Raw genomic sequence first — 227,415 nt, forward strand, 5'->3', positions numbered from 1 at the left:
TCTCCAGTGCCCTTCTTGATCAATGTGTAATTAATGTTTTATTTGAGTTAATATTGCCTACATTTTTAAAAATGGTTTTGTACATCATACTGCCTGGTCCTTAAAAATCTAGTAAATAGAAGCATGTTATGATTATGTTTGGTCAATGATGATCAGTAAAATTTAGAATGATTGTGTCAGCCAGGGAAAAAGCTATATATTATTCTCTATGATATAATCCCTTCTTCTTTGTTTCTGTATAGGATGGTAATAATAGAAGACTAAATATTGCAGTAGGAAATGTAATAGTAATTGTAGTTGTTAGTTCTTAATGCTTATCCACAAAGTACAAATGGTTAAGTATATGAGCACACTATTAATAATTAAAATCAATCCGTTTCCTTAAAACCATCTGTCATGTTTCACCCTGACATTATTAATAATTTATTGTACTAATCTCCCCAAGTATCCTAATTTGGTAAGTATTCACTACCTGTTGGCCTGCTTTCTGTAAGCATAAATTATCATTCAATGATTTCTGTTATTCTGTTGTTCTGTCTCCCAGGCACATAAAGGATGAGAAAGGGAGATGAATCAGACAGGTGAAATCAACACATAGATTGATTAGGCAAAAGAATAATCAAGTCAACATTGAAATGCAACAAAGGGGTTTTAATGAAAATCATGGTTGAAGTTGAAATCCAAGAGTAAGACTTATTGACGCACAACTCAATGTGGGCAATTGCAATTATTTGCAAAGGAATTTGTTTCTTTTTTTGAAAACTCTTTCAGAATTGACCCCAGGACTTGGCCAGCATTCATCTGTAGACTGGTGGTAATTCTCAAGGACCCTGGTTGCATAAACAGTATTCCTGTTATCATTCAATTAGCCACTTTTTTCTGTCACATTCCAAGACATCTTAGGCATCAAAACCTAAGTGTTGATTCAAGACTATGGTTCACAAAGTCCCTAAATGTGGAAAGGGCAGATATGATCAAGTTTCTGTCTAGGGGTAGGACTGAATTCTTGAGTAAGGAAGTTCTGTGAGGTCAATTACTGTGGTTTCCATCATCACTTCTTCCCCTTCTGAACTTAAACTGGCAACAACATACAGTAGCTTCCCAGATAATTTACCTTGAAAATAGGAACGTGTAATGTGCTAAGAATCATAAAGGAGGCAAACAGCTTCAGTCTAAACTGATCATTTTGTGGGGAACAAATCTTAAATTTAGGGGCATTTTCAACTGCAACATCCCTAGTTCTTTGGAAACCCTTAATTTAGTTCAGATTGTGGTTAATAATAGAGCCACATGGTTTGAATATTTGTGTCGGGAAATTTTACAGAGAAATCAAATAATATTTTCCCCTCCTTCCTGTGGTCTTTCACATTTCTCTTTTTCTCACTACAAAAAAAAAGGGGGGGAGGTCAGGAAATATACATAGTGTCACACAACTTCTCACAATTATGGCTTTGAAGGCATTCTGTAAAAGTAGCTAGCATGCTGATCTCCATTTTCTCATAGTTGTAAGTGGCCGGAGCATCTTGCACCTGCACAGGCAGCATGTCGCATAGGCTGCAAATCATTGTCTGACATCCAGGTTAACGTTTGTTTAATAAGATATCTGTGTACAGAGCAGCTGAGTTTGAGAAATAAATGCTTGGAGGTTTGATTCCATTTCTCACAAAGTCCTTTAGATTTTCATAACCTGACCTGCCTTCTGCTTTTGATAAAGCAGCTGGATAATTCTGGCTGTCATCTCTTATCTTCTATGCCTTGCTTTGATGCCTCACTGGAATCTTCCCTCTAACCTTGAGAGATATAGGGCTGTCATAAGCTGTCCTAGCCTTTTTGATATTCAAAAGATCAATGTGATGCAACTTGCTGCCCATATAGCTTATATGCATGTATCTAGAGGTTTCAGCCCTTCTGCCTTTTTTGTCAAATAGACGATTTTCACCAAAGGCAAAATAAGCTCTTCTTTAAGAAAAAAAAAATCTGAAATCTGAAACGCAAACATTTAGTACAGTAGTTATGGAAATTGGTTCTAGAGGGGTTCAGATTATGGGAAAATAGCTGCTTTTTTTTTAATAATGAAATTTATGGAAGAAGATGTAAGACTCCCGACAGACCACACGAGGCCACTCACATGCTACAAATGAGTTTCTGCCAGGATCTATAGATGCTGGAGCAAGCTTCAGATTGGATTTTAAGGAGAAGTTATTCCCCTATGCACAATCTAAGGATACAGATGAATGCTAAAATAACTGTACAGAGGAGTGTTAAACAAAAACTTCAGCACAGCGCAATAAACCAAAGATCAGACTGAAGACTATAGTCATGTTACCTGTCTTTTCAGAGGTAGTACTTTCTCAAGAATTCTTTCTGCCTCAGTTATTCTTCAACTTTTCTCTTTCTCTGGATTGTAATAAATTGAGAGGCTGCTAACCTCAGATATTTTTTTTTCAGCTTCAATCTACGGCAGTGTTTCTCAACCTTGGTAGCTTGAAGATGGGTGGACTTCAAGTCCCAGAATCCCCCAGCCAGCGCTGCTGGCTCGGGGATTCTGGGACTTGAAGTCCACCCATCTTCAAGCTTCCAAGGTTGAGAAACACTGATCTACAATCTCTGTCTTTATTAGCTTGGATTCAAAGACACTTGCCCCTCTATATGATCTAAAGCAGAGGTCTCCAACCTTGGCAACTTTAAGACTTGTGGATTTCAATTCTCAGAGTTCCTCAGCCAGCAAACCTTGTGTGGTCTGTCAGGAGTCTTACATCTTCTTCCATAAATTTCATTATTTAAAAAAAGCAGCTATTTTCCCATAATCTGAACCCCTCTACAACCAATTTCCATAACTACCGGAAGCTGGCTGAGGAATTCTGGGAGTTGAAGTCCACAAGTCTTAAAGTTGCCAAGGTTGGAGACCCCTGATCTAAAGTCATGCCTCGGCCAGAGTAAATATTCATCTAGGATGGGGTTGACAAGTATCCATTTTTTCCCCTTCATGCTATCACAAAATTAAGACAGAAATGAGGACATATTAAACCTATTTAAAAAGGCCCATGTAATTTTATCCTGATACCATACAAATTTGAAGTATTTGATTCTCTTGAGCTGCTGCTGCTATTTTGCTACAGCAATAGAATGGACATTTTTAACTGATTAGAGGAGTCTTCTCTCTTTAGCAATGTTGCAAGAAATACAGGAACCAAAAATATTAGGAAAAAAATGACCAACCAGAACTTTCCTAAACTAAAACTAAAGGTTCTGACCAATGGCTAATCCTTCACTTGAGTTATCAGATAACAGATAACTGTTAAAACTTGCCTCTTGTCCAGCACAGTCTACGATAGAGACTAATTGCTCAATGGACCACTGTGTCCTTAATTGCTTAATTTCTCCAGTTCTACAAAACCTGTTCTCTGAAGGCACTTCCCTGTCTTTTCTTCCTACAAACCTTAAGAGCAACTCCTTGTGGTTAAGACCAAATAAACACAAAACTAGAAAATCTAGAAATGAAATACAGCCTCAGCTGATGGAGACCTACATTCCATTTTTATCATACTTGAACAAATTCCCTTGTATTGTGATTACCTTGGCATAATTATGTTGGCTTGTTGTCATTTTAATTAGTGAGTTTCAATCTTTTGTATAGGAAAGTGCAAGCTTGTTTTATTGATACATTTCCTCATTATATTATTCTTGTATTATAGGGTGATAACCCCAAAGTGTAAAGTGAAACCAAAGGAAACATATTATGTATAATCTTGTTGTGATATAAATAATATATTAAACTCCCTATTTACAAGCCCATAATCCCATAATTCAGGATTCAGTTGGGGTGACTGGATGGAGCTGAGCATTTACTGGCCGGATGCCCTTCCTGATGTCACACAGAGTTCAGAGCATTTGTGTGTGTGTGTGTCTGCTCTAGGAGAGAAACATCAGCAGCTACCCATGGTTGAACTCTCAACTTTCCAAGTGAGAGGCAAGCGGCTTCACCACTAGGTCACCACACTGCTCATATACAAATAACACACATTTTGCAAAAATCTTTTATCAGCTTTCTATTATGCATCTGAAGGTAGGCATATGACAGCTGATTAGATCTAAAAGTGACTTTGCATTCAGATACAACATCTCTTTGTTTCTCATTCAAGCAGCCAGACTTCAGGCCTTCTGTAAACCTCAACAAAATGAAGTTGATGTTTTATGGGATACACAAATTAATCCAGTTTTACTTTTCAGTTCCCAAAGTATCTTTTGATGAAACCAGACACTTGAAACTATGGATAGACATATAAAGTGTACTTAAAACTATAGGTAATCCTCAACTAACCAGTTGCTTAGTGACCACTCAAAGTTATGACAGAGCTTGCCAGAAGTAGTTATAACGCTGTTCCAAAGTTCTGACAGCTGACCCCCCTGGTCACATGACCACATTTCAGGCTCTTGGCATTTATGGCTGTTTGCAGCATTGTGCAGTCATGTGACCACATTTTATGATGTTTTTGCCTGGCAAAACCTGGCATTTACTTCTGGTTTTCAGCAAAACCATCCCTTAATGAACAATTGGTTTGCTTAATGACCACAGCATTAGCTTTACAACTGCTGCATTTGCTAAACGCCCCCCCCCCAAAAAAGTAAAATCAGTCACCTGATGATCATTTTACAACCATCATAACTTATCATAATGAGTAGGCTCCATACAGTCATAAGTCGAAGACTACCTGTATGGATAGATCTAAAATGCACTGATACTCTAAAATGTTAAAATATTAATAAATGGAATATTAAAATGACAGGAGCCTAAAGAGCAATTATTTTTCTATGTAACACTGTTAAATAAGGCATTGAATGTTAAAGCCTGTTTCACCTTCATTATTATTAATAACAGCAGTACTCCCAAAAGCAAAATTCCATTTTAACATTTTTATTGAGTTATAAGATAAAGTAAGATACAAAATATGAAAGTAAATAGGAAAACAGTGGGGGGTAAGGGGGGAAGAAAAGTGAGGAAGGATTAGGAAAAAGAAAAAGAAGCATTGACTTCTGACTCTCTGTTGCAGTAAAATAAGGCATTAACATCAAATCACAACTTTTTGTTTTTTTCATAATAATATAAACTAGCCATTTCTATAAGGATCTAATCGGTAAAACCCAAAATCAAAGTTTCATTCTTTTCCACTTCAAGCACAAAGTTTAGAAGCAGTCTCCATGTGGAAACAGAAGTACTTATATTCTTTTCTTTAATCAAAATAGTCAATTTTTGCCATTTGAGCCAACTCCATCAGCTTCTGCAACCATTCGTCCATGGTAGGAATCGAAGTGTCCTTCTAATACAATAGTCTTGCCACTGTCAATATATATTATATAGTAACAAAGTTCCAATTTTTTTCTCCAAGTCTTTTTCTATTACACCCAAGAGAAAAATTTCTGGTTTCATCTTTATCTTCATTTTCAAAATTTTCTGTATTAAAATATGAATCATACTCCTTTTTTTTTTTTTTTTGCTTTATCACATATCCACCATAGATAATTAAAAGTCCCTTCTTTACTTTTACACTTCCAACATTCACTCAAAAGCAAAATTAATTATACTGGCCCAGGGAAGAGGCAATGTCTAATATTTTTATTAGACCAATGCACAGAATATCTTAAACTCAACCATGGCCACTTTCTTCTTATTATTTGCATTCTGTATATAAAACATAGATTACCTGTGACTTATAACTCCTGTCTACAATATAGGAGGCAGTCTGATATTAATAAATAACTAGCTACACCCATGAACTGTTCCAGTCCTTTCATTGTCACCACTCCCTGATTACCAGATTCTCCTGCTTAGGCCAAGGGCACCCTTGCTCTTATCATATCAAAGAGCAATATGCACTACTGAAGATAAGACATCAAGCTCGCATGAAGCTCGCAAGATACTAATTTGTGGAATCAGATCACAGAATTTACTAAATATTGAACATAGATGGAATTTATTTATCCGTAAATGAAAGGCAGCACCTTATATAATGTCTATGAAAGTACATATGTATCTTATTTCTACCCTACCATAAAAATGCATGCCATCCCAATTGTAAATCATGACCTTCCAGTGTTAATAGTCTTGTATTTCTTAATTCAACCCATTCCTTCATCCAAGTCAATGCTGCTGCCTGGTAATACAATTCCCAATTTGGTAACCCAAATCCTCCACGTAATCTCATGTCCTGAAGCATTTTTATGCTTATTCTTGCTTTTTTCCCTTGCCATATAAATTTCCTTATTATCTTATTAAGCTGTTGAAAATAAGTCTTTTCAATTTTTATGAGTACTGTCTGAAATATGAATAATAATCTTGGTAATATATTTGTCTTTATTATTGCAATCCTTTCCATTAGTGACAATTGAAGATTCTTCCACTTCTCCAAGTTATTTTATATAAGGAATGCATTGTTATTGGTATGGGAGAAGGTCAGAGATAAATATTATCTGAAAATACCAATATGGTTATCAACAATGGAAGTTTTGATACACCCAAATGTTTTTAATGTTGGAAATATTATTAGATATAAGGACTTACTAACAGATAAGGGGGATTTGAAAGGGAAACGAGAATTGGAAGAATAGGGGATTGAGATGGATTGGTATACATACATGCAGATACAAACAAGATATGAAAAAGATGCTAAACTATATGGTTTTTACTTAGAAAAATCAGAGTTGGATGGGATACTCACAGGAACAGTGGTTAAATTAATTTTAAAAATCTATAATTTTTTACTTGGCATTGAACTGGAGGAGGAGCAAGTAAAGGAAACAATGATAGCCTGGGGAAAGAATTTTGGATATTCAATAGATCTAGATAAATGGCAACAGTTATGGGAAAGGAATTATAAATTAACAATGTCCACTGCATATAAGGAAAATCAATATAAAATGTTTTATAGATGGCATATGCCCCTGAGAAACTGGCAAAAATGTTTAAAGATAAATCAGCTAAATGTTGGAAATGTCACCAGTTACCAGGTTCTTATTACCATATGTGATGGACATGTCCAGAAGCTAAAAATTATTGGAATAAAATTAAGATATGGCTGGAAGAAATGATACAACGCATTGATTTAAAACCAGAACTGTTCCTATTGGGTATCCTGCCAGAAAAAAATAACAAAGAAAATATTTATTTGATTATACATGTAATAACAGCTGCAAGGATTGTTTATGCACAACATTGGAAAGCAGAGAAAATACCTTTGGAAGGAGAAGTAATTAAAAATTTTTTAGATTGTGCAGAAATGAATAGATTGACTTTGATGATTAAAGAAAGAGAAGATTCAGAATACTTTAAGACGGAATCAATTCTACTATTGGTTAGAAAAGAGATACAAATAAGTAAATTAATAGTTATGTATAAAAATGCTACAATCAGAATATTTTGTTAGTGATGAATTGTTGTAATTGATTTGATGAGAACGAAGACAGAAGAAATAACAAAAAGAAGAACGATTGGAGACAACACCGAGATGTCACATGGAAGGAATGACTGATATATTAAATGTTTGTTTGTTTAAAAAATAAAAAAACTTAAAGAAAGAAAGAAAGCTCCTATGGATTTTGGGGGGTGGGGGGTGGGATTCCCTAATTAAATTCAGGAAAAGACACTAACTTCTTATCATCTCTATAATCCTGGGATCAAATAATGTCCACCAATTATATACTGGAAAGACTTACCTTTTCTCCTCAAGAAAACTAGCTACTTTGATTGTCAATCCTCAGTTGCCAATTCAACTCAGAAAGTGTAGGAAGTTAGTACCCACCCCTCTCCTAAGAAAATGAGATATTTTAGGAAATATTAAAAGGGCAGAATATTTCCCCAAAAAGGGGGGCAGAAACTCACCCCCCTCACCTTTGTTAATGGGCCATTAAGGCCTGAGCCAGTCCATAACAAAGATAGGATTTGCCCTCTACCCATCTAGCAACAGAACTCACCATATGGCACCTGGGGAGATTGCATCACCCAGCAAGGCTCAACCAAGCCTGGAACTCAAAAGACAACCTACAGAGTTACCCCTGCATGGCCCCACAGGAGTCTGACAACCAATCAGAATACAAGCTCAAATTCAAAGCCCAACAGAGGGCATAAAATCAAGGCACTCTCAGCATCTTGGCTCTTTTTCTGCTCAGGAACTCAAGCCATGTGATCTTGTTCATCAATAAACCTTTTTTCCAAGCAACTTCCATGAATCCAGTGTCTTTTTCCCCACTTGGAACTGAACCCAGAAGAATATTTCTTCCAACAATTGAATGCCCTTTACCTCACCGTTCCTGATTCCCAGAAAGAGGGCCATCCAGCCTAACACTTCCTTAGGCCCAACTATGTTTATTAATTGCAGTACATGAGCTAATATTGCCTCAGTATGGATCACAATGCAGTGGGAGTTTGGGGAATTCCCATAATATATCCCCATTGCACTTTCCTTTCAAGGTTAGCAGGGTCAGCCTGCAGGAAAAAAAAAGAGTAAAAATGTCGAAGTATGAGTAATAAAATAAACAGTAAGAACAAGAATAAGCTTTATAGCTTTTCAGCACTGCAGCCATCAGCTGCTAGCCTCCCATGTGTAAACTGTCTGGAAATAAATCTAGTTTAAGAAATCTCTTCCCAAATTTCATCCTCAACCTCCTCTAGAAATTAGGATTTAAGGTGAAAGTGTATATATAACAATGGGCGGAGGGAGGGTGAGGACAAGGAGACCATCAACTGAGTTGGAAAGAGTATGAATGCATACCCAAGAGAAGAAGTCAATATTGCAAGCATCAACCGAGTGGAACTGAAACAAAGTAAAGGCTATAGATCAACAATCCCGTAGGAAGTATTTCTCATCCTAATTGGAAGTAACTAGCTACAACTTTTTTTTGAAGACCACCAAGAGAATATGTCATAAAAATATAATATCTAGGCAATTCGATGACCTCAGAAACTCCTTTATATTAAGTCTGTCTGCTAGCCAAAGTCTTAAGCCTCTTTATGAAATTTCTTACAAAGATTTTGCTGGATTTGAAAAGAATAAAAAGATGGAGTAAACCTTTTCCCTCAACTCTTTCCCAACAGTATTCATACGAGATGGTTCCATTTTCTGCTGTGCCATGTCACACCTTTGTACCTCTATACGTGTTTCTGCAAGGACTGGGAGGAACAAAGCAACTTATATACATCCTCTCTGGGTCACATGACTAAGAGGGAGGGGCATTTAGAATGGAGCAATCAGCAACATTCCGAGTCACTGCTCAACTGTCTCTCTGACAGGAATGCAGTAAGGGAGTTTTTCTGGAACATTTTTCTACAGATCTGGATTATGTTGAACTCAATCTTTCTTTCTATGGCTCCCCCTTCCCAATGAAATTTCATCCCATTTAGTTTACAAAGTTCTTCTGGTGATAGACACACAGACAGATAGAGTGAGTCCATCTCAGGGCACCTCAATGATTTATTTCCAAAATTTGTTGGGCTGGAAAAATTATATATCTATATATATATATATAATTCTCTATCTATCTATCTATCTATCTATCTATCTATCTATCTATCTATCATCTATCTATCTATCATCCATCTATATCTATCTATTTATCATCCATCTATCTATCATCCATCTATATCTATCTATCTATCTATCTATCTATCTATCTATCTATCTATCTATCTATCTATCTATCCATCTATCTATCATCCATCCAGTACTTAGTCCAAGAAAACTGTGTTCATATATAGGAAACACAGTTTTCTTGGACTAAGTACTGTATGTTTAAATTATTATTGCTTCTTGTTGGTGGTCTTGGGGGTTCCAGGGATCCTGCTTTTCAACATCTTGTGACAGGAATTTACTACTGAAGGTGTGCAAGGCAGTATCTACCCAACAGGGGTAAGTTCAAAAATTCAGCTCGGTGAAGTTTATTTATCGTGCCTGGAGAGGGATGTGCATTGTGCAATGATATCTGTACTGGGAAGAATCTACCTGTAAAGGCATGCAGAAAAAGAGAAGGACAAAATTGGGAACAGTTACGGGAAACGAGATTTGCTACTGAAGGTGTGCAAGCAGTATCCACCCAACAGGTAAAAGTTCAAAAATTCAGCTCTGTGAAGTTTGTTATCCTGCCTGGAGAGGGATGTGCATTGTGCAATATCGGTACTGGGAAGAATATACCTGTAAAGGCATGTAGAAAAAGAAAATGACAAATTTGGGAAAAGCTATGGGAAATGAACAAGCAGACCCCTCAAATGTTGACACTGATAGGCAAGTAAAGAATCCAGAGATGGAAAATCACCAAAGTCTATAACTGGTGACAACTGGCCGTCACTAAAGAGGTGAGCTGGATTCTGTTGTGAAGTTACTAGCTCAAAAAAAAAATGTTTTTTTCAATGAGTTTTGATAGTTCTCATTGAATCTACTCACCAGCTTCACATGTATCATTGAATCATGAACCATGATTAATGACCTATAACAATCTGGACCAAACCTTACATTAACCACATTAGGGTTTAGAAGTTTCTTCCAAAGGAAGCTGATCAAAATCAGACAGATGGTGGGAGCTCTGTCACAACCCAAGCTCTGCCTGTTTTGTATGTGCACATGACAACAGGCATGTGGAGCTTGGATCACAACACCACACCCATCATCTTGCATGTTGATTTCCTCTTCCTCCTCCCCTTCCCCCCAATCCCACTGAGCGGCAAAAGCATAAACTAAACTGATTCTGATCCATAACGTGGTTTAGCTTCGGTTTAACACATTACACCAAGCCAGCCATTGTGGCTTGTTAAGCCACGATTTAGGACATTGCGCTGGGTAACTCTGTCCAACCTTTGTGTTTTGTTTTGTTTTGTTTTGTTCAGTAAACGGTGGCGTCGATTCGGTGCGTTTAAACGGACTTTTAGGAAGAAGCGATCCCGAAGGAACGAGGGCGATGGCGAAGGTGCGCCTGCAGAACCGAAGACAACCCAGGTAACCTTGAGGTTGTCGGATGTTCATCCCGAACGTCTGAAGGGAGGGGGGGGGGTGTTAGGGCCGGATCTGCTGTTCCCGGAACAGCGCCGGATCCTCAACCGTAGAAGGGAAGACAGCAAAGGCTGCAACTTGCAACGCTCCCTTGCAGCACAAGGAAAACAAACCCGCGTCGGGCAGAAGCGGAAAGGCTCCTTCCCGAAAAGTGAACGTGGGTTGAAGGGGCGTGGCCGACCGAGGGACTTGCGCTCTCCCTGGGGGAACAAGCCGAGTCCGCTGACAATTCAGCCGGAGTTGCGGCCTCCCGCCGTTGCCCTCGACTGGCCCGATCGGTGTTTTGTGCCTGGCGGGGAAGAAGCGCCCGAGTTACCCGAGGGATCTTCGAAGTTCCCAAAGGAAGGGGCGCCCTCAGCCCGGCTGCCGAGCATGGGCGGGCAATGCTGCTGCTTATCCGAAGAGCAGCTCCTGAGGCTGGAGATCGAGCGGCGGCTGCGTCGAGACAAGCGGCATTCCAGCAAGGAGCTGAAGTTGCTGCTCTTGGGTGAGCCGGCCGGCCCGTCCTGCCTGGGTTTGGGGTTCGGCCAGGGTGGGGTCAGCCCAGGAGGCGCAGCCTTGGGGATCCGCTTCAGGAGCGATCTGGGGACAGATCGAGAACCTGCTGAGGGCAGGAGCAGAAACCCCGGGCTCACCCCTGCCAAGATCGCAGGATTTAGGGCAGGATTCCCCGAATGGTTAAGTTAAGAGGTTCTGTTTCAGAGCTGAAGAAGCTTCTTGAATGAGAAGCGAAACGTCTTCAAAGAAAACACCAGAAAACCCAGTTGCCTCTTGAAAAAAGCACCTTTGGGACAACCATAATCTGGATGGATGACTCTCCATAGACGTTCTGGTTAAGAGTTGCTAGTATTATTTTGGCCTGGTATTTTAACCTGAAAGTTGAGGCTGAGATTTGTAAATGTGCTTATTCCTAATTTAAAAGGCTTATTTTAAATAAAATTACTAGTAAATTAGGTCATATAATCCTAACTTAAGGGGCAGGACCGGAGACCAAGGTGCTGATGTTTCTAGGGAATTTACTCGAGGCTATTTCCAACCTTACTTTACTGAGAGATACAGACAGCTGAATGCAGGAAGTTTATTCAGAAATTGTTGGGGAGGGGCAGTCACTGGCTTCTTATCTAGGAGAGGTGAGTAATGCTGTAGTCTAATTGAATAGACTTTGAAGTCCAGTTTATATTACATGGAATTGAGGGAATGTGGACAGAATTTATGTACATAATTGCCATGTGATTTCTTTGCCACGTTTGCACAGTTCATGCTTCTGCTGTGACTGGGCGCTTTACTGCATGTTATCACTAAGATTAGGGCTTCTTAGAGGCAACCTCTCTATTGTGGTGCAAGAACCCCAACACTCATGGTAGCATGAGTCGGTATTCAGTTTGGACCAGGACACTGCACTCAGTCCAGCCATGAAACTCACCATGTGACTTTGGCAAGCCACTACCGAGATAACTCCATTCCCCAAGGTGGTTATGATGATAGACCAGAGTGGGGGGAGAATGATTTTTGGGGATGGTTCAGCCAGCATGCAGTTAATAATGATCATCTGCATTGATTCTGCAGCCCCTCTGGATTTTACTAAACCGCTATTAGATTAATGTGAGAAAGCTAAAACCAGCCCAGAGGAAGGAAGCCCACACTGCAGCCAAGGCAACACACAATAGGTAACATCAGGCTGCACCTTTTGCTAAACTTGGTTCTCTGCAGAGTGTTTTTTAAAGGAAATTTTTAAAATAGAAGCTGTGAGCCAATAAAGTTCTTATTGTGGTCCCAATGAAAACAATCACCTTCAAGACACTCCTTCCTGCCTCCTTCTTTAAGTATGGAATTCCACAAGCTGAATATCCAGCCTATGAACCATTCTTGATGTCTGTGATCTAATCCACCTTTATTGCCTCTGTTTTCAGTCATCGTCAGGCATCTGACTTTCCTCCATGGTAAAGGGTGATGATGCTTAAGAGATTTTATGCACGTAGAGGTTGTTTTTGGATAGTCTTGAAATAAATAAGCTTTAACACTGGTATAATTAACATCTGATAATCTAAGGATGAAGTGAATGCAATGTTTTGGGAACATTGCTCTTGTTATAGTGATTGTGGTGTGATTAGGTAGAGAAATAGAGAAGCAGCCCATGTCTTCAGTGATCATTTTTGGACAATCCTAGCAACAAGGCCTTCTTTTTCTGATCACCCATTTTGACCACCCAAATCATAAATCATAAAAAGCAAAGGACCAGAAAAGTCTGAATCTGTGTGTCTGCTGATATCCCTACTACTGTAGTCATCATGCAAACTCAGCAGCTAAAATATAACAAGAGAAGAAAAAACGCATTTCCCCTGTTCTCTTCCAACTAGCCAATATTGTTTCCTTTCACCATTTTTAGGTGCCCAGAATGCCCAGAGGCATTCCAGGAAAAGGTCATTAGTAAATAGGCGGGAACTAGTAGCACTTTAAGGGATGCGGTGGCTCAGTGGCTAAGATGCTGAGCTTGTCAATTGAAAGGTCGGCAGTTCAGTGGTTCGAATCCCTAGTGCCGCCTAACGGGGTGAGCTCCCGTTACTTATCCCAGCTTCTGCCAATCTAGCAGTTCGAAAGCACATAAAAAATGCAAGTAGAAAAATAGGGACCACCTTTGGTGGGAAGATAATAGTGTTCCGTGCACCTTTGGCCTTTAGTCACGCCGGCCACATGACCACGGAGACGTCTTCGGACAGCACTGGCTCTTCAGCTTTGAAACAGCGATGAACACCACCCCCTAGAGTTGGGAATGACTAGCACATATGTGCGAGGGAAACCTTTACCTTTACCTTTAGTAGCACTTTGCTTTTACAACGTGGATATTCTTCTTGTCCAAAATATCGTAATTGGTCATTAAGGATGGGAAGCAGCTCAGGTGAAAGAGAAATGTATTTTGAGGCATTACAGATAGTCATCGACTTACAACCGTTGTTTAGTGACCGTTCACTAAACTGGAAACGGAAGACTGGAAAAAAGTGATTTATGTCCAGTTTTCACACTTGAAACTGTTGTAGCATCCCTATGGTCGCACAATCAAAATCTGGGTGCTTACCAACTGGCATGTATTTATGACACTTGCACTGACCCGGGATCATGTGATCACCAGTTGTAACCTTCCTGGCCGGCTTCCGACACGCAAAATCAATGGGAAAAGCCAGATTCTCTTAATGATCACATGATTCATTTAACTATTGTAGTGATTACTTAATAACTGTGGCAAGAAAGTTATTTTACTGTTGTAAAATGGGGCACAAGTCACTGAACAACTGTCTTGCTTAGCAATGGAAATTTTGGGCTCCGTTGTGGTTTGTAAATCAAGGGCTACCTGTATAGAGAAGGAAAAAAAATGGATATTGACATTGCTGAGTCAGACAGGCCAATGAATGACATGGAATAAAAAACTTTGTTATATTCTAATTAAAATTTCAAATGACTGCTTGGAACTAGGGAGGAAGAATTTTAGTAGGAAAATGGTGAACTATTTTTTTGAAACATTTTTATGTTTATTCATACAAACACAATAGTTAAATAGCAATAGCCACATTCTTTCTTGCTCATAGGATAAATGGTGATATTCTATTTAGTATATTTCAAAATGATTTTAAAGTACTGATTAGAGTGCTTGAAAAAAGGGGTAAAGCTCATGTGTGAAACCTTGGCTTTCTCATATAAGCAATAACAGCTTTTTGAGTGAATCTTCTGAAACGTATTTCTGTTCTAAATATCAAAAAAAGAAAAGAAAATTCATTTTATCTGCCAATTCAGTTATTGCCATTACCATTTATGATTAGCACTAGCAACATAGTCAAAACAATTGAAAATCAAGGATAGTGATTTGAATCGGCACAGGTAAAATAGTTAGTAACCAAAATATTGACGCAACTAAACCTCATTAAAGCCAGTAATGTATTGTATGATGCTTTCAAAACCGCATTAGTTATGCCTGAACCTCATTTGTGGTTAATTATTTGCTCATTCTATTTTGTTACTACTGCAACAGTGATTTTGAATGAAATTCATGTCTGAAACGGAAAAACTGTATTGGATGTTCACAAACCAAGACAAAAGCACCTTTTAAGATGGGTTCCTGAGAACTGTTTAACAGAATGACAGATCCTAAATATTCATTTTACCTCCATTCCCACAATCTGCCAGATTTAAATAACAATGACAGGACCAAGTCCTATATAACTCAAGGTCTGAGTATCTAAGCTCACATCTATACTACTACCTCACTCACCACTTCTAAAGCAGCCTATGCCTGAGGCAGCCCAAGATTAGATAAGTGTTTTTTTCCCTTATCCCGATGTATGTCACTATAAGGTTAGTGCTATGCAGTATGTGACTCTAAGTTTCTAAGTAGTGTCTCCTTTGGTTGCTCTTATGCTCAACTGGAGTTTATGATGGGGCACATGACTTTTTAAGCAGTAATACTTTCAGAGTATCCTCCTATCCAAGCTTTCTGCAAAACAATTATTTCTGCAACCTCTTTAAAGTGAAGCTCAGAAGCTCTTGGAGATTTTCTATCTCAGGTAAATTCTGCATGACAGATCTGGGTGAATAGATGCTCTTTGCTGAAATCTCCTCTTATCAAGAGATGGGACGGGAAGGGTCAAAGAGGCAGGCATTTTGATGACTGCTCCCCTCATTTATAACAGTTTATCCCAGTGGTGGGTTTCAAATTTTTTTACTACCGGTTCTGTGGGTGTGGCTTGGTGGGCGTAGCATGGCTTGGTGGGTGTGGCATGGCTTGGTGAGTAGGGCAGGGGAAGGATAATGTAAAATCTCCATTCCCTCCCCACTCCAGAGGAAGGTTACTGCAAAATCCCCATTTCCTCCCAATCAGCTGGGACTTGGGAGGCAGAGAATAGATGGGGGCGGGGTCAGTCAGAATTTTTACTACCGGTTCTCCGAACTACTCAAACTTTCCACTACTGGTTCTCCAGAACTGGTCAGAACCTGCTGAAACCCTCTCTGGTGTATCCTCAACACAAGAGTGGCCTCCCTCTTATTTTTCTTTGTGTTTTTCTGCAAGTGCAGAATCTGCTTTTTCTAATTTTGGCTCAACTAAGTGTTGGTCCATCCCATTCCACAGGAATTGACTGATCGGCTTGTCATGCAAGCCTGACATGGGCTAGGAGAGAGTGATTGATCCAAAGTCACCCAGCTGGCTCTCATGCCTAAGGTGAGACTAGAACTCACTGTTTTCTGGTTTTCTAGCCCGGTGCCTTAACCACTAGCCCAAACTGGCTCTCAGTGTCCTCCCTCTTATGTCTTCCAAGGAATGGTTCTGGAAGGCCTTGATAATTTGGTAATTAGAAAAATATTTGTCCCATTATATTTTTGTTAACATTTAATTTATATTATTTGTTGCATTAATTTTGCCTTTGATTTTGATTACAAAGCCTCTTGAGTAAGAGTTTATACACTATATAAATAAAAGAAATAAAATGTGGTTAAACAAAAGTGCAACAAAGTGAATTTACATTTACATTTTGTTCATTTTCTTAGTAAAATTGATTATATGCCTACAATTTCTGGTTACAGTTATTGGAACATACATTTAGAAATATTGATTAGCACATTTATATTTTTTAAAATGAAAATGATTTCTGTTTGCTTGATATAGTCAGACATTTGCAATGTTTGTATGCAGCTCATTTTCATGACTTGGCATTTTCTGAATAATTTTCTTTATTGTCAGATGGCATATTGAACCATACCTGTGGGCACGCGAGTGTTGCCCTAGCTCAGCTCCAGGGTGCATGGATTTTGGGTGCACTGGCCAGCTGATTTTCGGGCCTTCTGGTCCCACCAGAAGTTGGGAAACAGGCCATTTCCGGCATCCGGAGGGCCTCTGGGGGGGAGGCCGTTTTTACCCTCCCCAGGCTCCAAGAAAGCCTCTGGAGCCTGGAGAGACTGAAAAATGGGCCTTCCGTTCCCATCAGAAGTCGGGAAATGGGCCATTTCCGGCCTGTGGAGGGCCTCTGGGGCAGGTGGGGAAGGCCATTTTCACCCTCCCCAGGCTCCAAGAAAGCCTCTGGAGCCTGGGGAAAGCAAAAAACGGGCCTACCAGGTAATTTTTTTGCTGTTGTGTGCCCAAAGTAGGGGAGCGCGGGGGTGTTGCATGCACATGTGCAGGGGCGCGGGGGCAATGGCAAAAAGATTAGCCATCGCTGCTATTTACAATACTATGCTATACACACATACCAGTTAATAAGAATAGCAAGGTTTTACCCATTTTTTTCAGTTTTCCAGAAAAAGGAAAAGAACAGTGAAGCAAGTAAATATATAAGCATAAAAGCTTGAAGACCAGTTATTGTCATTAGTCATAGGACCCTGAGTCATTTTTGTATTTACTTATACAGAATCGTTATTGTTGTATTTTTATCCCATCTTTTTTTTTTAAAGTCCTAACTATGAGTTTAGGCAAACAAGGATGTCTTTACTTCCTGATCTGATGGAGTGACAGGGTGACATATAAAGTAAGAAACTTGTGAATGATAGTACCGTAGTAATTGGGTCAGGGAGAGTTTTCTTAGCAATTACTGAAGTAATAATATACTTGTGATTGAAACTTCTACTTAGCTTTCAGATATGCCATGGTTCTCAATTAACAGACTAGCTGTTCTGTCCTGCGTTACCTCACAAACTCTTCACAGTAAGGAATACTTCAATATTTTCAGTTATTAATTTTTTTACAGACATGTAACTAATCCCTTCAAAACCTCAGTATCACATGAATGAGAGAGCATTGTGGTTGTATTAAGTCTTGAAGTGGATTTCCTGTCTGCAAAAACCAAATATAATCATTGCTTTTTCTGAGTTATGAAAAACACTCAAAGGAAAGGGAGAGCGACAGCATGTCTCCTTGGTAACAGTAAAACCAGCAGGTTTTTCAATTTCACTAGGGGATGAATATAGCTCTCAATACAATTTTTAGATAAGTTTTTGTTAAATTAATGATCAATTAAGCTTACTGCACCTACTATGACAAAGGAAAAATGTAACATCAGCTAGTTCTAGGGACTTCTCTGGATCTCTGGAGTATTTGGAGTAGACGGGTAAAAAATTGCATTCAATTACTTAATGTAACAGTAGCAAATTGTTTTATCCCATGCCTGCATGCACCATAAATTATATTGCTGAAAAGACCGATGTGAAACTTTATGTGGAAAGTATGTGGCTCATTTAGCTCAGTTCAAGCACAAAGGCAAATTCCTGGGTCTTGGCTTATTTAGCTTCTGGTTTTCTTTTGTTTTTTCATTAGGTTCCATTTGGTGGTTGGTGGGCTTCTAAGTGACTTGTATGACATCTGAAATCTCCCCAACATTTTGTAAGGTCCCGCTCTGTTGTTCTTGTGAAGCAATATTTGCCCTTGTTTTAGCTGCACTAAATGCTAAAAATCTCAAGCTGAGGAATAGAGCAAGATATTTCTACTGAAGTCCCGCTGATGATGTTACCTAGGCTGGTAACGAAATGTTCAGGAACTAAATGTGAAGCTAGGAGAGCAAACCACTGCCAAAATCTCAAGCTGTATCAGGTCCACATTAAAATTAATGTTTAAAGGTCAAGAAAAATGTACAAAGGAAAAAAGGGTTAGGGGAGAACAATGAAGAGAGAAGATGGGTTGCAGGAGGTGGTAATGCCCCACTTTTGAATGAAAAATGACATGAGCATGGCACAGGATGGCTGTGTAATGGTGGGTGGTGATAGCAGAGGTTCTCTATATACAGATAATCCTTGATTTATGACCATAATCGATCCCAAAATTTCTGTTGCTAAGCAAGACAGTTAAGTGAATTTTGTCCAGTGGTGAAATCCAGTTTTTTTTACTACCGGTTCCGTGGGCGTGGCTTGATGGGCATTTATTTATTTATTTGTTCAATTTGTATGCCGCCTTTCTCCGAAGACTCAAGGTGGGCAGGGGAAGGATACTGCTAAATCCCCATTCCCATCCCACTCCAGGGAGAAGGATATTGCAAAATCTCCATTCCCACCCCACTCTGGGGCCAGCCAGAGGTGGTATTTGCCAGTTCTCCGAACTACTCAAAATTTCCTCTACCGGTTCTCCAGAACCTGTCAGAACCTGCTGGATTTCACTCCTGATTTTGTCCCATTTTATGATCTTTCTTGCCACAGGTATTAAGTAAATCACTACAGTTGTTAAGTTACCAAGATGGTTGTTAAGTGAATCTGGCTTCCACATTGACTTTGCTTGTCAAAAAGTCAGCAAAAGGGATCACATGAGCCCTGGACACTGGAACTGTCATAAATATGAATCATTTGCCAAGTGGCTGAATTTTGATCATGTGACCACGGGCATGCTGCAACAGTCATAAGTGGGAAAAACAGTCATAAGTCACTTTTTCAGTGCCATTGTAAGCAGTGATGGAATTCAAGTAATTTAACAACCGGTTCTCTGCCCTAATGATTTATTCTAACAACCAGTTTTCCAAACTGCTCAGAAAGTTCTCCCAAAGTAGTGCAAACTGGCTGAATCCCACCACCAACTTTGTACAGTCACTAAATGAAGTGTTGTAACTCATGTACTAACAATGTGAATATTCTTGCTATTTTTAATTTGTTTGTAAAATATTAAGAGAGGGAACAAACATCCCATATCATGGGACATATCAGTAGATATCATGGGTACTTTGTTGTTTACAAAAACATAAATGTTATACAGGAAAACATAACCCCCTTTTTTCCGGAATGGCTGCTTTGATTGTCCTCATCTGAAGAATTGAGATGGTCTGCGATGATGAAGCCTGCCTGCCCTTTGGCTCTGGTTTTTTTCATCCCCAGTGGCATCCTCTTTCGTTCCATTTACTTTTTACGTTGTTTACTTACCAGTAATCTTCTTAAATAATTAAATTGAATTAAACCTTCTTAATTAAATCTTCTTTAATTGTAACTCTCTGCATCCATTAATACCTGGTGTTGCTGCCTTGCTCCCTGGAACTTCTGGAAAGCTGCAGGGGCTTTTACAGTCTGTCCTCTGTCTTAGCTTTATAAGTTTAACTATATATGCAGGCATTAAATTTCAGTGAGCCAAATAATACTGGAGAACTAAAAAATTACACGTCAGAGGAAGAAGACTGCTGTCAGCATAGCAATTCAGTTACAACCCCCCCTCCCAAACTTCTGTAGTTAGGATATGAAAAGTAGCTTTTGTGCTTGTAAAGTCTCTGCGGTCTGAAATTGATAGGGTTTTGATAACTACGGGAGTCTGGCTTCTTCACATTTTTATGGGAGTTGGGTCATGTCTAGACCAAACCTTCATAATCTGATATTCCCGCTGCCACTTTCATATGTTTGACTATAAATCAGTCATGCTGGAGATAGTGATGGGAATTATAGTCAGTGCACCTGTAGGATACCAGATTGTTGAAAGTTTATCTTGACAGTTTATGACAGTACTTATTTGTTAAATGGTCTTTTGACTTGAGGTTGAATGTAAGTGTTTATCTTCTGGACACCACTCTATAAAAAAATCAGCTTTTGATCACAGCTGGACTTAATTTTCCCATAGGTAGATGCTTGCATGCCTTGAAGCTACGTCCAAAATTGCTCTGCTCATTAGAAAATGCTATGTGGAGATGTGCCAGGATAGCTTCATTGTATTATCAGATGATGAATCCATAAGAATTGAGAAAGAAAGGGCTTGTATCGTGCTTGAGGCAATGAATCTTGCTCTTGATTTTAGAAGAATGTGGAATAACGTCAGAGTCTGTATGGATCAGCCACTGGTTACAAAAACACCAGCAGGTTATAAATTATTCTTATTATAGTGGGGAAAGTAAAGCCTCTTTGTCAGTTCTTGTGCTTCATTGGAAAATGGAAAAGGAGAACAATTGGGGATAATAATACATTGAGAAGCGGCAGCAAGAACTGATTGCTGCAAATGAATTTCTTTCAGGAAAGCCACAACAGTCTCTAGATACTGAAATTGTGGGCTTAACTTTTAGACATCTAAAGTAAACACTGCCTCATTGAACTATCAATTGTTGCAGATTTGTGCCTGTATTGGGATGGCAGTATTATTTAAGCACACAAGGTTTAAGCACACAATGGGATTTCAATGTATTTCCTGTTATGACAAATATCTTAAAATCAGTTTTATGAAAGACACTTCAGCTGAATTATAAGGCCCAAATGAGAACATTACCACTAGAGAGCACACAATGTGTTTTTGTCTCGGCAAAATGCTAAACTTGCAACTGCATATGTTTCACTAGTTAATTGTCCTGATGTTAAGAAGTTTCTCCTTAATTCCAGGTTGCTTCTCTCTTTGATTATTCCCATCTATTGTTTCTTGTCTTGCCTTCTGGTTCTGGAAAATAAGTTGATGCCATCTTCTTTGTGGCAGCCCCTCTAATATTGGAATACTGCTATCATGTCACCCCTATTCCTTCTTTTCTCTAGATGGGTCATGCCCAATTCCTGCAACTGTTCTTCATAAGTTTTTGTCTCCAGGCCATTAATCATCTTAGTTGCTCTTCTTTGCACTTTTTCCCAAGTCTTAATATCTTTTTTGTAACATGTGACCAAAACTGGATGCAGTATTCTAGGTGTGACCTTACTAAGCATTTATAAAGCGGTACTAATACTTCATGTAATTTTGATTCTGTGCCTCTGTTTATACAAGCAAGGATTGTATTAGCTTTTTTGGCTGCTGCCGCACACTGCTGACTCATGTTTAAGTGATTCCTCTCACTTCCCCAAGATTCCTCTCACAGTTACTGTTTTTTGAGCCAGGTTTTGCCTAATCTGTACTTGTAGCTTAGGTTTTTCCTGCCTAGGTGTAAAACCTTTCTTTTCTCCACATTAAATTTCATGTTGTTGGATAGGGCCCAGTTGGATAGGGCCCATTGTTCAAGTCTGTCAAGATCTTTTTGGATCTTAAGCTTGTTTCTAGAGTGTTGGCTATTCCTGCCAGATTAATTCCATCTGAAAATTTGATAAATTCCCCTTCTATTCCCTCATCTAAGTCATTTATAAAGATATTGAAGAGTTTTGGAGAACTGAAGTACTGGAATACTGGAGTACTGAAGAGCCGAGGTGGCACAGTGGTTAAGGTGCAGTACTGCAGCTACTTCAGCTGACTGCTAGTTCAGCAGATCAGCGGATCAAATCTCACTGGCTCAAGGTATGACTCAGCCTTCCATCCTTCCGAGGTGGGTAAAATGAGGACCCAGATTGTTGAGGGCAATATGCTATTTAGTATACTGTCTTTGGGGTAAGCCGCCCAGAGTCCTCGGAGAGTGGGCGGCATAGAAATATGAATAATAAATAAATAAATAAATACTGAGCCTAAGATGGAACCTTGTAGTACCCCACTACTTACTTCCCTCCATGTAGATATAGTACAATTAAGGACTACAATAGTTTGACAGCCATTGTCAGCCAATTTTGTCAAACGGGCTGTCAAAAAGCATGGTTGCTTAGCTTTATCCAATGCTTTAGTTTCCATATAGATAGTTTGGTTGACTGATTGCAGAAGTGTGTTAGGCGGGACACAGAGAAACACATTCTGGCTTCAGAATGGCTTTCACTTGGCAGCCAGACTACACCGGCACTGTTTCCTTTTCAATACTAGACCTAGTTTTACTTGTGTATTTGAGGCTTAACAGTGATGGCCTGCCAGTACTCAGCTGTGTTTTCCTTCAAGAAAATCTGTGCCTCTCTAAATCTGTGCTCATTGCTGTTTTAATACTTAAAACTTTTCATTTATTTATTTTTATAGAAAGGGAGGGAGGGAGGGAGAGAGGAAGGAAGGAAGAAAGGGAGGGAAGAAGGAAGGAAGGAAGGGACAGGGAGGGAGAGAGAGAAGATTTTTGATGCTCTCTGCCAACTTCCCACAAAAAAACTCAATGGGGAAGCCAGCAGGAAGTTGGAAATTGCTCTGGCTCCCACTGCTTTTTTTGCCCAGTAATAGTCATTCTGTTTTTCTGTTTAGGTAAGGAAATATCTCTGGAATGATGACCCAACTAGGTAAGAGTTGTCTAGTGATAGTTTATAGTGCTACAGTAGTGCCTAAACCTATGACCACCTTGTTAACACAAATTAGCAAATTAGTTAGATTTTCACAAGTTAATGAATTGAGCTTCTTATATCAACCCAACCAGTGCATTCTACCAGTGAAACATATTGTTTAGTGAATTCAAAGACAGAAGCTGTCTGCAGGCCCAATTACTATGTTTTTTTAAAAAAAAAAACTGTTGAGAAGCTATTAAGGAGAGGTTAAAAAGAGAAAATGAAGAGAAGGCATAGTATTGGTGAAATGAAAGATGAGAAAGGAAAGATAAATAATAATTTAAACTTTTAAAACATATACACTATACATAAAAATAACCAGTACACGCAGAGAGAACTTGCTAGAAATTATTAGCTTCATTACTCAATTTTAAAATACCCTCAGTAGTTTGCAAACAGTACTGGAGACACAGGCATTTTCAGATCATCTGAAGCATTTCAATACCCCAATATTTTCATTTGTGGTATTGAGAGACCTCTAGTGGTGGCATGGGAAAAATATTTGAGTTTTTTTTTTAACAAAAATGTAGTGTGCTCTTGCTGTTTCCTAAAGCAGTCAAACCACCATTCTTATAGCTTCTAACCTTTTAAAGATATAATATAATATCTAAGTAGATTATTTAGTAACACTTTAAGAGAACATTTTTATGCTAAATATATCAGTTGTAAATTTACCTGAAGAGGAGATGTTGTGACTTTTTAAAGAATTTTCTTTCCAAAGTATAGGTACGTTGGTGTATTAGAAATATTTTCAATAACAGACTTATTCTTTCAGATTCCCATGGGTTAATGTAATATTTTCAATCCCTGCCTCTGACTTCGTTTACAGTGACTTAAAAGCATTTAATCATATGTATGTTATTGTTTATATAAAAACTGAAATTTTGTGGCTGTGCTTCAGGCCATCTCAGGGGTGAAATCCAGCCGGTTCTGACAAGTTCTGGAGAACCGGTAGCAGAACTTTTGAGTAGTTTGGAGAACCGGCAAATACCACCTCTGGCTGGTCCCAGAGTGGGGTGGGAATGGAGATTTTGCAATATCCTTCCCCCAGGAGTAAGGAGGACATGGAGATTTTGCTGTATCCTCCTGCCACGCCCACCAAGCTTCACCACGCCCACCAAGCCACACCCACAGAACTGGTAGTAAAAAAATTTGAATTTCACCACTGGGCCATCTCCTTACTTACAGATGCTATATTTGCTACTTTTTGGATAGGCCTATGTGTGCGTCAGTTGATATTAGCATGAAGGAATAAAATCTCCCTTTCCTTTAAAAATTTGCCACTTTCTCCATGTTGCTTAATTATTTCTTTTCTTTCTTGCAGGTACAGGAGAGAGTGGGAAAAGTACATTTATCAAGCAGATGAAGATAATTCATGGATCAGGCTTTTCAGAAGAAGAGCGGAAAAGCTACACAAAACTGGTTTATCATAACATATATTCTGCTATACAAGCTATGGTGAGCGCTATGGATGCTTTACAAATACCATACTCATCTGAACAAAGCAAGGTATATTATTGCCCATACATTGAAATCACTTTTGCTGTTTATTGTATAAATTGGATTAAGTAAAAATGCTCTGGTATAAATCCATTCAGTCAATCTGGGTAGGGCATGATTATTTAATGTGCAGATATGGAGTAGCTGGAAATATGTGAGTGATTCTATGGATTCTAACCAAGAATTTCAACGTTATGCTAAAACATGTATTATTTCACAGTGTGATGGGTTTAGGAATATGTTATATGTAAAGGAGGCTGCATTAAGGTCACTAGATCTGGATTGCAAAAATCTGAATCATCATTAGAAGACAGCAGCTTATTACTGTAGGTTACATAGTCAGCCAGATGTTTAGGCTAGATTCGACATTTCATCCCCTTATTGAGTCCTTCCCAAGGACATGGAGTGGACAGATGTTTTGATGGTGTCATTGCAGGATGTAAGTTGTTCCAAGTAAAGCTGTCTTTGGTATTCATTGCACCCAAGACTTTCTTTTGCCACAGTGGTTCTATTTCTAGCTGCAGGTCTGTGTATATTGTGATTTTCTCCAATTTTTTCTCTTCTGTTCTGCTGTTTTCAGATATTGCAGTGTCTACTCTCCAGACCTCTTTGTCTTTCTTATCAACAATGGTTAAGTCTGGGGTATTATATGGCAGGTGCGTGTCTGTTTTAATTGTAAAGTCCCAGAGCACTTTAGCTTCTTAATTTTCTATTACATTGTCTATTTTGTGGTCCCGCTAGTTCTGGCTTGCAGGCAGATATCTTGTAGATATTCCAATGCATCATTCTTTGCCATACTGTTGTTTAGAGTCAGTCTGTGCAATTTTCTTGCAACAGCTAACTAGGTGGTCCACCATTTCTTCAGCTTCTTTGCAGAGGCGGCATTTGCTGTCTGTTGCTGTCTTCTCAATTTTGATTTGTATGTATTTGTTATTAAGGTTTGGTTTTGTGCAGCCAAAATTAGTGTCTCTGTCTCTTTCTTCAACTTTCCTGTTTTTAGCTATTGCCAAGTTTTATTATTATCTGTTTTGCCTGGTAGTTTTTTATATACTGGCCATGTAAGGCTTTTGGTCTCTCCAATACTTAGTAAGCCTTCATGATGTAGTAGCTTCATTGCATCTTCGTCACTGTCCTTCAGATATTCTTCCAATGACCTTTTTTATTCTTCAACTCTCTAGTGTGCTTAAAACATTCCATGCCCCCTCGTTTTCCTTGGTAAGTAGAGTCTGATATTGTCATTGTACTATGGATGAAGGCAGTGGTGGGATTCAATTTTTTAAACAACCGGTTCTGTGGGCGTGGCTTAGTTGGGGGTGTGGCTTGGTGGTCATGTGACCGGGTAGGCATAGTTAGCTGATCATGTGACCGGGTGGGCGTGGCTAGCTGGTCATGTGACCGGGTAGGCGTGGCTAGCTGGTCATGTGACCGGGTAGGCGTGGCTAGCTGCATAGGGACTACTCAGAGGGCTGAAAAAAGTCATTTCTGACTGGTCCTTGAACTTTTGACCCGTCCTCGCACTTATGACGATCCTCACATTTATGCTCGTTGCGGCATTCTTAACAACCGTATCACTCATTTCACAACTGCTTCTCTTCATCATGGTGACAAGATAGGGCAAAAACGTAAAATGTGAGGACAGTCGTAAATTCGAGGACTGGTCAAAAGTGCGAGGACCAGTCAAAAATAACTTTTTCAGCCCTCTGAGTAGTCCATATGCACAAAAGGACTACCCAGAGGGCTGAAAAAAGTGATTTCTGACAGGTCCTCGCACTTTTGACTAGTCTTCGCACTTATGACTGGTCATCATTTATGCCCATTGTAGCATTCTTAACAACTGTGTCACTCATTTCACAACTGCTTCTCTTCACCATGGTGACAAGATAGGGCAAAAACGTAAAATGTGAGGACAGTCGTAAGTTCGAGGACTGGTCAAAAGTGAGAGGACCAGTCAAAAATAACTTTTTCAGCCCTCTGAGTAGTCCATATGCATAAAAGGATATAGCAATAGAGAGGGATGAAGGAAGAGAAATTAGAGTAGGAGTGAGGGTAAGAGAGGGAGAAAGAGAGAAGGAGAAGGAGAAAGGAAGAGGAAGTAGGGAGGAGAAGAAGAGGGGGGGCGAAGAGAAAGTAAGAAGGAAAGAAAAGAGAGGTGGTAGGTTTGAGGAGAAAGATTGCTGTACAATAAAAAAGATGAAAGGGAAGAAAGCCAACCCCAAACAAATATAAAGATATTAAGATAAAGAATGAATTGTTAAACTTTAAAGAATAAAAGAGAACAAATATGAATAAATAGCAATAATTAGAAACACACATACAAACATACAATGTATTTTCTTTGAACAGAGTATTTGGCCGGTTCACAAATTTAAACAGTGTTTAGTCATTTCAATTAAATTTACAATTTCTATATTTCCTTTTTGCCATATTTATTCCTCATCTATTTTTTTAAAAAACCAATATTACCCTTCATTCTCATCTCTAATCTTAATCAAATTCAATTTTTCCCTTCTATTCTATATTATACCCCGTCCCATTGTCATCTATTTTTATATCCATCCTCACATTGGTTAATTATGTAATATTACAGTTGTTTAATATAAATTCAACATTTTAATATAAATCAATTAGTTATATAACTACCTTTTTTGTATATTAATCAATATGAACATGAATATTCCAATTATTTCCATGCAATCCAATTTCTTACAAATCAATTAATTATATTTACCAATAATAATAAACCAAATAATTTCCCCCATATATTCCTCCAAACCACAACTTAACCATTTCTGCTTTCAACACACTATACAATTAATAGTATCTCAATTATTACAATTCTCTAGTTAAATAGAGCTTTTTTTCTTTTGTGTTTTAAAATCTTGAACTCTCCTCTTTTGCCCTAAATTTCCCATTGTTTGCAGTTTTGTACCTACCTTTTTTGGTGAGGAAAAAGAAATCTCTCTCTGCCTCATTTTGTCATGTTGTAGCAAAGACCCTGCTTTACTTTCAGTTTCGCTTTTTCAGCATAGCTAGGCTAGGGGAAAAAAATCTGCTTGAGCACTCTTTGCAGAGAGCAATAGAGCCCTGGCAAAACAGCTGAGAGCAAATCAGCTGAGAGGAGGGAGGCCGATCTAATCAGGCTTTATTTGCAAAAAACCAGAATTTTAAGTGGTGTTCCGCCAAGTGGCTTAAAAAAAATAATAAAGCCTGAATTGCATTAATGTTCTTATTTATTGGAATGCAAAATTGGATTACTCAAGAGATTTCAGGATTTGCAAAAGCCTTTGCGCATTTATTCTTTTTGAATGAAAACATGGATGAAATAAATATTTACATTTGTTTGGCATTTTAAAGACCCTGTTTGAAAACTACTTTAGACTGGGTTTCTGCTTAGTAGTCTCAGAGTCTTGATTCTCTCAAACATAGTGAAAGCTAATATTAAAAAGGGTTTACACTAGGCATTGTTGGGCTACTGTATTCCCAGCGATCATGTCACATGACTGCAGTGCTTAGCAACAGCATTTCCCATCACTTGCCATTGTTAAGCAAGAATGACAGGTTAAACAAGGACCTCACGTGACTGCAAGTTTCTACTTCCTGCTGGTTTCCAACAAGCAAAGTCAATGGGGAAGTTGCCAATCCTGATCACGAGAAGTCTTAGGTTTGATGGCTTGCAAACAGGTGGGCAGGTGAATGCTGTGGAGTGCATGTGAGCATAGGCAATGAGTGCTGCCGTGTGGCGTGAGTACAGGCAGGCAGGTGTGCAGGTAGAAGCTATGGCATGGTGCAAATGAACATAGATGTATGTGTGTTTGTGTACTACAGCCTGGCACTCCTCAAAAGATAAAACAGGATTGTGAGCAACTGACTGGAGTGACTAGCAACCTCCGGCCAGCTTCCCCACTGATTTTGCTTATGGGAAGTTTGCAGGGAAGATCACAAATGGCAATCATGTGATTACAAGGCTGCGGCAACAGCCACAGTTTGAAGGACTGGTTGTGAGTCTTCTTCATTCAGCATCATTTGGACAGTTGCTGAACTAGTGGTTGTAACCCAAGGGCTACCTATGATATACAGGCAGTCCTCCACTTATGACCACAGTTGAGCCCAGAATTTATGTCACTGAGTGAGAAATTTGTTAAGTGAGTTTTGTCACATTTTACGACCTTTCTTGCCACCTTGGCTAAGTGAATCACTGCAATTGTTAAATTAGTAACACGGTTGTTAAGTGAATCTGGCTTCCCCACTGACTTTGCTTGTCAAAAGGTCACCAAAGGGGATCACATGATCCCTGGACTCTGCAACCATCATAAATATGAACCAGTTGTCAAGCATCCGAATGTAAATCATGTGACCATGGGGATGCTACAACAGTCATAAGTGTGAAAAATGGTCATAAGTCACTTTTTCAGTGCCATTTTAACTTTGAACGGTCACTAAATGAACTGTTGTAAGTCGAGGACTACCTATATATATCTCTCTACAGAATCTAGCTAGAGAATCTAGCCTATTTGATCATCCCTTCCCATCCTTTTATGGCTCACTCTGCAAGATAGTATAATGTAAATATATACCCGACTAAAACAAAGAGACCTATAACTTAGTAATGTAAAGTGCTCTTAGGCAAAATTAACTAGGCATAGATTGCTAGTGAGAAAGTTAAATTGATTTATTTTATTTATGTATTTATATCCTTTATAAATAAAGGATATAAATAGTTATTTCCTTTTATTTTTTTGAATTTTGAATTTTTCCAGCTCTTACCTGTCTATTCCTATAGTTAATTAGTTTAATCTTGTGTAATAATACAGTTGGAGGGAAACTTTTTTTCACAAGCTGTCAAAAAGGCAAATTTCATGCTTGGGATAATTAGAAAAGAGATTGGAAATAAAATGCCAACAGGAGAATGCCCTGTGTTATGTCATCTGGAATACTTTGTACAATTCTGGCTGCTGCATTTGAAATAGAGCTGGAAAAGGTGCAGAAGAGAGCAATCAATTATCTACCTTACGAGAAAAAATATCTGGTACTTCTCAGCCTAGAAAAAGGCAGCTGAGAGGGAATATTATCAAGGTATGCACAATCATGGATAGCTGTAGGGGAAGGGTGAGAGAACCTGGGGATGGAGTTAAAAGAGGAATCAGCCTACAATCTCTGTGTAAATATAAGTGAGCTAAGTCCAACATCCCCCCACTTTGAATTCCATTGACCCCTATCTAACTCCTACCAGATGCTGACCTTAGTTGAGAAGGTTCCTGTGCATAGGCATGTTGTCGTTGTTGTTAGTTGCGAAGTCATGTCCGACCCATTGCGACCCCATGGACAACATTCGTCCAGGCCTTCCTGTCCTCTACCATCCTCGAGTCCATTTAAGCTCAGGCCTACTTTTTCAGTGACTCCATCTAGCCACCTTGTTCTCTGTTGTCCCATTCTTCTTTTGCCCTCAATCTTTCCCAGCATTAGGCTCTTCTCCAGTGAGTCTCCAGTGAGTGCATAGTCATGAGTGGCAATAAATCAGTTTAATTGGACCTTCACATATGGACATGATCTTTCACACCTGACAATGGCTTGGAGGAAGATAAGTTCTTTTCTGTCTGTCTCTCGAAACACTAGATTCAAGAATCACATAAGGAAGTTGTTAGAAGGAGATTTGGATGAGACAGATTAAAGCACTTCTTCACAGAATGCATAATCAACCGTGGAATTTGTAGTCGTAAGACACTTTTGCATGGCTTTACAGAGAATTGATTAGTCATGGTTTCATCGTTAGAGATAACGAGTTGGGTGCAGTACGCCTCCAAATATATCCATTGAAGAAGAAGAATCACAGACGTCCACCATCTCTCACTTATTGCACTTCAGAAGTATCTGTTTGGTCATTGTGAGAAGCAGTGTTCTTACATCACCTGGCAGCGTTTCAGGATATGGAGAATACAAGTCTCATATGAGACTCAGGTTGGTTGAATGGCTAAGATATTGGGTTAGAAGCTGGGAGAGCCTGGTTCAAGTCATCACTTAAACATGGAAGTCAGTTGGATGACCTTGGACTAGTCGCAAGTTGGGGTCACCACAACTCGGCATCAGTCATCTGCAACACACTGACTGAAAAACAAAATCCCTTGTCACAACAAGTGTTGAGGAGCTTCCCTGTAAAATTAGGTGGGTACAGTGAAAAACAAGCAGCCCTGGCAAATGAGTGAGGCAAACAATAAAACTGCTATGGCTTCATAATTTGGCTTTTCAATAAATCTAGGATATGGTTTGGAAAGGTGATAGTTTTTGTTCACTCTTTTTACTACATTTGCATTTTTAATTGGGTTTTAATTGCATTGTTTTTGTTTTATATTAGTTTCCTGTGGATTGCATCCTGACAGAAAAGTGAAATGTTGTTCTCATATTTTTATATTAAATATTTCTTATATTTATATATTCTCTAATATATATTTCTAAGTATCTCTGAAACAAAAAAAAATTCTTTTCACCCACCATCTCAGCTTAAATAACCTATCAGAATATTTTTTCTTCAAAGTTCTCTATTATTTGTTTGAATTCACTACTCTTTCTGTGCTGCAGGTGTAGAGAATTTGTAGCCCACATGTTAGTATCAAATAAAAAACGAATTAACAATTGGTTATGGCTTTAAAAAGAGCAAATATGATTATACTTCCAGTAGAAATATAGGTAAAGGTTCCCCTCACACATATGTGCTAGTCGTTCCCGACTCTAGGGGGCATTCCTCATCTCCATTTCAAAGCTGAAGAGCCAGCGCTGTCTGAAGACATCTCCGTGGTCATGTGGCTGGCATGACTAAACGCCAAAGGTGCACGGAACGCTGTTACCTTCCCACCAAAGATAGTCCCTATTTTTCTACTTGCATTTTTTATGTGCTTTCGAACTGCTAGGTTGGCAGAAGCTGGGACAAGTAACAGGAGCTCACACTGTTACTTGTAGAAATATAGTTTCCACTATAATCTGCATTGTAAATACATTAAAAGAATTTTTGGCAATGTGTAAGAGTAACAAAGGGGATAACCAAAGGAATGGAAACTGATAAATCCTATAAACAGTTACTGAGGAAACTGAATATATTTAGTTTTGAAAAAAAGAGATCCAAGAGATCATCTTTCATGTACAGTATTTAGGGGAGGCTGTCACACACACAAAAAAAGAACTATTCTTTGTTGCCTCAAAATGCAGGATGTGGAATAATACCTTTAAGTTAGCAGCAGGCAAAGTCTGCTTCAGTCTTAGAAATAAATCATAATGGTAAGAGTTAATGCATAGTAGAAATAATTTTCTGTGGAAATTTTGGGCTTTAAGGAGAAAGCAGGACAGCCATTTAATTTCTATTCCTGAACGGCAGAGCGAATTGGCTTGCTCGGTTGTCTATAGTGCTCCTTCCAGTTGTGCAACCCTGACATGATCAAATCCCTGCCTGTGGCCAAATCCTCCAGTGATTCTCATAACTTTGTTTTCTAGGTTGCTATCATTGTATTTAAGGAAGAGTCTAGAATAGTCCAGTCTAGAGAGGAAAATGTGGTAAGAAATGGCATTGGATTGAAGGAGAAGTTCAATTTCCTTGTTACTAGTTTGCTTTCCAAAAATACCTTATCTATACAGGTAATGTTTGACTTATGATCAGTCACTTAGCAACCGAGATTATGATAGACCCCTCTCCCCCCCCAAAAAGCAATTTACAACCCAGTTTTGAAGTTATGGCCACTACAATACCCAATGGTCATTCACTGTTATGACCCTCCCACTCCCTGTCACCAATCACACACTTAAACTGCAGGGACACCCACTTATTCCTCCTATTTCCCCCCATGCCCGGCCAGGTCCCTTCAGGTCTTGGGTATTTGTCCCCCCCACCCCCGGATCTCTGCAGGCCTCGGACTTGGTTTTCCACCCCACCAGGGCCCCAGCCTCCTCCCCACCCATTCGCTGTCACCAATCGCACACTTAAACCTTTCAAAAGTCTCAGAGCTCCAGACTTCACATTAGGGAAGAAGGACAGGCCGCTCTACCCCTCAATATCCTTGGGCCACATAGTTGTGTCCTGATGCCAAAGGAATCAGGCTTTATTTGCAAAAAAACAGAATTTTAAGTGGTGTTCTGCCAAGTGGCTTAAAAAAAAATAATAAAGCCTGAATTGCATTAAAGTTCTTATTTATTGGAATGCAAAGTTGGATTACTCAAGAGATTTCAGGATTTGCAAAAGCCTTTGCGCATTTATTCTTTTTGAATGAAAACATGGATGAAATAAATATTTACATTTGTTTGGCATTTTAAAGACCCTGTTTGAAAACCAGTTTAGACTGAGTTTTTGCTTAGTAGTCTCAGAGTCTTGATTCTCTCAAACATAGTGAAAGCTAATATTAAAAAGGGTTTACACTAGGCATTGTTGTGCTACTGTATTCCCAGCGATAATTTCTAATCCATTTTGAAGAAGTCTCTTAAGCAGAAACTCCTTTTATATGTAACCTTTTCCAGACCTTTTTATGTAACCTTGGTCAAGCTCAGACTAGAAATTTCATCCCCCAACAATTACTCTGAATTGAGTTGCAGTTTAATTTGAACCAACTGCCCAGTTTTTGTAGGGTAGTAAAAACTCTTAATCCAAGAAGCATGGCTCCCTACAATTTGCCCTTGGCCTATTCCAACTATTGTTCGATTTTTACCAGATCCCACTGTAATGCCCTTTCTTCAGCAGCACTATTATGGGATAGATACGGGAGTCTCCTCCTGACTCATTGCTTGTGCTCTTGTGGTGATCAACCTTTATATTGCAGGAGTTATAGAACATTGCACCAAAGTCTTATTTTTCCCCATCTAGCAGCAATCCCAGGCAGTCAGACAATTTCTATGTCTATTTTCTACTTGCTGATAAAGGTTTATTTATACAACCTACAATGTTGTTGTAAAGTTTTGTTATTTAGCATCCATGCTTTCACAGGAGGATTTAAGATGGATTGTTGTATATGCTATTTCTGTTTATTCATTTATGTGTTTATTTATTTATTTATTTATTTGTCGCATTTCTATGCCGCCCAACTCCCTGGACTTTGGGCAGCTTACAACAAAAAATAATGCGAACAAAAGTTGTTTTAAAAAACATTAAAAACTCATACACTCCATTCATGGCCGGATCTCGCAAGATTGCAGCAGCGAGATCAACAGACCCGGGCCTGCCGGAAGAGCCAGGTCTTCACCGCTTTCCGGAAGGCCAATAGGGTGGGGGCGGTCCGGACCTAAGGAGGTAATTGGTTCCAGAGAGTCGGGGCAGCCACAGAGAAGGCCCTCCCCCATGGGCCCGCCAGCCGACATTGTTTAGCTGACGGGATCTGGAGGAGACCAACTCTGTGGGATCTTACCAGTCGTTGGGAGCTATGCGGTAGAAGGTGGTCTCGAAGATAGCCTGGTCTTAAGCCATGTAGGGCTTTAAAGGTAATAACCAACACCTTGAATTGTGTCCGGAGACTGATAGGGAGCCAGTGCAGCTCACAGAGAACTGGTGTAATGTGGGTGTATCTAGGTGCACCCACAATAGCTCGCGCAGCTGCATTCTGGACCAACTGTAGTCTCTGAACACTTTTCAAGGGTAGCCCCATGTAGAGCACATTGCAATAATCCAACCGTGAGGTGACAAGGGCATGAGTGACTGTGAGGAGAGCCTCCTGATCTAAGTAGGGTCGCAGTTGGTGCACCAGGCGAACCTGTGCAAAAGTCCCCCTAGCCACAGCTGTCAGATGTTGCTCTAATCTTAGCTGTGAGTCTAGAAGGACACCCAGATTGCGAGCCCGTTCTGAGGGGGACAATTTCTCCCCCCACCCCAGGACCAGAGATGGACAATCGACATAGTCTTTAGGAGGCAATACCCACAGCCATTCGATCTTGTCTGGGTTAAGTCTGAGCCTGTTGACTCCCATCCAGACCCTCACAGCCTCCAGGCACCGACACATCACATCCACTGCATCACTGAACTGAACTATCTATTTTATCTATTTTGGCTTTCTTTTTCTTTCCGTTTCGGGCCAAAAGCAGTTATAAATCACATTGAAACTGACTTGCATGTGTGTTTGCAGTTTGAGTCGCTCAAGAGAGAGATGTCCATCCAAAGAAAGTAGCTAATGTGTACAAAGAAAAGGAAGAAGATAGATTCAATTAAGACCTGAACTTATAAAAACTCTTGGAAAGTATTGATTTAAACATAAACTAGATGTGGAATTTTATCTCCATTAAAGCCTATCTTCTTTGTTGTGAAATATAGATCAATACTATTGTCCTCAAATATTATAGATGCTGGGTTATAGAAGTTTTAATAATATAAATTCATGGCACACATGAGGTGGATTTTTTGTTGTTGTTCTAATTATTTACTTAAATTCAGGCACTTCGGCATCCTCTTTATATATTAGGCCGGTATTATTAATCCCATATTGGGAGGTGTGGTGTGAAATTAATTAAAATAATAGAAACCACCTACAGTATTTCACCATCTTCTCCACATCACCCAAATAAAATTAGAATAATAAGCATTTTTTAAGGGATTCCCTGAGATTGTTTTTTAAAGCTAAAAGAAAAGAATGTCCCAATTTTAAACCATCACTCTAGAGAAGAAAGGAATGTTAAATTTCTTCATATACCACTTTTTCTCATTTGAATTGCTTCCCAAGAATAGCTATTTTTAAATTCATTTGCTCTGCCGTTAACATAATTCTATGCTGCATTATTTCTTCTGCCCTTGATTAAAGTCACAGTGGCATGTTAGATTAAGCAGGTGATCTTGATTATGTGATTTAGGGTTAATTATTCAACTGGAAATTAACGTAAATCCCTTTGTTAATCAGGCAAGAGAAATAAGCTAAATTCTGGGGTGACTGGGAGCCGGTATTTAAACATCTGTAAAAAATCAATGACTGACCATCACAGAATTTGTGCTATGTAAGTCACTTAATGATGCCTTATAAATTGTGATTGTAAAGGAAGCACAGGAGTGGGTCACAGCATTTTAGTATATTTAATCTATAAAATCCTAATAAAATGTATGGGGCATGGTTTCAGAATGAGACACGCTATATGAGCACTATGGTGGGTAGGTAAATGGGTCTCTCCTGCTAAACAAAAACCACTAAGACTTTACAGTAATGCACAATAGATTTTTTTTTATCTTATTCTTTCTTAAGTTTTATGTGCAGTTTTGGGATCATCCAAGTAAGGTAGAAAGGGTTTCATTTCCTGATTTGTTACAGCTACTGAATATTCTTTTCCCGACATGAATTGGTTTCATAAACCTGGATGATGAGGTAGGATCAAAGAGGAAAGATTGTTCAAGGTGAAAGATACAACTCTGGACATGTTCCACTCTTATTTTATCTATGTAGCTTCATGTCCTAGCTCTTACCGGAACAACTAATGAATTATAATATGTTATAACAGCTGATAGGTAGCAGTGCAGGGAGGAAGTGCTGGAGGAGGAAGAGGAAAAGAGGATTCAGTGAGAACAGGAATCATTGTATAGGTCTCCTGCATCAGCAGGGGGTTGGACTAGATGATCTCCAAGGTCCCTTCCAACTCTGTTACTGTTACTGATTTGAAGACAGTACAAGTCTGCTCACTGTTGGGTGACCAACACCATCTTTACAATTCATTCAGTTTTCTTGAATTTATCTTTGGTGCTTTGGACAGGAGTTCAAAATGGCACACATTCCATTCCATCCTCCACTTTTCCCCTACATCAAAAACCCTGTGATGTATTTCCATGCAGGATGTAGAGAACTTGGCAGTCATTATAGCCTAGTCTTTCCTACCGGAGCTCACTAATTTGGCTTAATTATTCTCCATTGTGGAATTATTATTCCACATGGAATTATTTCCTGTGGAAAAAAAAACCACCAATATTTTGAACAAGCAAAGGGTTCCAGTATAGCTCTAAAGCACTGACTTTGGAATTATCCCATCAAAAATTGGAAGGGTTACAGATGTTCGTTTTCTCAGGTTTGCTTATGGGAAAATGTATACCATACATGCATGCTGGATAGACAGACAAGCACACTTCCACCTCATACATTTCCAGTTCATGTGTTGCCTTCTGTTCTTTAAACCTAATGGGGCTTTCATTTTTTGTGGATCTTATAAATTGCATCCCACCCCATTTTCCAAGTGAATTACAATTACCTTGGTCCTCTGCATATTATTTTTCACATCTGTCCCCCTCAAATATTTTACAATTTGCTGCAAGTCATTCTGGCCATGAAAACAACATTGTCTGCATGCAAAAGTACACACATATTCATATCACCAGCCAACACACTTGTAACAGTACAATAATAATTCCTTATATGTTTATCCATAGAAATAGGTGACTTCCGTCTTCTATCTCAAGACGCATTTCAAATTCCTTTTCAGGCTTCATTTTGGCTCCCAGAGAAGTTCCTTCTTTCATTTTGTGATTTAATTACCTTATCCCCCACCACCACCATTTACCTTCCTGTCCTGTTTCCTCTTTTCTGCTGTTTACATACTATGGACATTAGATTCTTAGAAGCCAAGTACCATAATTTTCTTGCTTCTTCTGGCAAACCTCCATCACAAATTGTACGGCTTTCTTCAATCTCCCCACTTTACTGGAACACTCTGGAATGCCTAAATTTTAATACACTGAAATATAGATAGTGCTTGACTTACAACCATTCATTTAATGAGTGTTGGAAGTTACAACAGCCATTTCTGACACTTACCACCATTGCAGCATCCCCATGGTCATGTGAGCAAAATTTGGATGCTTGGCAACTGGCATGTATTTATGACAGTTGCAGTGTCCCGGACTCATATGATCTCTTTTATGATTTTCTGAAAAGAAGTCAATGGAGAAGCCAGATTCACTTACGAACCATATTATTAACTTAACAGCTTCAGTGGGTCACTTAACAATTGTGGCAAGAAAGGTTGTAAGATGGTACAAAATTCACTTAACAACTGTCTTGTTTAGTAATAGAGATTTTTGACTCATTTTTGCTTGTAAGTCAAGGACTAGCAATAGCAATAGCACTTAGATTTATATACCACTTCACAGTGCTTTATAGCCCTCTCTAAGCGGTTTACAGACTCCGCATATTGCCCCAACAATCTGGGCCTTCATTTTACCAACCTCGGAAGGATGGAAGGCTGAGTCAACCTTGAGCCAGTGAGACTCAAATTGCCCAACTGCTGGCAGCTGGCAGTCAACAGAAGTAGCCTGCAGTACTACATTCTAACTACTGCGCCACGATGGCTACCACAACTACCTGTACTGCAGAACATGAAAGAGAGAACATGGGAGCAGCAATGTTCTGGATATGGAAGATGAGGGGAGAATAGAAAAGGGGTTGAATATTTTTTTTCCAATAATTTTTTTTTTATTTTCAAAAACACAAACAAAACAAAACATAAAAACATTATCATTCCATACAAGAGGGGTTGAATATTGAAGTCAGTCAATAGGGTGAATATAGAGCAAAGCCCATGGCATCATCTATGATGGCTACTTCATTTTGGAAACAATGCAAAGTGCTAACATTTATAACATAATAAAAAGGAGACTGACTGAAATAAAATAATTTTTAACTCTTATCGAACTTAATTCAAGCCAGTTGATAAGTGGTTGGTATAGGTGAAACTGCATACATGGAACTGTAACTCAGGAAAGGCAAGATATTCCTAATTTATCTAGAAGTAGCTATATTAGAAGAAATAATTAGGTCAGGCGGACACCAGCATTTTCCAGGTGTTTACCTGAGTGTGTGTGTGTGTGGGGGGGGGAAATGGAGATGTTGCTGATTTATAAGCTTTATTGAGTTTATAAAGCTTTTATAAGCTTTATTCCTTAAGGTAGTTGCATTTGTTTTTCGGACTTGCACCAAGATGGTGTGCTTTTAATGAGCAACAAAGCTGCACTGGACTTTCATGAGGCCCAGTGCACTTTTTCGGAATAGTTTTTGAAACATGCACTGCCCTAGTAATTATAACTTGTTCACACTGTTCCTTTGAAAACAGTTTCAGATTTCTAGTAACCCAGAATGCCACAAACAGATTATTCCCTGAGGTTACATGCAGGTCTCATTTGCTGCTTTGATACCCAGTTCTATCCCGGGCACACTTCAAAGGCTTTGAAATGACAGATTTTTCAGCTACAGTAGTGGTCAAAATTGTGGAAACCTTTTGGGAAAAGTGTATTTTTTGAGGTTTTATGGCTAATAACACCACTTTTTTTTTTTTTTTTTGAGTTTAAAGATAATCATATTTCACCGCTGGAATGGCCCGGGAATAATCTAGACCTTAACCCGATTGAAAATTTATGGAGTCAACTAAAGAAACTTGTTAGTCAGAAGTGACCAAGCAATAAAACCCAGTTAATAGAAGCAATCATTCAATCTTGGTTTCACATTATAATAGTTTAAGGTGACCAGACGTCCCGCTTTTGGCGGGACAGTCCCGCTTTTGAGCAATTTGTCCCGCGTCCCGCGGCGTTTCAAAAAAGTCCCGATTTTTCTTGAGCCCCAGCTGATGGCTAGAAGAAAAAAAAACTGTTTAAACTCTTGCCCGGGGCTTCAAAGGGCCGCCCTACAGGCAATCAGTGTAAAGCAGTTTTTTTTCCCCCTAGCTAAGCTTCAGAAACGAAACCGAAACCAGGGTCTTTGGTGCAGCGTCAAAATGAGGCAGAGAGAGATTTATTTTTATTTTTATTTTTCCTCCCCAAAAAAGGTAGGTGAAAAACTGCAAACAATGGGAAATTTAGGAGGAGAGTTCAAGATTTTAAAATACAAAGGAAAAAAAGCTGTATTTAACTAGGGAATTGTAATAATTGAGATACTATTAATTGTATATTGTGTTGAAAGCAGAAATGGTTAAGTTGTGGTTCGGAGGAATATATGGGAGAAATTATTTGGTTTATTATTATTGGTAAATATAATTAATTGATTTGTAAGAAATTGGATTGCATGGAAATAATTGGAATATTCATGTTCATATTGATTAATATACAAAAAAGATAGTTTTATAACTAATTGATTTATATTAAAATGTTGAATTTGTATTAAACAACTCTATTACATAATTACATAATTAACCAATGTGAGGATGGATATAAAAATAGATGACAATGGGAAGGGGTATAATATAGAATAGAAGGGAAAAATTGAATTTGATTAAGATTAGAGATGAGGATGAAGGGTAATATTGGTTTTTTTTAAAAATAGATGAGGAATAAATATGGCAAAAAGGAAATATAGAAATTGTAAATTTAATTGAAATGACTAAACGCTGTTTAAATTTGTGAACCAGCCAAATATTCTGTTCAAAGAAAATACATTGTATGTTTGTATGTGTGTTTCTAATTATTGCTATTTATTCATATTTGTTCTCTTTTATTCTTTAAAGTTTAACAATTCATTCTTTATCTTAATATCTTTATATTTGCTTGGGGTTGGCTTTCTTCCCTTTCATCTTTTTTATTGTACAGCAATCTTTCTCCTCAAACCTACCACCTCTCTCTTTTCTTTCCTTCTTACTTTCTCTTCCCCCCACCCTCTTTTTCTCCTCCCTACTTCCTCTTTCTTTCTCCTTCTCCTCCTTTCTTTCTCCCTCTCTTACCCTCACTCCTACTCTAATTTCCATTCCTTCATCCCTCTCTATTGCTGTAATCCTTTAATGCATATGGACTACTCAGAGGGCTGAAAAAGTTATTTTTGACTGGTCCTCACACTTTTGACCAGTCCTCGAACTTATGACTGTCCTCACATTTTACATTTTTGCCCTATCTTGTCATCATGGTGAAGAGAAGCAGTTGTGAAATGAGTGACATGGTTGTTAAGAATGCTGCATGGGCATAAATGTGAGGATGGTCATAAGTGTGAGGACCAGTCAAAAGTGCGAGGACCTGTCAGAAATGACTTTTTTCAGCTCTCTGGTTAGTCCTTTTGTGCATATGGACTACTCAGAGGGCTGAAAAAGTTATTTTTGACTGGTCCTCACACTTTTGACCAGTCCTCGAACTTACGACTGTCATCACATTTTACATTTTTGCCCTATCTTGTCACCATGTTGAAGAGAAACAGTTGTGAAATGAGTGACATGGTTGTTAAGAATGCTGCACGGGCATAAATGTGAGGATGGTCATAAGTGTGAGGACCAGTCAAAAGTGCGAGGACCTGTCAGAAATGACTTTTTTCAGCCCTCTGGTTAGTCCTTTTGTGCATATGGACTACTCAGAGGGCTGAAAAAGTTATTTTTGACTGGTCCTCACACTTTTGACCAGTCCTCGAACTTACGACTGTCCTCACATTTTACATTTTTGCCCTATCTTGTCACCTTGTTGAAGAGAAGCAGTTGTGAAATGAGTGACATGGTTGTTAAGAATGCTGCACGGGCATAAATGTGAGGATGGTCATAAGTGTGAGGACCAGTCAAAAGTGTGAGGACCTGTCAGAAATGACTTTTCAGCCCTCTGAGTAGTCCCTATACACATAGCCATGGCCACCCGGTCACATGACCAGGTAGCCACGCCCACCCAGTCACATGGCCTCCAAGCCACGCCCACACAATAAGCCACGCCCACAATGGTGTCCTTCTTACCAATGTTAAAATCTGTTCACCTTACCCTATAGACATAGCCATGGCCACCCGGTCACATGACCAGCTAGCCACGCCCACCCAGTCACATGACCAGCTAGCCACGCCCACAAAATAAGCCACGCCCACAATGTCCCTCTTTACCAATGTTAAAATCTGGTCACCTTATAATAGTTGCAGAACCAAAAGACTTGGTTCACTCCATGGGAAGATGTTTGTAAGGCCGTAATTCATGCTAAAAGTTACCCAGCTAAGTATTAACTGACGTGATAATTTTTGTATATCTTGTTTTTTCTAGGGTGATAATTTTTGTATATCTCATTTTTTCTATTTTTCACTTTTCTTTTTTACACTGTAACTGCTATTCTAATAGCAAATCCTTCATAAAAGTTATTGCATTACATTCTTGATTAAATTATCTTTCCATTGATATATAATTTTATGGTACTACTCCAAAAAAAAGGGGTGTTATTAACTGGTTTTAGAAAATACACTTTTCCCAAAAGGTTTCCACAATTTTGGCCACTACTGTACTCTTCTCACAACCCTTTCTCAGATTTTTCAGAACTCTTTCTCTCTGTGAGGGACAATTTTGGTGGCAACCTGAAAGAGAGTTTTTTTTAAATGGCTGGGAGTTTTTAGCAAGGAAGTTCAGGCAGATTAGTTCCGTCCTTATGTTTGCTGCTGGCAAGGAAACGTTTTGTTAATACTGGCAGCATTTCGACATCTAAGCTAATCTGTTTGCTGAAGGAGGTGGTCTATATTTTCTTTTTTACCTACCTTAATTTATTTTCTCTTATGATGTTGCATGCTATCTTACCCGCTTTATTTTCAGGCCTCTTGAACACTATTTTGAAATGGAAAGTGGGATAAAAACTTTAAATAAACAGTAGGGTTTTGTCAACATCGCTTATCACTTCAGCAAAAGAAGAATTTATTTATTTATCGGGAATTCAGTGTGTGCTGGTTTCAACTGGTGATAGCAGTAAATTATGCATTTAGATAAGCAGATTTCTAGCAGGCTTTGTATAATTTGGATAGGGGGACATCTTGGTCAAGTGCATTTTTCACTTCATTCTCTCCTCAAATAGCATGGAAATGCTGTAATCAAAGAACCGATTGTGGTGTGTCTCTGCTATTACTGGGTAGCAGGCATAATATCCAGCCCAGCACAGACGCAGACAAAATGGCAGTGCTTAGTTACTATGGTGACCACCTTGGGTATGACTTTTCAAATAGAAATAGACTTTATAATAGAATATTTCAGTTTATGTTCCTGGAAGGAAGCGGCAGGTTTTATAAGTAAGCTGCAACTGTCTTAAGTAACAATTAGCTTTACTGCAAGGTTTTTTATTGTTTGTATTTTTCTGTACACGTTTTACTATATCAATTAGCTTTATGTTACGAACTTTACCATCTATCGAATAAAAGACTGCATTATAATACCTGTAGTAATTTTATTGAAAGCGATGGTTGTGTCGGCCTTATGAAGTAGACCAGAGCTGGAAACAGACTCCGTAGGAAGACGAGAAGTATTCTGCTCATTGAGATTGGTGGCAATGCAATAATGGCATTGCGCAAGACTGGTTGAAATTTACCTCCCCTTATTTTAACTTTTATCAAATAAACTAGAGTTCCTTCCTTTTAGTTCTGAAAATGTTAATTAAAATATTGTTATACGATTTGATCTCTCTTCAGTTCTTCTTTCTCCCATTACAAAAGCTTCTTCGGAGCTTTAACAAACCTGTTTTGTAACTCCCTGAAAAGAGATATTATAATTGTCTTGGTTAAGCATTTATTTATTTATTCCATTTTTTATAGCCACCCATCTCAACCAAATAATTCTGGGCAGTTTACAGTTCTAAGTACTACAGTTGTATTTCCTTTTTAATTGTTGAAACTTCAGCCAGCTTCTTTTGAATAGTCTATAAAATGTTTTTATCTGAGTCATTCTCTTCACTTGTCACTTGTATTTCCACTTTAAATGCCTTTTCTGTTTATAATCCACAATTTTTAATCCAATATTTCTGATTCTACTATTTTTGATTTATTTCACATCTGTCATTCCTTCATTAACACTGGATGATTGTCTATCTATAGAAGCATACATTCTTACTGATATTGCAGTTATTAATTTCTGGCCCCATTCTTTAAAGATCTCCTTTAATTTTTAAAAACTGAAGCATTTTGTATTATTTTTGTAAATTCCAATACTGATCAAAACTTTTGGTTTACATTTTTTTTGCCCAGAATCTTTAATCCCCAATAGTGTCCAATTTAAATCATAATCTAATATATGATATGACTTACAATAGACAAAATAACTTCATTTCCCATAAAAAACTGTTTATTTTATATAGTTAGCTCCAAAATCTTATAGTAAAAGTTTCAAAATTCCAAAATTTTTAGTAGTAGCACTAGTAAATGTATTACAATCAAAAGACCTAGCATGTTTTTTTTTTTATTGAAGTGAGAAATCTAGATATTTTCATGCCTGTCAGGTTAGTTTTATTCACATAGTCAAATGCAAATAAAATGCTTTCATCTGTTGGCCCATCATTTGTATAAAATTTCCAAAGTTCCTGATTTCTTCGTTCCTCAAAGTCACATTCTGACTAATGCTAAAGGAATCAGAGAGTCAGCCTAGTGTAAGTGGAAATGCCAAGTACTTTAGCAATGACGAGATTTATTTTTGGTTTAGATTCATTTCTATCATGGAACATTACTGCCAAAAGTTATGCCTGCATGTATGGATTTTAAGAAGATCATAGCTGCTTGTTTTTCTTTCTTTCTTTTTTTGAAAAAAAAAAAAATCCAAGAAATAATTTGGGATACTTATTGCTAGGCCAGTAAATTCAAACGCCACTGTGTGTTACTGCTTGCTTGCTTGCTTATTTATTTAACATTTTTCCTTTCCACTTGGAGAATGCTCATTATATATTCGCTTATAAGATGAGCACTGAGAAAGGAGAGGAAAAACCACCAAAGTAATAACAATCTGTTACTGTGGTATATTGTCTATTTAAAAGCTATACTATTTCTAAGATCCACTGAGAGCTTTGTGCTTGCAGGAGTTGGTGTACCTGGGTGAATTCTTTTTTTCCTTGTCTTCATATATCTAATTCAGAAGGTGCATTGTTACCTTCAAATTCAAGTTGGAATTTTTGTTCATCGCTTTGCACTTTAGGCAAACTTTTAAATGAACAGATAGGTATTTATTTTGTACTTTAGAAATAACAAATAGCAACAGGTAGTTTTTGTAAGGCTGCTTTAATTAGGGTATTTGTGTAATCAATGTGGAACACAGGGTCTTCCACTGTGTAATCAGTGGAACAACCTGCCTCCAGAAGTTGTGGATGCTCCAACACTGGAAGAGATTGGATAACTATTTGTCTGAAATGGTATATGGCAATGATGGCTAACCTTTTCCGGACCGAGTGCCCAAAGCATGCACGCAAATACATGTGTGCGCCTGAGCCCCCAAAATGCAATGCATGTGGGGCCCCCGCATGCGCCACTGCATGCGCCCCATGCATGTGCACACCCGCACATGCGCCCCATCCCCCGTGCATGTACACGCACCCCCCCGCAGGTGCCCTGCGCATGCACATGCACAGCAGAGGCCCAAAACCAGCTGGCCAGTGGGAGGCACGTGCACATGCGCGGCAGAGCTGAACTGGGGCAATGGCTCATGTGCCCACAGAGAGAATGCTGCGTGCCATCTGTGGCACACTTGCCATAGGTTCGCCATCATGGGTATAGGGTCTTGTGCCTGAGCAGACGGTTGGACTGGAAGATCTCCAACCTCTCTTCCAACTCTGTTATTCTGTTATGTCTTTTTGGTTGTCGGGAGAACCAGCCATTCAGAGTCCTGATTGCATATCTAATCGGAAGCAGTTCAGATCTATATCATATAGAGCAAGCAACATGATCTCCAAACAGCCTCCTTAGATATTGTAGGTTTCTCTTCAACAGTTCAAAGCTATTGATGCACCATGGAAGCAATAAAAGATTTAGCCTTGTCCTCCATAAATTGCATGTTTGCCACAGTTATCTCAATCAACTTTATAAGGATTGCTTCATTCCAACATTGGACAGATTACCTTATGCGTGTGGTTATGCTTTGCTTAACAAAGAGCTGATGACCTCCAGTTTGACATTTTCTGTTGTTCAAACTGATTTTTCAATCTATAACTGTAGCTACCCCCCACTCTGCATTTCAGGATGACAGCCGGATGATTGAAGAGGTACAAACAGACAAAATAGAAAGCCTGGAAAGAAAACATGCGGAAGCAATTAAGAGGCTATGGGAGGATCCAGGCATCCAAGAGTGCTACCACCGGCGGAGAGAATACCAATTGTCAGATTCAGCTAAATAGTAAGTATGGTAATCTTTGCAAACTTCACTTTGGCTTTTTAAAAAATATTTTAAAAAAATTATGGCTTCTTATCACCTTGTTGTATGGAATGTTAATGAACAGATTTTACTAAGTGTGCATGTTCAGTTTTTATGATCTTGAACAGTTAATAAAACATAGTTGAAATAAATGCATGATGTGCATGAAATGAACATAGTGTTTCTCTGGTTGGAACTGGAAATTCCTCCTCCCCCTCTCTTCTTTCTTTTTTTGGGGACTCCTTGGAGGACTGCAGTGGGCTTGTTGACCCAGTGGCATCATTGGAGGCTCAAAGCTGAAGATTTTAAGTCTCTTTTCAGAGTTTGGGGGGCATTGAGTTTATCCCCAATTTTGATAAGTCTTCCAGAAGCTTGATTTTTTTTTCTTTATTAGAGAAGAAATATTGCTATCGAAAAATATAATTGTAATGCCAAATTTTGATCACATTGTTTTAGGAGACTCTGTCATCAATATAATGCATGCTTTTCTGTATGAGGCATATGCATATAAAATGTTTCCAGTAGATTGTCCTTCTCTGTTAAATGGACATTACAAATACTTCCTGTACATTATCTAGCTATCTGTAGAATAATTGGATATTTGATCTTTGAGGCCATCATCATCTTTATCTTCATTTTACACACTTATTTAGCTCACCAAAGCAACTCTGAATGAGTACAAGGAATTGAATTTAAAAACAGAAATAAAGTAATATCAAGATGTACATATGTCAGTTCACATCAGGGAACAACATTAATGGGAAAACAGTAATCAAGAATTGGATTTATATATCACTTTATCTCAGATCCTGCTGGAGAAGTCAAATCTTTAGGGCTCTTCTGAAATTCAGCAGGTTCAGAACATATAGGCTTCAGAGGGAGGATATAGGGCAGCGGCAGATATAAAGAAGCATTACAACTCTCTGCAATCTTCAAATAGAAGTAAGATTTCCACAACAGCATCCTAATTCGGAATACATTTTCAAACATACATTTTGATACATTTGTTGTTGTTGTTGGTATATTAGCTTTCATGTGAAATACCACTTTCAGTCTTTGTTGAATCATGTGAAATGCTTTCTGATGGCATGAACTAAAAAGATGTGTGACTTTGATTTTGAAGTTTCCTTTCAGATTTAGAACGTATTGCTGTGCCATCATTTGTGCCAAATGAGCAAGATGTCCTCAGAGTAAGAATACCAACCACTGGAATAATTGAATACCATTTTGTGCTACAAAAAGTTCCTTTTCGGTAAGTCTATCCTGAAGGCCTTCTCTTAGCCATCATGATTATCATATGCCCAAAATTGCACCAATTGTTTTCAATAAATGGATAAGTAAAGAAAATACATAAGACTAGATCAATCCTCTCCAGTCTTGTTTCACCTTTGCTATTATGCTACATCCATTTCTGTACAGTCTTTACAAGATTTCAGAATCATAGAATCAAGTCTTAAAAAATATCATTTAGGAACTCAAGACCAAATTAAAATATCCATGGTGGAAGGCTAACCTGTCTTTGCTTGATCATATTCAGTGAAAAGAAGCATACCCTTTATAATTGGTTCCATTGTTCAACTGTGCTTACTGTAATTTATAAGTCTATTTCCTAATATAAAGGAAAAGGTTTCCCTGTCAGTTGTGTCTGACTCTAGAGAATGGTACTTATCTCAGTTTCTTGGCCGAGGGAGCCAGCATTGTCCAAAGACAATTTCCATGGTCATGTGGCCAGCATGGCTATATGCCAAAGGTGCACAGAAAGCTGCTACCTTTCCACCAAAGTGGTATCTATTAATCTACTTGCATTTGCATGCTTTCAAACTGCTAGGTGGGCAGGAGCTGGAGCAAGGAACGGGAGCTCACCCCATTGCGCAGAGCTCGGGTTTCGAACCCAGGCTGTCAGTTCTCCAACTGACAAGCTCAGTGTCTTTAATTGCTGAGCCATCATGCATCATATTTCCTAATATATAAACTACTAAAATTGTAATTGTCTTGACCTTTAACTGAGTGAAACCGTGCATCATAGGACAACAATTTTTGAATAAGGTATCTCAGCTGTACTCACAGAATGTGTCCAAGATCCAGGACCCATGACTGTTGAGGAATGAAATTTAGGGAAGTTATGGCTGATTTGGTGCTATTGGCTGCTGCTGCACTTCTGGTCTGCTGCAATCACACAAACTTTCTTTTCAACAGTCCATAGTAGTTTCTCAGCCAGCCTTGTAATCCCTTGCTCTTTCCCCCACCCAGCATGGGGAACAGTAGGAACTGTTTTCCTGAGTTTTCCTGAGAGATCCACATTTGGACTCACTTTATTCAGTGCATTAGAAGTTAGGGAAGAAAAAAACAACTCTTGAAGCACTATGCATCTTCACTGCTACTCTTTCAGTGCAGCAGGCACTCAGAATGTGCGTTGTGGAAGAGTTGTGGAGATGGATGAAGTTACACACTATTTGATCCAACCATAGAATTGGTACCCATGAAGCTCAGATAACTTGAAATAACTTTTCCACCATCATTTTAGTGGAACGCAATTTACCTGTTAATTTTTCCAAACATAAAATGTACAAATCAATTGTATAAAAATCAGTATATCTTTCTAGCAAAGTGCAGCCTCGAAGTTGGTGCTTGATGAAGTGCTTTACAGGATGATTAGTGATTTATGCTCCTTTTTACAGAATGGTAGATGTTGGTGGACAAAGATCAGAAAGAAGGAAATGGATCCACTGCTTTGAAAATGTGACCTCAATTATATTTTTAGTTGCACTGAGTGAATATGACCAAGTCCTGGCAGAATCCCATAATGAGGTAGGAAAAAGAAAAGTAATTGCTGTCATAAATAGTGACAGCAATTATGAGTATTCAATACTCATGTGTGCATTTTAACAGAAGTTACTATAGAAGGCTGACAGTTGTGCCAGTTATCTAGGGGGGGAAAAGGAACTTGAGAGATAACTGCCCAACTATGCCCTTAACACAAAAATTATACCAATGTAATTGGCTTGGACTTCTGACAGAGGTATATTCATGTTCAACAAAAGTAATAAAATATCGATGCTTGAAAATAAACTAATATATGATTAATAATAAATAAATGACAATAAATAGATTCACTTAACGATCACAATTGAGCGTGGAATTTTGGTTGAAAGCCACTGTGATTGTTAGGTGGGTCACCACATGACCTGATTTGATTTTACGACTGTTTTTACAATGGTTTGTAAAATAACTCACCACAGTTCTTAAGCAAATGACATGGTTGTTAAGTAAATCCATTTTTGAGAATGGGCATATTTTTTGCCAGAAACTGCCTGGAAATTATCAAAAAACATTGCAAATTATGATCACATGACTATGAGGTGCTGCAACTGGTCATAAATGCAAACTAGTTGCTAAGCAACCAAAATGCAATCATGTGACCTTGGGGTGTGTGTGCACATGTGGCAATCATAACTCATATGTAATCCCATCCTTCGAGCAGTGGGGGGGAGTCTGTCAGAACTTTGAATAATCTTTAAGTGACAGGTCATTAAACAAGGACTACCTCTAATCGCCACAAAATCAAACCTAGTGGCATCAAGAGATGTCCTCTGGAAGAGCATAATTTTTAGCATCTTCAAAGAACGATCAAGGGGACATATCTGAGCTCTGTAGGGAGGCTGTTCCAAAGAAGGACCAGTTGCTCAAGAGCAATGCCTCTGAGCCGAGTCAGATGGGTCAAGTCTGGTTGGAGGATACGGTCCTGAACGTATCTTAAGTGTCAAAAGCATAGATAGGTCAAAACCAGAATTTTGAATTATACCTAAAAGGTGTTTGGAAACCGATCAGGTATAATGTTATTCTGGCCACTTGTGCTGACTAACATATAGAACACACCATCTACACTATCTGAGGCTCCTAATCACATAATCACATAATCACATTGTGTATTAGTCATACACAAACAATCACATGTACAAAGTGATAAAGGCCCAAGTTACTGCAACACAGCCTGCTCCAGGTATGGCCGCAATTGGTGCACCAGCATGAGCTGGTCAAAGGTCCTCTGCCTACACATTCCATTTGCCAACTGACATTAGCTTTGAGCATCTCCTAATTCCTCCTTCAGTCTCTCTATTCTTCCCTACTAATGAGTTTTCTGATCTCACAATCTACATCATCCAAAGCATTCCACTATGAGCCAGCCTCCAGGAACTTTGTACAGGTAGACTTTGAGTTATAAGGGCAATTGGGTTCAGAATTTCTATCATTAAGCACTGGAATCATAAAGCACAATGTTATGTGATTGCATTGCTTAATGATAGCAATCCCTGTAGTGCCCATGGCCATTATTAAGAGAAGATTGTGGGTTGTTAAGTGAGCACCGCCTCACAGCTTCTAACAACCAAAGTCAGCAGGGAAGTCAGCAGAAATTTGCAAATCCCTGGTAGATTGCAAACAAGCCAGCAGACAGATCAATGACTGTTACTGGGTGGGAGAGAGTGCATAAGGGTGTGCAAATGCCCTGGAAGGCACATGGGTGGCTTGGGAGGTGAGTACAACAAAACTTGGGGTGGCTGCTGCTGGGTGGGGAGAGTCAGAGCGAGCTGCTGGGGAGGTATGGCACAAATGCAGCAAGGCTTGGGAAGAACTGGTACAGACTTGGGATGGCTGCTGACAGGTAGGGGAAAGTGCACAAGTAGCTAGAGAGGCACGGGGTGAGCTCAGTGAGGCTCAGAGATGGTGTCTAAGGGGTTGGGAGGGTGTGCGAGCATAGCAAGGCTCAGGGAGGATGCGTAAGGGCCAGAGATGGTTTACGGGTGGCAAGCAAGGCATGTCATGAGTGCAGAGGGTGGGACATGTTGTGGAGTGGGGCATGTTGCATGGGTGGAGGGAGGCTAATCTGAGCAATTTACAATCTTCCCTGCCAGTTGCCCCGTTGACTTTTCTTGTGGGAAACTGGCAGGGAAGGTTGCAAATCAGGATCATGTGACCTTGGGATGCTGCAACCATCATAAGTGTGAGCTGATTGCCAAGTGTCTGGGTCGCAGCTACGTAACTATGGTGGTCCTGGGATGACAGGAACATTGAGAAAGGTTATGACCACCATCTTCAGCGTTATGGTGACTTTGAACAGATGCTTATTGAATGGTCGTTAACCGAGGACTACCTGTATCACAATCCTACAGTCCATTGCAATCCTTCAGCACAGATAACTAACAATAACTATAAAGTACTCATAATAGACATTTATAAGGAAGTGGTCTGCTATCAGGAGCACTTAGATCTTGTAGTAGGGCTCATTTTAGTAATTCTTGTATAGTTCTAGTCTTACATATAGATTCCATGTTATTAGTCATACACAAACATCACCATTCCTGGGACAGAATACTTGTTTTCTTGCCAACTGTGCCATCTGGAGGTGGTCCAATAGTTTTCTGGAAATGTGCCAGCATCAAGCATTTCCTCTTCTGGGAGATATTGCACTATTCCCAAAAAGAAATAGATCATTGTGTTCCCGAGGTGGTGTGGAGGAAGTTCCAGTCTTCCCAGGAACATTCTGTCCACAGGCCAGTGAGGTTTTCCCATCTCCATATGTCTATTTTAAGAGGTGTAATAGAGTTTATGGCATTGTCTGGATAGCTAATACAGTTGCCCAAATTAATTACATTTTGTGTACATGTCATGATGCAAAAAATGGTAGAGTATGTTTTGTTTTGAATATTAAATAAAGGTACTTTAATTTTTGAAGATAACCTATTTAAAAATGCTTCTTTGTTCTTTTATGCTTTTCTTGTAGAATCGTTTGGAAGAAAGCAAGGCCTTATTTAAAACAGTAATTACCTACCCTTGGTTTCAGAAGTCTTCAATCATCTTGTTCTTAAACAAAAAAGATATTTTAGAAGAGAAAATTATGCATTCTCATTTAATTAACTATTTTCCCCAGTTCCGAGGTAAATAATTATTCTAAATAGGGCTTATCTCTGTTATGCAGGGATACAATTTCTTCTGTTCGCTTACACAATTGGCACTCTCTTGGTAAAACCTGTCAGCTATCAGGGTTCTTTCCTATACTATCAAAATTCGTTATTTTATTACAATTTATATTATAGAGCCGTGGTGGCACAGTGGTTAGAATACAATAATGCAGGCTACTTCTGCTGACTGCTGGCAGCCTGCAATTTGGCATTTCAGATCCCACCAGGCTCAAGGTTGACTCAGCCTCCCATCCTTCCGAGGTCGGTAAAATGAGGACCCAGATTGTTGGGGGCAATATGCTGACTCTGTAAACCGCTTAGAGGGCTGTAAAGCACTGTGAAGCAGTATATAAGTCTAAATGCTATTGCTATGCTATTACTTGGAATACTTAGTTTGTATTATTATAATTGAAGTTACACATAATCAGATTCTAATCCTAACAGATGGATACTGATGCTAGAATAAAAAATTATCATCTGTTCAGTCTAGCATGTTTGAAAACAATGGACTGGATTGCACCAATAAATATTGAAGGCAAAAGGAAAAGGGAATGGCAAGAGTTAATTAGATTAGGGATACCCAATCCCCAGGCCATGGTCCACTACTGTGCCGTGAGCCATTCAGAACCGGGCCATGAAAGCGGCAGGAGAGTATGCGCATACCTCCTCCCTTGCATGAGTAGTGGGCAAGCGTGCACGTGTTTGCTGGCCTTTCGCAAGAAACCATCCCCTCTCTCCTGCAAAGAGTCAGACAGATTTAGGTACTGAACAGCGAATACATATAAAAACATATTTGGAGATCTCAATCTGGGTTTCTTAAATTATCAATTTTGATTTTGAACAGGACCAAAACAAGATGTCAAAGCTGCTGGAGACTTCATTCTGCAGTTATATAAGGATCAGAATTCAGACAAAGACATCTATACTCATTTTACGTGTGCCACTGACACCGAGAACATTCGATTTGTGTTTGCAGCTGTTAAAGACACCATCCTTACTCGGAATCTAAAGGAATTCAACCTGGCATAAATAAAAGGGAATCAGCTACATACGTTTGATTATACTGCAATTTTATTTATTACTTATAAAATATATTCTGTGCAATAGATTTTTTAACAATTGTTTGTGTCCTTGCTGAACATGGAAGGGAACTTCGAATAAATTTAGAACTTTTTAAGGAATAGATTTTGAATATTCTGCTTTTAATTTTTTGGAGGGGATTTGTGAGCATTTTGCTCATAATCAGAAATCCTTTTGCCTTTCGTAATTTATAATAGATGTGCATTTAAACCTAGTGAGGGCCACGAGAATGAGTTTGAGACTAATTGTATTCTTATTATTCAACAGAAAGAGGGGTGCTTAGTTTTGAGTAATTATTTATTAAATGTTTTTAATGGTGCCTTTCTTCTTGTAGTGAACAAGCGGCCTTAACAGGTGGCAGCAATTGATTGCTCTTTTTTTAGACTCAGGAAAACAAAAACAAAGTAGCCTCAAGCCTAATTATTACTTAGGTGTGAATTATCTAATCCTCTCAGGCTAGATTAAAAAAAAATGGAACTGGTCTGATGAAGGGACTAATTAATAAAGTCTTCACATGCTGTTCCTGTGAAATTTGCGTGAAGTTACCATGAACTGAGCTTCATCAGAGTATGTATTTTACTTGGAATCAAATGATGGATACTAAAGAGGCTGTTTTCATATCTTCTCACTTAATGACAGGCAACTACAACATACAGGTGCTTTTATCCTTGATGATTTAATATTATTTGAATTAATATTAATATGTTAGCAAACCAAAAGCAGTTGTTTGAGGGACCCTCTCTTCCCAATTATATCTATCTGTCAGAAGGGATGTATTATGGGTCCAATCTGCTAAGAAGTTCCACCTGAAGGGAACCCAAATATCAGCCTTTTCTGCTGTGGTTCCTGCCCTCTGGAGCCCAAGTGAGGTTGGCCCTTTCCTATTCCAGCTTTCTGGAAATCCTGTAATAAAACATGGTTTTCCCAACAACCTTGAGGTACCCATAGGGCAGTGATGGTGAGCGTGTGCGCATGCGGATGCACTGGAACCCAGAAGATAGCAGCTGGCTGGTGCGCATGCACACGACGGAACCTGGAAGAGCAGCTGGCGATGGCACGCATGCACAGAGAGGGCTCTGCGTGCCACCTCTGGCACATGTGCCATAGGGAGTCTGCAAGATGGCTCCACTGTATTTAGAATACTGATATTCTCCCACAATCTTTGTTTCTATTTGTGTTTAATTTTTTAAATGATTGTTGTTTTTAATCATTGGTTGACTGTATGCTGCTCAGTGACATGAGTAGCTATATCAATTTGCAAAATAAACAGTGGCTTTCTATGATCAACTAATCCTTGTTTATAACTTAAATAATGCTTTGATTCTCCATTCGATCCCTTTTAAGAAAAATGTTTACCTATTCAAAATCTTTTATAGCTCACTTACTCTATAGCAGCCTACAACTGGATCAATAAAAGCAATCTTCATTTTCAAGCTTTACAATCTCAGTCACTCAATACAAGGGGAATGAGGCAGGGAAGGGAGATAAAATATTTGGGAAGCAATCAGAGCCGGTTCAAGGGAAGGCAGGCTGAGCTACTTCTACTGGCATGGCCTCTAAAGTGCTGCCCGAGCATGGCTGTAGCTAGATGACAATTGTGGACGGGAGACCATTTAATGTTGCAAGTTTGGCATTATTTTAAAGCAAACTCTGGCCTCAAATTGTTGTTTATTTGGTGAAGGTAAAGTGTAAATCAGAAAATAAGCTATGCCCAGATCTGTGTGGATCCATGGTCCTTCTCAATGCACAAATACGTTATTGTGCTAATTGAGGAAGAGAATGGTTGAAATTAAGAGACGTTTGCTTATGAGATGGTGGTAGTAAGGTAGAGGTTTATTGTGAAATGCTATTATACAAGTAGACGTTATTTGTATAATACAGGCGTTCGATAAAAACCCTCTGAAATAATTGCTTGCATCTCCCTGTTAATTTAAAAAACAAAAAATGATTGAGCGGTGTATTAAAATGATTGACCCATCAACTATATTATGTAATTTGGTTTCCACAATCACATTTTTCCCGAGAATTTTTGTTTAATCTAGAAGAGAAACCTTCCCAATAAATATATCTGTCTACACAAGGCCATGAAAGTTGCTCCATGGTGATGATTATAAGAGCTGACTGATCATACTTTTCTTAAAAATTATCCACCTTACTAGCTTTTTTTCTGATTGGGAGTTAATGTGCATCTAAAATGTGCCTTTCTAAGAAGGCAATTTCTTCCTTCTTGTACAGCCTATCACTTTTCTTTTTTTGAATGACCACTTTACAAACCAAAACCAAAACACCCAAAAACAAAAAACCAAAGCAAAGTAAAGCAATAAAAAGCGTTGTATTCAGATAGCCCTCAACTTAGGTCCGGTTGCTTAGCAACCATCTGAAGTTACAACAGACTCCACAAAAGCTACTTACAACTAGGGTGTTTAGGGTGACCCGCTCCCTACTTCAGGTGGGGGTATGGGAAGATCCCTTACAGGGTCGAGCTGAGGATTTTGTACAATTCCTGCATGATAAAGTCGCTCAGATTCGGGAAGGCCTGGACTCCGATTGGGTAGATCCAGGGGAGGAGGCGGGGGCAGGTCTTGAGAGCGTTATCTGGGAAGAGTTTGACTCTGTGGCTCCTGAGGACGTGGACAGGATTCTGGGCAAGCTTAACGCTGCCACATGTTTATTGGACCCGTGTCCCTCCTGGTTGGTACTGGCCTCCCGGGAGGTTACACGAGACTGGCTCCAGGGGATTATAAATGCTTCTCTGAGTGAGGGTGTCTTTCCCGCCGCCTTGAAAGAGGCGGTTGTAAAGCCCCTCCTCAAGAAGCCTTCCCTGGACCCGGCTATATTATCAAATTATCGTCCAGTCTCCAATCTTCGCTTTGTTGCGAAGGTTGTTGAGAGTGTGGTGGCGCGACAACTACCCCGATACCTGGATGAAGTTGTCTATCTGGATCCGTTCCAATCGGGCTTCAGGTCACGATACAGCACGGAAATGGCATTGGTCGCGTTGGTGGATGATCTCTGGAGGGCTCGGGACAGAGGTTGCTCCTCTATCCTGGTCCTATTAGATCTCAGCGGCTTTTGATAACATCGACCATGATATCTTACTGCACCGGCTGGAAGGGTTAGGAATAGGGGGCACCGGTGGTTCTCCTCCTTCCTCTCTGACCGTTCGCAGTTTGTGTTGGCAGAGGGGCAGAGGTCGACCTCGAGGCACCTTATTTGTGGGGTGCCGCAAGGGTCAGTCCTCTCACCCCTTCTATTCAACATTTATGTAAAACCGCTAGGCGAGATCATAAGTGGTTTCCGGGTAAGTGTTCATCAGTATGCTGATGACGCACAGCTATATATCTCCACCCCAGACCACCCCAATGATGCCCTTGCTGTGATGTCCCATTGCCTGGAGGCCGTGCGGATCTGGATGGGGAGAAACAAGCTCAGACTCAACCCCTCCAAGACCTAGTGGCTGTGGCTTCCGGCGTCCCGGTATAGTCAGCTGGTACCATCACTTGGGTGACAATTGGGGATGAGATCTTGCTCCCCACAGAGAGGGCCCGCAACTTGGGTGTCCTCCTGGATTCACGGCTATCTTTAGAAGATCATTTGACAGCCGTGGCCAGGGGTGCCTTTTATCAGGTTCGCCTGATCCACCAGTTGCGTCCCTTTCTGGATCGGGGCACCTTGCACACGGTCACTCATGCCGTATGGACTACTGTAATGCTTTCTACATGGGGCTCCCCTTGAAAAGCACCCGGAGGCTCCAACTGGTCCAGAATGTAGCCGTGCAGGTGATTATGGGCTCAGCTCGTTGCGCCCATGTAACACCTCTCCTACACGAGCTGCACTGGCTCCCGGTGGTCTTCCGGGTGCGATTCAAGGTGTTAGTTATCACCTTTAAAGTGCTCCATGGCTTATGACCTGGGTACCTACGAGACCGTCTTTTGCCACCAATAACCTCCCACCAACCAGTTCATTCTCACAGGGAGGGACTACTCAGGGTACCGTCAAATTATGCCGACTGGCGACTCCCAGGGGGAGGGCCTTCTCTGTGATGGCTCCAACCCTTTGGAATGAACTGCCCCCTGAGATACAAAATATCCGTGATCTACGTGCTTTCCGCCGTGCCCTCAAAACCCTGATGTTCGTCCAAGTGGGGCTAAACATATGAACATGTGAATGTTTTTAAAATGTTATCTAATTTTAGGTTCTATTTAATTGGGCCAAACTATGTTATAATAATAATTTTAATTAGCAATTTTATGATGTTTGTGTATCTATATTTTTCTTGACTGTACACCGCCTTGAGTCCTACGGGAGAAGGGCGGTATAGAAATATAATAAATAAATAAATAATAAACTAGATTTCAAAGTTTAAATGTTGCCGCAGTCATAGACTGCATGTTTGGCGCTTAGCCACTGGCCACACTTATGGCAGTTTGCAGCATCCTGCAATATGTGACCATGATTCATGACTGTTTGCTGGAAAATGGCATTTACTTCTAATTTCCAGCAAAAAAATAATCCACAGCAAACAATGGATCTGCTTAATTAATGACTGTGGTGTTTGCTTAAGAACCCTGGTGTTTGCTTAATGACTGTCATGAAAAAGATTTTTAAAAATGGGTCTGGTTACCTGCTTTACAACTCTCACAATTTACAAGTATAATTGCCAGGCTTAATTATGGTCATAATTCAATAATTACGTGTAAATGAATTTTTCTACCTAAATATAGATTTGGTCTTGAAATAAGTATTCTTGGTTCTTTTCTCCTCTCAATCTAAGCCAATTTCTTCTCCTCCTTACATGGTCCTTCAGCAACATCCTTGAGTTACTGAATGAAATGCAGCCTAAATATCTAACAAAACATTTTACATATGTGCCTATTTGATAACTTTTAAAATAAATAGAGCAGATACGATGAGAAAATAAAAACTACATCTGAATAAGGTCAATTGAAACAGTGTAAAAGCTATATATGTATTTATTGTATATCTTTAAAGATGCTATGTAGTTGGCGTTTCTGTACAATTAATGCAGAGATTGAAAATGCTTAAGTGTGTGATGTGAAGTCAGAGACCCTGGATAGGTATCACAAACTTGAATCACACAATATAAATTATACTTTGGCATTTCTGATAATTTAATTTATAGGAGTTATATAAAGAAATAAAAGCTTGGAACAATGCAATGGGGGACAGTACTTTCCTCAAACAGTTACATAAAGCATATCAGAATATATTATAAATACATAACACATATTGTCACATTGGGCATGCCATTTACTTTATTCAGCTTTTACAACAAAGCTACAGTTTGATTAGTTTAAGCACCACTAGCAAAGACTAGTTTTCTTCCACCACAATCCTTCAAACAATCTGAAAAGAATATTCTGGCAGCAGACATTTACTGCATGCATCAAACTACTCAAATCTGTATTAGGCAATATATTTTATGTACATTTGCATTCCATTTCTCTTTCATGAAGTAGCCTCTGTCATAAAGGTGGGATAGGCAGTATTTATTTGCATAGTCTTAAAATAAACATTGTGCAATATTTTCCCCATCCTGATATTTGTGTGTGTGTGTGTGTGTGTGTGTGTGTGTGTGTGTGTGTGTGTGTGTGTGTATTTTGATATATGTTTTAACATTATTTTATTCAATATTCTGTAATGAGCCATGGTTTCCCGGTACACACACATCCCAAAATAGGGACATTCTTAGATAAAATCAGGCATGTATTACCACTTTGGATCCAAAGCTGAAACAGTACTTCAGAGTGGGAACAAAAACACACGGGTGCATTTTCCTGGAGTTCTCAGCAAGTCTAAAAGAAGACACAGCTTCTTTAAGGAGATGCCAACAGATGTGATAACAGGACATGTTCACTCTGAAACATGCTTTTGACTTCATATCCAAAATGTAACTCATTCCTAAATGAAAAACTATGATTCAAAGCTAATATAATACTTCAGAGCGGGCACAAAAACACATGCATTTTCCTGGTGGTCTTCAGCAAGCCAGAAAAAGTCAGTTTCTTTAAGGAGATCCTGACCTATGGGATATAAGCCCCATTCACTCTGAAACATGCTTTTGACTTCAAATCTCAAATACAGCTCATGCCTAAATGAACTAGTATTTTAAAACATGATGCTGTGCTGATAGTTTTCTGACTTCATTTTGACCATTCAAAAAATCACTAAAATTTCTTATTTAGTTTGATAGATATTTGCTTAATTGTGTGACAACAGAACATTTTGTTAATTTTTGTATTATATAAAAATGTGATTATTAAAAACGGTGTTACAGTACCATAAACTCCTTATCTGTATCAAAAATTAAATCACCTCATTATATACATATATATCTATATCTATTAGTAAACAAAAAGCTTCTCAAACAAAGCAAGGTCAGCAAGGTAATATCAGAATATCAGAACACTGCTGGTTAAATCAGTCTTCCTGAATTAAACTGAATTTCAGTGAATATTAATGGGATGTGTCAGTACAGCATTACCTTTAAATAAACACTGAACAAAAGGAGTTATGAGCAGGGAAGAACCTGATTACTACATCATAAGACTGCTCAGATGTTTGGTTTTGTTGATTACGTGGCAGATCTAAAAATAAAACCAATTTAGTTTAGATTTAAACCATTATTATTTATAAATACAAAATCAAATAAGCCACATTTCAATAGCAGCTTTCAGCAACAGAGTGCTGGTGCCTATTAATAAAACTGATCTTTTTTGCTCAATAGTATAGAAGGTTCAAAAACAATTGATTTAAATACACAAAATTATGGTGTCAATCTCTTTGTATTTAAATAATGTCACATGCATTGAAGTATAAAAACAACTACAATGTTCTGATTTTCTTCAACTTGTCATAGTTTTGGTTGACTCTCCTTTACTTTTTCTTCCAGCTTAGAGAGGATCCACTGTGGAAATTAAAAAGAAATTTGAACAAACGTAAGTTAAAGCAAAAGTGATTTAATTAATACAAATGGGGGCAAATTTACAAATTAATAAAGCATAGAGCTAAACACTGAACAATTCATGTGATGTCATGAATCTCATAGTTAACATCACTGTGAATCACCTCGTTAAGCCACACTTGGATGAAAACAGCTTTTCTGAGAAATGTTACACCCAGCCTTGCTGTTTCTACTATGAAAAATTTGATATCAGGGTTATGCAATCTGGGCACTTCAGATCTATCTACAACTCCCAGCATCACTAAGAAGCACCTTAAAAGAGCAATGGGAATTGCAATTCACCAACATTTGAAGTACTTATTCACTATCCACATATTGTACATTACATTCAGTTGATTCCTTCAAACCAGGATATTAATATATTATGTAGTAATAGCATTTCATATTCACCTTTGCATCTTCTGGTGTTCTAAAATTAATTATTTTTCCAAATTCTTTGGCATGAAATACAGACTTCACTCGTTCCTGAAATAAACAAGCAAACAAATACAGTTGTGCATTAAAAGCAAATTGCCAAATACCTGACAGCACTATTTTTTTCCATTCCAGGAAAGGATTCACAAGTTATATAATGAAATTAGTATTAATTTAAAATGTCTTTTAGGTTTTGCAGATCTCCACCCCCATCCCAAAAACAACCTGTGACTGGCTCTCAAATGTAAACTTTTTTCCTGACCATTTAGTGTTCAGGGGGGGGATGAGCAGCATCTACTGTAACTGCTGCAGTTAGAGCCAAAGATGCCTCATCAGAAACCTTCTTAACCCGATACCCTCAAATGTGTTGGATTTCAGCTGGTTTTGCACAGCTGGAGACCACTAGTTTGGAAAGAGTTGCTATGTGGAAGACAAAATCTCTTTAAGACAGCAGACTACAGAAGACTGTTCTGCAACAGGGTGTGACCCTTGTATGTAGACATTTTGCCAGTCGTTATATTTTAAATAAATAAGCTAAAGGTTTCATATAAAGTTTAGTAAAACAATAAATTAAATATTTAATATTGTACAAGATGAATTTTAAGTACAGCTATTTAAATCTTTTTTGAGAGTACTGATTGAGAAAGGTTCCCAAATGCAGTTGCAAAAGTACTCTGTTAATAGGACAACGGGGGGAGGGAGTACTAAATATGTGAAGGAGAATCCTATCATTTTATTCATTGTTCTGGCATGTTAAACGCTTGCGTTTATCTCAAGAAGTCCTGTTTGGCATGGGAAAGTTTCTGCATTGTGATTTATGCAATGACCTAAATGCTCTTAAATGAAAAAAGGTTAATTACTAAAGCATCTTTTTTGTATGTAACATACAGATAATGTTTGACAGTCTCTGTCTCTGAAAGGAGCCTCATTTCGGAGTGGCAACCGTTCATAGGATAGCACCATATTGCCTAGTTGAGAGACAGAGCTTTCCTTCTCCAATGCGGCTCCAGAGCTCTACAAAAGTTAAGGGAGTGACTCAGTAGTGGGTTGCAAAAGCCGTTGCTACCGGTGTGCTAGTGCGCGCGGGCAGACCCTCCCACCGTAGCTACCGGTTCACCGATCCGGGTAGAACTGGTAGCAACCCACCACTGGAGTGACTGGGTGTAGAACCCTCTGGAGTGAGAAACTTGCCCAAGTCCTACAGGGATGGGGGGGATATAGGCGGGGGGGGAGCGTTGCAGTTTCCTGTGGTCAGTTGTAAGGGAGATTCCACCCAAATTTTGTGCACATGACCATGAGGGTGCAATGGCCTTAACTTTGAAATTGGGTTGTAAGTAGCTTTTGGGGGGATCCACTGTATCTTCCAGTCATAAGCTAAGGACAATCTATATGCATGGAAATAAGAGTAACAGAAAATGGATAATTCCAGGGTAATGGAATGATGTTTGCTTCTTGGCCAGACCAGAACTACAAGGTACACATCCAGAGGAAAGAAATGGTGAAAAAGACTGTCTTCCAGCAAGCAACTTTTCTATGGTACTGAGCAAGGACAGAAGGCAACAATAGTAATAGTGAATTGTAATCAATAGAACAAACAAATGAAACTCAAGCTCCATGAAAAAATATATACATTTAAAATAACATGTCCTTTATTGGCTAATAATAGCTAAGTATTATTCATAGAAAAATTGCTTACTATTATACTAATATAATATTTATATTATAAATATAATTATTTGAATGTTAATCAAGTATCATATGTTTTGCTCCATAAGATGCGCTCCCTCCCCCCAAAGTGGGTGGAAATGTCTGCGTCTTATGGAGTGAATATGGACGGCAGGCAGCAGTGGTGAACGGTGGCTTAGATCCCTGCTGCCTGGAACAGCTGATTGGCGGTATTCTGGGAGGCCAATCAGCTGCTTGGTGGCAAAGGCTCAGCGTTCCTCGGCAGAGGCAGCGGACACAGAGGAGGCAGCAATAGTAGCGTTTCCAGTCAGGCCAGCCTGCTGATTGACGGGGTTACGGGAGGCCGGGATCCAACCATTGCTCTGCTGACCGGTGGTGGTGGGCGCAATGGAGCAGAGCCCTGATGAGCCACATGCTGGGGCTGCAATAATGTGCTTAAGCTGACCAGACTGTTTGCTGTTAGGACGCTAGCCAGATGAATACTGGATGGTGGTTGAACTGCTGGAGGCGTGGCCAGGCGGAGGGGCATGGACCCCTCCTACAAAAGACACTGGGAGGCAAAGGCAGATGGGTTTTTTTTTTTGTTTTCCTCCTCTAAGCCTAGATACGGTAGTTGTTTTGTTCCATCTCTACCATCCATAACTTTACCTTTGCTTCAATGCGCAATCTTCGTCCATCAACAATGAATGGTTTCTTGGTAAATTCATCGTACGTGTACTGCCATTCACATGTTAACTGTCCAAACGTACCTCTTGTCACAAACAATATGCCACTGTATACAAATATAGGACAAATAATTAAAACAAATATAATTATATAACTTTTTTTTTTGAGAAAAATGTTTAAGTAGCCTTCAATATCATATAACATCCAGTTTAAAATTCTGTCAATTTCAGTCTTTTACTTTTTCATCTTAGCATTTTCCCACAAGTATAGGGTCCACTTTTATTTGGCTCAACCAAAAAATTATAAAAAATGAAGCCTGATGGCAATCAAAATTGCTGCACACACTTCATCTTTAAGTCCTATCTACTGTATTTAATTCCAAATTCACTTTCATGCTTAAAAGAAATCAATTTTGTCCATCACAAAATTATTTTTACTCTAATTTAAAGTAAATTGAGGGCTAATTACAATCCAGATGTTCATAATAACTGTAATTTTAATAGCTGGAAATCTGTTATTCCTTTCATCACTTCCCTGCCTCACCCTTCCCCGTTTTTGGCATAGAAAACCCGAAGACAAGAACTATCTTTCTACTCACATTTCTAAGTTGTTTTGGGAACCATTTTGATTACAGAGTGCACATAAATGCTTTGTTTAAAATAAGAAAGTAATACTGGAGGAATCTTACCTTTTTGTAACCATTAATAAATCTGTATTATTAACCATTGCATGTGTAAAGTATCGCAGTTTTGCAAATCTTCCATTTTCAATATTCTAAAAGAAAAAAAAGTTGTAGAGTTCCCTAAAATATAGCATCTTAATTTTGAGAAAAAGATTTACACTGTATCAGATATTAAAACCTTATACAAATATGTATGAACTTCATACTTTTAGTACTCTGAGTATCTATTATGAGCAAATAGCTCTCTCTTCACTATCTTTATCTTGCCTCTCCCTATCTGCTGGCCATTAAATCACATGCCACATAATTATTAGTTGTTCTGAAATATCATATGCAAAATGGCATTATTTCAAAAATAATTAATGGACTATCCTGAGACAATTGACACACTTAAAATCTCTATTTTTCAGGTTATATGAATTTTAAACCAGTAAAGGTATCTTGAATTAACACAGCATTATTCAAAATAAAGAATAGATTCCATTCTTCTTGAGGAAGCTCTCATACCAAATGAAACAAAAGCAAAATAAGTGTGAGGATCCTGTGCTTTCATACCTTTGTTTCCAAAATTATATGTTTAAAAGTCTAAACAGTGATTTGTATGTAGGCTGAATAACTTAAGATATTAAGATAGTTTGCTCATTATATTCAAGAATAATAATAAAAAAACAAACACCTTCTGTGTTGAGTATAATGCTGTCTCCCATTAAAGGGGATTTTTTTTCTTATTAATGAATCATTATCCATCCCTCAAGTCACATAGTATCCTGAGCTTAAAGACGTATACACTGTATAAAAATTTAATGATAGTGATGTATTCATATCTAGCATATTTACATTTTTGAAATGGTTTAATAATTTTGATGTTTCTTTGAATGAATATAAACATTCAATTTTAGTATTTGTTTTGGTATTTATAAATTTCTTTCTCAACTAATCCATCAAAGGAATTCTTCTATTAAAATAAAATTCTACTTTTATAACCATAGCAGTTGAATCAGAAAAAAAAATGGTTATGAATAGTGAAAGGCATATGGCATGGTGAAAGCATCAACACAAGGGCTGCATGCACACGCCTAGCAAAAGAATTCAGGAAACAGCAATGAAAAGAGCTGATTTAATATTCTTGCTAGTGAGCTTCCAAACAGGTCTTGTAGGTTTATCTTGAGATCTGGATAGATTCATAGTATAGTAAGAACGCCTGGCCCCAAACCATTTAGGAATTTAAAGCACTAAGACATAGTTCTGAAAAGTCCCTGGCAATAGTAAACCTAATACAAAGTAGGTCATATCCTCAGATAAAACAAGGAGCTGTATTCTTCATAAGTCAGAGCTTCTGAATCATCAAAAGACCTGTATGTATGAATACAATAATTTAATTTAAACATAGCCAGATCATGTGTGACTTTAGGAAACATGCCTTCTCTGGATAAGGTTAAAGCTGTGTCATCAATCTGATCAGATCAAAGTACTTGCTATCTACACAATCTGATTCATTAAAGTAATAAATATAAAAATACCCTCAAATATGAATATTTAGAGAGGGGAAGGGAGATATATATCTGGAACCAGTGATACATCTATATCTAGATCTGATTTTCTCCAGCCTTTACCAGAACTAGAACTATTATACACTACCCTTTTACCAGAACTATTTCAATGTTTCATGTATTGCATTTATGTAATACACTTAATGATCACATTGCTTCAAATCCTAACGTATCTTCTTAAAGATATTTCTCCTATATTTTTGCACATGGACTAAACAACAGTGGATGACTATAATGACCATCTACCATCTCATATCCAATTTTTAAAAAGTGCAATTATCTCCAATTACATATTATTTTTTTAAAAATGTACTTCTAAAATGTACACATAGGATAATAGGAAACTGATTTTAATATATTAAGAAAAATGTTCAAATAAACAAAATGGATGTATCAATATTACAAGTTGAATTCAACTCAAGGAGATTTTCCCTCAAAATTCACATTACAAATCTTTTGGAAATGTATATGCTGCTTTCTTCAAAGACGTGTCTTTTTACTGCCAGAGAAATGGAGAGACGGACCCTTGTAAGATTTTCTGCTTGAGGGACTAAAATCATTAGAACTGCTTTTGATACTTTTTGACATAGCTTTATCTTTGCCCTGTAGATTTTGCAGCTAACTTTTTTTTAGATATATGCTCTCTTTTATATTTTCAAACTGGGTTGAAAATGAATTGGAATGATATACTTAATGTGGTGAACAGCTGAACAATTGATAGGAGCTCTACAGTAGGTTGTTATTTTCGTAAATAAAGATCTGTTTTAGCAAACCCTCTCACCTTTTCCTGTTTGGCACTGAATGTATTGTAATTTATTGATTTATTTAGAAATACACATATGCATCTAATGTAACACTAATAAATTCAGAAATGATCTACCAATCTGGCATTACATATGTTCAATGTCCCCTTTGAAAATGAAAATCCAACTGAAAAATTCCACTGTAGTGCTGGTTGTCCTGTAAAATAAAAGAAACACTTGCCCTGTAAAAGAAATGTCCTGGTTCACGGGATAACGTATTTTCCCCGAATGAAACTATTTATCAATAAACAGTTATGTTAATTTGTCAGATAGCTGCAAAAGGGACCCTATAAAGTTACCTGCTATGGCAGATCTCCAAATACGGTACACGCAGGCCTCTGAAGTTAGCTGCTAGGACAATCAGATCACCAAAGAGGGTTCGTAACTTTGTTTGCACTTGCCCCTTAATATGCATATAATTATGTATTTTCTTACAATTACAGTATATCCTTAAAGTCAGGAAGTTGTCTTTTTCTTATCATATTTTACAGTTAAATTTCTATCTTGCATTATAGCAGCTTTTTCTAAACACTGAATCTTTTGAAGCTCTTTATGAATAGATAATAACATCAGGCCATAAAGGAAGTATTATTGTCACTGTGGTCCATTTGCTTGTCCTCTCTCTTTGGATTGAATCATTACACCAATTGGAACAACTGAAAAAGCAAGTGGAAATCAATGCTACTTTCTCTTAGTTTTGTCAAAGTTATTGTTAGCATAAGGGTTGTACAAACAGTATAGTAAAAATTTATAATCTGGAGGCTCCCTCAGTTACATTCTGAGACAATATCAGAAAATAGACCACAGCCTGGTGTAAAGCATAACAATAAGGGTAAGGGGAAATGTTATGAATATTATAAATTTCGTGATTTAGAGAATCCAATTCTCTGCCTGGTTCCATCTCTACTGCTTTTAAAAATCTTAAGACCTCAGAGATATATAAACACTTATCCCCTTTGCTTTAAAAGAAAATGAGCAGCCAGTATGCAAAATTGTTATTTTTTTTTTTTATTTCAAAGACTACAAGCTATATTTCAACTTCAAAGACACCAAACATAGCAGTTCCCTACCTGTGGAGCCTTGGTGTTTTCTGAGCTTTGTATTTTGCTTACAGACATTTCATTATCTGACTAGGTAACATCAGTGCTAGTGAGTGTGGGTTTGCTTCCTGTTTATATACCGTAGCTTGCCCTATCGGTATTGGGGTGTGTGTGTGTGTGTGTGTGTGTGTGTGTGTGTGTGTGTGTGTGTAGTTTTTTCCTTAGCAGTTCCTTGATTAGAGTATTGTTTTCTTAAGAATTGGTCTTCTTAAGTAAACCAAAAGACCCAATAGTGCAAGAAAAAATAGGGTTCATCTATATCATACAGTATGGACTACAACAGCCACTATATACTGTAGGATAGGCAGGCAGAAGACTACAGAGTGCATCAATGAACACCAACTAATAATCAGAAGACACCATGAAAACTCCTTAAACTCACAACACAGAGATAGACTCAACCATAGTTGCAATTGGAAAACTGAGCATTCAAGAACAATCTAAATATAAACACACTAGGAATTCCTGGAAGCTTGACATTCAGAAAAATCAGCCACCAATAGATACATAGAGATAAACCACATTTACACACCACTCAAAAAAGAATTAAAAACTAAGAAGGGAACAAAAAGACAAAACCACATTCTCTGCAGCAGTGAAAACCACAAAAAGCAGGGACTAATATCAGACAAAGAAGCAAGCAAACAAACAAACAGAAAACAATACTCTAATCAACTAACTGCCAGAAAGAATATTCCCCCCACCCCCCAAATCACTGGCAGGGATGCCACTGACATATCACTTAGCTACCTTAAGGTCTGCATGAGATCCGTGGCAAAAGGCTTTGCAAATGGAGAGGACTTTCCTCCGTTTGTAAAGCCCTTTGCCACAGATCTGGTACAGGATTCAGTTTGCAGAGAACAGAGACCTAAAGTACTGTAGTGCGAGAACAGAGACCTAAAGTACCTGTAGTGTGTGTGAAATCTTGCGTTACTGATCTCGCATGATCTTGAACGCTTTTCGTGATGATCTGGAATGGCGCATTCCATCTGGAATGGAATGTTTGACTAGAGATGGGAACGGCGCAAAAAGCATTTGCAAGTTAATAGGAAGCTTGAAACAATGTTATTTTGCTGCCCCAAAATCTCGTCAGCTTGCAAATGCTTTTCACATTGAGATTGGAAGGAAACCACGGCAGAGAAGATGGAAAGGAACCAGCTTGCTAGATCTTCACAAGGTAAGTGACCCAGCATGGCAGGATGGGGGAGCAATTGTGGGGACCTCAGGGGAGGGAGCACGATTATCTTGGTCAGGGGGGGCCTTGGGTGGTCTAAAGCAGGTGACCTGTTCCATCACTAGGTCCCCATAGCCTTCCCCACCCTAAGATACCTCATGTGCACGTAACAACCCGTGCATTCAATTAGCGAATGCATCGGTGAAAGCAGGGACTGATCCCGTTCCTTTGACGTGAATCACTCCAACGAATCTTCGGATTACGAATGTTATTGCCAGGCTTCATTACATTCGTAACTCAAGGACTACTAGTATATAAACAGAAAAACCAAACCCCGCACACACTAGCAATGATGAGTTGGGGGTGAGAGACACCGTACTATGGTGGTTCTCCTCCTTTTTCTCCGACCGGTCACAGTCTGTGTTGGCAGGGGGGAAGAGGTCGACCCTAAGGCCCCTCATATGGGGGGTGCCACAAGGGTCGGTCCTCTCGCCCCTTTTGTTCACATTTATGTAAAGCCGCTGGGCGAGATCATCCGTGGTTTCGGGGTGAAGTACCACCAGTACGCTGACAACACTCAGTTGTACATCTCCACCCCGGACTACCCCAATGATGCCCTTGAAGTGATGTCCCGGTGCCTGGAGGCCGTGCGGATCTGGATGGGGAGAAACAGGCTCAGGCTCAACCCATCCAAGACCGAGTGGCTGTGGTTTCCGACGTCCCGATATAGTCAGTTGGCACCATTACTGACTATAGGGGGCGAATCGCTGGCCCCCACGGAGAGGGCTCGCAACTTGGGCGTCTTCCTGGATTCACGGCTGCCTTTAGAAGAGCATTTGACGGCCGTGACCGGAAGGATTTTTCATCAGGTCCGCCTGATTCACCAGTTGCATCCCTTTCTAGATCGGGACTCCTTACACACAGTCACTCATGCCCTCGTCACCTCCCGCCTGTTGCAACGCTCTCTACTTGGGGCTTCCCTTGAGGAGCACCCGGAGGCTCCAGCTGGTGCAGAGTGCGGCCACGCGGATGGTTATGGGAGTGACGTGGCGTTCCCATGTAACACCTCTCCTGCGCGAGCTGCACTGGCTCCCGGTGGTCTTCCGGGTGCGCTTCAAGGTTTTGGTTATCACCTTTAGAGTGCTCCATGGCTTAGGACCTGGTTATTTACGGGACCGCCTGCTACCACCAATAGCCTCCCACCAGCCGGTACGCTCTCATAGAGAGGGGCTCCTCTGGGTGCCGTCGGCCAAACAATGTCGACTGGTGGCCCCCAGGGGGAGAGCCTTCTCTGTGGGGGCACCTACTATCTGGAATGAGCTCCCCCCGGAGATACGGAAGATCCCGGATCTGCGCGATGTCAGCGTCTCAGCGTTGACATAGAAAAGGGAGATAAAGCCTGAACTTTTGCCTGCTAAATCCCTTTGAAGCTTCTGTCGCGCTCTCAAGACCTTTTTATTCCATCAAGCCGGCCTGGCCTAAATCTTTCCCCTTTAAAATGTAAATTTTAATTTGTTTTTAAAATTATTGGGTGTTTTAAATTTGTCTCGGCCAAATTGTTTAATTCGGTTTTATTCTGTTTTTAAATTTTGTATTTATGTGTTTTATTCTGTGGCTGTTCACTGCCCTGAGTCCTTCGGGAGTAGGGCGGTATATAAATCCAATAAATGAAATGAAATGAAATGAAATGAATGATGTTACCTAGTCAGGGGATGAAATGTCTACCAGGAAACAATCAAGCTCAGAAAGCACCAAGGACCCTACAGTTCAACCCTGATATATATTATCCATACATTGTTTTTATTGAAGTTTTCTGAGTACAAGTAAAATTCTCCATTATATTGTTATTTTCATCCTGTTCTTGGCAAGAAAGTTTTAAACACTACATTGCACTGTATTAATCCCACAATACTGGAAAATTCCAACCATTAATGGATTTGAATTGTAAGCTGCCCAGAATCATTGATTGATTGAATGAATGAATGATTCAGTTGTAATTTGTGACCCAATCATTTCCGAAGTTACCTAATATGTATAATCAGAAACCAAATCTAATTGACATAAAGGATTTGAGGAATAATAAATATGTTGTGCTCTTATTGGATTTCTACTTTTGTAAGTAGATTCATAGAAAGATGAAGTAAGATTCATAGAAAGAATTAAAAAAAAATGTTTGCTCCTTGAGTAAACAATTTCTACTTATATAAGCTGATCTTAAGAAAATATTTATTTAATTACCTCATTCAGAAGGATAAATGACTCTTGGATAATGAAGCCATAGAATAAGAGAAGGCACCTACCCTACTTTTATTATTTATGGTGCTTATGAATTCATCAAAAAGTTTATTTTATTTGTCCATATATCTAAAGTGAGATAACACTGTTCATTATGCTGTTTACTTAGACTTATGGTTGTTGTCACAATAGAGACAAAGCTCTACTGCATAAAGTTGCCACTTCTTTTCTTAGTGCCAAGTTATATGCACTAACAAAAGGTTCAGGTTAGGTTTGAAGAAAAAAATGCATTTTCTTTTTTAAAAAAAACCTCTATAGTAGTAGGTCCAGAGATCTGTTTTTGTTTATCAATAAACCCAATATTTCAAGCAAAAAATATAGGCCATTTGGCTGGCCAAACTGAAAAATTATTCAGTATCAGTGAGTATATTACAAATACGATTGTTGGAAACATTTTGACTCGAAGACCCTATCCCAGAAATAATCCATTGCAAATCCAAGTTCTTTTCCTGTTTTCTGATAAAAAATAACCTTTGTGGTTAGGTCTTTTAAAGCTATATTTTCCTAAGAAAATTGGATTTTAATAGCATTGTAATGTAAATGAGGACGCAGAGTGCTGGGGGCAATATGCTGAAATTGTAAATTGCCCAGATAGTGCTGTAAAGCACTAAAGGATGGTATACAAGTCTAAGTGCTATGCTATTGTAATTACTAATATATAAAAGTAAAAGAAATTTTATAAAATTTTATAAAATAAACAACTGAATTTAAACCTATTATATACTTCAAAGATGACCCATGGATCATCACTGTCAGATGAAACAGAAATAGCCACATATAAACTACATATACTTTTAAAATAAAACAACAGTAAAAAAAACAAACCATCAATTTAGGTTTCTATGTTTCGGAAACTTTAGCTACCAAGATCAAGTTTAGAATGGAGTGGATTTCTTTCTCTAGATTCATTAAGAAACAGATCACAGAATAGACCCTATGTAGAATTATTAAAATAATCTTTGAATATTCTAAATTTTCTTTTGTAGGCAAGAAGCAAATTTGCAAATGGAAAATTGGCTCATTAGTAATATAGTTTTTACTGATTGGCCATCCAAATATTTCAAATTTGTATTATTTCTGCATACACTTATATTCAGGTCATTATTAGAGTTTTATTTTAATCAGAGAAATAAAATCTATTCGCTCTACATTTAATAAAATAGTTTAAAATAAATGAAAATATAAAAGCAAAATATATGGTAAACTAAGTCTCTAAGGATGAAAGTATGTAAGACATAAAGCTATCAATTTTGATAGACGAAACTTTTCTATTAAAAATTTAGAAGAGAGAGAAGTAAGGCTAGGAAAAATGGTGTGAAAATTTGAACAGAAGAAATCAATCTTTTCTTATATAGACTTATTTATTGTTATTACAGAATAAAGACAATATACCTAAAAAGAATATAAGACAATATTAACATCCACAATGTATGTGAGAACACAAGACACTGTATTCATATATAAAAGGAATTTTTCTAAAAAACGCACAAATGATTTAAAGCATTAAAATAAAGGAATGGAAAATACAGTACTTTAACAAGGACTACATAATCTTTTGACAATATTTTCAATTAAGTAATTATCACAAGATTATGGTCAATGTCAAACAATGTTTCAATGTGACAATTGAAATATAGACAAATTAAATAACAAATTCTTTTAATTTATGTTGCTGATTAGAATATATTTTAAAATTTACATGTAAAACACAATTTTATAACAATTATTGGAATTTTTTCTCTGGCAGTCTTATAAAAGAAATGTAACATTCAGCTGTTGCAATTCAACAAGGCATACATTATTATCCTAACTGTTATCATCATCATCATCATCATCATCATCATCATCATCATCATCATCATCATCACTACCACTAATATGGCACAAAGTCCATTTCCTGTAGGCCTGTCTTTTCTGTAAGCATGAGTAAGAGAAGAAAGAAGCAGAAGAGTTAGTTGATGCTAGTCAGTTTGGGTTGAAATTTTAAATGCAAGAGAATGAAAGAACAAAATTAAAGATGAGGTGTAGCTTTTGAATTATAGCATGCAGAAGAAAAACACTACTCAGTGGAGTATGTTAATCCTATATTTCAACCTCTTATTCAACCAACTATTTAAATATGTCCTAAGATTTTTTTGAATTTAAAAAGCACAAGCTAAACTGGCTCATGGCTACGTAAGGTAAAATAATTTACATTTTGTAGATCAGTGAACTTATAAATTTTATAACTAAAGCATAAAACAGAAAACCTTGAAAAAAGATAACTTGTGATCCAAACAGCTTTGCTCTTGCTTTCAATAGATTTCCTTTCTTCCTTGGAATGTAATGTAACTCCCTGGAGGCATACCAGATTTATGGATCATGGTACCAACTACTCAGAGCTAAAATTAAAATTTGTAAATAAATTGGAACATACTATAATTGCAATTCATGAATACTTTCTAACTGACTGAACACTATTATTTCTAGCTGAATTTGCACAGATTTAGACAGCAGGATGTGAAATGAGTGATTATGTTATCTTGCTGAACTAGAATACAAGGAAAAGTAGAGGAACTGCTTAGCAGGCAGTCAAGGTGTTTTTATTTTTATTGTTACTGATATGAGGCCAGAACTTCAAAGCTCAGTTCAAATTTCAACAATTTTATGGAAGAATCTACTCAATCTAGTTATTTGGCTATTTAAAAGTTATACTTACTATTCTAACTTATACATAATTTAAGAAGTAAACAGTTACTATACTCATGTTATTGATAATTTTTTTTCCTCACGCTGAAGACAGCTTCAATAGGAAAAACAAATTAAATTTCCATAAAATATTGAAAATAACTGACAAGATTCATTTAATATGTTATAGTATAAATTCCTCCTTATTTTTTTCTGAATTTTATAAGCAATAATTATTATTCCAAAGTACAAAAGATACTATTACTACCTTTTGTAACATTTATTACAAATCTTAAAATAAAAAAAGTGTAACAAGAACATTTGGTTAAATGCATTAAGTTTACTTTAAAAATTATCTATCATTGTTTCTTGTTTTGCAAAAAGCCACTATTTTAAACTTAAAGCTTTGGGGGGAAAATTTTAATAAGAGTTTTTTTATTTTAACCATCACTAGAAAACATTTTATTGATAGTCCTGCATATATACACTCATTTGTCCTAGGCATGGTGTGTGGACTGTCTTTTAGATAAATTATTGCTAGTTTGACTATTGTTGTATTTTTTTATTTATCACCAATAGAAATGGAATATATAAAATCAGTTCATTAAAAACGGATTTCTAAATCAGTTCTTTTGAAAACAGAAAATGTAACAAAAATACATTTATATAGCTAAACTTAGCATTTGAAAAATTCCTCTAAATTACTAAAAATTTAAAACTGTCTCTAGATTAAAAATTCTATTTAAAGATATGTAAATAAAACAAAACTAATAGTCCTACTAAAACTTTAATTTCATTCAAAATGAGATTTTAGGTGTTCAGCTGCATATTGAAATTATGTTTATCAACCATATTAATTCTATTTCTAAATGTGCAGATATGTTTTCATATATTAGATTTAATATATTAACTTAAAAATAAATATTCTATATAGATTGAATTAAAATCGCAATGACTACTTTCATATAGTAAAAAAAGAATATTTATCAATGTTTCTATCCATAAATAAATGGTTCCATGCATGGAGAAAGGGGGCTAGCAGGAAAGAAAATATCCAGGCTAGGAAGAAAATTATGTATAAGGGGGTTTAATAATCTCCTGACTCTGCAGAAGATCAGATGTATTTTCACCCAATAAATCTGTCTTGACTATTATTTTTTTGGGAAAAAATGAATATAGATTTTAAATCATTGTACCTAAAGAGCCAAGTCCTTCCGAGGTGGGTAAAATAAGGACCCAAATTGTTGGGGGCAATATGCTGACACTATAAACCACTTAGAGAGGGCTGTAAAAGCACTGGAAAGCGGATATAAGTCTAAGTGCTATTGCTAAAGGGAATATTTTCACTACTGGAACCAAGTGGCACATTATCATATTCTTATAATTATTCAAAATGTGATTCATATTTATGGCAAGTTAAAAAAATGTGCAGTGTTAAAATCACTCTACTTCTAGAAAGAGAAAAATATATTCAAATATATAATGTATAATCTGTTATATTAAATATGTCATATTTTTTGGCTGTTTACTCTCTTCACCTGTAACATTTGACTTCCAGCACCATCTCTTAATCTGTACGGTCTAATGACTCCATCGTCCCCAAAGAAGCGTGGAGGACGCAGGCTTAGGACATCTTCAGAAGCATTTGTAGCTCTGAAATTACAAGTTTAATGATTATGCACTTACGAGATAATATTGGCATATCTATTTAAAAGATACAACCCAAGCTGTAAATAAGATTACATACTTTTTCCCCATATATTTCTCTGAACAGTACTATTTAATAAATAACAGTACTATTTAATAAATATGTTATAATTGTACACTGATATGCAGATGCAGCAACTTTAACAAAACAGCTATTGTCTCCAGTAAATTTCATGGTGTAGTTAAGGCTGGGTTGCTTTAAAAATGAAAAAAATTAAGCCACAGATTTGCTCTTTTTTTGTCTTTGGATGGCCAATGCAGTACCCCCTAAAAATTCTTATAGCCATGGGGGTATTACAGTTCTGCCACACTTGCGTATCTGTCTCATCTCTTACGACTATAATCGGGATAGCAATTTTTGTCATAAATTATTACGGTCTTAAGTCAAGTTGAACCAACTTTTACAACAATTTTACAGCAGTCGTAAAGCAAAATTCATCTTCCCCAATGGGAGCTGTTTTGCCAAAATTGGGGGAGGGGGAAGAGTAACAAATTGCGATCATGTGACTGCAACATGCTGCAAATGGTTGTAAATGCAATCCCATTTTGCCCATTGCCCAAACTGCGATCAAGTAAGGGTGGGTGTGCTTTGACGATTTTAAGTATAAATACAGGTTTTAAGTATAAGTCACTTTTCCCAAGGTGCTGTAACTTTGAACCATCTTTAAATGAACTGTCGTTAAGTTGAGGCCTACCTGCTGTTTTGCTATAATGTACTACTTTGCTCATGTAAAGATAACGAGAACAACAGTTTTAGTAGTATATAGATAAGATTTGCATTTCTGATAGTGAAAATATTTAAAGATAATAGACAAATTTATAGAGAAACAATTAGACATTTATAGTCTTGCCTTTTAATTCCTTGAAAAGTGCTGCTAGCCATATCTATTATTCCTCCAGTAGGCCTTGCCACTGCTCCTACTAATCCTTTTCCAACTCCTTTGAAGAAGCCTGCTGCTCCTTCCTTTTGGGCTCCTAGAGGAAAAACCAACAACATTTAAAGGAAGCATTAAATAAAAATCTATATAAAAATTTGTCAAAAGTTCTATTCAAAGTTATTTTATCTATTTTTTTTACTGAAAAAAAACAAGGAACTTTCCCTTCCCACATGGCTTTTAAAAGCCAAATCAGACTGAGAGCAAAGCATCTGGTTTTCTGACTACAGCCTTCTAAAAGAAGAAATGGGAGAAATAGCTATTACAGCAGCAGCAGAGGACATAATAAACATGATAAAATATGAATTGTTTTTCCTACTTGTAAGGGCAACCATTAGATGAAAAAAATAATTCCCTTGCAGCTGCCCATATCCAGTCAAGCTGTTACAAATGAATTCCTACTAAAAATTGTTAATTTGCAATACTTTCTTTCATACTATGAGAGAAAGGTCATATATTATTAACTACTATAATATGAAACAATGATTTTTTTTCATTTTATTAACAGTAAGTTACCTCTTATTGGCTTGGTTACTATTCCTGTTATGCCACTGACAAAACCCTGTGAATAGAGACAAATATTTCATTTTCCACCCCAAATGGAATGTATATTTTAAGTATTTTCTATGTTAAAATTTAAATAATTTATATTAGTCAAAGTATTGAATCATAAAAAGTAGTTAATTTAATTATTTCCTCCATCTATATAAATTGTCAACCTAAATCACAATCAACTTTATCATTAATGAAATTTAAAAATTGTAATAAAAGGAGACAGTAACATATGAATGAACTGCCCCAGCTCTTACAATCTACTACTCTTGAGGCCATTCTAAACATTCAAATATATATTTCTTACAGATACTAAGCCTTTTCCTCCACGAGTAAAGCCCTCCTTCAGGCCAGTAGGTTGCTTATTCATTGCTTCCCGTCGTTTCTGCTGATAATCTTCATCCATAGTTATTGCTGCTACTCCTTTAGCCATAGCACCAGTTATTCTTGAAGCAGCACCAGCTAGTCCACCTATTACGGTATCATAAAATATATTTTTTATTAAAATTAGAAATTTTAAATATAATAAAAGCACAATATATATATTGTGAATATATGGCATTTCTGAATCCATGTTAAAAATAATACTTACCAACAGCGCCACCGACTAAGGCTTTCAATCCTAGTGCCATTCCTTCTACAAATTCTTCTGGACCCTGGATAGCCCCCTGAGAAAAGAACAAAAATATGAAAAAAATTACTATTTTACTATAACGATAAATTTTCCAATTAAAAAAATGAAGTAAATACAAGCAAGCACGCAAAGTATAAAGTGTATCTGATTCTCACTATAAGTAATGTAGGAAGTAAAATAGGAAAAGTAAAGCCTTGGATAATGACATCTAAAGCCATTTATGGCTAAGCTAAGTAGTTGATTCTTACTGAAACCGATAAGCAAAGGTTAGTAGTACCTTTGTTCTCTTCTACTGAGATTGAAGAATTTCAAAACTTGCTATCATTCCACATTTCTGTAGAATTTTATATAAAGTGAATACAACTTTTCCATAGCCAACGTTTACAAACATAGCAAATCCTTGTATAGATAATAAACATACCTGATAAGGTTCATAAAAAAATGCTTCGACTCCTTCAGACAAATCTCTTATGAATCCAAATGGATTGCCCAAAACATCCAGACCAAGAACAAGAACATACATTTGTTTAATAGCCTGAAATAAAAATCAGGTTTTATGAAAAAAAAAGTTTTTAACAGTAATTTGAAACAACTGACATTTACTTTTTTCTGTAAAAAAGTAAAACATTTGATGCAACAAATGTTTTTTTGTAAGTATATTGATGCAACAAATGTTTGAAATCTAAACTAAAAATGCCTCTCTGGATTTCCATTTGTAGAAGGGAAATTGGTATTGTGGAGAAACAGAAATGGCTAATTTGCAGCCCTCACAGAAGATGGATATTATACAGTAAAAAAAGCAATTTTCTTTCCTGTCAAATACTTCCTGTCTACTTTCCTCTGTCCCAGCACTGTTGTCATTACAGATAGTCCTCAATTTATTATTGTAATTGAGCCCGGAATTACAGTTAAGTCACTGTGGATATACACTGAGGCATTCATGACTAGATTTGAACTTATGACAGGTTTTTTAAATAACTGTCATTAAATAATCGTTATGTAAATCCATTTTTGGCATTTTGGGGGGCCAAAAACCAGAAGTAAATGACAGAAAGCAGGCAAAACAATGCAAATTGTAGTCACATAACTGTGGAATACTGCAAATGGCTGTAAAGATCAGCTGGCTGCCAAGTGCTTCTAAATGTAATCATATGACTGCAGGGTGTATGCTTATGTACAGTCATCATAACTCTGAAAACAGGTGGTAAGTAGTTCTGAAGAGGCCCATTATAATTTCAAAAGGTTAAGTAACCAGTCCATAAATTGAGGACTACCTGTATCATTCACGGTTTTATATTGCTGTGAATGGGTAATATTAGACTTCCTGAAAAGGCAAAAGCAAATGAAGAAGTTTAAAATATTTATAGATATTTTAATTGTAATTTTTCAGTTTCTGAAAATTTAAAAATATTCTGTCAATGTGTACAGATAAAGTTTATCACTGTTATATGCATACTTGAAAAAGCAGACTAGAGGCAAGATATAGGAAGATTCTGTATAGGTTTGGTACAATTTTGGCGAGTTTGGGTTTTATCTTGCAACTGATTTTCCAGAGAGATGTCATGGTTGAAATAGGATGGATGGATGGATGGATGGATGGATGGACAGGCAGAAAAGATTGTGGAATCCTTGACTGTCAGGGCTGGAATTTCCTGGCTTTTATGTAAGTTGCTGTAGGTCAAGGAAAGAAGGCAACCTAGGTTTTCAAAGGTGTCACCTACCAAGTTCTGCTTCTGAAATAATGAAATGATTTTTTCCTTCGGATTGTGTCACTCTGGTGAAAGTGACATATCCCTTCCTGACAATAAAGCAAAATTCTTGTTATAGAATTACTATGGAAAGAATCTGAATAGAAATTTGGACAGAAGAAAATTCCATTTGGAAAAGTTTGGAAGCACAGGAGTCCTCTCTGAAAGGAAATATTCTTCACTAAAGCAACGAAGTAGTAAATGAATAAATTGATTCTGAATCTAATCCTGTATGATTTGTGTTCCTACAATAAGATGTATTGGAAGGCAGATGTAATAACAGAGGTGGCAAAGTTGGTTCTTATGGGATTTTTTTCTGATTACAAAATCTACACAAGATCATATTATCTGGCAGTCAGATTTTGTAATAGACTTCAATATATATATGCACATTTAACACACACTAAAACTCAAAAGATCTGTATCAGTCTAACTTTTTTCCCCCTCTCAATATGAACAGAAACAGAATTAAAAAGCCCACCTGAGGTATATTTTATAGTGGCCCCTATGTTTAAAATATTTAGTATTAAAACTAGCTTGAGAACTGGGAACTGGCTCAAATTGAGAACTGGGAACTGGCTGGGAACAAAATGAAATTGGCAAATAAATTCCAATAGCAGATATTTTATCATAAGAAGGAAAAAAATGTGCTATTTATTGACACATGGTGGATTTTGAGGAATGTTGCCTTCTATTACCCCCTAGTGGCCTGTTAATGAACATGCCTTCATTTTGTATAATAATCTGCTGTTTAGTCAATAGAATTTGGAGCTTGAAAAATCCTGAACCTGGAAGCAGAGGCATCCATAGTATGAGAGAAAGAAATTGCGAAATAAGCTTTGCACTGTTGTGATATAGGCTATAACTCTTTTGTACATGTTCATGACCTTGCATATGTGTATGAAAGAGGTGGAACTTGCAGTACAATGCTTGTTTTGTCATTGTGAACCTGTATAAGCCTCTGCCTGGCAGCCTGGCTGTGTCAAAAACAGGAGGCTGTTACAGATAAAGCTGTGAGGCTGACTGATGCTTGTTCTAAAACAGGGGTGCCAAACTCTATTTCATTGAGGGCCGCATCGGGGGAGCCAGGGGGAGCCAGGGAAGCATGACGCTCTCTACATGGGGCTCCCCTTGAAGAGCACTCAAGAGGCTCCAACTGGTCCAGAATGCGGCTGTGCGGGTCATTATGGGGGCGACATGGCGCACCCATGTAATACCTCTCCTGCGTGAGCTGCACTGGCTCCCGGTGGTCTTCTGGGTGTAATTCAAGGTGTTGTTACCACCTTTAAAGCGCTCCATGGCTTAGGACCGGGGTATATACGAGATCACCTTCTGCCGCCGATAGCCTCCCACCGGCCAATACGCTCCCACAGAGGGGCTCCTCAGGGTGCCGTTGGCCAAACAATGTCGACTGGCGACACCCAGGGGTAGAGCCTTCTCTGTGGGGGCACCAGCCCTCTGGAATGAGCTGCCCCTAGAGGTTCGTATGATCCCCGACCTGCGTACCTTTCACCGCGCCCTGAAGACTCTTTTATTCCAACAAGCTGGGCTGGCCTAATAGGAATTTTTAAATTGGGTGTTGGTTAGTTTTTAATTTCGTGGCCAAATTTTATATATTTGTTTTTAAATAGTTCTTAAATTTTGTGGTTTATATGTGTTTTAATATGGCTGTACACCGCCCTGAGTCCTTTGGGAGAAGGGCAGTATAGAAGTTCAATAAAATCTAAATCTAAATCTAAATGACCAGCTTGATATCACTTGTGTCAGGGGCGCCTGTGATGGCCCGAGCTCTCTGTCAGTGAAAACGGGTTCCCGAGCTCCGTTTTCGGCTGCGATGGCCTCCTGCAATCCTCTGCCAGCGAAAAAAGAGCTTGGGACAGTCACATGCACACTGTGGGCTGGTTCTTCGCTGTTTCAAGGGTGGCCCCACGAGCCAGAACTAAGCATTCCATGGGCCGGATGCAGCCCACAGACCTTGAGTTTGTCACCCTTGCTCTAAAACAGGCTGCCAATTCCTGTTCTAGGCAGACCTTATGCTTCCAACCTGCATTCTGATTATGCACAGGTTTCTTAAATCTAGAGCTTCTTCTTTGGTTTCATGGAATGAATATTCTTTGAGATGCATTGTTTTTCATTCTCAGCTCATACTGAATGTTAGCGTTTCCAGCAACAATTCTAGTATTCCAAAATCAGTTAAGAAGATTTAGTGATTGTTGTGTAAAATGTCCGTCTCTCTCTCTCTCTCTCTCTCTCACACACACACACACACATAAACACATCAGAAATGCATATACTTTTTTCTTATTGTTATATTATTTTTATAGTTAGTCCCTGACTTACAACCAGTCACTTAATTTACAGTTTGACGTTATAAGAAACTCACACAAAACTACTTATGTTCTATCCTTGAAGTTACAATTGCTGCACCACCCCCATAATCACATGATCACATTTTAGCCAATTGGCACCCTGTTTGGAATTTCCCTTCTGGAAACACGGGGACTCTGGGGTGTGTGAGTTTGGGGATGTGGAGAAATTAAAACCTTGGGGGTGAAGGCTTCTTTTTTCCACCCCAGCACTGTAGGTCTGACACACATACTCAAACAAACACACAGAAGGGAATGTTGGGAGAATACGACTGCATCTGAAGATCTGAGCTTTTTCCCCAGCTTTTCTTCTCTTCAGAAACATTATGTTTGTTAGTTTTCTGGCTAGAAAGTTAACAAACACAATGTTCTGTAACGATAAAAAGGCTTTTTACCCTTTCTAAACATTGCATTTGCTAGCATCTGTAGAGGGGACAGAAACCACTCTCCAGGGCTGCAGAAAAGAAGCTTAACTTCCCTTCTCCAGGACATCACAGCAGTTCCCTTTGGCACACTGAAGGAGAAAGGAAACTTGAGACCCTAAAGATCCAAGCTTCATTTTTCTGGCTAGCATGGCAGTTTTCTTCTACATATGAATGGAAGGGGAAAGCTCGTAGTGGGCTGCAGAAACAAAGCTTGGATCTTTAGGATTGCATCTTCATTTCTATAAACCAGGGCAGGAATTCCCTTCTACTGTTTGGACAGACAGCTCCTTTGTTCTGTCCACTCAATTACCTGGCAATTGCTTAATATTTGCAACAGAAAAGGTCAGAGTTGCAGTCTTTGAGCAAGTAGTCATATGGACACCTTGCTTAATGGCTGCAACACCTAAAACCAAAATTCCAGACCCAATTGAGGTAAGTCAAGTCATGCCTGCATTTTTCTAATTCTTTTTTAAAAATTTTATTTAAAAAGGAAAGTAAAGAAAACAAGGACAACTGGATCTTTGATAGATACATTTTTGCTTCTGCCTAGCTAATCAATGTAGCATTTCAGCTACATGGAAAAAGTGCTCATATGGTTAATTCACATTGGCTTATACTAACCTGCTTTGAATAATGCATGATAACTGCCCACTGCAATTGTTGGGTAGTACAGAAGTGATAGTTCAGTTCAAAGAAAGCCAACCTAAAATAGGCAAATCACATACATAAATGAAAAATAAAATAAAGTTTGTTTACTATTCTAATTAAGACCATTGTATTAATGTAGTCTACATACTTAAGAACAACATCCTGCACATCTGTAAGTGTGGCCCCAATGCTCTTTAACAAGAGGTTTAAGGACTGAACAGGAATCAGTTCCTTGTGTTTTTCATCCTTGTTGCTGTCTTCTCCACCAGCACTGAGTGAAAAGCTTAAATGCAGCTGAAAGGAAAAATCAATAAATGAATTGGAAGACTCTTAAAACTTTGAATAATATTCTAATTCTTGAAAGATTTTGTTGTTTCCGTAAGAATTATTGATCATTTGTCAATAGTTATAGCCATATTGCCTTGTACAATCCATGCCAATATTGCAGACAACCATCTATTTTGTTCTATCAACTGCTTTTACAGTATTTTTTTTAAAAAATTGGAAAATCAAACTTTGCTACCATCTGCATTGTTCTGCAATACAGGTAGTTCTTGTTTAACAACTGCTTCATTTAAAGGCTGTTTGCAGTTACAACTATGATGAAAAAGTAACTTTGCAACCAATCCTTACATTTACAGCCTTCACAGGTCTGTAAAACAAAGCTGAAGTAAGATTGTAAGTACAGTCACAATTTCACTTAGTGATCACTTTGGGATCCCAATTGGATCACTAAACAAGGTCTGTTTTTATTTTATCCTTTTATTCTGTTTTATTTGGGATTGTGCAACTAAAGCTAATATACTTTTCCAATAAAACTCAACAACTCTTTATATGTTGGATGTAGCTTTCCCCCAAATATTTTTGTAATTTTTAATGTGAAAAATTATTGATGCTACTCAATTTTGTTGGTTATCTGTTGAATTAAGTATTTATTGTGGTAGGATGCATCATTCTGTTGACAGTTATATTTTTGTTTTCATATTTGGAACCTGTAGCTCTTAGTAAAACTAGTCCTGCTGCTTTTCCCTAAGAGTACTGGAGCTTATTAAAATGGCAGAATTTTTATTGAAATCTCCTGATAGATTTATGAGGATTATAAATACTGATAGGCATTTGTTCTTACTTAATACTCATTGCTAACTCTATTTAAACAAGCAAATGTTACATTGATGGCTACCTTGATTGGAGAGATATGAAAATATTCATATAAACTGATTTGTGATGTGTCAGTTGATACTGCATTCTTTAATTCTTCCTGTGCAGATTCTATATCCTTTTTAAAAAGTTCAACCTGTGAAAAATTTGACAACAGGTAGTAAGTCTTAAAACTTTATAAACAATACTGATATATATTTTTACATAGCAGTTCATATGTAGTACACAGTCGATTAAAAAAAGAGACTGGGATTATGTAATGATTTGTTGTTGCATTACTTAAAAAATATCCTATAGGAATTCATACCTCTTGGTCTTTGGGAAGTTCATCAACAAGTGTAAAGAAATCGGACAGCGCATATAGGAAACCAAGATCTAATCTGAGATCCATCTCTTGAATTAAAACTTTAAAATACCTATTAAAAAGTTGAAACCATTAAATAGTAGAAATATGTAACTATTAGCTATGCAACTGTTTCAACTTCAAGAATGAAAAAAAATGCCTCAGTGAATAGGTAACCAAACAATTCATATAACAATACTTTATGCATTTATGTTAAACCTTTATAAAATTAATACAAAAAACAGCAAACACATTAATTCTAATATTAGATTTTACTGTAATCATGTCTACTCAAAAGAAAAAAAATCAGTAGTTATAATACAATTTATTTCTAACTAAATAAAGTTTCCCATTCCAATGGTAAAAGACTGCAGTGCAATGCTATACATATTCAGTCAGAAATAAATTCCAATAATTTCAAATGGAGAAAGTTACAATTGCGTCCTTAAGTTAAGATTGGAAAAAGCATAAATACTTACTTTATGCGTGATATCTGAGAATGTCCTGCAGTTCTCATAACAATACTGACATCAGTAAATGGCTTGGGTTCTATAAAAATTCCAAACATATTCTCATGGAGGATATAATTTATTTTAATATACAAAAGGTAATATATGTAATTGATACAATTTGCAATGATAAAATATCATTTGATATCATTTGCGAAGGATGCAATGAATGAGTTGAATAAAGGAATCAAATAATTACAACACACACACACATACACACACAGAGAGCATATAGCATATGAGAGCAATTGAAGCCATTTATTAAAATGAGAAGTACACATTCACAAACATTTTAAATTCTAAATCCTAGCAGGTGCATGCTTACGATAGTTTAGTGACATCAATGATTAATAATTTTAAGATTTCAATGTCATTAGCTAAACCATCTTAAATTAAGATTTGTAATTTGTAATAGTTCCAGGCTCACTGTACATTTGATAAGTGAGAGCAGTCTGAACAAATCAGTTTGTTCAGTGATAGAAATGTTCTCTCCAGATTATTTCCACACTTGGAAAGGTAATCATTTTTCCTCTAAAAATGTTTGATTACTCTTATTTATTGAAAAGCACTTCATCCAAGTGAAAAAGGGCAAGTATTTCTGTAATGTTTTCACTTAAAAGTTATATATGTTCAGTTTCTAACAAATTTAGGAAGAAATATATAAATGAATTAACAAGATCTAATTTATCTTACTTTACTCTTTTGCATTGTAAAGGGCTTTTTATTAGTATATTTTAATTTACTTTTCCTTAAGTTATTACAGATGCAAGAAAAGCATAATAATCTATTAAACTGTTAACAAACCTGAATCCAATGAGACGGACTTGGGAGGTTTAATGGGATAGAAGACAAAAGGAAATATGGCTCCAGGAATCTGATTTTGTATCTGATAGGAGCAATTACAGGACAATACACTACAGGTTAGAAATGTTTTCACTTTAACATAAATTGTTATGTCCTAGTTTACAAATTTGAAATGCAGAATTCCCCAAACAGAAGTCTTAATCTACAGAAGTCAGCAGCTAATCATGCCTTATTGGTTTGTCTGTCCAACAAAAGTTCATTTTAAAATTTGAATTTTCATACATTCTTTAAGTATAGCCTAATGCTGATATTTTTAAAACAAGTAAGAGGAAATAGTGTTAAAACTATACATAGATGATTTTCTATTATCTGTTTTTCATCATGAATTGTGGGTAATGTGATATACCTGTATTCTATAGATTTGTACTCTGAAAGAAGACTGATGTTCAGAGGTACTGTATTGTAGTTTTAAAGCTGGCAAAAAGCTTCTTCTCACAGGAAATTCAAATGGCTGCAATATTTTCATGTTATTACCAGTAGGAGTCAAACAGACCTGTTATAAGACAAAATCCAAATTGTAATTAATTTTTAAAATTAACCTTTCAAATCAAAGGTCACAGCATAACTCAAACTAAGCATTTTTAAATTCCATATATTTCTAAGTGACATTTCATATACTTAGCCTTTCAACTGTATGCAATTGTAATGACAATGTTTTAAACTTTATCCAAATATGCTAATCACTTTGTTTTAAAATTAACAACTAAATCTTCCCCAGGATTATTCAGAAATAACTCCAATTCAATTCAATTGAATCTCATCTTTACTAGTAACAGTATATGCTGAAAGAAAGCAGAAATCTAGAGACTGCAGCATAAAACAATCCTGACTACAATCCTGTCTCATTCATTTAAAATTTAGTTACTGAATTTAGCAGTGTTACTTCCCACATGATCTTGCCAAAAGAACATCAGCAATATAAGAAGTAGAGGTATTTACCATATTGATTTAAAGGAAAAGAAAGCAGGTTAAGATAGAAGTGACAATACTGAAGAGGTTAGGACTACAAACACACACACACATATTTGAAGACAGGCTGAAGAACAATGTTATTTGATATCAGAATCTCTATACCTGGAAACCCAAGTGATATGGATTCCATAAAGGGTTTAAATTCAGTCAAAATGCAGGTATCTGTATATTCTATATCTTTAAGAGACCAAAAATATGTTGAGAAGTTCTTCACTACATTGTCATAGAATCTTAAGACTATCAAGGAAACGAAATACAAGAAACCATGCTATTTATGAAAATAGGAATAGATTTTCTGAAAATTCAAAAATAATCAAATAATCTGTTGTTTTACATAAGAAGTCTACTGTCATGTTAGAAGAGTTTTGCCTTCTTAAGCAACAAGTTCATCTGTTTTCATCCCCAAGTACTGCACTATATGCATTCAAACAAACACATCATATTCAGAAACCTGGAACAGAGAATTGCCTCCTTGGCTGTTATGCTACAGATTATTACTTTTTGCTGCTTGAACCAGTGCAAAAAAAAAATGATGATGTGGTCAAATTGAAAAGCATAAATCTTAAATAAGGACCAGCACTGGGACAAAGAAAGAAAAAAAGTTTTTCTCTCAGGAACTGAGTATACTGGGAAATAATGCTCCCCAATGCCCTCTAAACACTTACATGATGGGCTAGTCTAGACACTTCATCAGGTTCTTAAGACAACTGAATATGACAAAGGAGTTTTGCTCAGGAGAGTCAAGAGTGACAGTTGCAAACTGCCCTAGCAATTTAAAGGAGAAGAAATTAGGACCCAGCTGTCCTGAAAACATTGGCCACCAGGCAGGAAATTTCCCATAACTCATAAAAATTACAAAAGCTCAGTAGTTTCAATTACACGTTCAATTGCACATGTTAAACTGGGGGTAGTTTGGTTAATTATATAGTTTCAATAACTCTAGGCTGCAGATCAACCACCCGTTTGAAAAAACAATCGTTATACAGTACAAGCCAGGCTTCCTGTCCCCCTTGCAGCTGAATCACACTGCAGAACAGACACCAAGGCCAGGGATAAGATAGAAAAAAGGTGATGCCACAGCAGACCTGCTGGAACAATTAGGACCAAGCAGATCATGGCTTCCAACTGACTTACCTCAAATCATCTCATGCACGTATCATTAACATGTCCAGACCAGAGCACCTAAAATGATTTTAAGTTACTGGCTGACAATGAAATATAGAGGAAGGCATGATAACATATCCGGGGAAGTGATGGAACAAAGAGGCATTGTGGCTTTGGCCTGAAATAATCATGGTTTTTCTCAGAGTTGTTCTATATTTTTTTTCTGGGCCTTGTCATTCAGGCCTTGACACAAATAGACTATTTCCACAAATTTCACCAGCGCAGGACGAAGCAAAAATACGTTGCTCAACTGCAACATATTAAATTAATTAAATTAAATGCTTCTATGAATTAAAATAAAGTAGTAATTGATCAAAATATTTATAACCCAAACTATCTTAGGGGATTCCAAGATAGGTAATTAAAAACAGCCAAGTAACAACAAAAACTATTCATCCCTCGACTTGGAGAACAATGAAAAACTACTTAAGGAAAATAAGGGCTAATTCATGCTCTTTGGGAAAAACAAAAATATTTTTTTAGAGGATACTGAACAGAAAAGTTTATGCCCCTTTCAATTTGCATAAAATTACAGGAACATTTCCCTCCATGAACTTTTGACTACTTCCAGAAAGTTCTGAACATTGTTCTGAGATCACAAAGGAAAACTACAACAGATGAAGAAAGGGATTTCATCGTCTCTCCCAGGCAGCAAGAAATAGTTATATTGCATAATTTTATTAAATGAAACTTACCAAGCCTCTGCTATGGAACAAATGACATGTATGACATAACATTAGAGAGAGAAAGGGGAAAATGTGTGCACATGCTTGAAAGAATCTGGTATTAGCATAAACTTCAATTTACCGGAATATTATCATCAAGTTCCACTACTTTATTTTCTGTAGGTGAGTTATCACAGTATTCAATAAACTCTTTCTCCAGCTTGTCAGTTTGCTTCACACTTAGTGGCTTCCATCTTGACTTTTTCTTGGGTTTTGTCTCCCAAATTACATCAGAGCTTGCAAATAAATTTTTTTAAAAAATTATCAAATTGTAAAACTATGATAAGCAATAAAACTTCATTAAATCTTTGAGATTTACTAACTTGAAAAACATCTTCATTATCAAAAGTACTTCATATTTTTTAAAAAATTGCATTAAAACTTTTTGGAAATATAAATTATTCTATAACTGAGGTGTACTTATTAAAAAGACACTAGTAGCAATTCAACTGTCATAATCCTCAATTATTTATTGCATATAAATTACATATTCTATCAAGTATTAACTTTAAACTTGGAATTTATGTAGCTGGTGCTTGTAACTGTGCTAATAAATCATTATTACTGGCCTTTAACAATTTTAAAAGCAGCATATGATGGCAAAGTTAAATTGTTTGTGCATAGTTTATTCAGATAGAACATAAAAACCGGCCACCATTTCAACACGTACAAAAGGATTCTAGTTACATTTGGGCTAGTAATAGTTCCTATGCATTATGCTCTCTTCTAGAGTTAAAGAATCTAAATTACAACATAAAATATAATTAACTATATAGTAAACAGTACTAATATTAAGAAAGATTTTAAATTTTAATTTTTTTTAGTTTTTTCAAATGTAAATGGTAAATTGAATATATTAGTTACCTTGTGATTCCAATGTAAGCTATTTCCTGCCTTAAATAGTTATTTACTAAAGAAATTCCAACATCTTGCAATGATACAATTATTTCTTGTTCTGCTAATTCCACTTTTTCACTTTCATATGTCATTTTGAAAACCTTTTCATCTTCAGTGAATAAGATTATACGCTGCAAACCTTCAAAAAATGAAACTATAAAAATGTCCTTGGCTCCCACTTGAAATGGTGTCATCAGGTCCTAAAATAAGAGATAAATATTAATTATCAAACATTCTTCAAAGCATTGTTGCTCAGAAACTTTTTATTTCCAATTTTGATAACAGCAGTGAAGCAGACCAGTAAAAATATGCTGCCTTCTACATGCTTAGATAACAAATTCAGGATAATCCAAGAACAGTTTATTCTGCACCTAAGGCATTCTGAGAAAGCTAGTTGTATAAGACAGTCTAAGAGGAAATTAATTAAATTAAACTAAAATGAAGGTATTTACATAAGATTCTCACAGCTTAAAATAAACTAATCTTTTAATAGGGGGACGTCGTATTTCTTTACTGAAGTCACAGAGAATTAAATTGTAATAATAACATGTAGTGCATCTTACTAACAATGTAGCCTTATTATTATTACACTTTTTAAAGCATCCAGAGGTCAATCTTATGGGGCATGATTGCAATTAATAAATTAACTTATGAGTATATCATATTACCATTTTAAGTTTTATACACACATACAGTATGAACTATATCGCAAAGTATATGTGATGCAGTGTAATTTAAATTCTATGAGTCAAAGGACTATGAAAGGAAAGTACTGTATTTTTTGGAGTATAAGACGCACCAGAGTATAAGATGCACCTACCTTTTTTGGTGAGGAAAAGGAGAAAAAGAAATCTCCCTCTGCCTCAGCAATTTTGTCTCGTTGCAGCAAACAACCTGCTTTACTTTCATTTTCATTTTCAGCATAGCTTGATTAGCACATGGAAAAAAAAATCTGCTCCAGCAATTTACCTCTTTGCAGCAAGCAGCAGAACCCTGCGCAAAACAGCTGAGAGCAAATCAGCTGAGAGTCGGGAGGCCGATCCAATCAACTTGTGCTAATTAGGCTGTGCTAAACTGAAAGGAGCTGTTTTTTCTTGCTGTTTGCTTGCAAGGAGGTAACTGCTGCGAGGCAGAGGCCAAACGGTGGGGGGCAGTGGATGGGCGGGGCTACATTCGGTGTATAAGACACACCTAAATTTTCACCTCCTTTTAGGGGGGAAAAAGGTGCGTCTTATACTCCGAAAAATACGGTATCTTTATCAGTGAACTGAAAAAGTTACAGTATCGAAACAAATAATATTCGTAAGAATATTCTGCTTTAAACAGAGTGGGTTTTGAAATACTGTACATATAAGGATATAAATGTCAGAATAAACTAACATGGTTTAATCATTAAATTATTAGTATAATCTGATATATCATAAAATGTATACTGCATGTATATTAGATTTTACAGCAATTTTTATAATTTATTTCATGAAGATGTTTGGAGGCAAATAATATAATCTCTCTATAATTTATACATAATCACCTAAAGATAGGTCCTATGTTTGTTGTTTTCAGAATCAACTCCAATGCTTTCCACAATCTTAATATATATACCAAAGTTTGATCTCTCACAGCATGCTATGCTATGCTATGCTATGCTATGCTATGCTATGCTATGCTATGCTATGCGTATTTGATTACAAAGCTTTTCCAACATAACCAAATGCAGTCTATATTCAGTGGAGTTATTTTAAGTATATATTCTCAAAGTAAGATTTAAATTTTGCTAATTAGAAAAGCCTTCATTCTGAATGTTCTGGAGACATTACATAATTACAGATGATTTAATCAACTAAAGAAAAACAATATATCTGATACCAGCTATTAACTAGTGTCTGTGTTGTCCAAAACAAGTGTGGACAATGTCACAAATTATAGATACTCTTATCCAGATAAAACCATAAAAAATCAGATAGGGCACATCTATTAGCTGAAGACTTGTGTAAACTTATTGAGATAGCTTAATTCTACTTTATTTTAGGATCACAGCACGTTGCTCAATTTATTCAATCCTAGATTTCCATTATCCCTCTCTTCCCCATTTCCTGCATGTTTGCTGTGTTTTAAACATTATCCCTTCTAAAAACTAAATTATTTGATCGCTAAGTATTAAACTGATTTGAAACATTATACATACATCTTTCTGAGTTATTTCTTCACTGTTCTTTCCACATTTCCATTTCAGTTTTCTAGAACCTACAGGATCTGCCCATGTGTACAGTACTGCTTTATTTGGTTCTAATGTTTCTTCCATTGAAGTGAGAGAACTGCAAACAAAAATAGGAAAATCTAGATTTCAATGCAAAATATATCCTCACCAAATTTTTTATCTTCCTTCCAAAGCAATTATTTTTCAGTGTTATTAAATTTCTGTCAATTAATTCTGACAATTCGATTTAAACATTCTCATGTTACAATGTTCAATTTGAGTTTTTAAAATTTAAATGATAAAAGCTTATTAATATATATGTACTCTGTTTCCCCGAAAATAAGACATCCCCTAATAATAAGCCCAATCGGGCTTTTGAGCACATACGCTAAAATAAGCCTCTCTCCGAAAATAAGCCCTCTCCAAAAATATTTAAATGCAGAGCTGGAAATCGGGTAAGATGGCAAGAGGAACCCCATCTTGCTCCAGATGTCCCAAAATAATAAGACCTCCCCGAAAATAAGGCCAAGTGCTTATTTTGGGGTTCAAAAAAATATAAGACAGGGTCTTATTTTCAGGAAAACACGGTAGACTTAACAGATTCATTTCTCAGACATTTATATTTCATTGTAACACTGCTGCTTCATATTCTATGTGACAGGATTATGATAGATTGAAAAGTTTGTTTTATTTGAAAAACTTTTCTTTCACTTTTGTTCAGACAACAATAACCAGTAAACTGGATAGACTAATTTATCAGTTGTGTTAGATACACTATTAACAAGGATATGCTTATAGAACATGATCATTATTTATTCATACAGCACTAAATTTTATCCTGTTTATCTTTAACAGTATACAAATAAATCATTGCATACATACCTTTGTCCATATTCGATTACTTCTTCTTTGGTATGATTAATTATCAGAAATGGGGCTGCACCATCATGGTAATTAGAGAACGTAATTGTTGTTGAATGTTCAGCTAGAGTAATATCCACAGTAATGCCACCAAGCTAGCAGATATGTAAAGATGAAATGATATATAATATGCATATTACATCGAGGATTCATTCATATAATTCAAGAATCTTAATGTTTCTGATTCAAAATTAATAGCAAAATAGTAGATTACTACTATTATTTTAAAACATGGAAAGGGGTTCATGTTCCCAAACCCTTACAAAATGCCAAAACCTGACAGCACATTTTAGTCCTATTCACTGTGTCCTATTCATTATTATCATAAAAATAATTGTATTAATTGCGGACATTAAAGTGATGATGGTAGGTTTTAAAAGTTTAAAGATAGTTATACACTTTAACATGGTTTCAAATTAAACAAATGTATTTATTTTACGTTAAGCTTATGAGATCATATTTTTTATTTATTTATTTATTTATTAAATTTTTATACCGCCCCCTCTCCCGAAGGACTCAGGGCAGTGAACAGCCAGAATTAAAAACACACAATACAAATATTAAAATACATTAAAACGAAATTAAATTGTCTTTGGCTTCTCCAATTTAAAACCCCTTACCCATAAAATTCCCCAATTAAAAAATTGTTAACCCAGCCCGGCTTGCTGAAATAAAAAAGTCTTCAGGGCCCGGCGGAAGGTCCGGAGGTCCGGGATTAGTTGTATATTAAATAAGAACATAAGTATATTTGAAAAATAGTGCATCTCCATAAAATTTTGATATTACTTTACTTCATTGCAAATACACCAGATTATCTTTAAAGTCTTAAAAAAGTAAGGGAAAAGGAATTCATTGAGTTAGCTTGGAACTTTTTATGGCGCAGTTGGGCAGCCAAAGGACATATATTGCCTTCAGCATCCTAGACTACACATCAATTGACATCAATTATCAAATTTTAGCCATAGAAATTTAGCCAGATGGTATGGATAAGCATAGGAAGAGGGAGCAGTTTGAGTCCTTTGACATTCCAACTTAAAATACTCCTCAGAAACTTTCAAAAAGCAGAAAACTCTCAGCTTTACCTATTACATTAAAATTGTGGCATCACCAGCCTACTATTTATCTGTTTAAAAGGTTGGGAGGCAAAACTGTAGGCAATCTATCATCCTTTTCTCATTTAAAATTTATCTCTATATACTCACCTTCTTATCTAAGTGAAGTAGTAAGCAATTTTCTTGTTTATCAAATCGTATAACATTGGGTGGAATGTAAGAATCTTTTACTCTAACCTGTAACTTGCTGTCATTATTTTCAGGCCAAAATGGAATACACTGGAATAAGAATGAAATGCATTTATAAAGAAAACATAGAACATAGGAACTATAGCTATCAAAAACAGTATTTCTTCTTTCCTTGAATACAGTTATATAGTATACAAAATCCTGAAAGCCAATGGCTAAATATCACTGAATAGTAGAATACAGCAAAATAAAAATGTTAGTAATTTTTTTAAAATCACTTTTAGAAATTTGTATGTCTTTAGAAAAAAATACAATTAGTAAAAATATAAAAAAAACCTTGTGAAAATATAATTCACATGCTTCAATTTATAAAAATAAAGAGAATTCTAACTGCAGTTTTTAGTAATTGGTAGCATAAAACTAGAATATAACTAAAATAATAATAGTACTGCCTTGTTGGATAAAGGGGTATGCTAATTGGGAAAGTTCAAGTTATATGCAAAATTTCACTGCTTGAACTTAAATTGGTGGAATTAACTTTGGGCAATTTGTATTGTTTTAGTTATTATAAGAATAGTTGGTTAATAGTTATTGCCAATTTTCATGCCTTTAAATTTTTTTTATCATATGTGGCTGAGATTTTGAGGCAACAGTCAATCAGATATTACACAATTTTTAAAGTATAGGAAAAATACATATATGGTGTTGTAGCCATTTTGTTTCAAATCAGCACTTTAAAAATAATAGGATATTGTTGAATATTGCATATTTTTTTTTATTTTTTTTTTATGCTTTTGAGTTATTGTTGAGTCTTGGCAACTGCCTGGACTAATTGCTGCAGTCTTCTTGGCAATATTTTTGCCATTGCATTCTTTCCAGGGCTGAAAGAGAATGGCTGGCCCAAGGTTACCCAGCTGGCTTCCTCGTTTCTGGTCTGGTCCCTTAACTACAATACAAAACAGGCTTCCCATATTGTGTATAAGTCTTTTGTATTGTAATATACAATAAGGTAAATAATTATTAACATAAAAGCTAACAGATGCAAACAAACAATTCATACATGAATTGTGAAGTTAAATTTTTTACAATGGATATAAAAACTTAAAAGTCTTAAAAAACTTACCTGTTGGAAAAGTATTGGTATCCAATTTTCATTGCCTTCTTCAGCTACTTCTAAAATGTATGTACTTCTATTTGTGACCATTAAAAAAGGTGTGAAAGTCACTATTCTAGTGATATTAAAGCTGCTATTATGTATAGTGACACCAACCTGGAAAATATAAAATTCTTTAATATAAATCAGTCTCATTATTGTTAATAATGTCCTTATTTTTTTCCTAAATGTTAATATTTCTGCAAGAAAAGATACAATTCACTCTGCAGTGAGTGAATGAGAATGAAATAAATTCTGCGAAAAATGCACAATGAATTATTTTGCTTCCGAAGACATATTACATCTATACTATATATCAGTTAACACATTTAGCATTATCTACCGTGTTTGTCCAAAAAGAAGGCCGGGTCTTATTTTCTTTTGAACCCCGAAAAAAACGGCTAGGCCTTCTTTTTGAAGGGTTCTCATTATTGACTAACCTCATGGCGGTGGCACCGATAGCCCCGTCCAGCAGGAGCCCGTGGCTGGTCCACCTCTTCTGTGGCCAGTGGCCACAGAAGAGGTGGACACTTGCCGCCACTCGCACGCATCACCTGGCCTCTGTTTCGCCTTCAGATGCCTTCCAGAAAGCCAGAAGGTGGAGCTTAATTTTGTAGGTGGGGCTTAATTTATGTGGTCAAAAACAGGATAGGGCTTCTTTTCAAGGTGAGTCATCTTTTTGGAGAAACACGGTAGTGTACTAACTAAAAGCTACTAACAATAGCTTTTTCAAAATTCAGCCACATTTTGTTCAAGTTCCACCCCTATTTGTAGATTGTACCTAAAATTGTATCTTCAGCATCAATAATAAGTAAAATACTAAGCATATAAAACAGGGATGTCAAACTGGTGGCCTGCGGGCCGGATGAATCACATACAGGCCATGCCCACCACAGCTTCGTGATTGGGGAAAATGTTGCAAAACATCACGTGACTGCAACATGATGCCAGGAGTTTGACACTCATGATATAAAATATTAAACTGTGATGCTTACCATTAGGATTCAGGTTGATTTAAATTCCCCCCCCTCCCCACAGGAGCTGGATAGATATCTGCAATACATTTTCTGCTAACATATCTAAAAGCTATTGCTTATGGGATTAAAATTTGTGACCAGATTTAGTCTAAGAGGTAAGTGAATTGTGCACTTGTCCTAGGCAATGAAATGAAGCAAATACTAAGTCTATCCAGTAATTGTGAAGCTGCTTGTTCAAGATTTTGAAATATTGAAGAAAACTGAAATGAAATGTAGGGGATGGACTGGCTTGAATATGGTTAAAAATGGAATGCTTTGGAAACTTATTTGGAAGTCAAACTTGTTAAATGAAATAGAATTTAACTTTAAAATACAAAAATATGGCTGCAAGAAAAATACAATAAAACAACTTACCTGGTATTCCTTTTTGTGGCTCTTACATTTTACAAAGCCATGACTCCCAACTGTATCCAGGGAAAAATGATCAGAAAGTTCACTGTCTGTCACCATGAGCTGAACCTGTAAGGAGGAAACCTGTTATTCAACCTTTATCATGAAAAGAATTAAAGAAAAGAAAAATAGAAAATTGTGAATATTCTTAGTTAAATGAAACCTGTAAAATACTGTACTTTGAAGTGCTTCATTTTCTCATTTTAGTTAACCAACCATGCATTCTTTGAGCATACTCCAGTTCATTTACTAGCTATAACAACACTCAAAACCTTTTGGGGTGCTAGACACCCTCAAATCTTCATTTCAAGCGGGGGGATTGTTCTGTCTTCTTTTTTTTATACTTCAGCAAGTATACCAGCCCACTTGCACCAGCAGAGGAGGCATGTTGTGGGACCTGTCAGTCAAGGAACTTTGGCTGGGGGGTGCAGGAGAAGGGCCTTCTCTGCTATGGCTCCTAACCTTTGAAATATCTTACCCACTGAGGAAAGATCAGCTCCCACCCTTCTGATCTTCCATAAGGGTCTAAAGACCTGGTTCTACCAGATGGCTTGGGACCCTGATGACCAAGCATCACACTTGAGGAAGCTGATACGTTAAGAGGCAATCCCATGTCTTTCCTGAGCATCCTGCTCCCTTCCTCATCTTTTAACTATAATTTTTTCTTTGATTACAACTCAATTTTTATTGTTTTAGAAATATTTATCTTAATAAATATTTTAATTTTAATGCTGTAACCCACCCAGAGTCATTTTGAAATGAGATGGATGACAAATAAATTTGATAAATAAATTTTAGATTCCCTGAAGACTTCCTCTTTTGGCTGTTAAAAAAAAGTAATAATGTATATGATAACTATCATATAGAATATGAGTTCAAGGAACGTTTCAAAGTTACAAAACATATAATGCAGAATTAACTGTTATTTTTTCTTAAAGTATTATAGAATAGGGATTACTTATTGATACTCTTAAAAACCATATTTTTTCAGTGCCGTGTTAAAAACAAAACACCTCTTCCTGTGTCTTAAATATAACAATTTATTAAAATACAATTATCATTAATAATGGCTTGTAGCATTTTTTGTAGTAATAAGATTCAAAGTACTGGAAAACTAAATATGATAAGATAAAGTTGATTTATGAGACTAAAATCAATACCTTGTTATCATGATAAAAGTGTTTAGGCTGGAAAGAAAAGAGAAGTGGCAACTTGTAGTCAGGTGGATGTTTGCGGTGAATACCATCGGCTTTATACTGTAACATTCGACCCGTCTTGTTGACCATCCAATAGGGACTGTGAATTGCTATAATCACTTGTCCTGTAGCATATGTCACATGGATAGCTATATCCAAATCTGTCCTATCCAGGTCACTAGCGCATGAAAATGTGATGAAACTAATTTCTTGTTGATTTGACTGGATGCAGTATTCAGTAGTCCAATCTTTATCAAGATAATTAAGTAAATGCAATTCCAGCTTGCTCTGATCCAATAATGCATTATGAATCTGAGCAGAACATCCAGCTTCTAGAGCACTACGTGGGGTACTATATCCCTATGAAAGAAAAGTTTCAATACAGTTATAAAACATATAATCAATACACTGTTTCATTAATTAGTGCAATTGTTCATTAACAATTGCACAGAATGAAATGGAAAGCTGTTTGTATTGAAATATGACATCTGAAGTAATTAACTTTGTGTTATTTTCTTGGGGGAGTCTGGTAATAATTAATAATAAATATAAAATAAAATAGATGGGAAGTTATAAGCAATTCTATTATTGAAAAAACACTTATTTCCCACATATTATATGGGTTTTTTCTTTATACCATGATTCATAACCCTCTTTTTTTTTTTTTTTTTTATTTATATGCCGCCCTTCTCTGGAGACTCAGGGTGGCTTACAATGCGTTAAGCAATCGCCTTTTGTATATTTATACAAAATCAGCTTATTGCCCCCACAAACTGGGTCCTCAATTTACCTACCTTAGAAAGGATGGAAGGCTGAGTCAACCTTGAGCCTGGTGAGATTCGAACTTATAGTAATTGCAGACAGCTGGTGTTAATCACAATGCTATTAGTCTGCTGAGCCACCAGGCCCCCTTCAGCTTGTTCTTATAAAACTTCTGAAATGTTTTGAATTAGAAATGTTTTTATTTCAAAATGCTATTTCAAATTTGAGACAGGCTGCTCTCATCTTATTAGAAAAGTTCTGTTGCTTTCCTTATTTTACCAGGACGATTCCAAAGTGAACTTGTTACCGATAATATCAGAAATGCATAAAGACACTTACAGTGATGTCACTAGCTCTTTTTGGACTCAAAAATAGCTCTTCTAAGGTTAAATGGAAAGCTTTAAGCTGAAAACATTTCAAACTTGAAGTTTGCACACTTTTTCATGTAATGAAAAGAAATTACATCAGAAAGTAACTTTTGAAGGATTTGAAATAAATATTTAATTGGGTAGTATGTAGAATTCTTTAAAATCACATTCTTACTAAGCATTTACCTATTTGCAAATTTATTGTATCAGTGCAAATATATAATTGCAATTAAGAAAGTTACCAAAGATACCAAATATTTATCCTTGTGATCTAAAATAAACGCTCCTCAGATCAAGAAGCAGAACAGCTAATAACTACTTTACTAAGACTAACTGAAAAAAACATTAGAAACTCGAAGAGAATTTTCTTTCATATTTAGTGTGCATATGCAACAGCAACTGAATTCTGGACATGGCCAAGTATATTTTGAGGAATTTAAATGTCATTTATTCAGTGAAACTGAGGGTATATTCTAAATTATAAGATCCAAAGAAAGGGAAAGGGAATTAAAAAAAAACACTACCTCTAAAGAATAGGCAATCTGATATGGAAGTAGATTGCGGAGAATAACAGAAGACCACAAATGAACAACATATGGTAAATCCCACTGATCATCTGTACACGATGAAGTTATCAAAGTATCTTGCATTGGAACAATGTTGATAATAAGTGGATGATTAGGTGATTTTAAAGACCGGCATTTCTTCTGTAGCAATTTGTCAAAATTCTTCACCATTTCATCAAAGCTAACACCTTCACTGGATTCATATTCTCCAGAAGTTTCAGTTTCATCAATTACTGGTCGAAAAAACAGTAATGACCTGTGAATAAACACAATAGTTATTCTTATTTTCCTTTTCTATTAAGAATATTCAATACTTCTATCCAGGTTTAAATAAATGAAACTAGAACACAATATAATTAGAAGCAACACAAATAATATTAAATGAACTGCATTCAAATATATTATAAATGTAACCATTCTGGATTATGGGTCTTTTGTTGCCTTATTAAGTAACATCAGTGCATGGCCTGGTTGACAGGACATCTATTTTTCTATTCTGTCTGCCTTCTGCAAGCTTAGATGATGGTCCTATGGATAGATGTAGTTATCCAAGTCATCAATGCTTTGGGGCAGAATATTTAGTTGTCATAAAATGGAAAGGTGATAAAATGGCACAATGAGAATGTGTTATTATTTTCTTGTACTTGGATATTATTAATTTATAATCTAAGAGAAATCTTTCAACCAGCAGGAAAGAATAAGAACACTCAGTGAGAAACTTTTTTTAAAAAAAAAAATAAGATTAGAAAAAAAATACCATTTGAAATGATTTTGACTTAAAAGCAAAGACTGTGATTAAGAAAGTTTTAAAAAGATAAATGAGACAATAATTTAGAAAGGTTTTTTTTTGTTCTTTAATGAAATTGCCTTTGAAAATAGTAAAATCGACTAGACAAATGACTGAAGTTTCATGGGAATATTGATGGTTTATTGTTAAATAATTAGTTAAATAAGAAAAAAATTGGTGGAAATTAAGAAGAATAATATAAGCCGCCTCCTCTCCACCAATCCATCTTTTTACTGATTATATTGATGTATTTATTCTAGTTGTGTTCCTTTGCGATTGTTTACTTTATTGTTCCATTATTTTGCTTTTGTTCTGTTTACACATTTTATTTTTTGTTCTTTTTATTATTGTAAGCCCCACAGTGAGATAGATGGCAAACAAATTTTACAAACTGTATGACTGTATCTATGGATCAGTGGACATAGAAAAAGCTTAAAAAAATGGAATCAAATATAGACATCGCTACAGAGGATTTTAAATATTAATATTCAATAAAAGCCAGAACCTTTCCTTTTAGAACAGATGGACAATTAGAAAAGAGTCATAGATTATGTCAAAATAACAGATTATATGCACAAATGATGGAAAGATTCAGCACTACGCACCGTAGAGGAATAGTTGGTAAAATTGACAGAACTTGCTGAGAAAGCCAAATTGGCTTCTTTGATTAGAGAAAGGTCATTATAGTATTGACATTCATCAATGACTGAAAACCCCTAATGGACTTTTTGTGTAAAAAAGAAAATGCTTTTGTGACTTATGGTTTTAATGATTAGAAAGAATAGGTTATAGAAGAAGAGAATTATGATGTAATCCTAGAGAAAAAGAGAGAGGTTTGATTAGAAGTGTATGTACTGTATTACACACAGTAACACGAGAGGAAGATTAGAAGCCATTTCTTTATATTAATTTTCATGTTTTCTGTTTTTCTGTTTTCTCTGTGTCTTTTCTCTCTCTTTTCTCTTTTTTCCTATCTTTTCCTTTCTTTCGCAATTACCACAGGTAGCCCTCAATTTACCATTCATTTAGAAACCATTCGAAATTACAATGGCACTCAGAAAAGTTACTTACGACCAATCCTCACATGCAATGATTATAGCAGCATCCCCATGGTCACATGTACAGTATTTACTAAGGTTGCAGTGTCTTGGGGCCATGTAGCTGTCGTTTGCAATCTTTTCAGATGGTTTTTGAGAAGCAAAGTCAATGGAGGAAGCTAGAGTTGCTTAATGACTGCATGAATTACTTAAACACTGCAGTGATTCACTTAACAACCATGGCTATAACGGCTGTAAAATTGGGTGCATCTCACTTAACAACTGTCTTGCTTATTAACAATATAAATTCTGGTCTCAATTGTGATTGTAAATTGAAGACTACCTATATATCTTTTTCTTTGAATGCACTTTTTGTTATATATGTAAATCTTAAATAAAAATTATTCTAATTTTTGTTTGTTTGTTTGTGATAATTTCCAAGGATTAATAAATAACTGGGAAATATTAAATGGCAATGTTAAAAAGGAAATAGTCCTGAAAGTATAAAGCCATTAATAATGATGCAAACAAATCATAAAAGTAGAAGCTAAATATTTAATCCAACTATATTCCTTTACTAAGGAAAAAATACCTAATAGTAATTATTTCTTGATTTATTACATTTAGAAACTAATTTACCAATAGATATTTACAAAATAAATATATGTACAGAATATGTACAAAATAAATAATAATGTACAAAAAAGAAAATAATTACCTATAGGAAGTTAATGGTATGTTAAATTCATTATCTGGTAGTGCTATTCCTAAACATTTTCCATCTTCATAAATACTCAAAGGAATTGAAAAATGATTCTTTATCTATACAGAAAAATAAAAAGTTTGTGTCAATTGACCAAAAATAACTAGGTTACAATTTCATTTTACCTGCTAATTAAATCTCTACTCATCTGAAAAATACAATGAAATTTAACATTTAGAAATTTAGGAAGATGTGATATCCATTTTATAAATACCTTTATAAAATGTTTTATATTTGCTCTGATATGCATAGGAAATAAAACAATCAATTTTCCCAAACTAAGATTTTATAAATAAATAAAAACATTATACTTGGGGGAGATTTCCACTACTCAGTAAACTTTAAAAGAAAATATCTCACCTGAATTGGAGAATGTACAGTTACTATCTTGCTCCCATCAACAGTATCAATTTGACAAACAATAGATCTTACAACACCTGAATCATTATGTCTAACTCTGTACAAGCTCCGACCCACTTTTGTCAATGGGATCTTGTCAGTAGTAGAATGATTCTGAGGAGCTAAAAAAATTAAGACAAAAACCTTATCAAAAATGAAGCCGTATAGATCTCTGTGTGGTTATGAAACAGAGGGAGGGAGAAATAAAAGTACCTAAGTTAATTGCAAATATATAAATAACATTTTAAAAAAAGAATTTAATGTATCAACAAAATGTTTTGTGTGCATTCATTGATTTGAACAAGTGCTATAATAAAAGGAGCTTTAGTTTAACTTGTATTCTTCCTTTCCTAATTTATTAATGCAATTGTTATCCTCTGTCCAATCAATGTTATTTTTCTTTCCCCATAATCCAAATTGAGACATTGGAAGCTAATTTTAGAAAAATATTAGTTACAAGACTCAGTCACAGATATGTGTAATATACAGTTTGATCCTGTTATATAAATGAATGCTAATTTGTTCATTTTCCCCTGAAAAATTAATTAGGTGTCAGAAAAACAGCTGTTAATGTAGTGTATTCATAATATTAATGAATATAAGCCATGAGGCAATAGCAATAGCACTCAGACCTATATATCGCTTCATAGTGCTTTTACAGTCCTCTCTAAGCTGTTTTACAGACTCAGCATATTGCTCCCAACAATCTGGATCCTCATTTTACCGACCTTGGAAGGATGGCAAGCTGAGTCAACCTTGAGCCAGTCAGGATTGAACTCCTGCTGTTGGCAGAGTTAGCCTACTATACTGCACGCTAATCACTGCACCACCAGTTAGAATACATACACTAGATAGTTATTTAAACAGACTTAAGTTGTTTTGAACTTTTCTTAAACACCATGATTGCATCATATACATTTAGATGTTGACTAATAGACATTTCAGGTATACTTACTGAGCCAAATGTAGAATACCTTGCTGCTTAGAGTGGTCATTGCTGTGAACTGGTCTTGCTCACTTTTAGTTCTGATATATTCCATATTTAGACTTTGCCCATCTTCAAGATGAAATGAATTTGCTGTTGGTTCAATATTAAGAACACTGAAGGATTCACTGGGCAAAACAGTGATGGAGACTCCTAGGGAATTTATTAATACAAAAGGGGCCCTATCTTTTTTGAATATTTCTGAAGCCTCGGTAGCTGCTTCTGCAAATGCCTAACAAGAATAATAAATCAACAAAATTTCAAATTAATAACTTTTTCTATAGATGATTTTCTTCACTTAAGGCCCAAATCCAAATTTAAATTTCACTTACCGTGCCTAGATTACTCAACATTAATAGCCCACATTTGGATAAAGTAATGTTCAACTGATTTTGAGAATAAATAGTTATTACTGTTTTATATTCTGGCACTTTATAGTGTTCTTCTTCTGCCACTGATTCAACAAAGGCTTTTTTGTTTTTCTTTTTCATCTTAAAGAGAAAATATTTGGGACATGTAAAATTAGAAACTAGAAGTGAAAGTTATTTAAAGTTTAGAATGCTTTGTAAAGTTAGCCTAATTTATTAAAAGTGTTGTTAAATAATACAAGACGGTGGGAAAAAATATAATAAATATAACTTTTAAAAAATAATCTTTATTAAAAGTTTTTTTAAATAGAAGACAATATAAACTAAACTAAGAAAAGAAAAATATAGAGTTGAGGTACTAAATAAAAAGGGGAAATAGAAAATAAAAGAGAAAATAAATATTTAAAGAAGTGACTTTTGATTTTCATCACAAGTACAAACTTAGTATTTGTTCATCCCCTTATAAGGTTACATATAAGTATCTTCCCGTAACTCATTCCTTATTAATATACAAATCCATAAATTATTAACATTTCAGTTCTAGTGCCAGAAAAAAGGGTACCCAGAATTTTATAGAAACATGTTTCATTTTTAACCTTGGTCAAGCAAACCAAATTGTACTCCTTCCTTTTGCTTCCAGTAATTAATTTATTCAGATGTTGCATGATTTGATCTTTTTTCAGTTTTTCCCTCCATCAAAAAGGCTTGAGGCTTTAGAAAGCTTCTTTGATAAATATAGTAAAGAATCATTATCCAGATCTTTGTGTATCATTTGCATTTCCATTTTAAATGTCATCTCTATCTTATAATGCCCATTTTTTAAAAATTTCCTGCATATAAACAATTTAGTTTCTATTTTTTCTGTATCTGATAAGCTTCATTTCGGCTGTTTATCTTGTAAATGCTTGGTATTCTTTTTCACATCTGTACTTTCTTCTTTAACATCTTTTGGATATATTAGAAACAGACATCAGTGCTGACATGGCAACTCCTAGTTTCTGTTCCTAGTCTTCAAATATCTCCTGCAATATTTCAAATGTCATAACATTTTCTGTCATTTTGTCCCAAAGCTGACCAAAGACTAAAGGTAAACCTTTCTCTCCTTTTTACTTTCTTTTTCCTTTTGTGCCTGGAATAAAGTCCCTTCTAATGTCCAATTTCTCAAAGTCTCAAATTTCTGTTAGAATTTAAATAAACTAAATAATTTAGTTTGAAAGCATTATTTATTTATATAATTATTTCTAACGTTTTATAGCAAAAGTCCTAGTATTCCAAACCTGTCTGGTCTTTTAATCATGTATAACTTTCTTGAATTAAGGTCTTATTTAGTTTTATACCATTTATTTCAAATTCTTTAAGTTCCTATAGTTAATTTTTCTTTTATTCTAGAGTGAAGGGAATCTCACAAACAAAGATTTTAATATCCTGAAGACAGTTAAATAGGTAATTTCCAAAGCTGATTAGAAAGTGAGTTTACCAAACGCAGTGATCTTAAAAAGACTCTGCCAGGGTTAAGAGTATGGTTTCCTTTTTTACCCAGAGATCTTCTTATCTGGAGAAGACCAGACTACTTGCCGGTGCTTTGATAATGGCCACAACATTGCCTTTGCTTGTCTTTGCTAACTCATCATTTCTCATAAGAAAATATCAGGAGGAAGGATAATAAATATTTCAAGAATATATAACTTGTTTGGGAATTTTTGTTTCAACTAACATATTGATTACAAAAATGCCAACATTATAATAGTTGTGGTGTCTTTTGAACAGAAAGCTGAAATACAGTGAAACATTTTAATAGATACATTCAACACAATAAAACACAATCTTTGTAAACTATCAAAGATTAGAATAAAAGGAGGTTTTGGATAGACATGTAACATTTGTTAGTATGTAACATAATGTATTCAGTTACTGGAGGGAGATAAACCTGTGTGCAACAAAAATAAATACATTCCTATTTCACAATCATATTCTTCCAAAGTGGAGAATAGAGTTTCAAACTGTACTATTTTCAGTCCAGAACACAAATTACTATGGAGAGACTAAACAGTCAGTGGACTTTAATACACCTTTACATCTGCTTTGGAGTTAGGAATACACTGAATTATGTTCTAAAACAAGGAAACTTTTCTATTCAAAAGTAACAAGCAAGAAATAATTCTTCTCAAATAAATTTAACAAGATCATATATTTAACATTTTTATTACAATGACAGATCATTTACTATATTTGTTAACATATCTGTCCTATACTCAAGTGAAATTATAATTCTAAACCATACCTTTAATTCTAGAACCCATGGTCTGAATTCATCACTGTTTTCTACTTCTAGTGGCTCAAGTAATGGTTCCCAAACACCAAACATTTCATTGAAATAGTGTACCTGAAAATTAAATGAAGTATGAAAATTAGATTATATCAACTTGAATGAATTGAAAGTGAAGAGCAATAAAAAAGAAGATAAAGTTCATCCCTTACTATATAAAATATAAGGAAGAGGAGGAAACTGGAGGAAGAATGCCTCTACACCAGGGATGGGTTCTACTTACCTTTACTACCGGTTCACAACGCAGCTGTGCACGTTCAAAATAGCATTTTGATGACATCGGGGTCAGTGGGCAGAGCCTCCCGACGGTTTTATTACTGGTTCTATAGAACCGGGGCGAACCGGGGGCAACCCACCGCTGCTCTACATCCTCTTTTCTGGCTTGTCATCACAGTGAAGTCTCAATTTTGGATGTTTGTATAGGTAGTACTTGACAAAGTTGTAAAAATGTTAAATGGGTCATCATGTTACTGACCCAATCTTTCAACTATTTGTGTGGTTGTTAAGCAAGCCTATTATTCACTATGGGATGTTTGCCAAAAACTGGAAGTAAATGCTGGGTTTTGGCAAAAATGTTGTAAATCATAGTCACAAGACCGCAGGATGCTGCAAACAGCCATAAATGCGGGCCAGTTGCCAAAGGCCTGAAAAGTAGTTGCATGATCATGGAGGGCGGGGGTGGGGGGGCTGTTGGAACTTTGTAATCAGGTTGTAAGTACCTTTTGAGGAGTTCGTTGGAACTTTGAAACAACCATTAAATGACTGGTCCTAAGTTGAGGACTATCTGTATTGTGGTAAGATGGAAGTTGAGAAAGGCACTGAAGATATGCATCAATGTAAATACAGCTTAAGAAATATTATTCTTAGTTTAATGTAGATTATTCAACACCTATCGGGTGGTAACAGAACTTTTTGCTGAATTTAAAATAGTAGGGAAAATGTCAACCAACATATCCCACTGCATAATTATTTTTAAGCAGCCTAAAAGGTGAAGCGTATTTTGAACATTGTACTGACCTCTAGTTCAAGACGTGATGAGAGATTGATTAGACTACTCCAATTTTTGACTTCTCCAGAAAATGAGGATTTTGCTGAAAGCATTGGTACTGTTTTGTGACCAACTCCAGCTTCAAGAGTTATAACAACAGTTTCAATTTTCATTGTTAATGACTCTCCTGTAGGAATTAACTCAGCTACCGAAGCAGGATCTTTGTTTTCAATGGACTCTTCAAGAAACCACATATTTAGATTTTTAATATTCTTCTTATCCCAAAGATCTGGCGGTACTGGGCTAAGATCTTTTTCTGCAGTCTCTTTGGTTGGGAAAAGTGCTGATGTGATAGTTATAACTGTATTTATGATAAAAGGTGACACCTGATTTTAAAAAAAAGAAAATTATGGAGTTTAAAAAATTAGAAAATCAAAAATTACTAAAGTATTAGATATAATTATTTGTTTGAAATAGACAGGAGTCCACTTTAAATTATTATGTAACATTTACTTAATAGATGAGTTAAGCTTATAAAAAAAATCTATTTCTATAGTTCATATAAGACTAAAAATATCACTATATTTAGTCCTCTAAGATTAATATAAATGTAGAAATATTTAATATACCTTAATAGTTAGGGATTTTATTGACAGCTCAGCTTTCTGTGGTTCTTCACCTGACTGCATCATATTAAAGAAAAGATCACATGGTTGTAATACCTGGAATCAAATAATAAATAAATTAATATAAATATTTGCATGTTAAGAATGTAAATTTCTTCAGCAAAATGGTAACAGATGCTGCAAAGAAATGAAACAATGTATTTTAGAAACTGATTTCTCTATGATCATTTGATAGGAAGCAAGTAAGCTTCCATGAAGTCAATCTGATGCTATATGCATGTTTTCATTTACATACTGTAGCTGCCACCAGTAATAACAAAAAATTATATACATAATTCCTAATGTCAGTATATGAATTGTGTATGCAGTACTAGAGACATGGTTAGTGATATGGCTACAGATCAAAAGTCTTTTTCCAACAACACTGCAAAATCAGAACAGCAACTTCTAATTATTGATGGTTCTTCCATCAAGCCAGGGAGCTTGGTCCATTTAATTTCCTCTCAGTCATGATATTGGCGTTTTAATGATTGTTTCATATACAACCCTGCTTCCATAGAAATGTTAGTTTTTATTTTTTTTACTGACTGTATGATTTTAAATTGAATTACTAATTGGAAAATGTAATTGACAGAATGAAACAATCTTTAAGGCAAGCAAGCAAGAAAATAGAGAAAGCAATCACTATATTTATCTATCCAATTTACCTATTCCGCCATCTTAATTACAGGAGAGAACGTGACTATTGTGTATAGATATTGCTACATATATATAGCCAATCCAAGTACATTGCTTTAACATGAAATTGCATAGCACTACGGCAGATTTCAGTTTTATATCAGGTTATCTTAAAATCTTACCGTGGTAATATTTCCTTTCCTCAGAGCTGGAAAAAATGGACAAGCTGTCACATTTATATCTTCAACAACAGCTGTCATTTTATATATTCCAGGTGCACTTTTTATGGAGATTTCACACTGTGCTGTGGCTACCAATGCAGAAGCATCTTTTCGAGTTAAATCAGCTACAAACACTATATCAGGATTTTTAACAGTAAGATTTATTTCCATTGTAGATGCTGACTGTACAGGAGCTAAAAATGTAATGCATATATTTAGTAAGATTATAAGTATATCTTTTTACTGTCCAATGTGTCTATCTCACTAATTCTTGCTTTTAATTAAAAATGTTGAAAAAATTCATCATAAGACACAAGAACAGTTTTTTCCCAAACGCCATCACTCTGCTAAACAAATAATTCTCTCAACACTGTCAAACTAGTTACTAAGTCTGCACTACTATTAATCTTCTCATCGTTCCCATCATCCATCTCCTTCCACTTATGACTGTATAATTATAACTTTGTTGCTTGTATCCTTATGATTTATATTGATATTGTTTCCTGATTGCTTATTTGTACCCTATGACTATCAATGTGTTGTACCTTATGATTCTTGATGAACGTATCTTTTCTTTTATGTACACTGAGGGCATATGCACCAAGACAAATTCCTTGTGTGTCCAATCACACTTGGCCAATAAAAAATTCTATTCTATTCTATTCTATTCTATTCTATTCTATTCTATTCTATTCTATTCTATTCTATTCTAAACAATTTTATCGACAGAATATGTAAAATATAGGGAAAACAAATCAGGTTCTGGCAAGACTTAAAATTGAAACAGAAGTCAAATAAACTTTGACAATTAATATAAATCAACTGGTCTAAGATTATGTCAAGTAGTATATTGCCTCCCATATCACATGGTTCTACTTTAATATTATTTGACAGAAGTATCAAATCTGTTTTTCATAGGAAAACATGTCTTAGCTAGATAACCTCCTGTATAAAATTATTGACTTAAGAATGCATTTTTTTTAATTATCAAATCAGTAAAGATTTCATTTCCCATGTATTCTTAAGAATGCAAGTCCTAATGACTTCACCTACATTTACCTAAATTGTAATTCTTTTATAAGATTTTATGGAGCTGACTTAAGAGTTTTTAGGCATTTTAAAATACAACTAAGCAAATTAGAGTTATTAACAGAATGTAAAATGTTTTTCATCACCAAAAAAAAAAATCCCCTTTCTATGAATGAAATTATGACGATGAAAATATTCTTTTTAATCTTTAGATCTATGTTTGTTATGTGTTTGTGTACCCTGACATACCCATCTGTGTGAGAAACGTTGTTTTTAAAGAATCATTGTTGCCCTATCAAAATGTAACTATTTCCATTAAAAAATTGTAGTAATTGGAAAAACCTGCTGTCTAATAACACAGGGGTCCATGCAAACAAGAGAAGCCCCATCTGCGGAATGCAGGCAGCATGCAAAATCATGCTCCCTCCTGTCCACAGAAAAACCTCTCCATGGAACTAGTCCCTGATGCCCAAAAGGTTGGGAGCTGCTGTAATAAAAGACAGTTTTATAGTCTGTAGTATGTTTTTTCATTCATTTTTATGAATGTTAAAATATTTCAATGCTTCAGCTTTAGCAAAGATTAATAATGTTTATAAACTTCGGAATAAAAATATTTACTGTATTTTTTTGCCTCTATCTTCATTTTACTGCTCTGGATTTAGAATATTTCTGCTTCTTTAATTTCAAGACATGTTGTACACTGCAACTGTAAATAGCTGCCTGCATTTTCCTCTTTTTTCACTTATAGTTTAATAAACAATGAATTTCAAAATGATAACTTACTGACTGACATTTATTTCACATGCTTTAGAACACTCTCTTAATTCTCTGACAGCCTCCTCAGAAACGAGGATGACTTGCACAGCAAGGAATCACATAACCCCTTATAATTATATTCAATTCAGCAAAATTTAAATGTAGGAACACTTGAAATATAGCATAAATCTAATTTAAATATAAAATTTCTGAGTAAGATGCTTATCACAGCATCATGCAGACAAAGTTACAGCCTCGTAATGAAGCCAAAGGTATTAATCAGTATCTAAAATATATTGGTACCAATTACTGACCTTGTTCTTTTGTAGCCAGTGTTTGCCTGAAGTTTTTATTTGCAGCAGTGCTTTCAGCATTAGCATTTAGAAAAACTTCTGCAACAGCAAGCAGAAATTCTACACTAGCACAGAGATAGGTTTCCTCAACAATTGTGTCCACAACGGTGGTGCCATCTCTCCCCTGTTTATAGCTTATATTCACCATGACTTTCTTTTCAGATCCATGTTTCATTTCTACCATTCTGAAAGACAAGTTGACAGAATAATAACTTATAAAAGTTTATTATTTATCAATAATAGAAGACTGTATGTGCATAATCTTAAATATAGCTCTCAAATCACATAAAATTATAAAATCTGGAAGTTTATCTATTTTACTTTTTGCTCTGTTTGTCATTCCATAATTATTTAAATGGCCTTTGAGAAACAGATATGCTTTATGCCATCTTTTAAAGCTTTATATACATAAAAGTTTCCTTTCAGAGTTCTAATCTTCTCACATTTCAAACTGTTATTAATTTTTTTTTAAAAAAAATCTATTTTGGCCAAACCTAAAGATTACCTTTGGAATGATGAATATATTAAGTATATATATCAGGGGAATTGCTATCACTTTTATGAACCTTTAAAATACTTTTAATATGTCCACAATCTTCATTTTTCAGGTATAGTTGCTATATTATACCAATTTTTTAAAAAATATTTTGGATTATATTATTTGGTTATTTTTGTCTGCTAATTGCCTTGAATTTCACAGGTGTGGAAATGCAGAATACAACTTGAAACAATTATATATGCACACATATTTATTAAACATTTTTAACAGCCCACATTAAGGCTTAGTCCAGAAGGCAAGTGAGAAATAATAAGGAAAAAAACAAAGATGGCAGATAAGGGGGGGGAAATAGTTAAATCTACTTTATATTAATAAAGTAATTTAAATACTTTAAATTAATAAAGTATTAATTAATTTATTATTTATTTAATTTAATTTGTATACCGCCCTTCTCCAACAGGACTCAGGGCGGTGAACAGCCATGGTAAAACATAACATATAAAATTTAAAAGCAATTTAAAAACATTAAATAATTTGGCTATCCAATTAAAACAACCCAGGTTAAAACCAATTACAAATTAAAATTGAAGGTATGGGATCAAGGTGAAAAAGATGTGTTTTCAGGGCCCGACGAAAAGTCCAGAGGTCTGGTATTGTGCGTATCTCTGGGGGCAGGTCGTTCCAGAGGGCAGGTGCCGCCACAGAGAAGGCTCTCCCCCTGGGGGTCGCCAGCCGACGGCACCCTGAGGAGTCCCTCTCTGTGGGAGCGTACTGGCAGGTGGGAGGCTATTGGCGGCAGAAGGCAGTCTCGTAAATACCCCGGCCCTAAGCCATGGAGCGCTTTAAAGGTGATAACCTTGAAGCGCACCCTGAAGACCACAGGAAGCCAGTGCAGCTCGCGCAGGTGTCACATGGGAGCGCCCAGTCATTCCCATAATCCCCCACGCGGCTGCATTCTGGACCAACTGGAGCCTCCGGGTTTACCCCAAGGGGAGCCCCATGTAGAGAGCATTGCAGTAGTCCAGACGGGAAGTGATGAGTGCTTGAGTGACCGTGCATAGGGAGTCCCGATCTAGAATGGGATGCAACTGGCGTATCAGGCGGACCTGATAAAAAGCCCCCCTGGCCACAGCCGTCATATGCTCTTCTAAAGACAGCCGTGTATCCAGGAGGATGCCCAAGTTGCGAGCCCTTTCCGTGGGGGCCAATGATTCGCCCCCAATAACCAGCAATGGCACCAGCTGGCTATATTGGGACGCCGGAAGCCACAGCCACTCAGTCTTGGAAGGGTTGAGTCGGAGCCTGTTTCTCCCCATCCAGGCCCGCACGGCCTCCAGGCACCGGGACATCACTTCAAGGGCATCGTTGGGGTGGCCTGGGGTGGAGATGTACAGCTGAGTATCATCAGCGTACTGATGGAACTCCACCCCAAAGCCACGGATGATCTCACCCAGCGGCTTCACATAAATGTTGAACAGAAGGGGCGAGAGGACCGACCCTTGCGGCACCCCACAGACAAGGTGCCTTGGGGTCGACTGCTGCCCCCCTGGCAACACAGATTGCGACCGGTCAGAGATGTAGGAGGAGAACCACCGCAAAACGGTGCCCCCCACTCCCAACCCCTCCAGCTGGCGCAACATGATACCATGGTCGATGGTATCAAAAGCCGCTGAGAGATCTAACAGGACCAGGATAGAGGAGCAACCCCTATCCCGAGCCCTCCAAAGATCATCCACCAACGCGACCAATGCCGTTTCCGTGCTGTGCCCAGGCCTGAAACCGGACTGGAGCGGATCTAGATAGACAGCTTCATCCAGGTACTGTGGAAGCTGTTGCGCCACCACAGTCTCGCAATAAAACAAAGGTTGGAGACTGGACGATAGTTAGCCAAAACAGCCAGATCCAGAGAGGGCTTCTTCAGGAGGGGCCTCACCACCGCCTCTTTCAAGGCGGCCGGCAGGACACCCTCGCTCAAGGAAGCGTTAATAATCCTCTGGAGCCAGCCTCATGTAACCTCCCGGGAAGCCAGCACCAACCAGGAGGGACACGGGTCCAATAAACATGTGGTCGTGTTCAGCCGTCCCAGAATCCTGTCAACGTCCTCAGGAGCCACAGGATCGAACTCCTCCCAGATAACATTCTCAAGACCTGCCTCAGTCATCCCGTCTGGATTTACCCAGTCAGAGGCCAGGCCTTCCTGAATCAGAGCGATCTTGTCATGCAGATACTGCACAAAATCCCCAGCTCGACCCTGCAAGGGATCATCCTGCGCTCCCTGATGGAGGAGGGAGCGGGTCACCCTAAACACGGCAGCTGGGCGATTATCTGATGACGCAATAAGGGCGGCAAAATAGCTAGATTTTGCCGCTTTTATCGCCACTAGGTAGGTCTTAATATAAGACCTAACCAGCGTTTGGTCGGATTCGGAACGGCTGGTCCTCCAACCGCTCTCCAGGTGTCTTTTCAGCGCTTCATCTCCCTCAGCTCCTCGGAGAACCAAGGAGCTAGGTGAGTTCGGTGCCGGGTCAGAAGGCCGCAAAGGCACAATGCGGTCCAAAGCCCCGGCGGCCGCACTGTCCCAGGCGGCCACCAGGACTTCAGCCGAGTCATGAGCCAGAGTCTCAGGAATTGGCCCAAGCTCCACCTGGAACCTGTCAGGATCCATCAGGCGCCTGGGGTGGAACCACTTAGTCGATCCCACCTCCCTGCGGCGGGGTGCAGCGGTTAGAAAGTCAAGTCGAAGGAGCGAGTGGTCAGACCATAACAAGGGTTCGATGACTATATCCCCTGTATGAAGACCACCCGACCATGGACCACTAGAGATAAAAACTAAGTCCAGAGTGTGCCCACCCGAGTGAGTAGGGCCATGAATTAACTGAGTCAGGTCCATGGCCGTGATGGAAGCCATGAACTCCCGAGCCACCTCAGAAGTTTCACCGATAGATGGCAGGTTGAAATCCCCCATGACCAAAAGTCTGGGGGTATCAACCGCCACCTCGGCTATGACGTTAAGCAGCTCAAGCAGAGTCGTTGCCACACGGCAGGGAGCCAGGTACGTGATCAACAAACCCATCTGCACTCCACGGCCCCACTTCACAAGAAGGGACTCACATCCGGCTATCTGTGGAACAGTGGTCTCCCTCGGATCAAGATCTTCCTTTATAACCGCCACCCCCCACCCCTGCCCTGAGCTCTCGGCTGGTGGAATGCGCGGAAGCCTGGTGGGCACACGTCTATGAGGAGAACTCCCACCTCCTGGCCCAACCAACCTCCGTAATGCCTGCCAGGTCTGCTCCCCCCTCCTGAATAAGATCACAGATGAGGGGGGCTTTATTTACCACAGACCTGGCATTGCACAACAACAGCCGAAGGCTCGGGCCCTGAGAGTCTGAACAGCCTGGGGAACGAGAAGGGCTATGGGGACCAGGGCATGCCACCGCTCGAAGGTAGTGAGTGCGTGCCCCCACCACGTGATATGGTCCCCTGCTCCTGCCGTATCTGCCCCTCCCACTCAGCGTAGTGATGGTAAAGCCCTCAGCAGAATGAACACTAATGCCCCCCTTACCCCCGGAAACCGCACCCTCCGTGGCCCAACTGACAGCTGAGCCAGATCCCTCCCCCCGTGGGTTAACCCCCAAACCCATACAACCCTCCCGCCCCTTAAAACCCCTTAAAAATCTGTCTAAAAATTTCCCCAGAAAACCCCTCAATCCCCTTTTTGCAGCATGCCACCTCTCGGGGTGCCAAAGCCCGTCACAGAGTGGAGGGCCACACCTGCGAGAGGGGGGAGTCTCGCAGAATAAGAAGCTCTGCTGGTGAATACATCTGAATAATCGGGGGACACCCATGGACAGGGGGTCAATCAAGTTGTTCCAAAATCCGGAAAAGGATATCCAATCATGTCCAAGTCAATAACTCCACTGCTCTCTCACAGCAGTGGATGGAGTCTTAAGCCATTTCGTGGCCAGATGTCAACACCAGCTTAATTAATTAATTAATACTTCTCCATATTCTTCTATCCTTGCAAAACTTTGTCATTTATAGAATATTCATATATCAATTCAAATATTTTCTAAATCTGTTTTAAAGATTCTCATCAACTTCATCTGAACACCACTGATTATGTAGTCACTATTTGTGAGATGGGTGGCAGAGTAAGTTAGTAAGGCCCAAACTGATTTCCAAATTTTGAAACTAAAAATATGGTTGAATCACTACTTTTTGTATGTACTGAAGCACACATATATCCAAATTGTCCTAAATTGATTTAGGTGGCAGAGGTCCTCTACATATTTAATGGTATTAATTCCCATTATTCAATCTAAAGTTCCACTGAGCAGAAATAAGAAAGATTTTTGCCAGTTTATCTATACTAATAGACCCACAATAGTGCTCTAAATTTGAAGATCTTCCAAACAATATTTAAAGTAACACAATAAGTTTATTTAACCCAAATATTTATTCCATCTCTACTATCTTTTGCTGCTGAACCTCCAGAGGATCTGCCCAAGCCTCTATCTTCTCTTCAAAAATATATTTCTTTTTATCCAACCCCATTTTTTGATCTCTTAATATATATTATCCCTTATTTGATTCGTAAGTCTTTATTGTCTTTTCCTTCCTCTCTTCTTGTTTTATTTGTTGATTTATCTGTTCTGTCTTTTACTCTGGTCTTTCTACTATCTCCTCTATTTCCTGTGTTTTATGGTCTTTATTCATTGTCCCTTGTTGAACATTTTCTGATTCCCCACAATGTCATATATTAAGTCTTTTATTTCCCTGTGGTTCTTTATCAACCTATCATAAGTACAGTACTTTGGTCATCAACACCACTTCTTTTTGAAATCCACTCATCTCCCCCTGATGCAACATCTTGTTTTATTTTGATAGGTCCAAATATTGCTCAATAGTCTGTCAGTAGTCTGCCACCACCCCAAAGTCTCAATTGTCTATGACCTCAGAAAGCCAGTTTAGAAACCATTTGCTCAATCCTAGCGTTGCTCCTCAAGGGAATGCAATAGTTATAGTTCTTTGTGTCCCACAGTTAGTCAATTAGTTCCATTTAGGTAATCCAGGAAGATTTCCAAATATCTCCTTAAATCCACTCTGTAAATTCAATCATAGATCTTGGCACTTAAAAGTCGCTTTCTTTAGTCTTCCATAATCTCACAGTTAAACCTCTTATAACCATGAAGTAGACAGATATAGAACAGTAGATAGCACAGCAGTCCTCCAGGTGTTATTTATTTCCACTTTTTCCCCCCTTTGTTTTATCAGTACTTTCCAAGGTTGTAGGAGTTTAGTATATATTACATTCACCAGTAGATGGCGCCTTCAAACTAAATTTCAACATTGTACAAAATCTGACAAATATTTCAGTTTTTTGCAAATAGTAAATATTCAGACAAATAATTCCAGCATTTTAAAATGCCTTACCAAAATATTGCCAATAAAGTTTAAAAATCAAATCTTTCTATATTTTAAAGATTTTGTGCTCTCCTTTTAGTTCCTTTTTTTCGGGTCTATAATTTTTCTCTCTGTAATTATTTGCCGCTTTGACAAGCATTTAAAGAGTCTCTTTTCCAGGGTTTATTTTCTTTGGGTTAGGTTCTAGGTAACATAAGAATCACCTCACCCAGTTCCAATTACTGTTCATCTACACCACCCCGGCACATTCTTTGTTTCTTCAGCTGCCCCAGCTTCATGGTAGCCATAATGGCTGCCTCTCCTTTTTGTCGTTGGATGGGAGGGAATCCCTGGGTCCAGCTGGAGAGCTACCTCTCTCTGCGACCTGCAGGGTGACCCTCCTTCCTTTGTCACCCCTACAAGGGTGACTTTAGCCCCTTTGGGGGGGGGACTCCAATGAGGAGGATTCGGCACAAGTTTGCAGAGCCCCGCTCCTCGCGTCTGATCTCATTGTGATATCAAACCAGAAGTCATAACATAAGATTAGATGAAATGGAAAAAAAAAATCAGCAAGTATCTGTCCCCCTTCCTTCATCAGGAAAGTCCACTAGATTTCATCCCTTTCCATGAATGCATGTAGTCATATTCCAAGAATCCACACTCTTGATCCAATATCATTAAGCTAGCTAGAACTTCAGATGCAAGTATATTAATATGTAATTTTATAGTGTTTTACATAACTATGAATTTGCACTTACTAATTAAATTCAAATGTTTAGCCTTTTGGAGGGTGAGGAAGAAAGGGTGCCAAAAAAACAAAACAAAACAAAAAAACAACTTCCCAACAAGCTGTCCCAAGTATTAGAAGCAGTGAAAACTACACATCTTTTTTATATAAGTAAATATTATTTGCATGCATTTAAAGTATCATTTTTTTTATCTCACTTAACATTTGTAAGCACATTTTTTTTATTGCTGTCAGCACAAATATTCAATATAAACAATTTTAAGTTTTATTCTTTTGGGGGGGGGGAAATGATCACCTTGGTGTAGCCTTCTGTACAGTTTCTCGTTTATCATCTAAGGTGCAATTTGTTAACTTAACTGAAGCATTCAGTGACCCATCTGATAACATCTTGAGAGCAGCAGCAATTAACAGTAATTTAAATTCTGCAAGTTTTAGACTATTATCTCGTTCATCCTTAACTTGAGGCTGTTTTGAAAAGAAAAAAAAATCAATTGCTTAATACATTGCTTAATACAGTAAACAAATAATTCACAGAAGAAATGTACAAATTTCCTTCCTTCCTTTTCCTTCCTTCCTTCCTTCCTTCCTTCCTTCCTACCTACCTACCTACCTACCTACCTTCAAGTCAGCCTTTGCAATTTCGTGGAAACATTTTCAAAATATTCAGTATTAATTCCTAATGAGTGCCTGGATTGGTCACTGTACTTTTCTTGGAAGGTTCTCTGGAAGTGGTTTTCCATTGCCTCCTACCTAGGACTGAGAGGGGGACTGACCCAAACTCATCCAGTTGGTTTTGTGCCTAAGACAGGACTTCAATTCATAGTTTCCAAATTTCCAACTGGGTGCCTTAACCACTGCACCAAACTGATTCTTCAATTTCTCTTATTAGAGGTGGACCTGGGTCGGGAAGGATGCGTGGGGTTGTCCAAGAGGTGCCACGCAGGACAGGGGACGTGCACAGGGAAATGGCATAGATCACGAAGGGCACATGGTAATGTACAAGAAATGGTATGTGGGTCTGAGAAGAAAAGCAGGAAGGGTGGCATGGGTCAAGGAAAGTGCACTAGACAGCAGCACAGGTCAGGGAGCACAAGGGGGAGTGGTATGGGCCACGAAAGATACAAGGGAGTTCCTTCCTCCGTTTCTCTCTCCTTCTCTTTCCAGCAAGCAGGCAAGAGGCTGCTGCTAGGTGGGGAAGAGTGGGAGAACTGGTAACCTGTCACAGACTGTTGAAAATGAAGATCACATGACAGCAGCAGCAGCTAGTAGCACTGAAACAGCCAAATTTCCCAAATTTAATTCCCAGATTTGGGGTGCATTCTATAAGTTAGTCCATTTGAGATACATTGATTCAAAATGAAGAGCCTTGGTAGTACAGTGGTCTAAGGCACCCTGTTATTAAGCTGGTTATTAAGACCAGCTGCCTGCAATTACTATAGGTTCGAATCTCGCCAAGGCTCAAGGTTGACTCAGCCTTCCATCCTTTCTAAGGTAGGTAAATTGAGGACCCAGTTGTGAGGGCAATAAGCTGACTTTATATAAATATACAAAAGGATGAAGGCTATTGCTGAGCACATTGTAAGCCGCCCTGAGTCTCCGGAGAAGGGCGGCATATAAATCAAATTTTAAAAAAAAATTGTTGCTTTTATGATGCAGTTTCACCCTTAAGGATCATGAATAATCAATAAATAAAGAAGACTAGACTAGTAGTATACAGATGGCATCTTAAGGATAACGAGGAGGGGAAGCTGTACCTTGTACAAGATTTTTGTATGTGCTTATGTATTTATGTGTACTGTTTATTTCCATCTATTCTTCTTTTGTTATCTTAAATTCAGGTTGTCTTTCTTTTAACTAAATAAGAGATTGCCTAAAGTAGATCTGAACAAACATATAGTCTGTTCTGCTGCATAGGTGGTATTGATATGAATTAAATAACAAGCACATCAAAAATATGGATTATGTCCAAATAATTTAGCTTTTTTAATGAAACAAAACAGTTTTGCTTACATAAGTACACACATTGTCTTTTTACTGTTAAAAGCTCATACAGAAGACCAAAAGAAGAATAAAACCTAATTCTTCATTATCCAGCAATTATCACTATAGGGGTTTTTTAATTTCCTTATTAGATTTGAATGGATAAATGCTTTTTCCACTGTGCTGAAAAATTACAATGATTTAATTTCAAAGACTGTATTTTCCTTACCTGCTTGGACTGTGGGCTGTACAAAACTAGAGTCAGAGAATCAAACTGAAAGTCTAGTTTTAATGTTGTTTTTACTTTAACCGAGGAATGCATTTCTACCACAGCTGACGTCACCACTGTTGTTCCAGCTTTAAACATTAGAGACATACATATTAAACATATATACAAAAGATATATTAAGCATCAAAAAAGTGAAGAATTTTTAACCCAGAACATTTTAAAAGAGAAATACTTTTCACTGAATAAATTGTATTAAGTACTATTGCTATGAAAAGCTTTCATCAGAAAAATGGCCTGCAGTATCTAAAGTTGTAAAACTGTGTGTCTTAAAACATTCAGATAGTCAGGGATAGTCTTACTGCATGCAAGGAAAATGGGAAGAAGTGTGGTAACCCCATTATCCTTTCACCACTCACCACATGTAAAGGATGACCATCTGTATAGCTGAACTTCTACTATCCATGCAGGCTCCCCAGACGATTGAGGCTGATTGAAAAATCAAGGTCTGTAATCACCTGGAAACCCTCTACGGATAGAAAAGGATCTCTACAACAGATAGTTTCTCTTTATATGTAGAAGGCATAACAAGGTGTTTGGTACTAACATAGTGATTTCTGCTCACAATAAATATGAGAAGAGTATTTTGAATAAACCCTGAAGAGGTTTTTAATCAGGTCTCACTAAATAAATCTACTTCTAAGCATATATACATGCTCTAATTATATAACTATACAACTCTAACACAATCACTTCGACCAATATGAAATATTATTTAATTAATTGTTAAAGAACAAAACAATTATGTTTTACTAGCAAAATAGAATTATCTTAACTTAAAATAAAATACCTCCAGAATGCTGGGAGACACTTGCAGCTCCACTATGAATGCTTAGCACGTCTTTTTTTTCTTGTACAGATGGAGGTTCAGAGCTATCTCCTAAATTTTCATTCAAAGTTCTCAACATTGTAGTTATATCTGCTTCACTGAGAATTAGCTTTAGGGGAAAAAGCAGGTAATACAAAGCATTATTTTTGTTTGAGAATGTTTGAAATTTACAGAAATAACTTCAAATATGACTTTGCAATAAAAGTTGTCCTATGAATGTTTTTGTGCAGTAAAAAATGATTTCTCCTTTCTTTTTGCCAAAATCCCTCATTTCTCTCATTAGCACAGTAAGGTAAAGGTTCCCCTCGCACATATGTGCTAGTTGTTCCTGACTCTAGGGGGCAGTGCTCAGCTCCGTTTCAAAGCCGAAGAGCCAGCGCTGACCGAAGACTCTCTCCATGGTGCTGTGGCCGGCATGACTAAACACCAAAGGTGCACGGAACGGTTACCTTCCCACCAAACGTGGCCCTATTTTTCTACTTGGATTTTCTACGTGCTTTCGAACTGGCAGAAGCTGGGACAAGTAACTGGAGCTCACCGAGTGGCATTAGGGATTCGAACTGCTGAACTGCCAACCTTTTGATCAACAAGCTCAGCATCTTAGCCACTGAGCCACTAAGTCCCCTATTAGCACAGTATCTTTGCTAATATAAACAACTACTTAGTTAACAATTGCCACTGTCTGTACTTTCTGCATTTCATTTTTCTCTATTCTCACTGTTTACTCCTTAATCCTTAAAGTGGGTGTCTTTAGAATATATATGGAATGTGTCAACAGGTGCATGTATATACAGATCAGGAGAGTTCTAAATCCACCTCATGATTGGATTGGCCTTTAGAATAATACCTTATGCCATGGTTTGTGTGTGACCTTTTATTTACTGGCTTATTTACCACTTTTATATGCCAATCACTCTCAAATGGCTGAGAGCAGCTTATAGATACACACAATGATATAAGCGTTTAAATTTATGAAAATGAGTTTATTTTTGTTATTTTCTATTTTTTGCTTTGCTTTTTATCTTTTGTACGATGTTTGAATTTATAAAATATGTGTAATATTTTGTATATTATTTGGTTTTATAACCACAACCCAGGGTTTAGTTTTAAGATGGGAAGTCTTATAAACAAACAAACAAATAAATACAGGCCTTGGCAAAAAATAGATTTTAAGTCTCGGACTAAATCCAAAAAAATAAATAAAATAAAATAAAAAAAAGTGGGTCTGCCCAAAGTCAACCTGGATACAGCACAAGACTTTGTCCCAAAAGTGCTTTTTCACAGATGCTTCTTGGATAAGAAGCAAAACGTCTTCAAGGAAAAACAAAATGAAGTCCAGTTGCCTTTAGAAAAAGCATCTTTGGGACAACCATAACCTGGATGACTGAGAATCTCCATAAACAGCACAAAACCTTATTTCCTAATTTTTTTCTTGCCTTTATAAATTGTTAAGTTGCAAAATATAGCTATGAACATAGTATGACATAACATAGATAATATATTTGTATTCTATTTGACATTAATCATGCTAAAAGCTACTGGTATGTTTTTAAAATATACTTTAGGAATATCTGTGTTCAAATTGTGCATGGGATCAATTTTTGAAAACATCTAAATAAAGAACTTACATTAATTGGCTTGAGACGCCCAAATATGTTAATGTCAGGAATTTCATGATACCAAAGAGCAGCTAAATTGCGTTCAACTTTAACTTCAAGATTTAGTGGCTGCAGTAGTTGTAATTCATTTTGTAATAATCCACTCATAATATTTGATCTGAAAATAAAAATGAAAAATATGCAAAGTGATGCATTAAATAAAATTAGGAACAGGAAAGCGATTTAAATTAACTACAATTCCCTGTAGAATAAATACATTCTGAAAGGTGCAATCCTATTAGAATTTATTTATTTATTTATTTATTTATTTATTTATTTATTTATTTATTTATTTATTTATTTATTTATTTATTTATTATATTTCTATACCGCCTTTCTCCCGTAGGACCCAGGGCGGTGTACAGTTGAGAAAAATATAGACACACAAACATCATAAAATTGCTAATTAAAATTATTACTTAGTTTGGTCAATTAAATAAAACCCAGAATTAGATAACATTTAAAAAATTCATTCACAGAATTCATTCACAGAATGCAAAGTATTGTTACAAAATTATACCAAACCATACATTCCTTCAAAATATACATAATTGGCTTTGTGTATGTCAGAAGTTGTAAGGATTTTATACGCCTTTTATTTGAAAAGACTTTTGATTTGCTCTCTGGATAAATAAATTATGAAACTTCACCTTGATATCTAGCATAACTTTATATTTAACAAGCAAATCAGACGAGGAATTTAAGCATATTTGGAAATAATGTTTATATTAGAATCTAAAATGATTGTCCCAAAATTAAAATTTCTTCATATATCAACTAATGGCATAGCTTATAGCAATGGTGGAATGCATCATTTACTATTTATAATTCACTTTTAATGATTTGAACAATATTAACTATTTTTAGCCTAAAGCTCAAGAGAGATACGTTTATAAAAAATATATATATATTTCATAATAAAGCAAGTTTCTAGTTATATAGTGTTGACATTTATTAGCTTTAAATTTGTTTTTTCTCTGTCCATATTACTATATCTGTACCTGTTTTTATCTACTTATATTTTTTCAAATATATACTGAAGATCAGCAACTATAAAAAGAACAAAAATATGTCATTTTTGTCATTAAATAATAAAAAAATACTGCTGAGAATTACAGAAAGCAGCTGGAAAGAGGACCAGGCTCTCCGCTTGGTTTTAAGGTTCTTTTAGTTTTGCATTCTTTTCCCGCAACTGAAGTATCTTGGGACTTTTAGCCTTAAAGAAAGGAAAACTACATAAAGAGAAGTCTGGACTAGAACAGGAGATTCTTTTTCCTTTTCCCCAAATTCCCCTAATTATTTGTCCTTGAAATCCACTGCAAATTGCTTAACATTTTTTCTATTTTTCTATGCCCCTTGTACCTTGCAGCTAGGTAAGGATATAGCAGAAAACAATAAGAAATTTGGAACTTTCTGGATGGAGCAAGTTTAGTATCCAAGTTACTATTGCCTTAGAATTGTACATACTGTATAACTAATGAATTAATTTAATACTTCAGCATACTTTGGAAAAACTCAATTTAGATTGCAAAAATGATTTTGAATTAATTATTCTATACTAAAGATTCATTATATTCTTATTGCTTTACTTCAGTACTTGGAAGTCATTGAGAAGTGTGGATTTTTCAGACATAAGGGTTCCTAAAGCAAAAATATTTCTCTAGTGTCAGCAGAAATCTATACTGACTTACAACAATGGATTTTTGTTCTATTATTTGTCAACATTTAAATTGAGGAGGCAGGTTGTCAAGGAAAAGGACTTTCAAACAAAATACTCAAGGTTTTTGGAGCTATTTTAATTAATTTGAAATTATAAAATAGTTTTGAAAAGGAGAAGAGAAAAAGAATGGCGAGGAAAGTCTGTATCTGATGGAGGAATTAGTTTTTTTCAAAATTTCTTTTTGGTGGTTATACAATATAAAGCTGAGGTTGTTAACCGTAGCACACCACATCATACTCTTCCAATTAAGTTCCTTAGTTTGAAATTATAATTATATTATAATTTATAATTATAATTTAGAAAAATTATGAAACCATTTTAACTTACCTGAATAATTTTAGTTCACTCAGCTTCACACAAATACTGTCAAGAACTGGTGGGACACTGTAACGAAGTTTTGTTTTCACAAGTATAAACTCATTTTTTATGGTGATCATACCAAAATCAGCAACTAAAACATCAGTAGATACCGCTGATTGTGGGATTATGACAACAGGTGCTTTAATGTTAATGTCCAATGCCATTCGGGAACTCTGCTTAGCTAATTCCTTTACACCTGAGGCTGCTTTTTCAGCAGCTTGAACAGTGGCTTCAGTAATTGCTTCCTTTGCCATCTGAAAATTGTTTACAAAAGCCTAGAATTTAAATAAAAAGAGTTCAGCAATAAATAAGGATTAACCCATATGCATTCCAATTTATCATTACAGTTATCATCTTCATCTCACATTTAAGTACTTCAGGAACAAGCATTTTGTTATGTTAAGGAAAACATAGATTTGAAGGAAGTAGGAATGTACAGTCCAATCAGTCCAAACATTTTTGGACCATTTTTGAACCATGCCAGTTCCTCAATGGTTTCCACAGAAAGCATCTTAAGCACGAGCGGAAGTCCAGGAGAGGCCACAAACTGCACACCAGTTTTATCTGACGGAACACTAGCCAGTCAAAGTGATACCTCACCAGAACCAGAAGAGCCAAAAATCCCAAGCCACTCCATTTTATTTTGGTTGACTCACAGCTGGTTCGGCCCCATCCAGAGCCTCACAGCTTCCAGGCACTGGGCCAACAGCTGAACAGTGTCATGGGCCAGTCCAGAATTGGAGATACATAGCTGAGTATCTGATAATACTGCATGCTATGCTGCTGGATGATCTTCTCCAGAAATCTCATATAGATTTAAAGAGGAAAATGAGGCTAGAGCCCTGAAACACTCCACACTGTAGGGGACTTCTCCTCCCCACAACCCTAACTTGAACCAGTCACAGAAGGAAGAGGAGAATCACTGCATGACAATACCACCCATTCCCAACAGCCCAAACCAATCCTGATAATACCATGGTCAATGATATCAAATACAAATGAGAGGATCAGGAGTGCTTGAATAGATGCTCCACCCACATCCTGAGTTCTCAGAAGTCATTCATAAGCACAAGTAATATTGTTGCAGTGCATAGTCCAGTCTTAACCCTGACTGAAAAGGTCCAGATAAACTGCTCTATCCAGGGCATTCTGAAGTTGAGTACCTACCACTCTCTCAACAACCTTCCATCAAGAGATCCAGTTTGGTGTAATGGTTAAGGCACCAGGCAAGAAACCAGGAGGCACTGATTTCTAATCCTGCTCTAGGCATGAAAATTGGCCGAGTCACTTTGAGCCAATCATTGTGTTTCAGTCCAACCTAACTCATAGAGTTGTAAGGAAACTAGGAGGAGGAAGGAGCATTAAGTATGTTTGCTGCCTTGAGATATTTATGTAAAAAAAAAATAAAGGTGGGTTAAAAAAGATCTTAAAAAAGAAGGATGGAGACTAGACGAAAGTTGTCCAACAAACAATGGTCTCTTGAGAAGGGGGCATACATACTATTCTTTCAAAACAAATGACACCATACCATCCTGTAATGAGACATTACTCACTACTGAGTCAACCATATGCCACCTCCCAGGATGCCTTAATATACACGATTTCTTGGGCAGTATTTTTATTTAGAGGACGATTACACTTCTTCCATAAACTAACTTTTCTGCATTATTTTGAGGATTCTATTTCAAAGTTGCACATATCAAATAGAGAAATATTCTCTCTTGCTACACCTATCTTAACCTCCAATGTGCACCAGAACCTCTTAAGTGTAGAACTTAATAACATGAGAGTAATATATATAGTGCATGTATTTTTTAAATATAATGTAACAAATTATATTTTAAACTGCTCTCAGGGATAATGCTTAGCTGAAAAGTTGTATTAATAATATACAGTTAACAATATACAGTTTAAATAATCTCTTCTATCAATTGAGTTCAATTGAGTTCAATCTCTTCTATCAATTGAGTTCAATTGAGAATAAATAGGGACTGCTAAAACAAGTTCAGTAGCTTTTTATAGTGTACAGCAAGCAAAACAAATTTACTTTAAAATCATCCAAGCTGTGTGTTAGTTCACAAATATCAGAAGAAATGTTTTGACTTACCAAAATTGCAGAAACAAATTTGTTGACAAAAATAATTTGAATACATCCAACAGTTAAATAAATCTTGCTGTCAACAGCATTCATATTTGTAAAGGAAGCACCATCAGTGGCACATGTGTATGTAATCATTTTTAAACTAAAGACTTCTTTTCCAGTTATATAGAGAGCCTTGAAATAAAAAAAATTCAGTATAAATATTTTAATTTTAAAGAATTATGTGTTTATCAAAAATGCCATGAGAAAATTCTATGGCTCCCCTTCTATTCGTGTAATCCTTCATGTTCATGAAATAGACTTTGATCCAATGAATTAATGGGAAGTTTTAGGAGGAAAATGTATCATCTTCAAATTATACAGCACATATTAAAAGCAGGAAAAGGGAATTTTTTTTTAAAAAAATATCTGTGGTATGAGCTAATTCCTGTCTGTACAATATAGGGACCAATCCAGTATGTGCACGGTAGCAGTAACTAGATATAGAATACGAACAGTAAAGTTAAACTGAGATGAGTAATTTGTCTGTAGTCTTTGTTATAAAGTATATTCAAGGCAACTTTCTTCTCTGATAAATTAAATAATTTAAAGTATCTTCTACTAAATCAGGGACATATAAGTATTTAAAACTGCAAATACACTGTTTTCTATAGAGAGCCTAAAGCCTAAAACACAACTGATCTTTGAATTAGTAAATATCAACACATTAAAAGTACATCTGTACCTTTTTATAAAGTGCTGTCACATCACAATCCAAAATAATTATATTTTTTAATTTAGCAGATATTTCAGTTGTTTCTTTCTTCATTACCACTTGGCTATCAAGACCTACATATAATAAAATTATAAATGTCAATAAAGTCTCATTTTCAAAGCTTTTTCTCTACAATCTTGTTTATTTTTACCTTCTATGCTAATTTCTGAGATCCAGCGTTTCTGTTCTCTTATAAAAATACGTAAACAATTCATGTCTACCAAAAGATGGAGATCACAAACATCCTCATGTTTTGATTTTTTTGAACCTATGGGAAATTAAAAATTACAAATAAACATAACTCCAAGAGAAAGTTGAATTTCATGAGGTGAATATATTGCATTACCACCCAAATAGAAGAGGAAATCAATGAGAAAATATATCAGGGGAAGGAGGCTGTTGACTCTTCTCATCTGACTGCAGTTAAAAAAATACTAATACAACTAGGAACTTCAAAGAATTACTGCTTATATGTAGGAGGGCATTTGGTCCATCTGTTCTCACTATAAATGAAGATTTTATTTCAGATAAATACTATAATACAGCTTTCAACAGAAAGATTTTTTAACTGCTTGAAAGGGATAACTTTTCTTAAATAATAAATGTTTTAGCATCAGACATGGAAAGAATTAATTTTTAAAAGGTATAATTCTCTCCTTATCTCGTTTCATCAACAAAATCCAAAATTGTTTTCAGATGGACACTTGGAACATAAGAATACCTATTAGTCAGCAGTTTTAAAATTATCTTGAGTGATTTAGAAATGGAAATTATTAATCCTGAAATAATCTCTTCACCCCGAATGTGAAATAAGGCTGAAAATTCAAGAAGCAATACAAAGTTTGATATCGAAAAGCCTTACTAAATTTCCTAAGGACTTCTTTTTTTTCTTCTTTTTCTTGGACAATTTCTACTGTATTAGCCTCTTGAGTTGGAAGGAGACTATTTAGAAAATTCATTGTACTCAGAAGTGCTTCTGTATGTAAATGAATATCTATAGAAGAAAAAGTCACCTGAAGAACAAATGCATTTTATTAATATGTTTTAAAAGCACCTTCTGAGATATAGCAATTATATAAATAGAAACAATTATTACCTTTATCAACTGTAGAACATTCTGGTAAGTACTCTTCAGTTCTGGAGCATTAATATCTGCCTATTCTCAAAAACATGACATTTTAAATTAGAAAATATTACACAACATAGCTGCAACAGAACTCTACAGATAGGAGATCTATAATCAATTCTCAGTATTTGCTTTGGTAATTACCACACTTTTGGAATAGACACCTCCACCTATTCACATTGCTGTTTATCTATTACCCAATGATAACCTGTCCTTCATAAATGTGCTTAATACCAATTTCAATTCCTTCTATTCTTTTTCCAACACATTTATTCCTGAACAATTAAATAATTTAAACAATTATTTAAACATTAAATAATTTAAATGTCCACAGAAAGTTTAAGGAGATTGAATCCTTTCCCTTACCTTGATGTACTCAATGGATAGAAGATCTTCCACTGAATTATCCAGAGTTGAAATAATATAAACAGGCTGGTCTTTATTATCTAATTAAAGAAACAGTAAGAAAAATTAAAAATCGTACTACGAAACAAATGAATACAGAAAGCCCTCGACTTAAAACGGCCTTGGAAAAAGTGACTTACGACCTGTCCTTGAAGTTATGACTATTGCACCATCCTGCCATAGTGCGATCACAATCAGGTGCTTGACAAACAGCTCCTATTCATGATGTTGCATTATCTTGCAATCACATGTTTGCAATATGCAACCTTCCCAGCTGGCTTTTGAGAAACAAAGTCAATTTGGGAAGTTGGATATGTTTAATGACCATCAAAAAAATGGTCATAAGATCAAGTTTGGTCACAATGATGACTCATTCTATGACTGCATTGACTTATGCCATTTGATCTGTATTGATATATCAAGGACTACCTGGATAATCAAAAGCTATACAAAAAACCAGAATAATTTAAGTTTAATTAATTATAATAAAAGCAAAATTAATTAAAGAGCCTTGATAGTACAGTGGTTTAGTGCACCCTGTTATCAACACAGCTGCCTGCAATTTCTGCTGGTTCGAATCTCTCCAAGGCTCAAGGTTGACTCAGCCTTCCATCCTTTCTAAGGTAGGTGAAATGAGGACCCAGTTTGGGGGCAGTAAGATGACTTTGTATAAAAATATACAAAAGAATGAAGGCTATTGCTTAACGCATTGTAAGCCGCCCTGAGTCTCCAGAGAAGGGCGGCATATAAATCAAATTAAAAAAAATAAAATAAATAAATAAAAATAAATAAAAAAAATAAAAAAAATTATATTGAACAAAGAAATTCATGAATAACATCTGTAAAGTATTACTTAGATTGCCAATAAAATAGTTCTTGCCCTATGATCAAAATTGGGATCTGAATATGATCGGGACCTAAGCAATGATATTGTTAAGAAAGTTGTGCCTGATTTTATGACCTTTTTTGTCGCATTCATTAAAATTACTAAGCAAATCTGCCTTTCCCTATTGCTGAAAGTTCCCCCCTCCCCTTGGTAAAGTCACAAATGATCATGGGACCCAGGACAACTACAACTATCGTAAATACACGCCAGTTGCCAAGTGCCCAAATTTTGTCACACAACTACGGGGATTACTGCAATGGTTGTAAGTGCAAGGATCAGTCATTAAATTAATTTTTTTCAATGATATCATAACTTTGAATGGTTGTTAAGAAATAGTCGTTAACTTAAAGACTACCTGTATTATAGTTTCATGAAAGGAACCTACCTAAAGAGAGTAATATCAATTGAAACTTTATCATGAAATTAGTACTATTTCTACTGTTTTATTCATTTATTAAATTTATATGTCACCCATCTCACTATCATAGTTAGTGGCTTATAGTATAATAAAAAGTTAATACAAAGCAATTAAAAAATTTAAAAAATTAAATAACTAAGGTAATAATAATATCAAAGTTTTGTTCCTTTTTGTATGGTTGATTTTGCCTTTGACCATAAAATTAAATAAACTATTGTTAAAATAACAGTGCAAAGATATTGTTTATATCTGTAAACAAACAAAAGCTAGTCTAATTTAATCTAATACAGTCTTTGTTCAGTAATCACTCATTCAGTGACCATTCAAAGTTACAATGGCATTTAATGGGGCACTTAGATGAGAATGGACTTTTGCTGGAAGTCTTCACTAAATATTTCTCTCATTCAACTAAAATAAAAGTAGGGCAAATTGCTACTTTAATGAACTGTTATTTAAAAAAATAGTAGCTTCAATTTCCTCTTTTAAAATAATATATAATACTTACCTATATATTCTGGACACATTAAGCAAATTTCTCTAAGAAAAGCAGTAGCAGTCATGTCATATGTTCTGAGTTTAAGTTCAGTGCCTAATTTTAAAATTTCCAACCGAAGAATTGGCTTTTCAATGTCTTCTGCAAGACGACACACCTGAACAAACACCTATTTATTTAAAAAAGACAGGATGGTTAACCTAATTTTCAATAAGTTTAGGATGGACAGATATCACAGGGCTGGAAATAACTTTCAAGGTCTTCTAGACAATCATTTGCCTTTTAATAGTTAAAGCAACCTTTCACTTCTTAAAGATATAAAATGATTAATTTATAAAGTAAGCATAAATCACCTTGAGTTACCTGCAAAGTAAAAAAGGCAGGGAAAAAATATCTAATAAATGAATAAAATATAGTTTTTGAATTTGGGGAATGATACATTTTAAGTACATAACAATGGAAGGAAAAAACAAAATACAGTTATTCCTTGACTTACAACAGTTTGTTTAGTGACCGTTCAAAGTTACAATGGCATCGGAAAAAGTGACTTATGACCATTTTTCACACAACCGTTGCAGCATCCCCACAGTCACATGATCAAAATTCAGAAGCTTGACAACTGATTCATATTTATGTCCAGAGGTCATGTGATCACCTTTCATAACCTTCTGACAAGCAAAATCAATGAGGAAGCCAGATTCACTTAACAACTATGTTGCTAACTTAACAACTGCAATGATTCACTTAACAACTGTGGCACAAAAGGTTGTAAAATGGACCAAAATTAATTTAACAAATGTTTAATTTAGCAACAAAAATTTGGGGCTCAATTGTGGTCATAATTCGAGGTATCTATATAAGTAATTATTTTTTCACCAAAAAAATATTATGCCAATAATTCTAAATTTGTCAAAAGGCTATGAATACATTTCATTGGTTATTAAGTCAGTTAAAGGAAAACTACATCTTTTTTTACTCTGAAGTAACACAATGTAATGAAGTGCTTGTTTCAATCAAAAGAAAATATTTTTTTCCTACACTGAAATAATAAAATACAATTATGTCGTTGTCTCTGTCACAATAAATTCTTTGTACATTCTCCCAAACTGACCGTATTAATTCTTACTACCTAATGCAAGGCCACTGCTACAATCCCAGTTGATAAAAAAATAAACTAAGTTTTTGTCCAAGGAAATGTGACTGAATACTAGTTCCTTTGCTTTTTTCCCGTCTCTCATGCTGTAATCTTTATTTATATTGTAGTTGTGGATCATTTTCCTCAATAAATAAAAGCACAAGTATACTATATTTGATTCATTTGTCAAAATTGGGTTCTCTTTATCTTGTTTTAGTACTTGTGTAGAAAACAGATCACTTATGTAGAAATATTGAAAATTCATGTACGTTCACAAACTTTTAAGCATGACTGTATGTTTAATTATGTTTCTGAATTAAACATTCAAATTTTGGATTTTTTAAGATCTAAACCAGGGGTGAAATGCTACTGGTTCAGGTGAACTGGTAGCAGAGATTGAGGCTGATTCGCCGAACCGGTAGCAAGTGCTGGCTGGCCACACCCGTGAACCAGTCCGTGGCCCGCAGCTCTGCAATGCTTCCCTGCCTTCCATGCTGCCTTCCCGGCATCCCCGTGGCCAGTTTGCGAAGGCGGGCAAGCAGAAGGCCACGTGGAAGGCAGGCAAGCATGGCAGGGCTGCGGGGAAGGGAGCTAGCAGCCTACTCCCTTCCCTGCAGCCCTGCCATGCTTGCCTGCCTTCCACGCTGCCTTCCCGGCGGTTCCCACGCCTGCTTGCCTTCTGAGGTCAGTGTCCAACTAACCCTAACCCCATTGCCCTTGGGGGAGATGCAGCGGCTGCGCTGGGGCTGAGAGGGGTGGCGGTACCGGAGAGGAGTGGGCTTAACAAAAAGATACAAGACATGGCAGGGGCAGACAAATAAAGGGAGGGGGAGCCCTGCGACAATCCGAGTCTGTTAGAGCCTTTTTATTCTCCTGCTGCAAAAACTCCCCACAATACCTGAAACGCCTCTCGCGTCTTTCAGAAGCGATTGGGGGGGGCTGGAGGGGGGGAGAGTGCCCAGCAAAGGCCAGGAAGACCCAGCCACCCCCTCCCGCCCTCCTTCCCCCTTCTCCTGTCTGGCTGGCAAGAAACAGGATGTGGACAGCCGCTGTCCCACTATTCTACCTCCTCTGCAAAACTGCTCCACGGCTCCGTTCACCTCCAGCACCCCAATGCAATGCCCATGGCTTGCGCGGGACAGACCATGGTGGCTGCAAGGCAGAGATGCTGCCTGTGCAAGGGGGGGGGAGAGCGAGAGTGCAGGCATCACATCAAGCAGCCTTCCTCCTCCTCTTCGCCTCTTCCAGCATTGGGCAGGGCTCGGAGCGGCAAGAGGGAAGGCAAGGCAACCGCGACTTTCTCCTCCTCCTCCTTGCGGGGTTCAATGAGTTTGTTTTGCAAGCTCACCCGAGGTTTGCAACTTTGCACGGCCTTTGGGACTTTTGTGCAGCAAGTCCCCCTCTTCCTCCTCTGCAGCTCTAACGTGGGCTTTTAATTCATGAGGAAGGAAGAGAAACCCTCCCATCCCACCAGAGGACCGATTAGATTTTCTTGTCGCTCGCGGCAGGAATCCAGGCTTTGCTGGCCCGGTGGCCCTTGGGGGAAATGCAACTATTGTGCTGGGGCTGAGAGGGGCAGCGCCGCTGGCGCTGAGAGAAGCCGCTCCCTTTCTTCCTTCTCCCGCCACTGCCGCTGGAGCCAAGACTGCTGCTCTGCTGGGGTATGCATGGGCAGCCTCGGGAGGGCAGGTAAATGTAAGGCCAACGCTGGCGGTGGGGAAGGGAGACCCACTGTGCTCGGCCAAAGAACCACCTCGAGAGAACATAGCAAGGCTCGCTCGCCTTTTGGGTGTGGCGCGCTCGGCTTCCGCAGGGCCTTTGGGCAATTGCCGCCCTCATACATTTCCCTCCACCTGAGGTCCCGCTGCCTGCATCCAGCCCATGATGGGGGGACACACCGCTTCCGCCAGGCCACACCCACCAAGCCACACCCACAGAACTGATGGCAAAAAAATTTAGATTTCACCACTGATCTAAACTGTAAAGTTGGTTAGGTAACTGGTCCAGGCCGCTATGAAATATGTTTTTACTGGTTATAATGTTATTAGATTCATTGGAGAAAGATGCTGAAAATAAACAGATGCCATCCCTTATAATCTATTAAAATTCAACTTAATAACAAAAATTAAAGAGAAAAAAGTGAAAGAAATACTTTCTTTCTGTATTTTCTCAAATATAGAAAACTATTTACCTGACTAAGGTAGTTTGATTACAGCAGTGTAGAAATATGGATGGATGGATGGATGGATGGATGGATGGAGATAGATAGATAGATAGATAGATAGATAGATAGATAGATAGATAGATAGATAGATAGATGATAGATAGATAGATTCATTCATTCATTCATTCATTCATTCATTCATTCATTCATTCATTCATTCATTCTCAATACTAATCCAGCAGGCATAGGGAAAATTCATAATGATGTTACTAGTGGAGTGAATTAAAGAGAACCAAAAGGAAAGGTAAGAAACAGAATCATGTACCTGTAAGTCTTCTTATCAAAATTGTATCTCCCATATAAAAATATTCATTCACTAGAGTATTAAAGAAAATAATGAAGAATAGCACTGAGATATATGGCTATTATCTGGATCAGTGCAGGCCGCTTTCTACATATGAAAGTTTTACAGCATTTATTGATGAGTAATGTACAATAAAATTTGTAAAAAGTAACAAAAATTGAAAGCCACCAATATTTATTTAAAATTAAACCATGGTCCTTCTGATTTTCTTGTTCCTTTAGCTTGGCCTACTCGTTCCTTTAGTTTGGCCTACTGGAAGTCTTAAATAAATAACTTTGCATTCTGTTGCAGCTCTACTTTTCATAACAATTCTTCCTTTCACACTACCTATTGACAACCCACACCTTACAGTATTTTGGTGATTCCCCTAGTCCTTAAAATGATGGACAGCTGTGAACTCTGGGAAGACAGGGAAATATCAAATGATTTTTCCCCTCAATATCAGAGGGGACACAGTTGTTAAAGATAAATGTAACAGAGTAGTTTTTGTTCAATCTAGTCATATATGTAAGGAGATACTGATGCCAATCAAATTCAGAAATAAAGCAACTATAGTAATAATGATAAAATAAAGACATGAACATACATTTCAGAAAGAAAACATACATAAACAGTTTGACAAACAATCACAAATCTTTAATAGTAAAAAGTAAAGCATTACCTCAGATATTTCAAATCTTAATTGGAAATCAGTCATATTTTTCAAAGGTTCAGTTTTTGCTGTTTTTTTTCGGAAGCTACTAGTTCTACTCAGTGAGCCCAAAGGTGCTTCAAAAAATGGTAGGTCTTCCAAAGGACTACTTGGAGCATCATAAAATTCATCCTCAGATTCTAATAGACAGTTCAACGTAAAATAATGATTATTAAAACATGCTGCCATTTTGACTTATTTGTGTTACATACTGTAGCAAAAACCCAATAATTACATGTAACATAGGCAGATTTTAGATTTATGAGATTTTATTTAGGTATTTATTTTTATTATTTGGCTTGAGCTCCAAGACCTACCATCCATATCCTAATACAAAGGCATATGAAGTAATAATTCTGACACTATTTTTGAATATTGGAATAAAACTGAAATTATAGTGCTTTTACATAAAAATCGAATCTTGTTTGTTCCAGTTCTTTTCATTTCAAATGGCACAATTTAAAGAAGTTGACCTTTGTTGCTATTGATTAACAAGTGGAAGTCATAAAACACTGCTGACCTTCAGGCATACAGATATTTTTAGCTCATTTCTAATCTGCATAAATAATACATATTAGCCGGATAGAAAAAACTGCATGAAAACACTTATATAAAATAATGAAATTCTGATACATACATACATACATTATCATTATACTATTTTCTTTTGTGGTAACCATTGTTACACAACATACAGAAAATAAGTAACAAAAAGTCAAGAGTGAAGAAAAACAAAATTCTAACTAAATCTAGTTTGCACCAACACAAATTATTATACATGTGTATCTTCGTGTCTTTTTTTCATAGATAAATTTATATATTGCCTTTTGGTATTGCTCTTTTTTTTTCATTCACTCCATCTAACTATAACCTTTAGACTTCCCCTTTCTCTCAACCCATTCATTCTTTTTCATATGCTTTGTTTTTCAGTCTGATCCTATTCATTGATCATTTTTAAAAAAAAAAATATTCTGCATCCATTCATTCTTGACCTTACTTCTTCATGTTTTACCACATACTTAAGTACCAATTTCCACTGCAGTCAGCATACTAATATGATTTATCTGCCCTTGCCAATTCTCACTTCCATATAAAAAAGCAAAGAGAAACATGCTCTTATCACAGCTATTTCCCATTCTTCTGATAAGCATTAATTCTTTGCAACAGATCTCATTACCCAGTATTTTTTCTAACATTTACAAAGTATTTTATAAGTGAACATTGCTAGATTAAATAAACATGAAATGAAATTTACCACTTGATCCAGTTATTGAAAGAGCTTCTAAAAATGGAAGTACTGAGGTTGACATTTGAGGTGTTGTTATCAGAGAAGATGCTTGAAGCTGCAGTACAAAAGCAAAATGTAATCTTCTTTAATTCAGGAATATATTACTCCCTTAGCTAATATAAACATTTGCCTAATTTTTCTGGTTGTTCAAAGTCAGTAAACTATAACATCAATAGTAATAGTAAATTTCAAAATATCAACATACAACAATTAGAATTGTTACAATTAGAATGAGACAAGACTTACAAATCTCCTCTTTTTAAGAAAACATGTGATGCTAACAATAATGCCAACCAGGGAGTAAGTATAATGAAAGATAACGAAACAAAAATTTAATTAAGAAGAAGCAAAAAGTAGTTGAGGGGCAATGTTATTGTTCAACACTTTGAATTTAAGTAATTGTTTTAAGTAAAACAATTACTTAATATTAAGTAAGATATTAAGAATAGATAGAAGTGCTTCATGTATAGGGAGTATGCAGATTTGTACAGAAGGTAGGCCTTCAGTTTCTCCTAATCTTAGATGACCTGGCTGCTCCTTGAACTGAACTCAGAAACAAACCAAAACCCAGCACTGTTTCTCAAAGTAGAAATTGCATTTACATGCTATGTAAATTTGATTTAGACTGTATTATGTACCAGATGAATTTTTCAATGTTTCACAAAATTATCCATATAGTAGGAAGGCAGTCATTGGGTTATGACGGTAATTGGAAACAGAATTTTTCTTTCTAAGTGATGCAGTTGTAAAGCATATGTCACAATGTATCATTTAAATGATGGCAATCAAGGTAGTCCTAGTTGCCATTGTTAACTGAAGACCCTGGCTTGGTCCCTCCCAAGCCTCAGTAAGGTAAGAGACTGCCTCTTCTTCAATTCTCCCCATTCTCCCCATTCACTTATCTAGCTGTCGTCTCTGCCCTTTTGGTTACCCTGTACTCTACTGCCTCTGTAAGCTGTGCTCTGCTGGCTCTGCCACCCTACACTCCCCTGGCCCTGCTATCTTGCACTCTGTTAGCCCTGCCACTGCAAAAACAATTACGTATACATTAAGCAAGGTGATAGAACTGGACAGCAGGGCCAGTCAAGCACAGGGTGACAGAGCTTCAGAATGCAAGGCAACCAAAAGGGCAGAGATAGGGGGGATGGAGGATGGGAGATAATGAGAGCAGCCATGCAATTGTAGCACAAGCTGTCAAACACTTGATTTTTGATTATGTGACTACACGAACATTGCAAAAGCCATAACTTCAGGGACCGGGTATTAACTACCATTTGTTCAGCATAGCCATAACTCCAAATTGTTTCTAAACAAGTGGTCTTTAAACAAGGGTTACCTATAATGTAAGTCTGAATGTAACTTGTCTACTAGCTAAAACTGGTGGCTTGCCTACTAGTCAAAATTGAAGGCCAATACCTGAAAAATCAAAGTTAAATCCAGATCCAAAAACATCTGTACACACAAAATCTGCAGCTTATTAGTAAGCTCTAATAAAAATGAACTCCTGGCTCTCAATTGACTATCTAGCCCTTTCTAAATTAGGTTTTGATCTGTTTGTCCATCACAATTCAAAAATTAATTTGAGATTAATATAATAGATTTTCTTGGCTGTGATGGAAAGACAGAATTAGAAATTCTTTCTCATCCAGTCAACAGTCCACATGATAGTATGAATTATCAGAATAAAAATAAACCATGTACCCCAGTGGTGAAATACAATTTTTTTACTACCGGTTCTGTGGACGTGGCTTGGTGGGTGTGGTGTGGCTTGGTGGGCGTGGCAGGGGAAGGATACTGCAAAATCCCCATTCTGTCCCCACTCTTGGGAGAAGGATATTGTAAAATCTCCATTCCCACCACCAGCCAGAGGTGGTATTTGCCAGTTCTCCAAACTACTCAAAATTTCCACTACCGGTTCTCCAGAACCTGCTGGATTTCACCCCTGACGTACCCTCAAGCTTCTTTCTCACATCACGGACCTAATTTTAGTGCTCCTATGGTGAGTTCTTGAAACTACAAGAAATGTACCTTAATGCAATTAAATGGATATGACATGGAGGGTTTGTTAAGATCACTATCATGACAAATTCACCACAGCAGGAAAACAGTGAGAGGTTGAAACAATTTCTAAAAATTTGTAATTTTTCCTAATTGCTATTCCCTCGCAATCCACTTTTCTATGCTGGCAAATTATCACAGAAAAAAAGAAAATAAAGGCATTAACTAAATATTTGCTTATATGACTTCTGCTAATTATTTCGTTTGTGCAAAATAAGGAAATATCACATCGATCAAATACTTCATTGTGATTAAATTGCCCAAGAATCTTATGTGTTATAAATGAACATTTAAACTTGCCTTGGAAGGTTGTAGAACAGTTGTGGAGTCAGATGAATTTTTTGGTTTTGGAATGCTGTCAATAAGTTCCAGAATAGATTTTAATTTCTCATCTGAGATATTGAATGAAAGTAATGGCAGCTCACCATACATTTTGTACCTAAAAAAGAAATAACCATTAGAAAAACATATCCAGTCAGGATTCGTGCAGCTTACAATCAAAACAAATAAAAATAACAACAAAAAACATCATTTTAAAAACAAGAGAAATAAAATCATATAAAACCATCATAAAATACACAGAACTCACAGCCCATTTGATAAACCCATTTATCAAAACAATCAGTATAGCCACTGCACCAGCTCCACCACATTTCCCTGTCTCCATGCCCATTGGCAAAACCATGTCTTCAAGGTGTTATACAGCTTTAGGATAAACTTGGGATATAAATGATAGTTCTATCACAGATAGGCAACTGCCTTCTTGGAATTGGAAACAAAATAAATAAGTGCTAAGATCTATATTGAGATTATTTCACATATGTAAATACAGATAATCCTCGATTTATAACAATTCATTTATTGACCGCTCGAAGTTGCAACAGCATTGAAAAGTTATTTATGACTGTTTTTTACACTTACAACCGTTACAGCATCCCCGTAGTCGTGTGATCAAAATTCTGATGCTTGGCAACTGATTCATGTTTGACAGTTGCAGTGTCCATGAGTCATGTGATCACCTTTTGTGATTTTCTGATAAGTAGTCAAAGGGGAAGCCACATTCATTCAAAACCGTGTTACTAACAGCTGCAGTGATTCACTTAACAACTGTGACAAGAAAGGTTGTAAAATGAGGCAAACTCATTTTTTAAAAAAATTTGATTTATATGCCGCCCTTCTCCGGAGACTCAGGGTGGCTTACAATGCGTTAAGCAATAGCCTTCATACTTTTGTATATTTATACAAAGTCAGCTTATTGCCCCCACAAACTGGGTTCTCAATTTACCTACCTTAGAAAGGATGGAAGGCTGAGTCAACCTTGAGCCTGGTAAGATTCGAACCTGCAGTAATTGCAGGCAGCTGTGTTAATAACAGGGTGCATTAAACCACTGTACTACCAAGGCTCCTACTTAATTATCCTGCTTAATAACAGAAATTTTGGCATCAATTGTGGTCATAAATTGACGACTACCTATAATCATGAGTATGAGAGCGTGCATTCAGTGGATGATACTAAGTTAATGAAAAGAAAAACTGTGCCATTTCGGGTATCCCCAAGTTCTATAAAAGTAGCAAATGCATTATATATGCATACAACTTTATAAACTAACAACACAACAGGATATTAAATATAGAATTGATATACTACAAACTAATACTAGATTTTGTTGTTCTAATCATCTGTATTATGAAAAAAACAAATTAAATATATTTCTGTCTCAACTCAAAAAGTTGTCCATGCAATTTTTGGAATATCCAACACGCATGGTTATTACCATGATTCAGTGGCCTTAAATATAAACTAAAGTGCTATATTACTAGTCTATAGTATTCCTGGTCTGCTACTGTAAACAAATGGCCTCTCTCTTAATTTACAGAAAGCTTTGAAAACCTAGCTTTGGTTTATTTATTATTATGGCTGGTCACACAGTTAGCAAGATATTTAGACAGGATTTGGCATTTTGGTTAAAGTGCAGTACTGCAGGCTACTTCTGCTGATCACTGGCTGCCAGCAGTTTGGCAGATTAAATCTCACCAGGCTCAAGATTGACTCAGCCTTCCATCCTCCCAAGGTTGGTAAAATGAGGACCTAGATTGTTGGGGGCAATATGCTGACTCTGTAATCTCTTAGAGAGGGCTGTAAAGCACTGTGAAGCGGTATATACCATATTTTTTGGACTAAAAGATGCTCCAAAGTATAAGATGCACCTAGCTTTTGGGAGGAAAACAAGAGGGAAAAAATCTGCCTCTACCTCTGAGCAATTTACTTCCTTGCAGCAAACAGCATGGTCAGCTTCAGCACAGCCTGATTTAGCACGAGCAGCTGATTGGCGGTTGGATCTGCCTCCTGGAATACCTCCTATCAGCTGTTCCAGGCTGCGGGGATCGCCACCATCATCACCGCTGTCACTTATCACCGCCTCCACGCGCCCCATTTTCGGCCTCTGCGCATCCCGTTTTCAGCCTGTTCCAGGCGGTGGGGATCGCACCGCCACCTATCCCCGCCACCTGGAACGGGCCAAAAACAGGGCGCGCAAAGGCCAAAAACGGGATGCACGGAGGCCAAAAATGGGGCACACAGAGGCAGCGATAGGTGACAGTGGCAATGGGCGGCAGCAATCCTCACAGCCTGGAACAGCTGATAGAAGGTATTCTGGGAGGCAGATCCAATCGCCAATCAGCTGCTCATGCTAAATCAGGCTGTGCTGAAGCTGACCATGCTGTTTGCCACAAGGAGGTAAATTGCTGGGAGGCAGAGGATGAAGAATGGGGGCTGGCGGATGGGCGGGGCTTCAGCAACTTTAGCTGTGTAAGAAGCACAGTCATTCCCACTTTTTGGGGGGGGGAACTGCGTCTTATATTCTAAAAAGTACGGTAAGTCTAAGCGCTATTGCTTTCGAATTCTTCCCAAGGACCTTAGAAAGGCAGATATTGTTCTTTGATGGTGTTATTGCTATGTTTATTATTTAAGGTACCTGTTTTGTTTTGTGGATTTTGTTCTTTATGAGATTATTTAATCTGGGCTGTCTATCTGATTTAAACTTTTTAGCTGTTTTCTTGTTTTGTACACCACTCAGAATCCACTGAATTGAGGAGTGAATTAATGAATGATTGAACACTTCTCTATGTAGGGCAAATCATCTACCAAGGTAACCATAAGAACAATCCGATACCCAGGCATGAGATAAATATAGATAATCCATGCCATAAACAAATGTGAGGAGGAAGAAAATACAGTGGATAGCTTTCTAGCTTGCCAAATGTGGCAAAAAGATCATAAAATGGGGCAAGATTTACTTAATAAATGTCTCATTTAGGAACAGAAATTTTGGATTCAGTTGCGATCATAAGTCGAGGGCTCTCTGAAGATGATTTATCTGGCAATAAAATGACGTTACCATGAAATAGCTACCCCTGAGTAAACTAAAAATCTGATCTAGGAGGTAGGTCTAATCTTCAGATTTGATCACCTGGTTCAATATTCTCCTATTTTTTGGTACCAAGTGGTCAATTTAAAAGCATGTCTATTGGATTTACTGGTAGAAGGTCAACAGATATTGAAGAAGTATATAATCATAGTCTCCATCAAATGAACAATACATATAGTAACAGTAGTAATAGTAATAATACAAATAGTTATAATTGTTGCAGTAATACTTGGGCATTCTTGCATCTGTTACAACCATTGCTCTGTTCAGTTCCATTTTCACATCCAGAGGTTGCAAGATATGTTGAGATGAGGATTGTAACCTACGAGCCCCCTCCCAGTTTTCATCTAGAAATGAAAAAATATTTCTTGTAAGAAACTTCAAGAAACAATTATATTACAGTACAGTAGATGCTTTCCAAATGTTTTTCATCAATTTTAAGAAGCTTGGCTACATCAATGCTGATGCTAATGGAAAACTACAAAGAGCAACTTTACACTAATTTTAGTGGCATCTTTATTGTGGTGAACCCAATAGATAGAAGCAGAGGAATGATAGGATTTGTTTGAGCTTTTAAAAATCAAGATTCCCCTTATTTCCCACTTGCTCTGGAATGGTCCCGTGTTTCCTATGAACTAGCTTAGGGGGTAGAAAGCCTTCACTGCAACTCTCATACTCTGTAGGTAAACCATGTCCAGAAAGACACTATCCCTCCTCAATATCCTAAACTGCCTGGGTGAGCCTTGGTAAAATGACTTTGTTGTTGTAGTTGTTGTTGTTTACCAGACCTCCCAGCCTAGTTTCTTGATCTATTGCCCGATGGTTCATGTTTCTCCAGTTAGTATTCTAATAATGGAGGAGATTCAGCTCAGATGTCTGCTGCATTCTAAAAGTATTAAGTGCTTCTATCTGCACTGGCTTCTATCTGCACTGGCTTCTATGATGATCCTGGATTTCAGAGGGGCCCTGCTATGAGTAGAACCTAGTGGTGGTCTTACTACAGGGTGTTGCTGCTGCTGCTGTTGGTTTCAATGTCAATACTGCTGCTTGCCTCCTCTGCTATGCTCCAGGCATTAGAGGATATCCATATTTTGATTCCACTTGAAGTAGAAAAATAGTGTCTGATTCTTTGCTATGGAGAGATATTTTGCAATTTGCTTCTATCGACTGAACTGCTGGTTAGCAGAGTTCACCACATTTGCTCTTATGCAACTTTTGTTATTGGCTATGGATTCTCTAAACCTTAATTTCTTTAAAGCTATGAAAAGATCCTTTTTTGGTTGCTATTCTCTGCAACAATAAACAAACAGTCATTGTTGGAATTAGTACAGTAGTCACTGAACCATTATGCCCAACTACATAACATACTCTTATTAGAGAGCAGTTTGGCAGACAAGAGCTGGGACAGATGGCTTTGCCCTCTTCTGTCAGGTTCTCTGAAGCAGGTAATTGATGATGGTTCTTCCAATTTTAAAATCATGCTTATCTTCTCCCAATTCTCAATACTTATTCAGCATAGAAGTTAAATAATGGAAGTGTATACAGTCTTCTCTCACTCTTTGCCAGTCTGTTTTTCTGTGTACTGTTCAAATTATGGCTTTCTAATCTAGGAATAAGTTTTGCATGGAGACAATGAAATGTTCTAGGATTCCCATATTTCTAAGAACGTTCTACAGTCTTAATATGATTGACACAATCAGTGGCCTAATATTATGAACTAACCTAGATGAATTTGACTCTTATTTTGTGAAGAGAACACTATGTTTAGCTGAGCCTTAATGAGATGATTCTCATTGAAAGTGATAACTTGCTCAAGATGACATAAACCATAGGGAAGGGAAAATTTACATAGCATGTTAAACAAGGGTATTCCATGTTATTCCTTAAAAATCAACAAAAGTTAATACTTACAATGTCTGCTATAAAGTAGCTGTATGCTACTGAGTTGAATGTCAAACCTATCATATGCTCTTGACATAATATCTTCAAGAGCACTTTCGCCAACTTTGATATCTGACAAGGTAGACCGACATTTACTACTCATCTTTAAAAAAAAAAACCAATAGAAATAGTCAATACATATTCCAAGAATAGGTTACAAATAAAGCGAAGGGCTCTGTACAAATCAATCAGGGAATACCCTGAACTACCCTGCATAGAGCATTGTTCTCTACATAGAGCAAAATCAGGAATGTTACTCTCTTCACCTCATCTTGCACTTCTTGCCTCCTTCAGCATTTCTCATTCTATTAATGTTTTGTCCCTCACCCTATAGCCCAAAGTGACTTCGTTCCTGTTTTTTTTCTACAGATTAAGGTCGGTCAGACTGGTAGATTGGACTGAATCCTTGGCCCAAGGTTTCCATAATAACTGAACTTTTGAAAATATCTAAATTGCCAAATACTGTTAAATCTTCAAATTATATCATCACATGTATATTTTCAAAACTATGGAAATTAATGTACATGATTTAACTGAATTATATAATATTCTGTGTGTGTGTGTGTAAAAAATCTTCTAAATCAAATTTGATTCCTGTTTAATTCAAGACAGATCCATTTTCATGGCAACTGTATGGAAATAGTTTGTCACTGCTTTCTGCCCTCTGTCCCCACGTCTAGTTTATTGCCATATTCCCAAATCTCCCAACCAGGCAGTACCCAGGCTAAACATGGGCCTGAAATGAACTCTGTTAAACTCAGATAAGGTCAGCCAATGGTTATAAAATAAATAACATAAACATAGAATATAAGCAATTTTTTTTGGAATTTGAAGGAGTTACCTTTAAGTGACCTAGATCCAAAAGCAGTTTATTTGACGTAGTTTCATAAAATCCATTTTGTGGAACAATGACATAGGAAGACATAAGATTTATTTTTAAATCTAAGACCTTCTGGGTTTCTATAACATACACTAATCCTAGACAAAAAAGTCAAAAAATTGCATTAGTAACAGTTTCTTGGGCTAGATTCTGCTCCTCACACTATGATAGCTGTTAGTATGAATTCAGTGTGTGTGCATGTGTGTAAAAATATAGTTTACCTGTAGCTGTCTTGTCACGAAATTCTTCCAATTTTGTTAAGGTTGCTGAAGTTATTTGCTCTAAATGAACATCACTTGGGGGTCGGAAGAAATCAAGTAAACTATTCACGGTCATCTGATAAGTATATAAAAGAACAATGATGTATATTCTTAATGTAGAATGTGGTTCTTTTTAAAACTTAATTTGTAGAATAAGCAGTTTCTACTTACGGCATCATATATTATTTCCAAAGGCTGTGACTCTATTATTAGTCTCTGATTGCAATTCTCATCTAAGGGATTGGTTTCAAACATTATCGTGAAGAGTGATGCATTGTGCTGTGAATGGACTGTGTGAGAGGACAGCAGACAGGGTACTGTTTTTTTCTGAGCCATGCCCTGAACTTCAAATGCACTTACACTTGATTCAAATCTGAAAAATAGAAACAAAGGATATACATACATAAAACAAATACACAAATGCATTTAATATATACACCACACACACACACAAAATATTCTACTATATAAAAGAAGTTACTACGAAGTTTTTGCTCTATGTTCTCATAATGTAATAATCAGAAAATTACAATGGGAAATATGAAGGATTTTGACTTTTTTGCCAATTACATTTTTCTCACCTCGTTGAATAGGATCAAATGGGAAAAAAATCCATTTACACAAAAAAGAGGTCTTCACTTATTTGCTGCATTTATATCTTGCTTTTCTTCCAGGAGATCAAGGCTGAATGGTACCTCCTCTAAATATTTTTCATCAGAACAACAACTTGTCTAGTATCTAATTCCCTGACCAAAATCCAATGCTAGAACTACTACTTACTACGCCATACTAACCCTCGGGTAGTTTCTTTAGACATAGATCAAATATCAAATAACAAGAATGAAACGTATTTTGCATGTCTCTTTTAATTTTTTTTTTGGTATCTTCTTAAACTTTTTGTAATGCCCTCAAAATGTTATCTTTCATAAAATATGTTTCAAGGTTCTTCATGTGAGGAGGAAAAACAAACCTGGAAAAAAGCTATCAAAGAGCACAAAACCAGAAGGAAAACCATGAGGACAGGGCAAAGCCGATACAGAAAGAAGGTCACACATGGCCACTCACCCAGAGAAAGGCTCCAACATTTTAAACTATATTTCTATTTACCTACCTTTAATAAATGCCTACCTTATTGCTTCAGCACCAGGACGTTGTGCTACTATCGTACGCAGATCAATTAATGCAAGTTTTATCAGCTCAGGCTTCTCCTTGTTTTCCCTGATTAGCACTGACATGCTTATTAATTTTACATACAGCTTCACAGCTTCATACTATGGAAATTAACAAAAAATATCATGAACTGAAGAACATTTTAACCAAGCATTATTAATGATTACATCTGAAAGTCAGAAAATTAATCATTATGTATGAGAATGTCATATATGATGATTAATTTTCTGAATTTCAGATGTAATGAACTAGACTGAACACACAACACCAAATATAAGAAAAATGCCTTCTAATGGAATGTGTTTTCTAAGTTACTGGTAATTATTTAAAATGATTTTTAAAATTAATAATTCTAATAATAACTTTAAATAATTAAAAGGTTACTCAGAATATTCTGACGGGACAACACAAATAATCCCTCCCTTCCTCAAAGAAGATTCTCCTTTACTCTAATGGCAATTAATCTCAGTTATGCACCAATTAATATTTAATGTTCTAGGAAATGGATTTAGGACAAAAGCCTACGGGCCCATAGTTCTCATGCGTCCTATCCCAACTACAAAAATCTGGTTCATTTACGCTTCAATATGCAAACAAGCAAACAAACAAACAAATTATTTAATGCTTAGGTCTATGTATTAATTTGTACTCTAGATATCATTGTTCATTATAAGATACCATTGCTTTTAAAAGTCCAATGTTTGCTGATCTATCCTACCCAAATCACACCCACCGTTTTTGGCAATGTTGGATCGACAGGAGTTTCACTATATCCAATTGCTGCATAGAGTTTATCTTTTTCTTGTGGAGTCATGAACTGTTCAATACCTGCAATATCAAATTTTACTACAGTAGATAAAAACAAGCACATTTTTCATATGGTATCATTCTATAACAAACACACTGCATAAGGGTTTCAGTATTTTTTTTTTACAATTACAGCTTTGTCAAATGCTTAAATCTACTCCATTAGTGGAAGCGACTTTACCTTTTCTAATAACTAAAGGTACTACGATAAGATAGTTTGGTGTTTAATCATAGTGAAAGCTCATTCCAGCACTACGCAAATTGTTAGATCAAAACTGCCATCTTTATACCTTTTGGTTCTTGTTTTGTTTCAACACTTTTTCCTCCAGACCATCCCCACATCCAACTAAACCAGCCACCAGAGTCTTCATCATCTTGTTTAGCACCTGGTTTGAAAATCTTTAATCCAGCTTTAATAGCCTATTATGCAAAACAAAACAGAAATTAACATTACTAATTGTATGACATCAAATTATTTATTTATTATACCAGTTATAAAGAAAACCTAGCAAGGTGCCTGGAGAAATGCAACCTAATCTGAGCATCTCTTTAAATGGGTAAAGCTGAAGCAGGAGTAGGGTTTTCATAATATAAATTCATACTACTAAAAAGTAGTAACTGCTATTTTAACTTTGTGCATAAGATTAAATAACTCTCATTTTGGAGCTTCTTCTCTGAAAAATATTATCCTGTAGTTGATGAAGAATTTAGGCAATCCTTTTCAAGTTACCATTATATTGTCAGAATCCAAATTAAAGTATCCACAATGGACAGATGACTTTCCAGCTCCTGCCTCAGCATACTCAACAGATTTATAACCCTGAGAATCAGGAATCCTCTCTCGCCCTTCAGGCTTCCCCCACTCTTCCTTAGAAATCCAGCTTCCCCCTCTCTTTCTTAGAAAACCATCTCAACAAACTCTGTGGAACAGAGAAATAGGAAATCCAGGCGAGCCAGCTGGATCCCTTGCCATCACCATTATCTCTTTCTGAAAACATGTACCCCCTAGTTGCAAATATTGTCATCCAGATCCTGCAGTTCTTAACCACCTTATCAGCAAAGGTAAAAAGTTCAGGAAATTTTTATAATGCACAATAATTAAATGGAGGTGGTCACAAAATGTGATCGTATGACCCCAGGACATTGCATTATTGTGTCATAAATCTGAGTCAGTTGCCAAGTATCTGAATTTTTATCAGGTCACGGAAATGCTGCCATGTTCATAAGTATGAGAAAAGGTCATAAGTCACTTTTTTCAGTGCTATTGTAACTTTGAATGGTCATTAAATGAACTGTTGTAAATCGAGGACTACCTGTATTAATTTCATAATGGTTGTTTCATAATGGTTTTACATTATACTTATAATTTACATTATAAATGCTGAAATAAAGACACTACATTTTGTACAGTGTAATTTAGAAGACATTTACCTCAAATTCTGCCTGTTGTCTTGCTAGAGTGATGTTGAATATATCTAAAGTCTTCTCTAGATCCTATAAAGAAAAGTATGTTACATACAATACAATGTATTTATTTAAATATATTTCTACAGTGTTTCCATCATTAAATAATATGGTTGTAAAGTGTAATGTCATGTGACTGCATTGCATATTGATGGCAGTCTTGGTTGCTGTTGTTAAGTGAGGACCTCAAGGGTCATTATGTAATGACCTCACATGACCATAACTTCCACGTTCCTGCCAATGACTTTGCTTGTGGGAAACTAACAGGGAATGTCTTGCTACAACATTGTAATCATGAGCTAGGTGCCATTTCACAATCGTGTGTCTGAAGGGATACTGAAAAGGCCAAAGGCCAAAACTCCAAGACTGGATATAAGTCCCCTTGTTATCCCAAAGGTGCTTTTTCAAAAGGCAACAGTCTTTCCAGCAGTTCCAAGAAGGCTCCACATCCATTTGCACTATTCAGGTGACTCTGAGGACACAGACAAACCTCCAAGTGGCTTCAATGACTCTCTAAAAGAATGCAAATGACCAGTTGTCTGCAAGGAATATAAATCCTTCCATTCCCTACCATCTAGTCACAGCTGAAGAAGCTTCTTGGATGAGAAGCGAAACGTCTTCAAAGAAAAAACAGAAAGTCCAGTTGCCTCTTGAAAAAGCACCTTTGGGACAACCATGACTTGGATAATTGAGAATCTCCATAGACAAATCCCCTTGTTATGTATGGTTGCAGGTTTGAGTGATCAAATGAATCAAATGAACATAAACTACCTGTAGTAGAATTTTTAACAATCAAAGATTCATAAATTGCTATAGCATATCCTCTACTCTAAACCAAGTACTATTGTTCCAGATTTCAGTCAACCTGCAGCAAAAATCTTGGCATCTTCTTAGAAAATTAAGAAAAAAATATTATATACTGCCAGCGAGCTTCCCTTTTTGACATGATAAGATTCAAATCAAGCAACCTGCAATCACAATATAACAAGCATCCCCACTCCTAGCATGAATTATACCAATAATTTTGGTCTGTTTGGAGGCCTAAATCTCTGAAAGGTTTAGGGTATCTATTTCTACCATCAAAAATCCCAAAATGCCAAGCAGATTTTTCTCATTTCTTGTTCCAAACGCCAAGAGATATCTTAATTATTGTTTAATTAAAACTGGGAGAAGCTATTTTTGTCCCTATTCCCTACCCAGGCCCCTGATATGCATACATAGTTGGAATCTTCATCACAATTAGTTTTGGCATTCAAAATATATAGAAAAGACAACTGGGAAAAAGAACCTTCCCTTGTTCAACTGAGGAAAGAACTGGAGAAAAGAAGATACACTCCTTCCTGAAAAGTGTTCTCTCAATCCAATCAACTAGACAACTTCTACCCAGTGGATTATCTCTTATAGTCAGAATTTATGTCTGGGAATGGGACAGAAGTCACACTTGCCAGCATAACCAGGATGGAAAAGGGAGATCTCCTGCTTTTTCTGCACCTCTCAGATGCATTTAGTACCAATGACCAGTGTTCACTGGTACTGCTTTTGAGAATTGGGAGGTAGATGTTACCATTTCATACCGTTTCCTGAGTGAGTGAAAGTAACAGAATTGGAGTTAGAGAGAAGTTAGTAATAGCTTTTTTGCATTAATAGTACCATACATTCCAGATGATGGAAAGTAAGTCATCCATTCTACCCTGTCCTGATCAGGCCCATTTGGAACACTTGGGATGGTAACTAACTGGCAAGTTCACAGGAAAGCTTCCAACATGGTGAAGGGAGGCCAGAAATAAAATCTTGTTGTATATTGGATATTTTTAGGCCACAGAACAGAAAAGGGGATAGCATTTAAATATTTGAACTGTTATCCAAAAAAGGGTTAGACTAGACAGGATAGGACTGACCAATGGATGAATGGAAAACCACAATGAAGTAGATTCAGGAAAGCTGTCAGGAAGAACTTCCTGTCAGCCAGTGGAGGTTTATAAATAAATATGCAATCCAACATTATATTTTAGAAAACAATTTGTAGCTTGTGATAAACTTAGTGATTTAAAACCTCTAACCTCCAACATAAACAAACTCTCTTGTGTAACCTTCTTTGAAGTTATTTTTATTTTATAGAGCTCTTTATAACTTTTCACTTGATTCCTATGGTATCGAATATGTTCCCAAGACCACATTTGTAGCTTAGGTTGGACGTTTACTTCAAGAATGCCTTGTGTAACATATCGCCACCTAATAGAAAAAGAAAAAAATGTTAGGGCATAATATTACATGCAAAATTAGTATTTTTAAAAAATTATATTTTAATAAAGCAATATTCATAAATTAATTTATAATTTTTGATTCTCTTCTCCAAAATACAAAAATTAAATCTATAACTTTATTAATGGGTACTTATGAAATTCTTCCCTATTAAGTTTCTTTGGGATTTTGAGTTCCAATTTATGAGAATATTCTAACAGAAAGACCATCAGAATTGTAGAAGTTTCCAAAAGTTATTGGATGTATACCATTTCCTGGCATTGTTGTGAACAGGAACCTCTGGCCTATATTTTCTATATGGTAAATTCCGGGTCATCATATCAATTGATTCAAGGAGTTCCATAATACTGAAATACTGAAAGAAAAAAATGCAAAAAGTTATTTACTACTAGTATGGTATAATAATTAAAACAAAATGTAAACAGCATTTGCCTTAAAAGTTACATTATTTAAAGGTCGAATATAGTTAATGTTAAAAGCTTTCATTTTATACTGACAATGGAGTATTTAATTTTGAGTTAAAGTAATAATTATTCCAAGAAAAATCTGTTCTTTGGCAGATATATTTATTTCAAGTTGTTCGCAAATCAATACTGATACAAATACATGATTAAAAATCCCCATTGCTATATGGAAAATGGTGTAAAAGTAAATAATGTTGGGAAGTATCCAGTCTATGCCCAACAATATGGCTAAAACTTCAGGAGTATGAAAAGTCCCATCCTTAGATAGCGCTGTAATTGATTAATTAACTGTGCATTTGAGTTAATATTGACTCCTTATGGTTGTGTGACAAGGCTACAGTTTTCTTGGCAATATTTTGGAAGTGGTTTGCTATTGTCTGCTTCCTGTGCACATTTTTGACACTTAAATAATCTTGATATACAAACCTACTCAAATGTAAATTTGGGAATTCTTTCAAGGATTAATGAAAACTATAGTCTTATAAAAAGATGCAAATAGAACAATGAGAATTTAATTCAGGAATAAAAAAGGTTGCTATAAAAATCTAAATCATTTATGCAGTTACCTGTGGTTTATTCAGTTCAATGGTTATATCCTGAAGATTTACATCCAGATCTAGTTTTGGTGCAGAAAAGTCAACATCAGATCGTGGATTCATACGGAGCTTAGCTTTAGCTGAAATCGGACGGAATACTAAAAAGCAGAATTTTAGATAAAGTTAATCAAGAAACAAATAGGTCATGCAAATAAATTATTATTTTTTCAATATTATATGGATGCTCCTTATGGAGGGATATGAAAACAAGATTCACTTTTTAGGCACCAAAGTGAAAACTACATTTTATAACCAGTTGCCCAATAGGGACAAGGCTATGCTATGTTTGCTCACATGTAGCATTCTGGAGAATAAAATAAAGATTTTACTATAATCTCTATAAGCACTAAATCACATCAATATTGTAATTTAATCTAGTGTGATAATGTAAAAAAGGTGGAATTGTACCAATAAAATGTTAAGTTCAGTCCTAGATACTTATTTTAGTGCCAAACACTATCTTACAATAAAACCTGTTTTTCTTTCTTTAGACCTATAAATATATAGAGTTTTCAAGGTAATAAATATCTCTTTGTATTTCATCTAGAAGTAAATCAGCAGTCAGTGTAACATTTTAGGACAGACATAATATGATCCCCGAGTTCCTTAAAAAACTAATCTAACCACAATTGTCTGTGTTAAATGAAGTTTTTAGACTAAATAAAAAGGTAGCTCCAAGAGGAAACTATACCTATGCTTAATGTACTCCACATACAAGTTTGTTAGGAAATATTAAAAACTTACCAAAACTATAGCCTTCTGGAATCACATTAGTGCTTGCAATTCCATATTTTAAATGACTCTTTTTTGGAGAAAAAAATTGAATTGAAAATTTATTCACAATAAGAATGCAAAATGCAATATGAACCAAAGACAGTATTTTTCCCAAGCAATATACTGATCAACATTAAGTTAAAATACAGAGACTCAAGGATATATCTTACACAGGTTCAATCATTCTGTCTATATCATGCAGAAGAGGCTCCCAGTTTAAAAATGTGGGAATATGTATTATGATAATTCAGTGAAATGTAAATATTAAGTCACCCTTAGAATGTTAAATCACAATAGGCGACTGCCTAAATCAGAAGAAAATAGATAGAACTAATCTGACCTCTGATCTCTGTTCAGTAAGGTCTGATTGAAAAAAATATCATGAGGAAAACAAGCATTTCCACTACCACCCCTTATTTAATGAAGAATTAAAAGTTATGATAAAGCACACCACTTTAATTTTCCAAACATAGATCCTAATGAAGCAATTCATTAATAAATCCCGAGTAACATCAGGTCTTCAATTCAAAATATTTACTGTGGTTTTTGGTCAGAAAATATACATTCTTGATAGTTAAATAGGCATAATATTAATGAGCATTTAATATACTGCTTGGGTTGTCTGCAATTGCATGTCCCAGGATATGACAAGATTCTAAAATATTTCACTTACTATTAAGGTTTTTGGTTGACAGACTGAAAATTTCCAAGAAAACTGAAGAAAAGTACTTATACGCTTATGAATAAACTGAAAATTTTAGATGCAAAAATACATCCCCAAAATTGCTTTTGGCTTGTTTTCTGATGAGTTTATCCATAAGTATATATAATACTTTTTAAAGTACCTGTATTTCTGGTATAAGTTCTCAGATAAGCCATCCACTAATAGGCTGACACTCAAATTTTTAACCAAAATCCCACAAAAATGGATAATTTGTAGATTACCTACAAATAAAACAATTATGAAAATTTAAGCATATAAAAATGTGAAGGTCAGCTTATACATGGATGATACATTTTTCATAATTGGATTTAAAAAGTTAAAGTCAGCTAATATGTATATAGATGACCTTATATGTATGTAGATGAGTTTATATGGGTGGGTGCCATGGGCAGGTACTGCAGGTGGGCTATAAGTAACTGTGGGTGGATGTCATGGGTGGGAATGGGTGCTATGGCTGGGTGGCAGTGAGAAAGCTGTAAATTTTCGTCATGTTACTGCAGGGCAGTAAGATATCAGGAATTTTGAGGACCAGTCATAAACTCATTTTTTCAGTTACATTGTAACTTTGAACAGTTGCTGAACAACTGGACATAAAATGAGGACTACCTGTATACGAATTCAAAAACGCCAAACCTAAATTCCAAATTTTTAACCATTTAAATATTTTTTTTCCTGTTAAAGTGTAAATAATTTTCTCCATTTTTTTTATCTTGTATTTTTATTTAGGATCCGTAACAAACATTATTGTACAATTTGGAGTAGGTTAGCCTTAGTACAAAATTGGTATTAAAATCTAAAATGACTTTGATTTTGATGAAAGTTATTTTCAATTTAGCCTTATAATTCTACACTGCTTTTATTTTATATTATTTCATTGTTTTATTTTAGGTCCATTTACTGTAGGACCATTTTACAATGAAACTGAATTATTAATAAATGAATATTTTGTTGCTAGACAGCTGTACAATATTTCCCATACAAATCTCTGATTTTTTCTCTTGATTTAATGCCTATATTAATCTTCATACATAATACCTATTCCCAAGATCAGCTGAAAAGAGAAAAAAGAGACATAAATTTGCAAAGTGCAGTGAACCTTTTTTGTTATGCCTTTGTGTCAGTTTTTGATTCCTGGCAGTTGCCTTGAGTAGTCCCTGAAACTTTATTGGTAAGGTTTTCCAGAAGAGGTTTCTCCTTACCTCCTTCTTAGGGTTAAGAGAGAGTGCCTGGTCCAAGGTCACCCAGCTTCCTTCGTGCCTAAGGCAGAATTAGAACAGAGTTTCCTGCTTTCTAGCCTAATATCTTAATCACCATACGAAACTGGTTCTCTCATCAGTAGTGCTTCTTGAAAAGTTAACTAACACAAGACTACAGCATTAATGATCTTTTTTTTTAAGCTTAAAAGGATACGGTATAAAAATATAAATGAGCTGTAATTTGTTTTGGACAGATCATACTTGAAATGATGTATTAGCTTTGTCTACTCACCAAAGATTCTTTATAGTCACCATGATAATACATTTCAGACTTCACATTCCAGTATGCAAAGAAGTTGTCCAATCGAACTAACTGAAATATATATATATATAGGAATTACTGAATATCATATTAAGGTTATCATGGTCTAATATCTTATACGGGGGGGGGGGCGCAGAACTGGACAAGTTGAGATGAAAACATGTAATACATATTAGTTCTCAGTTGTGGACTATGACAATCAAAGCCAAAAAGGATACCTGTCCCTTGTATTTATTTTTAAATATATTGTATTATAGATGATGAAATTAACAAACAAAAATAAAAACAGCGGCAACAGAATTAAAAATAATCACAGTTGTGTTTTAAAAGATTCATGGAATTATTCTCTGGCCATCAGGAATAATATTGGCAAAATGTGTCAGAAAATGGCTATTAGTATGTCCTAGCAATACAAATGGGGGAAAAAATGAATATTCTACAAATGAAATTTGAATAAAACAACAATTCATCTGATGAATAAATCACTTTATTTTATCTAAAAGGAGACCAAAATTTCAAACAGCCCAGCAAGATAATATTAAAATAACACTTAAAAGTATATCTGCTTTAACATGGGGTGGACAGGACAATACAACATTGTATTGTTTCATTCAGTTATTTTTATTATTAGTGACCACACTTTAGTCAAAATTATTGTAACTCTTGTATTTCTGGATTGACTTTATTTAATTATTATTGGCCACAGTTCCATTGAAATTAATTTAACAGTTTTATTTGTTGAATTGTCCTATGGTGAGTTTGCTGTAGCAAGTTGGCTGCAGCGAGTTTGCTGTGGCAAGATATCCCATTTCATTTTCAAATGTTTTAAATAATTATATCCATTACAGCAATAGTTCTCAAAACCATGGCTTGGAATTCCTGGGACTGTCATGAGCAGGTTGGTGTGTCACTGTGATTTTTCTTTAAAAAGTGACCAGCCTTCCACAAGTAAAGTAGAACGTGGTCATAATTTACTCTACTCTTCATTTTGTCTATGTAAGTCCCAGTGGACTACTGCAGCACAGCAAAGTCTGAGAACTCTTAAAATACATAGATTAAAATATAATTACTGAAAGTAAGAGGTATATTTATTCCTTCTTCAATCCTAATCCCAAAGCAAATTATCTTTACTTATGGGTGCTGTCACTCATATATTTACCTATCACTTTAACTGATCATGATACTGAAAAAATTGCCCTATGGTTATTTTGAAACAATAATTAAATCATTAGAGATATTAACCAATATCTAAGAGTAGGCATAAATGTTTAAGAATATCATATATTAACTTGCATATGATTCTATCTTAAAGCATCTAGGTAGTTCATGAAGAACAGAAGTGCTGGATAACTAGCAAAGTAATTCAATGTTAAGCATGAATTAAATGAATTAACCAGAATATTTCTAACATATATTATGGTAACTGAGAAGTATGGAGGCAGAGCTTCCAACAGTACGTACAAGATGTTGGAAGGCAAAACAAGGCTATATTGTTTTTGCTATTATAACAAGGTATCAAACACTGTGGCAAATAAAATGGTTTGTCTCAGTGATCAATTATCATAGATTTTATGAAGTTTTAACATAAAACCTAATGTATGGGCCTAATGCATACCTACTGCAAGTACAAAATCATTTCATTACAATGAATGAAAACAAAGATGATTTAAATACACTTTCGGTATAAAGTCCTCATAATTAACACAAGTAGAGAACAAAAGTAAAGTATTCAACAATACGTTGATTTTTTTAAACAAAAATTATTATTGGAAGAAGAGAATGCAAGTCATTAAAAATTCCTTTGAATTGCGATAGTTGAGTATGGTATATAAATATTAAGTATATAGTATTATATAGCATATAAATACTAAGGAGGCAAGGGTGTTGAAAAAAATGAAAAAAATGTGGCCTGTGTGTCTGTTTTTCTTTGTTATAGACAATAAGGAACAGGCTCTTTCAGCACACACCAAACCCTTGGCCTTCTCACAACCTTCCCTTCCTTTCATCTTTGCTTTCCTATTTATGAGACTGAAGAAAGTTCTTGTTTGTGTGGCAGTTGAAAAACAATTGTAAAAAACATATAGCCATTTCCTCAGATATTGATGTTTACCTGATTTTACTTCCTGAATTCAAAACCAGCTGAAACATGGACAATCTTTGGATCAGTTAAAAAATGGGGTTGCTATACTTTATCTCTTATTTCTAGGTTTATGAGAAAAGTAAAGAAATCACTATAGTTTCATGTACCAATGGTCTATGAATCATTAACTTGTTATCACATTTTACTAAGCCATATAAACCATGTAATAATTTCAATTTATTGATCAACTTTACAACTTTAGAGTTCCTGAATAAAAAGCAGGATATAACTCCAACAAACAAACTTTTAGTCCCTTCACTGTGTCAAAATTACCATATGCACATAAAAAAACTTGCCATGTAACAATTCAGTGTAGTTGTGATTTAACTGTGCTCAAAATGAGATTAATTATGTGAAACAAACAGCAAAGAATGAAATCTCCCTTGTGTTTTACATTAATACAAACTCAGAAGGACTCTCACAGCACATTCTACTCAACTGGATTTCCACCTAGAACTCTACCTTATAGAACAATTTAGTGGTTGCATCTTGAATACATGGATTCCAATCTTGATCTGAAGTCTGAAATAGAAATTATTAGAAATAGAAGTTATTCTGACATTATTTTATCTATTTATGAGATAAAACAACATTAAGATTTTGCCCAACTGTCATCAGGAGCACCTGACTGGATTTGTGCAGTGTTCCATATTTAGAAGTAAAGTCTGAACAAAAGAATCTTAGTCAGTTCCCAAGTATAAAAATAATCTTTCTGTGGAGACCACCCAAATTTCAGATCTTTTTTTTTAAATAAATAATGCAAACAATTTTATTTAATATTCAATATTTATTCAATTTAAATAATAAAACTAATTGTGCTTTAAAGCTATGTCTTTTAGACTTTTGAAGTTGTCATTTATCCCTGAATTATTAAGATTAAAGAGGTTACATACATATTAAGACACTCAAAAATAGAAACAAGTTTTAATTAAAAACCTGAGCAATGATAATACCTGTAAACTAAAATTTTCGAGTGAGATACCAAATGACAATGGAATATCTTTATTTGTGATCTGCAAAAAAAAAACCAAAAAAAAATCACCAAATATTTTTCAATATGCAACAATATAATATTGATATATACAGTTATACAACATGCAGGATGTAAAATCTGTGCCTTATAATAAAAAAGACATTTCTTGAAATTTCTCTATGTAGAAGTATTGATTTTATAAATCAGAATATGAATTGCTATGATGAACTTTGGGTTAACTTTGCTAAACTTTGCTAAACTTTGTATCTTAATTATATGTTTCAGCCTAATATTCCCAACATAGTATCCTTAATGTTCTATTCTACACATACTTCTTTATGTGTACATATTTTAGATTAGCGTACTGCTGCATAAAAGAGTACCTTCCAAATCTGAACTACATTTGTACAATTACTATGGGCTTCAGGCAGAGAAAAACTGTGTTTAGTTTTAAATCTAAGGGTAGGAATTTATATAGTCATTAGTTCTGCAATCCACTAAAACCAGAGAAAGAAGGGAGGATTCAAACGTTATTTGCTCAAAATTTCCCCAGCATTATACCAGTACTTAAATAAATAATTTAATATGCAACTTTGCAATTATACCATCATTGAAACTTTCTCAATTATGATGCAATAGACAAATAAAGACGGCAGACTCAACTGTCTCTATCACTTTCTTCATGAGTGAATAGAACAAAGATTATCCATCTATACAACCATCTGAAGTATCATTCACATTTTTACAACATCTGAATATTCTATGCACATATACTTACATCATCCTCATATCGTATATGGATGTTGGAAATTTTCAATTGAAGGTTTCTTATAACTTGAGTAATTAGCTTCTCTATGAAAGTATCTGGCTTTTCTTGTGCTTTATCTAAATCAAGTGAATGAATACTTTATATTATTAAGCAATGGAGGCTACACTTGATTTAGGCAGAGAAATAATATTCAGAATTTGTAACAGGTAATTCCATATATTGTTTTATTTATATATTCACATAGAAACGGGTACCAGAAATAGTGTAGGTAGAAATTAAATAGGAGCTCCTTTGAAGGGATGGATGCAATCACCTCTTTTTGCAACAACAGATGTGTGCCTTGTTAAACATGGAAGACTAAGAAAGGGTGCTTAGGTCATTTGATGTAATCATTTGAGATGACACAAGCAGCCATACTATATGAAACCAAAGTGTGATGGAAGTTGGTCAGTCAAGCCTAAAATAGGGGGGAGAGGATAAAGAGAAGGGTGAAGAGAAATGAAGTCTCAAGACAAAGGATCACTGGAATCCTTACAATAAATGGTGCTTCAGCTGAGTGAAGTGAGCTGAGATCTTCTATATTACATTTGTTACTGAAATCTAACAGGGACAAAGTTTGTTGCTGACTGAAGCAATTAAAGGGCTACAGTTGGAGCCACACTGGAAGTGACTATGTCTCCTGCAGATGTAAGGAATCAAAATTATTCAGAACCTCAGTCTACGATGATTCAGCTCCACAGCATTAGAAAATAATAATAGTCAATAACTAAATTGGCAGGCTGCAACTATGATTATTTGTGATTCCATAGACACTTAATAATTCATTAAGTGGGTCAAAGGTCTACTGAAACCAAACTAAATTATACCTTTTAAGAGACTTATCAAAGGGGCAGCCAAACCTTAACATTTCATTTAACCAACAGCATGTATCCTATGATAAAATACTTACATTTAAGCAAATGCTAAATATATAAATCATAGGCAAATAATAAATAGCCACAAATATAAGTGATGGCTGCACAATATATTTTGATATATTTTGAATAAATTGCAATTCTATATTGAATATAGAATTCAATATAGAATATCTGGATTTGGTATTAGAAGCAATCAGCATGAAATAAAACACAATGTATTCTGCATTTCAAAAGAAAGCAGCCTCAACTATAATACTCTGCTAAAAGTTTTAAATGGATTTCTCAGTTTTAATTTCTAATACAGTAAATATTGGTAGATATAATGCACATAAGCCAAAGCTCCTTTGGTCCTGTATCATTTTTAAGAATGGGACCAAAATATTTGAGAATCACTGGCTTAAAAGAATGAAAAACAATTACAAGCCAATAACAGAATTCAGAATCCTAGAAACAATTTGGTTTTAAACAATTTAGTGTTTAAAACAAATGCAAGTTTGTTTTAAACACTAAGCAAAATGCTTTTGCTGCTTGCTGCTTGCCTTTAGAACATTCCTAGATGGCTCCTGAAGAGAGTCAGATGAGAAGTAGAACCTTCTTTGGAAAGCTTTTTGCTGCTTGTCTCACCCTCTTTACATCCTCTCTTTAGGACTCCTGTAAAGGCAATCAGACAAGCAGCAAAAAGATTTCCAAGGACCCAGTTTCTGCCATGGCTGTTTGCTGCATGTGTACTGCCCTAGTCACTTTTTCTTTTTCTTTCTTTTTTCTTTTTAAAAAAGTTTTTCTTTATTTTTTTACACATACACACAAACATACAGTATATCTTTGCTGATCAGAGTATTTTGCCGGTTAACAAATTTAAACATTTTTTAATTTTTATAACTAAGATTACCATTTCTATACTTCCTTTTTGCCATAGTGTTCAATTTCATCTCTTTTTTACCAATTTTACCCTTCATTTTCATTTCTAATTTTAACCAAATTCGAATTTTCCTTCTATTTTATATTAAATCTCAATCCATCATCAAAATAATTAATTTTATGATGTTACAATTGTTCAATTCTTACAAGAATAGTGAGCCCATTTATTTTATAACTTACATTTTCTTAAGTAATACAGTCCAACATTTTAATATAATCAGTTACTTCTATAAGTATCTTTTCTGTTTGTATATTCAAACATTTAAAGAAAGAAAGAAAAAAGAAAAAACAAATCAAAGCATAGCTGTTCCAATTAATTCCATTTTCATACATCAAATAATTTCCCTATAATTCCTCCAAACCACATCTTAATCATTTCTTTTATCACAATGTATCATTAAAATTATTTCATCTATTACAATTTCCTCAATTAAATTTACAAAGTCTTCTGACTGTTGTCTTCTACTTGCTTCCCCTATGTATTGTTTCAACTTCTCAATTATTTTAATACACACCACCATAAACCATTAACAGTATTTCAGTTATTACATTTTAAACTTATTCATATTTCTCAAATAAGAAAAAAGAACAAAACTCATCATTATTTAGGTTTCAAAAGTATAAATGATAATATTCCAATTGTTATACATTTCATTTTCACCATAATATGCTTTATCATTATTGTTTCTACAGTTCACATTTCAGTTCTAAATGTATACCTCAAATTTCTCTTCCATTTCCTCCTCCTTTTTTCCCTTTTCAATTTTATTTTTACCTTTTTCTTTCCCCTTATTTCCTTATTTTTCTTTCCCAGGGAAGAAAATCCTGATCCGGATTTTCAATCAGAAGTGTTGCAGCGAGAGTTGGGGAATTTGCAAGCTCCGATGGGCTTTGCAAAAACCCAGACTGACGAACTGTTGCCAAGGGGTCTTCGGACCGGAACCATCCTGTAGGGACAGGGGTGAAGGAGAGGCACCTTGGAAGACCAAGTGGAACAGGCAAGTTCCTCGATGGTCAGAGGTAGCTCTCTAAGACTTGGTGGCGGGGGTGGCAGCCATTGCGACTGTCATGAAGCTGGGGCAACTGGACTAAGCGTGGAGCAGGAGCGGCGATTTGATCGGAGTTATTGGAGCTGGGTGAGTGTCTGCCAACTTATAAAAAGAGGGAAATTTTTTAAAAAAACTGTAACCCCCAGCAAGAAAACAGCGGATAATAAGCATGGGGGGAAGAAAAGAGGACATTGGAGTTTATTTTTAAAACAGACAAAAAAAAAAGGATCTGAAATAGAAAATTGACTTTTGAACAAAACAATTCAGAAAATAACTTGGAAACTTTTAAAATGAAAGAAATTATCTCAAGATTGATTAAAGGATTGGAAAGGAATGATTAATCCTTTTTCTCTCCTCTTTCTCATGAACTTTAAGAAAAATAAAAAGAAAATGGAAAACAAACCTTGTTAGAAGTGCTGTATAAATAAAGGCAAAAAGGAGAAAAAAGAAAGGAAAAGAGTTGCTTAAATTTGGACTGAACTACAAAATTGACTTGGTATTCTCAAAGCTAAAAAGAAAAAGAGAAACTAGTTAAGATTGTTAACATACTGAAACAAAATGGATACTTGTTAAATAACTGGAAGTTGTGGATTGCAAGAGAGACACCATCAAGAGTAAAAAGGAACATTGTAACTTGGTCTGTGTTTTGGAAAATCATGAACTTTACAGATAATAATTGTGAGAACTTTTGGGGAGGATCCCTTTGTTTGCAAGTGGCTTGACTTTGGGGGAAAAAAAGGAACACTACTGAACTTTTAAAATTGGAACAATATTGACTTAAAAGGAATAAAATGGCACAGGAAATTAGAGAAATGATTAAAGCGATGTATCTGTCATGGAAAATGAAAATAAGAGAAATAACTACAATGATACATGGAGAATCAAAATTTGAAGACATAAAAATGAAAAAGAATATGTGCAAGCTGATGAGGAAACAAAGAGGATGAAACGATACACAGAGTCTGAAGATAAAGACGACAAAGAAAATGAGATCAAATGTGAAAATGTATTTGAATATGTGAATAGTAATAATAAAAAATAGGTTTTTAAAGATTACATTGGGATTAACAATGAAAGTAATAGGGAGGATATAAAGGATATAGAGGATTTAAATGATTACACTGGGATTTACAGTGAAAAAACACAAAAAAGAGGAGGAGAAAACATAGGACAGAAGAGAAGAATCCAGAACTTTTATATACAGAATGACAATATTGGATTAAACAGTGGGCTAAATAGTGGTGAAATAAAAAAGAGAAAAGAGAGAGGGAACAATGAGCAACAAAGGGCAAAATGGGAGAGACCTAGTCACTTTTTCTTTTGAGTGGAACTTTTTCTTCAGCTCCTCAATGCAAGCTTCAGAAAGATTTTCTTTGCTCCCTTCCTTCCTTTCCTCTACTCTTCAGTCTGGCAGTCACTCATCAAGATAAGTAATTTACGGATTCTTGTCACCTTCTTTCCAGGCATTCGGTAAATTTAGCAAATGAGGTGAGAAAGGGGATCAACATTAGAAGACAGAGGCGGAGAATTTAGCTTCAGCACCTAATTGGTGGAGGAGTGGGAAGAAAGATCAACAAGTCTGTCGCTCCCAACTTTTTTTTCTGTTTTCTTTATTGAAGAAATTAGGTTTTGGCGGGAGGGAAGGCTTAAGCAAGGAAAAGGGGGAAAGCCTCTTTTGGGACACCTCTCCTGAAACTGCCACCCTTGCATGCAGGCAGCTGGCTTTTCCAAAGCCCAGCAAGATCCAGGAGAAATCTGCAGTCTCCCAAAGACCAGCTGATCTGGGCAGAAAACTCCAAAAGCAGACACCATTTCCACAAAAAATTGTTGGAGTACTGAAAATGGTCCTGGCATGGAGAGCAGGCCCAAGCACTGCAGGATCCCAGTAGGATGAGGGGAGAGATGGGGGGCACTATAGTATCACTGCGGTTGGTTGTAAGGGAAAAGGACATGGTGGGTGCTGCAGCCACCATAACTTTGAAACAAGATTATATGTAGCTGGGGGAGGGAGGGGGTCTGTCATAACTTCAAATGGCTATTAAGCGACTGATCATATCTCAAGGACTACCTGTATTTTGTAATTCTTTTTAATTTTACTGCCTTCATATTGATTTGCTTTTGATATGCTTTATTTTGTGAGTCATTCAGTTGGAGTTGGAATTAAAATTGAATGACTATTGCGTCTTTTCTTACCTTTGTCAGCAATCTTTTGTTTCGCATCTTCAATTCTTTGCAATTCCTTTTGCTTTGCTTCCAGATGTTGCTTTTCTTCTTTTTCAGCATCATATTTAATACCTAACAGAATGGATTACTTTAATAATTAAACACAACTAGATTAAATCAACATTTGAAATCGCACAAATACAAAATTAAGTCCTATTTGACTGTACTTACATTCTGTATGAAAAATATTTAGTACCTATTCTTTGTACACATTCTGGCAGTAAGCAATAAGTCATCTTCCTTCAAGAATAAAACAATGCACTAAAATAGTTTTCCTCTGTATAATGGGTGTGTGTGTATAATGGTATGTAGGAATGAGATGATCTTTGGAGATGGATAAAGAGCTGTAGGCTAGACAATTTGCACGTAAAATATTTCTCAACTCACAGAAGGAAAAGGGCAGAGGCAGCATTTCAGAAAGAACCCTCCATAGTTTTCCAGAGAGTAAAAGGAGAAATACTTTTAGTCTTTAAAAAAGGCTGTTAATGTAACTTTATAATGAAGATGGAGTTAGTACTTATAGTTGTGGTTGTCTGGAGTACCTTAAACAGCTAACAATGTACGTATGCATATGTGCACATAAGGTTCAATAGCCAAGAATCACAGGACATTTGCAGAACGTCCTATGTTCAGAATGTAAGAGCTATGAGAGGCAAGCAGGCATTTTCAATATGTTGTGAAGAATGCAAAATATATTATCGAATATTCAGTACATGACAAACTATCTTTAAAAATTTCACCAAAACCTGAAAGTTTGAATTTAGGTTGAGCTATTTTGTCATTCATTCATTGATTTGTAAACTGGATTATGCCTTTATTGCATAACTATTTATGCCTACTTCTCATTGTTTTACTTTATTGATTTACAAAGAAACCTCTTTTTTGTAGCATCAATTTATCTAGGAAATTTTGGTGAAGAATTAAGGACAATGTTCTTTAAAGTATTCTAGCATTCTTATAAAAATTCTAAGCTTGATTACCTGTTCTGAATCAGAATACAGTCTTTCGGAAAGAACAGGGGTATCATTTGGGAGTTTTCTTTTATTCAAAGATGTTGTTAGATGCATGGGGGGGCTTTATTGGCAAGAATCAGCTATGTTCAACTTCAATTGATGTTTCAGATATAATCTTTTAATGAATAAAAATCTATTTCCATTGAACTATAGTCACTAACATTCTTGTAGCTGGGCTTTAGTGAAAGATTATCACTGAAGGAGGTTCAGAAGCTGCAGGCTACTGAGAAAATAGCTGTTAAAATCTTGAGTAAGGTAGCTAAATAAAACCATTGGAGCTCAATCCTTAGCCTGTGAGCTACTAGACTCAATTTAGGGAGACCAACTATCCAGCTCTAAACAGCTTAGGACCCATTTTATTCTGGACGGAAGTATGAACAGATTCAAATGATTAGATATGTTTGCTTACCCAGAAATTGTCCACTAGACACATTTAGGATATTAATTAAATCAACAAATAACAATACTAAGTGCTTCTTTCTTGCCAACCACAAATAATCTCAGATTTTAAACAATGATAAACACCAAAAACCAACTATTTTTTTTACAAATATATATTTAACTTGAAAAGGAGGTTTGACTCTCAGTTATTAACGTTGAATATGTAAATCAGACTATTTATGGGTACTCAAACTATTGCATGATTAAAAATATAGAGGCAAAAATTGTAATGGCTAAATATTATTTTATATATTTATTTTACAAAGTTCAGTTCCATTTCTTAATAAACTTACTAGCTGTAGGTACTATAAGCAGGTAAACTTCATCTAAAACAGCTTCAACTGGCTGAGTATAAAGATTTTTCCATGGTATTTGCAAATTTAGCTGACCTAAAATAACAAAGAAATAGTCATTTTTTAAAAAAATTCAACCATATTTTTAATTACAACTTTTAAAAACATTTAATATTATTAACATTTTCTACTTCAAAATATTTCCAAGTCTCATATTTAACCTTAAGGATTAGTTGTAAATTATACCGATAATTCTATTAATCTGGGTCAAGCTAGGTGGTTACTCCTCATCTTTTTTGCTTGGAATTTAATATAAATTGGAATTTATATTCCTCGTAATTTAAAACATATCATGCATATATTTTTAAAAATTGTGCAAATATTACGTAAAAGAAAAACACATTTTAGGGATGGGGAAAAGATGCTATGCACTGATCACCTCATGCACAAAACACATTAATTCTGAGTGGTGGTATATTTCATCGAGACACAGACCCTTAATGTTTCATCTGGAGACAAACCTAGAACATTTAGGCCATTTAATGCAGTAACTGTTCCAAGATGTGGAAGGGAAGAAAAGGGGATTATAATATGATTCAGTAGAGTAGGATAGCCACTGAATGGAGGTAAGCAAAGGAAAATGCAAGAAGATTAATGGGAGGAACAGGCAGGTTTGCTGGCAGGTTTATGCAGCATTAGGTGTGTGTAACGAAGGGAAAACAAATAATGGGAAGATGGGAAAATGGGAGTAATGTACACCAGACTTGCCCTACTTTTCCCACTAAACCCCTTTTGGAATTTCTCAGCTGAAATATAAAATATACAATACTTTCCACCTTTTGAGTCAGCTGGACCATGGCATTTCCAGAACAATCCAGCTGAATGTTCAAGCTACAATGTACTTGTGATGATTTATCATTCTCCCATTACCACTAAATGTTTCTAAAACCATAGAATTTGAATATAAACCTGAAGTTTATTTTTCCATATATGTATAAAAGCACAATATGGGACTACTGTACCGATGCTTGCAGTAATTTGCTTACAATTTGGGAGGGGGGAGGAGATCAGTGAAGTTTTTTTCCATATATTATTATTTGTTAAGTTTGTACACTGTCCAGTTTTAAATTATTTTGGAGGTTCACATCTAACAACCGTAAAAGGAATAAGCAATAGAGTAATAAATAATAATAAAAGAATGCAAACTGGTAGGAGCAAAAAACAAATCCACACAACCAAAAATGGGGCTTCAATCATGCTTGTCCAAGACTTGGCAAAGAGATGGGCTTTCAAAGCCATTAGAAACACCAGCAAGATAGGAGTCAATCAAATCTCAGAGGGCACTTCATTCCATAGAGCAGGCACACTTCCAGAGACCCAACAGATGGTACTGTTTAATTGAAGGAATCCAAAATGCCCAAAATTGGCTGGATAGATAATACTGGAAATACTGGAAATGGGTGTCCCTCAAGTAATGAAGTCCTATGCCATGTAGGGCTTTACAGAACAACCAGCTCCTATAATGACTACTAACTTATTGAAAGCAAGAAAAAACACACCCTCAATATTTGAATCTAAATTCAATTTAAAAAAATAGATACATAAAATACAGTAGTCCTTGATTTACAACAGTTCATTTAGTGACTGTTCAAAATTACGAAGGCACTGAAAAAAATGACATATGACCTTTTTTCACACTTATGACAGTTGTAGCATCCCTGTGGTCATGTGATCAAAATTCACATTCTTGGCATCTGACTCATATTTATGATGGTTGCAGTGATCCCCTTTTGCGACATTCTGATAAGCAAAGTCAATTGGGAAGCCAGATTCACTTAATAACCATGTTATTTGTTAAAGCACTGTAAAATGATATGTAAGTCTAAGTGCTATTGCTATTATTAAATTAACAACTGCAGTGATTCACTTAACAATTGTGGCAAGAAAGGTTCTAAAATGGGGCAAAGCTCACTTAACAAATGTCTCACTTAGCAACAGAAATTCTGGGTTCAGTTGTGGTCGTAAATCAAGGACTATCTGTATATAAGAAAGTCAGATTAGATCGACCAAGAATACAAGGAGATATTTTTATGTATTCAATACCATTAATAATCTGCTAATTAACCAAAATAGTGAACCATAGTAGACAACATATTTTTACCTAATAAATACTATTCACTAAATATCTTAATTAAGGAACTACAATATAATATCCATTGAATGATAAAAGGTTAAACATATAGGCTTTTATAAAATCCATATACAACTGCACATGAATATCAAAAACTATCAAGAATTCTTAACTTTTTATTGATAGATAATAGCTGCATGATGAACCAATGCATTTCTAAGTAATAAAAATCCCATTTCTTTAAATTAATTATTGTAAAAAGCTTGGGAATTCTACTTACCAATATGACCTGCTTTAACTTTAAATGGGACATCAAATTGATACTGTAAAGATAAATGTTTTAATTACATTTCAAGGACGAAAACATTTTAAACAGCATAGAGCCCAGAATGTACACAAATGTTTTTTATTAATTCCTAAAACAGCATAAAAACATGTATTTATGAAGGATTATGATGCAAAAGGCACTTTAGTACTTACCAATGCATTTTCTTTTATTACAAGATTTTTAAGTGCTACAGCTCCTATTAAGAAATTTGAAAAAAAAATCATAATCAGAAAACAACAAACTTGATTTACAACATTTTCAATAGTCAGAAATACCTCTTAATAGAATTCTAACAATTTTAATAGAGACCTAGCAAAGTAAAAAAAACGCAGTACTTCAGACAAAGATCGAAAATTTATGTTGTCATATTTATGAATCAGCACACAACCCTTTGGCATTCCTCATGGTCAAAATTTCCTAACTTGAAAAAAAGCCAGCCTCACAAGCTAGTAAAAAGGAAGAAAAGGGAAAGAGATCAAATCTTACATCAAGACTTCAACTCCAGTATATAAACTAGAAGATGCTTTGTAATCAGCTGCAAAGTTTGCAGATTCAATTAAACTGCTGCAATTTCAGCAAACACATTTACGTTGCCAACTTGCTCAAACCAAACTACACATTACACAAGAGTTCCAGGAATATTATTATACTAGTATGTATATGTGAAATACACTATAGCAATATGCACCAAGAAGGTACTGGTATGTGTAATTGCATGATAATCTTGGGGAGAACACTGCAGAGAAGAATGACGCCTTACAGGATTTCTTTGAATTGAGAATTAAAACTCCTCATCCATCACTGGGCTACAGTACATATAAACTTTTTTTTTCTTTTTGCCATGGTATTGCTATTTACCAAGATATAACACCAGAGGGACTGTAAATTCAATCTCCATTATTTTTAAAAGATATTTCCTTTCTTTAAAAATTAACAGTTAAGAACATATTTTGTTTAAAAATGCTTTCTAAATTAACAATTCTGCAAAGCATGCTAAAAAATATTGTCACTTAAAAGTACATCCCATGGATTTTTATCCTTCATAATGCAAGTATTCTATAAGTACATCTATTACTAGCATCTTCTTCAATAGTTACACATAGGATCCAGAGCATTCAGATTTGGTCCAATGACTTTTCCATTGTCCTTTTCAGCCTTTTACTACTGAACAATGATACCATGACAAGAAAATAACAAAAAAATTTCAACAGTATGTCAAGAACATCTAGCAATTTTTATAAACTGCTAACAAATTTTAGCAAAAAAAAGTCATGTTCTTCAGCATCTGTAGGAGTACACCTAAATCTGTTTGTACTCACAATCTCAGCATAGTCACAGATATATAAGCACACACAACCATCTACCCATATATTATATGTGCACACATTTATATGTATTTTATATAAACTGTATTTTTAATATAAACTGCCACCCACATGCTCCAAAACAGAATGATTTTCAGTTTCTTCACCAAGAGGAAAAGAGAATCTAAGAGCTTTTTGTTTTCTTCCAGCAAAAAAGAAGAAAATCAGTTTTACATTGGCTAGCCACAACAATTTTCAGTAGGATGATGGCCTTTTGCTTCCCTTCTAATGAAAGGTCATCTCATACAGTTTTCTGAGCAGTTGACTGATGGGCAGATGAGTGGAGCTGCAGGTTCCACGGAACACTATACTGGCACCTTCCAAGGGTCGGGTGCAGTTCTCAGGCAATGAACTGCACCTTTGAAAAGAAAATTGCCCATGTAAAATCATTCGCTATCTACTTCTGGATAATCACACAGGCACACATAAAAAGCACTCCCTGAAAAAATATCCAGAGCCTGTAAACAGTAATGCCTTTAATAAAGTCAACTAAAAGTCAGAGAATGAATTCTTTATCTAGCTGGACCACAGGAGTTGGCACAGTATTAAAATCACAACTTCTGTAACTCTTAAGTTTTAGGATGAAGTGCAGACTTAAATTAGCTTCAGCTAGCTGTTAAACTGGTTTCATGTTGCATTCACAGATGCCAGGAAAAGTCACCTTGGTTGATGTCACATTTGTAATAAGTCCAGGAAGTAGAAATTATACAGTTCTCTTATCTATATAGTTATAAGTGGATTATAAGAAAGAAAAATTAATACAAAAGTGTTGATCTTCACATAAAATAACCTGGAGAATAATTTTAGACAGTGCAATGAGCACTTAGTGCTCTGGCAAGAGCAAGAGCAGCAATACATACCAGAAAGACTAGTGTGCTTTTTGTCATTTACTAACTGAATCATGATCATAATTTAGTTTTCACTAAAGTTTAACATTTTTTTCTGATCCACTTAGTATAATATTATGTGCTATTTATATTGCATCTTCATAATATATGAAACTGCTTTGTTGGCTACTTTCTCTCACATGAAAACCACCTACAACAAAGATGATGGAAAACATGAACAATGGAATAATTAGTTAAGGAGTGCAATAAGAAAATCAATAAGACATTCACAGAAAGAGCTATAAGATCCTCTTGAAAGATCCTCCACATGAACAAGACCAAGTAAAATTCTTGAGAAAAAAATAAGCATTTCCCAACAATGAAACATCAGTAGAACATTCAGTTATATCAACCATACTTATCAACCACAATGATAATCCAGAAAATATGACCTCATCTAATATTAGGTGATGAAAAAGTTCAAATAAGTGTGGGCAAGTATTAAAATACAGAGATAATGAAAACATATGATGCAAAATTCTATTGCATAATCAAGTTACATTGCTGAAATTTATAGCAATGAACTATGTTATTTTCAGGCAACTCAGTAGAAGTAAAAATCTGTAATCTAACTGAAATGTAACCAGAATTTATTGAGTCCAGCATCCTAGTCCTTCCCGTGACAGACCAAGGTCCCCTTTTTAACAAATGGAAATCCAGAGCAGATACTGTAATAATGTCTCCTCTGAAGCTGTAAAGTAAGATTACTTTCCATTGGCAATATTTCCGTCCCAATCCCACTTCTGGAGGTCCCCCTTCTCTCCAGAAGACAAACCACCACAACTTCTTTCTTATCCTTCCCCACTAAACAGACTTTTTTCTTCTTATACTGGGCATTTTGTTCCTCCATACTATAAATAATCAATGTTGACAGATGAAAAACGAACATAGTGGTGGAACAAATCTCTTATTTTGGGTATCCTCCACTAGTGAGACAACTGCAGGGAAAGAAAAGACAGTTGTTGGTGCCACATATTGCATGAAAATTATTGTAGTGAAGGGGCACAGTGACCAGTCACTTGGGATGGGGCCAACTCTTCGTTTCTGAGCTACATCTTGAACCAATTGTTGCACTTACTAAACTAAGCATTTACCTGAAAATGTCAGGTTTAGAATGTAGGACTTTATGAATAAAAGTATAGATTCTATCACTGAGTTTCACTATGTGTGGGGAAGCCACACATACACAGAAGGAAGTGGTAAAAAGTCTGTTAGAAAACAGAGGCAAAACTACTACTACCTTTCAAACTCAAAGATAAGTGCTGTATCATTTGAGCTAATTCCCTAACCAATGATTAATATGTAATGCTGTTGTATTTATAGTTGCATGGATTTCCTTACTGGTATTTTAACCACTCTAAATTTAAGCACCAGTACAGTACAATATATCCCTGACCACAAACAACATCATTAGTATTAGATATGCTTTTCTAGTATTCTCTTTTTTCTATTCTCTTACTTCCAATTCTATTTATAACAGAAATGGTAGTTTGCTCCCTGGGCTCTGTTCAACTATGATGCTCTTTTAAGTATTTATTAAGATAATATTAGTTTGCAAAAAATATATACACTATCTAAAAACAAGTAGAAGATGCATTTCATATATTCTAAAATCACTATTTAATATCAGGAGCTAAATAAGTTGTCTATAACAAACAAAGAAAAAAAGCAAGTTGTTTTTTAAAGATATAATATGCATAAATATTATGGCCTTACACAGCATTCCAAGAGCTACAGAATATTTCACTATGTTCCCTGCAGCAAATTTAAATTCCCCTCTTCCTCTCAAGCAACCTGAAAAATAATATTTTCCAATACAAGTAGTCCTCGACTTAACAACAGTTCATCTAGTGACCATTTGAAGTTACAACAGTGTTGAAGAATGATTTATGACCATTTTTCACACTTACAATTGTAGCATCCCCATGATCACATGATCAAAATTCAGATGCTTGGCAACTGACTCATATATATGATTGCAATGTCCGGGGTCATGTGATCACCTTTTGTAACCTTTTGACAAGCAAAATCAATGGGGAAGCTAGATTCACTTAACCTTATTACTAACTTAACAACTGTAGTGATTCACTTAGCAACTGTATCAAGAAAAGTGGTAAAATGGGGCAAAACTCACTTAAGTATTACTTAGCAAGAAGTTTTGGGATCAACTGTGGTTGTAATTTGAGGACTACTTGTAATTTAATACGAGGCTGCCAAAAGGACGAATGCAGGGCAGAATAGGTTCTCAGAGTAGAAAACTCCCAAATGACCTCAATTTGGTTCACATGGCCCACTCAGGAAGACACTGGAAATTGCTCTGTAAAACTTTTATTTTACTAACAGTATTTATTTAGCATAAAAAGGAAAATAAACCTAACATATTAAAAAAATGTAGAATAGGGTTGGAAGACATCTTGGAAGCCTTCTACTTCAACTACCTACCAGGATATAAGTCTTTTAAGAAACATTCTTATGTGAGAATGTGAAAACTGTCTAAGTTATTTTGATTTTCCAGCTTTTAACAAATATTTGCTATAATCACCGTTTAGGATTTCAGCTAAATTACAAGTCACAAAGTGAATATTTTGTTTTTGCTTGACATATTAAATGGGCCAATAATAATTCATACCTGTGGAGCTATAGAATTTGATTATTTTCAAACTTGTACTTATTGATTTAGAAATTATTGTGAGAAATTTAAGAAAGCCAAATGAGAAAAATAAATCATGTAATATATTAAATGAGAAAATTTGCTTATCTACTCTATTAAGATTTCACAGGGTACATTTTAAAACACATATCACACATCTATAGCATTAGCAAATAAAATTACTTCAAAAGCACTCATGTCATCCTTAAATTAGTCTGCTCACTATATGTATTGTATCAAAAATATATTCATTTAAAGTGCAGTTAAATCAAACACTAGTTTTCTAAGGAACATTTCCAGAAATGGAAATATTTAAACGTGATCTCCAATAACTTGGATTATCTAGTCATAGCATGTATTTCCTATTCCCTCTGTAATTATTTTGGATAAAAAAAAAGAGAAATTTGATAAATTTCTAGCATCAGAAAATATTTCACTCATCTATGGATTATTAACCAAAGGCCAAATATGCTGATCAATGCAAACAATTCACCAATTCCAAGGTATTCATATCCTAAAATGGCTAACTATTATGTTCAGAGAATTATACCTATATATTCCACGTGGTACGTATTCGATTTCTTAAAGCACCTTGCCAAAACTACATCTGGCTTGAATTACTACCTCAGTAACAAATTGGGAGTTCAATTAAAGAATTGTGATTGAAAACAACTCAAACTGCAGGGAGATACAGGTAGTCCTCAACTTACAACCACAGCTGAGCCCAAAATTCCTGTTGTTAAGTGAGACATTTAAGTCAGCTTTGCCCCACTTTACGATTTTTCTTGCCACAGTTGTTCAGTGAATCACTGCAGTTAATAAGTTAGTAACCTGGTTGTTAAGTGAATCTGGCTTCCCCATTGACTTTGCTTGTCAGCAGGTTGCAAAAGGTGATCACAATGCCCCTGGGACACAGCAAAGATCACAAATACGAACTAGTTGCCAAGCATCTGAACTTTGATCACATGATCATGGTGATGCTACAAAAGTTGCAACTATGAAAAATGATTACATGTCGCATCTTTCAGTGCCGCTGTAACTTTGAACAGTTACAACAAAACTGCTGCAAGCTGAGGACTATTGTCTGTATTAGGTATAACACATAAATAAAAGTGATTTTTATCATTATTCTTGAATGACAATCAAATAAATGATTGAAATGCAAGATTTTTCTGTCCCATTGCTTAAAATCTGGAAAGCAATCCATAGGCTCCCATTCTACAAGGACCTACCAGTCTTTGTCTAGAGATTCTCAATCATCCAGGTTGTAGTTGTCCCAAAGGTGCTTTTTCAAGAGGCAACTGGACTTTCTGTTGTTGTTTTCTTTTTTTTGAAGAGGTTTTGCTTCTCATCCAAGAAGCTTCTTCAGTTCTTCAGCCTCTTGAAAAAGCACCTTTGGGACTACAAGTCTTTGAAAACATGGTCTACTCCAGGGGTGGGTTCTACCTACTTTACTACCGGTTCGCAACAGGGCCGCACGTGTGCGCTTGCTTCACTCACGCGTGCGATCTTCTGTGCATGCACAGAAGCATTCTGATGACTTTGGGGTCCGTGGGTGGAGCCTCCCACCTGTTTTACTACTGGTTCTATAGAACTGGTCCGAATTGGGGGCAACCCGCTACTGGTCTACTCCCAGGACTAGAGTTTGATTATCTGTTGACTTTCTACAAGGGAATGTGTATTTTTTTTTTAAAAAAAAATTGATTTATATGCTGCCCTTCTCCAGAGACTCAGGGTGGCTTACAATGCGTCAAGCAATAGCCTTCATACGTTTGTATATTTATACAAAGTCAGCTTATTGCCCCCACAAACTGGGTCCTCAATTTACATACCTTAGAAAGGATGGAAGGCTGAGTCAACCTTGAGCCTGGTGAGATTCGAACTTTCAGTAATTGCAGACAGCTGGTGTTAATCACAATGCTATCGGTCTGCTGAGCCACCAGGCCCTAGTAAACAGTATTTACTCCTGTTGCACATAGTTGTATCTTTTTGTTTTCTTTAATTATGTAAATTACAAGTATCATTCGGGAATCAGGCACCTTCTAAAATTATGAAATAAATGAACATACTAACGCATATCAGCCAAGCAGCGTATGCTTAACCAAAGGCCAGAATATTAAATTCATGTAGTATTAGTTCCCACACCCACCCCAAAAAAAAAAAATCACCTTAAACAGAACAAGGAGCACAGTATGGGGGGGGGAACCCCACTGTTTTTACACCTCGTTCAAGACAACCGCCTCTTTATTCTCGAGCACCCTGGGAAGAGGCCTTAACTTCTCTCTTCCTACGGTCTCCCCTTGGAAGGAGATTTCACTTCCAAAAAAAGAGCAAACACGGGAGAAGTCAAGGCATGACACGTGACAAGAAGGCCCGCCCGTGCTGGGAGGAAAACAACTGTAAGCAATTCAAGCGAGGAAGAACCGAGAGTTAGTCCCGGTTCGTCGTCTCTCGGGCAGGGACCGCGCTCGCCTTCCCTCAGCGACACCGAACACGCGGGCGAGCGGGCGCTCCGGGAGGCTAGCCGCCGTGCCCTGCGAAGGGGAGGAGCCCGGCCACCGCCTCCTGAAGGGAAAAGGGGCTCTCCGAGATAAGGGGGGCTGGCTGCCGGATGAGGCCGAGCTCGGCTCCAATCCGGCCGGGGCCAGCTTGGCCTCTGGCTTACCTCCCCATATGCCCAGCTGGAGCTGGGAACTATCCAGGTTCACCACATAATCGCCCAGGAACCGGTTCAGAACGTCCACCACCACCGATTCGAAGACCATCTTCGAAAGCGGGAGGACTCGCTCGCTCCCCTTTCAGCCAGTTCTAAATGTCGCCTGACGGGGGTGGGGAGGGGGGGGAAGAAAGGGGGAAAAAAAACAACCACCAAACCCCGCCAACCTCCGGGAAGTTCCCCACTCTCGCCGGCCAGTCACCCTCTCCTTCCAAACAGGGTGGCGCCCGGCCTCGGGTGTGTTCTGCTGTACTGTACTCCCGACTCGCCTAGCTTAACGCGCAGGCGCGGAAGGGGAATGTGAGGGGACCGAAAGCGAGAGCCCTTCCTCGCGCGGTTTGTGTGGAGGTGGCGGCTCAGTCTCGCCTCAGCACCAGAAACCGGCGATGCCGCGCCGGGGAGGGGCGGGGGGGGGGGACAGGAGGCTCGGGTCTCGCGCGCGCCTTGAGCGGGTGGAAGGGAGTGGGTTCTTCTTCGTCGCGCGAGACTGGCGGTTAAAACTGCTCCTCCAAAGCTGCGACGGGGGGAGGGGAGGGGAGGGGAGGGGCGGGCGGCCGTGAACCCCAAACGTAGCGATGGGAGTTGTCTTCGCCGCTTCTCGCTGGCTTTGCCCCCTTCCTTCTCCGCGGCCCGCGTGTGTGAACAGCTTCACCAGAGCCGGAGGTTCTCCTGTCCCCACCCGACATGCACGCACGGAGACCCTGCTCGGCTGGTCTGTCATGCTATGTAGAAACTGAGCTGCTGCCTCCGTAAAAAAATTACACGGGAAGCTGAAATTTTGGGATGTGATTCTAAGGAGCAAGAGCGTCTACTTCGCTTGAGCTACTTTCTTATGTAAATAAGGATTGGACTGCGTACAAAAAAAGGTGGTGGATTGTAATGCCGGGGCAAGGCGTGATTTTGCAGATGCACCAAAATCATAGATGCACCATTTTTTTTCTATAGTATTAGTATTGTTAATAGGATTTTTTAAAAAAAAAATCATCTGGATTAATAATAACCTTAATCTCCAGAAGTATTCCAGGAAATGTGTTTTAAATTAGTAATAATTTTATATAGCATTAGTTGGCTGGCTGATCTGCTGAAAGAGGGAGGCGCATTTTGTTCAGAATAGTTTGTGGAATTGAGACAAGTGGTTCTCAAGCATTGACACACCTATCAATTCCAGTAAGTAAGTGCTATTGCTGAGCACATTGTAAGCCGCCCTGAATCTTCGGAGAAGGGCGGCATATAAATCATTTAAAAAAAAAAAAAAAGTAAGTAATGGGTGAAATAACTTTAATCCAGGGGTGAAATCCAGCAGGTTCTGACAGATTCTGGAGAACCGGTAGCCGAATTTTTGAGCAATTCCGAGAACCGGTAGCAGAAATTTTGAGTAGTTTGGAGAACCGGCAAATACCACCTCTGGGTGGCTCCAGAGTGGGGATTTTGCAATATCCTTCCCTTGGAGTGGGGTGGGAATGGAGATTTTGCAGTATCCTTCCCCTGAAGTGGGGTGAGAATGGGGATTTTGCAGTATCCTTCCCCTAGAGTGGGGTGGGAATGGAGATTTTGCAGTATCCTTCCCTTGGAGTGGGGTGGGAATGGAGATTTTGCAGTATCCTTCCCCTGTCACGCTCACCAAGCCATGCCCACCAAGCCACACCATGTCTGCCAAACCACGCCCACAGAACCGGTAGTAAAAATTGGATTTCACCACTGCTTTAATCATTAGTTGTACTAGTTTTAAAGTGGTATTTTCCCCATAAGTCCATATAATTTCAACCATAGCTACAAAGTGAGCAAATTAGTATTGTTTATTATCCATTATTTTGAGCTCAGCAACCTATTGTGGGGAACAAAAATGAATTTGGGAAGTGGCACATCTCTCCAATGTTGGGAGGCACTGGCATATCTCTCCAGTGTTCACAAGCCAGAGACCTCTTGCATTCCTGACAACAGCAGAGGTCCAGAAACACTGGGTTTCTGGCTTTGTCAGGCCTAAAGAACCATGAACAACACACGGATCTACTTCTGAACAGTTTCTTTATTGTTGTTCACCTACAATCTTGCTAGACTACAGCAATTACCTGCAATAATTATAGGTATAGTTGTAGTCCTTGATTTATGACCACAATTGATCCCAAAATTTCTTTTACTAAGCAAGGTAGTTCAGTGAGTTTTGCCCCATTTTTATGACCTTTCTTGTCATAAGTGAGTTGTTAAGTGAATCACTGTAGTTGTAAAATTAATAACAAGGTTGTTGTAAAGTGAATCTGACTCCCTCATTGACTTTGCTTGTCAAAAAGTCACAAAAGTGATCAACATGATCCCGGGACACTGCAACCATCATAAATATGAGTCAGTTGCCAAGTGGCTGAATTTTGATCACATGGCTATGGGGATGCTGCAACGGTCATAAATGTAAAAAACGGTCATAACTCATTTCTTTCAGTAACTTCATATGACCACTAAACTAATAGTTATAAGATGAGGACCACCTTTATTTCACAAATTAATAGGGATGATACAAACTTGCTCTCTTCATGCATACATTCCAAGCTCTGCCATCTCTTTGCCCTCTGAAAAGCCTCTCCCTTCTGCAACTCCAGATTACAGGTAGTCCTCAGTTTACGACTATAATTGAGCCCAAAATTTCTGTTGTTAAGTGAAAAGTTGTTAAGTGAAGTTTGCCCCATTTTATGATCTTTCTTGCCACTTGTTAAGTGAATCACTGCACTTGTTAGTAACGTATCTGGCTTCTCCATTCACTTTGCCTTGTCAGAAGGTTGCAAAAGGTGATCATATGACCTCGGGACACTGCAACCATCATAAATACGGTATGAGTCAGTTGCCAAGCATCCAATTTTTGATCATATGACCATGGGGATGCTACAATGATCATAACTGTGAAAAATGGTCATAAGTCACTTTTTCAATACCGCTGTAACTTTGAATTGTCACTATATGATCTGTTATAAGTCAAGGACTACCTTGACTTCATTCCACTACAAGCTTGCTTCCTACAACATGATCAAGTTTCCATGAGAAGTTGGCAACCATTTTGTCACCCAAGTCTTAGAAAGGCAGCACAACCGCCATTATTATGATTGCTTCTGACCTGCCCTTATGCTATTTGCATCTGTAACTGGCAGATAAAGGCTTGTGGTTTCTGGACTGGGGTTTGGCAGCGTGTTTTGCTTTGGTGGGGGATGATCTTTTATTATCTGGATGCTGTTGGGCTTTTATGTGAGGGAGAACCATTTGCTGGAATATGAGTTCATTTTTTGCCTTAAATGATTAATCTGGTGGCTGCTTAGGTCTGATGCTGGGTTACATAGTTTTGATACTGAAATAAGTTCAGGAGTCAGTAACATGGCAATAGAGTCAGTTGCCAACATCTGGATCTAGAAACCTCAAATAAATTTTACCTCTTATTTATTGGAAGTAAAGTAGTTGCTGAAATTGTCTGACTTTTCTGGACAAGCTAAGCAAGAAACTGCAGAATAGACTTCCAATTCTGCTAAGTAGGATGCCAAATTAGCCTTCCATAAAGCTGTAAAAATCTAGCCCATTAAATGAACCCATTTTCTTATGCAAGTGAGTGTTTGTTATAGCCGATATCAGTTATGAACTCTTTAATTGATTCTATTTAACTTTTGATCTGTTTTTTTATTCTTTATTGAACTTCACACACAATCCACAATCTTGACAAAGCTAAATTTATTTGGGCCTCTCAGATCCAGATGTAGATTTTTAATAGTATTATGTTTCCCCATTTGAAATTTACGTGCTGGAGATCTTCTTGGACTCTATTCCTATTCCAAAAGCAGATGGAAGCTTTTGTCCTTTGAAACAGGTACATTTACTGCACCAGATCAGGAGGCCCTGATCTTTCCTAGATCAGGAGGCCCTTCAGGCAGGCAGTCATACCCTTTCACCTCACAATTGGATTACTGTAATGCACTTTATGTGACGTTGCCCTAGAAGACCATCCAGAGGGTAAAGCTGGTCAAGAATGAGGTACAGTGGGTAGTGATGAAGGATATGCACCAAGACAAATTCCTTGTGTGTCCAATCACACTTGGCCAATAAAGAATTCTATTCTATTCTGTATTATGATCATGCTATTTTGTGAACTGCACTGGTTATAGTTGGCTTCCTGGTGCATTTTAGGGTGCTGGTTATTCCTCTTAATACCCTTCATGGTGTGGAGCCTGGCTATCTAAGGTCCTACTTATCTTCAGTTGTCTCTGCCCATCTAGTATAGTCCAGCAGGCTTGGTAATCTCCAGGTCCCAGTAATTAAAGAATGTCAGTTTAAGGGATCCTAGAAATGTGCATATTTTGTTGCAGTTTCTGCCTCTGGGCAATCTCTTTCCCCCCAAGATGTGTTTCACATTCATCTTTATGTTAATCAGGTAAATATCAGAAACCTGGTTGTTCTCCCAGGCCTTGTGAATAGGGTGATTGTTGAACTTCCATTTTGTTTGATCTGCTTTGGTTCTATTTTGTCATTTTGTTCTACAAGTTGGTTAACATTACTTCTAAATAGAAGTGTGTGTGTAGAATTGCACTTTAGAATTTTATCATACATTGTTTCAATCTTTCCATGTGTGCCACTTTTAAATATGCAATTCTGATAATGGGGTATAAACATATAAATACAGTTTGACAAAGATCAGATTATACAGAGAAATTAAGTACTTTACTGGATTTAAGTTTAATTAAGTACATACTTAAGTAAGAAATTAAGTACATACTTAAAAATAAGTATGTTGATTTTTTTTAAATGTGAAGGTACAAGTGAGAACATCAATACAAGTTTTTCTAATAGATTCTGGTGCAAAACAAATGGGATCATATGAGAAATGGAGTCCTATAAAAAAAGTAGAACAGTAGAGGCTAGAGACTTGGTTGTTTGAACTTCCCATGGGCATACAGTATTCACTCTGAGTTGGAAGAGTTGTTATATTTTCCTTTTAGTTTAGTTCTGGATGCTTAAGCATAGAAAGCTGTACAGGTACTTGTCAGGGTAAACAGCTTTCTACAGAATATTTTAGAGATTCCATGTTGTTCTTGAAGGTCTGTGACTAGTACATTTTTTAAAATTTCAGAATATTATTTTAGTGAAGTTTTTATGTTGTCCATAAAAAGGGTCTCTTTAAAAAATAACTTAATTAGGACAACTTTAATTCTAAATACTGTACTATATCCATACTTTTAAGAAATCAATGATATATTGGATATTGATTTTAAAATGTAGCTAAGAATTGTAAGTTCTAATAATAAATCCATTTTAAGATGGTCTAATAAGATGAGGAGATTGATTTCTATTTGTAGTAAGCAGCTTAAATTCCAAAGCCAATGCATAAGTAGTTCAAGTTCCAGAGCCACTATACACATTCTATTAACTTCAGTAGTGTAAAGCCTGTGATTGTAGATAATTTTTAGGATTGTAATTAAGTTATATACATAGAATATAAAACCTGGGCCCAGTTTTATATGTTTGTAAATGTATGCTTGTGAAAAAAGAGAAACTTCATGAACTGCTCCTCTCATTTCTTCAGAATTTTGAAAACTGCAATCTTCTATAGAATTGTGCATAGGAAATTGGGATAAAAATAACTAATAATTAAAGGTTTACACATGAATAAAGGTGGGTTATTAATATCATTAATATTAAAATTAATGATTGTAAGCCACCCCAGTTTCTTGTGGTAAGAGAGGCAAATATATTTATATTGGTGTGTGGGTATGTACACACACACAGAGAGAGAAAGAGAGTGAGATTTATACTGAATACTAGATATATGTTTTATTAGAAGTAACATCTTGCTTTCCCTGCTTAACAAAAACACACAGCACACAAGCACACCCACACGGACCCTATTCTTCCTTTCTACTGCTATCATGGAAACAGGGAAATTGCAGAGTCAGATGAAGAAGTCTTATTGACTTAGTTTGCATTGGGCATTCTTCAAATTAACATCAAGACAGCATTGATTATTTCTCCAGAATGAATATAGATATAGTATTTCAAGTAAAACTATCTGATCATGTGGAATTTGTGGCTTTGATCACTACATTATGATTGCATTACTCTGGAGGACACTAGAACTACCTTGGGAGGAGCAATTTGAGGATAATTACATAGAGCTATAATGGGTTCTATGTGTGCTTTTACATTAATTTATTTCTCTAAACAAGGTTTCACACAGTAGTGGAGCAGATGGGCAGTTTCTTTTCCGTGAAATGATGAATCCTTGCAATTAAAACCAACACAGTAAAGCAACTCACCTTGTCTTAAAACAATTAGCCAGATAACTGATTTTAGCATTATTATAAGCTTTCTTAAAATGAGAACAGTATGCAGAAAATGGAGATTATTTCCATATAAAATAGAGACGGCAGTTGTCATTGGTAGGAGAGATGAAATGTATATGTTATGTATTTATTATTTATAAAATATATTTATTTTAATATTTATTATGCTATAAGCCACCTAGAGTTGTTTGAAATGAGATGGATGGCAAATAAATTTAATAAATAAAATACACCAATGTATAATGCTGTGCATTCACACTGTCCATTTAATGTGTGACTCAGGAAGGCATACAAAATAACCAAGATAAATTAAAATATAATTAAAATTACCAAGGTATCAGCTCCAGTAGGCACACCAGACCAAGAAAACAATTCCACAGGATACTAAAACCACTTTTATTGAGATTGGCTATAATAACAGACTCTTGTGAATCTGATTATGCTTTACCTATTCCCCTTTCTTATAACTCAGTATATTAGGAAATTGTCTGTAAGCCACTTATGAATGCTATCTGGGTACAATTAAAAATTGCTGACTGTAACCTATAAAGCCCTTCTTGAAATAGAGCCATACTATTTGCAAGACCACCTGCCTCCAATTACTTCTACTAATCTAATTCAAAGGAGATATATATATACCAGGTCCCATCACTCAAATAATATCACATGATAATAATCAGAAGACATGCTTTTTTGGTTGCTGTGTTTACTGGAGAACAAAAGTTTTCCTTCCAAGGCATGAATAGTTCCAATCCCCTGCCTTTTGAGAATTTATTTTTCTACCCAGTCCCAGGCACAGAATCAGGAGATTTTGTTGGTTGTTTCTGATGGTTTGAGACTCTCTGAAATTATCCCTCAATATAGGAAGTAAGGAAGATGACCTTGACACAGATATGCAAGTTCTGTAACCTGGGAGATAATGAGTGATAAATATTTTAAATTTGCCACAGACAGATAACTTTCCTGAGGGCCATTCTTTGTCAACCAATCCAGAGGCTCCACCCCACCCTACCCCACCGCCAAAGTTCTTAATAGTTGCCAACAGTTCCTCACAGAGATGGAAGGACTTACAAATACCGACAATGGAAGAATGGATGGGAAAGCTAATGGAATTGATTGAGATGGCTTAATCAGATGACTACTCTGATTAAAGAAAAGATTTTGGCTAACTTTATTGCTACTTGGAAATCACTGTTCAACTGCTTTCTAGAAACTTAAAGAAATGAAAATTTTAGGATTTGACAATTAGAACTGCTTATGATTATAGAAAACTATTTAATATTGAATTTAGAGAAAGAGATTAATGTATTTTATATCCATAGCAGCTGTACCATAGAAAGTTGGAAGTTATTTCTCCCCTTTCTTCCTTTTCCTTTCCCCTTGTAATCCTGAAAATTTCTTTAATTTTCCCTAACTCCTTTTCTTTTGGGTTTATTTGGATTTTATTTTTTGCTGAAATTTAATGTTTGTTTTAAATACTTGCCAATAAATTCTAGAAGTTCTAAAAATTCTAGAAGTTCAAGAAATTCTATTCCTTCTACAATCTCCATCTTAGCCACTAACTGTCTCAAAAATACACAGCCATTCAGACTCTGAAGCCCATCCCAAACATCTATCTTATCCTGTTTCAGATTTTAAATTCATAGTTATTAGGTGCAAAAAGCTGTAATATAATATTTTGTCCAAAGCTGAATAGTTGGCAAATGAGGAAAGAAATATAAGTTTCCTCTGTGTCTCTTGGAAAGAAAGCTTACCTGTTTAGTTTCACTTTCAGCAGGATCATACAGGAAAAAAAATGCAAAATCCAGTCCAAGATTCATCAGCATCCAAAGGTTAAGGTTTTGTTTTTTTTTAACATGAGCAGAATACATAAGAACAATACATCAGAACAGAAAATCAGAGAGTTGTTTCCAACAGAGAAACATGCACTAGGCCTGCCTTTTAAATCAGGCTGCAGCCAGCAATCTATAATTAAGATTGTTGCTTCCTTTCTTGGAAAGGAATCTCACTGAGCATCTTTGTTCTCCTCTCTGTTTTCCTTGCCAAGTCCAAGGGCTTACAATCCTCTGACTGTTCCAACTGTTCTGATGATGCTTGTGTTTGATCAGCCTCAGGTGACTCCTGGCTGGGTGTGCCTTGAGCATTCCACTGGTTTGGCTGGAAGAGCTTATTCAGAGTATGGCAATGAGTCCTGGGCCATGACACATCTTGCCTTAGCATCATTTCTTCTATGGAAAATAAGTAAGAGAAAAACAAATCTTCCTTCATGAAGCATACTTTGGAATTTATCTGTCCTTGTTCATAGATTTTACTTCTAAAACTGCTGTCTCCAAACCAAGCTTATATTAGCCTTGCTCAGGTTTTTTTTAATATTTGTTTAATGAACTAATTTATCTAAGCAGTAAACTGAAATTTAACACCAAATTCAACTAAGGCCTGATGTGGAGCAACTATCAGTTATTTAATCCACTAATATAATTTTTAAAGAAGACATAGCATAATTTCAGTTCTTGAAATTTCACTTGAAGTGAATTGAATTTCACTTCACTTCAGTAAGTGCCAAATTTTTCCAAGTAGAGCTTATTCCTTTTTAGTTTTAGATTAATTCCAATGTTCCTGGCATTCAATAATACTAAAAAAAAGTGTTCTCTCTCTTGATCAGTTATTGTTTTTAAAATACAAACAAGTCTGCTAAATGATTAAGACTATATTACTTGATAATGGACAATAGAATGAATTTGGTTAATTTCACATATTTAGACCTTAAATGGGAACCAAGTAGATATTTAACTACATTTATATCTCTTGTGCAACTGTGAGACTTTTTAAAAGCCAGATATGGTGTTTTAGCTATAGCAGTTCTAAGTGCTATATCATTAATAATATAAAATATAAAAAACAAAACACAAGAAAGAGTGAATGTTAAGTGCAATAATGGTGCCACTGATCCCCTGTGACTCCTAAACCTGATGACATAGCCAAGTCTTGAGGAACCTCTGCAACATTTACAGGGAGGGTGTTAACCTCACTTCAGGGGAAGAATATTTCATAAATAGGTGCTACAGCAAAGAAGACCTGCCTCCTGGAACCTGCCCAATGTAGTTCCCTAGACAACAGGATAGGCAGCACACCTCCTCTGCCAGATCTAATGGGTCAGGAAGATATAATCTGGAAGAGATGGTCCCTCAGACGAGCCCCATGCCATGAATGGCTTTAAAAATTAAAAGCAACATCTTGCATTGGACCAGAAGCAAACTGGCAACCAATGTAGCTCATGGACAAGAAGTGTAACATACTGTTTCAGAAGTATACATAATTGCCCATGCATGCCACTGCATTCTGAACCAGCTGAACCTTCTGGATATTCTTCAGAGGACACATCATATAAAATGCATTACAGAATCCAATTAGGAGGGGATTGGGGTATGAACAATTGTGAGCAGAACCCCCCAATCCAGGAACAGGTGCATCTGGCACACAATGAGAAACTGTTCAAAAATTCCCCCATGATTGCCATCTGCTTTTCAGCCAGAAGTTATGAGTCCAGAAAGACCTCCAGATTACACACACAGTCTGCCTGGGGCAGTGCAATCCCATCCAGCACAATGATGAAGAAGACCATAGTTACTTATTCACACACAAACACATACAGGCTCATAAACACCAATGTAAAAAATATAAAGATAGCATAACCACAACGTAAAATCTTACCTACAGTATTAGTGCATCAGTAAATATGAGTATGTAACTCAGTTGGAGAGATTTTAGAAAAATAATTGTTTAGAGAAATGGAAGATAATACTTTTGAAGACTATTTCATTTATTCAAATAATGTGATCATTGTGCAACTATAATTATAGTATCAGGACTATAGTAATTTAAAAATTCTAATGCTATCACACTATGTCTTTCAGTTACTTTATCAAATGAAGCTGTTGCGCCTGATTGGATTGTGTAGCTTCAAAATATAACTTACTTTCAGTAAGTAAATGCTTTGGGTAAAAAATGTTTCTTGTTTTTCATGGCTTTATAAAATGCACTTAGTTCATTACATGACCAGAAGATGGCAGCATGGAAACTGAATTACTTACCGTATGTAGTCATTTTAAAAAAACCCACACACAACCCTGTCCTTTGTAATTTTTGTAACTGCTTTTACAATGAAGAGCAAAAATAATTTTCATTTGCATCACCAGTAGCAAAACAGAAGACTAATCAATATCAGTCAGATTTTCCATTATATTGTTAAAGTCCTGAACCAACAATGGATAATATATTCAAGTGAAGTGTATAATTACTAATATAATTCTTAGTAATGCAAGACCACAGTTACATATTGAATTGTAATCTAGCAATTAACTACTTATTGCATGTTTAATAAAAAAAAAAACTTGCCACAGAAAGTTAGAAGAAAAGTACATACTGATTTTAATTTCTGAAGTGGTAATATTTACTGTGATGCTTCGGGTAATGTAAAAAACATGTTTAAAGTTCTTTCTTTCTTTCTTTCTTTCCTTCCATCCATCCTTCCTTCCTTCCTTCCTTCCTTCCTTCCTTCCTTCCTTCCTTCCTTCCTTCCTTCTTCCTTCTCCTTGACAATTCCCCCAAAAGATTGACTTAATTTATTTGGGCATTTTAGAACTAGTGTTCTAAATTTTAAGGAACTAAATATTGGTCCAATGCATGGCAAGGGATTCTAGGGTGCACACACACATTCACACATCATATGCAAACCTAAAACCACCCTACAATACAGTTTAATAATTACACCCTGTATCAACAAAATTAGGTTTATGCCAAATATGTATGACTAAAATTTCTCTTTGAAAAGGTAAGCGGTGATAATTTGAATCTATTTACTAAAATACCCAGATTCCCAGTAAAGATTTTTTAAAAACACCTTGATATTGCTTATATAATTGAAAACAGCAAGGGTTTTAGTTGATTTTGTTGTTACAAGTTGCCATGTCTTTTTCCAGGAATTTCACCATTTTTAAGTACATCATAAAAAAAAGTGATGCTATTTAACTAGTAATTTTACAAGATAGCCACCAAAGTAGACTTTCCTTTTGGTTCGACAAAAGATACTGATGCTTGGGGCCTTTGAAGGCAATTGAAAAAGAGGGAAGAAGAAGGAGTTTTAGACTAAGATATAGGGGAAGAAGAATAAAATAACAAATGGAAGACCACTATGAAACAATGCTTAAAAATGATAAGATATTCATATGTTGTATGTGGTCTAAATGTCAAATATGTGTTTTAATAAAATTATAAATTAAAAAAAAAAGAGGCCCATCGCCCATTCAATGTGACATTCTCAGTGATGACACTCTTTTAAGTGTGTAATAATTCTAAGAAACAGCTCCTGGTAGAAATGATGTTCCTCCTCCTCCTCCCCTCCCTTCCCCCTTCCTCCTCCAAAAAGTCAGAAGGAACTGAACAATAGCAATAACATCTCAGAAAATGCTGTGGGACTTTTATCTAAGTAATCAGGTTATCCGCTGTATTGCTAAGAAAAAATGTTTTGCATACTCATTTAGTGAAAAAGGAAAAAATTAGGTAGGCTATCCTGATATTTTTCAAACTATTTTAATATCTATTTTTGTACTTCCCTCAATACAAGTTGAGAGCCAGTTTAGTGTAGTGGTTAAAGCGTCAGACTAGAAACAGGAAGATTGCGTGTCCTAGTCCTGCACAAAGCCAGCTGGGTGACTTTGGGCCAGTTACTTTCAGCCCTAGGAAGGAGACAGTAGCAAAACATTTCTGAAAAACTTGCCAAGAAAACTGCAGGGACTTGTCCAGGCAGTCTCTTATAATTGGACACAAATGAATAGTTACGTGGCTTTAGTACCACTTTACTATAGATTCTTAATTTAGTGCTCTGAGTAGTCACTGTACAAGAAACTAAGGAAGAACTGTGAAAAAAGTAATTAACATTTCACACAGTTGCTATTATAAATAATCATGGGACTCAAGCCTCTTTCTTTTTAAAAAAAGAATTTTTATACAAGAGGCTTTATTACTGTAATGTAAGTATGAGAACTCTCCCTAGGGGAAAAAACAGGCTATATTTCAAATAGCCTGTGTCTGGTGACAAACATAATCTAACGTTTGATATTTTTATGAGCAGACCCGGGATCTTCCAAGAAGTGGAGCATGTTGCTTAAATACACAGTTGCCACTCGTATTATTTGAGGCATCTCATACTGTTGTTTAGTGAAGGAGGAAAAGCTGAATCTGGTAATTGAGAATGAATGTCAAGTAGTGTCAAGACTCCACTGTTCATAAAGCCAATGACTCTTTGTATGATTGCATTTTTACCTGTACAGCTGCTGTACTCCTGGACTTGGTTCTTTATGTCATATAACAAGTGAGGCTTACAACAAAAAGCAGTGGCTTCAAGTGCTCCCTTCTGAGGATTCTAGTTACTCTAGGCAATTTCCTCTCCCTATTTTCATGCACAGATGATGCTATTGTAGCTACATAAGCCTCACCACACACAATCTGGACAATTACATAGATCGATGTTTTCCGAACTTGGCAACTTTGAGAACTGTGGAATTCCTCTGGAATTCAGAATTCCTCAGCTGACACATCAAATTAAGTCCTAAGATTGGATTTTGGCTAAGTGCGTGGTGTGACCATCATGATTTAAAACAATGGGTTATTAATCAGCACAAAGTGTTAACCATGTCATTGTAGCTTACTTAAAATAAACCGTGGCCCAGCTATATAGATTCCAGTGTCTAATGATGAATTCAGTAATGTTGGCATTACTTAAAGAGAAAAGGCTAGTCTTTGAACAATTTTTACCATACTAGTGCTTGACAATGATCAAAGCTTCATACAATGTCATTTTGCTGATGGGAGATTTTCCACCTGTGCAAAGAAATGTTTATAAAATGACGGAGACTGTGTTTTTGGAAGAAGAGTCATTGAACTTTGTATAAGATTTTTTCAGACTATCAAGCCTTAATTTTCAAGATGTTTTGTTTTAAAAATTAACTTTAAAATCAATATTCCTACAGAAGGAAAAACAAACCTATCAGTATATCTCTGATATACTGGCATTTTGACATAAGTGATATATTCTCTATATATGTGCATATGAATATATCATTATTTTACATCAAATAAAGTAAAATATTTTACTTTGATTAACTTATGCTGTGATACTAAAATATTCCCAGTGTTTAGAAAACTACTTGTACAGTTTTACATTCAGCAGTATTCAAGCTTTGCTAGTTCTAAAATGTTTTAGGAAAAAATCTACCTTGTTTTTAACAAAGAGATAATAACTTATTGATGCTGACATTTCATGATGACGTATGAAATAATCTGTTCTGAGAGATACAAGAGAGTGGCTGATTTTTTTTCTATAGCTATCTTAGCTATCTTTAAACAAAATATTAACATTGCCTATAGTCTTTATTCCTATTAAATAGAGCTAATATTTAAGACTCTTGCTGTCTAGCTATTATTTTCTTTTTCTTTCTTAGATAAAAATTAAACACAGGCACACAGACATGTATATAAACATAAACATAATAGTAGTAGTTAAAGATAACTTTTGAAACCCTCCAGATAATATTTAGAATTTAAGAATAACACAGGGGATTCAACAACTAAAGAACAATGAATACTGACACCAGTTCAGTTATCTGGATAATAATTAAAATTTGTCTCAATTTCTTATTAAAGAACAAGTAAAAGATTATGTCAGAATTGGAGAAGACTTCAGCAGATAAAAGCTATTGAAATGTAATTGAGCATGAGTAGAGCTGCTGGATAATGCAGACAAGATAATGAACTGGAGATAAATGATCTCAAGAGGCTATCTGCTTGGTATCAGGAGAATATGTGGATGAGCCAGATTTATTATCTTAACATCTTATGGTTATGACTTTCAATTTATCGAAAATACCTGTGATACTTTATAAGTGATGTCTTCGTGTTGTAACTCCATCACAATATATTTCACTTACCGACATTCGTTTCCCAGAGCTTTTCACAACAGAGTAGAATACTTATCTTTATTTTATCTTATAATGATGCATTTAACTCCAGAGACAAGCTTCAATCAGTGTTCCCCAAAAACAGCTTAGTCTGATTTATGCATCTTTAAACAAGAAGAGCATGTTTTACAAAAGCAACAAGTTGTTTTATATTCACCACCTAAAACATACAGTGGTTAACATAAACCATTAACAATATGTTAACTTCTTTACAGATTGTATTTCATTAATATTCCCTGGAACATAATAATGGATATTTTTGGCATTTATTTATGAATCATCAATTCTGTATCTGAATTAAATACTATAATAGGGTGCCACACTTCTCAGTCTCTGGAACTTGCACTCATAATTCTTTCCATGGCCCAGTGACAAAGATAGTCAATAGGTATCAGAAAGAAGCATTTTTCCAGTTTGCCACAATTTGCTTTGGACTGAGAAGGGACCCTACAGGATCAAACTGGAAAACATTTTTTAAAAAATCAGGTTTGATATCAAATTGATATCAATCATTGTATTTCACTGATATACAATCAGTCTTGTATAAAATTTCAATAACTGGAATGTTTACTGAATAAGATTTGAACATCTTTGGACCGGCACATGCAAAGTAAAAAATGCAACAAGAATACTTAATCACCATCCATGACCAGAAATCTCAGTTAAACCCTTTCCCTCATATCTCAATCTACTCCCCTTTTTCCTTTTACAAGCTTCCTCTTCAAATCACCAACTTTAGTTAATATTTCTTTTACCAAAAATGTCCTCTCTTTCCTTCTCTCCAGACAGCAAACTTTAATCCCTTTCTGGCCAGCAACCACTATATATCTTGTACATATAGGATAATGTTATTGTAGGAGGGAGGAGATAGGTTGATAGGTCTATCATTAATACCCATACTATCTTGTCAAACCCCTGCTTAAGATCTTCATCCTCATATCCTTCATCTTGGTAGCTATTTCATCCTGTTGGATAAATATGCTCACTCTATCTATTCATAAATGGGAGATGCCTCCCTTACCTGCAATTCGCATTAAGATATTTCCCAGTTAGAGCTAGCCATACCTTTTCTTGAAACCATCCAACAATATGGGAGTTACTCTCTTTAATTTTTCTTCCACTACCACTCTTCTATTTGATTACTGTTATGGGCTCTTTTATTCTATAGTATGCTAGTAAGAGTTACCCTGTGGTAAGATGGGTGAGTGTGTGTGTGTGTGTGTGTGTGTGTGTGTGTCTGGATGGATGGATAGATAGATAGATAGATAGATAGATAGATAGATAGATAGATGATAGATAGATAGATAGATAGATAGATAGATAGATAGATAGATAATCAATCCTGGGAACATGTAGGTCTTGCTGGGCAAAAATTAACATTTTATTTCTACTGCCCTGAGAAAGTGACACTTTTGAGTAATTTAAAAATGGACAGTAATATTTTTCTTTAAAAATGAGCTGAAATGGGAATATTACTATTAATCATCTAATAAGTAACAGTACTTTAATAACTTTATAACCTTCACAACAAAAAATATAATTTACCTAAAATGGATGAACCTTGACGTCTCTGAAACTCCAAAGACAGTGAGTGTATGGGAGAAGGCCTTCAAGAATTCATCAAGAATTAATCAACAATGCATTACAATTGTAATTTAAGCTAAGCTTGGATAATATTCAAGAAATTTGGCATAGTCAAATAGAATATCCTACTAAGTGGCATGATGGTGAACCTAGTGGTGAAGACTCATGCCTCCCACTTGGAAAGGTTGAGAATCCAATCCTAGGTGGGGGCATAGCTTCTTCTAGGGTGCAAAGAAAAAAATATCTGCTTCAAACTCCATGTGGCATCAGGAAGGGCATCTGGCCAGTAAATGCTCAGCTCTATCCATCCTGAATTAAGGGATTACTGGGTCATAAAAAGAGAGTTTAAATGGAATATCCTATATTGTCCAAACAATATCTTCAGATTTTAAGGAATGTCAGATATGTTTCATATAACTTAAAAACTTAAAAACAGCAACCAAGGGTTAATTGTTCCCTTCAAAAATGTTTAACCCATCATGCTGGAAGTGTATGAATAAACTTTAGAGCAAATGCTATGAATGTGGCCACTGGCATTACCATGGTGAATCAGATTCTTAGGAGGAACTTAACAATCGTATATATTAATGTGTCGTTAAAAAAATAGTTCCCATTTGGTATCTCTCTATTTATAAAGAAATTGAGATACAGTAAGAAGACACATTTGTGGAAAAAAATGATTATGCATTCGTGGTAATTGGTAAAACGAATGTATCAATTTTCAGTCTTTGAACTAGCTTTAGATCACAGGGGATACTAGATTGAACATGATTCCATATAGTTTAATTCAATTAATTGTTCAAAAATTGTACGGTAAATATTTATATTAATATAAAATTAATAGGATAAAGTAGAATGGTGATATACTTGTGAATTTTGAATGGTTTGCCATTTCGTTAATTTCTTTCTTCTATTTTCTTTTCTTTCTTTCTTTCTTTCTTTTTTTGTTGTTGCTGTTGGATTCCCCTCTTTTTTCTTAGTTTTTATTTAATCAGTTTAGGTTTTCTTTTTCAGCATATAGTTTATTATATAATAGTTTATAGCTAGATATTTGCTATTAATTATGTAATGCCTTTAAAAGAAACCCAGCTGTGATGATTTTTTTAAAAAAAAATAAAGTATAGATTTAGTTTAGTTGGATCCATTTTGAATTATTTCCAAATAAATATAGTAGCCCAAATACATCTTAGTTCTATAATATGGAGACAAAAATCTAGTCATTCATAGTGTTTCTATGAAATATTTTGAGTGTACATGGCCCCAAGACATCTGGCCTTTATATGTCCATATGTGGTAGAATTTGTAGCTGAGGTGGGGAGTGAAGTTAAGAGTCTAGCTACGTTGGAATCCCTGCAAAGGAGGAAGTGATAGTGAATTGCGCCCCCCCCCCCAGTTCAATCCCTGAAATGTTTACCTGGTTGTTTTCAAGAGAGTAAGTTCTTCTAAATAGGCGAGTAGCAATAAAGGGACTTCTCTGAGTCTCATTCTGGTTCCTTGCTCCTACAAGCAAGGGTTATAGCTATTCCAAACCTTTACTACCAGTAGCTATTGGATGTCTTGATAGTTCACACATGTATTGTAACCATAGCCAACAACAATCAGGTATGAATAGACCTCACAAATGAACGTGAAAGAGTAATTTTGTATCAGTGTTTGATCTACTTTGCAAAATTTGCAGAATCCCTAAATTGCAGCAAATACTGTATCTCTTAGCTCCTATGTAATGGCTGTCCAGCTTTTTGGAGGCTAGATAAAGTAGATTTATGTAAACTACAATAGGTTAGAATAGAGCACGATGTAATTTCAGAGCAAATCATTAAATGAAGTTACAACCGTATGAATTATCCCAAAGTGAAAAAAATTAAGTTTTATTTTATCTCATTTCCTTCTGCCATATGACATGTAGAGCAATTAGTGTTGGAAGCACAAATCATTGTTTTATGAATTACTTAGCAGAATCATAAATAGTCATGCATACAAACATATTAAGTGATTTAGAACAGTAATTAGTAATTTTAAAGTCCTGAAAAACAGCAGGAAGATCATACTTGGCCTGTTGCACTTTCAAAGAAGGGCAGCTCTTGTTTTTAATCTGTTTTTCCAAAAGCTACCAGCAAATAAATGAACAGGACTTACTTGCTATGATGAATTAATATGCACACTGACAACTTATAAGATAATACTGCTCGAGGGAATTTGTTATGAGAATATATACATACAATTATATGTTTTAATGGTTTATTTAATTTTCTGAATAATATACCTCTTAAATGGAAATTGATAAAAATAGAGAACACAAATATAAAGTTTTATCAACTTTGCATTGAACCTATTAAGATAAGGCTCACTTTAATGAGAAAATTAATGTATTAAGCATTTCATTATGGATGAGCATTATTTCTCGTAGTTAAGGATTTATTGCTTCCAAACTGTCATAGTCTCTCTAATTATGATTAATGCCTTATCTTGAATTCCATTGCCATTCACAGATCAGAAATAAATGCAAACTTCTATCGCACACTCAGGGTTCACAAAAGTAGAGTGATTTATTTATGTGCTTATATTTTATTCATTTATATATTCATATTTAAAGCATAACATTGGTTTTTCAAATTCTGAAATTTATTATTTTATCATGATATAGTACATAAATCTTTATCTTCCTCTGAACTGATGTTTGTCTATAGAATAAAAATTAAAAAAACAACAACATAATTACTATTTTACAAATATAGTAATAATTGTTTTATACTAATCTTTAAATATCTCTTCTCCCCATATAAGAGAAAAATAATAATAAAATTGTCTTTTATGTTGATTCAAATGTAACATTTCATTTCATAACATAGAATCAAATATGTTTTATGGTTGTTCAGAAAATTATAATGTTTAAGTTTTATTTTTGTATTATTTATCATTCTCACAATACAGCAACATATGAGAAATTCAGATAAAATAATACATATAATAAAAACATAAACAAAAACATGAATACATTAACAGAATAATAGAATAACAGAATTGGAAGGTCTTCTAGTCCAACCTCCTGCTTAAGCAGGAAACCCTATAATATTTCAGATAGATGGTTGTCCAGTCTCTTCTTAAAAACCTCCACTGATGGAGCACCCACAACTTCTGAAGGTAAGGTGTTCCACTGATTAATTGTTCTCACTGTTAGGACATTTCTCCTTAATTCTAGTTTGGTTCTCTCCTTGATTAGTTTCCATCCATTGCTTCTTGTCCTGCCTTTAGATGCTTTGGAAAATAAATTAGAGTCTCAACATCTTTTTTATATTGTGGTGATTAAAATTGGATGAAATATCCCAAGTGTGGTTAATGCAGCCTACGACTGTTTTGGCTTTTTTGGCAGCTGCAGCACACTGCTGACACATATTTAAGTGATTGTCTACTAGGATTCCAAGATCTCCCTCACAGTTACTATTATTGAGCCAGGTTCCACCTATTCTGTACCTGTGCATTTGTTTTTTTCATGCCTAAATATAGAACCTTACTTTTCTCACCATTGAATTTCATTTTGTTAGCTAAGGCCCAGTGTTCCAGTTCATTATTTTTTATATAATTTTTTTTTATTTTTAAAACAAAAACATAAAACACATATTTCCAAAATGAAACTTTTGCTCCGGTCACATATTAAAGCAAATCATTAACAAATTTTATTTTTAAATTAACACAACTAAATATTTTAAAACAAGTATTTCTCTCAAATCTATCTATATAACTATGCCATTATCCCCCAAAACCCGTTACTTAAATCTTAAATCCTAACCAATTATCAATCCATTTTCTCTTTCATTTGTTTAGATTTATATTCATTTGTTTAACATTATAAATCATACAATTATTTTAAATATTCCAAAAAATTTTTAATTTCAACATACCCATTTTTTTTCTAACTATTAAATTCAAAATTTATATTCTTTATTTCTATTATTAAACCTATCATTATTCATTTTATCTTAACTATCACTCTCAACATACCTCCCCTCGCTTTAATTATCCCACCTCATTTTATATTTTCCTAAAAAAACAAAACAAACCCCAACATTATTGTCTTTATCTTTGCTGTTAAACCAATCATTTTTATTTCTTGGCTGTTAAACACAGCATAACCATTTATTTTGGCTGTTGAACACAGCATATCCTTTTTTATTTTTTGGCTGTTACACAGCATAATCATTTTGTTTGGCTGTTCAACACAGCATATTATAACTTTTTGGCTGTTGAACACAGCATATTCATAGTTAAACCTCTACTTAATCCTTTCTTTGTTGTTTCCATCTATCTATGCATTGCTTTTTCACATAATTTCACATCTTGTTTTTCTGTATCTTTTTTCATGACATTCATGACATTTTAACATTGAGACATGGTTCTTGCTTAATACATATCTTTAACTGTATTTATAAATTCCTTTTAACATTTTCAATTAATCATATTTATCCTTGTTCTTTTCCTTAACATTTTATAGAAATTAAGAATGTTAAAAGAAATTAATTAATACATGTAAAGATATGCTTGATGCAAGAACTATGTTTTAATGTCAAAATGTTAAGGAAAAGAACCAGTGTTCCAGTTTGTTGAGATCCTTCTGTATCTTCTTGAGTCAATCTTCTGAAATATTGAATATTCCTGCCAGCTTGGTGTCATCTGCAAATTTAATGAGTTCCCATTCTTCCCCCTCATCTAAATCATTAAGATATTGAAGAGTAGTGGGCTGAAAACAGAGCTTTGGGGTATCCCACAGCATATTTCCCTCAATGTCGATGCAGTTGAGTACCACATGTTGAGTATCATCATCAGCCAGTTACAAATCCATATGGTGGTGATGCTGCCTAATCCGCATTTTTCTATCATATCAAATAGTAGGTTGTGGTCTACTTTGTCAAATGCTTTACTGCAATCCTAGTAAATTATATCTACAGCATTTCTGTGGCCGACTAATTTTGTCACATTGTCAAAAAACGCAATAAGATTTGATCTGTTTTTGACAAATCCATGTTGGTTTCTGGTTATGACTTTGCCTCTAGGTGTTGATAGATTCATTGCTTAATTATCTTTTCCAGAATCTTCCCAGGTATTGATGTCAGGCTGATACATATATAGTTTCCTGGAATAATTTTTTTCTTTTTAAAAAATTGGAAACTACATTGGCCCTTTTCCAGTCATCTGGTAGTTCCCCAGTGCTCCAGGTTATTTTAAATATATAGTTCAGTAATTCTGAAAAAAAATTAGGGCCTTGAGGTGTAATCCATCTGATCTTGGTGATTTGAATTCGTCTAGAGTGGATAGGTGTTCTTACCATTTTCTTGCTTATTTTGATTTGTATTTCTGTTCTGTATTTTACAGTATATTTTTTGATAGGTTGGACTGTTTTTTCCTTTTGCGTAAAGACAGATGCAAAAAATGAGTTAACAGTTGTGCTTTCTGATTAAAAATGTGAAATGTATTCCCAGGTAAGCAGATCTAAAACACTTACCCACAACAATTTGAAAGTCCAAACAGAATTTTATTTTATTTTATATTATATTTGAGTTTACAAGTAATAATGTGCATGCCTGAGAAATCAGTCTGTCAGTATTCAGTGATAGCCTTACAAGTTATTGTACTCATAATAGATTAAAGATGTTATGTTCAAGGAATGAGTGATTATTGCCAAATTAAGGCTTAAGAAAGGCTGTGTCTATGGGTGGGACAAAACAACTTTTGATCTGTGAAGAAGATCTTCTACTTCTACATCCAATTTTCTCTGAAACCATTCCAGGGGTAGGTTCTACTTACCTTTACTACCAGTTCACAACGGGGACGCAAGCGCGCACTCGCTTCGCTTGCGCATGCGCAGAAGCATTTTCATGACATCAGGGTCAGTGGGCGGAGCCTCCCGCCAGTTTTACTACCAGTTCTATAGAACCGGTGCAAACTGGGGGCAACCCACCACTGAACCATTCCCTTATTTATTAATGAATAGATCCTGTCTTCCTGGTAATCAGGATAGTTTATACGTTAAACACAGTTACAATCTGATAAAAATGGCAAAAATGATAAATATTAAGGGAAATAAGATGAAAAGTTTAGAACATCTAGGCGTAATTGTAGACATCACATAAAATCTTTGATTTGGCTGCTTAGATATCTTCTGGAATACAGTTACCTAGGTTATTGGGAAATACATTTTTTCATAATTTTTGTTTTAACCCTAAGTTTGCAAACCAGAGCATTTTTTTCTAATAGTTTCATTTAACAATCTATATCATACCACCAAATTGAAAGCTATGATTGCCTTAAGATGTATTTTATCATTTAAATCTTAGAATAATAATCCTGATTTAAGAAGCAGAACAGCCAAATATTTCAGTGATGAAAAATAAAACCGGTCACAAAATATTATTTTCCTCTTATCCTCACCTGTTGCTACAACCAAAGAAAACAAAATTTTTTTTAAGGTTGCTCACCCATTTTTCTGGTTGTAAATTCCTTTTGAAAATAACACGATTTAATAACATTTGTAAGATCATGCAGCAAATGTTGCATCGTTGTTTTTAATGCATTTGATTATTTCTTTTCTTGAAGATAAATTATTGTTTTGTTCTGTAAGTTAAAACTTAGCTTTATTCCATTTCACATTTTCATTACAAGGGCACATCAATTGTGCTCACTAGAAAAAACCTACTGTAAAGATAAAATACACTTTCAGAGCTGTTATATTCTGCATCTTAGTGACATTTTCCCATAGGTATATGGGGTCATATGTTTAAGAGTGTATGAGGTACTTAAAACTTATTTCTTTCAGCAGTCTCCACCATTGAGATAATGGGTCTGCCCTTTTGAGAGTCACCCTTTGTCATATTTATGACAGTGTCTAGTTGTTCTAAGTCAATTGATTGTGCCCATTGAATTTGTTGTCTTGGCTCTTGGGGGAAACTGACAGCTCTTGTGATAGTCTGTTCTTTGTCAAATAATCAGATGTCAATTATTTTTAATTTCGGGTAGACAATCTGTATAATACATACAGTTCTCATCCTCAAATCTGAGCCACTTTCAAATGGTACTGCCAAAATTCTTCTATTGAAGAATGTCAATTTTTGATTGCATACTTTTTATTAAAAAATAACAAAGAAAATAGATAGGCCAATCCTCTTTTCTTGTACCATCAATGCAGCCATCATATGAAGGACAATATATGGATCAGTCTTCAGGGATTCTAATATATTTTAGAGGAGCAGGGAGCATATGTTTCACTAAATCTGATTCTCATCATTGTGCCAGGATCACAGTATGCCCATGGTTACCTCCCTTGATATGTAAATGGTTAAGCAACTACCAGTTGCCTGTTAATTGTAGATTTGGCCAGAGTCTCACATTCAGAATACAAGTGTAAGCACCGTGTCCATTCATTTAATTCCCAAGCATCCCTAGTAATACATGCACATACCAACACCATACAAATCACCTTGGTTAAGACTAATAAACACCAAATACCTAAGCTATGTTCTTATTCACTAAATATGAAACTACTTTTCTCCCATTCTCACAAGCACTTAGAAGACGCACATAAAAATAACACAAGTCAGAGGGCAACTCTTTTGGTCAAAGTCTGCTGCAGCAAATCCCACCTCAACCAGGAAGTGGGCCTCTTGATAATATGGCATAAAAATCCAGAAAAAAATCTATATAAATAACATACAACTTGAAGAGGACAAAATAATATCTAAAATATTGATGGGAGGGTTTGTGTTGAAATAGCGAATGCTAACCAAGTACCTGAAAGGAATGCATCAAAAGTGTGGATATCTGAGGCATAAGCTCCATGATACTAGTAAGATTATTTACAAGTCAAGTGAAACAAAAGAGAATTAAAAATGGTGACCTGGCACTTTCCCCAGACATTGGAACAGATTAGGATGGGATGAAAATGTGGGTGCATTAGAGAAGTGAGACTGTAGCAGCAGGTGTTTCTGTTTTTAGTTTTATTGTTGTTGTATATATTCTTCTAAATTGTTTTACACTGTTTTATTGTTGTAAGCCACTTAGAGTGGCTTTTAAAATGGATTACTGCATAAATAATTTAAATAAACAAATAAAAATTAAAACTATGCTTTTATAAAATAGGACAGAAAGAAACTACACACCTAGTAAAAAACCAGTACAGGAAGTAACCTGAGGTAGTTATGGCCAGGCTCAAATTACTGTACTTCAACACAGTAAGCAAATTTCTAGCTTTTTAGAAAAAGGCTGTAATGTTAGAAAAAGTAAAAGAAAAGAGAAGAAGATAAGCAACATCAAGGTGAATGGTCTCAGTTACAGTGATGATGAGTGCACCATTGAAAGACTTGAAAGAACAGGTTAGGAACAGATCATCATGGAGAAAATCTATCTGCTTGGTCGCTAGGATTTGAAGATGACTTGATGGTACATAACCAATTAATCAAAAGAAGGCAATGGTAAATTAATCATTTCTAAACCAACACAGTCAGGGTCACAATCAGTAGGAGTCAAGCTTGTCTTGAAAAGTTCCCTCTTGGAAACTATTTTATGGGTGGGCAAGCCTATCCATAATGCTTTAGTGGGAATATCACAGGTTCTCAAAATTTCAAATATGTCTACCAGTCCACAAACGGTGGAAACCTCTGCCCTAGGCCATTGTTTGTTTGATACATTCAGTGAGTAAGCCACAACTGGTTTGACACAGCATGCTAACCATACCATAAACCATGCTAACATATTACCTCAGAATCAAACCACATTATGACTTGGCACTGCATCTGAACTCGGCCTGTTTATGTGTTCATAGGAATCACTGGGTGTGACTTTTATGAGAAAATGTTAGAATATCAGTTTATATTCAGACATAGTAATTCAAAAATTGCTGGTTTATTATCAAATATTTGCTTTATAGTCAGCCATAATAGTTATAAAAGCCAACAATGATTCTCTTGAGAAATGCAGACTGAAATATCAACTTTTAATAAACATAAACCACAGTCTCAATGCATTAACCTTCCATTACATAGTGAGGGGGGGAGGAAGAAACATGTCTCTGGAAATAAAGATATAATAGCCATAAAGGAAGGTTATAAATAAGAGGAACAATATACTACTCTTTCACTGGATTGTTGTTTAATTTTGGTTTTAACTGTATAAAGACTCTAGCCTCCATTGAATCATATCTGATTCTCAGAGACTCCCTAGAAAAGTTCTTGCAGGTTTTTTGGCAAGATTTTTTAGAAGTGGTTTGCCATTGCTAGGGTCAAGAGAAAATGAATAGCCCAAGGTCACCCAGCCTAAAACAGTACTAGAGCTCACGGTCTCCCATTTCTAGCTGATGACTTATCCACTATACAATACACAGACATAAATTCCAGTTTTGAAAAGTTAAAAAAAAGCACTCCAATTCTGACAATTAAAATTGCACAGCTAAGATATGTACTCCGTGTTCTGTTTTACAAAATAGAAGATGAAGAAAAGTTTTGGCTTGTCATCTCATCAGCAACCACCCATCTCGAACAGACCAATGCAGTCTTGTAATTTAAAAAATGAAATCCAGAAATAGAAGACAGGGCCATGCCTTTTATACAGCATCTACAGTAGTTTGTCCCTGACAATATCAGGAGAACAGTGTCAATCATGGGTGAAAGTAAATCAGGACTGGTAGCAGAGCAGTATTTTAAATTATCTTGGTTTTATTCCAACGAAGCAGGAATAGGCAGTCTACTTTTTTTGAGATCACCTTCCCTCAGAGATTATCTATCAGGATTTGCACACCAGTGAGAAAATAGCTGAAGGAAATAGTAAGTAATGGACCAGCCTTTCTCTTTTTCTGTTTCTCTTTCATTCTACCCCATCAGGCTCCTGAGAAATAAGCTTCTGTTTGAATAGATGGCTTTCAGACAGCTCAAAAATTAAGAACTGCAGGTTGTATTAGAGAAACCACTGATGTCTCAGTTTATTGATCAATATGTAAACCATTGTCTATGGTAAAAAGCTTTAGCCTGGCCATTTACAGTATATGTTACTGCTAACCCCTGTTTTGAGATTATTTTTAATGGATAGTAGGCTAAAATTAATATAAATTGAAAAAATAAAAGTAAACATTCAGATAGGTTTTTTTTTCAAGATTTAGCACATCATTTTAACCATTACTACCTCATACTGAAATATTTAAGATGGTAATCATATTAAATAATAATTTTTACAACATTCCTATTCCCTGTAATATCAAAACAAATTAAGATGTGTGTGTATTTATGTGTACGTATGTATGTATGCATGTACTGTATGTATGTATGTATTTATGTGTGCATATTCATCTGTTATACAAGAAAAGGGATTTTACCTTCATTATTTATTATTTTTGTCTGATTAATTTTACCTCAATAATATTTAATTATAATACTGGTAAGATCCAGTTTGGTGTAGTGGTTAAGGCATTAAGCTAGAAACCAGGAGATGCTGAGTTCTTGTCCTGGGTTATGCACCAAGTTTTGATCATAAACCCAGGAGGGTAACCTTAGACCAGTGATGGCTAACCTTTTTGCCATTACATGCCAGGAGCAGAGGGGAGGGGGGGTTGTGCCCCACCCCTGTGCATGCTTGTGCAACCCCCCCACTAACCCCTCACTCCTGGCACATGAGGGCCCGATGGGCCCAGTAGACACATTTTTGTCTCTCCGCAGCCTCCAGAGCCTTTCCAGGAGCTTGGGGAGGGCAAAAACAGCCTTCCCCACACCCCCGGAGGCCCTCCGGAGGCCAGAAACAGCCCATATGCCAACTTCCTGTGGGACCAGAAGTCCCGTTTTTTGCTCTTCCCCAGGCTCCAGAGCCTTTCTAGTAGTGTTGCCAGGTGTCCACTATTTGAGCAGACAATCCGCTTTTTTCACATTATGTTCACTATTTTTTTTCACAAAATAGTGGACATTTTTTTATTCAAAAGCTTTATGATGAAATGGTACGTAAGTTTTGCGAGTCAGAATTCCATGAAGTTTTGCGCCATGTTCCAACACGTTGGTTAAGTTTGTTTAAAGCGGTCGAAAGACTTCTTTTAAACTGGATACCTCTAAAATCGTGTTTTATTTCTCTTGGATCTGATGAGTGCCATAAGGTTATCTGGAACCTTATTTCGGATCAGGAAAATGAACTTGCAAAGGACGATGAACCAACAATTTCAGAATTGTATTTATATTTCATGCACTTCTTCATGTCAATAATGCAAGACACCCTACTGAAGCTGGAAAGCAAGAAAATTCTTGCATGTGATCTTCACATTATCATGTGTAAGCTGCGTGATTCTTTGCAAAAAAAATATGATGAGCAGTTTTTTGGAATGAAAGTTTTATTTGCCTTACGTAAAAAACATTTGCCTGAGAATGCCGTGCAAAAGTTCAAGAAAGAAGCCATCAACGTGTATCAAAGAGCCATTGCGTACCTAGAAAAGTGGTATAATTTCACCGATTCAGTATATGAGACGCTAAATAGTTTCAATCTAATTGATTGCAATAATCCTCCAACTTTAGAAGAAATGACGAACATCTGGTTATTATCACCATGGCAAGAAGAACTTCCACCCAACACTCTCTTTGATGAAATTTCTGCCTTAGAAGAAGTTTATGTTCATCTGCAGGGTGATTCATCCCTTGATAAGTGGACGTACTTTTTCAAGAAAGAGCCAGCTCCGAGTTTACTGAAACTGTTCCAGTATTGTGCATCAATTCCGGTATCAAATGCAAACGCTGAACGAATTTTCAGCGTCATGGGAAATTTGTGGACAGATGAACGTAACCGACTGCTTGTATCAGTTCGAAGTGAACTTTGTATATTTTTTAATATTTCTCAATGTTGTACTGAAATTAAAGAATTATTCCTTAAACACAAAGAATTGATCAAAGCTGCACAGTCAAATAAAAAAATACACACGACAGCAAAGTAAAATGTAATTTAATATTTTACATATTATTATAATATATTTGATGTTTTGAATTTTAAGTAAAGTTTTGAAGTGATTATTTTAATACGTGTTAAATGTTTGTAAGAAAATATATAATTTAATTGTAAACATTTTTTTATTTTTTTACTACTTAACCCCCCCTCCCCCCGCTTGTCTGCTATTTTTTGGAAGCAGACCTGGCAACCCTACTTTCTAGGAGCTTGGGGAGGGTGAAAACTGCCTTCCTCACCCTCCCTGGAGACCCTCTGGAGGCCAGAAACAGCCCATTCCCCAACCTCGGACCGGAAGGCCCAAAAATCAGCTGGCTGGCACGCACATGCACGCCAGAGCTGAACTCATGGGCCCACCGATATGGCTACATGTGCCACCTGTGGCATGCGTGCCATAGGTTCGCCATCATGGCCTTAGACCAAACACCCTCTCAGCCTTGAAAGAAAGTAATGGCAAACCACTTTTTAAACTCTTGGCAAGAAAACTGTAGAGACCAGTCCAGATAGGAATCAAAACAGACTTCAAGTAACAATGGTAATATAAATGTTTTCTTTACTATACAACACTGTCTTATTTATTTATTCCACTTAGTTTTATTTATTTATTTTAATCAATATAACAAACTATTCCAGTGTTGCACAGCTAAAAGAGATTAGCACAAAATTATATGCTATTTTTGTTGAATTTTGATAACTTTTAAATGTGGAAATGTATATTTTTCTTCAAAGACCTTCCAAACTGGAAATGTTGTAGTGGCACAACTTTTTCCAATAAGTGTGTTGCAAGATAGAAGAATTCAGAAAAGAGGAAAAAGAATGACCTCTCATAAACACACTATACTTATAACTTTCGGTCATGTATATTGTCTGCTCAGTTGTCACACAAAACTAAACAAATATCCATATTTCGGGTCAAGGAAAATAACATAAAATGTAAAGTATAATCTCACACTTCCAGCCATGAGTTTATTAACTATACACAGTATCACTTACCTTGAATTTGAATCCTTTGTCTTGAAAAATCTTTCTAACTGCTGGGTTTAAGACTTTCCTTTAGGATGCAAAACAGAAAACAACAAAAATGGTTCAAAAGAGAAGTAAACCTATGGCCCTTAAATTACAAATTAAATGAACTTCTTTCTGTTCTGTTCTGAGAGGCTTCAATCTGGTGACTTCAAAGGAAGGATTATGTAAGAAGATGAAAACTTGATTAACGCTCATGTTTGAAGTCCCTAAGCTTTCCCTTTACAACCAAAAATAGCTCTCCTTAAAGCATAAAAAACCAAGATCCAAGTGCAAGCAGGAAGCTACAACTCTGTGCTGAAGATTGTAGGAAGAAAATTAGAGAAAAGAAAATAGCTTTTCCTTAATATACTCATGGTTGGCTTTTGTACACATGGAATATAATTAACAGCATGGCTTTAAAATAACAATTTAAAGGGGAAAATATGAAATATTCATAATTAGGGAGGTAGTGGCCTGTTTGGTAGTTAATAATTTTTCTACATATTGGAAAGAAGGGAATTCACAGAAACATATCAGTGTAAGCAAAGCATGTGCTGTGCAAAGCTTTTATAGCTGCTTCAAATGTCACCTCTGGGTGTTTACTTGTATATGTGTACATGCCAACTCTGCTGGGTTTCTGTGAAAGTACAATCTTGCACAAATATAAACAAGCAGAGAACTGAGGATAGATTTGCAGCATCGTGTCGTGTGTCAAGTGTTTGAATGACAAAGTTCCTTTAATAGAAAAAGTGCTTTGCTTATATGAAACATCGTGTGAGATACCAGTTAATACTGTGCATAGCTCCAATAGCAAAAATCTTGCTGACAGTGAAATTTTCAGATTTTACAGATCTCCAATGCTTGGTTTCCAAAATGAGATTAAAAGGCAAAGAATAGAATAGAATAGAATAGAATAGAATAGAATAGAATAGAATAGAATAGAATAGAATAGAATAGAATAGAATAGAATAGAACTTTATTGTCACTTTAAATGTACACTAATCAGCATACATGAAAATAAAATTTCATTGTATTCATCTGTCAAAAGATAACCATTATACATATACCCACATACACATACTTAAATGAAACAGAGAAACATCAGTCTAATTCAAATGTATACATATACATGGCAGGGAGGAAAAGAATCCTGCGAATTTATAAGATGGATGGCATAAGGAACAAAGCTGTTATAGAATCTAGTAGTCCTACTTTAAAAACCTCCTCCCAGAGGGAAGCAACAGACCTTGAAGTGGGTGTATGGGGTCTCTAACAATGCTTCAAGCTCTAAGCACGTAGAGCTTATAAGCAGTATCCTGAATAATGGGAAGCGAGCTTCCTATAATCTTCTCAGCTGTCTTTACCACTCTCTGTATGGACTTTCTATCTGAGGCACTGCTATCACCAAACCAAACAGTGATACAGTTTGTTAAAATGCTCTTAATCGGTTCTCTGTAAAAAGTGGCCAGGACAGAAGGAGAAAGATATGGTCTTCTTATTCAACAGAGGGAATGCAAATGCTGGTTTGCACGCTTCACTAAAGATAAGATATGAAGAGACCAAATCAAATTGTTAGTTATCTGCACCCCCAGGTACTTAATACTGTTGACCACCTCCATAGCTGCAGCCTTGATACAAAGTGGAGTATGACTATGCTGGCTCTTTATAAAATCAACAATGATCTCCTTTATTTTGTTAACATTCAAAACCAGGTTATTTTTATTGCACCAGTCCACCAAAGCCTTTACCTCCTCCCTATAAGAATCTTCATTGTCATCCGGGATAAGACCCACCACTGCCGTGTCATCCAGTGGTGGGTTGCTACCAGTTTGCCCTGGATCGGGCAAACTGGTAGCAGCGACGGCGGGAGACTCCGTCCACTTGGCCAGACGTCTCTGCACATACGCAGAAGCATTGTGCGTGCACGCAAGCGCACGTGTGCCCATGAACAAACTGGTAGCAGCCAAAATTGAAACCCACTACTGGTGTCATCTGCATACTTCACAATATGATTAGTAGCAGACTTTGCATAGCAGTCATGGGTCATCAAGGTGAACAGTAACGGACTCAGGACACAGCCTTGTGGGGAACCTTTACTTAAGGAGATGGAATTGGAAACTTTTCTTCCAACTCACACAGCCTATCACTAAGGAAATCAAGTATTCAGTTACATAAAGAAGTATTAAACCTAATAGGTCCAGTTTGTTGACCAAATGCTCAGGAATCATTGTGTTGAACGCTGAACTAAAATAAAAAAAACAACATTCGCACGTGAGTATTTTTCTCTTCCAGGTGAGCCAAACTAAGATGAAGTCCAGAATAAAAGTGCATCATCTATAGAGCAGTTCTTCCAATAAGCAAACTGTAATGAGTCAAATGTAGAGGGAAGGCATGAAACAATATAGTCCTTTACTAATCTCTCAAAACAGACAGTGGAATGGAAGATAATACAGCTAGATGATAATCATTAAGGCACATAATTATAGGTTTTGGGGGGACTGGTACAATGACTGCAGTCTTAAAACATGATGGAACTAAGGCCTGGTGCAATGAAAGATTGAAGATGTCTGCAAGAACAGAGGCCAGCTGGTCACACACTCCTAAAGTACTCACCCAGGGATATTATCAAGACCCGCAGCCTTTCATGTTTTGACTTTCCGCAAGATCTTCCAAATGGCAGTTGTATCAAATCTGAGCACCTGACTCCAAGTCTTAACATTTGATGGCTTCAGTTTAAGAGTCTCACATACTTGCTAATATACTCTTTTTAACTATTAAAAACCATATATAAAATACACTTCAGAGAACATTTTATGATTAAACTTTAACAGTGTATCACCGAAACCCAAATGTTGATGATGGGACACAGATAGGATCTTACAAATATAATCTTCCAATGGGACAAATTATACATGGAATTTGGCAACTGTATCTGTAGAGTGCTTCAGGCAGTCTGCAACTCTGGGACTTAGTAATCAGTATATTGATGCATGGATAACTGTTGCCTTAAATGTATTTTTTATTTTTGGAAAACTTCTTAATAAGAAATTCACTATCATTACTTCAATGAACATTCCATAAAGTCCAATCATATATTTTCTGAATGAAAAGGTAGATTTTAGATATAAAGAGGAAGTGCACAACGTTATTGCTGGGAAAGCTAACATACAGGTATGTGCTAATTAACCTTTGCTTCACTTTGCAATAGCATAAGATTTATGCTAGTTACTGAAATACTTTACGTAACTATTTGGGTTGATTTTATAGAAAGTTTAATCTTATAGTTAGTTGAGCTTATAGGCAGTGCGTGTGTCTGTGTGTGCATGCCAAAGCCATTGTCGTAAGTTCTGGTGATAAATCTTGTGTTTCCATTTAATTTTCATTGAGTAAAAATAATGTTAGCTCACTCGTGAAAGAAAAGAGTTTGATTTCTTTTTATTTCCAGTAATTATTAGATATGCATTTTAAAAGCGACGAATTACTGAAAATTTATTTTGAAGCATTATCAGAGGCAGACTTTCTCTCTATTCTGTTTAAAATACAGAATGGTAGAGTTTCAGTTCAAGGCAATTGTATTAAACTCCTTTGGAAGAGAAGAGCAGAAGGTCTTTGTTACTTGATGTTTTATAAGCACTCATTGAGGGCTTTCTGGAAAACTTTAAAGGGGACCAAATTTAATTTAACAAACAGTCCTTGACGGTCTATATAGTATTCACAGATCTGGGTGGTCCCACCAGATCCTTTATTTCGAAAGACTTTAACATTTTGCAGATAACATTGTTAGAAGATGCTTCAAATTCTTCAAGGAGAACTGCATTCACATATTCCAGGGTCTGTTATGCTACTTTTACATTTACAAATTTCAGAGCTCGAAAGCATAAAACATTTTATGCCTGATGCCGGAGCAAAGGCAAATAATGTAGTTGTGACCAGTATAATGAATCACTGTTTTCTATGATATTCTTAGAACTGATAGAATTTCTTCATCATTTCTTAACAGGAGAGATCATAAAGTTTTTAATGAATTAAAAGGAGAAAATGATCATTTCTTGATTTATGCTATAAACAAAGGAATTTAGGACAAATATAACACAGTTTCAGTGCCAGGTGGTAGCTAAAACTGATGAAATATTAATATAAGTACAAAATAATTTAATAATTCAAATCAAGCAAAATAATATTGGAACAATTGCAATAATTTCAAACATTTTGCATATCACTGTAATTGACTATTTGTAATTCCATTCTGAAATTAGAGAAAGTTTAAACATAGCTTTGTATCTGCAGTTACATCTAAAATTAGCAGATATACAAAGCAATGTTATCTTCACAAAGACAGTAATAACATGTTTGCACATTTCATTTTAAATTAGATATTTAAATACTTACATTTTTTTTCAAAACAAAATACATATATCAATAAGTATATTTTTTCCAAATAAACAATTGCAAAATCTTATTTGCAAACAAAAATAATTATAGTGAAGATTCATAAATAGTTAGCTAGGTTGATGTGTGGAAAATTATTTAAAATGTACATCAGGAAATTGATTTGGTCCAATTATTTATAATAAACATTAAAATATAAACCTGAAGCCAAATTATTATATTCACTAGGCTAGAATACATACTTGAGCTTTGCAAATCATATGAATTTTCTCTATATGTGGCTGATGTGCAAATTATTTAATAATATTGCAACTTTTAGAACAATACAGCAGTCAAACAATGCAGTCAAATCTGTCAGTAGCTGATATAGAGTTTATCAGCCAGGAAGGGAAGAATGTGGATGCAAACTGGAATTGCTGTAATTGTAGCCACTAGCATCATCTTGACATTCATCCATACCTCTTAAAGTAGTCTACCACCCATCTGAACCAGATTTTAAATCTTTAGTCTATTCAGACCAGTAGATTTCTTAACTATCAACTCTTCATGCTTCATTTAAGGTTGGATTAAGTTTCATCCTAATCCATGCCAAAAGTGCTCTGAATTCCAGTTCAGAGATTTCACATCTGAAATTAGTTAATAGAAACAAAGACCACATTCAAGCATTGTGCTATGCAATAGCTGTATTTACTCAAAACAATAAATCAAAATTAAACAAACATCCAGTTGATTTAATGCCTAAGGCAGGACTAGAAACTGGGACTTAGTGCAAAGCATAAACTCAGCCAAAAGGCAGAACTCAGTAAATCCAGAATTTTGATGCTTTAACTAAAACCTTTGGATAATCTCTCCCACTGATTTAATGTGTATGTTCAAAACCTGGCGATAAAAAATTATTCAAAGGTCAAGGGTGGATAAGGTTTTCTTTTCTGAGAGTAAAAGAAATGAGTTGTGGTTTTGATAGCACACATTTATTTATATTTAGATGAACACTGCATGTATATTTCCCCCTTCATCTCCCTGCTCCATTATTTCTCCCAAACCTTAAACATATAGAATTATGGTGTTTTGGGGTCTTTAAGTTAGTTTTGACACCTGGCAACTGCCTAGACAAGTCCCTGCAGGTCTTTTTGGCAACATTTTTGGAAGTGGTTTGCCATGGCCTTCTTTCTAGAGCTGAGAGAGTAGGACTGGCCCAGAGACATCCAGTTGATTTAATGCCTAAGGCAGGACTAGAAAATACAGTCTCCCACTACACCAAATTGACTCTTCATATATTTATTTATTAATCATATTTATAAAACACAGAACCTTAAGGAACATCAGCAGTTTAAAAGGTAAAATACATAGAACACAACATACAAATAAATGCTATGTATAAAATAAAGGGGACAGGGTGGCTCAGTAGCTAACACACTGAACTTGTTGATCAGAAGGTAGGCAGTTCAGCAGTTCGAATCCCTAGCGCTGCGTAACGGGGTGAGCTCCCGTTTCTTGTCCCAGCTTCTGTCAACCTAGCAGTTTGAAAGCACGTAAAAAATGCAAGTAGAAAAATAGGCACCACTTTGGTGGGAAGGTAACAGCGTTCTGTGCACCTTCGGCATTTAGTCATGCTGGCCACATGACCACAGAGATGTCTTTGGACACCGCTGGCTCTTTGGCTTAGAAGCACAGATGAGCACCGCCCCCTAGAGCCGGAAACGACTAGCACGCATGTGCGAGTGAACCTTTACCTAAAAAATAAAGATTTGCAAACTAATGAAAGCAAATAAAATAAAACTAACCAAACAAAACAAAAAACAAATCAAGTTGGAATCAAGATCCAGATTCTCTACTGAAGAAGCTCTTTTTTCGGAAACTGCCTGACTGGAAGCCAACCAAATGCCATCGGGAGACCATTCCAAAGTGCTGTCACAGAAAAGCAGCACCACTGAACGTCAGCTCAGTTTGCCTCCCTAAAGTGGTACATTGCTAGGAGTTGTTTCTCCTAGATAGATTGAACTCGCCAGGGAATTTCAAAGGGAAAATGCAGTCTTACAGTACCAAGCCACAGAGGGCTTTATAAGTTAATCACTGCATCTTAAATTCCATTCTCTGTAGGCCAAGTGTGTCAAACTGAAGGACCATGGGCCAGATCTGGCCTGTGGGGTACTTAGATCAGGTCTGCGCCGCTGTCCAGGAAACAGCGAAGGTGCCTCTGCCAGAGAAAATGGGCTCCCAATCTCCGTTTTCAGCTGGGACGGCCTCCTGCAACCCTCTGCCAGTGAAAATGGAGTTTGGGACAGTTTTCACTGGCAGAGCACTTGGGCCACCTCAGGCACCCCTGACACGAGTGATATCAAGTTGGCCACGTCCACCCTGGCCACGCCCACCTCGCCCCCCCCAAGGTCAAACACAACCCTGATGCGACCCTCAATGAAATCGAGTTTGACACCCCTGTTGTAGGCAATGAATGCAAGGCCTGATTGTGTGTGGTCTCACCATGCTGAGCCAATTGCAGCTTCCTAGTGATATTCAAAGGCAGCCCAATGCAGAATGTGATATAGTAATCTAAGTGGATAGTGACAAGAGGATAAGTAGGGCACAGCAGCAAAGGTAAGGAAAGCATCCAGCCCTGGGCACAATCTCTACCTGTTGTCTCACTGAACCATGAGTCCAGAAGAATTCACATGTTGAAGATATGCTACTTCAGGGGTAGTGATTCCATCAGGAGACATCCCTAGAACGCTCCAATGAGCAAACAATCACTCCCTCTTATTGGGATTCAGTTTAAGCCTGCTCTTTCTTGTTGTGTTAGTCCAGATAAGAAGCACAATAACAAATACTAATTCTATCTTTACTGTAAGGTTACATTAACAAAACTTGTAAATCTGAAAGTACCTGTCTCATCCCCTCACTTTTACTCTCCCCAAAACTAGGGAGCATTTTTTGCTGAGATGCTTTCATGAGCTGCATCCCCAAATATAGCTGATGGATTGAAAGCATGTGAAGTGTTATAATTCTAGCCAATGAGAGGCTGGGAAAATGGTTTGTCAGAGAGATATAGGCATGGGGGGGGAAACAAAGAGTTTTGCTAGAGGAAATTAAATTAGATTTACTGAAATAGTAGCAATTCTGTTACGTAAACGCCATAACATACACATATACTGCCTACATTTGTTCTGAGATTTTTGTTTTCTTTTTATCTATACTTGTGAAACTGATTCATGCTGAGCCTCTAAGCTCCTTTGCTGATAGGCTTTGTGTACTTTTGTTTTGTAATTTGTTGTTGATCTAAATAAACTATTTCAGTAATGGAGTTCATCACTCTTTGGGGAGGTTTTAAATGCTTGATTTGGATCCAGCCTCATAGGATTTATAATGGGGGTGGGGGGTGGGGAATGGAAAGGAGATTATTCCCTGGGAGAATAATAGAGACTGATTTTGTTTTGTTTTTATACTAGGAGAAGCAGAAATCAAAAGGGATTGGCTGTCCCAGTATGTCATTCATTTTCACAACTCTCCAAAACTCAGAAGGAAATAGATCTAAATATTAGAATAAAAATTATCCAAAGTTAAATTATTAGATTTCCATTCTACCATCTATTCTTACTTCAAAATGGCATACTTGATGCTAGATGTCCAAAACAGCAATATTCTGAAGAGTATGTGTGATTGTTCTCAAAAAGAGAGATAGATAAGCTATTAGAGATTTGAGAGAACAATACATTTTTTTAAAATCCAAAACCAATCTTACGTCATAGATAAATGAGCATGAAGTGAGGAAGTAGTGAAAAAATTCTTCTTCAACAAGGGTTTTAACCAGAGACAGAGGATTATTCATTTCATTGTTGTTTTGAGGCAGATTTATAGGATTGCCACCTCCTAAAGTTAATATCCAAATCTGGGCTAGAACTTTTCTGGTATATCTAATTTCAAGTATTCAGCTTGTAGATGTTTGTGTCAAAGCTTCTGAAACTGAAAAACTGTCATAGCAAACCAACCAGACAGTACTACACCCACTATCAAAATTATGGAGGTCAAATATAAATAAGTGGAGTGACAGTAGTCTAGCCAGAGATGTCAACTATTCCCAATGGCCAAATTGAAAGAAGAAAAGGAAAATCAAATGTTAAAGAATAAAAAAGCAAAGTCTCAATGGATTATGAAGAAACTGAATGCATTTCACAGGAATTCTTCAAGGGCACAAGAACATTATTTTTGCAATGACAAAGTCTGAAGGCATATTGTAGATTAATGGTCTTCCATAATTGCTTGCACTGCCACTGATTGTACAGAAATATGTCATTTTTCACAGAAGCGTTTTTTCCATTTAACTATCAACCCTGGGAAGTAGAAATGCCTGCACTAAATCAGTAGGACCATTCTTTTGAAAGATCCCCTGCCTCCAAAATCAAAACCTACAATCAGTAAATTACCCGAATAATAAACTACTCAGAATGAAGGTAGACCTATTTTTGGAGGGAAAAATAATCTGAACAACTGCTAGATGACAGCAAAGAGATGCAAAAGTGTCTTTGTTGTGGCCACATGGATTTTTGCAATCTAGAACTGGTAGCTTTACTAAAAGTATCTTTCTGTGACCGGCCAGGGAAGAATGATACAAATGCCATCTCTTCTCCCTCTGCATAAAAATATTAGACTTTTATGTGCCAATACTGCAGCATGTATAAACTAGCTCTATTCCATACTTGCTTCAATTGTAAAAATCTGTAAACCAGGTTCTGTGAATAAGCCCCAGTGAATGGGGCTTAATTCTGAGTAGATATTGATAGCGTATTTTAAATCAATTCTGTTTGTTTAGTAAACTGTACACCATTCTCACTCTCTTCTCACATATCAACCCCAAAATTTTAAAAAACACGCAGAAGCTGCTTCAGAGTTTCTGATATAGAAAGAAAAAGCTTTTCTCGGTTTCTGCCGAGAAGAGACAGAAAAATCTATATTAATTTCAAGGATAATGCTAGGATATGTATACTGTCTTTGATAAACAAATACTTCAACTCTCTTTGCCAAGTTAAATCCCAAGGGTCTACAATATGAAGAAGACTGATTAAACTGTTTTGAAACCAAGGCAAAAAAAATGACTATCATGTCGTTCCTCCTATTTCCCACAGTAAAATTGAATAGTAATATATTTAGTAAATTGCACATCCTAAATCTGCTTGAGTTTATTCTGGATTGCTAGATCACTAGAATATGTTCTAGGAAAGTTCCTTTTTGGATTATGTTCTTCTGTCAGGAAAAAAACCCGCATCTTGAAACATTTGAGTGGTTGAAGTTTCTGTATAGTTGAGAAATAAGAAAAAGACAAGTAGAAAGATGGAAACTTGGAAGAAGGGGACATTTGGATCAGTGGAATCCTAATAGAAGGAAGTCCCAGTTAATAAAAGCATCATAACCTCAGAAGCAAAGCACAAATCGTTCTTTATAAATTGCAGTGAAGAGGTTTCATAAGTTAAGCATTCATGTGAGAGAAAGGTAAGTGACATTTATTCCCCATTAAACAAAATATTAACTGTACCCAGGGAGGCAATTCCTCACAAATATTATTCTCAGGAGAAGGAATCTAGCAAAACCTTAAAGCTCTTGCTAGCTTGCTCTGTCTGACATACTGGTAGTAGCAATGTAAACTGTAAATCTGTACTTAAAATTAGGGAGTGTGTTTTAAACAATTATTTTAAAGAATATCCATTGATCCACAGACCTATCCAGTTCTAAAATCTCCTTGGAAATTAAATAGTGTAAGTTTGGCTTCAAAACACATTAACTTTTACATTGGAACCTACCATAACTCTAGCATGGATCCTAGTTTCAGTCTACAAAACCCCTAAACTTTAGTTTAGCAAAATACATTTGGCAATACAGGTAATCCTCAATTTATGACAATTGAGCCCAAAATATATGTTGCTAAGTGAGAAATTTGTTAAGTGGGTTTTGCCCCATTTTATGACTTTTCTTGCCACATTTGTTAAACAAATCTCTTCAGTTGTTAAATTAGTAACATGGTTGTTAAGTGAATCTAGCTTCCCCATTGACTTTGCTTACCAGAAGATCACAAAAGGTGATCACATGACCCTAGGACACTACAACTGTCATAAATATGAACCAGTTGTCAAGCATCTGAATGTAAATCCCATTGACCATGTGGATGCTGAATGGTCATAAGTTTGAAAAATAGTCATGTCACTTTTTCCAGTGCCATTATATCTTCAAATGGTCACTAAATGAACTGTTGTAAACCGAGGATGGCCTGTATCCAGTTTGACAGCAGGCCATGGAGGCCAGATTCTTTACTCAACTTTCTTTTTGATGCATTAAGAAATGTGATTTTTTTTTTTTAAAAAAATGATTTATATGCCGCCCTTCTCCGGAGACTCAGGGCGGCTTACAATGCGCTAAGCAATAGCCTTCATTCTTTTGTATATTTATACAAAGTCAGCTTATTGCCCCCACAAACTGGGTCCTCAATTTACCTACCTTAGAAAGGATGGAAGGCTGAGTGAACCTTGAGCCTTGGCGAGATTCGAACCTGCAGTAATTGCAGGCAGTTGATTGTCCATCTAAACAGTAATATTTTTTTTCTTTTTTTAGCTTGCATTATCTTGCTATTGTAATTGAAACTTTTCACAAAATGATTTTTAAAAAATGAAGAGTGTTAATAAATATATGTAGTCAGACTGCTAACAGAAAGGAGAAGGCTAGCCAGTATATTGTCCTGCGGGTCATACTGAAAGGACTCGGTTGCTGGAGACTGAATAGTCAACCAAAGAACATATTTATGAGAGAAGTGATCTCCTAGCTGAACATGTAATCTGGATGTAATAAACACACTCAGTGCCAGTGCATACTCACAAACAATATTCTCCTTCAATCTCTTTAACTTTTAGGTTTAAACTACAAAGCATGGTTGTGCAACCTTTTGGCTTGCCTCATTGGGCGAAGAGGCATTGTCTTGACTGCATATAAAATATATAATATATTTTTAAATATAAAATAAACTTCCTTTTAAAAAACTTTTTTATTATTTTGTGGGGCCTCATTACCAGCTGTACAGAGCCGCTGTACGGAGACGCCTGCTATAGAGCCACGCTGAGGTTGCCAGAATTAAGCTGTTGGTAGGAACCCCACAAAAGCATGCTTGTGTTTTCAACTTCTGTTCTATCTGGCACATGAAGAAGTGATTTGCTCTGAAGATATGGCAAGAAAGTGAACATAATTTATATAATCTGTGTTTCTCAACCTTAGCAACTTTAAGATGCGTGGACTTCAACTCCCAGAATTCCCCAGCCTGACTTCTATGGCTGGGGAATTCTGAGAAATGAAGCCTGCACATCTTAAAGTTGCCAAGGTTGAAAACACTCAAATTAAAGAGTATTTAGTGAAATGTGTATTTCAGTACAAAATTCATCCACTGAAGAGTTCTATTTGGCTCACCAAAATTTGAAAATAAGAGAGAAGAGTGGTTCATTCTGACCCCAGACCTATTTTCCCCCCAGGTTTTTTTTCCTCTCTGGAAAACAGCATAAGACAAGAGTTATTGTTATTTGTCCAGAAGACAAACTGAGTCCTTCGCTTGGAAGGTGGAAGGAGCTCTAACGCTCTCATCTTTTTTCGCGCATGCGCTAGCGGTACTTGTTGGTTTAGTGCTAGAAGACTTCCCAGCACGTTGCGGAGAATACAGCCGCGTAACTTAGGAACTTGTTTTTTTTTTTTTTTTTTCTGTTCTTGTAAAACCACCACTAAACCTCCCTACTGAGATGCCTCGGCAGGTATAGGTAGGCGGGTACACGTCACTTGCAGCCTGTACATGAGTGCTTCTCTCCCTCTCCCCCTTATTGTACCTTTCCCCCCACCATTAGCCAACCTGGCGGGCAGAGGTTTATCTCAGTTCCCAAAGCCCGGGGTCCCCCTTGCCTCCCCTGCCCGCTGCCTGACCTGCCGCTGGAAGCCGGCGAGGCAATTCCTGAGGGCAAAGCAGCTCCGCTAATCGGGTTGGCATCAGGCAGCGGCCGTTTCGGGTTTCAGGAGTTGGCCGTGTGTGTGTACAGTACAAATGATCGGCTCTCCAAACAGTGGCGGCTGCCAGGGAGGCTGCCAGCCAAGCTGTGCCCCGGGATTCCCACAATTGGCAGCGGATCCGCTCCTTCCCGGGCGGGCCTTTGCGCGGACCCATCATCTCCCCAAGTTTGACCAAAAGAGGCCTTTCCCTAGTCCGATCGCTCCCCCTCCAAGAGCCCCCCTGCCCCTGGCAAAGCCGGGAGGGGAATTGTTCGCGCCTGGAGCCGCGAGGCTGCCAAAGACAAGGGCTCCCTCCCCCTCCTCCTCTGGGCGGCTCCCTGGGCGCTGCCGCCGCAGGTTGCCAAGGAGGCACCAGATTTCTGGTGGTGCCGCTGTGGCTGCAGCCGAGTCGGATGGCGCATCCCAGCCGCCAGCCCAACTGTCAGCGCTCGGCTCCCCTCTGGCCTTCCGAGACACGGAGGGATTCCCGGGGGACAGTGGGGGCTCAGCTCGGCCGGATCGGGGCACCCAAGCGTGGCAGGAGGACCCTTCCTTTGCGAAGGAGAGATCCTCAGTTTTTCTCTCTGGAAACTCCCAAATGTCACCCCAGGCGGGGTCAGTGATTGTCAACTGGACACGGGAGAAAGCATCTGCAACGCCTGATACGTGGGATTTGGGCTCCAACAACAAGCTCTCAGTCCCGAGAAAACTCTATTTGAGGGAGCATTGATCCTCATCAAATTTAGAGGACGGAGGGAAGTTAATGCCCACCAGCAAAACTTCAACTTTATAGTATGATTGTATCCTAAACAGTAATTATCAAATCTTACCAGACCCCGCCTCCCCCAAAAAAAACCTAAAAGAAATTTATGTTTATAATAGATTTTAATGCCCTATGATAGGTTTTAATGTCCTGCATCATCAATATAATTGTTAAGGGAACATTTTGTTTGCTCTGTAAAATGAAGTCCTTACCCAGATAAACGCTTAATCCTTTGTAATAAATACATAAATCAGGTTCCTTTGGTAATTTGTCGCCTCTTTTTTAACCAACAGACTTTTTAAGCTAAAGGATAAGTCATTAAATCACTTCCCTAGTATGACAGTAAATACGGTGACTCCCTTCCCATACTCTTACCTACTTAGATTTTCATTGACAGTCCCAATTTACAATATACTGAAATTGTTAAAACACCGTTTTACAACAGCAGATCTCAAAACCAGAAACCGCTTATATCTTTTGACATGTTAGTAGAAAGAGAATTCCACTTCAAGAGTAGACAGTCCCTGCCCAGCTGAAATTAAGCCGACTCGTTACACCGGGGATTTACAGCCGTTCTCACGAACGCCTTTTCTGAGTCAATCAGGCTACTTCGGTCCAATTTATTCTTCAGTTTTTAAGGTGTTCAACGCCAGGACTGTCTCTTTTGGGTAGGGCTGTTGGAAGACTTCAAGCTGGGCTAAAGGAAAGCTGAGCTCCCTGTTTGTGTCCTTCCCACCAGTCAGGTTCCTCCTCCAGCGCACTCCCGGCGCCTTTCACCCGAGGAGACCAGGCGGTAGAGAAGAAGGGTGAGCTCACTCTTCCGACTCACTTTTTCTACGACTCCGTTCCCAAGCTGTCTCACCTCAATCGTTCTTTTTTTTTCTAATCAACAATTCCGTTTCAAGGCTATCTTTACCGCTTGCCTCTCCTTCCTTATTATATGAAACGGCTCCAAGTCATTTATTTATTGAACCAAGAGTCATCCCATATTTCGCATTTTTTTTCAAAGTAGGAAAAGTGGTGGCTCATTTTGTAATTCTTTAACAAGGGTGGGCAGTGTGATTTACCTATTTGTAAGGTGGTGTTTTTTTTTTTTTTTTGAGGGAAATAAAGGAAAAACGATGTTTTCTCTAGTAATGGGAATAAAACTCAGTTTATGAAAATTATAGGACAAAATACGGGTCTCCAACTCTCTCCTAACAAAACTAAGGAGCATTTGTACATGGGGTGAGATTAAAGTTACTCCGTTCATCTGGAATAAGAACTGAAGCCTGCCTGATATCAGAGCCTGTTGCAGGGATTCCGGAGTTCATCCCCCTCCCCAAATGATTCATTGCGCTTATGTAAGTGCTATTTCATTAAGACTATATAATATAGTCTTCCAATATTTTGATAGGTATATTGATTTATCACTAAGATTTTAATATGAATTTCCCCATATATCTTATTATGCAAAAATCTGTGATACAATTATGTCATTAAAACTCTTCTTTAATTCCAGAAAACAAACTTCTAAGGGCATTGGGTTTTTTTTATTATTTGTTCCAAGTAATTTGGTAAGAACCAACCTTGGATTATGTGTGCTCAAATTTTCTGTGGAGAGAAACTTCCTGAAAAAGAAAGTATGAAAGACATTTAAAAACCAAGGAAACATTCAAAGCATCTCAAAATGTCCTAAACTTAATAAATGAAATTGTGCTGAAATGTTAATTTTAGCTCCAAATTACACTGAATTTAAAATTGGATGTAGTGGTATAATTCTAGTTTTCAAGAAGTTCTGATGGGTATAGAGACTAATACATCATTTTACTACCAAAGTTCATTGTATTGGTCTGATCCTCGAATATAATTGCATGAAAAATATAACTCAGATTTTAAGTTACTTTTTTTTTAAATAAACCAGGTTGTAATTTAGGTATAAAAATGTCTGCTGTAGCACAATTTATTTCCATACAAGGTTCATCATGATTATTGCTGTAGATTAGTGACTGAAAAATAAATGAGGCAAAAGATATATATTACCCAGCATCAAATGAGATAATCATCTCCTATCTGGGTAGAATACACGCAAAACAATATCTTGTGAGTTACAACTTAAGTTTTCAGTTAGAGATTTATGGATGTGTTAGGGATATAAATGGCTAGCTAGACTGAAAAGCTAAAGTTCCAGAACTATACTTCAGTCTGCTGGGAATGTTACTACAATATAGAAAACATGCTATTTATTCTGTAAATCCTAAGAAAGAAACTATGAGCACATCCTTTAAGGGCTCACTTTATCCTTTTAGTGGAGCCTCTCTTGATCTGCCCCTTCTTGCATAAACAAAAATACAAAAGCTGATGCAATTTAATCTTAGGAAAATTGAAACACTCTGGTGCTAGCTGACACTTCAGCACGAAGCATATTATGGCTTCAATGGGATTTCCTTGTAGACGCATATAATGAGTTCACAGAAAAGCTACAGAGGATGGTGGAGATTTTCTCTCAGAACTATACATTTGCACAAACCAATGCATTTTTAAGTAGGATTTCAGAGGATTTTGTTCTAACTATCACAAATTAACCTCTGACATTTAGTCAAAGGGTTAACATATGTATTAATTGTTCTTCAATTCAAGAGAACATCTTTGGCCTCCAAATACACTTTCATGTGGCATAGTGAAGATTATCAATGCAGACAGTTGCATCACAGCATACACAGGTTAATAAATCATAAGACTTAGAGTTAGAGCAGGAAGCCAAGAAATCACTTTTAATGAAAACAACCATGTACAATAAAGCTCCAACTACAGCATTCACAAACCAGCTGAGACTCAAATTCCAACCAAAAGCAAAGCTCAAAAGCTGACTCCTGGAAACAGAACATTCTCTTATTTCATCGAAACTTCTTTGTGTAAAGTGCTTATCTGGTAGGTAAGTATGTAAGTAAGTGGGAAAAGGAGAGATCAAAGCACACACACACACACACACAAAGCAGAATAGTACTTTTGAAGATAATAAAAATGTTTGGATAAGCATTATTCACAAGAAGATTTTTTTTGTTAAAAAAACAAACAGAAAAATGCAAGTTTTGCACATGTATACAGCAATATAACATTGATGTGTTGATAGGCGGAAACCTATTTCCAAGTAAGGGTCAAAGGGGCAACAAGTTTACACCTTAGCTTCAGGAACTTAAACTTATGCTTTACTGCACTCTTTACTGTACCATCTGATGGCAATGCTTTCAATCTGAATGGAATACAAAGCAAATTTAAACCCCAAATTCTTTTTAATCTCCACTTATTTCTGTGTTTTAATTGTTTCTTCTTCATTCCCAAAATGAAGAAAAATAAAATTGCAAAGAAACAGAGTTAATATATAACTGAGAGAGACTCTAAATCATCATATAAATCTTAGTTGTAATATTCCCAATCCATAGCACTATTGTCATTTTTAATACTCTTTAGGCCCTGGGAAATTCATGTTGCTCTAATATTCAAAATTATCAAAATTACAGTAACAAAAATATAACAAGAATAAATTTTAATTAAACCTTTAATCTTAATATCAGTCTCCTGAAATCATGACATTCTGTTGCTGCTTTATTTAGCTTCCTTAAGTTTTAAAAGCTATCTACTTTACTTCATCCATGTTTGACACTGTTACTTTTGATCTAAACTTAATAGTTTGAAATAAGAAGGATTGGATAAGTTAATGAAGAATTCTGTGTGATTTAAAAGCTTGCATACTTTAAACTTGCAAGAGCATGGGGGGGGGGAATCTTTATTTTACAGACCAAGTGGCAAACCCCAATCAATGGCAACATTTTCTTTGATTTTTATAGCTCATAACCTACAGTGCTAAAATACTTCATTTGAGATATGTATATATATTTACAAATTCAATCCAACTACACCTCACTTTTGTACATGCTAACATGAAAATAAGTCTCATTGAAATTACTAGGCTGAGCCAGTACTGGTGGAATTCTAATAGGCATTCATGTAATCTTGATTCTTTTCTATTGCAACAATGGTTAAGGGTAACTTATTTTCAAGAAATTCAGGGAGCCAAAATTTACCACAATTGTGTATAAAGTTTCTTTTGGGAGTGGAGTTTGAGGCTTGAGTATGGTGTCTGTGTGTGCGTGCATGCGTGCTTGTGTCATTATATAGCAATTCATGTGTTAACTGAATACAGCTTTAAGTATTTCACAGAATTAATAGGACAATTTCTGAGTTTATGATGGCTAACATTGAACACAGAAATTCTTACCTGAACCTGGCTCTGAACACTGATTTTACAACAGACACAATACATGATAATTGTAATTATAATAATACAAAATGTTCTTTCCAAAGACACTCAACAGGCCCAGACCAATCTTTGCCCTGTGCTTGTATCTTAGACGATAGGATTGTGTCAACAGTCATACTTCTCCATCTTCCATTCTATGAATGTACCAAGGCAGAATGTAAGGAGATTTTGCCATTGGAGGAATTTGGCGGAATCTGTTCAAGAAGGGAAGAGGAGACACTGGGAGACGTTGTCTGACAGAGCTGCTGTGTGACATGGTTGACCGTCAGGGCAGAGATGGCAGTGGATGGCGCAATGGACGGGGTGGGCTTGATTGGCACAGGGATTGCAGGCAGTGTCTGTGTCGATGGGTGGCAGATGGTCTTGACCGGCATCCCGAAAGGTCCGTATTCTCCTGGCGAAAGGGGAATGCCACCCGCAGGCTCAATCATGCCCACGTGGGGCCAGACCGAGCTGACCATGGTGCTGATCTGTTGACCGGCCATTGGGTAGCCCAGGTGGTGCATTACGGAAGCCAAGGGCAACCCACCGCCCTGGATCACTCCTTTGTAGTCTCGGCCAATGAGGTTCTCGATGGCGAAGGGATGCTTGAAGCCAGGAGCCGGGCTGTAAGGCTGGAACTGAGGCAGCCTTCCTACGGCAGCAGCCGCCGCCGCCGCCGCCACTGCCGCCGCCGAGTCTGGATGTCCTTTGGTTGCCGCTGGAGGCTGAAGCGGAGGCGGCGGAGGCGGCGGCGGCGGGTGATGAGGGTGGAAATAGTGGCTCAGGTGGGGGTGCAGCACCCCTCCTGTTTTGCCCGCCGCTGCTGGCATGTGGGGCTCCGGCCGCGGCACCTTGAAGCGCTTTCTGCGCCTGAGGAAGCTGCCGTTCTCGAACATGTCCCCGCAGTCCGGGTGCAGCGCCCAGAAGCTGCCTTTGCCGGGCTGGTCGGGTCGCCTCGGGATCTTAATGAAGCAGTCGTTGAAGGAGAGGTTGTGGCGGAGCGAGTTTTGCCAGCGCTGGGTGTGCTCGCGGTAGTAAGGGAAGCGCTCCATGATGAACTTGTAGATGTCGCTCAGGGGGAGCATCTTCTCACTCGAGTGCTGGATGGCCATGGCCGTCAGCGAGATGTAAGAGTAAGGAGGCTTCTGATCACTGTACGAGCTCTTGCCCGGCCGAGGCATGGCACATTCCTACCCTCCTCCGGCTGTCCTGCCCAGAAGGACCGCGCTCTAGGACCAGAAAGGGCCGTTCACCACTTCAGGAGAGGAGCAGGAGAATCTGTCAAGGAGAACCGCTGGCTCTTCGGTACATTCAGTCGGCATTTCCAAGGGAGTCAGTCGGCGGACACTTTGCAACTTCTCCTCCTCCTCCCCTGTCCGCCTGCGCAACACGGGTGGCGCCTTCGCTGCCTGCTTTCCCCTCACGTCGTTTTTTCCCGCCAAAGCCCGGCGGCCGGCGCTCCCCTTTCCCCTGAGCTCGAAACTAAGCCGCTTAATTCCGAAGGTGCCTTCCCGCCAAAGGTAAGAAAAAGCCTTTCCTTAAAACTCCCTTTGCCCCGCTTCGGAGTCAAGCCCTCGCCAAGCGCTTCAGCCCAGAAGCGCCAGAGCCCAGCCGCTCCGTTCCCGCCATCTTCGCCTCGATTCTGACCCAGCACAAGTTCCCGACGAACCTCAACGACCGCCGGGCTCGCCTTTCAGCCTTTCCCCCCCAGTTTTCCTTCCCTCACACCCGTCTCTTCTCTCCGCCAGGAGCCGCACCCAAGCGCCGCTTCCTAGTTTCTGGGCTGTTCTCGCACCGGCCGAAAGCGACGACCTCAGACGCCTGGCTGTGAGACTTCGAGATCCGCTTTGAGATTCCCAGGGATGGCAAGAAAGAGGCTCCCGCGTCTTCCCACCTTGCTGGATTGAAGTGGAAAAGCAGCAGCGACCCGACCGGTTCCTTTAGAAAAGAAGCGGACGGAAACGGAGGATGCCTCGGAAGCCAAATCAGGCGGTGGCCGGTGCCCTTGGGCTGAAAGGCGCGGGAGCGGCCGGCGGGTTGGCTTTGGCGAGGCGGCGCGGCGGCTGGGCTTGTGGTGTGACGGAGCTTCTCAGCTCGGTTTTGTGCCGGTGCTGGCTCCGAGTCCGAGAGCCCCCCGCTTCGCTCCGCTTCCCTCGCGTCACATGACTGGGCTCGGGAAAGAGACGGAGCTGCGAATGGTCGCCTTCTTCTCCCGCTCCTTCGGCGGACGAGGTGGGGGCCAGGGAGGCCCGCGGCGAAGCGAGAGCGAGGCGAAGCCGGAGGGAGCCTTCCACGCAGGTCTCTCTCCGCTCCTCGCAAGCACTTGAAGGACGGGCGGCTCGCTTTGGCTCCCGGCTTGGGAATCGGATTCAGTTCCTCCCCTAGTTCGCTCCCCCTCGCCCTCCTCTCTGAAGACGCTCGCGCCTGTCCTCGTTATTGCCGGCAGGACAATGTGAGAGAAAAGACCACGCCTCTCAGGGCACGGCGATGCTGGCTGGCTCCGTTGAGGAAATCTTCCAAACTTTGAAAAGTGGTGCCTTGCACTTTCTGCTAGAGTAGAGGCAGGAAGGTCGGTGTTCCAGATGTTGGGACTCTGGAAAGAGTGCAGAGAAGAGCAACGCAAATGGTTAGGGGTCTGGAGGCTAAAACAGACGAAGGACGGTTACAGGAATTGGGTAGGTCTAATCTAATGAAAAGAAGGACTAGGGGTGATGTGACAGCGCTGTTCTACAAAGACGAGGGGTCAAACTATTTTCCAAAGCACCAAAAGGCAAAGCAAGAAACAATGGTTGGAAACTAACCAAGGAGAGAAGCAACATAGAACTAAGGAGAAATTCCCTAATGGTGAGAGCAATCAACCAATGGAATAGCTTGCCTTCAGAAGTTGTGGGTGCTCCATCACCGGAGGCTTTCAAAAAGAGACTGGGCAACCATTTGTCTCACATGGTATAGGGTCTCTTGCTGGAGCAAGGGTTGGACTAGAAGATCTCCGAGGTCCCTTCCAACTCTATTGTTCTATGTTCTAAGGCTGCCTTAGCCTCAGGTATCCTTTGGCCTTGGCTCAAAATCCATTTCCATGTGGGGGTTTTTTGTGTGTGTGTGTGGAGAATGGCACAGTTCAGTTCACATCCTACTACCTTTCAACTAAGAGCCAAGTGTTTAATTTGTCTCAAACAAGTAGCATAATCTTGCACCTTTCCTGAACTGAAAAGAGGAAGGCAGCAATTCGGAAGTCACTTTCTGGTACTAGAAATAGTATACAAAAGATAGGAAAACGAAAGTTGACATCTCCACCATGGCTGATAGTTTATACTTGCATTTATGGTCATACAGTACAACGAACCTGAAGTGCCTCTAGATTAGTATATCGGGCCAGTAGGGAAAGTCTTAGCCTTCGGGTAAGATCTGTTGAAATCAATTGGACCTCATTGTAAAACAGCATTCCCCTCCAGAGCAATTAAAGCTAGAATTTATCAGCGTAGGGAGGCGGGGAGTGCTTTAAAAAATAGCATTTAGAGCTGATGGGTAAAAATGTGATGTAAGGCTACCTGACATTGGTGCAGAGAAATCTTGGAATTTCATACTATCGTCTCTGAAAGGATATCTTAAGTTTTTAAGCTTGTGGGCTAAAGAGTGTCATTTCCCTTACCCCAACCTAAGCAAAATTGGACGGCGCTCCACTGAAATGAGGGTGCTTTTCAGCATTTTTGGGAGGAAAATATATTTCTTAAGGGCGGAGAATGCAGTCTGGATAGTATCTAGAGTCATTGAATCAGCACCGAGGAACGGTCAGAGTCAAAAGGCACAGAGAGGTTCCTTTCAGTTTGCGTCCATGAGCCGCCTCGCCCTTCGCATAAACAAGAGCGCAAAGGGGCAGTGGCTTGTGCAGGTGCCTTTCTGTAGCCCGGAGCTGAGACTTCCCAGCGAGGAATTTTTGGTGGTCGGAAAACAGTTACCAGATCCGGAGAAGAATGTGAGAATACCTTGACTGGGAAAGAAAGGCTGGAAATTTCTGCGTAATTGTGTCGCTGTGTCAACCCTGAGCGATTCGCACTATTATCCTTTTTGCGAGCGTATTGGAATCGCCCTGCTGAATCGGTCACGAAAGGGCGATTCTAAAGTTTACAAGCAAAGTAACCCAAATTAATAGACAGCAGAGAGGACCTCCCCCCCCCGGAACATAACACATTTTCTAGCAAATGAAAATACACACCCACAAAGCAAACCATGACTGAACAACTTGTTGCACTGTTATGGGGAGAAAAAAAACTGGACAAAAAGCATCAACTCATTTTTGAAATGACTCGTGTCTCTTAAGCAAGAACGTTCCGTGAGCATTGATAAAACTATAGATGTATGTAGATGATTTTTCCCGCCAGTCCAGGCAATGTGCAGATCTAGCTGGGACAAAAAAGGTTTGGGCCACAACAACAACAACCCTGGCATCAGTACAGTAAAATACATTTCCGCATAATTTCTTCTTTTTCTGCTACACTCCCCCACCATTAGCCAACCCGACGGGCAGAGGTTCATCTCAGTTCCCAAAGCCCGGGGTCCCCCTTGCCTCCCCTGCCCGCTGCCTGACCTGCCGCTGGAAGCCGGCGAGGCAATTCCTGAGGGCAAAGCAGCTCCGCTAATCGGGTTGGCATCAGGCAGCGGCCGTTTCGGGTTTCAGGAGTTGGCCGTGTGTGTGTACAGTACAAATGCTCGGCTCTCCAAACAGTGGCGGCTGCCAGGGAGGCTGCCAGCCAAGCTGCGCCCCGGGATTCCCACAATTGGCAGCGGATCCGCTCTTTCCCGGGCGGGCCTTTGCGCGGACCCATCATCTCCCCAAGTTTGACCAAAAGAGGCCTTTCCCTAGTCCGATCGCCGCCCCTCCCCCCGAAGAGTCCCCCCAAGAACCCCTGGCAGAGCTGGGGGGGGGAATTGTTCGACCCTGGAGCCGCGAGGCTGCCAAAGACAAGGGCTCCCTCCCCCTCCTCCTCTGGGCGGCTCCCTGGGCGCTGCCGCCGCAGGTTGCCAAGCAGGTACCAGATTTCTGGTGGTGCCGCTGTGGCTGCAGCCGAATCGGATAGCGCATCCCAGGCGCCAGCCCAACTGTCAGCGCTCGGCTCCCCTCTGGCCTTCCGAGACACGGAGGGATTCCCGGGGGACAGTGGGGGCTCAGCTCGGCGGGATCGGAGCGCCCAATCGCGGCAGGAGGACCCTTCCTTTGCGAAGGAGAGATCCTCAGTTTTTCTCTCTGGAAACTCCCAAATCTGTCCCTAGGCGGGGTTATTGACACGTGATCTCAGGAAAAATTATTTACAACATTTGACAAATAGGTATGATTAATGATTATGTGCCATCAATTATGTGTCGACTCCTGGCGACCATATAGATTTTCTCCGGGACGATATCCCCCATACTTCGAAAAAGTTTAATCTTTATATAATCTATCCAATGAACAATATTTTCTATGTGTTTATTTGTATCTCGGAGTGATTTGTCCCATGATCCAGTCTTTTGGCAATCGGTGATATTGTCCAATATCAAAGTTAAAAACTGTCAATCTTCTTTCTATCCTTGCCTATTCAAAGTCCAACTTGTGCTTCCACAGAGTTTCCTGGGGAAGTTCTGTGCCTGCACAATTGTGATTTTTCTAGGTATATGCATATCTTTGCATGTGAATCTCTTTTCCAAAGGCTTTATTGCTACTCTACTACCGGTTGTGCTACCGGTAGTAGTTTCTGTTGTATTTCTTGGCTGCTTTTTAATGTGAACAGTTGGTCCTAAAAGGCATACTGTATATCTTCATTTTCAATGATGTGGTTTATCATCCAATAAAATTGGGGATCAATAGGGTTAATCTCTTTGCACCCAAATCATTTCCTAACAATGGTCATTCACCCACATATTTAATTCTAATCCCATTTCAAAAAAGCAGAGATACTTACTCCCTTCATATTTGATCTTTGCAAAATCACCATAACTTCAGCATTTATTCTCAGGGCAGCTTCTCTAGTTCTCTTTCCTAATTTTCTATCCACCCTCAGAAGAGAAGATATGTATTTTTCTTGTTAGATTTTGGTTCCACCCATCTACCCTTCAAGAGTTTAAGGCTGTTTTCATCTTGTCTTTATCCCTGGAGAAATAATGTTGAGCAGAAAGAGTGGCCCAAAATCCTACAGGATATGTCCATTCCTAAGGATGGGCCTGAATCCATCCTTAGGAATGGACCTATCTGGTCCTAATTCAGGACCTAAATCATTGCATCATATTGTACGGTAAATGTTGTGGAACAATAGAGAAAATTGTGCAAATGACTGATCTTTTGAATGTTTCATCATTCAGAAAAATTAATTAAGATTGGGACACAAAACCCAACATTAAATATGGCTTTTAGAAGCCAAACTCATACCTTAGTCCATCTTATTATCTAGTTTGCAAGGGCTTTCCAAGGCTTAATTGTGATGGGTTTCAAGTATCTTGGGATCCTGTCTGGCAGCAGGGGGTGGCAGAGCCTAAAGCCAAGCTAAAGATGGATTTCCTTGTCTTTCTCCTTGGAGATATTGCTGCAAGATCCAGTCCAGATGTCTGCCTCTTTATTCTCAGTTCTCTTTATTTCCCAGTAAAAGTTTCAAAATCCAACATTTTAATGAGAGTCACTGATATGGCTCCCTTATCTGCAAGATCTGATGCTCTGCTTTTGCCTTTTTAATAATATATTACTGCTTTTAATTGTTGATCATTTCTAATATTCCTATTTTATAGTTTCTATTGTATGCTGCCCAGAGTCATGCTCTCTGAGATGGGTGGTTATATAAATCTGATAAATTTTATAACATGATTACAGTTCATGTATTTTATCCAAGAGTGATTTTAAAAAACCTATACTTGTAAATAAGGGAAAGGGAGCATCTAGGTGGTAAAACAGACTTTGCCTCTTCCGTTTGGAAAGATGTCTGAAATGGAACGCTTGGGGGTGGGGATTGCTTTAAGTCAAAGGGAAGCTCAATCCCACCCCCAGCAGCTATAAGGAACAAAGTTTTCCCTTTCTCTTGGAAAGAGTAACAACAAAAGATTGTTCATCAGCAGCCAGGTGTCACGGTGCAAATCTTGACAGCAACTGTCTTCCTTTTGAGCCAGCCAGCTCTGGAATACATTACATTAATTAAGTCTTTGGTGATTTAGCCTCCTTAGAGATAAGTCCAACAATGTAAT

The 227,415-nt window shown here is 36.8% G+C and overlaps 3 protein-coding genes across 14 annotated transcripts; 1 reads left to right on the forward strand and 2 right to left on the reverse strand.

The window, feature by feature from the left end:
• Window positions 1-9,270: 9,270 nt before the first annotated feature.
• Window positions 9,271-53,921, forward strand: LOC117661422 (guanine nucleotide-binding protein subunit alpha-14-like). 10 transcript variants are annotated; one of them, XM_087886124.1, is made up of 10 exons: window positions 9,271-9,435; window positions 10,871-10,979; window positions 23,017-23,051; window positions 24,418-24,602; window positions 32,073-32,213; window positions 45,425-45,579; window positions 46,721-46,849; window positions 48,276-48,405; window positions 51,377-51,530; window positions 52,399-53,921. In XM_087886124.1, the coding sequence occupies exons 3-10, from the start codon at window positions 23,036-23,038 to the stop codon at window positions 52,581-52,583; spliced, it is 1,095 nt and encodes a 364-aa protein (XP_087742250.1). In that variant the 5' UTR covers window positions 9,271-9,435; window positions 10,871-10,979; window positions 23,017-23,035; the 3' UTR covers window positions 52,584-53,921. The 10 variants fall into 10 exon arrangements, with proteins under 10 accessions (XP_087742250.1, XP_087742256.1, XP_087742249.1 ...); XM_087886123.1 differs by lacking the exon at window positions 9,271-9,435 and having other exon boundaries at window positions 10,668-10,979; XM_087886125.1 differs by lacking the exons at window positions 9,271-9,435; window positions 10,871-10,979 and adding an exon at window positions 11,451-11,520.
• A 3,668-nt stretch (window positions 53,922-57,589) lies between these two features.
• On the reverse strand, window positions 57,590-174,452 carry VPS13A (vacuolar protein sorting 13 homolog A). Of its 3 annotated transcripts, XM_034410198.3 has the most exons (72): window positions 173,869-174,452; window positions 166,455-166,498; window positions 166,255-166,297; window positions 163,844-163,939; window positions 162,067-162,168; window positions 156,999-157,105; window positions 156,201-156,260; window positions 155,710-155,769; window positions 153,078-153,158; window positions 150,836-150,893; window positions 150,062-150,189; window positions 149,280-149,386; window positions 148,830-149,001; window positions 146,737-146,799; window positions 145,596-145,725; window positions 145,232-145,326; window positions 144,457-144,599; window positions 143,500-143,701; window positions 143,290-143,404; window positions 143,030-143,166; window positions 142,159-142,291; window positions 140,477-140,594; window positions 137,120-137,258; window positions 134,729-134,816; window positions 133,444-133,613; window positions 129,132-129,288; window positions 127,284-127,363; window positions 126,888-126,947; window positions 126,654-126,804; window positions 125,943-126,059; window positions 125,762-125,865; window positions 125,044-125,211; window positions 122,904-123,211; window positions 120,827-120,974; window positions 119,160-119,307; window positions 118,313-118,440; window positions 116,399-116,568; window positions 109,412-109,635; window positions 107,274-107,506; window positions 106,417-106,509; window positions 105,817-106,173; window positions 104,755-104,856; window positions 102,438-102,596; window positions 102,076-102,337; window positions 101,082-101,242; window positions 100,677-100,780; window positions 98,093-98,390; window positions 96,403-96,798; window positions 95,207-95,311; window positions 93,786-93,932; window positions 92,624-92,752; window positions 91,383-91,516; window positions 90,489-90,618; window positions 88,271-88,503; window positions 87,489-87,642; window positions 84,892-85,038; window positions 84,486-84,567; window positions 83,652-83,721; window positions 83,137-83,245; window positions 82,852-82,965; window positions 81,820-81,965; window positions 81,645-81,726; window positions 76,906-77,019; window positions 76,443-76,518; window positions 76,158-76,321; window positions 75,815-75,860; window positions 75,215-75,338; window positions 74,195-74,309; window positions 63,074-63,159; window positions 62,368-62,491; window positions 60,010-60,084; window positions 57,590-59,562 (listed from the first exon to the last, which is right to left on the reverse strand). In XM_034410198.3, exons 1-72 carry the CDS (start codon window positions 173,966-173,968, stop codon window positions 59,509-59,511), a joined length of 9,579 nt encoding a protein of 3,192 aa, XP_034266089.1. In that variant the 5' UTR covers window positions 173,969-174,452; the 3' UTR covers window positions 57,590-59,508. The 3 variants fall into 3 exon arrangements, with proteins under 3 accessions (XP_034266089.1, XP_034266091.1, XP_034266090.2); XM_034410200.3 differs by lacking the exons at window positions 57,590-59,562; window positions 60,010-60,084; window positions 62,368-62,491; window positions 63,074-63,159 and adding an exon at window positions 71,332-72,370; XM_034410199.3 differs by lacking the exons at window positions 57,590-59,562; window positions 60,010-60,084; window positions 62,368-62,491; window positions 63,074-63,159 and adding an exon at window positions 71,652-71,903.
• Window positions 174,453-218,659: 44,207 nt separating this feature from the next.
• FOXB2 (forkhead box B2) lies at window positions 218,660-222,616 on the reverse strand. The gene has a single exon (XM_087885029.1). It carries the CDS (start codon window positions 221,391-221,393, stop codon window positions 220,365-220,367), a length of 1,029 nt encoding a protein of 342 aa, XP_087741155.1. The 5' UTR covers window positions 221,394-222,616; the 3' UTR covers window positions 218,660-220,364.
• Between the last annotated feature and the right edge of the window lie 4,799 nt (window positions 222,617-227,415).

The sequence above is a fragment of the Pantherophis guttatus genome, chromosome 2, assembly GCF_059756535.1.
Source record: "Pantherophis guttatus breed Tessera chromosome 2, ASM5975653v1, whole genome shotgun sequence".
Lineage (NCBI taxonomy): Eukaryota > Metazoa > Chordata > Lepidosauria > Squamata > Colubridae > Pantherophis > Pantherophis guttatus.

What these genes read in the sequence shown, in the direction of transcription:
- LOC117661422 (XM_087886124.1), top strand. An exon ending in TTGTCAGATTCAGCTAAATA is followed by an intron (nt 45,580 to 46,720) that starts GTAAGTATGGTA and finishes TTGATTTTGAAG; the next exon opens with TTTCCTTTCAGATTTAGAAC. An exon ending in TGGCAGAATCCCATAATGAG is followed by an intron (nt 48,406 to 51,376) that starts GTAGGAAAAAGA and finishes CTTTTCTTGTAG; the next exon opens with AATCGTTTGGAAGAAAGCAA.
- VPS13A (XM_034410198.3), bottom strand. Translation starts at nt 173,968, where the DNA reads ATGGTCTTCGAATCGGTGGTGGTGGACGTTCTGAACCGGTTCCTGGGC. An exon ending in CATCACGTCTTGAACTAGAG is followed by an intron (nt 104,857 to 105,816) that starts GTCAGTACAATG and finishes TTTAATTTTCAG; the next exon opens with GTACACTATTTCAATGAAAT. An exon ending in GTAATCGAATATGGACAAAG is followed by an intron (nt 90,619 to 91,382) that starts GTATGTATGCAA and finishes TTTTGTTTGCAG; the next exon opens with TTCTCTCACTTCAATGGAAG.
- FOXB2 (XM_087885029.1), bottom strand. Translation starts at nt 221,393, where the DNA reads ATGCCTCGGCCGGGCAAGAGCTCGTACAGTGATCAGAAGCCTCCTTAC.